Here is a 265,261-nt window from a genome sequence, read left to right as displayed (position 1 = left end):
ATGAAATTCACGTACCTTTCAGCTATGATTATTTATCCATATAGTTGCTACAACTCAAAATTTAAATACAAAAATTAAAACACAATACTGCCGCAGCTCCGCCTTAAAAATAAACTATTATAAATTGAATCTTACAATAAATTCTATTAGTTCAATTAATTATTATTAATTAGTTTTCACAAGTTGAAAATACAGAAATATTTAAAAATGATTCTTTCGGATCATCAAAAAGTTATGAAGTAAGTGATAATATACATAATATGCTAATAGAAAAGTTGAAATGGCCTCGAAATGTAATTTTTAAACATTTAAAACTGAAAAAATCACTGTGATGAAACTGTGTAATGTTAAGATCTACAGTTCATAATATATAATAATTTAGATACCAAATCTAAAGTCCAAATCCAATTATTACTTTGTTCTAGTGCTTGATTTAGTATAAGTAATGTATTCCTCAGACGAATTTATAAAAAGGGAGTGTAATTATTGGAAATACTTTTTTCAACTAAATCAATACATTTCTGAATAATATATTCTGGTCTCACTTGGAAGTAAAATAAAGATACCTAGTAGGTACCTACGCTAAAATATCTAAACAATAGAGTTACCTCCCCTCCCCTCTACTAAGTCAAGTACTGTGTGGATTAGGTCTATGTACGATGATGCAATGGCAGTAAAATGTTACTCTCAATTTTCCCTTTATAAATTATTTTGGACAACCGCACAATTATAATTTACTTATTTAAGTAAATTTACACATTTAAGCACTATTGTCATTTTAGATAATTGAACTAAACTACTTTAACAATTTTTTTCGTTTGTTGCTTCTCACTTTCGCGTTGTGATCGTTCTAGTTATATAGTTCATAAACCTCTCACATTTTCTGCTCAGTAAAAATTAATTACTTACTTTAAAATTTGCGTCCAGTTAATCAAGTCACAACATTTTTACACCAACAAGATTTTTTTGTAAATCTGTAATGATTATATTGTACTCATTGAATCATTTACATGTAATATCATAATACATAATACACAACACACAATACATGAAATTATATGCACTAAAAACACCTCTATATATGATAAGATTATATGCACTAAATTCAATATATGCACTAATCAAAAATGTCAATTATATAAGATCAATTATATGCACAAATAATAATATCGCACACAATTATTTATATATTATTTCAAATACAGTATTTTATAAAAGTATTAAAGGATGTATTAAAATAAACAGGACACATAACATATGCTGACTCATACCATACAATTGTACGCTTGGATGATTATCCTAGGAAACATTTCATACCTCACCCCCTGCTAATGACGCATTTACTCCCTATATAAGACAATACGACGGGCTTGTCGCCGCTCAGTCGTTTAGCTACAATCGTCTGCAACTTATCAATTATTTAATTGTTAAGGCAGGGTGTGCGTAGTTAACCGATTCTTTTCGTAATTGTTTATGGTTTTGACTCAGTGTATGTTCCAAGTCCTATGCACAACAAAACATTGTGTTTATTTATTTGTTTCATTTAATAATTCGTCTATTAATTTAGCTATCTTAACATAGTCCGAGAGACTGACCTGGTTCATTTAATTCTCTTGAGAAGCGTAAAGCAGCTCTAGGGATCCAATTCCTTTGAATTAAATTATTCACTTGGAATTTGGATGTTCTCGTCAGCAATTGGAAAATTTAAGTAGTTAAGTAGTTAATTAATTAGTGTTTAGCTAAGGGAAGACAACTAGAGTAGCGGCTGTTTAGTGAGGTTAAATATGGACCCTTAAGGTCTGTTGCTTCTAAATATCGCAGCCTAGTAGTCTGATCTTCTAAACGAATTTGTGTAGTCCTCTGACTAGTTATCACGTAGCATGCTAGAGGATCACCAAGTTAAAAACGCTTAAAAATATATCTGAAAAGGGTAACTTTATTTGGACGAACAGGAATACACTCCGAGCCGGATCATTAATACATTACACCTAGTAGTACGCGTGTTATTAAGTAAAACTTTCGGTATCTATTAGAAACTAACGAGTTCGGTAAGTGCGTGTCGTACGGGACTTCTATTTTCAGTCACTACAGACAACAAAGGAACAACGGAGGACAGCGAGACAACGCATTTCCACTCTATAACTGAGCCATAAGGTACGTGAAAGCTTATTAACACTAGCATACTATTGTAGTAATAGGATATGGAAGAGTAGGACACATTTAAAAGCACACATACATATATTAAAAATAATTTCATAAAGACATCACAGATTACCCCTCCTATCCCTATTTATTAGCTATCATTTTTATTACTACAAATCAAATTACCAATATCTATCCCGTGATCCTACTGGATAACCTCCTTTGTACTCTCTTATACGCAAAATCTGTCGATGCCGGGATATTTTTGTCGTTAAGTTAGTCATTAAGTTATGCCCGGATCGACATCTATGCGTAAATCCACAATTGCTTGAAACGCCCCTACCACACACTTCTGGGGTTTGTACAGTAAATACAATTTGAGCATCGTCGTAGATGGAGATACCACATTAAAAAAAAACAAGCCAAATACTCTACCTCATAGGTGATTTGGAAACGAGTATACAATCACTAATACGAAGTAACCGGTAAGCAAAACATGTAATAATTTATTTTAAATATTAATAATAACTTAATTATACACAACTGTAAGGGTACGGAATTAACTACAGACGAAATAATTGTACTAAGTTTATCTGCTCAGTTTCTACATTTTACTTAAAATTCTTACTATTTAAATTCAAAATAAAATAATTGAAAAAACATTTTTTTATATGTCTGGTTTGTTAGTTCTAGACATTTTTTTAGTGCTTGATTTGATGTAAGTAATGTATTCCTCCTTATTGCCGTCTTCCAATAAGGTACACCCACGAAATTCGAAAAAAACTCAAATTCTTTGGCGTGTCCATAAGCCTAAGCAGGCGATAACGATAATATCACGTCTTTATTATTATTTAATTCTATTTTAGGCTTAAAAGTTAAAAGAAAACTTACAGCAAAATATTTTTCTTTTTTTTATATCATTTTCAGGAATACTTTTTAAAAAAATGGAACAAAAGGCATAAAGGAAAGCTAATACAATTGATGGGTTAGTAGAATTTCCCATTAGTAATTCAAAATGTAAAGTATAAACTATAATGTACTATATAGGTATACAAGATCTACAAGATCATTTTAAACGTGATGGGCTTTGTTGGATGCAGGTCAGTGGTATAGGTAGTTATTAATGATAATATTGTACTGTATATTTCACTAAATGTAAGTATTTATAAGTTAGCAATACAAAAATAATAACTAATTTCTAATAAAAACAATTTTTTCTTATTGTTTTAAATGAGCAATGATTTACAATATTAGCCTAATAAACAATATAATTTGTAGACATTGTTACCTTCTACTCATAACACATAAGTGTCAACTGTCATGTTTTATAATAACTGGTCGGTATAATATTATAATATTGAACGGTAAATAATAAATAATAATATTTTACATCGAATGGTAATCATAATTTGAAAATAAAATATATAAAACTACCAAAACAAACGTAAAAGTATTAGAATTATTATTCTTGTATATATATAATGTAAAATGTATTAATATTATCCATTGAAAATTTAATTTAGGACACAATATTCACATCATAATCATAAGTATACTGCCATAAACACAAAAATACAATACAAATGGTAAGTATATTACATATTATATAGTACTATTTCATATTATATTGATCTACTTATGTCTAACTATATTTGAAAATTACAATTATAATAATAATACTTAACAAAATACATTTTAGTCCGCCATTTTAATAGCGTTTATCGTTTGGCACAGCAATTCATAAAACCCCCTGCCGTATCTACTAAAAAAAATCCCCTTAAAAAATTAATAATAAAATTATAACGTTACATAGATAGATATTTGTAACAAATTATAATTAATAGTATCTTATTTATAGAATAGTTTTACTCATGTGGAGGTATTATTGTATATGTTAACTATTATATATTTATGTAAATTATAATTAGTATGTAATAATCTCGCTTGTACACAAATAGGTATATCAACTCAATGATAAATCACACTCATAAAACATAAATTTATTTCTTAATAACTACAATAATATAATAGCTTGCAGTAATATACATACATAAAAATATTTTATACCTATATAATGTAGTATATATTGTATCTTAAAATGAGTGAACAATATATGAATTAGCCATATAAGCAGGTGTATATATGTATGTATGCAGTATGAATGTACACATTATATTACATTAATAAATGAATATATCTCTACAGTAAAAAAAAAACAATGGCAACAATAATAATATAGAATTGCGCAAAAAAAACATGCGAAAAATATAAAGTTGCATTAAAATTATATTGTAATATTATCGCAAATAAATGTACTAAAATTATAATTGATGGCTAAACATATTTTATTAAAAAAAGGCAATTTTTTTTTGGGGGGGGGGGGGGAAATGATGCCTAGAGAAACGATTGAGATCCAGACACAGTCATTTCGAGCACATTTTACACATTATATTGTGCAGTTCGTTTTTTTTCCAGATTAGTTTCTATATTTTAGTTAACGGTGTTTTTTTTTTTTGTTTACTTTAAGTATATAGGCATAGCGTGTTGTTTTTATACTCTAATTTTTAAGAATAATAGTTAATAAACATAATGGAAAAAAATATTCTCTTAAACAATTAATCAGTACATCATGCCCGGATGGATGCCGGAACGGTGAAAAAAGACATTTGGATTATTAGACATGGTGGGTTCCATCGTTGTGTATATGCTGTTGTCCATGCCGGAAAAATTGCACATGTCTAAAGAAAACAAACAAAAAATATTTATATACATATTATAACATTATTTCTGGTATTAAGATGTAGATTTTTCGCTTACCCGGTGGACATCTCGAATACATGGCTTGTTGGTGAGCTGCCCCTCCTCCTCCTCCATGGTGCGGGTAATAACAGTATGGATAATAATGATGTGGATAAGTCGGCGGTGCAACGAGCGCTACTCGATCTGAAAAAGTGGGAAATAGGTATAACATGTATTTTTGCACTCTACGAAGAAGCTTAATAAAACACAAATAGGAATAAGAAAATCCTGTTACAAAATATAGAAGACATTTTTTTTTCATAGGTCTTAAAAGTAATTTTGGTTTTTCGGGTTTTTTTTGAAACTGTACTTGTTTTTGTAGCTTTCGGGCGAGTTTAAGTCGGACGAAACGAATAATGAACAATAATTCGGAGGAAGTGTGCACGAGGCCATAACGTGTGTTACTTAAGTGTCTTGTCGTCGGCCATCAAAAGTAGTTAAGCGATATATGACACATGAAAATGAGGGTGTGCGCTCCAATAAACCAGCGAGATTCGTTTGTGCTAGCAATTTCAGAGCAAAACGCCTTGTTATTATTTTTAATGCAATCATGCTGTAGGCCGACGATTTTTTTTGCCACCGACAAAATATTCTAATTCAGTCATAGATCACGGTGCGTGTAAAATATAAAAATCATAACACTTAACGCGTACCTACCGAAACCATACAGACATTCGTCTCGACTGTGTTTTTCATTTAATAAGCGGTATTGGTAAAACCGGTAAAACGGATTATTATCACTTTTTTTTTTAATATTCAAATAATTATTGACCTAAACAAAGAAGTGCCTATCGAAAAACGTGCGATGTTCGACGCCATTACAATAGCTGATAGTTTTTTTTATATATAAAACGGGATAGGTTAGAAGAAAAAAAAAAAAGATTTATACCTACCCATTAAAAAAATTACAAAAAAACGTGTTAGTGTTGTGACCACTATTTAGGTATAAAGTTGAAAAAGTATATAAAAAGCTGAATAACGTGAAAACTAAAAGTTTACTTTCTAAAGTCGAAACACATTCCTTGTAATTTTTTTATTTTATTTAAAAATACCTAAGTTCATAAACAACATAAAAAAATGTTCTCAACATTTAAAAAATACAAGTTTTTATTTTTGCTTTGCGGGATATGACTTAGTTTTAGGTGTAAAACTAGCCATACAACTACTTAAGACTGTCCTACTTTTTTGTAGTAGTATAGCTTTAAAAATTTGAAAACATATGCAAAACAATATTATACTACACCGTGTGTTGCCGTTTCTTTGTTTTCAATTAATTACAGTATAAAGAAAACCGACAATTTACATGGTATAATATTGTTTTTTTAACGTCATCCAAATGTTTAAGATTAACAATTGTTATCAAACTGGTTACCTCCAAAAGTGTTTATGGTGGATGTGTGTTTGAGCGGTGTCACAAACGACGGTTTGAAATGGAAAAACGACGGGGACGCCGGTCGGCTCAGCGTGCTCAACTTGTCCTCGTCGTACAGTCCGTCCCGGCCCATGGCGGCCAACTGTCGGCCCTTCGGCATGAACATGACGAGCAAAACGAGCGCGGCCGTGGCGCCCAGGCCCAAGGCTAAACAACCGTCTTGGTCGCCGGGCTGCGTGGCCCACAGGCCGGCCACCGCCCAGCCCACGCACAGCGGTGCGGTGCACCCGACGGCCAGCCCGATGTACATGGCTTCGCGGTAATTGTCGCGTATGTGCCTCGACTTGACTGCCAACACGGTGACGGCCAAAAGCAGTCCGGCCGCGTACACCATCGAGCCCAACATGTGCTGGTATTTGGTGTCGCAGCTGTTGTCCAGACTAGTGGCCCACTAAAATATTAATTGAAAAACGGTTAATATAATTATTAAATTACTTAAGGGCCATATATTTTTAATGGGACTTAATTTTTAAATAGTATCCTAAAATCTTTTGGTAAGAAAATTCTAACGACTTCTAACAAGGAAATTACTATATTTTATGATTTAATAGAAACGAATAAAAACAACTTTCATCCGTGGCCTGAAACTCAAATAAACTACCTATTCGGACAATTTGTATACATTTTTACTACTAAATAGTTGTACTTGCCGCACGTGTAGGCAACTGGATTTAAATTATATGAGCTATACGAGTACATCCGAGCATTATAAAACAGTGTGCGAATATGGTACGCTAAGTATTTATACACGTGACCCAGTTAATGACGGGATGCGGATGCTTCGGAGCATCACCCGTGTAAAAAAGAGTTAGACGGAGTGTGAGCAACGTGGCGTCGCGAAAAGCGCTTTCTTCGATTACAACAATTTACCAGGCCGTAGACGGACTCAAATGGGAACAGAAAATCTGAAGAAAATAAGTTAAAGCATACGGCTTACTGTTGATATCAATAATTGCTGTGTCGAAAGAGATCCATAAATCCTATAAAGATTCCACTAAGTCAGCTAAAAATAATATTAGCTATTGCTTGAGTAAAGGTTGAAAAATGTGTTCAGCTTACTTGAGACGGTAACAATTGTGGCGGTGAATAGATGAGCCATTGGACGCCGATAGCCAGTTGTATAGCCACCGTGAAGAAGAGCAATAGCGCCTGATACGGTGCCGGTAGATAGACGCCGCCGTTGAGGCTTATTAGAAAAACGCACTTGACCAGTAACGTGCCAAACACCATGGAATATCCCAGTCCTGTGCACAGCCTGACGGTGGCACACGTCAACACTGTCGGTTGTGTGCACATGAGCCCGCTGACAGCCGCACACATGAACAGTCCGCCGAGCAACGCCTGTCCCAAAAATAAATGTCTTCGGCTCGGCTCCGTCTTCCTGGTCTTGCACAGCACGAATATCTATTAAAAAATCATTTCACGTTTTTAATACTGTTATATGTTAACATTCCTAAAAAAACAAACGGGCCGTCATAGCGCGTTCTTTCCGTCCAAGTAACATAATACGAACTAGTGTTATGACATTATACAGTATTCATACCTCAAAGGTTAATATCAACGTCATGGTGAGTACGGACAGTACGAGCACCGGTAACACCCAAGCGTCTCGCCGCAACAACGTGAGCGTGGACGCCGCATACTGGTGGACGCCCGAGGTAGGCGATCCCGTGGTGATTATCGCAACACCGGGCGACGGCGTAAAAGGGCTGGACGGCAACAGGAACATGTCCGTGTTCATGCCCACCCGACCGCCACCTCCTGTCATCTGTACCACGCTGGCTGCCGCCTCCATATCATCGTTGCCTGCTCATCACATCTGTAAACAGACACGGAAAACAAAACCGATTATGCAACCGATCAGAGTGGGTAACAAGCCCGACTAAGGTAAAAATTATTATCATTAAAGAGAAGGGCAATTATGATCATTTTTCCTTTACAATGTATCTTATCACATTTCCACGGTTTGAAAAACATTCTAATGTATATTGCCAGTTTTCGATAAATTCATACTCGAGTATCTGTGGAATTACATAATATAATGTTACTTGCAATATCGTATTGTACTATGTACTTGAGCGACATATATTTATTAACAATTCGAAAACACCTCGAAGCTATATCAAGAAACAGATAAGAATTTTCAAGGGCTTCTCCCCAAAACTCCTGCCGAACTGTGCGGCGTGACTATGAACGTTATTATTACCAATGCAATAGGTATACCAACGACCAAAGTTTGCGCAATTTTATCGACATTGTTATTATTTTTATTCGGTATTTTTATAATTTTACAACTAGACCGGTGGTGGGTAATTATGATTTATCTAGCCTTCGGCCGGTACATTTTGTTACAATATTTAAGTGGTTTTTATTCGACACGCGGAAAACGGGAAATTTCCCAGGGGGCGACGGGGGGGGGGGCATGCCGGGGTTCACCGGACCAAACGCAATCGTTTTACAATAGACATACAACAGAGTATACGTGCGGACACAAATACCATGAAATATTAATATGTAGATCCGCTACTACTACTGTGCACATGTTATTATATTATGTATAGCCGGTGCGCACTTGTTTCTGTGTGTATGATAAAGTCGTTAATAACATTTTTACGCCGATATCGGATACGCACACGCGACCGGCTCGTTTTTGTAATGATTTATTATAATAATGATCATCAACCGTCGATGGTGTGTACTAGAATATATTTCATAACGGGTTTTAGCCGAAAAATTATGATTCAGAATTCGTTACACGTTTTACACGTGCGAGTAATACTGCTTTACTTATGTTGTTGCTTTTATAACATTATAAATAAATAACTAAATAATTGCGTCGGCCTCTTAGCGCTATCATGCCCTTTTAGCCCGTTTTTACCGGATTTCGTATGAGCAACGATATCGTTTTATTACCAAGTAATATGACTCGCAGCTAGTCAGAGACATACCTACCTTTAATTGAGATATTGGTCTTGCGAAAAATCAACATAAACCTAAAAGTGATGAAGATGAATTATGTTCTAAAAAGAAATCTTTTAACGAAAACCTAACCGCTTTTCCAGCCTCAATATGCATTTATTTTTAACAAGAAATTATAATTATAATTATAATTAGACAGGATAGTTTGTAGAAAAGCGTCCAATACATGTTTTGTTGAACATTTTTTAAAACTCTACATTTTATTAAGGAAAAGCTTTAAAACTTCTTAATACTGTTGAACTCTAATTGTACTCTTAAAAAACTTTTATAAAAAAAATGTTTAAGTGAATCCCATTACACCATTCCTATAACCATGACCCTAAAACGAGATATTTTAGATTAAGGACATACAAAAAAATATATACTATTATTAGAAACATTTGAGGCCAAAGTTAATATATAATTAGAACTGTTGGAAATCGTTTAATCGAAAACAACAACAACGGTAATAACAAATCGGATATTAAACTGTTATGAAAAAAAAAGGATAACAGGAAATGCGCTTTTTTTTTTTTATCTCAACTGATGCAAACTGCGTGGGGTGAGAGTCATACACGCGCGACCGTCGTCCCAGATTATTATCCAGTTTGGTTGATTCTTTCTAATTTTTTTTTTCCACTCTTCTTTTCACTTTTCGATGATGGTCAAGGTTGTCGAGAAATACTACACTATATTCTCGCCGCGCCTTTTTAGTTTGTTTTTTTTAAACAGTTTAAGAAAACCGCATAGGTAACGACGAACGTTGATTTATGAACACAGAATCGTTCCTATAACAAATAACCATAGTCCGGTTGTTATAATACATGTTGGTTTAGATTATTACATTAGGAGTTATCATTATTTCCCAATAGCTTCGCAGTTGAAAACACATTTTGAACGATACAGCAAAAGACGGAATAGAATATTTCATCCGTATGATAAACGATTTGTGGGTTTTCATAATATTTCGGTAACATAAGACGGCTGAAGAACATAATATACATTATACGAGATGAAGAAGATAACAGCTATATATGTTTACTATTAAGATTTCGGATCGAGGAACAACGCTATTTGTAACATTAGTATAAATTAATAAATTATGTGAGTTAGTTTTTTTGTTTATTTATTGGTTTTTGTAACAATTTGTTGGATATAATATTTTACATGCAAACACATAATATTCCCATGTTAAGCTGAACACAACGTCCCATAATATGATTTACTCTACAACTTCTGTCCGGTGAATTATGATATTACACAGGCACACCAAGTACAAAAAAAAAAAAAATATACCTATAACTATATAATGTGCTGGGCAAAGGCGTGTAACGCGATTTCGATCGACCATTGTTTTCGGTCGTCCGTGGAAATTATGTGGCTAATTACATGCTTAGTTATCGAACAGGGTATTGCCAAAGATTGCACCTTGTTGTGCAGACGGAATGGCCAGTTTTGTAAATCATACGGTATTTGCCTCTTGGTCACAGACGCGTGTGTCACGTACTTACATGTGTTAAATTTCCATTGATGTTGTTGGTTTATTTGATCGAAGGGAAATTGCTCAAAATATAATATTATTGTACATATACACCTACACAACATGTGAAAATATCCCCGGCCGAATTGCGCACGATCAAACACCATGTAATAATCAAAAAGTACTTTCGGTCATCGGTTATCACTTATCCGCAGGTGAGAGTCGGTGCGTTTTAGATTTGCTGCAAATATAATAATATAATGTAATTGAGTACAGTAAAGTATTTTCCCCGCAGGCGTTAGCTCGTTGGCGCCAAATTCATTTTTAGCCAGTAACCTTGGCCAACACTCCAGCGCGTTGGTAATTGAACAAAAATGTATTGACTATAAAAATAAGTAGATTTGCAATTGATATTCTGCTGTGTATGAACTTGACATTGAAACATTTCATTTTTCGTTAACAACAAACAGTAGGTAGGCATTACTTAACAATTATTATTGAGTGTTCCTAAAGCACATAATTTTGTTATTTTTCACTCGACTAGATTATAGTAGTTGGGATTTCACCATCTAGCAAACGCTCTGACTTTGGCGCCAGTTGTATGTGTTTTGAGTATTATTTATATTATCAACCGATTTAGTAATAATAAAGTACACGTATGTCGAATTCTTGGTTGTATTGACTTGTTTACTTAATAAAACTGAACGATGTCCCAAGTCGTTTTTCTTGCAGCATTATAATAACGCATAGCTGTGGTGTGTACTTACGGTTGATAATAATATTATATTGTGTCACCTCAGCAGCGGCGCCGACCTTGTACCAGTTATAAAGGCGAAATTATAATATTTTATCCGTATACGTATTATTATATTGATTTTTAAATTACATATATTTTTACTATTGTAACAAAAATAATAATACCTTCATATTATTATTGTTATTATTTATCAGGTTGCTCAATATAATTGTCCAACATTATATGTTCTCTTATAATCTGTCACCGTAATTACTGTGGCCATAATCAAGTTACTCCTTGTACATGGTATTGCACAATATCCGCGAACACAGGAGACCGATAATATCCGCCCAAGTTGATGTAACGCACTCCTCGCAGTCCTCACGGCGGTTGTTGTTTGGGGAAATGGTAAACAGCCGACCTTAAACCGCCGGGAAGGTTAACGCACCTATTTGGTTTTTTTTTTATCGTACACTTTAGCGACAGTAATTATGATTGCGATATAATTATTATTACAGCCTGTAAAGTTATAATTTTAACATCACGGTCTAGTGTTTTCGGTCTGTTAACCATCGAGGCGGGGAAAACATTATAATTGAATACACACCACACATGCGTTTTATCAGAGTAGTCAAGGTACTCTAGTTGATGTTGTTGACACTCGTCACTTGTCATCTGTTTTTGTTGTTGTCATGATCATCATCAATTGGGGTCAAAATAAATATTATAGGCTACCAGTATTGTCAAAGAGCGACGAAATAAATCCCAACAAACCGGAGGAAAGTGTTAGAAAAATGAAACCTGTATATTTTGATCATTTTGATCACGTACTGGTGATGCTCAAGAGCGGTGTGTTATGTTAACGGGTAAGTATTATCGAACACAGTTTTTGGAGACAATTAGAAAATCTGTTCATCCCGTTATTCTCAATGTTGCATTGTAGTATCCATGCGGGTTCAGCGCATACACGTGGTTAGGTTATTCATAAGGTTCCATAGTGTTTTTATATGAGTCTAAAATCCGTTACAGTCTTTTAAAAATATCGTGCACGAAGGACGCTTTACTTTCTAAAAGCCCATAGAAGAATAGCCATCCTTGGCCGTGATAAATGCCTTAAAGTCACACATATTGGGCCTACTACTAATTTACCATATAGCCAAGGTAGAGGTAGTAACAAAAGGGGTTTATTTAGTAAACGTCATATTTTTTTAAATAAATATTTTGATTTTATACTACCCAGAGGTCCTATTTATTATATTATTATTATTTTTGAAACTCGAGTATTCTATCGCATGTATACAAAATGACTTGTTCCAACAAACGCAGCCATGAAGATCAAAGATACTGATACTGGAGAAGTATGCTCAAGTTTAGTAAATAATGTAAACAGAAAACAAATGAATGATTTAACCAGTTTATACCCATTTATGCCGTTAAACGACCGTTATAAGTACCTTGGGAAAACTGAATTTTGCTGCCTCTCCCCCGCAACTTCATTTACTAGGTATGTACCCAATGTAAAGAAATCCTGAAATGGCCATCTCCCAGAGGTAATGTACATATACTAGAATAACAGTCTAGTGAGCGGCCCACGCACTTCCTCGCATATATACCCACAAAATACCTTACCCGACAACAAAAATCTCCCTCTCCTCCCCCTTACCCCTCGTAAGTATAGTCGACTACAAAAAAAAAAAAAATAGGGTGCATGTAGGTAATGTTAATACTTACAACCAACATGCGTCATAATGTGAATACAGTATAAAAAAATAAATAAATAACCTAACCGCGGGTGAAGTAATAAAACGTGGATTGAACGTAAAGTTAACGGCCAACTATATTATATAGATGGACAAAATGACCCTTCCGGGTTAACAAACTTGGTATTGTTTAGGTCACAGTTGGTTTTCTGCAGCCCCGAGACTTTATTGTTGTTGTTTTTATTGTTAATTCGTGTCCGACGGTTAATTACAAAACAAAAACAAAAAAAAAGGTGTAAAAATAATTTTTAAAAGTGAATATTCACAGTAATAAATTTACCCGATACGGCCGGTACACCTGAAGATGAGGTCATCTTCGTTTCTATAAGTAATACAATAAGTAACCTATAACGCACAGGTTACCTATAAATAACCTACAATGTGTAATAGTATGCCTATAGTCTATAAGCTTTTGTGCTTTGAGGTGGACAATAGGCTGCTGTGTGAACCGAAACACAACCGCCGCACACCGACGGTAACCCGCTGAGAATCCGACGCCACCGGACACGGGTTTAATTAATATAAGAAGAACATATAGGTACCACCGCCGACACGCTTGCCGTTTGTCCACATACACACAATATAATATCCTACTGCAGAGTCTGAGAAGAACAACTCTCTCTCTACATAGATAATATATAATGTACGTACCTATACGTGTATATTTTTTATTTAAAACCGATTATGAACGAGTACGCGCATTAACGGTTATACATTTCAAATTACAATATCGATACGCTTGCATCTATTGCCTACAGGTGTTTTAAATGCATGCTCAACGTCATCCTTACACGATCCGTTACAGATATATATATATATATATATATATATATACGGTTCGGTAAAACAGGATCAATAAAAATGGTTATGAAAAAAAAAATCATAGTTAAATAGACGAAAAAAACCCATAAAATCGATTGATCGTTTTAAATACTTCCATACTTAGCCGGAGGAATTAACCAGATAATATAACTATTGGATGTAGTAGTAGTGTCAGGTATTAAAAAACTTGATTTTTGTGAAATAGTTTGTTTAATACATTGTTCAAAAACTATTATAATGTACGGCCTACTAGTATATATGTAGGTATAATAGTTTTATCATTATTTTTCCTCGTGTATGTCACACCATCGTGAGATATTTATGTATTGTAATAAATGTCTTTTGACCCGTTAGAAAAGTACAGTTTATGAATTTATTTAACTTTTGAAATATGTATGGTTCTATTTTGTATATGCCTATAAGGATATGATTAACATTAAAATTGTGTCAAGTATATGCAGTAGCAGTGAACTTGTAACGGTATACAAAAAAAAAATATCGTTTTTGTTTACAACACAAACAAAATACTAAAATAATATGTAACTGACTGTATGTAAACCAAATACTGGACGAAATTAATTATATAATAATTTAGTTAAATTTTTTAATTGCTGTATAAGTACATAGTATAAAACGTATTCAAGTTCTACAAGTCTTGTGAATTTAAATTAAAAACACTACCTAATTAGTTATGTTTAAAGTATTTTTTTCAGAGGTGAAAACATGTTTTATTTAATATACTCGTTTATTTGCATTATATTATAGTCTACTAATAATTATTAATATTCAAATGGTAAAATATATTTTAAACGGTTGTTTGCCGAGCAAATAATTATAATACAAACAATAATAATATAAAACAAATACTTCTAACACTATTAATGGTTATAGTTTTTAAGATGTTCAAGGTTTGACGGTTTTTTCCCTTTTGCTATTCAATTTCTAAACACAGACATATGAGTTTATTTCTTGTACGGGTTCCTTCTCTCGTGGGCTGGAATATAGCCTATTTTATTCCTACCACAAGCATTAAAGTCTCCTATAGCTCGTTTCTTGTTATTTATTATCTACCTTAACGTACGGTCAGGTAACTTAGGTTAATACGGTTATTAGTATTTACATACGTACCATAAATAAGTGTTGAGCTTCAAAAATGTATTTTATCCTTTTGTGGTTATACCTAATGTGGTTAGTCTATGCGCAATGTCGTTGAAATTTTCAAATTAACATGTTAATGGTTCTTTAAGATTTTTTTTTATGCTTTTCATTTATATACAATCGGACCGTTTAGATAGATACAATAACTATAATATGGTAATATTGTTTAAGTCTAAGCCGCTGTCAGTATGTGATAACACGTTTATTATTGTAAAAGGGGTTGGCAGCTTTTTAGAAAAAAAAAATATATTTTATTTACAAAGGACAGTCTTAGCCTTTTCACCCTCAACTCTTATATTTTATGCGCTTCCGCGTCACGGCAAGAACAACTGTAAATAAATTCTTTATTAGTATTATCATCATCGCTTTCCAGACATTTGCATATGAACGGACAAGGTTGTTACAGTGCACTTTAAACTGCAGTTTGCACTCGGTCTACAAGCCATTGGTAGGGTCACGAGCTCGAGGGTAAAAGTGTGGTCGCAAGTCGCAACACTTAGAGGTTTCAATACACAAGCACACACATGTCACGTGGATTTATACATTTGTTTGTCTTTTTTTTTTTGTTGCAATAATTGTACTTAGCCGTGTGAGATAAGTGAAAGTTTCCATCGCCACGTGTGTTATTATTGTTGTACAACTTAAACGGTAATAAAAAAAAGGTCAATCGTCGGGTCAACAACAACACTATCGATCGCCGCACGATATCAAAGTATCATGTTATGGTGCGTGCAATATACATAATAATATCATGCGATTTTTTTTTTTATAATTGTTTGTGTGCTCGGTTAATTAATAATAATGGTTATTAATTATTATTATTATCGTTATTAACGTTAGCAATATAATAATAAATGCTATCACCGAGTGGACGGCTGGCCGTCGATCGTGGCCAGAGGCGACCGACAATAACGACTTTGTTCAAATCGACTATCATCGTAATAATATAAATGAACTACTGTTATACCCGCCCAGCTCGTGTTTTACTTTCAGTGGATTTACAACCGTCTAATAGCATTTTATTGCTATTATTATCTGACTGTGCGCAGTCCAAGACGTGCCAACTGCTCAGTGCTATGTGATATAGCACTTTAACACAATTCACTGGCTCGTGCGACATAATATACATAATGCACCCAAAGAATTCATTATTGCACAATTATTCCAACAACATAGTCGTAAACAATAATAATTGAATTACAGTTTAGACAAATGCGTTTTAAATGTTACGGCTTAATAGTAGCTATGCACAGTTATCTAACGCTAAACAATAGAGTGTTACAGAAATCAAGGATCTTTTTGTACGCTCCACACAACCTTATATCACTCTCTTCAATCTCTTCCACAAAATGTCCAATTTGTTATGTAAAGGTGCGACACTGGGCTCTGGGAAATGGCGAGATAATACTATTACACTAAAGTTACTAAAGTTTGGTTTTGTTCCAGTAACGCTCCATCCGTGTTCGATAGAAGCAAATTTTGCTACACTGTGCACATACCCACTTTGGAAGAAAGTTAGCTCGGCTAGTGAATTACGGCGGTACCGCTTTTAATGTCTTTATAAAATATAAAAGGTGAAGTAAACTAGGTAGGTAGGTAATCATAAAGAGCTTTTTTTGCAATGCGAAACGTTATTACGTATCCCAGAAGTAACTCGTGCGTTGATGCATAACAACAACCGCTTAATTAACATTTGTTCGATAGACTTATTAGGACTCCAGACAGTCAACGTGCAATGTAAGTACTTACAAATGACACATTCCGTACACAACAAATCGTCGTGTTACACCACGGTTAGTAATACAAAACTAATAAAGAAAATCCAAAAATTCACTGTCGGTTTGATTAAGTATAGTTCGATGATTACCACGGAAAACGCGGAAACTAGCCTAAATCGGAAACTAATACATCACATAATAAAGTGAATCGTTATTGTATAAAAAAAAAAACCAATTTGTTGTCTGTACACGCCTTGTTGTCCCATTAGGATTACGTTGATATATTGGTGGCTAAAAGAATGTTTCTTATATTTGCCTTTGCGTTTGTAAGATAATATTTTACACAAATTACAAAATCCTTTCAAGCAATCATGTAACACATTAATGGAATTTTCTTAGTGATAAATTCAATTTTTTTTTAGAACACAACAAAAATAACATTGCACCACTGATGATATTATAAAAATGTACCTATACTGTAATAAGCAAAATACATAGATTCCAATGACAACGTTTGCCGATCATTTTTAAAAAATTGAAACGACAGTAATTAACAGTTATCGAGAATAGATTAATTTAGTTACGGTATGTCGGTATCAGCTCATTTGTAGTTATGTAAGTCTTAGTATTTAGGAAATAACTCATAAACTATATTATAATTACAGCAATAACAAAATGTTATAATAAGAGTATAGTTGATACATTTTTAACATACAAAAAAAAAACAATATTTGACAACATCATCGTTAGTATTATGTAAAATGTAAATAATATGTTTACAGAAACACAAAATAGAACTCGCCTACCTGCATACATTATTATTCCTGTCATCTAGAGTGCATTGTTCTTTTGTTTGCAATTACAGACACCTAAATAGCTGTACATTGATTTATCACTAAGTGAATTTATGTAATAATGGATGTAAAATATATTATTTTCTAGCCATATTATTTACATATATCAAGGATAATTAACAGTTTGTAATAATTATAGGGCAAAGCTCTGAAGCAATTGTTTACAGTACAAATTTAAACGGTTAAAAAGTTTTAGTGTTTTCTTAGTAAATTATTACAACTATCGCTCGGTTAACTCTGAAACATTGTTTTGTGTCTAAATACTACACAATATAAAAAGGTACTAGAGACAAAAAGGATCTTTTTTTATCCTTTTTTGGTCAGTGTAATTTCCTACTTCAGTTAAGATAAAAAGTATTAATTAATACACTGGTGTCTTATCACCTTGATTTCCTTGTGCTGATCATTTTATACAACAATTAATGCGAATAGCCGAAGACGTTTTCCTTGGCTGTTACGACAGTTTACAAACCCTCATAACTGTTTGTTAGTTATATTATATGTGATATGAGTTTAAATTTCCAAAATTATGAAATGGACTTTCAACAACAATTCAAAATGAACGCGTTAACCAAACCACGTTGGGTAATTAAAAACACGGGTTTACTATTATTTTTCGTCAGTTTCGTAACTGGCGGCTGTAATTAGATGTTCAGCCGAACATAGGAAAAATAAAATAAAAATTATTCCACATCGTCAGATACACCCGTCGCGTCAGTCAGAAGGTTATTCGCCGGGTCAGCTCGTCTTACTGTCCAAAATTTTCCCACATCATGTCTACCACACACACACACACTACATTTACACCGCTAACTCGTTAACAAGAAAAATACTATTGATAACAGTGTGTTTGGTTTTTTTTTTTAAATCCTACGCACGCCGCCACATGCACGTTAAATGCGGACCCATCCATCAGCTTGTGTGTGCCAGTAAGTAGGCACTGCGCTTCTGACAACCTCCATTAATTTGTATCAGTCAACATAGGTGGATTTTTGCCATGAGATGGATTTCTCAAAGTTTTCTATATTATATACGGCATTTCCTTCTAAGCTAAGTTAGTTCTCCAGTGGACTCACGGGATACCGGTGGAATTGCACTATTGTGTGCAGCACCTACACACCCTAACCGTTATGATCCTATAAAATAGAGTAATAAGCAATCAAAGGTCACGGAAACGCTCGTAGGAGTGAAACGACAGAGTCGTTTGAATGTGTATTTTATGAGCATAATAATATAGAGAACACCGGACAGTTCTAGCATTTAGATTTGTTAAACGATAATGCTCTCAAGTTTATACTAACAAGACGTTAACTATGTACGGTGTGTGTGTATATATTTTTAAGTGCGCCTGCAGAAATGCACTTTGTTGTAGAAAAGCTAAAATACTTAATTTTTTTTATCCATATAATATTGTACCCGTTGTACTTCCAATTCCCAAGAATATTATTATAGAGCTGCTAAAAAATAATGTAATATTATGTTGAATAATTAGACACTATGTATAATTATTAAGCTGTACCCGCCGGTAACTGTGTAGTTGTTCTCACGGGTTCTAAACGGAAACTTCCGTTTTTACCGGACATTTATCATAATAGCGAGTGGAACAATGAAAACGTAACAGCATGAATATCGTAATTCACACGTACGAATAATAAATAATAAATAATCAATGATGATAATCTTTGAAATGACCTTAAGAAATATACATCATGAGACTGATCATTTTTTTTCATTTACAATGCAAATCAATTGTTCTAAAATGATATAAAAATAAAGCGCCTCGCTAGATTTTTAATTTAAGTAATAATATACAATAAATTATATTTCCGGATGAATTTATAAAAACCACAACAACATAACAACTAACAAGTTCAGTTCCATTATTATAGACTCAAGTTTGATTTTTATTTAGTTACATAATAATAAAAACTGTCAAAATTGATCACAACACTGCCAGCCGAGATACGAAAAATTGTCTTATGTAGTTGTTTTTTTGTTTGTAACAAATTAACGGATTAAATAATGTTGCTAACAACAGTCGAACAATAATCTGTGAGAGAAAAAAACGAAAGTCTTACATGAAAAAATCTCAATGAGAAATCCCAAACTTTCGTTGCTGTTGTGAGAAAATGTAACGTAATCCGTGAGAAGTATAACTATAGGCTCATCAAAACACTAGCTTAGTCCATATAGCGTTTGACTTTTGTTAATTAGCGACAATAAAAAACGTTTAAATGTTAAATAATTTGCTTTCACGTATTCCGTAGGGACGTTTTTTTTTAACTAGGAAAAGTCCTTGATGAAAACCCTATGCGGAAGCATAAGAGATCACTTTGACATGTCGTATTGTGCGCATTGTGCGCATATTGTGCGATGCAAATAATAGCCATGTGTGTGTTTTGTTGCAGTCCATACAGAGGGAAAACGGGCACTTCATCCTTGGCATAAGAATTGCCCTTGTCGTCGGTATAGGTACAGTCTGTATAGGCACAGTGACGGCGACTGTCGTGTGGGCCACATTTGACATTAGTTTGACTCGTTTGCAATACTGACACTCCATTATTGCCGTGTCAATATTATTTTGCCATATCTGTTGAATATAGTCATGGCAGACACGTGCGCCCCAGACGACACCCGGAAATCTGTTGTCAAAACAATTTTTTACACCTAACCGAAACATGTATACAAATATACATCAGAACGCGATGATATAATAAAATAGTATCCACATCAGTAACGTAACTTGCTGTGCATTATAGAATGTCCATCCGAAAAGTTTTACACTAAACCCCAGAACAGTATTCGGTGATTCGATTTTAAAAGAACATTTCATGCACAGCCAATGTTACATTTACACTGTATTTTATTCTTAACCAATAAGTACAGATGGTATACTTGTGCTGACTTGGATGTAAACAAATGAATTATGTAAACTTGTACGGTTCAATTTATTATTATTTATTTAAAACAGATTATTTAAATGAAATGAATTTCAAATTAGAAAATCAATTGGAAAATGTAGAAATATTCAACATGACTGGTATTAATATTAGTAAAATAATAATAATAATATTACAAGCCAGTTTGGAAAAAATGTTTCGAAACATTACAGTGCACGACAGCTACTATAAGCAGTACCTGGCTATTTCTTTATGTATAAAGCCAGAGCGATTTAACTGTGAAATTTACTTTTTATACAGGCACAACATGACAAAAGGCAGTATATCCAAATGTTTTGAAATAATTATTATTGGAATGGCACCCGTGTAATGTACCCCATGTACTTCATAGTTTGTACTGTTAATTGTTCCTGTTGTGTATATTAATAATTTTAAATTTTCCAAAAAGTAATGTAAAAGAACTACGAGTATACCTGCATTGTCTGAATTTAACAATACATTTTAATCAAATAAATGTTTTAAACGGTAACCAATATAATATTTAAATTAAATAGCATACATGGTTGGCATTATATATAATAAATTACATGGTAAGTAGAGATTTTATACTAATATCCGTTTATTTGAGTGCTCAACTTTTAGATGAAATCACCCATATTTGTTCTGTGTATTATATAATATAATGACTTTTAAACATGCAAACCATACATGTAATTATTTATAATAAGTTAGTCGTTTGTAGTTTACCTACACAGGTGTAACGTTTCAAGTGCTACCGAAAGAACGTTTTATTCGAACTTGAATATGGTAATTTTGTTGTATTATGTAAGGTCAAACGTGAAAAACATATAATGCTATTATTATCATTGTGTTTCAAGTTTTTCTTCTTCGTAACAGTTGAGGAATTCAACTATGTTGTTTAAAAATTAAAATAATTATAAATCATCTAGGCTTTTTTTTTAATATAGAAAAATAAAAAATATAGCTCGTGCTTAATGTGTATTTGCTCATGTTATACATTTATATGTTAAGCTAAAGATGAGGTTTAATAAAAATGTTTTTAAACCCAAATTTGATTTACTTGAATCAATTGTGTTCTGAAACAAAGTGCGGCCGAATTATCAATTTTTTTGAATGACCATTTCTTCCCAAAACAAATACAATCTATAACTACACAAAAATCCCACCTATTACATGTAGGTATATAAAAAGTTCTCACGGTAGTCGACACATAATAGCTGGTGTGAGAATCGTTATTGTTATCAATTCTTAAAGTTATGTAAGTAAAATATACACATACTAAATGTGTGAGATAAAATAGAATAAAAAGGGAAACGGTTGGTGCAAATTTCCCAAACTTGATAGAAAACTATTCTACTTTCACTGGTGCTAATTAGACGTTGTAAGAAAATCAAAACGAATTTTTCAGAGCAAATAGGTATCTTATACATACAATGTGCTGCAGGTCTCCGGTGGCTCAAGGCACATGTCACTTTCACACAATAGGAACCAGTGTATTATATGAAGTGTATTTTTTCATTATTCTTCCGACTTTTTTAACTGCTATAATATTAGTTAATATAATTGTTGTTGTTGTTGTTATTGTTGTTTACGGTACCTGGCAATAACGGTAACAAGTTAATTACAAATTTTCTGGTAAAACTCGGCCAAGATGTGAATAGTGAATATTTATGGCTTTTCGACTGAAGGCAATTTAAATGTATACTCGGCTTCGTTAAAACAACATAATTAACAAAATCGTTTTAGAAGGCATTTCCATTAAAATCACATAAATCGTGTTAATATATTATTTGTGTAGCCTAAATTGATAGTGCAGATAAATTAATCATAACTCAACCAGTTATGTTGGCATAAAGTAATGAGTTTTTTCCCCACATGTAAACAAGTTACCTTATACTAAATGGTCTAATACCTATTACCTATTTCAGTATTAATATACATAATATAAACTATTCTATTTAAAATAATGGTATACATTACATTTAGTGCACTCCAAAAAAGAAATTTGACCATAATCCGATAAGATGGAATTTAAAATCAAAAACCCCAAATAAAGAATAAAAATACTATATACCAATTTGTTCAGTGTATATTTTGTTTGAAAGTAAGTGCCTTATTATTCGTAATCAATTTATTTGATAAACGAGTTTTTCGACTCCAAACTGGAAGAACTGCGATGAAAATCAAAGTATTTTCATTTTTCCCATTAGACACGGTTAGAACAGCAATTCCGTGCAATATTATATTATGCGAAAACGCAGTTATTATTGTACTTAATCTATATTATACGATCTGATAGAAAGTCGAGGTCTCACAATGATAACCTCGAAATTGACACATATATGGAAACTCACTTGGTGGTTTCCGGTTAATTCATAAAAAAAATATCCAGCGATACAACTGCCAGCACACAGAAACCATAAGAAAATATGTTTTTAAAAATGTAGTTATCATTGAAAGTTTGGTTTAGATCCTTCAGTTTTCTTCCATGCCAAATATTCAAATTGAATATATGTATATAAACAAATTAATAGATTTTTCTATTTGTAGATGGGATAACAGTTTGTTTTGATTTCTGCAAATCAGTGTTAATAACAGTTGTTATGTTGCAAATGCTCATTACTCTCTGATAAAAATAACAGTGGTATTAAACGGAATTATTATTAAAGTTATTTTTTTAAAAACAATTTGTAATAAGTGATTATTATTTTGATGCGTTAAGTAAACGCCATTTTATCTGGTTTTGCAATCCAGTTAGGAAATTATATTTTACTAAATATTTATGCAGTTAATTAGCAACATCATATATTCGAAATTTATTCGAAATTCACCTATCAAGTGGAAAAAATTCTAATAAATACAGTATTTTAAGTTTGCAGTTAATAAAAAACTACAGAAAAAAAAACGTTAATTTTTTTGAATGCAATAAATATATTGTTGGTTAATTAATATTATACGTTGCTAATTGTATAATTCGTTGATTTTACCGTTATAAATGTAAATTATATGATATTTTTAGATAGTACTAATTATTTGAAAAATGTAATCATATTGAATTTATTGCGCTTTAAAAAAAATTATACAACTATTTTCACCATAATCATGTACATTTAATTGTACTTAAATTATTTTTCATCTTGAAACTTTACAAGGAGTATTTATTTGATACCTATACATATTGTTTTAATTGTCCAATACAATACAATATAATGCACTAGTCAATAAATTTTTTGTTTTGTTTTAAACGTGGTCTTTAACAAATTAAAATGTACTTACTAAGTAATACACGATCGGAATTCGTCAGTATAATTTTGTTTTAAAGTTTGATCACGCATTCAAACAGGCCTTGTCAATCTGAAAAACAAGTCAATAAAACAAAATTATGATGAGGAATACAAAAAACTGGGTTTTTTTTTTTTAATAACTAGGTATTTTTTCAGTTTTTGCAGTTCAACAGCTTAAAAAACTGCACAAGCAATTGATATAATAATACAAGTTGATAAAACACTTTTTTTTAAATTATGAGTTGTTGCAGATTTCAACAGTAACACGAATTTTATCGACATTTTTATAAATTTTGTAATGATTGGTAAGCACGTGCTGTATACATTGGTAGAACAACATAAGTAAATAGAACGTGGTGCCATTATCATGAGTGGACATTACCACATCAGCAGCGGCGACGAGGCCCAGTAATGGTTCTTACGGCACCTCCACACATTATACTGAAATTTCCAGTGTTGTAAAACTAGACAAAACATGAAACGTCTCAGGTACACATTTTTTTGCCTATATATATATATATATATATATATATAACATGGTTTGTCTACACCAAAGTGTATACTGTCCGTGTAGTATTACTTGCGAGTAATAGTAATTGCGTGTTCATCAAAATGCTCGTGTCATTAACTTGTGATCTATCCTAATATTAGTATCTTTGGACTCTAAAACAAAACCAATTTTTCTCACTTTCTCTGCAGGTAGACGTGATGTACAAAATCGACCACGAGGAACCTCATTGACTGGCAGTGATGAGGAGTAGACATAACGTACTATGCAGGTTATCAAAATGATTATTATTACTATTATCTTTGTCTGTGAGTTTTGACCCCGGCCGTGGCCGCACCAACAAGTAGCTGAGGTTCGTACGCACATCTTATATACATTATACACACTCATATACACATACATACAAGTCACGATGGTCGGTAATAATGACAGTGCTGAATTTCCAACGTTATACAAGCTACTATTCGACTATAACTACTAATTTCGTTTCCAAACACTGCTAAAAATAAAATTCCGGCAATTTACAAAATATATTATCGATACAAATGTTTGCATATCGTTAATCATTATTTTTTTTTATCCACATAAAAGTTTAAACAGCCAAATAAATTAAAATCTGCATGTAACTTTATCATACTCGTTACTAAGCTATAAATAATAAACAAAAGATACACAATATACTTAAGCCACACTATTTTTTCTCAATATAGCTTCTGCGATAATACTAGGAAATCTAAAAATGCAAACAATACATTGCATTTGCATTTTTAGATAATTCGATTATGCTAAAATTCATCATTATTGGCAGTTATAATACTTAACGGTTTTAAAAACATAATTTATTGCAACACGGTATAGATAATGTTGGGTTTACCTCAATCGTCCACGTATCTTTATTTTAAATTTGCTGAGGTCTTAATCAAGAGTTCTCCACAATCTAAAACAAAAAAAATATATCATAAATAACACCCCAAAAACAAAAATGTGTTTAAAAGGTAGTCGAAGTCGTAAAGACTTCTTATTATAATCGCACAGTGGTCGTAAAAAAAAAAATAATAATAACAGACTGGTTAGTGGTTAGGTTTAAGACCGAACATGAAATTCATTAGGAAATATAAAGAAAGCCGCGTTTAACGACTGTTACAAAGTGATGTTTGCGAATAAACTATCGATGTGGAAAAAATATTAAACGCAACAATAACAATAATAATAATAATACACTATATTATCGTAACAGTAGGAATCGTTTGAACGGACGATTACGATGAGTTATGACTGATTTTTATTTTTATAGTTCCCGTTTTGGACGATGGTACGAACAGCACGTGAGGAATGCTCCTTCGGGTACAGAGCATTGTCTCCTTAAACACATTTTGCAAATCACGGCCCAAGTATAAATACTTGGGCCATGTAATAATTCGTATAAAATTTAAATCTTAAACTGAATGTTTCATTTCAACCGCCGACGTGACGACGATTACAACAAATCTGACTAGTCTAGAAACAACAAAGGATATGATACACTATTTACACAGCAACGCATATAGCTATTTTGTTTAGTCTAGTCGGTTTTCTTTTTACTCGAGTACAAGTACAATCGAAAACAGGATACGATTTACATATTTATACGATATAATTAGAAGATATGCTAATATACATAAATTAACTATCAGTTGTCACACTCGGTTTAATGACGTCATAAACTTATTATTATGCCTTATGGTCTATGTGTTTTTTTTTTTTTTTTGTTGACAATGTCATAACTCAGACAACCCATATAAATCATACCCGCATACAAATCAAACGACACAGAGTATTCGCCTTCGACGCCAATAAACTAGAAAACAATAAGATAATAATAATACCTCTGATTCGGTCGGGCATGGACTGCGATTAAAATTGAATAATTACCAGCAACGCTCACGCCCGATTCTATGTGCGTTTTTTTGCACTTAACGCCCATGCCGCTGCTAGTCACGATACTTGTCGTGTATTGGTAATACATAATAACAGAGTAGTGTAGTTATAGTTTTAATACATACTCTAATACACTATGGACAACGCTATCGGTTATTGCATGCCAAATCACCTGACGTGTGTGCCAGTGGATTTTCTAAATGCCTCGTACTTGTATTATATCCTATGCGGATAGTTGCATAAAATCAAAAAAGTGAAGTAAAACATTTTCGTTGGGCTTATATTTTGTACATTTATTGTAAAAACGCCTCAAGTTCACGACCACGTTACTTAATCACTATAACTATGATATAGAAATGGAATTTTCACTGAACATATGTAATTTAATTGTTCTTTTTCATAATATCCTTAAACAATTTTTTTTTCAACATTTTAAGTAGCTAAAAATGTATAAACAAATTCAAAGTTTTATAAATTTCATTAAATTCTCATGCTGACTAATGGTCATAATTTCGATTTTTTTGGACAATTTTAATTTTTTTTTTTTGTATAAGTAACATTTGGTAAAGTTTGGTATTTTACTAAAAAGTGCAATATTTAAGAGCCTAAAACTTTTTAAAGATTGAAGTAAGAGTTCTGAAATTTGTACAGCACTTAAGAGTTAATCTTCTAATCTTAAAACTTATCAATATCCAGTTTTGTAAATTTTAATAATTTACTTACTAGCCAATTTTAACGCAAAACATGATTATAACTGTAAATATATATAGAAATAAAATGTAAAGAAATAGAAATACGCCTTTAAAAAAAATTTTTTTTTTCTAAGGTGTAACGGCCTTTAAGACCAGCCCTCCAAGTATATACTCCTCCATCTATTCCTATCCTCCGCTGCTTCCCTCCATTGCAGACCAGCTTCTATCCTTCCTGCCTCAAAAAAATGTTATATTAATTTATTTATATTACATGTCTTGTTTTTGTTTCTAGTTAATATATAGTATTTTTTATATAATATAAGAGCGTACAAATACTAAGAGTGCATTGTCATGATTAAAAAAATATTGTAATGGTCTTTATAATGACAATACTTGAAGGTTTCACGCTTAAAAAACTGTCATTGCATACTAATAATTAAATGCTGATTTATAATTTCAGTGCTTTAAGAAGAGAATATAGAAAAAATATTAAATGAACACTTTAAACAAAAAAAAATAATTATAATTTTCTTTGTTCATGGGTAGTGTTTTTATTTTTTATACATTGTCATTAGTGTGTTATAACTTATATCTTATAATATACACTGTGATTAATTGTATAACAGTTTTAAATTTTAATTTTTAGTTCCAACATATAAATATATCTATATAAATTATATTTAATTCGAAATGATTAATAATACAGAGTATTTACATAAAGCGACAACCTGTTGAAAATGTCTCTAATCAGAATTCGCAATCGGTCTTATTTCAATAATTCCATGTACCTACCTATGCATCATGTTCTCAATCAATACCCTTTGCCTTATCTGATGTACTTTTATAATGGCATTTAAATCTAACAACTGGTTAAACTACCGCCGTTCGACAATAAGAAAGTCAACACGTCGAACAGTCATGACAATTAATCAAATTAAGAGATTGCTGAACGGTCAGGGTCGGTCATAAACTAGTTCAAACAAATGTGCCGTAACCGCATACTTTAAAACGCATTCGGTCGTATGTAAGTACCTGTAATCATTTTTTTAGATCAGATGTGTCAGAAAGATTCGAATCTACACACGTCTTACATATAAACAGCGTACATTGTTAACATGGCTTAAACTGAAACAATACATTTGTTGACAACATATATATATATATTTTTTTTTTTTTTGGGGGGGGGGGCAATTATATTTTATTTAAAACTTCGGTTTAGAATCTATGTCAAAACACTATCCTTTTTTTTTGTTTATCTATAAAGTTTGCAGATTATATAGAGCATGTTTCGTTTCATTGTTTTTATTTACTTATTTAATTTTTACATTTAAAAAAAATCTATTTATATGACACAGATTAAGCGGTTCATTTCGTATAGGTATGTCAATTATTATTTTTTTAATGGACCAATTACACCATGAAAAGGGTGATGCCAGTTTGTTACAATATATTTTTAATTGCCTCGCGTTATTCGGAAACGAAGGAAAGGAATGAAAACGATTCTCTACACCGCGGACGTGTGAACTAAATTTGTGCATTATTTAATGTTTTTTTTTCCCCTTAAAACAACAGACGGCGTTCGCGGTCGGACGATCGCGAGACTAATAATGAAAATAGAAAATAGATGACTCAATTGATACAGAACGATTAAGAAGACGGCAAACACATCCGTACACATAACTCATTTCTTTCTTGAATCGGTGTTATCTCACGTAATGCTGTAGGGCAACTAGACGAGTACGGGTCCGGTCTTCCTTGACCTTCCACCGCAGACACGTGCTTTGGTGTCTGGACACTATAGTGTTCGGCAAATCCAAATACAGTTAATATTTTTTCAAACATAATGAGAAATGCCTTAATTAGTCAGACGGCCAAAGAGAACTTCTATGATTATACATTGGCTACTGGTTGTCCCACGTAGTAGCGCAACACAATGTATAATATAATATAGCTATTAAGATGCTTAAGATAACAGTGTCGACGACCCGCTGTCGCGTGAAAACGTATTCGTGCCAACATAAGACCGTACCTTTCCTCCCGAGTGCTTTAATGGACTTAATTATTCGTAGAGATACATTTCAGTGGCATACCTATATTTTAATCTCTTAGGTCGTTCCAAAGAAGGACTAGATTTGAAGAACTACAATCCGTTAGCTTACAATCGACAAGAGTGGAACAATTTTTTTAATTAATTCATTTTCAGTCGACACTAAATACCTCCTATGGTATTATACAATGTAAGTTTTCGGGTTTCCCCCTCTAATCGCATACCTGCTATAAGCTTTGCAGTGTTCGTTAAGGACTTGACCTAACCCAACCTCTAACACGGGCTATACATGTATTCTTTAACTTCCATGTCACAATATTAGCTATTTTAGATTTAGTTAAAAAAAAAACTGTCGAAATAATATATTATGGTGATCCTGAAAGGACAGTACGTTTGATGATAGTAGATGATCAGTTACACAGCGCGCCCTACTGTTGTGTTATGTGTACAGGACTATAACTTTACGGTGCGGCTTCTTGGACGCACTAGGTCTGGAGATCAAATGCAATGGAATAGGTAATACGGCATTCGAAAATCAGGTTTGAAACAATGTTAAAGAGTTGGCATAGCGGTCGCGGCGATTTGTCGTGCGGCAGGAGAAAAATACGAAAGGCAAACCGAGACAAGTAAATAAATATAAACGAGCCGAACCGATCCTCCGCACAATACACAAAGGTCAACGTATTTTATATATGTAAAACAACGTACGGACAAGTCTACATGGGTTTAAAAAAGATTGCCGTCGTTGGTCGGTGGAAAAAAACACACACACACACACAAGACAATAGCGCAGGTACAGCTGCAAAATCCCAACGTGCCGAGCACACGGGACACAACGTGTTCTAGTCGAGGCCAAGACGAGTGTCTTAAGTCATTAACGTGTATCGTAGAGCACTCGTTGGAATTCTAATGCCACACGATCGATCGATCGATCGATCGGCGACTTCGGATCGATCGATCGTGATGAATTCATTCATGAATCCCACCAACGTGGGGCACCGGCCGCAACTGTACCTACTCTCGGTTTCGCTAAAATCGTTTCAGACCAAGTAAACCCGCGTTCCTTAAACCCGGTAGGTATCCGTCCGCTGTTGGACTGCGCGATGGGCGAAAGAAATAATACTACAATGGCGCCTATACAAGACAACGCGGGAGATGGTTTAATGAACTAGAACTGACGTTTATCAGACCGTGGAAACCCAGTTTAGCCCAGGTGCGTCCGATTAGATTAGACACAACGCCAAGTCGGCATTATAATCCTGACATAAAAATGTCGTACAGGTACTAATTCTCACCTATATTATAATATGTTGGTAATATGCATTCCGTAATAAAAAAAAATTGTATTCATCTATGTAATGCTCTGCTGGATGGGAATTAAATATATATATATATATACATATGTAAATTAAATACCGGATCATAACACGTTTATTGTTTGTATTGAACAGTAATAAAAGAACGAGTATAAATACCAGATTTAATTAGTTCACATGAATTAACATTGTTGTGTAGAAAAGCAACTCGCGTTATGATCTTCTAACTGATTTTTTTGGTTGAACCGGTCTAGACGTTAAAGTTTTAATTTAACATTTTAGCAAAACGCAAAAAATAGGTTTCTTATTATTTCATTATCTACATAGTCTAGAGAAGTCCTTGAATTATCAAATAATATCCATCTTCGATACAATCTCGCTATCAACTAGTTCATCCAATGTCTAATAAATATGTCAAAATAGATAAAAAGTTTTGGTATGGCCGGGATAGGTGTCAGGACCCGTTTTTTTATTACAGTATAATATTCCGTATGTTGATAAAATACATAGTATGTTAATAGATTATAGTTTTATTCAGTTTCCCATCATCGTGCATTAGACAACACTAATTATTAAATTTAAATGCAAAATGAGATGGCCGTAGACAAATTCCTAAAGTAGCCATCGATTAGGCCGCATAACAATTAAGTCATTTAAAATATTAAATAGTATTTAACTAAACTCACAAATGATAATAAAGATAATAATTACTCCGGGAACGGTTAAAAACGCTGTTGGTAATTCAAATATCATAAATGTATTGGAAAGCGAAAACTTTTGCAAACTCGAATCGAATGTTTGATTCACAGTTCACATATTTCTCTCATTGTAATCGAATAGTACTCCCGTTGTATGATTACTATATTATAGTCATTGATTAGCGCTACTGGAGCAGAATATGCCGTTCGACACTAGTACCTATCAAATTAATATAAATCAACAGCGGGTGGCGGCAAAACAGTGTGCATTTTCCATCCAACAGCTCATCGACCGCGATACCGGTGAACCGGTTGGTGAATAATTAAAATAATATTGGATTATCGGATGTTTGTATTTTAACGACACCTCACAACAAACGTCATAGAACACATAATATATCAACCGCTCACTATACCGGAGAGATCAACGTTTTCGCATAATGTATTGCTGCTTGTGGCATCTGAGCAATTTAACTATCAATGCATAACTGAAATCATACATGCTTTACAAATTGGGGACAGGGTGTTTTAACCCCCAGGACACCACATAAATACACTACTGGGTGTGTTTTTGGTTGTAAACCTACGTAAAACACGTTTTCAATATTCTAATTAATAATGTGCTACGTCTGTTACTACGGTGTGCAAATTTAATTTCAAATTTTCTTTACACCATAATCATATTCGATGGTATTACACATGTTTACTAAGGAGTAAGGTCCAAGGTATTATCGATTAAGTATAAATTCAATCTCGAAGAGAACTGTAGAATAAAAATAAATTAAACTCGTCTCGATATTATAATCAATACAATACACTTGTGTTATTATAATACCGAATACGACCGGGGTTAATTCTGACTGACGTGTAGGTATCATCCCCCGTGCACATAACAATTGGATTGAAATAGGTAACAATGATCGACCGTGTCATAATTGTTGTAAGTATGATTTTTCTTGATTTATTACTCGCGTTATTTTATTTATTACGTGTATAAACGTATATTATATTAATCCTTCGGATGCCTACCCATCCGGAAAGGGTTAGATATCATAAAAAAAAGTGTTTAATGCGTGTGTAATACGTGCCTTTGTTGTTCATACATTATTATGTAGAGTCGGCAGAGTAAGGGACAGTCGGTCGGTAAATAATATTTATGATTCCCAGTGTCAAGGCTACAGACGGGGCGGGATAATAACATTGTCGAGGCGCGTGCGACACCTACGACTATACATCCATTTGTATATTTTAATATACAACTCGGGAGAAAGTGCATAGTGCATTGTTGCAAGTGTAATAATAATGCGATTATTATTATCATTAAATTTAAATGAATAATGTATGTGTACCGCAAATGTGTACGCACGTATAGTTCTATTGTCCGGCCGGTTAATTTTTTTTTTTTCGATATTCCTTTTTTCTTATATTCTTTTCTTTATTACTTTATTTATTTTTTTTTTTTTCTGTAAGCGAATATAAATTATTATTGTATCGCCGCGCATATCGCACGGACCGCCGTGTTGCGAAACATTCCGTAACACCGACTATATTATTATTATTGTAGACAAGGGAGGTGAATTCCGCAGACGAGACTTTATTTTTTTTTGTATTGCGAATTAGCTTTAGAAAAGTGTATAAACGCGACAAAACAATGAGTTAATACATTATAAACACACGTACAAAAGATATAGGTAGTTATAAATAATACCTATGTATACATATGTATAATATGTTTTATTATTAGCGTACCGTCGCGAGAAATGTCTATATAATATTATTATGCTCGACACCACAACAGGCACATATTCTCAACGCAATCAGAATCTGATACCGTGTGACCGTTGCCCGTATTAAGGTAATATGCAAAACAAACAAAAAAAAACTTTTAAACTTAACACGTTTAACTGAGTGTGCAATATGCATATCTATACCCAAGTATACCTACCTACCATTTACTCTTGTGCATACTATTTCACGGCTCGAATGGGCACCACCTAATACACATGATATACATAATGTATGTACGTTTTATATTACCTAGCAGAAAAATGCACTCGCAGTGATTATTGACATTATCGACGGTATGCAATTAGCAACACGTAATGAGTACAAAACGTGATTCACCCATTTATTTGCAGCCGTCCTACTAATATCACTTGTAGAAATGTAGATTTCATTATTTATTTTTTCACTAAAGGTACAAACCTATCGATGACAAGAGTAAATTTTCTGACAACTGGTCAACATAAACCGCGCAAACAGTTAATTAAAAACTAATTTGTTTTTATAATATTATAGCACCGCGTGACGCTGTTGTTGGTCATGTGGAAGGTAAATGTTTCACAAGTCTAAACACAAAAGAAGTTTTAATTTCTGACGAGACGAGGTTTTGCCAATAAATCATAAATAATACCCATCCAACGACCAACGGAAAGATACTTCATGAAAATATCTTTAGCGCTAAAACATTTAATAGCATTGTAAAACACATTGGTTTTATGGACAATAAAAATATACATCGGTGTATGTATATATGCTTTCATAGTGGTAAAAAATATAATGTATTATATATGTTTTACTTACCCATATCCTAATAATTATTAATTTAAAATTAGTTTTAAAGCACGTTGTAGTTGTCTGTTTTATTGTTTCGTTTCTTTCGACAGTTAAGATAATTATATAGTATTTAGTGTTTTAAAAATGTATATTAACGTTAAATAATATTATAATAACTTATACCACGGAAGAGTCTATTTTTATCGTTAAAATTAAATTAAAATAATTTTAAAAGGTTTTTTTAATTATTAAAATTGTAGGAAAATTACTGTGATACTGATATAATAAAAATGAATCCACCCTTAATTTTACACCAGGTTAACTAGAATCATAGGTATCTAATTAAAAACACTTTTTTTGACCGTACGTTTTATACTTGGACATAGCGAGAAATGTAATACCTACTATAAAATATAATAATGGAAATAATACAAGCTGTGTGCTTGGAACTTAAAGCACACCAAAAGTATGGATAATGTGTACAATACACACGTTCCACATTGTACTATAGGTATATTTTTAACTTATATACGCCTACATGCGGGAGACAACTCACTTGTCTAACGTGTAAAATAAACGATTTGAAAGTGTTCTTCCTGACAAAGCTTGTTGTTAGCATAATAGAAGAATGTCTACAAATAACTCAAACGTCACTTCGTTCGTGGTGCATTTAAGCATTTTCTACCAATTCACTACCGATGCCGCCGGCTCAAGAAATCGGTGTACCTACTTATTTGACCGGATACGTGTGCGCGTACACCATTCCATACGTTACACAGTGTCAGTATATTGTGTATAATATATTTATCATGATTACCACGGGAAATGAACATGTTGCAAGGTCACCAAGGACCAGATGTTGTGTAACTATATTTTCGGCTATTACCCCATTCCCAATTTAACAACAAATAAGCCACAACCAACACCCGTGCTACATAAATCCGTCTCCTCGCCTTCCCCTCTTTTCCTTTATTCATGTTTATTTATACATTCACAATATTATTTTGGTAGGCGGATGCATAATCAATTTGACTCGGAATAGCAGGCGGCCGTTTTCTTATCAGCCGCCTCCGCAGTGGACATACGCGGTGGACGTATCTTCTTTGTGGTAATAAATAATAATAATCATAACCAACCTGTTCTGTTTAAAATTTACAAATTTAAATGAGAAAGCGAGAGAGAAAAGTTGGGCCAACTAAGTATTTTATTTCAATTGTGTCTTATGTACAACGTTGCTTTAGTAAAGCTTTATTTAAGATAAAACTTAAGTTCTCTTAAAATTATTAAAATGTACTGTTGACTGGTTTGAATATTGTAAAATAACATAAACTTAAGTGTCTCCAAAAAGAAAAAAAAACTACAAAATTGGAATTATTTTTTAGAGAAAATGAGTGTCTTGTCTTGTAAATGAATCACCCTGTATAGGTTATTGTGCTGAGGTTCATAAGTGGCAAGTCCCTAACGTTTTCATCTTGCAGAGCTCTAAAGATATGGCAACGCCCTGACTAAAATGAAACGAAAGGAAAAGTGATAACTATTTGTGTAGGTACATAATTTATTGCTTTTGTTGAAAACTGTGTGTTGGATTTCGCGAACAATCGGAAAAGTTTATTGACCTTCGATTCTTTTACACTGGTTCAAACGCACAATGTCTTCTTAGAGATGATCCAGATAAAATGTCCGTGGCGACTTGTCGTTATTATTTTTTTTTTTTCTATATCGATTTTCTACAATGCAGCGCACCTCGGCCAGGGCTTTTTTTTCAACTTCGCAGAATTCGTGAGTTGTATCCCAAGCGACATAATTAAAAAAGCGGCGGCCGCGGTTAAGATCGTGAGCATGGCGCAATATCGTTATTTTAGAAGATAGTCCCATGTGTGTAATATGTACACTGTGTAGTTTACAATGTGTACTTTGTGTGCCCAGAGTAAGTACCTACCTATAGTGTCAATGACTGATAAATACTACACAACACAACACACATGATGTTTTACAAATGTTGTGCGGTTGGTGTAAAAATTTATCTGGCGTAGTCGAAATGATAAAGAACCAAAGACCAAGAACAAATTCTCCACAGCCAAGGCACACACACACACACAGATAGAAAAACCGACGGGAGATTTGTTATGTATTATGTGTGTATGTTTTTTGTTTTGCATGAATAACATGCATTGTGTAACATAGAGGGAGTACTCCACATAACTCTATTCATTGAATCCAATTTCATTGTTTCGTACGAGTAAATTTATATACCTATATATCTAGGTATATGTGCGTGTACCTATATTATATACATCACAATATATACGGTATACTCAGATATATAATATATATTTTATTGTCGCCATTAAACGCAATACATAATTATATTTCATGCCCCGGGCCGTTTTTCATCGAACAAAATCATCCAACGTCATTCGACAATCATATTTGAAAAAAATCAAAATTGTGTTCGTTTTTGTCTATTCAAATAGGACCGAATAATAATAATTAATGTGTGCTTATCTTTTACGCGTGAAACGAACCGTTGAAACTTACTAAAAATGCGGTTATTCTCATTAGGCGTTCGATTATTGCAAGGGAATTGCAATGGCATAGTAGTTAAATCGTACGTGGTGTTATTACAGAGCACGTGTCCAGCGTGGAGCTGGACGCGAAAAGGAAATCATTAAGAAACCACTACGGGTCTTAAGGAAATGATTAATTTATTGACCGGAGTCGGTACTCGTTAAACGATCCGGATCATTAAATTCTCAACAAAAATCCACAAGGGTCAAGCAACAACAGCTAAACCGGCGATTGCTGCATGGCCTACAACAGTCCAACAAGGTGTGTATTAAAAATCGTTAACGGGATGAATCATGCGGTGCACCGAGACAATTACATAGGTACCGACAGAATAATAAATATTGCACAATCGTATAAAGTGACTTATACTATAACGTACAGACGCCATCGGATTTCATCTTATTGGGTGTACAAGTCTATTGGGAATGTGTGCAGTGCGTGTGAATTCCTCAACAACGATTTGCTTATACACAGAACGCGCATAATATATCCATTAACACGCGTGTATTAACGTTACAGAATTGGAATTTTAATTAACCAACCGCCGCCTGGTAGTCCAATGTCTTTATCGTGCAAGTCTGTTGTAGCTATTATACCATTCCCTATACTCATAAAGTAGATAATACCTAATAATATACAGTTATTACCTAGATAGTATTTTTATAAATATAAAGCATTATTCAGCGCCGTGTTTACGACCAAACACAAAAACCAGGTCGGACAAATGCGCATCCAAAACTCGGGCACTAAGTTATTGGTCCCAATAAACCCTAATCCGGTTTTGTGTGTTCCCCAATAGGATGTGTCCACCGCACGTTCCAAATGTGACCTATACCTCGGTAAGAAAAACATTTAAAAAAAACCAATAAAAGAAGACTATTGTATATAATTTTTCGAGTCGTCTGATTGTTATTGTATTTTGTTATTTTTTGCGCACATATCCGGAAAAATACATTTATGACACGCCGCCGCATTCATTGTAATAACCGCCGACCCGTACGTTATGGACGGACATCCATTGTTAACATTCGGAATAAGGACAAGGATAATCGAAGAACAATAAGCAAAGAACATTATGTGTCGTCGAAACATAAAAATCAATACGCCCATGTGTTGTGCACCCCCATGAACAATGTCCAGGCCGCGGTATTTCTCGTCGATCGTCTCCTACCCATAAACCTACACCGGCAATTGGCATTGCGTTATCTATTTGCAAAATCTCTCGGTATAGGTCGGACCTGCTCGGCCTGTACCATCCTCGTGAAACGTTCCTTGATTTATGGGACGACCTCAGCGACCGTTGCGGGTATTGTCATGAGCGGATTACACATACTTCTCGCATTACACACACACACACACACGTTATATGGTCGGTGGTGGCTGTTAACTTGGAGCAAAAAAAAAAAAAGTATTGCCTTGTACTTACATCATTTTAATTAGAATATATATTGTTTTAAAAATCAATCCACGACTCCTTAAGTATCGGCTTTAAAACGATTATTGATCGCTCCACGAGTCGAGAGTACCGTCTTGCGTTTTTTCTCTCGCTTGTCGGTCCTCAGTAAGAAAACTGCACACACATAATAATATACTTACTGGTTAATTGTGTAACGCTCCGGGGACTATATCATGGTGAATCAATTCGGTGCACAATTCAGTTATAAACACACACGGCAAGGCTCTCTCGATACGCACTCGATGCAGGTAATCCGGAGAGCACAAACACGGGAGGGACTTAAAAACAGCTCCGCGTAACGACAATACACAAGAACAAGGTTGACGACCGCGCAGCATGAAGAGTATAGTAATAATAATAACACCATACATGATATTATAAAGGAATAGTATTATTATCTCATAAATAATAATCGTACCTATATAGTATCAAATCGTGTAAAACTTTAACTTGAACTTTATAAATGTATACAATGTACGATAAAAATTATTATGGTTAACGGTAATAAGGCAACCCAAATGGTCGTTTTCATGGAAAATTTGAAAAATCAAACTTGACTCGATTTAATTTGAATATCAGTTTTTCCAACAATTACAACCCTACTTGAACATGTTTAAAATGTATTACAAATATGTTACAAGTATGCTATATGTTTAAAATCTATTACAAAGAACTATGAAACCAGCTCAAAGCTCACCAACATTGTAACATATCAAAATAGTACTTTTCTGCTTTAATTTGTAACTTTTGACACATTTAAGGATTTACAAATGTCTGTTTTTAGTTAGGTATTTTAATAATATTTGTTTCTTACAAGTTACATAATATGTTTTAGTTGTAATTGAATAAAAAATGTAAAACTGATTAATAATCACTATGATGCTGGAAGTCTAAACAGAATTAATTGTAAACCCTGTTAATTTGTATTTTATTTTTGGTATAATATACTAAAAACATGTGTTTCTGCATGCATAATTAATTTGATTGTATTCGGCGATTGGTATAAAAGAGAAAATTTAAATATGTATCTAAAGTAAAAATCAAATGCATCAAGTTATTTTTAACTTGTAAGTGTTGAAATAAGAAATACAAATTTAAACGTCGATAAACACTTATTCCAGTTACATTTTGGTTTTTTTCTTAAGATAAATAATTTAATATATATTTTAACTTATTTAAGAAATGTACAACATAGCTAGTTAAGTGTATTATTTAATTCCAAACGTTTGTATGTAAGGAAATCGCCAAATAAATGATAGATTTTTAAATAAAATACAAAAAAAAAAATTAATTATTGTTACTCCATGCAGATAATTAATTATATGATATACTTTTACTATATTATCTATATTTATTATAACAGGTACGTGGATGCTAATATTAAATAACAAATGAAAACGTTTTATTATTATTTTAGGAAATTTGTTGGTTTTATTTTTTAAGAATTAACAACTATTCGGGAAAATTAGATTTTAATAATCTATCGATTTTCTATGTCTAGCAACACATTCGGATCAGATGGCATGAATTTTCTTAGTCATTGAGTATTTATAATATAGTTTAAGCCCAAAGGAAAATAGAGAGTCACTGCCGGACGGACTATAACGCCACCCAATATATGCGATGCGCGCGGTCACGCTCTAATTTTGCCGGTAAAACAATGTTTTCCAAGGTGGAAAAAAAGGAGTAGTTAATCCCGGAGAGTATAGAAATTAATTAACATAGAAATTTGTCTACGGCGATGACTGTCCGTTTACGCGCCTATCGTTTTTCGTCCGATTGTAGGTCGATTAACACACGCGGATTTTACACACTTGTAATTAACAAAAAAAAAAAAAAACAATACTGTAACGCGCCGGAATGACATAGTTTGAGTCGATTACACGGTCCATCCATCGGTAATTTATTATATATAATATATATATATATTATAATCTAGATACGAGGAGCAAGGGCTAAACTTACCGTGGTTTGTCCGGTCCAAAACGGAATATAGGTAATAATATATAATCGTCCACATCCGACGTTTTCTTCACACAGCACGAAACAACGGCGACGCGCACAGAAATTACAAGACAAGAGCTGTTAGTAGAATTTTTGTGTAAAAAACAAAATCAAACCGAAAAAAAAAAACAAATTCCAAAATTCAACTCGAACCACTCTCGGCGTGAGCACGTGCAAATGGTGTGCGCGAGAAGAGGTGGCGGCACGCGGCGCGCATGTGACTGAACAGGCGCGCGAGCAGATACTGACCCGGCTGGTCGGCCGCCGTATCCGTTTTGTATCTGGCCGTGACGGTTTGGCTCCCCCGACAAATTATTATTATTCACTCCTCTGGATACATGTAGTATAGTGACGTTACGCGTTATTTAGATTAGATTTGTTTCCAAGAATACAGCCGGTATCGTACAATAACCATACCTATGGAGGTATACATGTACAATACACAAGACGAACCTATTTGGCGCGACCGCTGCTGTGTATTGATCGTTATTAATTTGATAATATCCCAAATTAAAAAACCTAGATAGACCTGGTACCACAGAATTATTTTTCTAGAAAAACTGCAACACCCCAGAGAGATCCGCAGGGTCCGACCCTTGAGAATATGCATCTCAAACATAATATGTCAGAAAATAATTAATACCACAGGGCCACAGGTTAACGGTTCATTAAAGTCTCTCTGTATCTAAAGACATTCAAATATAACCTTCAAGCGATTTTTACTTGCATTTTATAAATCGAATAACCAATAAACGATTTTATTCGAGATGAATACTTTTAATTATTTTTTTTTAGAATAAAACAGAATTAAATAGTACAGTTTTTCCAATAAACTAATTTATTATTTTTGAATTGCAATATTAAATCTGGCATGGAACAACTTTTTGTCTTATGTTTTTTGAAAAAAAAACACTATTTTTTTTAATGTGTCTTAGTAGGCGATTTTTTATAACATTTAAACTTCCTAGAGTTACAAAATTGTTATTGACTTTGTTGTTTGGCTTATAATTAAAAAATTTAATTGCTTTACAATTTAAATATTGATTCAAATTCGATAATTCTTAATTCAATTATGCCAAGCTTAGCTCATTATTTTGTTATAAATATAAAATATGTATGAAAATACAATTTTTATAATGTTCAACTTCTCGTTCATTACAGCATACATGAAATGATTTTAACCGTTAATAATTGTATTATTAGGATTTCATCAGCTACCAACAAGATAGTCAATTCACGTTTGAAATATACAAAAACTGCTCAGTCTAAGCAATACAGATCCTAATCAAACCTTTTCATCGTTTTCATTCTTGATCAGGTAGAGTAAAGAAACTGGTCCGCATGGATGCTTGTTATCCAAAGGTTATGGTTGACATCTTTACGATTACCCGTGAGACGTAAAAATATTTTTAGTGATGTACATTTTACCTACCTATTATATTTAAGAAATATGAATGTGCTTCTTTAGGATCAAAATTTACAACTCCAAGAACCTAAACTGTACGGTACAGGGTACTTGGTTCTGGTAGTCAGATCTAATCTATTGTTCAACGTTTTACCTAAGCGTCATATCGTAAACTACTACAGGTACTTCCACATAGTTTATTTAGGTATATTTCATATGTATGTTCAACTAAATACCATCATAGTATGCATTTGAAAATAAAGGAATATTTTACAACGATTAAAGAATTGCAAGAAGTATGGCTACAAAATCGTTTAACAAAATGCCAAAAACAAAGACATGTCATTTAAATTTCGCCAAAAATTGCCGCAATATACTCCATTAAAACCAATGTTTTGTTTTTTATCGGACGACTAGTAAGTATAAAACTTATTTTTAAAAAAAAACTATTTAAGAGAAAAAGTGAAGTAGATTATCGAAAACTAGACCATTGAAACCGAGACGTACAGTATTATTCAGTACAGAAAAATTAAGCAAAGTTGGAATAAAGCAATGATTAAATGTCAGTGTGAATTCATCAAAATCAAACGCTTCGATGATAATTTGCTATTATTAAGAACTTATAAACCAGCACAGTCTAGGCCATACAGTCCATATAGGTAATCGGTATTTAAAAAAAAATCCAATTTTCGAGTACAACATAATAAGAGACTTGTTGAATAAAATGTATTTTTTAACTTAAATTTTCTTTTATGTAAATTCTTTTTCGTTTTTATTTATTGTATTCATGCACTTGTTACCAAATGATTCTTAGGACACTCTATTGCCCTACGATACAAATAGTTGCTAAAGTGATCGCTATAAAAAATAAAACATTATGGAAACAAAAGATTTATAAATTTTAAAAAAGAGATCTCTGATCATTCTGTGCCTCTCAGTAAACCAATGAAATTACCTCAAGAAAACATGGAAAATGTGGACTTGCGAAACTTGGAATCCAAGATAAGACCTAAACTATATTTTTTTTTTTGCTTGTACGTTTATGTGATTAAAACATTACATTTCTTAATTTCGGTGCATTAATAAAAAAAATATTACTTAAAATTATATTTCTCATATTATGTTTGAATTCAATAGCCCGACTGTGCACTGCAATAATAGGTAGGTTCAAGGAACTTTGTGGTGTAAAACATTTAAGAGTTTAGTCAATACGATTTGCACATGTGTACGTATGATGATCTATGCAGATCGCCGTTTAATTAAATGTGTATATTGAAATACGGTAGAAAGTATATTTTTCAAAGGCATAAAAATAACAAAATATAAAAACTTAAGTACTAACTGCTAAGTAACAATGGTCTTACGCGTTGGATACCTTTTGTAAGTACTATTATCATTTCTGACCTAGTAACTAAATATTTTTTCTGACTTTTACAAGACATTTTTTTACATAATTTTACACTAACGTAACTGAACTATATGTCAATTTTTTTGACAAGCATTTCAATTTGTATTGAAATTAAATTATTTATGAGTTTCGCAAGCTAAGGCCGTCTGGGAAACAAAATACAACTATGTACGTGACTATCGTTAGATTTAGGTACAATATTGATAAACAATAATTTTAAAATATTGATATTTTATAAATGTTCTGCTGAGGCTTAGAAAATATTATAAGACATTTTTACCAAAAACTATACAAACTACGGAAATCTAACTAATAATATTTGCAGTCATAACAGATAATTTAAAAACTACACCTCAGTTGTAAATATTTTTGTATTATCTACTCGTACTACAATAGAATCCAGTAAAACACATAAAATTTCATAACATTTGTGAAAACATTGTTGTGTTATAATTTCCTATTTCACATAATATTATTATTTTTACTATTATATGGTTGTAGGTAACAATATATAGTGTCGGAAAATAAATTAACTTGTATTTTGTTATGAGACTTTCACCTCTATGCTATAAATTTTATTTTCACCGCTGAGCTGAGAAAAAATTAATAATAATAAGCCATCGCGTTGGACTTGTTTACACTCTACTGTCTGTAATGTGTGATTCTTTGTGAGAACTACTTTTTGGACTAGTACCTATTAATTACTTCATTTCAACTATAGTTGTCAGAATGCTATATGAATTATTTGCTATAAAAAAACACCAATTGTTATCATAATATCCGACGAACCAAGTTATAACATGTTTATTATTAATGAAGAATTGCTAAGAGCCGCTTTTACTTAGATACGTGAAAGTTACGCATATGAGTAAAACAATTTCTTTTGGAAAAATGATAAAATAATGTATTATCAATTCTATATTCAAGTTAGAAATTGTATCACTGTTTAATAACATGAATTTTTGTTTTTAATACAAAACAGCGTACTCTGGTTGTTGGCAGCATTCATATAAACTACAATATTATTTATTTTATGATTTTGTACTCGAATTAGTAATAACAAATAATAATAACCTAAATGTTATTACTACTATTTTCCCCCTAAACCACCTTTAATATGCCTAATTTGTTTTTTGTGCACTACCTATAGGCTATTATGGTCTATAGAGTATAGACCTATTATGAAAGTCGCTATCTGCGTTATCTGTACAAATTTCCCCGTTGGCTATCAATATGGACTTCACATTTTGTGGAGTAAATGATTCTGAACCATTTAAAACATTTACAGTTAGTCTATTGTACTTATAATTGTAATACACGTGTGGAAGTAACTACCGACGACTTGAGCAGAAGTAACGGTTAAGGATTTTTTTTTTTCGGGATTTGTCTATTATACACTTTCATGATTTTTATGAACAACAAATGACAGAGAACCCTATGCATAGTTCACAGATTCTCGATACAAGTCGGTTTAATCTAATAACGGTTCTTTTACACAGGGTATAATAACTTGAAGATTACAGAAAAGAAAACATCCAAGAAGGAAGAATCACTACCATAGTTAATAACTATAAGAACACCGAATACCTATGTATTCAGCAGATTTACTTACATTTTAAGTAGGTTAACTGGTATTACAAGATTTGTGTGTTCTATATTCAATAACAACAACATTTTTATGGTTAAGGGTTTAAATATGAATTTCTAACCTAACCATATCAAAAACATTGTAAAACATGCTTTTTCTTATAAATCTCTTTTGCATCCAAACGACTGACTAAATAGAATATTGTTGTCTAGGCATTATGCTGAAGTTCTGGTTCTGTAAGTAGGAATACAACTACTAGGTATACATATAGAAGGCTTTGATGTGCCAAGTAACTTTTTCACTTTGTTGACTTTATAATGTGCTCGCTTATACTTGGTCAAGTTCTTGCGAAATCACATTAAAGTGTTTCACTGTGATTTAAAAATATGCACATATCACTATAATACTTATAAATAATGGCAGCATTGCCTTAATTTAGTCGTTTGGGCCTAAGTTAGAAAAATGTATAGGAGTTAAGGACACAATTATTATGATTACACCTAATATTCATGTAGAACATATTAAATTGAATTACATAGTTTTCATCAAAAATCAATCAATCAAGCTCTTTGTGTATACAAATAATAATTGTAATAGTAAATTGAGAATTACATGTGTGATTATACCTTTAAAAAAACACATTTTATCATTACATTAGATTTTTCAACCAGACATGGAAGAATCCATTATACAAACAATATTATAGTATACTGTACACTTGAAAAAAAACAATAAGGATAATTTAAATTTCATTTGGTTAGTTGCTATACATTGCATGATGTACAACTCGAGATGCGGATCAATGATCTATACGTGAGGTACTTCAGTATGTTTAATACTTCTGACTCACTCAAAGTGCATCCGTGGCACTAAGGTAAACGTTGTACAGAATAAATATAGAATACGTGAGTGGGTGAATCAAACAATGCATTGTGCATTTCCATAAACGTTACGGCAGGCAATGCCGCGATGGGTTGTTCTTTCCCCTTTAGTTTGACGTCTATGCATTTGGCTTGAATAACCCGTCAAATATTATAATCTGGTCGGCATTATACGTAAATGGAATAAAATAACCATTTAAAATGCAATTCACCCTTAACAATTATTATACTTAAGGTTAAAGGTAGGTATCATATCGGATGTAATAAAATATACTGTACGGCGAGATTTAAACTGAAATCTCTTGATAATAATATTATGACAAAAGTATATATCGTTAAATACACATAAACAATTATCATCCTTAGTCTTAGTTACAACAGTCTTGTGATTACAGGGGCCAGTCTGTAAAAGTGAACTTTCCAGATGGCCTGTTGCAACTTGAGTAAAAATCAAATATTATCTACCTACTTACAAAATATACCGGTAGTAAGGAGAATGCCGATTCTGGCCAGAATGGATTATGCTGCTACATTTGCAGTTTATTTTTTTTTTTTGCAACAAATGACGTCATATCAGTGCTCACCTGATGACGTCACATTGAATGTCCCCCAGCCCTTACCCCACGCCATGTTACCTGTTGATTTATTCAATTGGCATAGGTCAGTAACATACCAATTAAATCTCACAGTCAATTTTGTTTTATATTTTGAACTTTTAAAAAAATATATATTTTTGTTATGTTTTTACAATGTTATAAAATGTCCGAACCTACCAGTTTAAATTATCCGTTTTCCTAACTAACCCATCTCCAATAATCGACCTATCCATTCAAGTTTTAAACGTTTTCATGGCGCTAAACTTATCAAGTTCATTTTGAAACCGCTCAGTTTAAACTCACATTCGTGTTGGATTATTGTTTCTTTTCTTCCTCCAGTTCAACTGAGTGGAAGTGAATCAACAGAATAGAACCTCATCACCCTCGGATAGTATATGGCAGCAGCCAAGACACGTAGGTACATATACCGGCCTCGAGCATTATTCATGGGCGGCGGTGTTCCAGGAATCGTTTTAGCACATATCCCGCTATAGTCACAAGACGGCTATCATTTACACACACAGACGGGGCTTGTGTGCATCGTCTTCTACTCATCCATCCTTCTTCGATCGGTCCTTTTGTCTTCTGCCATCAACTCTTGCAATTCCATCTCTCTGAATGTGCCCGGTGTGTGTGTATACATATCCTTCCGATACACATACAACGGCAACCGTAGTAATATACATTATCACAAGAATAATACCACCGCATCTAGCGGTGGCTAAAAAAAAGTTATCGACCGAATCGGTTGCAATAGTTATTTTTTATTATTGTAGTATGTATGTGTTTGCATGGAACGGCCTCCGGGCGACGAAGCCAAGCACAAAAGGACCCGAAAAAAACGCACGCGGTTGGTCTGACTCTGTGGCTGCAATTCGATTAGCCCGTCCCCGGATCGGAGAATTTTTCATCAATTGATCATACCCACAATAACCAAATACTTATTATAATATACATATGAACCTAGGCGTATATACTACACACACACATAGGTACGTAGAAAGACAGTCGCAGTACATAATGTAAAAATTAAATAACAATCTTTAGAAATTTTCGACGGACCGAAAATCGCCCAACGACAGGTCGTTAACCCTTCTTGGATATTTACAGTCGCTGTACGGTGTGTAAATTGTACATGGTGCAATAAGATGAGCAAGTACGACGTTGTAGCCATACCGTCGAACAACAATAGTGCGAATATTATATGAACAATTTCCAGTTATTATCGCTTGTCGGGAAAAAAAAATATATGATTCAATTTGATTAGAATAAGAACAAAAGCTACCTGGAACCCACCATTTTTAGCTAATCAAAACGAATTATTATTTTGGAGTAGGTTCACTATCCGAATTTCTACACCGGACGGGTTGTGTTAGAACAGCCAAGTTCACAATATCATAGCCATGAAATCCAATCATAAAATCATCACCCTCGTGAGAGCTTAGAAAGAAAATTACTTAGGAAGGACCACAACAGTGGAATTTTCAGCCATAAGAAACCTGTACGCCTATAGGCTATACATTTTTATGTAGAAAAAACACAGTCACGCAGATCGGTGTTTATAGACTTTTGACAAGTTTCAGAATAAAACCAATTATATTATCAACGTTGAAGAATATAATATTGCTTATGGTCGTGCGTTACCTGATTTTGTAAGTAACAAATATATATATATATATATATATTACAAAACCAAGCACAGTTTAAATCAGCATAGTCCAAAATAATTACAGTAGAAATCAGTACAGAATTTCCACTGTGCTTTGACCTAACTTTGCTAACTTCTTAGCAAAGTTGGATGAAAGTAATTATTAAATCTGAATGTGATTTCATCACGATCAATCGCTTTGGTACGAATCTGTAAATAGTGTAAATCTAGCATAGTCTAAACCGTTCAACAGTTCAAACTAGCACAGTAAGAAATTACTTAAATAAAGTCCGGTATCCACAGATTGGCATCGAATCGTTTTCTTGAAAAACAGACACACTTCATTGTAGAAATAGGTATGCCCTATATAAAATGGGTTCTGGTTTGGTTACTAATAAACTAATTTAACTTAAAGCTTTGTGATGTATAATTTGTAAATGAAGAAATCAGTTTTGTTGTTTGAAAGTTATCGTGAAATCAGACACAAACCATTTTTTTATTTAGATTCAAGTGGTGTAATTAATTAACACACGGCACAAATACCTAAATAAACTTTTTAAAAATTTTTTTTCAAAATTGATTTCAAATAAAATTGTTTAGTTATGTGTTGATAAAATAATAGTAAATTTAATATAACATAAATCATATTAATTAGTTATATTATGTTTTATATGTATTTAAAAAATACTCAAACACTTTTTGTTTAACCCCCCCCCCCTTTCCTCCATGATCCTAATTTAATATAATTCATATATTTTTACTAATTTATAATTATTGTAAATCTTAAACGAAAATACAATTTAAAAAAATTATGAAAGGGCTCAGGGGTCATAATAGCTTCTCCATAATGCCAATGCCTCTGAGAAGAAATTGAATGTATTTTTTTTAAGAGCTTAGCAGCAAAGCCTTTGTTACATTATATAATACATATTTTATAAACTATAAAAATAACCAAGAACTATTGACAAAAAGTTAATATCCAATTGAAAATTAAAGCAGGTAAGAACAAACATTTACTATTTTTGTCAATTAAGATTTATTTGACACTTGAAAATAATTATAAAAATGTAATACCTTACTACTTATTTATTTTCGTGGATAATGTAATTTTTAAATGTTATATCTCTTCTAAATTGTTCTTTTGCTTTTACATATCTTTACTTTGACTACTTAAAATCCTGGAGAGTGGAGTACCTACTATAAGGTAGTTAAGAAACGTTCATTGAAAATATGTACCTAATTAATATAAAAATTGTTTCAATTTTAATAAAACAGATGTGCACAAATTTTGTGTACGTTTATATTCATCCCCTTGAGGTATTTGCGCGTTTGGAACAACTAACAAGTAGATCTTAAAACCCAATTTTTTTAGACGGTTTTTTTTTTAGACAACTATTGGATTTTGAATGGTAACGTACCTATATATTTCAATATCTTTTTAAATTGAGAATAATGTACTAAACATTTTTAATGGTTGATAACCAGTTTTGGACAACTATTTTTAAGTTATAAGAGTTTAAAAGTCAGGGAGGTTAGTAAAAACAAAAAAAATTGTGAAAAATTGAAATCACATTGTATAAAAACAATATGAAAAAAGACATTTTAATTTCTTATTAAACCCTATGAGATATTGAGTGGGCCAAGAGAAAAAAATTATTCTGAAGATGACTATTATTCTGTTATCTCTTATCATTGTTATCAACTATTTACGTTATCACTTATCTTGGTAGCCGGTTGTACTCGTAAGTATAGTAAATATAGGTAATAGGTTGTGGCAAAGTGGGCAAAATAACTGGAACTGTCAACATAACACAAAATATTTGTAATGAAATCTCATTTGATTTCGGTTAATTTATATTAATCATGAACTTACGTTAATTTTAAAAGTAACAGTATAAAATTCTGTAGTATAATGTCGATTAATTCGATTTTTTCAACCAAACATTTGGTTCGATTTTTAAAAAAAAACGCAGAAATCATAGTAGAAAAGCGTTTTTCTCAATGTTCTCAGCAATTTGATGTGATAGTCGTAGGCGGAGGCCATGCTGGAACAGAAGCGTGTTCAGCCGCCGCCAGAATGGGTGCTAGTACGTTGTTAGTAACCCACACAAAATCGTCAGTCGGTAAGTTATGGTGAAATTTGTGTCTAAAGGTAACTAATCATTTTGAACGATAAAAATTAATGCATTTAACATATTTTAGGTGAAATGTCGTGTAATCCATCATTCGGTGGAATAGGTAAAGGACACTTGATGAGAGAAATAGATTCTCTTGATGGATTGTGTGCCAAGATCTGCGATTTATCGGGCATACATTACAAAGTAGTATTTTTATAATAATTTTTTTAAAACAGTTCTATATAAATCACAGTTATATTGCAGGTTCTCAACCGTAAGAAAGGACCAGCCGTTTGGGGTCTAAGAGCTCAAATTGATAGGAAACTTTACAAACGCAACCTGCAACATGAGCTCTTCGAGAACACTCCTAATTTAAAGATCCTTGAAGGTTCTGTTGAGGATATTGTACTTGATGAACAAAATAATTGTAGTGGAATATTGCTAGGTAATAGAAATTTATTTGGTAGATAATGCAATTACAAGTATGTAAATAATCATAATTTTTTTGTAATTATTTATTAGAAAATGGTACATTGCTAAAAACTAGATGTGTCGTTTTAACTACCGGAACATTTTTAAATGGTGAAATGTATAGTGGAACGACTGTAAAGCCAGGTGGTCGGATCAATTCTAGACCTTCGACTGGACTAGCTAACACATTAAAAAAATTAGGATTTAAAACTGGTAGAATGAAAACTGGTACCCCTCCTCGTATCGAAAGACAGTCTATAAACTTCACCAATTTGAATTTTGAACCCGGTGACAGTACACCAATACCGTTTTCATTTATGAACGATTCGGTTTGGATTGATGTAAGATACCGTTGGATAAAATTCAGGGGAGGACTAGACAGGCTGGGAACATGTAAAGTTTAATTTAACACTTTATTAAAATATATCTATTTAATTTTTATCATCATATTTGGTACAAAAAAACATTAATATACTGGCTCTAGAAGCTAATAAAATAAAAGCAGCCCAACGGGTATAATATTATTTTACACCTGCTGCACGCCTGCCTCATCCGCCCCTGGATAAATTGTATTTTAATGATTAATTTTTTATTAATTTTTCAGCCTAAAAATCAAATAAAAACATTTATAACATATACTAACAGTAAAGTTCATCAAATTGTGATTGATAATTTAAGTACAAACAGACACATCAAAGAAGAAGTAAAAGGTCCACGTTATTGTCCATCACTAGAATCAAAATCACTTAAGTAAATATAATTAATCTTTTCGACACATGTATTATTTATAGTAATAAACTTATTCACACTAGATTTCGAGATAGAAGTCATCAAATATGGCTGGAAATAGAAGGATTCGATAGCAACATTGTTTACCCAAATGGCTTGTCGTGTACTTTACCCGAAGAGTTACAAGTTAAAATGATTAGAAGCATAGAGGGATTGGAAAATGCAAATATTGTTCAATTTGGTATGATTTTAAAAATCAGTCAATTTACGGGGTACAAATATTTATGAGTGATCCAGATTGTTTGTGGTGCTAATTAAATATTTAGGCTACGGTGTAGAATATGATTATGTCGACCCTCGTGAACTGTACCCTACGTTAGAAACAAAGAAACTGTCCGGTTTGTTTTTTGCTGGACAAATTAACGGCACAACTGGTTACGAAGAAGCAGCCGCTCAAGGTATTTTGGCTGGAATTAATGCCGCTGCCAAAGTAAGAATTATTTATTTCTATATTCTTGTTTGACAAGGGGCTGTATTTCTAATGAAAAACTAAATTTTATCTTAATTTTTTTACAGGCCATAAAAAAGCCCCCTTTTACGCTAAGTAGAACTGAGGCATACATTGGTGTACTCGTAGACGACTTGACAACCTTGGGCACCGATGAACCGTACCGTATGTTTACCGGACGGGCAGAATTCCGTTTGTACTTGAGGCCAGATAACGCGGATATTAGACTTACTCAAAAAGGTTTTTACTAGTATGTCTTTTGCAAATACCACCAGAAATTAATTAATTATTTTTTCCTCACATTTCACGTAGGCTATAATGTAGGTTGTGTAAGCGAAAAACGTTTCAAACAAACTATGAAAATACTTTCTGATATTGAAGAAGCTATCGAATTGTTAAAGTCCATTTCAATGACTATGTATAAATGGAAAACGTTATTGGGATTGAAGACTTCTAGAAATCCTGAAACAAAAACGTACGTGCAAGTACATGTATATATTTTTTTTAATAACCGATTTTCGTTTAACTATTGTTTTAATTTTCAACAGTGCACTCGAAATTTTGGGTTTGGTTACTGAAGGTATTACATTAGAGCAATTAGAAAAAATACTTCCACATGAATTAAATGGAAAATTCAATTGTTCGAAATTGAAAACACGTTTGAAAATTGAAGCCATATACCATTTGTCTGTGCGTAATCAACAGAATGAAATAGAACGTATGGAACTTGATCAAGCTTTACTTTTGCCATCAGATATTGATTATTCAGAGTAACTACTTGATTTATTTCACATAATATTAAATAATTACATAAAAACATTGTATTTTTAGAAAATCACTTAGTTTATCAAAAGAAGAAATAGAAAAGCTTACATATATTCAACCACAAACTGTAAGTTCTACAATCAAATCATTTTTTTTTGTTAATTGATGAAAATTAAAAATTAATATTATTTTTGTTTTGTAGCTAGGAGCCGCTAGTCGAATACCCGGCATAAAATCTAGCACAGTTTTGAGACTGCTTCATTTTATAAAAGGTCAAGAGAATTATAAATACGTTAATTAAATATAGAATTGTGATAGCTAATTGCTTGTTTGTGTATACATCAACATTAAATATAAGTTGAGAAAAGAACTTGATAACATTGTTTTTTGAAAATCAATCGTTTTACTATTTTTTTTTCTTTGATCAGTTTCCAAAAAAAAAAAAAGTAAAACCTATAATTCTTCTAACGTTAATTTTATTATCGTTGTAGATAATATATAAGTGGTTGTGGTAGTCTGACAAAAAAAATAATTACAAATAAAGAATGCCAATGTAATTGAAGCCGCCATCAGGCAAAAGGTTTTCAGTTACTTAAATTAAGCCTGACTTAGGTAAAGTTTTCTAGTCAGTCGCACAGCTATATTATGTGACATGTAAATGTTTACCCCAAGAAATATTCGAATAAGCATTTAAAAAGCAACAAAGGGTTTAAAATTGTATTTTCTATCATTAGGGTGGATACGATCCGGTCGACGTAACCAACCCGACATTCGTCAACTTGTTTACTAATTTTGGACGTTCTAAATTATATAATGAAAAAATAACTCTGATTTAGATATGGTAGTGATGGGTGAATCATGTCAATGAAAGGTTTGCCAATGCATATTCCACTGAAAGTTCACACTACATTTATAGGTTAGGTATTATTACTAATACCTAAGTTTTGGCAGGTATGAAACCTTTTTACATGACCTGCGTCCAACTATAATTTACAATAGTAATTAGTTGGTCCCTATGCCACCTAAGATGATATTATACGGGTAGATAATATATCTCGGCATTCTTTGAGTTACGGTCATCGATAATTAAAAAATAATCATTTAATTGTACCTAGTCACAAATAATAAATGTATTGTGAAGAACAATAGTTTTGCCAGCACAACAATACTCATTCTGACTAATGTTGTATAGTTTTTAGGTACACAACTCGCGTGTCCTCCGGCACTTTCCGATCAAAATGAAATCATATATAACGGTCTTTGTGAAAAACATTCCGCAATCAAACGTTTTCAAAAGTGACTGACCTAAGGTGAATAGTCAAATCATTTTCAAGCAACGCTATTTCTTGTCACTGGGTCATTTAAATTCCTTAAATAGTTTCGAGTCCATTGGCATCCACTATAGGAAATTTTCTTTTAATTCAATTAGGTCTTCATAATTGGCACCTATGTTAATATAAACATACCGTATAGAAATCTAAAAACTTTATTAGTTCCCTATGGATGTGTTTACACATTTTTTCCCCTCAACTTATTTATTATTAGTTGGCCAATATAATACTGCGTTTCTACATTACAGCTAACTTCCTTCATGTGTTTTTATCTATTATCTGCTTGAAATGTGGTTTATTTCTTCATTAGTCCAGTCTCATTTGTTTTGCACTTCTCAGTCCACGTTTGTTTGTTGTACAAGTTTTTCATGATTATAGTACTTGGAAATTATTTATCATAACTACACTAGCACATTTTACATAGAATTGTGTCGAGGGCTCGACAAAGTTGGCAACATATTTAAATTAAATTACCAATACAAAGTAAAACAAAAAATGTTCTTATTTAAATCAAATTAACAATATTTAATACGAATAATTTTGTTTTTTGAAAATTATCCAATAAAAACATATTATTTATAAATTTCGAGTTGAGCTTAAGCCATATGCCCATATCTTTTATAGCATACGAATATGAATGAATAATAAGATGTTATTAATTTTTGTTTTTATTCAGATAAAAATAGTAGTAAAAGTTTTTTTACTTAATTAATCACAAATAAATGGTCGGTCTTGGCTACTTTAATTGTAACATGCTACCTGCCTACCTAAATTGTACTTAACAAATAACTGCGTGTCTAAGATAATGTAATAATTATGCAATCCTCAATGAAGGCCCCAAATCGTCCTATGATATTTAAATTCTCAAATTAAACTGCGTTCTTGTATAATATTTTAATACCAAATTATGTACTATGGAAAATATACCTACTTTAAAAAGCAATGGTTTTATAAGGCCACATAATATTAAATAATATGTATACAATACACAAAAAATAAGAAGATATATTTATATATAGTAACCAAGTACATAGTACTAAATATTTTTGAAAAATACAGACATAATTGTATAGTTATGTATAATAATAAATGAAAAACCATTTTTTTTTTAGAGTAATATAAATAGATGTAATAAATTAATTACATGTGTGTAAAAAATTAAGCTTAGGTTCTTTGTGTAGTTGTGTTGGTAAGAATTTGAGTAGGTACAATATTTAAGGTAGGTCATCAAATACTAGTTTTGATTTATATTTTATATAAACAGAAGTGCATACAATAAGAGTACGCCATGTTGTTATAATATATTTATAATAATTAGAACGTGCATCTAATAAATCGCCCATCTTGGCGATCTGAGAGATATTTTTGGTATAGTTTCATCAACATCTGAACAACGTAGCCGTCTTGTTTTTCTTTAAGATCTGTTAAAACTTTAAAAATAAAAATTGAATTATTTTAATCAATGAGTAGCTTAGTTCCTACTTCCTTTAATACATTTTTTAATTTTATCCATGCATTACTAATTACTGTGTATAAAACATATGAATAAAATCATTAAGCTCAATAATAATATGGTACATTGAATTTAGGCTCAGTAAAAAGTGGCCTTGTAGTAAGAATATTAATTTTATTAATGTGCGTTTATGTTTTTCATTTGAAACGTTATAATTTATACTTTGTAGGATATAACGACGTAAAACAGTTGAGATTTTAAAAGTTGTTCGGATTTGGTCAAGGTTATTGGTAATTACAATATTAGTGTCATTAAAATCGAAAATAAGTCATAAAACAACACCTACGATTTATATTTTAGCTTTGACCCAGAGTGGAGCTGTTAAAATATAAGTTCATCTTGAACTAGCTGATCAATTACTTCATATAAGAAGTTTGTACATCAGATATTATACCTGAAATGGGTTTTTCTACAAACGAACAAGCAAAATATTCAAATTAAAAAATGATTGCATTCATTTTTTGTTTGGGAAAAAAATATAATAACACTACTAAGAACACATTAATTGTCTATGGTTTATCTATTCAAAAGTGATTTTATTATAATAGCCTTTTCCTAGAAGTTTATTTGCGATCAGAGAAAATTAGTTTCTTGCGGCTCACCTCTGTTTTATAATGTTTGTCTAATCTAATCTCTTACATTGATAATAGTAATTTTAATAAATTGACAATAAACTAAATTTGCAATTCCAAAAAAACTATCGTAACTCTTTTAGGTCAAATTTACTAGGCATTATTCATATAAGCTCTGTTATATTGCTTTGGTCTTAGTATTTAAGTAGTATGCCACAAAACTATATTACGATACTCATATACAGTGAAAAGTGATTTATTAAACTATCTGTGCTCAAGATTTGTGATATTATGTACTACAAGAGTGGATACTGTTAGTTAATAACCTGAAATAGTCCAAACAAAAATCAAATTTAATACCACTATTTTTTTTTTACTCTAACAAAATAATTTATTTTTAAATTTAATGTTTTCTTACTAAATAATATAGTACACAACTAATTTTAACAATTCTTCTTATTCTACGTTTTGGCGTTGATTCGGAATGAAACCGAGAAGGTGTTCTAATAATCACTTAGTTGTTCTAAAATAAATGTCGAGAGCAGGAAGACGCCAATAAGCATTTTGGAATTGGCATTGTTCCAAACAAAATAAAAAAAAACTTCCAAGAAACTGTAAGCCAAATAATAGATGGAATTATTAGTTTTTTTTTACTAAATATATTTTAAACCCGTAATAGTTTGTATCTAGTAAATTATATATAAAACACCAAATATGGCAGTGTATATGATATACTGAACTAATAATTAAGGTTATGTTAACCTTTTGTTAAAACTAGTGGCTTAAATATAATCTATTTATCTAATATAATATCTATGTGTAATGTGTATGTAACTATTTATATATAATATAAATTATAAAATCAAAAACTACTAATATATGTAAATAACTGTGCAGTAGGGTACCCAGCAGAAGGGTATGACGTTTTACAAAAAACAATAAATCACTTGTTCAAAACTAAGTGGTTTTTTGATTTTGAAAAACTCCTTTACTGGTTGCATGAAATAAAATAAAATAAAAAAAAACAAAATTAAATTAAAATAATAATATTAATAATTGTAATTGGCTACATGAAGTACATTATTAGATTAGCATTTTAAAATATTGACAACAATATTTTTACAGAATAGTATATATGTATAATGCCTAAATTATAAATATACTTATCTGTGAGAACGAAAAATGAACACATATATACATAATATATGTATATATATTACACAATACTAGTTACCTAGAAACGAATATTTATAATACTATATTTTAAAACGCTAAGCAAGGCACTACTATTTTCGTAGCTTTCCATTTGTATGAATGTAACTGACTTGATTAGTTTTATGATCAACAGTATTCAGATCTTCATCAGGCCCTAAATCGTGAAAAAGAATTTGTTAAATTTAATTAACAACAATACACACTAGTAGGTTTATAAAAGTAAATAGTAACTAAAATACCTTTTAAATAGTGACAGAAATTCTTAGTCTTATCCCAATCTTCAACGAGCGACAAATTGAACATTGAATAGGATGCGCTTCCTGTCACCTCAGCCTCGATATCTAGGAACTTTGGTAACCGGTCGAGAAGTTCTTTGTCCTCAAGAGCAGAATACGTCTCAAGCAGTACTAACCCTTCACATCTGAAATATTGTAAGCAAGTTAAAATATAACATGGTATTGGTTTAATAAAATTTTAAAAATTTACCTAGGATGGCAGGGTTTGCAATAAATATCCAGCTGGAAATACTGATTGTTGTGTATAAAGCATCGTCGTTTTTTATAAATCGGATAGTGTGTTTCGTCTTTCTGCGACAATAAATTTACATAATCTCGGTGACTTAGCTGAGTCTTCACTTCGATGACCTGACCTCGAACTCGTGGCCTACGAATGGTATGAGTATAATTCCAATGCCCTTCAAAAAAATAAATACATCCGGTTATAAAAAACTGAAACAAATTATTTTGCTCATTTCAACGTGTCGCCCAACCTTTTTGTCCTCGTTTTCGCAGACGAGCTTGCATATTTTTAGTATATGTTTGTAAATAATTATGGACAACGTCGAAATCTTGAAACGGAGGAAACAACTGATCACTGGGAAGATATTTCACCAGCCATTTTCGTTTCTTCGAGTTTGTCGCCAAACGATCACCGGTATCGAGACCCAATTTTTGACATACGGCCTGAAAAATATAATAACATTGAAAAGGGGACAAAAGAGACTCACAAATTCATTTACCGCTATCATTCTGCAAATTTTATTTTCAAAGTCAGATGAATTATCAATTACATCAAAATACGGATGACCTATCCACGACGCCGATGCTTTAGTATCCAAACTTCTCGCCAACGATACGTCTTCTCTTCTGCTTGAATGATCCTTAAGAACAAAATATTCAAAATGCAATTATTGCAATTTTGAAAAAAAATATCTTCAATAAAATAATTACTTCTGTCGTATAAAAGTCTTCAGCGCCACAAGCAGCAGAAACCATATGTATTATTTGATTATAGCGATTGTCTCTCAAATCGACCATGTTAAAATTATTATCTTTCATTATTTGATCCCATTTACTGCTAGACACATCTGCAAAAAAATTGCAATTGGGTTCAAATTCAAATTTTTGCGTTGTTGAATCCAAGTGTTAAAACAGTAATGTGAATTTCTCTTTGCCATGTTAATACTCGAGTATAAACATTTTAACTTTGGCCTTATTATTATTATTTTTTTTTTTTGTTAATCTAATAGTTATTCAAGTGTACTAATTACATGCGGCAGCATCCATGGCGCCTCTGTCGCAAATAATCAGACAATCTTGTTCGCATGTTTCTCCAAGTTCAAAAAATGTATTTTCCATTTGTAGCATACATCTGAGCAAGTTTTCTTGGAATTTATGAGCTACAACAGAATATAATAGTATCATTACTATATTTAAGTGCATGACATGATATTAGGTGTAGTCTTAATAAATAATGGGACATAAGCATGATTTCCTCAGGCAAGACTTGTAGGGCTTTTTAAATCAATATATTAGCTTCACAACCGTTTTTGTTCATGTTATTTACAATACTGTAAAATCACTAAATATTTACTTTTTTAGTATTTTCCAGAGCTCTACCGACTTTTTTAAAACTCCAATGGTACATGCTTAATTAGTATTTTAAAGTAACTAAAATAAAAAATTACAATTATTTTAAGAGAACGAGTGTCTCAATGAATCACTCTGTATTGTAGCTGTAGTTAGTCGTGGTAAATTGGTAGGTGATCTGATGTTTTATCGTTATAATTGCATCTCAAGATTAACACATTTGCAATGGGCAAGAAGAAACGGAGCAAAAATAAATGTTGTCTTGCTCGGTGTGAAAAACATGCTTACAATTTAAATAACTGGCTCGTGGCCAAATATTAAAATGATTTTATTTAAGGTCACTCTTAAGGTAGCTAATAAAATTTATATCTTGTACCTTCGTCGTCATTCAGTTCCGAAAATTTGACTCCACCACTGAAAAGATACATAATAAAATGTACTCGGTTTAAAATTATTTATAAACTGCGCACGTTGTAAGTTATCTTTGGAAAGCGCTTTTTTATTGTAGACACTAAATGCTTTGTGTTGGTCATTAAATATACAAACATAAGGAGTATAAATAACTTGAAGTAACAAAAATCGAAACAATAGACTTTTTTAAGAGACAGGTCTAAATTGTTTGTTTAACTCAAGTTTATTGTGAGACTTAAAGAGTTTTTTTATAGAAAAGGTAGGGAAATGGGTAGAGAACAATTTTCTCTACTAAAATATAACCTTGATTGCGGACATTGCTCGAGTATAGCACCTACTTAAAATGTTAAAATTAATATATTTTGAAAAAATTATTTTAAGAGTAATCACTGTTAATTTTTTTAACATAATAAATTAGGTAACAATTGGCAACTTTTTATTTTAATATTAATAAAAATGGTATTACCTTAAAAGAACATTGGCCGTCTCTGGAACCCTATACACCTGAAATTGAACGTAAAGTATAAAACTCCTTTGTTCACAAAATATATTTACTTTACACGTCTTACCTTCCATCCTAAATTTTCAAAAAAGGTGCTCAGTCTCGACTGCCCCGTTGTTTTACCACCACAAGGACCTAAAACACAAAAAAAAAAACACTACTTTTATTAAATCATTTTAACACCAAGTTTAAAGTTTTATACTTTAACTTTACTCAAGTTTGAAAGCAATGCTAATTCTCATAAGTTATACCTAATTAGATGAGTGCTATTAAAAAAGAGGTATAAAAAAAAATAAAGAAATCATACGTGTAATAATTGTCAATGGTCTCATTTAAATACTTTAGGTAATTTTTTTTTTTAGTTCCCATGAAAAGCCAAAACGTTTTTTGTAATATTCCGGTTGCAAATTTAAAAAGGCGTCTTAAAACTGAATTAATGAAATTCATGTTTATTCAAAGAAAAAACATATTATGTAAAAACATTTCAAGGTTCAAACGGTTCATTAACAAGCAGTTTACACAATAAATAATCGTGGATAAAAATAATTAAGATTGTAAGGCAAAGAATTTTTATTTTTTTTTATTTTGCAGCAAATTTTTTTATCATGTAAATTGAATGGACATAATTTATAAATATTTTCTGAAAAATATACTATTGAAAAAACGTTTTATCTCATATGTTCTAAACAACATTGTCTATTATGCATGCCGGTGATAATCCATAGGTGATTTAATTCATACACGTTGAATGAAAGAAAGCAAGCAAATTTTACAGATAAAAATTTTGAGATAAATGCCATAATTGCACGACGCGGCATTATCATATTATTATTTAAACGGCCAACAATATTAAAAAAAATAGGGTTTTATCGACAAATCGAAAAAAACTGTCTAACTAAACACTATTATTATATTAATAATTATTATTACATGACCGAACTAACGGGTTTCCGCGTTTTTCAAGTGCTTCGAATGCCGGCTGTGTTTACACTTTATTCATTTTAGCTGTCATATTTTAATGAGTACATATGTGTCTAAATCTGAATTAGGTTCAATGCACCAAGACAAAGTCATACAACCATATTTCTGGCCAACTATAAAACATGCGATATTTATTTGATATCAAAGCAGAATGGAGGTCAGTAGGTACTTGCATACGAGGACATGGAGATTAGCCATGCTAACATTATATATGCGATTTGATTTGATGACAAATCGTTATTTGTTCAACTTCAACTGAATTGTAATTGAGCAAATTAAAAGTCTCTCGTTTAATTATACAGGAGCTTCGCGTTATAAACAACCGACGAGGCAGACGTAAAATGTAATATTATAAAATAATAAGTTGTGTGGTGTGTCTTTTGATCAATTTGTTTTTGTCCAAACGAAAATCATAACAAGCCAGAGTAAATAATGGAAATGACGTTTATTAACATAACCATAATAATTAAACGATAATTTGAATGTTAACGAAGTACCGATGACACACACACAAGGAGATTTTTTCAAACATTATTGTCACTAGAATAATACTTGAAATGCTAACCTTGAAACGTTGACGTAGGTGTAGTAAAATTTATTAATGCGTATTACCCGTAATAGTAGTGTATTGTACTATGGGAGTGAAACTTAAGCTTTGTTGGTATAAATATAATTTAAAACTACAACGGTCCATTTTCACAACCATCAAAAGTCGAAACATTATAAACCCCGTTAAATAGCGTTACGAGCTCTAAAGAATTTTAATTAAATTTAAACAAAGCCAACAAGAAAAAAATATCAAAGTATAAAGCACATTATATAATAATATGTTTAAGGTCTAGAACTGCATTTAATCGATGTGAACTTTTTAAGGTCATCATAAACTCGGTTATTCGATTTTATTTAACATGTCAGTCAATGCATTAAAGCGTAAATCCTTAAAATAATTTTAAACGATAAGAAATTCCTATTAAAAGTAAATATTTTTACTGTAAGCAATGTGCTTCGAGCTTTTTCTAAGTGTGGTCGATACAACAAAGATTCCCAAACATAATGTAGCCACTATATTCCTACTACAGGACATGACAACGTATGTTGAGGCTTCAAAAATATTGTTTACAGATATTGCCGTTAAATTTAGCAAATTTCTAAAGAAAACAGGAAAATTTTATTTTATATTGACATATAACGTGTACAATGTTGTTGTTGATGCTATAAATTATTATAGTATATTTTTCACTAAATTAAAAAAATGTACAATTACTTGGTAAACTACAAGAAACGGTGGCACATCACGCATAACTCACAAGGTACAAAAATATTGCTATTGATACACGCTCAAGTAGCACTGGTCTAAATAGCACACGCGGTTTTGTTTACCATGACCAAAGTTCAATGAAACAACTGCTTGTTTCTTTTTGAATATTACACGCTATTTCATTAACTATAGTACATAATATATTATTATTACAAAACTGTGCAGCAGCGCATACTGCTCTCACGCGTGGATCACGATTCTAACATAATCACTAGCCAAATATTTATTATTATAAAATAGGCCGACCGTGGAAAATTATATATGATGCGCAAAAATATGAAATTCATCGCTTTAGCTGGTTTTTTTACCGTTGAATTGCACGGTAAAAGTTCTGATTAAAATAATAATACAAATCATCTACAACACTTTGCAAGGATATTATAACAAATTGAAATCTACGGATAATAACAATAATAATAATAGGTATAAACAGTGTAGTAAAATCGTTCATCGACAGTATATAGGCTCGGTTTAATTGTATTCTTGATAATTACTAATCTGATAAGCTTTAAATAATAAATAATAATAAGCTGTTAGGTTATTTCCCAATGCTCATTGCAAGCTATTCATCATTCATCTACAGTAAGCATGGCACACACACGCGTTAAGCAGAGGACACGAGAAAAGTAACCTATATACTTAAATCAAAAATTAATTAGCTTCTTATTGGCCTCAGATAACCTTTGGAGACATCAAATCATATCCACCATCACATCTCGACTTCGCCAATATAACAAGACGTGGTCTCGAAAAAATATAGGTAAACTAACTTGGTTACTTATTTGAAAACATTTAAAAAAAACACATTAGCTTTGAAAGTAAAAAAACAACATTGCAAAGAAAACACGCTATGGCGTTAAATTTATTGTCTAACGTGACCCAGAAAGATTATTATTTTGGCTGACCTAAGGGACACACAGTTTTAATACGCCCACATGAACCGTTTTTTAACTTTACATAGCAACGTTTAAAAAAAAATAGAGTAGTAAAAAGTTGTCAATTTCAAATATATATTTGCTAAAATTTGGTCATCTATTATGATATGGCATTACAGCATCAGCAATATGCAATAATAATAATAATTCATATTGGGAAATTGGAATCATATCAATAGAAATTGTAAGGCCTTGTAGTATAATATAAACATTCAACGTCCATCGACCTTAAAAGTTTAAAGCTACCAACACGCAATAGGAAATTATCGAAAATATGCTGTTAAAAAGTTGAATAACCCAAAAAATGTTTGTGATTTTTTTTCATAACATACTGTATAGCATTAGTGAATAGATAAATGATCTGATAATGAGCAGTGAATCGGTGTTGTTTAGACTCCAAAAGTTTGTACACGCCATAGATGATTAACACACCGTAATAACACAGAGAATAGGTTAAATGGTATAATTGGTTGGTGTTCAGCGGTCATTTATTTTATTCCCTTTGATCTAAAAATAAAATAGTAAATTATGTGAAATAATCATTCCCGTCCGAGTTAATAACAAAATCGTTTTTCCCCAGCTCAAGTTGTTAACAAAAGCCAACCAAACACAGTACTGTATTTGTTAATGGCTCTAATCCTTTTAATACCATCAATTAAATGTAATTTAAATTTTGGTAATATATTATGTAGGTATTTTAAAAAAATGTGCCTGTTAATCACCATAATATTTATAAAAATATTTTTACTTTATAATGTAGGTACACAGATAACAGTAATGATACACAACACAGTAATCGCCTGTACAAACGAACATCGAACGTTTTTAATTAATATTAAATAATTTGCTAATTAAAAATACATAAAACTAAAAAACAAACAGACATTACTTTCCGGCTATCCAAGTACATTAGGCTGGGATGATATTAATTATTGTTGGAGCCACTAAATTTTCATTCCCATACATTGGTAATGAATGTTTAGTATCCTTATTTATTAATTTAAAAACATTGTCAATATTATATTATATAATTAAACTGATAAATTGTACTACTTAGACAGTATTCTCTAATAAGCAATAATTGCTATAGCATATATAGTTTGTACATCGTCCGGTAATGTAATGCTACTATTATTATTCACATGACTGTAATGATAACTTCAAATAGACTAAATTACATTCAGGCAACTTCAACAATTATACATAATCGTCAATCAAATAATTTACAAACCATATTAACTAGTTAAAAAAAAAGCAAATGTGTAATGTGTTTAAAAATGAACAAAAAAATTACATCTTAACACTCCGTTTCCTTGAAACCGTAAAAAAGTAACCTTAATCATAAAATTAAAGACAATAACCCTTTGGTATGTAAACACAAAAATAGTTGTAGTCTGTCACTTTTTACTAGTTAGTTGGTAATAATAATTGATAAGTGAAAAAAATAAAATAGTTTCAAATATCTTAATATCATGAGACATACCCAACAGTAAAGTATTAACTATGTTTTGGTATTGTTTGATCGTGGGAAAAAAATTACATTTTGATCATTTCTAATAGTCCATTTTCGCTACCTAGGAAATTTTCATTTCGGACTACTGTGGACCGCTTACCTATTGCATATTATATTTTTTTAGGTTTCATATAATATGATATCCAATAAAGTATACTACTATGTATGTTACTACTGTTTAATAGAGTTATAACGCCATACAAAATAATATATTGGCTGACAATCCGCTCAATTGACACGCAAGCTTTATCTATATGGCTTCATAAATTATAATCCCACAAAGGCGTGTGGCGTCAATCATAATATAAGAGTAGTTCATTACATACTATAAAATTTAAAGAATAACTTATGTAAGGTACTTTTAAGCAATAAACGTCTTATTCCTTCGATTTACAACTCATTCATTTTTATTGAACATTGTCCACAATACAGTATGAACCGGAAATGATCAATTTTACAACAAAAAAAAACGAGCAGAGTATCTACCCGAAATCAAATTATTTAGAATACACACAAGTGTAATGTAATTGTTTACTGTGAGGACAAACTTTAAACGAATTCCCAAAAATATCAGAATCTACTATATGACTATAGAAGAAACATTAAAGAAACTCGACTGTGTTTTAATCAATATAAATGTATTTTTTATACAATCAAAATATATCAAATTAACTGTAAAAAAGAAGTAATTTACTGTAAATCTTTAAACGTTTACTGTTAGCATAAACCTTGATGTAAATTGTAAAGTCAAGTGAAAGTAAAACAAACGATATTTTCCACGAGTTTTCCAACTTAATTCTTATAAATTCGTGACTGTTTATCAGATCTATTAATATTAATATTTGTTTTGTTTTCACATTCACAGCTAAACGCAACATATTTTTTTTTATGAAATAACAACATTGTTTGAGCAGGTACATTAAGAACAAAGGAGTTGATCAAATATAGTAAACTGCGAATTGCCATAATGTTAAAAGTACATTACGTTTATTTGACGATAACCACAAAGTTAAAGTCCAAAAGTAAAATCACATCGAAATTTGTAAAGAAATTGTTTATTTATTTAGAAATACTTACAAATTACAATATACTTTGATAAATAATAAAATTTACAAACTATATATGAAAAACTGGAATTATTTGCCCTGTGAAGTGTAGACGATTAATATCCCAAATTCTAACATTTTTTGTTCGGGGTTGGCGTCAACTGACTAGACCAAAGAACATCTAAACTATTAGATATTGTTGCAAAAGAATATGCTGGAATGTTAGGACTTATCCACTAAGATGTATTTTGAACCTTCTAACATACCCTAATCACATGGTCAACCAGGTAGCACGTGAGAACTAGAAAACAGCGAAGATTTACAATTGTTGATTTATTTGTAAAATTATAAAACCATAAACAAAATTATACTCCACTAATTTTTGCACAAATATTTTAAATCAGACTTATTTTTCATTTTAAATCTTTTCGATTTTTTTGCAGAACTTAAAATTAAAATGTTTTTAAAAATTGTATGTTGGGAGTTTGTTGAGATGTTTACCACTTGTGAAACGGGCGGTTTTGTTTAGTAGGCCTGTTTTGTTCATTGTAATGGAATATATTTTGGCGGCAACAACACGATCAAGAAGATATGGTTATTAAACAAAATAAAATGTTTTTGTGTACAAATAATAAAAACTGTGATGAATGACGCTTATTTACTTTGTTACTTGATAGAATTATTGTCTTAACCCAAATAAATGGCAAACGTGAAATGTGTAGGTATATTTGATCAAAATATGAAAAACACGACAGATAAAATCAGGATTATATATTTTAGGTATATTTTGCAAGACAATAACAAAGAATAGGCGCAATTTGAAAGGTGCTTAGCACTCCTAGTATTGAAATTAAACCCCACTTATTTTAGCGAATTTGCGCACCTGTATACAAATATACGAATGTATATTTTAAATGAAAAAAACTACATAACTCGGCTAAAAAAAAATCTTACCCAGACATTCCATAACGCGCTTGATAAAATATTTAAAAGCATCGCACCTTTCTAAAAAACAGGTAACAAAAATTTAGGACTATGAAAAATTTAACAACATGTTACAGGTAAAACGTAGTATTATAGCGTTGCAAAAAACACAGCGTCGGTATTTCAAATATCCTGAATAAGTAAAAACGTTTTTTGTCAGGTAAACACAAAATTTAGATATAATTCTATACTGCGCTGTATTTGACATACATATTTATTTTTAGAAATATAATTACTACGCCAAAATGCCAACAATTTTTCACAATAACTAGGTATAAACATATTATTTTTTTATCTATATGTACCTAATTGACCGAATAATAACCAGTTGTTCGATAGCTACAATAATCGTTCGAATGTTCATTCTATTAATAATTATTAATTTTCGCCCATTGTGTATACAAAAATATAGATGGGAATGCTTCAAAAAATCGGTTTCTTTAACGCTAATCTCTTTTGTTTTGTTAGCTATTTTACAAGTCGACAATACTTAATGTGCAATTAAAAAAGTCTCTAAACAATGGCACAACCACGTTTAATTTTAGAAACGTTCAAAGAAGTATCACAGATTAAGTATCTTACAACTATTCAATTGGCGTTTTTTATTATTGTAAAAACCAGCCGTAAAGGCCAATGGGTTATCCATGTATACCTACCTGAACTAGTTGCTCGCCACTAGTTACTCCACGGGTGGTCAATTTTAAAATTTTGAAACAGTAGTATTATTATTTATTAGTATAATGAATACGATATTTGTTAGATGAAAAACAAATGTGCATATTGTTGCATGAAAATTATGCAACAAATTGCTGTGTCTCGAAAAACCAGTAAACTTTTTTTCTTTTTCTTTTTGAGGTGGGGACGTATTGTGTATTTTTTGTAAATACAATTAGACGTATATTATAAAATGTGGGTTTTTTTTTTTATTGTAAGTGATCACAAGCTATCTCACATCTGAGAAGTGAGAACACAAGTAGGTATAAAAATATTAATCAAACTAACGAGTTCACGATTAACAAAATGATACCTAAAATAAACGTGATAATAGCAACAAAATACAACACTTAAAATTACAAATGTAATAAAAATATTATTGTATTAGTCATACCTACGTTTTCTCGATAGCGTGTAAACAAAAATATAATACACCTTCTAAGGTCATCGTACTAACTTTGGTTTAACACTAAATTTATTAAAAAACTAATCCTATTATTGATTAACTATTGGTTATTTTTTTATTAATAATTAACTAAAATAAATTCTTACCGCCAGTTAACACGATCTTGTACATTTTCTTAATTTTCCCGTCCATTATTGTTGTTAGTACTGTGTGTGCTGTAAGTGTTGGTTAACTGTAATGACAGGATAATTCCTGTAACTGGAACGTGACCATGTGACTATCACTTGTTGTAGTTGCCACTTAAAGATATTGTTTGAAAATGTGAAAAGGTTCGCATGATCATGGACATTCTTGCAATAGAATTATATTTCATACTGCTATGCATCAACTGAATTATTATAGATGAAAAATATAAGTGAATGTAACACGACAAAAATATACAACTAAAAGTTTCGGCGCGGAATATTATGTAAATAGACCAGAAGAGGACAGACCGAATGGACGTCCACACGGTCGGCCGAAATCACTCGTTTGATGTAGGATTAGCGGTTTGGTAGTGTGCTCTGTTATCATTGTGCTCTGTTATCAGTTATATTATATTATTATTATCACAATAGTTATCAATATAATGCGTTATCAGTAAAACCCATAAATAAAACAAGATTATGTAATATATTGACTGAATAGTATACATTTTGTTTTTTTATTAACTTTAGTCAATCATTTTTTTTTATTCTTCAATAAAATTAACATGCTAGCACTAATTGGCTTGCTATTACTTATTGACCAATAATTACAGCAGCTGTAATGGTAATGGCACGGCGCAGTTGTTTATCCTGAACCGTCTTTTGTCCTAAATGTTATTACATCTAAATTTAAATTATAATAGGTATTTTCCACAAGAAACTGTTCTTTGCGGCATTCTACTAATATTTTTTCACATATTTGGAAATGGAAAATAATTTTTTCCAAGTTTTTGATGCCATAATATAATATTGACATCCCTTTACGGAAAGTAGCAAGTGCGAAGAACAAACCAAACATGATTGGCTCACATGTGTTACAAGTACACAAAGTAATAACCACGTTCACCACGAACCATTAATAAATTTAGCATTGAGCATATAATAATAATATATTTATATTATTTAATTAAGTTGTCATAAAATCGGTATATTGACATCAATAACTAAAAAAAGCGCCATCAGCTCTTTTATGACGGTCTTAGAAGCTGCTGTTAACTGATAAGGCCAAGTCTATAAACATTGATTTGTTATCAGGTGTGCAATTTAATATGAAATTGTATTCAACGTTTTTTAATATCAACTTCAAACATGATAAGTGATAACCGTTTTGATTTTCAGTTGTTAACCGCCGTCTGGTTACGTTTTGACACGATTAATTGTTTTTTGTTTTTTAAAACTTTAAAGTAGAAATTAGAATCTAGTTTACCCATTTGATTTGTGTAAATTAAGGAAATAGTGTTTTTTAGCTGCGCTATAATGGCTGTGTAAATAATTCACTGCATATTATATCACTGATTAATCTCCGGTGTATCTACCGCTAGTCTTTTAGATTATAAATTATAACTTAAATTATAGCTATGGAAAAAACAGAGTTTGATGTGGATGATGCTGATGGATTTGACGAAGATTTAATTTCCGAAGACTCGATTGAAGAAGACTCAAAAGTCGATTTACTAACTAAAAGCGTTTCGAGTGAACTGTGTTGTGGATGCAATTGTATTCGTATGTTTGACCAAGAATTCAAAAAACGTCTTTTAATAGAAATGTCTCGGTTGAGCGACTCGGAAAAACGGATTTACTTATTTGCATTAATATCCCTAAAAGAACAGAAGAAGTTTAACTCTGTCAAACCAAAGCCAACTAAGGTTTTCCAATACTCGATTAAAGAGTATGGTGTTACACGCGTCATTTGTAAAAATTCATTTATTACTCTTCATGGAACGACAATAGCATTAGTACGAAATTTATGTCATAAAATGAGATCAAACTGCCTATTTCCAACTGATAAGAGAGGAAAACATGAAAAAAGACCTACGATACCTGATAAAATGAAAGAACAAATTAGATTACACTTTTTTTCTATTTTAGACTCGCCTGTAGTGAGTAAAATTAGTATAAACATAATAATTAGTATTACATTTTACATCAATGAATGATTTGTTCTTTATGTAGATATTTTCCTGTGCAAAAAAATTGGGCAAACCAAATGTCAGCAAAATGTGGATGCACTTCATAAAGAATCACGGTAATTGACTTATAATGTACCTAATTAAATAAATATAAATTCATAGTAGACAGTAAGAAAAAAATATTCATGAATAACTGACAAATATAATAATTTACCATTAATACATATTAATGGTCGAAAGGATAAAATGTGTACTGCGTAAGCAAAATTCTTTTGCCTTTAATAAGTTTTTATATTGTAAGTGTTGGCGACACTATTCTACATTGATAGATGTAGCCTAATTATCAATACAATTGTTTTTGGTCTATTTTACAATTGAGGACTTGTAATCTATGATTAATGCCAAACAGTTCATTTTAAATTGCTATTTAAAAAAAAAAACAAAGCTCTTGATAGCTTATGCTATTTATCCAAATATTTTCAACCTTTGGAATTGATCGAGGTAGATTGCGATTTTTTCATGTTATCAATGTTGGATTTTAGTATAGTATTCTGGGCTTTACTTAATTTTTTGGTACTCAGCACGTTACTTATTTTAGGTCCTAAATTTATTATATATTTATGGTTAGTCATAAAAATCCAAACAAATTAATATGAGCGTATCTGCCACAATTTGATTGTTAGACGTTATTGTGTTGCCCACTAAAATACAGGTAAATTAGTAACTAATCTTAAGTGATAAACATTTACAAAAACACATTATACCGGTAGGATAATTTTTGTTTCTTATAATATTCTACCATTTTTTCAGTAAAATATATAATTTTTTGTTTTGTTCATGCTAATTGATTTAATGTATCCCATTCATTATGAAGTCATCATATGTTGGTTACAGAAACACAATCGCCATTACTCAAAAATTATGCTTTATTTCAGGACACATAGCCAGATCTACTTATACCAAATATATTGCATCTCTATTAACTCCTGAAGTTCGTATGAAATACATGTGTGCCAATGAAGCTAAGTTAATCCTACAAGAGTTACAGAAATATAATTACAACTAAAATAATTTATAGTTACTATTATCATTACGTATTGTTTAATTGTTTTATTTGAAAAAAAAAACACCTTTTTGTAACATGATGAATTTGAACGAGATTGACATTATCTAACAATTTATAATTTTATATTTAATTAAAACTGAAACTATTTTGATACATTTGATTTTTTTACGTGTAGGTTAATTAATTTATAATATATTTTAGCACTCTAATTTTTTAAACCTTACTACTTACAGAATAGTATTAAATTCATTCTAATAAAAATCAATATGTTGTATAAACACAACACATTTTGTGTAACAACTGTTTTAGGAGGTTTGGAAGCAATAGTGTTCAAGAGAATTAAGAACTAAGAGAACTAACAAGTTCCGTTGGCATTCACGATTGGTGAAAATTTCCGCCTGAACACTTTAACACGTAATTTTATGAATTTCAAAGTTCTGTCATGTTTTTAGCATATTTGAAATGGTGTAACTACGTTTTGAAATGCTTCAAAATTAATTATGATTTATGAACAAAAGAATTAGGAATTTTAGAAAAAATAGTTATTTTTGTTTCAAGGATGGACTATCTAGAAAAAGTAGGTTTAGAAAAGACTGAATTGTTATCATGTTGCAAAAATTGAACTAAGATGTCTCAAGCAAATCTATTGTAACTTAATTTTTTTGGAATTAAATAAATTAAATAACTTATTTTTTAAATTAAAAAGAAAAAAACCTCGGGGAAAGCAGCAATGGCCCATTGAAGTTAAATTAGAATATCAATAACAATTAAAAGTACCTCTTCAAGATTGAATATTAGTTTTAACTTGCGTTAAATGATAGGATGCAGGATATTATATATAAAAAAAATAATACAATTACTTTTTAAATAAGGTGTTTTCTTTTTACCCGTAATTTTATATATATGTCATAATAATAATAATAAAAAAAAAAAATAGTCTATAAATTATAATTAATATTCCAAATGGTTACTTAGAGGTTTAATAAATGGAAGATTTTCAAAATTACACAACTAAATTAGTAAGTTGGTGTTAAAACACTTAAAAACCCTTTTCTACAACAGTTTATGAGTGAATTTTCAGATAAAATGAACTCAACAAAAATATTGCATGGCCAAGAAAAAGGGCCAATAAGGTAATTTATCGTTTTTATAAATAATTCATTATAAGTATGCAAACAATTTATCGTACAAGTTATGCGTGTCAGTGTAAACGTATTATAGCTATCAACTACAGATAAAATATATTATATTTTTAACCAAGTGATTATATTTTTGGTAACTTTGGTCTCACAACTAGTGGATTATTCTTTTCAATAGAATCACGGCCATTTTTTTGATAATCATAAGTGCAGTTATGGGATTCTGAATACCTAAAAACAGCAAAATTGCCCACGTTAGTATGTTCAAAAATTTTATTGGAATATTTTTTTAAAATTCATAAAGTTGACAAATTATGAAATATTCAAGAGCCAAACCCTTAGTGAACATAATTTTTCAATAATTTTTAACATACCTATGCTCGGGACAAAAATTCAGTCCACATCGGCATGTATATTGTGCGCTTATGGTTAGCTTTTTGTTGCACTGGGCACAGCGTTTTTTCTTCTTTTCTACAGTTTGGTTGTCAGGAAAAGTTTGATTCAATTCCCCGATTACTGTTATAGGAGCCTTTTTCTCTTCTTTATTATTTTCAGGTTCCGAAGACTCGTCGTTATCGTCTAACTGAATTGGCATGTCCGACCTATTTAATATCCTATGTATAGCACCCAAGCCAGTATTGTTAGAAAGAGACATAGCAGCCATTTGTTCAGTCGGTGATGCCTGTCTAGATACATTGATGTGAATGTTGTGTGATAATACCAGCGATGAACTACTAGGACGCCTAGACCAATCTCCACTGGACACCTCGATGTCTGTACCCGATTCAGAAATACTGAAACAAATATATTTATATATTAGTGTTAGAATACTATTATGTGCAAAAATGACTATGATTAACTAGTAACATATTTTTTATATTATATTACTAGTGAATAAATATTAGGGGTGAAGCAAATATATGATTGTGAAAGATTTCTAGTCGTTGCTCTCACCAGACAGGCTTAAAATAGTTGAACAATATTTAAATTATAGGTTTATTACATAAACATAAATAGATAGACCACACTTTGGTTTTTATTTTTTTTCTAGCAGTGTAGTTTTGGACCAATTGCTACATAAAACCACACTTTCTTTTGGTTTATTCGTTATCTAAATGAGTATAATATAAGTCTATGAGGTCCAGCAATGTATGTTTAGTCTAGACTATATTTAAACTGGTGAGCAAAATTATCGTTAAATACTTATTTTAAGTAAGAAGTTTGAATTTAAAGCATTCTTGTAAGAATTATATATTTAATAATTTACTATGTAATACTTACATATCTATTATTTATTTGTACTAACTCGGTTATAACCACAATTTAAGATAACAGCTATAAATAGCTTCAAATTTACTGATAACTTTGACAATATATTCAGTTTAAAATACAGAAACACCTCTTTTCAAGATGAAATCGCACGAGACGGAAAAAAAAACTTTATCAAGCAGTTTTTTTTAAATCTTATTCAGTAAAAATTGTATACAATAATTATGCAAAGCGGATTGGCTGGACCATACACAAATTCAACCTACACAGTTGTCTGGCTTATTCAAGGTCTGCCTAAGCTATGTTTCACTGTAATATATTTAAAAGTTGAGACACTGGATTGTGTAAGGCTCGCTTCACACTTAATGCGTACGGTAGACACATTTTTTTACAACTGCATACAAATTTGGGACTAACAATCAGTTTGTGTATCATATACAGATGTAAAATGTTGTATTTGAATAATGTATTTTTATCCCCAGGAATAAAAACGCGCAGATGTAAAACGGAACTAACATTTGCCATTTGAGTTTGGAAATATCATGCATAACACTAAGACTCGTTGAAACATATATTTTCTAATTGTGGTTATACCAATTACGCAAATAATTTCTTTAGGAGTATTAATATGAATGTTTTTAGCTTTGAGGGGAATCTAAAATTTGAGTGGACATTTTCGTGTCACCAAAATATGTTATGGAAATGTAATAACCTAGTTAATATTTGATTTATTTACTAGTTTACTCAATTTCATTCAGTAGTGTTGTATTGCATTTTTGTTTTTCACAATGAAAATAAATGTTTACAGTAATATCATTAAGTATTGTATTGTATCATAATATTCATGTTAAAACATTTAAATTTTACTTGTAATACTAAAACCATATACATGTTTTTTTTTGCGGAGCAGAGAAAAAATCTTAATATTCTTAATAATTTATTTCTACACACAATAAACAGGGCTTATGGGAAATTATTTTATTTTATGAATTATAGAACTTTAAATACCTGTCAATGCTTGAAGTGCTACCAGTGTGTCTAGGATCGTTCATAAAATGGCAAAGTTGTCTAGTTGAAGTCGATTTAGTATTTTTTTCAGAGCATGCACTAGCAATTGTCGGTAAAACTGGTATTCGGGAGAATTCGGCACTACGTACATATTTCTCTAGACCCGTTGATGGTTGAACAATCTTAGGTAATCTCCAAGTATGACGTTTACTATTATCTTTTTCAGTCTTCATTTGTGATCTTTCACAAGATGTAGTAGATTTTCGGTGATCAGATTTTGTTCTCTTCAACTAGAAAAAAACAATTTTATATATAATTAAAAATAAATTTCATTGTTTGTGAAAATATAACACGATTATATTATTTATACCTGGTTACTAACAAAACTAAATTTTTAATTTTCTAATTTAATCAGATCAGATTTTAAAAAATATAATTACATATTATAAATGGTTATTTTAAACTATTCAAATGTTACGGTAACCTAAGTTTTATAATAATTTTTTAATTTTTTATTTTAAGCACTTAAAATAAAATAACATTTTAAAAATATTTTTTTATACTTTTAAAATTAAGTGATAATAACAAATTGGTACTTTTAAGCATTTAATATAACATTTATACTTTTGTATTTATATTTAAATATTTAAGTCATAAAATAAGTAAAATGTATTATTAGGATAAATAATATGGATATCATTCTTCTTCACCTTATTCCATACAAATTGTGTAATTCAACAAAATATTTTTACTCCACAATTGTTTAGTTAAACTATATCCATAAACTTATTCATTTCACCTATCCACTTCAATCTATCTAACCTAAGTTAGGTAGCCAATTATTGTTTTATTTTTCTTCCTTATTCAAAAATACTCAAATCATCTAAAACTATTCTCTCCCACTTTTCCTGCTATTAGGGCAACTGTCAAATAACTCTTATGTACTTAAATAAATAGTAAATGTTCTAAATTGACATATTTTTTTGTTAGATTCTTGGCGTAGTGTTTGGTGAACAGAATTACTTGCTAAATTGTGTATACACCATACATAAAACATAAATGATTTAAAAAAAAATCTGTTCTCTAGTTATTAAATCATTAAATTGTATTTACTTTCGATTTTGATGATATAGAAAGTGATTCTAATTTATTTTTCAACTGCATCATTTTACGATATGTCACATTATTGTCAACAGATTGTTTAGATTTTTTCTTCTCTGGTTGTTCTACAGTAGATATTTTTCTAAAAAAAATTATGTTTTCCTAAGTTTTAAACATTATTATTATATTTAAATTAATAGTAACAAACCTGGGGGATTCTTTTAAATTCGTAATAGAACCATCACTATTTTCAATTACTCTTAGCAAGTTGATGACTTCACCTTCACGGAATATCAAAACTGCAAGCTTACTTCCTGGAGGCGCGTCATCCAATATTTCTTTTCTAAAAATAAAAAAAGTAAGAGTTTTAGAACAATGACCACTGTGGCTACAATGATTTCCTAATTAACATATTTGAATACAAATATAAGCCCAAGGGTATCAATAGAATAATTTTTAAGTGATGAGAAAAACACAATTAAAAATCAGTCTTTATAATAAAATTAGTAGGTAATAGGAAACTCGAGCACAGTACAACCATTTAAAAGCTTAATAGAATAATGTACAAATAACCTGTTTGAAATCCAAGATATTGCTATTAAACAAAGAGGTGTCTAGCACTGCTAGACCCAATAAACCCACTCTACGCACTTGGTTATTGATGAATACTGACGACAATGTCGTTTGATGGCTGTCTGCAGTGGAATGAGATCTAGGCGAAAAGTAGCGTGGGGATGCGCGAGATGGATCGGATTTTGTCATACTTCAATGCCATTTTTTTATCAGACCAAGTATAAGCATGTAATTATTGGAATTAAAAATAATAAACAACTTAATACATAACCTGGTTCACACTAAAGACAACATGGCAACTTGTGTAACATAATATTATATTGCTGTCTATTAGTTTCCGATTTTCAATGAAAAGCGATACAAGTAGCAACTAATTAGAGTTCCCTTCGAACACAACAGGCTTAATAATCAAGATATAAGTATCAGACAGTTCCTTAATCTCTCGTATTAAATAACACTTGAATATGAATAATGTGTTAAATATTTAAATCTACAGTATGTTCATATTCCATCTCTTGAGTATTGCAAACAAATTTGTTTAAAAAATAATAATCAATATAATATAATAATATATAGTTTGGATAAAAAGATTATTTATTTAAACATATCACCATCAACCAAAGGTTGCTTCAAATTTAATCAAAATTCAGAAACATATTTAAATTGTAAACAGAGGTGTGGCACCGTGTAAAAAAATACATTGTTTACGTAATATTATTTATTTAAGTTATGTTACTTCATATTACCTACTTTTAAAGATGAAGTTTGTTAGATATTATTGTGTTTACATTATGTGCAACAATATTCAAATAAATTATGCTCGCATTTACCTGTTAAGATCAACCAATTGTCTAATGGTTTCATTATCAAGGGGTAACATTCTTCGACTAGTCCCGATTGGACCACCTTGTAGGGATAGCACCAGTCGCAATGTTGCTCCATTATAAATATTATTATGAGCTATAGTTGTATTGTCAGATAAGATTTTCTCCCCCAAGAGTAAATGTTGCTGACTGACTGGGATTCCTATTATAAATGAATAATTAAGTAATCAACGCAAGATGGTTCTAGAAAAATTATGAAACTTACCTTCAACTCGTTGTATTCGAGCCTTCAGCGAACTAATATAATCGGCTGGAGACACGCTAATTTCAAAAGCTGTACCCGTCAACGTCTCAATGGTAAGAGATATGGGCGATTCTTCAAAAGCATCGTCATCAGATTTTGATCTCCATTTTTGCTTACGTGACATACCTGAGTAAATTCTCTAGGTATTTAGTACTATTGAAATTGGTCTTCAAGCATATTATCAATAAGAAACCATTAATGCACCTGCAATATTACACATAATGAATAATAATGCTGCGATGATGGTATAGTATTATTGTTAATGTTGCCATTTATGGTGTAACAAAGTCCACACACACATAATATAAATATGTATATAGGTATATACACGTTAATACGCCCAGACTATTGATATCTAATGACCTTTATGTCCCAAGTCGACAAATAAATGCCAACCGTTGGGTTGTTTAGGCAAACACGAACGGGCGATGTTAGTTTTGGCATTTTCATTACGTATAAATGCAATACAATTATATAACATAAACAGCTTACTTGTACACTCAATAAGAGACGGATTAGGAACTAATGAATAACGGCGAACGGCGTTATTTCGTCGTGTGTCGACCTGTGTAGCCCAAGAACAATAACTTAGTATGGCGAACGACTTAGATACGGAAATAAAATTTCGCTGTAGGTGATCGAACTAATGATAATTCATTATTTTTCTAAATAAAAATAGACATAACAAAAACGATAAAGCCAACAAGGACGTGTGTCATTACCCATTAAGTGTTGGACGAGAAGAGGAGGATAAGAAGAGGGGCCGGAGCGGAAGTGTTGGAGATAATAAATTATGGCGAAAATGTATGTAACGCGTAACGACAACAACCGATGACACACGAAGCCCGAATGGGAATTGGGAAGACGTGACTCGTCAGAGGTAATGTCATACAAAAAGTACAACTGATATTATCATCGTGGTTTTTTTTTTTGTACTTATTCCAAATGATGATTTACACCTTTTTTTTTAATTTGCCGAAAAAAACATTTTCCATGACGAATATTGTTTTTAATAAAAATCATTAAACAATAACTACGCATCGTTTAGTTATGAAAAAAACACTCAACGTGGGAGCAATGAACACCTTGTTTAAACAAACAGGTACGTCAACAACTTTTGTTATCAATTTTCACAATATGGCTACCGGCTTACACGCCCTTTGGATTATACGGCCTAAGCAAACCAGCAGCCATTTTGTGGTTACCATAAGTTGATGACGTAGGGCACAAGCACGATGTAGAGAAGATAAGGTGACACCACTCAACTTCTTATCAGTAAAAATCTGGGGTCGAATGCTTCAGGCATTTTGGTAGTTCAGCTTCGCTGTACAGGCGGCGCCACCATTCGCCCGGAGGCCGATATTTTCTATGCAGCTTATGGACGATAAACGTTTTATTTTTAATTTTTATGTTAATTATTCTTTATTTGGAGTATTTATTATTTTTATTGTCTTATTTAATAATAAGTAATTATTTTGTTAACTTTTTAATTGCAAAAACTGTGTTTTTTAACGGCATTAAAGTAAATATTAGCACTGGAATATAGCTTTCATAATTAATTAAATTAAATTCATTCTGATCTAGTCTTTGTCCAGAAAAGTTATTTATTTTATTATTTTAGCTACTCTACTAATATTATGTAGTATTCCAATACTAATTAGTCATTAGTATACATGGTCATAATTTCTAGTTCAGAGTAATAGAATAAAACTAGAGTAGAGCAAATATTGCCAATAAATCCAAAAGATCTACATTAGTCAATGAATGTTATTTGTAAAAATGAATAAGAACAATTTAATAAGAACATTTTATAATTATATATGCCGCGGTTTATTATGTAGACACAAAATATAAACAATTATTTGTGATGCAAATATCATCTCTAGGAACACAATGTAGAGAATATGTCTCTACTTCGTCCCTAGGCATTGCACGTATGGTTGGGCTTGAATTACACGGTAGTCGGGCTTTCGAAGACATATAATATAATAATTGGGGTTTATTAAAGTAATTAATATCCACCTTACACAAGCGATGCTTATTTTTCGGGGGTAAATTAAAATAATCGGAAAAAATGTATTTATTGTTATGTACAGTGATGTACTAACAGGGGGGTTCGGGTTCAAACCCCCAAAGCCAAAAAAAAAATTGTGTTTTAAGTAATATATTTTAGGCATTTGTTATATAATTGTTACAATGTTACTCTCTGAAGTAATTTAGAACTTGAAGTAAATAAATAATAATTTAACAATTATATTTTAATTATTAAGTGTTAAGGGGAATTGCGGCTACCTAAGTAAGAATTAAAATATCTTCGGAACTATAAGTCCAGAAATTTCGTTACTTCTTGGAATCGTACTATCGAGTTATTTTTCGAAAATAATATTCCAACTTAATTGATAATAATTAACCATATCCAGTTATGTAATATTATTTTTTTACACCCCCCCCTCCCCCCCAGAGCAAGATTTAATGTACGCCACTGGTTATGTAAAAGCGTGCTAAAGTGTGTTCACTCAAATGGATAAGGCTCCGTTTATTAAGTCAGAGGCATTATTATAAATTTTTTTAAATAACTCTCCGATCCCTGTTTTAATATACCCTACTTTATAAGTCCCTTTAGTTACCATAGAATAAGCTTTATCTTGTAAAAATGTCTAGTTTCACGTATGGTTTTAAAGGAAACTACATTTTTTTAAAGACATTTTCGTTATTCTTTATAACAAATTATTCTTAGACCTTCAACAACTATAAACTCAATTTGAAAAAACTTCTCTGGTGCTTAAAATTCGATATAGGAGGGGGTGGGAGGGGTTGAGGACAATTTTTTCTTGTACATAATACGTGTTATTAATTATTATATTATATATCGTATAGAATAATTTCATATATATTGTTATAAAAGGATGGTCATCGTTCGACTATAAACGTCTTTTGTGGAATATACGAATATTGTGGTTTTTTAAATAATATATAATCTATAGTCCTGTAATAAAATAAAATTACATGTAATATATTTATATTTAGCAATAAAAATGACAGTAACGTATAATAATATGTAAAAAAACCCTATTAGCTTCAAGTAAAAGTCGGCCTCCGGGCGAATGGTGGCGCTATCTACGTGACAAAATTGTACTACCAAAATGCCGTAATTTGGTTGGAGTGGCATCACCTTATCTTTTCTACATCGTGGACACAAGGCAAGGGAGCACGACACGGCTCCAAGGCAGTTAGCCGAAAAATGATAATCGATTTTATCACGCACTAGCACCAACGTCACAAAAAAAAATATTCGAATATTTAAAATCCTTATCAATAGACTTAAATTGTATTGATGATAATGAATTTGTATTGCTGATAGACGATAGTGAATGATAAACAACTGTATTTTGTTATACACGTGCTATTTGGATAGATACTTCTTTTAAAATTTGTATTTACTATTTTGTCTTGTGAAGTAAATAATAATAAACCACACGTGAGTAAAAACAAGTCGTTATAACTATACAATATTTTAATAAGCTTTTATAAATGTTTATTTTGATATCTATAGTATGATATTATATGAAACTATCAATTTTTTAAGTTCTGTATGCCAATATCTTTTCTTTTTAAATATTGCTGAATTTGTGTATATGCTTGTACATCTACCTAATTATTATACTGCAGTTAAAATTCATGTATTAATTCATTGCATTAATGATATACTGTATATTCTTGCAGTTAATTCTTAATCTTAATTACAATTTTAGCATGAACTTATTTGAGTTCGGCAAAACCTAATTACTGAACACACCTATTTAACAAGTATTTATATGCTTTGACATCTGTATAATTAATTATGTACATTTTTGCCATAACTTATTTATTTCCATGACGAAAACCAATAAATTTGATCATTTTTACAAAGAGTTGGTTTAGTTTTTTCCTCCACAAAAAGTTTTATTTTTCTAAGCAAATAGTGAAAAATATTAATGTTTTTTTATTTGGTAGAACTGCAAACATTAGTATGTGATTTAAATGTTGAAATATACTAGTTTTTATGGCATAACAAAACATACTATCTTTTGGAAAAAAATGAAATGTATCCCTTTATGTTACGGAAGTAGATATATTTCCTTATATTTATTTAACATTTTGCCGCATACAGTGGGAAACTGTTTTTAAAAGATCTAGAATTTCTTACTTACTCTTATCAATTTTTTGTTTGTAATTTATTGTTTTTAACTAATTGTATTTTATATCACATACTATATTATAGTTTCTATAATGAGCATTATGAAATGGGATATAGTTAAAACTATTGGCGAAGACGAAGAAGTCGAAGATGTTTCATCAGACTCTGATATTGAAATTGAAGTAATTTTTTTTATAGATAATTTTTTTGGAATTAAACTAAAAATGTATGTTTATAGTATCAACCAAAAAAACACAAGACAAAAGGGGATTCATACTTTGATGACGAATTCAAATTCTTATCTACACCTTCAGATTACAATCATGACACATGGGATGATTTACAGAAATATATAAAACGAAAGGGAACAACTAATAGAGTTGACGAAAAAATTGAAAAATCTCGTAGATACGTCAAGTCATTTGTAAGTATAAACATTTGAAATAACCCAGGTTTTTTTTTAAAAATCCCAACCAAGCTCCGTTTTTTAGGGATATAGAAACAAACCTATAATTTTAGGTAAATAAAATGTACTAATATAACTTAATAAGTCTAACTAAAACCTGTATAATTTAACTAGTACTGTATGTAAACATAGGTCGTTATTATTTAAAAAAATAATTAAGTGTAAATATTTAGTATAACTGTAAGTTAGTTGACTAATTGTTGTCAAAAAAAGTTATAAAAAAAAAAAAAAAAAAAAAGGTAAATAAAAAACTGTTGTCTGTACTTTGTAACAAACAAATTTCACTGGGTTATTTATTGCAAACTCTAATTATGAAGCTTACAGCTTAAGGTATAAATGGCAAGTGCTTATGAAAACCGTAAAACTTTATCCTATGTAGCATTTATCTTCTTTAATGTAACAAACATTGTAAAATGTTTATAGTTACCTGATGTCTCTGCTGAAGAACATGAAGAGTACAATGAAGAATCCGACTCAAATTCATTATCAGAAGACGAACTAAAAAAAGGTAGTCTTAAAATTTATTTTGAAAAATGTATTTGAATTTAACATTTACTCAATAGATGGTTCTATACAATACACGGGATTTAAAAAAAAATTATAATTGGTTAAAAAAACCTTAAAATAGAACCTATTTATTTGGGTAACTGGAACTTTTATTTTCTGTTAACAACAACCATTTTATATCTAATGTATATTTATTTATTTTTTAGATGGTCTTAGAGATAGACAAAAGCTAGTCGGTAAAAGAAATAAAAAAAAGAAAATTGAAACTAATGACGACAATAAGAACGAAATAACTGTTGATGATGATGGCGAATTTTTTGAGGACGCTCCTCCATACGAAGAAAATGCTTCATTTTACCAAATGAATATATCCAGGCCGTTAATGAAAGCTATAAGTGTTATAAACTATGTCCATCCAACCCCTATACAAGCGGCTGCAATACCCGTAGCTTTGTTGGGAAGAGATATTTGCGGTTGTGCCGCCACTGGTACTGGTAAAACAGCAGCTTACATGTTGCCTATTTTAGAAAGACTTCTTTATAGACCAAAAGGATTTACTCCTATTACTAGGTAATAAATATCACAGAAGTTTCTCGAACAATAATTTATATTTTTTGTACAAAAAATAGAGTACTTGTATTGGTGCCAACTCGAGAACTTGGTGTTCAGGTTTATCAAGTCGCTAAACAACTTGCTCAGTTTACTACAGTTGAAGTTGGTCTTTCTGTTGGCGGCTTGGAACTCAAAGTTCAAGTAAGACAGATGTGACTTATACAAATTGTTTAATTTTTTTTATATTGATTTTATTGTATGAATTATTAGGAATCCATATTAAGAAAAAACCCAGATATTGTTATAGCCACTCCAGGGCGTTTACTCGATCATTTACAAAATACGCCATCATTTTCATTATCCGACTTGGAAGTATTAGTGTTGGACGAAGCTGATAGAATGTTGGATGAAAATTTTGCAGATCAAATGAAAGAAATCATCAATATGTGTGCTAAAACCAGACAAACAATGTTATTTTCAGCTACTATGACAGACGCAGTTAACGATCTTGCTTCTGTATCATTAAATAAACCAGTTAAAATATTTGTTGATAGTAATACAGATGTCGCGTTTAATTTAAGACAAGAATTTGTCAGGTAATATCATCATGTTAAACTTGATAAACAATTAAGTATAATGTCTTAATAAATTCAATATATTTAGATTACGTCAGGGGAAGGAACAGGATCGAGATGCGACACTAGCTGCTTTAGTTTGCCGAACGTTCAGAGATCATACTATGATATTTGTTCGAACCAAAGCAGATGCACACAGGGTAAAAATTTTGCTGGGCCTCTTTGGACTTAAGGTAATTAAATATGTACATACATATATACAAGGTGATCAACTTATTGTGTTCCACTCAATATCTCGCTGGGTTTAATAAGAAATTAAATTCTTTCTTTACCTAGTGTTTTTATGCAATGTGATCTCAATTTTTCACCATTTTTTTTGTTTTTACCCCCTCCCAACTTAGTTTTTTTGATAGCAACTTTTGAAACTTAAATGGTAATGCATACATTTCATTAACTTTTTAAATTGAGAATAATGTACTAAAAATGTTGACTTGTCGGTAATCAGTTTTGGATAGCTATTTTTGAAGTTATTGAAGTTTCATGTTCAGGGCAGGAGGAAAAGTTGTGCGTAGTATTATTTTTATCTGCGCCCATTACCCAACCGCACTTCCCTTCCAATCCTAACTTTTAAACTCTTATAACTTTAAAAATAGTTATCCAAAACTGGTTATCAAAATTACATTTGGCATGTTCCTGTAACTACACATTTGAGACAACTGTCACAAAAAGTAACACATTTCAAAGTTTCCCTTTAACATTTTTTTCTCTGGTAAGCTGTAAAACATGTAGTCTTGCATGTGAAAACTGTAAAATCTGCTATCTTGCTGCAGTTATTGTAATGTCATATTTTTTCTTCATAACATAAGCTAATGTGAAGGGTATTGATGTATACACAGCAAAATGTACAATTAGATAATAATATATTAAAATTAAGGTGGGTGAACTTCATGGAAATTTATCTCAACCTCAAAGATTAGAAGCCTTACGAAAGTTCAAAGACGAAGAACTCGATTTATTGATTGCTACCGATGTAGCCGCTCGTGGATTAGACATTCGAGGTGTAAAAGCCGTAAGTTAAATAATTATTTATTCTGTTTTTTTTTTATATATTTAATTTTTTCCACTACAAATTTAGGTTATTAATTATACTATGCCACCAACTGTAGAACATTATATTCATCGTGTTGGTAGAACGGCCAGAGCTGGTCGATCAGGTGTATCGGTTTCTATAGCGAGTGAAATAGACAGGAAAGTTTTGAAAGAAGTCATTAAAAAAGCCAAAAATCCAGTAAAACATCGTGTGATCCCCATTGGTTGGTATTATTGAATTTATATTATATAATAATATACTTTACTTAAAAAATTTACTGTTAAAATATTTTACTTATTTGTTTTTTTATATTATTTTAGAAATTCTAGATAAGTACAAAGAACGGGTAGATTCACTTCGTAATGAAGTTAAATGTATCATGCACGAGGAATATGAAGAACGACAAATGAGTCGAACAGAAGAGTTTGCTGATAAAACTGAAAAAATGGCAAAAACAAGTATTAGTAGTCTAGTTAAAAAAAAAGACGAGACTAAAAGAGAATGGTTTCAAACACAAAAAGAGCGACAAGAAGCTAAAAGTAATACAACCAGTGATAGCTTATTAATTTCAGTTACACAAATTACAGATTTTTAATACACATATAAAGTTAAATAGAGGAAAATACTTAAATTATTCTTTGTTTAAGTATGTGATGATGAATTTGGCTATTGAGATGAAATGTTCACTCTAAAAAAAGTTACAAAAAAAATGAAATGGTGTATTTTCATTAGTGTTTAAAAAAAACTTGATGACGATTAAACCTTTTTTTGGAATTTTCTATTTTGCGGTATCAGTCACACCATTTAGAGCACGGATAATTTTGTCATTTATATTATGTATGAATTTCTTTCCTTAACTGTAAATGAAGCCTGAGAAAAATTAATTTGTGTAAAACTCAACTCAACATATTTTTTTTATTCAAACCATTTTTATCAAATATTATAAACAAAGTTAAATAAAAAATATATAAAACTATTGTAGTTCTACACCATGATTTTTGTGACATATAGTTTAAAAAGTTGATTATTTTATTGTTTTTTTTTTTTAGAATAATATACTACTTACTCTAAATCATTGACTTGATTTTTATCAATATTTAAAGAATTTTAAGTTTATGGTAGGTAGTTGCTTTTGTTGGGTGTGTCTTTTTAACCAAATTAAGTTGTTTAAAAATTTAAATACTATAAAAAAAAAGATAAATTTTTTTTGTGATAACTTGGAATTAGTGATAACAAACTTAACTGAAATATTTATCGAAAACGACCATTTGTTTTGACTGTTAATTTTGTTATGGGGGCATTGTTGTTCGTGTGCTAAAGTCAACATTTTAAAAATCTCGTTAGCCACCGATAAACAACATTATTGCTATCAGATGTGATACGCGTATGCATTTTAGATCTTTAGTCTTTTAGAATTACGCATTCCAATATTTCTTGTACATTAAATAAAAACGCAAAATGTTCTTCTAAGAATTATTGTCAGAAAATAAAAAAAAAATACTTGGGAAAAATAACGTAAATGTATTTGATTGAAATGTAAGGTGTTATATGTTAGTATGTTATACAAAATTATTAAACAATAAGTATTATATTAACTAATTTTAACGCTTAAAATTTAATCAATTTGTTATTATTCAATATGTTTAAGAGAGATCCAGGGAAGCTTTTTCTGCTAAAATTGAAAAAAACATTAAAAAAAAAAAGAAAAACAATGTAGAAGGTAACAATGATGAAGAAGACATTGAAAATGAAAAAAAATTACAAAGAGTTGCTAATTTCCAAGCTAGAAGTGCTAAAAACAAAATGAAACCTAAAAAAATGAATGCTATCACAGATTTTGGTCAAGGTTTGTGTCGAGATTTATTTTTCAAAACTGTTGATACCTAAATAATTGTTTTTCTCATATTACAGGCAAGTTTAATTCAAATCCACAATCTGGTAAAAAGCAGAAAGGATCTGTTTTTGATTCTCAATTTACTGATGTAAGCAAATCTGGCGCAAAGAAGTATAGATATGAGTAAGTTTAACAATAATAGCTATACCTTAATATTTTAGTATTATCATTAATTATGTATATTATCGAAGTACTATACACGTATTATACAAATTCTGTAGCGCTAAAAAAGAGAATAAGTCGAAATTTCGATTTTCGGTCTAAGTGTGTGAAACATATTATGTATATTAAATTAAAAGAATATTCTCTCAACCATATTTTATGATTTGAGATTATGACATGAGCAATTTTTGTCTCTAACAAAGCATACTCATCTGATCAAAAAGAAATATAAACCTAACCTAACAACATAAATTTATGACAAGTATTATGTCATTTTCTTAATGACTTTTTTAATATATTAAATATTAACGTTTTTAAACTTGTATTATCTGTTTTAATAGAGCCAACCAAGCAAAAAGAATGATGGCATCTAAAAAAAAAACGCTAGTAAACAAAGGAAAAACACCAATTAAAAAAGGGAAGCCAACAAATTTTAAAAAAGGAAAATCAAAGTGGTGACAGTTTAATTGATTCTATTTATTTTAACTCATTTGAATATCAAAATTACAAAAGAACTATATATTTTGTTTTTATTTTTGTTACATTTTTATGTTGTTCGTTTACCGAGTGCTTGCTGGTCGTGACAATCGCCGGCAAGCGACAACTGACATTATCCACGGCCTGTCCACCGGCAGTGCACAGTGGTCTGAAATTTACAATAAGATATATTTTAGGCATTGATATATAATTAATTATTGTTTATTTTTTTTTTTTTTTTGTAAAAACACCAAACGGAAATTATGTAGGTAAACACAAATACAAAACAAATATATGTAACAACTAGTAATAAAATGAAAAGTGAATGTACAACAAACTATATTAAATCTAAACAAGTATCTTAAACTAAACATGAATCATTAAGGCAAAAAATATGAGGGAGCATTGTTGTAACTTTGACATACCTTATACCTTATACATATGGTACAAATACACACCTCTATTTAAATAAAATGTACAAAGAAAGCAATTTATATTTTATTAAAAAATATTATTTAACATTTGTTTACTGTAAATTTGAGGTCAAATTTGAACTAGGTGACCTCAAAAACTTATGAATCGATATGTAACATAGATAATTGTACAAAACTACGAAAACCCCCTTTATGTCCCCTAAATTAGGTATAATTGAGGTCAAATTTGAACTCTGCAACCTTGAAAACATATAAATCGACTGCTTTCTTACTATTTTAAACTAAAATCCAGCTTATATCACATTTTATCGTCTTTATTCGATTTAATTAATTAATACATCTTCGTGCCCCCAAGTTTCTGCAGCTGAAACCTGATAACATAATTTAATATATTTTAGTATAGTTTTCATAAGTTCCTCTGATTTATATGCTTTTTTTTTTGTAGTAAACTTATAATTACGGTTTTGGTATAATTAATATTGCTCTATAAAAATATATTTGAAAAAAATGTAAGTGAATATTTGTTAACAAGTTAACTTGAAATAATGTTTAAAAAAAAGGTTGGGTAGTTTAATGAATATCCAAGTTAGCCTATTTTATAACAGGTAAATAGAAAACCTGAAGTACTGAAATTTAAATAATAATTAGTGATAAAATATTTAAAAATACATCAAGTATTAAGAAATATATTTTTAAGTAGACATTTTGTTGTTATTGTATGGTAAAAATTTCAGTTTCCTAAGTCTAACTTGAAAAATTGATTTTCGATCGCGCTTTTTGTATTTCACACCGCCGTTTTATGTCATCAAGTTCTTTGAGCACGTTTAAGAGGCGGGTTCCCAGTACTTGGATGTCCATCTGGCCGGCCCTGGATTGCACTTGGGTGTGTGTGTACATGGTGTCCCCGGCATTTGTGACAGACAATGGCGTGTCGCTGGCCAACGCCATTTTCACACCTTTGGCCATCAAGCCATCCATCTTAGACACCCCGCGAAGGTCCAACCCTTGTAACCAACTGGTCACCGTAAACTTGCGTCCGAGACTCCTTAGCCGTCTGTCGTCGGACGACGCGGCTGCCGCCGTCGACCGCACTTCAGGCAACAACGGCTCCCTGTCCGACACCATTTTCAAGAGGCTGTTTAATACATACTTGGCTTTGGCCACCACCGCGTCGTCTAGCGACACCTTGTCGCCGTCTCTGACACCCGGTGAATCATTGAACGCTTTGATTGCGGCGTACAAGTTCTGGATGGCCGCTTTTACATTGATTGTCTCTGATCCGCAGTCCGGTGCATCGGACGGTACCGTCGTCGCATCGCTGCACGCCACCGTCACCATGACGGTTATCAACCAAATAGCGGACCTGGCATCGATTGCTGCTGTCGTTTTACACTCTGTACTTAACAACATCATGAGGTTTAGTTCATCGAAAAATTCAGCTCGTTACTAGAGAAAACAGTTTTATTTGTATTAAATTGTTTAACATCGAAATTAATCTATAAATCCGTAATTCGTTGCCAATAAACGTTGGTATAAACGGTAATACAAAGTATAAACAAAAAATTGAGTTAGCCGTGTTATATGTAAATTATGTTATGTGGTGATGTGTAAACATCATACTACAGTTTAACGACAAATTATATAAAAATGTTCTTATAAACTTGGTTTTACTATTAATTCGTAAAAGAAAAAAATAAGATTCGAACTTATCATTCATGTGCAAGGACCCGAAAACTAAATATTCTGGCTGTTGTTCTCTATATCTCACCAAACCAACATATTATTTAATTAATAATTGAGTTTTCTTAATTTTGTACTCTCGCCGTTTACGGAAGAGGATTTTGATATTTGATTGCAATCCCTTTAAGCCTTTGGAAATAATCAGTGGAGATTACGCGAGTTTATGCGTTTAGTCTTGTTTCCTCTCGATGCGCGCTTTATTGGTACAATACAAACTAACAATGAAACGAACCACATTTTCTTGTCAGTGTTGTTTTCCAACCAAAATCAAAATCGACTTCTTGAACTATCTATTCCTCTCGACACAACCCTACTAGAAACTCCTAGCCCTCGACGTCCGAACTAGTGATATTTGCGGTATCACCCGTAATTTGAACCTGAGTTACAATAAGCCTTAGGACGAATACGCATAAACACTGTAATATTTTCGATCTCATTTATACAATTAATATACGCGGCTCACCGAGGTAGATAGGTAGTGCGAAAAATGGAGTTGTGTATTTGTTGTTCAAGCAACTAATCAAAATATTCATATCCCAGGCTTTCCCAATGATGTAAACCCAATATTTTTAAGACTAACAGCATCACTGTATGACTTTATCAACTGCTCCTACAGGCTACAAATGTAAAATTTAAATTGTATAAAGAAAACACTACTGTTATTCACTTACAATAAACCACAAGGTATCCATACTATAAAGAAAAATTATACACTTAAAAAACTGAAATAAGATGACAGGAAAAGATTGTTGCATGCACTAAAAATAAGTAAAATAATTTTTAGTGCATAAATTTACAAAATATTTTAGTCGTTAATGTTTGCTGACTTTTGCATCATCTAAATTTAAAAATGACTAACATAATACATTTAAATAATATTATTATAGGTTTATTGAATTGTATAACATTATATTTGAATAATCATTAATTATTATTTTTTAATTATTCACTCACTTTTTAAATTTGTTTTATTCAGATATATATCGAAACTGTGCCATTTGCGCTATATCATAAGGCAACCCAAAGTACAGAAAGTTTACCACTGGTAAACTGTCATCTTTTTTTTCTCTAACATATATAATAAATTTTGTTTTATTTTATAAAAACTGAAAGCAAAAATAATGTTTAGTATAAAAATGTATAAGTATATTAAGAGCTATTTAACAATATCAAAAATCTTGATAAATAAGTCAGTGTATATTTTAAACACAACAAAATAAATCTAATACTAAAATACTACATTTTTAATTACAATGGATAAATAACGGGTTTGTTGTACATTACAGTTGTTTTATTTATTTTCTTGTTAATTAGCGCCAAGAACTGAATGAGCTTCCTCTGTAAAAAAAAAAGTAAAACAAATTATAAACATACATTTAACATTTCACACCAAAAAAAAATCTAAGGACTAAAATATAAAACCAAAAATTTGCAATTATTTAAATAAAAAAATAGACATATTAGAACAGGAGTTGGCAATTCGTTTCTTAGGAGGTCCGGATAATTTTTAAAAAAAAATTTCCGAGGTCCAGAAAACACTTAAGCTGTATTTATTTTTGTATAATAACACAGTATTAACAGTAAAATATTTTGGACGGTCCATTAATTTGCCCTCCGCAATCTGGATTCAGACCGCGGGCAGCCTATTGCCCGCCCCTTGTAGAATGATAAAATAATCACCATGTATTGACATCACATTTTTTTGTTCAAAAGTGATAAATAGTACAAATGGAACTTAAAAAAGAAACTAAATTTTGATCCCATAGGCCAAATATATTCTAAATATTTCGTATAAATGCCTGTAATGAAACAGTTCTTTGTATCATTTTTGTAAAGTGAACATGAACTAGGTATTTCCTGTTTAGAAGGAATTTTTCAATTACTGGATTTATAACATGACAAATAATTTGGTTATGGTTAGTGTCTTTTAATTTAGTTTACTATTAGAATTTAGAAAACCATAGCAATTAGTTCATACATTTATAATTAACTATTGTTGATGGCAATACAGTTAATGCAGCAAACTTTATGTATTTGAAGTTTATATTAACTTAAATGTTTCAATAAACATTTTTGTTTAACTATTATTAATTTAAACTTTCAATTTTACCCAAAATGTGCTCCTTGTGGTTTGAATGGACTTGTTTGTTGTTGTTGTGATTGACCAAAAGTAGTAGATGATGGAGATGCGAAACCAGAACTTTGGTTTTGAGGTAAATTTCCGAATGCTGATGTATTATTTTGTGCTGCCAATGATGCAAATGCAGTTGATGGCTGTTGGGCGGCAGAAGCAAAACCGAATGTTCCAGCTAATAAAATAAAATCCAACAATAATTTGTAATTCATAAAATATGAAATTTTATTATAAATTTAAGACATATATCTTTATAATATTACACCATTAAGTTATAACATTTGCAATTTTAAAAGTACATGTTTATTTACTTAATCTATTATTCTCAAAAAAAAAAAAAAAAATTGTCAATGTAAATATGCTTCAATTTTAAAAAAATTGATGTCATAGCAAACCAGTTCATATTTTAAGTGAAAGTTTCTAAAACTTGAATTAGACTCAACTAAACATAACATTAATAAAAAGATTTAAAAAATAAAAAATTACAGTTATTAGTAATATTACATACATTCTGGTAAACTGGTAGTTTGGCCAAATGTATACTGTGATGGGGCAGTTGAACCAAATGTTGCTGCTCCACCAAATACAGGCGCTTGACCAAACGCAGACGGACTTGAAAAATTAGAACCTGTATATAAATATAAAAAGAAATTACAAACAATAATATTTTTGGTATTAACAGTATAATATGAACCTGGTTGTTGTTGACCAAAAGTAGATACAGATGAAAACCCTGTATTTTGGTTTTGTGGTAAATTGCCAAATGCTGGTGTGTTATTTTGTGCAGCCAATGATGCAAATGCAGTTGATGGTTGTTGAGTAGCAGCACCAAACCCGAATGTTCCGGCTGCAAAAAAAATTTAAAAAATTCAAAACCACTAATCAATTGCAGACTTACAACTTAGTATTACAGAGTTCAGCTATCATTAAATTTAGATATACAGTTTTTGTAGTCTTTAAGCAGTGACTATTAGAATTTATCATAGTTTGTGTATGCTATACGTCACTTTCTATCACAGTACTTGCCACATTTAATTATTAACATATTTTATCTAATCTAACCTATCACCAATGATGGATTCGTAATAAAATATTTTTAAAAAAAGGACTAATTTATAATGGGGAAATACAGGGAACACAGAATTGCGTGTGAAAAAAAAAACAATACTTTGGTATATGGTCGATTCAAGAACTTTAATATGTTCTTAACTTTAAAAGTATTTAAAGCAAAAGTGAACTGATTGGAATTTGAAATAATATTACATACATTCTGGTAGATTAGTAGACTGGCCAAATGTATTAAACTGAGATGAAGCATTCGAGCCAAATGTCGCTGCTCCCCCAAATACAGGAGCTTGGCCAAATCCTGATGGATTTGAAAACGTAGAGCCTGTAGAAAATAGTACAGATTAGTCAGTTATTTTTTGTTATTATCTAACCGTACAATTTTATACTTACTTCCAAATACTGGAGGCGCTCCAAAACCTAAACTGCTACTGTTTAATGCTGATTCAGGTGAACTAAAACCCAAGGTAGGTTGACCAAATGAAGACGATTGATTAGCTGCTGCAGCAACAGAACCAAATAGTCCACTGGAAGCCGCTGCTGTTGTTGTTGAAGGAGAACCAAAAATAGAGGATGTTTTCCTTATTTCCATACCGCTAGTATTTTTAGGGGTACCAAAAATTGTTGACGTGGTTGATAAATTTGTTGCAGTTTCAAAATTTGTGTTTGTTGAAGTACTAAATACTGCAAGAGTACTAGTACTCTGAGATGTGTTAAAATTCGAAGGCGCACTGGTTGTATTTACAGAAGAACCAAAAATTGTTGACGTGGTAAGTGAACTTGTAGTACAACTGTTAACAGTACTTGTTGTATTGCCGAATATAGAAGATGAACTAGTATTTACAGATGTATTAAAAATTGAAGGTGTATTGGACATGATTTTAGAGTCACCTCCAAAAATTGTAGATGCTGTTGTTAAACTTGTGGTTGGTCCGAACAATGTACTTGTTGTACTGCCAACAACATCGGATGTATTAAAAACTGATGTATTTTTGGAAGAACCAAAAATTGTCGATGTAGTAGTACTAGTAGTAGTTTCTGTATCTGTAATTTCAACAATCGGTACACTACTTACAGAAGTTAAATCAATAGCAGGAGGGCATTCGTTTTCTGGTGTCGATGGTTCAGATATAATTACGACACTATTTTGTTCAGTATTTGAAAATATTAGAGGTTGAGTTGAAGTATAAGTATCGTCAGTACTCGTTGCTTTACCAAATATTATTGGAGTGCCTGTAGTTTTTGCTGTATTAAAAATAGAAGAGCTACTTGGCGTTGTACTAGCGGGCGAACCAAAAATGTTTGATGTAGAAAGTGAATTTGTAGTGGATCCAACATCTACTGCACTCGTTGTACTACCAAAGATTGTGGGAGTACTAGTACTTTTAATTGTGTTGAAAATCAAAGGCGCGCTAGATGTACTTGCAGCGGGACTAAAAATTGTCGAAGTAGTAACCGAATTTATAGAGATTACATTATTCGTACTTGTTGTATTACCAAATATAACAGGAGAAACAGAAGTTTTAGTTGTGTTGAAAATTGAAGGCGTGCTGGTTGAATTTGTAGACAAACCGAAAATAGTTGACGCAGTGAATGATTTTGCATTTGTTCCGTTAGACGCACCTGTCATACCACCAAAGATTACAGGAGTATTAGCAGTTTTAGATGTGTTAAAAATTGAAGATGTACCCGTTGTATTAATTTTAGAAAAGCCAAAAATAGTTGATGTGCTTGTAGTAGTTCCAGATGCTATACTAGTCGAATTATCAAAGACGGCAGAAGAAGTATTAGTAGTTTTAGATGAATTGAAAATCGAAGTTCCACTGGTCATGTTTTTAGAGGCACAAAAAGTTGCTGGCGCTGTAGTTCCTAGTTCGTTACTTATATTTCCAAACATAGCAAAAGTATTAGCACTAGCAGAAGTATTAAAACTGAAAGGTGCAGTGGATGTATTCATAGAACCGCCAAAAACTGTCGATGCAGTTGACATACATGGAGTGGTCTTAATGTCTGTACTTGTTTTTTTATCAAACATAGGTAAAGTATTAGAACTTTTAGATGTATTTACAATCGAAGGTGTACTAGTTGCGTTATTAGAGATACTAAACATTGTTGAGGTAGTAGATATGTTTGTAGTTTTTAAGCTCATGGTAGTTGTAATAGCATTGACTTTGACAATTGGAACATTGCTTATAGATGAAAATGAATCGACCATATTAGCACATTTATTTTCTGAATTGAGCGGTTGAGATGATATTGTAGCAACGCTAGTTTGTTGTGTATTTGAAAATGTTAAAGGTTTTGTATTTATTGTCAAATCGGGCTTGTTCTTTATCAGCCACTTATTTTCAATCATATTATAGCATGTTAAAAAAGCATATTTAGATTTATTTTTTGTTCTTCTCGTTTTGAAATCTTTTAACCATTCTTGAAGTTTATTGACTTTTGCGTTGGAAAGTGCACGCTGATTGGCTGACAATACAGAGTATTTTTTAGCGACATTATATGAATTAATAGCAGACAAACCATCTTTGTCTAATGTAATTTTTAATAATTGTTCGGATAGTTTAGACAAACCAGTATCCCTAAAAATACAACATAATGAATTTAATTTACAAATAATAAAGTATGTATGCTTCATTTCAAATTACATACCTAGAATCGTTTAATCTTGACGTATTCTGTACAACATCAGGTGCAAGCGATAACTTTTTATACGTTTTATGTTTTACTTCTTCAACATCATCACACAAACAATTAATTTTTTCTTTCAATTTGTTTACTATATTAGTGTTTACTACTAGCGATTTATATATAGTCTCCAAACGAGGTATTTTTAACTCCCTATAAAAGCAATATAAAAATAATATTGTCAGCAATTCGCGCTGGTGTAGTCCTTGGGTATACGCTCTGTGTACCCATATCTAATTTGCCCCTTATCTCTATGTATGCATGAATTCATAACGAAAATTATTTCCCACAAATAAAATACACATAGAGTATACCCTAACGACAACACCACTTTTTAATGTGTTAAAACAGTGTAAATAACTAACCCACTCTCATTATACTAACTTGGTATTTGAACTGTAGAAGTCATATCTGGATTGTAATTGATCATCAACGTGTGTCAATTGTGTTTCGATATAGTACAGTGTTCGCTCAATATTATCAAAAACTATTTTGCTAAATGGTTCATCGTTATCATTTCTCAGCAAACATTTATACCTAAACAAACAAGCAGCAATAATATTTAATAAATTCAAGAGCAATATTTTTACTCAACTACTTTCTTACTTTAACTAAACTACTTACTTTGGATTCTTTAAAAAAAACAAACGAGATTTTGAATCTTCAACCCAAGCGGTTGCATCTAAAACTGCTTTTTGTAAAGCTTTAGTTTCTGCCCACTGAGAACGATTAGTTTCATTAAGTTCTTTAAAAAATAAATCTAACGATGTCCATTTTTTTACTAGAGTTTCTTTGTCTTTATCATCGCCAATCTATTAATTAACTCAACAGTTAGAAATTTATTGAATTACATTACAAATCTTAGTCTTACTTTAAGTTTTTGACAGTTTGATGACAATTTTAATGCATTTTCTAATTGACACTGAAATAACCCGACATCTTCCATAACTTCTTTTAACAAAATTTCATTGGTACTAGCATTAATACTAATACAATCTGGAGATTCATTGTTGTCAGTTGGAATAGATTGATTTTTAATAGTTTGTGAAGGCGCAATTGTAGCAGAAGAGGTAACAGCCACGTGAGAGTTTATAGCTGATGTTTTAACAGAACTAACTGTAAATAAATAAAACAAATGAAAACAAGTTATTGAAAATGTCTTTTTTAGACCAATAAATAAATAAAAACACAAACTTATATCAATTTGATCGAGTTGAGAAGACGTAGATGTTTCTAAATAGGTAGCAAGAATTGATTCGTTGTGATCACCCACTTTATTTGCTGACTCACTGTAAACAACATCATTAAATTAAATAGAGCAGAATTCGCTTTCTCCACAAACAATAATATTTCTCTACATCAATGGTTAATACATTCACCCATTTCTTCAGACTAACTCAAACTATAAATACTTCTACTATAATCTCTCCGACTTGTTTTATTATTTCATTATCCTCTATTCCTTCAACACGCTAGTGCATCTATTTGCTGCTATTGACCCAACCCCCGAATTTCCACATATATGATCATTCTTTATGTTGTCGAACATAGTTTACACAACCATCCCAACAATGTCATTTCAGCCACTTCCATTTTTCTTTAATCCTCATACCCATGTTAAAATCGAATTGGAGAGAAGTTTTAAAGGAAATATTTTTTTTCAATATCTTAAATAAAATGGACTCCTGGGAAAAAACAAGGAAACAATGAAAAAATGTAAAATAATGTAATGTACTCTCTAAGGTATGAATGTTTCTGTATGTAGCTCATACAGAAAAATAATAATATGAATTTGTACTTTGTTTTTTAAATAAAAAAGAAAAAACATACTTATCATTTTGTAATTCTTTTTTCACAGTTACTTCAACTTTGTTAATTTCTTGATCATTATTCTGGATTACTTTCTATGATATAAATACTTATGTAATTAGAAAAGAATAACATAATAACTCTGTTAAATATTTTCCTAAAATAAACAAAACTCAGAAACATCTTAACTTACAATTATACTTATCACAATTTTATAATTACAAATCAAATGGTAAAAATTCAAAAATATCAAAAAGTGAAAGTTTTAAGATAAGTGTAATATTAGTACCTTACAAAATATTTGCTGTAATATTTTTTTTAATTTTTACAAAGAAAATATGTAGGTAAAATATCAAAAACTTTCGTTAGCATAAATTAGTGTTTTATAACTTACTGCATTAGAAGTAGTCAAAAATAATTGTGACACTACATTATCTGGTATTTCCATGGCGGCCTTACATATATTTTGGTAATTCGGTAATTGATTTTCAATATGATACATAAATAGCACACCGTCGCTTGATAGTACACACAATACTGGCATTGGATTGAGAAACGTTTCTTCGTTGGATTTTGATACTAAACGTATACATAATAATGTTCATCCATAAAACAAATTAGGAATTATTATAATTTTATTTAACAAATGTTTTTTTGAATGAGTGTTATACTTTGTTTTATTCGTGTTTGTGAAGAAAGATCTAAGGAAATTCCTAACGGATACATTTGTTTATCAAGTCTATAAGGCAACTCTGGTCGCATTTCCAACGTCCAACATTGCCAGTGCCCATCATTATTCGTTCCCATAACGCCAATCTCAGTACAATTTGAAGATGCCACAAAAAGTAAATTCCTATAAAGATAGAACTATTTATTAATGCATCGTATTTCAGATAATTATTAAAAAAAAAAAAAACCAACATTATTCAAATCAGACAATTTAATACTATCTCAACTAAGAGTACAGGGATAAAATCAAGAAAGTCACTTTTTCTTTAATCTAAAAAAAACATGTTTAAATAACTAAACATTTTTTTTTTAAATACTTTAAAAGTAATATTCAATTTTTGTTTTTTATCACGTTTAAAAATTAAGAACAGATTCTTCAACGCTTAGATGTTAAATAACCAAAAAATGTACAAATAATTAAAATGTAATGTTTTATTACCAATTCTGTTGAAAAATTGTATAGTATTGATTAATTCTATACTGCTCTGAATTCATGATAACAAATTGTTCAAAGTTGATGAATTCTACAGGGGCATTTTTCGGAGTGTTAACAATATAAAGACCTGAAATATTTTAACAATTAATATCATTATTAATTCAATTTAAATGTATTAAAAATTATTATACTTGGCTGATCATCTGAATTGTCTTTTAAATCATAAACTACAGCAAACTGAAAATTTGATATCCATTTTACTTTAATTGGTTTCACACTAGCAGCAATATCAGAAGGTGGTGAATATTGTTTTACAGCTTTAAGCTCAGGTTTATATTGTGTTAATGAACCATTTAAACTGCCAATTATAATTTGTTTTCCTTTAGGGCTCCAACTCAAACACCTAGCGATTTGTTTATTTTAAACATAATTGGTACATGTTTGAATTATACTTACTTATTAATTACTTACAGAGTATTCGACTGTGGAGGTAAGTTTACAATACTGTAACTTTGGTCAGTTTTTAACTCGATTACGTGTAACGATCCATCAGATAAACAGCATGCCAACGAGTTCTGTACACCAGGATTCCACAACATATCGACAACGTGTGAATACTGAGTAGACTCAATATCAATACATACCAATGGGGTTACCTGACTCTAATAAAAAAATATTTATTTATTACACATAAAGAAATTTATTTTAAACTATTCGTGCAATCTATTTTACTTGTGATATCAAAGTTTCAATATGATAGATTTGAATCAAAGGTTTGAAATTAATAGTTCCAGCAACCGCCAAGTAATCTTCATCACAACTGAGATCCAAAAAATTTGGAACGTGATTTAACTCAATTTCTCGCCTTAAAAAGTTTGAAAGTGTATTTTTTTCAATTCCAAAATCTCCAACTAGTTGCCGCACATCATTCATAAAAATTACTAAAAAAATGAATGTTTTAACAATTAATAATATTTTATTCAAAAAATATATTTATTATTTTAATATACCAAAAAAAATAACTAAAATAGCAATTACATAAAACTCATATAAAACAGATAAAAAAAAATGAGCCATATTTCAATTCAAAATATTCGAATATACATTTAGTTTTATTTCAAAACTTTATGTCAAAAACCCTCAATATTAAAAAAATGTATAATATACTACAAAAATAAATAAACAAAAATAATGCTTATCGTACAGCATAGATGGTTTGGATATGCGACAAATGTAATTCCGTAGCGATTCGAACTAACAACCAAACTGGTAGATCCATTAAACTGCTGTCCTTCATTGAAAACACGGAGATTGCAAAATGATGTACATTTAAAATCCTGTAATAACCATAATAAATATTTTAACTGAATTTTATAAGTTAAATGTTTTTTTTCAAACGGTTAGGGATAATAAGATTAATGATAATCCCATTTATGATTACTAAACAAAGAATTAAATCGTTTTTGATATTGCATTTAAAAAAAAAAATGTTAGTATGATTTTATTATGTATTGCCTATAAAAAATAAAAATAAAATATTTTTTATTTATGAAACTAAAATAGAGATGTATTATGCTTTTAACATAATGTTCCAAATGTGTCCTGTAACAAAATTCCTTGCTTTTTCTTATGTTAGAATTACATCTGTATTTCAAATTCATCAACAACTTTAGAACCCAAAAAAAGAAAGACAGTGAGTATTTATTTCTTTTAAAAGTTATCTGGTCAAGGAAAGACACTTCAAGCGACTAATAATCAAAGTGGTGAACATTCGTAACATAACTACTCAGTGAACAGTGGCGGTTCTAGCATACCAGCAGGGAGAGGCAGTTGCTCGTAATCATTTTTTTGGTACACAGCTATTGATAAATGTAACCTTTTAATAAGTCTTATAAATTAACTCTTAGCTGTACGAATTTTACATCCTAGAACCGCCACTGTTCCAATGCTGTCATATGCTACAAATATTTCACACAGATTAATCAAATTGACATTGTCTCAAAGCAATTTTTAGATTGTATACTGACAATATGCTATACGCAAATTGTTACAGTTGATATAAATGTTTTTAAAAAAAAAAAATAGTATGCTAACACTCGTATTTTAAAATATTTATATTTAAATAGTCGTTATCTAAAGCTTGTATTCTTTTAATTACAACAAGGCATTTTGAAATAAGAGTAAAAATCAAAATGTATAGTTAATGCAATTATCCGGGTACCATTTAAGTCTATCATTTTTTAGTTTCAATATATTTTGTTTATTAATTATTATAATTGCATACCGTAATGTCGACACACGATCCCATTGTTGACTTAAGTACATTATTATTCATTATTATTATAAATCATAAACTATAATAGGTCTTAAAACGTGAAATCGTAAATCTTATCAACGATAACACTTAAAAAACCATTCATTAATTCAATATTCTAATTCCTCTGAATTAAGACAACCACAACTATCAGTATTCATTATTCAGTTCACTTGTCAATTGTCAGTTACCCTGCGGTCTTGCCGGATTCCGGATAAACCGATTTCGGCTATTATCACCTAACCTAAGCTTCATGGAAGACCTGATAAAATAATGCCTATCCATCTGACTTTTTCCCCGCCATTTTTTTAGGATTTTCAGTAGCATTAACAAAGTATACCAATGTTTTGAGGCTTAAGCTGATTACAAATTGAAATCTGAATACTATACAAGTATTACAACTGCAATTTTGTTTTCTGCACTCTGTAGGTTTTTAGAAACTGTAAATTTCATTGATTTGCCTCACAAAATCGAAGGCCGTTTTTCACTTTACCAAATACCTACTCAGTGTTTAATTTTGTTGTTAAATTATTTTAACTCAAATTCCACAACATATTAATCAAACATGGTGGCGTTCCTAGAGCTGTGTCGCAAATATTTCAATACCGACAATCTTTATGACGTGTTGAACACGAACAAAAAAGCTACAGACAAGGAAGGTTTGTGTTTATTATATCTGCTATACTTATTGTTTATATATTGCATTGTTTTTTTTTTTTGAACAGTACGTAAAGCATACTACGTGCTATCCATGAAATTTCATCCAGACAAGGTAGCCGAGAATGAAAAAACAGAAGCTACTGAAAAATTTAAAATTATAAGTCAAATTCATGCGTTACTTGCTGATACTGAAAAAAGAAAGCTATATGATGATACAGGTATATAATTGTGTTAATTTACAATTCTTGTTAAAACAGATCTACGTGGAGAGAAAATTAATAACAGTGACGGTACTGTCTCGGTACAACACTTTGTAATAAGACATTGAAATGATTTTATCTACAGCCTGAATAGATAGATTGATAGAAGCCAGATGGTACGATCTTATCTCTAATAAATATTTTTGGCGGACTATTAAATTGAAATTGCATACATTAAGAAATCAGATCGAGATTAATATACATTTGTTAACAAAAAAAAAAAAAATCCAGGACAGTGAAAATGCTAATTACATTAAGCATCACAAAATCTCAATATTTGTACTCTACCCATCTATAATCTATCGGACATAGACGTTTTTGCGCACTACCATTTTTATAATATAAATTATTATATATTATGGGATAGAGTATAAACTAATTAGTGTCCCAAAGATTATTTTAGCTATATTATAGCGAGATCCACAGTTAAGCTATTTACACTTTTAATTTGTTACTACAACAACTTAAGTTTTAACTCCTTACTAGTCTTGTTTTAAGACCTTTAACAATCTAGAAAAAACTTGTGCAACTTATGCTTATATATAATAAAATAATATTTAAAACCCTTAACCATAAAAAATTATATACTCTCCGTAATCGAATCTGAAGTTATTTAGTAAATGTTTGAATTAATTTATACTTATATGGTTGTTGAGTAACAATTTTAATATTATTAAGATTATTTTTTTGTTTTGTAGGATGTATTGGTGATGATATCGACCCCAATACTACTGAAGATGATTTCCCATGGGATACATATTGGCGTTCAATATTTAGGAAAATTACAGACGATGATATCAGAGAGTTTGAAAAGAGCTTTAAAGGTTAATTAATAGAATAGATTTAAAAATATTTATAAATTTACCGATTTACTGTAATACAGGATCTGATGATGAAAAGCGAGACCTTAAGAAAGGATACCTGGCTGGAAAAGGAGATATGAGTTTTATTATAAACATGGTACCATTTAGCTCGGTACACGAAGAAGATCGCCTTAGAGAAATATTAGACAAAATAATTGAAGAAGAAAATTTGCCAAAATATGAAGCGTACACTAATGAGCCACCTGCGAAAAAGAAACGGCGTTTAGCAAAGGTAATGAATTTTTTGAGAAAAGAATCCCACATTTTAATTATGCGTGTATTATAACTCGATTATAGGTTACTTCAAATTTTTATCTGTTGCCATTGTATTTCAACAATAGTTTTCTTATTTTGTATTATTATATGACAAAAAACAGTTTACGTTTTGTTAATATTTGATTTTAGGCAAAAAGACAGGAAGTAGAATTTGAAGAAATGCAAAAGGAATTGAAAAAAGAGCAAGAAAATAAGACTGGTGAAACTGATTTGATATTAGCAATTCAAAAACGAAGAGCAGAGCGTGAGGGTCAAATGGATGATTTCATATCTAGAATGGAAGCTAAATATTGCAAATCTGAACCTAAAAAAGCAAAAAAGAGCACTAAAAAGAAATAAAAAATAATGTGTATTTATTTAAAAAAATTAAACTGTCTAAACATGTATTAATATTGTTATAATTTATTTTTAATTTAACAATACTCAATTTATATACCTAATATATGTAAATGTGGACATATTTCTTAAATAAGAAAGAACAAATTTTACTTTGTATGATATATATATATAGTGTAAATAAAAACATAAAGATAAATAGTTTACCTAATAAATAATAAAATATTATAAATTCAGTATTTTGAATTTTTAACCATTGCTCTTATTTCTTAATTGATTACAAATTAAGTGGTCCAATTATGGCCATCACTAATCACTGCCTCCTCTTTGGTAGGGATTTCCCATTCAAATTTGCTATTCATAACAGATCATTAATCTATTGCTGGAAAGCAGGATAGCATTTGTTTTTCAGCTATGACCATGTTATAATGTCCAGAACCTTTTCTTGAAAAGTTTGCTATTTTAAAATGGAAATACCACAAAATTTTCTGGGCTCTCTAGAAAACCATATTTTAAAAAATATCTAGAAGGGGTGTGAAACAATAGCGAAAATGAGTTAGTTAACTAATTACAAAAATTAAAACATTCAGTAAAACTATGAAAAAATGGCACTATATAAATATATATATATAATAGGCGGCTTGAGCACCTTCCCTCCCCTTACTCCTTAGATGTTTTCCTATTTGCTCCACTGTTACATATAGCAGATTTACTTATAAATCAAGTATAAGTACGCTACGTAGTTATTTCGTCTATTTCAAAGGGTTGATGACTGATACAAAAAACCCGAGAGGTTTACCAGTCAAGCATGCTCTCACCAAATACAATGCACCGTGGATTAACTACCTTTACAGATACCATAGTAGGTGGTAACGATTAGCAAACGGCCGCGCTGTCTCTATACCTATGACCAAAAGATATGAAAGAATACTATCCTTTGAACGGGTTCTTTCATTTTCCAAGGGTGTGATGTCCTATCCCTATTGTAGTGTTTAACGCATCGTTGGAGCTTTTACAAAGTTTCACACTAACGAACCAGTTCAGCCGACACATACTGATACCTATATAAATACGATTCATATTGTGTGCGGATAAGCCTTTTTATGATGGGCGTTGTAACGTGAGATATTATACACAGTATACAGACACGTTCATACACAATACACGATACGCCACCATAAATAACCTATACCCTTATAAGGACACTGGATAAGTTGCTGGTCAACATGAATTGTTTAAAGATTTCCGCAAGTATTTGAAAGGCGAAACCAAATAATAATTATACCTATTCAGTCAACCATAGAGTTTTCTTTGAATCTTGCTCCCTTTTCGCATTATCACTGCTATTACTATAGTTACTTCTATTCTTCAGGTGTACACACTATTTGGTATTCAGGTAGGTAAGGAGGTACAGCTTTATTTATTTTTAAAATATTCATTAGTATATTTTGAATGTATACATAAAAATAGGGATTTTAACATTAAATATTTAACTTTTGATAATTGCCGTGTGTATTTTAATGAAATTTTGAATTTAATATATTAATGAATGAATAATTAAGTGACAACTGAACTGAACCAAATACCATCGGTTGTATAATTTATAATACTCAAATATTCTTATAAATATAAGTATTTATAAAAGTATTAAACATGTTTTGTATATTAAATTATACAATCAAATGTATCCTTACATACCTATATTATATGTTTTATTTTTGTTATTAAATTTCGGCTTTATACTACTAAATTCTAATTAAATAGACAAATAATTTTTTAGTGTTAGGTAGTCGAAATATTGAAACTTGTCTTAATTAAATTTTTCATCGTATTGAAATATTTCATAATATTAATTTCATGAAATTTTAAAACTATACATTTAGGTACATAGGTCTCTAGCTGAGATCACTACTAGCGCCAAGACATCAAAATTCAAATTTCTTCACGTCCCGATTGTGATTTGAAAACTGTTGGTACTAGGGCGTATATGCAATGGAATATGGATAAATACCTAACAAATAACTAATATATATATATATAATATATATATATTGTAGATAGATAAATTTATCTATTAAACGATTAATAAATAATATATTAAGATACAATGTCTTTGAAAAAAAAAATGTAAGATGCAGTAAATTTTAAAAAATAATTAAATATATTTTGGTTAGTATTTCCGTTATTGTTATGTGTAATGTATTTCAAATATACTGAATACATGATACATCTCGATTAGATATTCGCATCTCGTCTCAGCAACAGTCTCAGCAGTCAACCGTATCCTGTATAATTTATTTAAAGACTTAAAATGTATTTAATAAATGTGTAAATATATTAGGTTACTACAATTTTTATCAATGTTGTAAATTTTGTAAATTTTGTAAAGAGTGAAGATTATTTCTCTAGTTTAGAATTCCTAGAAATTCATAGATGATTGCACTTATTTTAAATAATATATTTTGAGTTTAGCAACGGGGAAAGAACGGTCGACAGTACTACAACCTCTTAAGTCTGAACTTTAAGTGTTATCCTAATTATCCTTGTACTCTTAAGGAAGCTTACTCTTATACTCGTTTATACCTATTCTTACTTGTAGGCACTCAACGTATGCAACGTATAATGAACAAGTCAATTAATTTTTCCATTTTGGTGCCTTTAACGGCTTTGTTACTATACTTATTTAAACCAACTGTAAATAAAACTATTAATCGTACACGGTTGGCGCATCGTAATCTGACTCCTTAGACAAACAGTCTCTCATAAAAGAGGCACGTGCTGATGCTCTGTTCTTTTCTGTTACTTGAAATTGCGTCCTAAATACCCATATAATACAAAAACCTGGTCGCATAGTATATGCCTGCGGCTTCTTTTGACCTGTAGATACAAACGCCGAACCCGGAATTTTACACATGCCCTTGTTGATTATAATTTATAAGACATGGTACCGCCGCTAAGATCTTTTTGGAAGCACCGCGCCGTTTTTAGAACCAGCTGAAAAACACCGCATCGTAGTTAGATACCTATATATTCTGAACACAGCTCTTGTGATTCATATTTACTTATTTTTGACTATACTATGATGTTTTTTCAAAAAAAAAAAATACACATATTACGCATAACATATGCGTACCTATAACTGCGCTCACATAAGAGAAACACGCGGAGGATTAAACCCCTTAGTGCAAATCAAATTTACTCTCTTTGCAGTTTCTTCTATTTGTTTAAGTAGGTGGTAAATTAAAATTAACTCTCATTTTTGTCATCTATGTAATCTGTCTATACTTTATATATACACGGACCACGGTCACGGGTAAACAATACAAATAACTTTTCATTATAGTTTTAATTGGCGACCGTGGCTTCAGGTGTTTCCTCCGCAAAGGAAATCTTAAATTATTTGTAAAGGACACTCGTTATAGTCGGCGCTTTGAGTTGTATTATACATTATTCATCACTGCACACACACACACACATACATATACGACACGCACAGTATTATTGTATTATTAAATATATTTTATTAAAAATAAAATGATATTTTATAAACTGTTTGTCTGAAGTGCAATGAGGTGGAAAATATTGCCAGAGTTTATAACTGGTCGGAGTGAGCACCTGCAGTCCCAAAAGATTCTATACTCACTACCAGTACATTTATGATGATCTTTAACTGGGACAAATGACTCGAAATAACGTTTTGTTACCATCGTCGTGGCTCGCTAAATATAAGCCTATACATACAGAATAAAAAAGTATTAAGTCAAACGTTAAATGACGGGTCTGATACGTCAAAAGAATAATTAAAACAACATACACGACACACAATATGATATATTATTATAAAATGTCTTTATTACCAGCTGTTTCCCAATAGCTGTAGATGTTCGTAGTATAAAAATGAATAAACACATACACTATTTGTGGAATACTGGAATCGTGTACTTTAAACTGCGATTATTATTTTTGGAGCTGGTTACTTTAGTGAATACCTACCGGCTACAATCACCGCAAACGCTAAAGCGTGACAATGCATAAACGTCACGTATTACTGTGGACCATACCGGGAGCTCCCAATAGATGTTTTGGTAAAAAAAAATGCAAAACGACAGAAAAAGACACGTTTTCTTGTACCTATACGATACCGCACGATTGAAGATTCTATATTATTCAACAATTCACATAAGAAGACCACCATCTTTTATTACACGCACGTTCCTCCAATTTGGTACCTACCAAAACCGTTCTCCACAAAGCTTGTCGGCATACTCAGCCGCCCGGGGCAACAGCCCCCTGTTGCCCCCCTAAATACGGTCCTGGGGTGAAGATATTGGTGAAGAGATTAAAATACAAATATTATAAAATATTTGTACTCTGTATTTCGATGTATTTAGAACCTATTAGAAGAATGAAGAATCACTCTGATACATACATATCTGTAACAACTGTGAATAAGTGTGTAAATCGAATTTGGGTCAAAATTGACTAAGTACGCTAAGATGTATATAGTCCGAGGCGTCAGCACACCTTGAATAAATGTCTAATTCGGTGGACCAACAAGAAAACCTTGAAAAAGATGTGAGTTATTAGCTAAGTTGGGATTAATGGTACCTAGCTAGTCAAAGTTTAAAATCGCTTCCCTGTAAAATCACTGAAATCGACTTGGTACTTACACACTTATTCACAGTTGTTGCCAGTTATATCTGTAACTGGCAACAAGTTATTTTGTTAGATATTATATTGTAGTATTGTACACAACTTTTAAACATACATTACATGCACAATATATCCATATAATTAATAATTGTGTTAAAACGTGAATTACAATTAATACCACAAATAAATTAATATTATTTTTTTTTTAAAAATGAAACGTTTTGTAGGTAATATGTTTTGATTATTAGTAAAATTAATTTATACCTAATCACCGTTCTATATCGTCATTAAAAAATATTAACATTATTGAAATTATAAATTTATATTGGTGTTATAGATCCCATATCTACTGTACGTAAACATTTAAAAATAAAAATAGGTTAACTTAAAAACTATTAACACACAAAGGCAGCATTTATTGTAAAGTGGCAATAAAGATTATTATTTATTAATAAATACATACAAATGTGTATCGCGCTAGAATATAAAAATTTTGCTACCAGAACGAAAAAAATATTATCTTATCGAAAATCCTTAAATATTAATTATTATGGAGTACTTTTAGTACCTTATTTTGAGTTCCTTACTCATAAACTCGTGTTATTAAAATATTTTGAGTTTAACATACAATATTATGTGTTTTTCCAAACGAGTAGATTGTGTACTTTCTGCACAGGCAGCTACCGCCTAGCCTACCACATAAACATCGTAAACTATTACTATACTTGTTAGTTGTTTTATTTATTAGTAAATTATTATTATTTATTTGAACTGAATGTCTTTAATATAGTACCACACCGTACTTACCTACTCCTTGTAGGTAGGTACGGACAGAATACACAGGTACCTCACCAAGGCAATTTTTATTTTTATGGCACACTTTTTATTAAGCGTGTCTTTTCGTTGATAATAATAAAAATAAAAAAATATCGTAAAGTGACCATTAATATGATGAGCGTTGCCAAAAATATATCTACAAGGGTTCTTGGGAGTTATTGTCCGATCATTGTCGTTTAAGTGCATTTTTAGCCGGGACGGCCAACAGCTGTCGAAACCGCCCACCCGCAGCCCGGTGCCAATGGGGTTTTATTAACTTGACAAATACACTGAATGGACACACAATTTCGGGCCTATTTGGCATCTATTAGCCACGGACCCGGAGTCACAAAGTCAACGAACATCTGCCTTTTACCCTCTTATTATCGCTACAAATATAACGAGAATCGTGTTAGATTTCGCCTTTTACTGAATGCGAATAACCGATACGCGTCAAATGCAAATTCTACTTTACACGTCTCAGAAGAAGACCCTTAGGAAACGGAAAACCCATATTTATTATGCGTTATCATTCATACATATTTTATTAGTGTATTTCATAGCAGATAATGCATTTTAAAAGCCTGAAAAATTGGGCAGCTACTGTGCGGAACTAACGCTTCTTCGAAAAACATTGTAGGTGGATACTTACTTACTTATATTGAAGTACAAGTCCCTAACAAGTAACACCTTACACCAAATTGTATTATACCTCTGCCGAGTTGTACAAAAGTATTGGTACTAATAATAGTAATTTAAGGGCCACTATTTGGTCATCTAGGTGGTGAGAGCTTCAAGTGATATTTTCCCAAAAAAAGTTTTTGATCATACAATATTTGTCGATGCCATCTTTTTGAATCTGTATTTGTTTTATAATGTGTTATTTTTCATGTAATTTTTAAAAGAGATATTAAAGAAAACTAATGAACAGATGTTCATTAAAAGAAAAGAGGATGTTGAAAATTTCACTTTATTTTTTTACTCCTGTTAAAATTTGTAAAAGTCACTTTTACTATTTTGGTTCTTACCACTTTATTATTTATTAGCAATTAGCAAACTACTAAATATAATTCACTAAACCTTTAATAATTATTACAATGTACAACACAAATTTGGAACAAGAAACAAAGTTGGCCTTAGAATTTCTCTTACACGTTTATCTTCGCCTCTTACATCTTCACCTTACACTCCCAACTACATGGGGTCGGCCACTAAAAATTAAAAAAAAATTTTGTGTTGTGATAGTTTAAGCATGTTTTAAACGATTTCATGATTTTATAAAGGTTATTAAAATTAGTTTTTTATTCTATTTTCTTTGCTGAAAAAATACATTTGGTAGTAGGTACCTACAAATCAATAAGCGATGAACATTGTACATACAAAGTTACAAAAATTTAATTTTTCCAATTTCATAGTTTCATAGAAATAATAAAAAATGTGAAAAAATCATTAAACATAGTTTTGTAGTGGAATTTTAATTATAGCATTATAACAGTAATTGATACTTGATATATTTTGTTCTCTAAGTCACATGGATTTTCATCTTGACTTCAGAGAACTTAATTTTAAGATAAATAGCTTTTTTGTTTATTTTTGTAAAATTTTAAGTTTTAATGGCTCGAGTTTTGGTTTGAAATCCAATCCTTCCCTTTTACAAGCGTTAACAACCGCCTCTAAAAAATGTCTTGCGTGCGCCACTAAATTTGAACCTTTAAACCATTATACATACATAAATACGTAGAAAAACGTGTGAACTATTGTCCATAAACATTTGTTATTTAGGAAAATGAAAACAGCTGTTGGGTATTAATGTTTATTTACTATGATTTCAATGGGTAGCGAAAACCACATTCAGTATATGCTTTACGAATATCCTCCGGGTGTCTGCAAGTTTAAAAAAATTGTATAAAATGAACAGTGCGAATTCAATACTTGTCATTTCAATTGCAACCCGGAATACTGCCGTACAATCAGTGTTTAAGTGACGTTATCTAGATTTGAAATCTCGACGGCGTTCTAAACGAAACACCTTTGTGCTGCCGTTTATGTACTGTCGGAATAGGCAAAATAAATAATAATGTTTCTTTTATTATGTTTTGGAATCCATTACCCGTCGGGTCGGGGGTCAGAGTAAGCAAACCCCCGAAAGTAACTGTTGATGCGCCTTTCAATAATAACATAATATTTTATTATTATCAGTGTGCGTGTCGTTCAATCACTCTCTTTGTGTATAATTTTACACATTTGTGTACATTGCACTGTTACTCCAGCGACGCTAATACGCCAAGTTCACGAATCCTGCATAAGAACATAGAGCTTCAAAATTGCGGTAATTTAGTGTAGCATGTAGGTATAGTATAGGTGTCATAATCGCATTATACAGCCAATATACAGTTTTATATAGGTACACTACCAAATATTACCTTATTTACGCAAGGACATTATGGGTTTTTGTCCAGGGCCCATGCGGATCAGGGGCCCACCTACTAGATTTAATCCTTTTAATTTAATTTACAATTAACAATTTTATTAATATTACAATAATAATAGGCTGATTTTTTTCTTTTGTCCGGGGCCTCAAAAATTCTAAATCAGGCTCTGTTACAAAGGAAAATCAAAGATGGACATTGTACATATTATTTATTAATTATTACAGTTATCACTTTGAACTTACCCTAGCGTACAAGGTTATAGCACTTATAAGTGAGAGTGACTTGTTTGGTTGAACAACTAACAATATTATGTAAAAAAAAAGAATCAGGGATTCAGTATTTTGAAAGTAGCATAAAATCATATCTTACAGGAAAATAAGGTCTTGATGCAAATCCGCAAATAACATATAAATACAAGGCCAAAGTGGACCCATGTCTTCTGTGTGACAGCTCAGTGCAGTGGCGTAATTACGGGGGGGGGGGGGATTTGGCTGTTGTATCCCTCCCATACATGTTACAATGGTTGTATTAAGCAGAGCTTATGATACATACAAAAAAAAAATTGAAGGAGGGAGGGGTTGATGAGTAAGATGTATGCAATTTTTATTTTAAAAATTGCACCTCTCAATCACAATCCTCCCCCCACAAACATGACCAAAGTACGTCACTGGCTCAGTGGACCGTAGCCTAGAAATAGCTCACCTGTAAGATTTTGGAAATACACCAAAATAAAAGTAAAGAAAAGTTGTAGTATACTGAGAAAAACTTTTTGTACAAATAGGAGACGAAAAGTTTCAAATAAAAATCTCAAAAAATCGAATTGTAAGTATGTTTTTTTACTCATTTCGTTACATATTTTAAGAGTTCTTGTCCCTTCGGCAGTGAAAAATGTTCGGTGCTGCCCCAGCAATCGATTCAGGTTTCCCACTTATGTACTTCAAAATTAAAACTCTTATATTGTTACACTTACTTAATTCTTATGTATAGGAGCTACTGAAGACTGAGCTACATAGTTAATGTTCCTAGTTTCGATTCAAGATGTTTTCCTCGAATCTGGATTCTAGACTAACTACGGATACCAGATGACAATTATCATATACATTCGACTGTCGACTCGACATGCCGATACGCGATCACTTGTTAACTTGTAAGGTCAATCGAAAGGCGTACGCGGTACGTGTAAATACATAATACGGCTAGAGTATATAGCCGGCGCACTACACAGGAGAACAAAAACTGACCAAGATCGATGGGATAAGTTCCGGAAGAAAAAAAGAAGCGACAATAGCAATATACATGTAGTCATAACGATAATGTGCGTCGAGTACCTGAGTAAAAGCAGGTGAATAAGGCAAGGTAAGGCAAAAAAGAGCCTATAATATTATATACATATATGTTGCGGTGGACCGCCCAGTAATGAATGGATCGGCATTTCCGGCCGTTTCATTCACCGTTTTCTCTATGCGCGCGCTTCTCTATAAAACCATCCAGATTTTCATTTAAAAACAGGTTCCGATTTCATGTGTATGCGTGCGCTATTATCATTATTTATTATATTACATACATTGTAAAATCTAAAGAAAGAAAAATCGACCGTTAACGTGCGCGTGAGGGATGCTCTTGAATTTCAAAAAACCTTCCGTAGGGATACGCCCAGAACACGACAAAACCATGTCAAGATATTTTTAACGGAATTCCGAAAGACAATAACCGTAAAATCGTTAACAGTAATGTGGGAAATTTGAATACCACAACACGATGATATTGAGAAAAATAATGATACGCATAGAATTTATTATTCTATATAAATTTAAAAAATAATTATTTTACCTACTTACCAATTAGGTACTTTCTCGGTGTCACTCATAATCTATCTCTAAAACCATTTATAAAAAATTATTACCAGGTAGCATAATATTTAGATGGTAAGAAACAAAAGGGTACACGTGATTTTCATACAGTTTTACAGGAGATCAAAATGAAAATTATATTTTCAATGACGTGTTGTTATGACCGATGTTCATAGGCATGGATGTTTCCGCCGAAAATAATTATAATTTAAATTATTCGATGAATTGACAAATAAGAATTAAGATTTCACATCAGTGAATCGCGGATTTGAATGAATATCAAGGAATTAATTTTCAGGCAAAATAAACAAACACAATTGATGATCTGGCTGTTTTATCTATTTTTGTTTTTTATGATTCTACTAATGGCCATTATTTGTTAAAAAAAAAAGTGTTTGGTTTCAGTAAGTATATAATAATTAAGTTTATCATAATACATTATGTATTAAAATACAAATTTCAATTTTTAAACTATTGGACAAAAATCTCGCATATGTGTTTACTAATTTTGTCTTAACTTTTAAAGTTAATTCCTATATAAATAATTTAAATCTTTGATCTACTGATGTCAGATGTGACATCTTCTTATTAGACAATCCATTGACGAATTAGAGTAAGATACGGTCTGGCGCAAAAGGGAGACCCTATCTTGTTTGCCGAAACAGGGAACATTTTTGGAACAAAATAATCTCACCCGTGATCACTAGTTATTTTTAATGCCTTATTTAAAAATAAATGTAAAATTGTGAAACAAATACAGATTAAAAACATAGCCATTAACAAAATATTTTGTGATTAAAAACTTCAATTTGAACAAATTATCAGTTCTTTTGATTTACTTTGATTATCACTTTAATTAACATTTCCTAGCTACTTTTTTTATTTTATTTTTTAAAAAGCTAGCTTTAACTTTCAAGCAAATACTATAAATCGTTTATATTATTTGCCAGCTTTTTACTGTCCTAAATACAAACTACTTTTTTGTTAGAAATGATCATGAAAAAATTGTATTATTAAGGGAAACTCCGCCAGTTAATAATTATTTTTATATAGTCCCCATTTGGTCCGAAAATGTCATCTGGATGAACAAATAGAACTGTGGAAGTTCCATAACCCTATGTTAAGGGACGTTCAAATAAATTGCCTAGGTAGTTTCTAAATTAAAATTGTAACCTCAAACCAAAACTTAATCATTTTTAAATAAATGTATTAACTTAATACATTTTAATTCATAAATTAAAAATTTGCATCTATTAAATTATGGTAAAAATCGCCAACAGGCAACCAATGTTTAACAATTTTGTTGAATAGTTTTCTGTACTGGCCACGCTACGTTGGCATTGCAAGCTCACAAACATTCTACAAAAAGTATCTGTTTCGGTTATACATGTTGTGTATTTTTTTTTTATTCTGTACCCACTGATAACTTTTAAAATACTCTACTGATTTTTCTGAGCAGCAAATCGATCGTTTAGACACAAATAAAGCCTGCTAGGCGCCAATTGGCGCTCCAAGGCTAAAAAAATCTGGTCTAAATGTGTTAAAATTAAATGTAATTTCTCCACTACACGGAAAACACAAAATCATGGATATTTCATAAGTTTTCCTCTCCCCTCCCCATCTCTGACCTATCCCACGATGTCACAAAATTACCAACTCAAAATGGTCTGGTATAATTGGGAAGAAGATGCTAATTCTAGATGGACCACCAGCCCAAAATAAATGGCCTAATAGGAAATAATTTTTATGTTATACAGAAAAATCGCTTTGAAATCAATATAAATACATTTTAATATTTAATTTAATTTAAAACATCATACAAAATTTGTCATAAATATAATTAATATTAAAAAAAAAAAAGGAAAGTAAATTATATTTCAGCTTCGATGTGATGCTGAGAACTGAGAAAGTCTTGATTCTACAATAAGTGCTTCTTTTAAATAAATTGCGAATTTTAAATAAAATATAAAATTATTCAGTTTCTATTTTTTGTGGCTAAAAATCGTATTCGTAAAACGTGGACTTGTCAATTAATATTTTAAGTATAGTAAATTAATAATTAGTAATACATATTGTCAGATACGGTCTGAACAGTTAATGCCGTTCATATTATTATAAATATAAAACATAATAATAATAGTACACCTACAATCGCTGGTACACATCATAATACACAAAGTAAGGAGTATTTTTTGTAGACAGCTTCCTAGGTGTTACCCAAAGGCAAGGCGTCTTTTACCATTGACATCTCCGTACCCCCACCACCTGTATGAACTAGTAACTATAACGGCCAGCCACCACCACCGCCACTATAACAACCCCGAGGGTTTACTGTATACACTATGCATATACTGTCTATAACGCGTTCCCTTCAACCACCACCAACCCAACGATGTACGGCGGCCGTCTTAAAAGAGAAAAAAGATACCTGAGTGATATACCATAAGGAATAGCGTTTTCAAGGGTCGAGTCAGTATTCGTCCAGGGTCTAAGTCGACTACAAGTGTGATTCCTTCGTCCCAGATCCTGCAATCGCCTTCCTTTGGATTCAAACAGTTGTCATCATAATATATCAAGTAAGATTACGAATTCATCTATAAACTTTATTTGTGGATTTTCGTTTGACCTAATACTACTAACGAACACTAAGCAAAAAATTATCACCTTCATCTACAATTAGATCATCATCTACATACAAATTTAAATGCATGAAATTAAATAAATAATTATCACTCACTCATAAAATTGATTTGGTTAAAATTTAAATGTTTTATGTTCAACTGTTAATGAGCTTTTGAGACAGTTGAGTTTTAATTAAATATCTACTTTTTTTTTAATTTCACTATTAAGATATTCGTCTGTTAAAACACTCCAATTTTGGCTATTACTAGTAAGTAGCGCAATTTGGGGCAATGTAGGGGGCTATGCCCTCTGAAACATCTGGAGACCCTTTGAGATTATAATTATAGCGAATAAGTTTTCGATTGCCGATTGGTACTATACCTACTAGGGTTTTAAGGCTTGATCCTTCCCAATACATTTTTTTCCAGGTTGTTAAATGTTAGGTTTAAGAAATTAGTCTATAAACATAATTAGAAGACTAGAGTAATTAAATTTAAAGTTAACTTAAAAATTAACAAAAAAAAAACATAAAAGTATAGAAAAATATATGCTTATTTATATTACTAATATGATATATACACTTAATTCAATAAGTAAATTATTGACTTATATATTACAGGTAACAAAAATGTGCCATACCACTATTTCCGATATTGAAGACAATATTGACGACACTTCCTCCTCAACCTCTTTTTCGGTCAGTAAAAGAACTGGTAAACTTATCGAACCCCGAAAGGTAAGGGAATATTATATTAGATACATATATTTTATACAGGCAATAAAATTAATTTTGTTTTTTTCAGATAAGAAAACCGTTGATGGAGAAAAAACGGAGGGCGAGAATTAATCAAAGTTTAGATGAGCTCAAGCGAATTGTAGTAGACGCCGAGAAACTCGTGAGTTTACAAAATCGTTTGTTAATTATATCATAAATCATAATAAATATCAACAAATTAGTTCCAACACAATTATTAAAAAAAAGTTTTTAAGCTTTACTAACTTAAGGTAACTCAATAACAGTCTCGAAAAAAATGTAAAACAGAAATTTTGTCAGTTTTTGAATTTGAAAAAAACGAATTTTTTGCACACTTAACATCCAAGTCCAACAGCCAAAATCGAATTTCGCCATTGTTATCAGCGTAAAAAATGACGTTTCCACACAAATTTTTTGATAAATTAATTTTTATTTGGAACAAATTAAATATTTTGTAATAAAAATAAAATAAACAATTTTCTTATTTTTGCGTTAACAATTGTTGTAAATTTTTGGGGGTGTTTTTAAGGTATATTAAACTTTATTTGTTCTACATCACATTTATTAAAACATATTTTTATCATCCCACAATATAAAAAAATCACTATTGTATTTTATTTTTAGAATGGGCAAGAAATTTCAAGGGTAAATAAGTTGGAGAAAGCTGATATCTTGGAAATGACAGTTAGGTACCTAAAACGTCGTCCGATGTCAACGCCATCAGGTTCAGACTTTTACCTTGCCGGTTTTAAACAGTGTATCGACGAGGTCCAAGAGGTAATAACAGAACATTGGACAATTGGAAAGTCACAATCGGGAAATCGGATGGTTGAACACCTTCAAAAGTGCATGCAACGACTAAGTTCACCTGAGAAACATCCAACACCAAACGACTCGAATAACCTCTCCACAATACAGTCTCATTTCAATAGCAATAAAATTAAAATGGTAGAACAATCAAGGCATACAGAATTTGAAGAGACTTCCAATACAATGTGGAGGCCTTGGTAATTTAAATATGTTAATTAATATTATTATTCTGGTGTTACTTCCAAAACTATATTCTCTTTTTGTTGTTATGTTAAAAATATTGTAAAAATGTATATAAATAATGTATACCACTGAATTGCTTGGTTTATTTATTTTATTATAATATTAAACTCTTATTAATTATTATATAATAATCACAATTTAAAAAAAAGTTATGTGCCGATCAATTTATTATATTAGATATAATATTATATTTAAAGTAATTTTACAATGCAAAGTTGCCTTTTTGAAAATTATAACAGTTAATTTTAATCAATAACTTATTTCTACATGGATTTTAGAGTGAACATAAATTGTATCATTTTGTTTTTGAATATTCTTATCTAATCTATACTGTGTTTCAAAAGAGAAGACACCAGCGCAGAAACTAAAACGCGTTACTCCTGGCTGTGCAATACAGGTACTGCGGAGTTGGGAGCATTGCGTTTTAGTTTCTGTTCTTTTGGAACGCAGTATAGTAATATAACACACAATTACATATGGAATGGAGTATTGGTCTCCTCATTTAGATATTTTGTATTAAAATAATTTGAGACTTAGCTAAGTATAATAGTGAATAGCATAATTTAACACACACACACACACAAATTTTACCTAAATACACATAAAACCAATGCCCTATACTAGAAGAAGAATATTTAGTCACAGTTTTACAATAAACAACTAACAAGATATTTTCTTAACACTTAAAATTAATCACAGTTTACAGGTCTTACTATACATATACTACAAATTTTAATAACATTTGGTAGTGTTTTGAGCTGTAGAGAAGTTGTAAATGTATACTCTGTATTTACTCGCCTCACACATTTCTATGGATACACAAAAATCATACTCTTTTCACAGGTATACTTTTGTTATGAGTATGTGGATAGATAGAAAAGTGTAAAGTGGGTACAACAGCATACACCACTGATTTTAAGTATCTATATTCTGATTAGAGAAACTGTCTAAACTCTAAAGTAATAAATATAATATTAATATACACTTCTATTTTTTGTAGGCCATAAATTAAAAAAGGGGGATTAGTCTCTTTAAACAATTTATACTCAATACTATAACAAACGAACTACATAAAATGTAAAATTTGAAACAACAATATTATTTAGTTTATAATTAATATAATATAGTTTTTATGCAAGTTGACTTAAAATGAATAAATTGAACAATTTAATACACTAATATCAATATTAACATGTAAATAATAAATTTTCAATTTATGAGTAAGATAAAAATAATATATACTTATCTAATGATAATTTAATTTCGATGTAATAAAGAACAATATTATCTTATTATAAAAAAAAAAAAAGTTATACACCATAAAAAATTAAGGAAACAACGTTTTAAAAATATAACAATAACAATAAAGATTAAAGTAGGGAAAAACTGCATTAATTTCAATATAAATACATAAATAATCAGTATTATGCTTGCAAATATCAGTTAACCCAGTATATCATTCAATTGAAAATATTAATCCCTACAATAAATTATCTGTTAAATCAAGTTGGTTTGGTTCATAATATATGCTAGTAACATATGATATTATAATTTTTAAGTTTGTAACATCAAAACTTTAAATAGTATGTTTCAATAATGAAAGTCATAACAATTGTTTTACACATCATTTTTTATTCAGAGCACAAATTACTAATGAAATAATTGTACTGGAAGACAAAAAAAATAAACCATACTTCTAATAATCTTAAAATTTAATTTTATCAAAACTCCAAAATTAAGAAAACACACTAATATGATTATTGTTTTATACTATGACTAAAAAAAAAATTGTAATTTGGTAATATTCAATAGAAAAATCGGTTGACAAATAAAAGTTTAGTAGGTAGTAATAATATTACATATATATATATATGTATGTATTTATGTCTATAATAATAATACTTTAAGTAATTAGAATAATTCAAGTACTTTAAGTTTAATTTGATAATACTGAATTGAGTTACAAAAATTTATTTTATTTTTGTGTTATTTGCATCAAGAAATAATTCAACATTTAATAGCAATGAACAATAAAATTAATATAAGCGTGTACTACAAAATTTATCATAAAAAAAGGTAACATAGCACTGTAATATAGTTAATTGCAATATTTAATTTAATAACAATTAATTTTATAGTATAATAGGAATTATTTTTTTTTTTTTTACTCTTAGTATGTTACGCTAATGATCATAATTAATAATTTAATTGTTCTATACATTAAAGTACAAATAAAAAACAACAATAATGATAAGTAATAATTAATATTTTTGGATATAACAAATAAATTAAGTGTAGATGTAATAATATTAATTAGATAATTAATAATCTATATTTTAACCTGGACTCGTATTACGATTCAAAATTGAACCCAATTAGGATTAGAGCTGTTGCCGCTCGATTGAGTTGTGCTATTGGCCGAAGCAAATTCACCCCAATTGTTAGTATTTATAGGTCGATGTGACGGAGATGAAGTTTGTGAAGGTGGAGCTGGGATAGTTTTTGAACCTGATGAACTGGGTGGAGGAGGTAAAAGACCAATACCACCTGTAGACGTTGGACGAGGTTTGGCAGCCTGTTTGCTGTTTACTTCACTTCCATCTTTTTTCTAAAAACAAAATAATAATGAATTAATATAATACATTCAGATAATACATTATAATACTGTTTAGGTAAACAAGTTTTGATAAATAGCTAAAGTATACATTTGAGGACCCTACTTTGATGTAGAATTTCTACTTTAGTTAACTCAAAATTTACAGAGTAATAGTTTATATAGTAACACCCCTGACAAAACTCATATTTTTTCATACAATTTGTTTGTATAATAAAACATATAGTGGTAGTTTTTATAAAAAAAAAGCAAATGTGTTATTATTTGCCAAAAAAAAAAAAAAAAACAAATGCTTTTGTTTTCTGAGGAAGTTTAAATGTGTTAAAAGATTATATTTTGTGTGTGATAGGTAAATATATTATAATAATATGTTTTATACAAATGTTTAAATTTAAAAACAATTAGATATCATTTGGGTGTAATAAAATAGCAATATTTTATGGTAATCTTATTAAAAAATTACATTTTTAAAAAATGTCTATGAATACTATAAGCACAAAATTTGCATCCGATGCTGCTTATTGTTATGCACGCGGAAATATGAAAATTGCAAGTAGCTATAACTTTGGAACTAGAGGAGTCCACAAACTGTTGACTTCGGATTCGTAATCAGTGTAAAAACACAATATCATAAAAAAAATCTCAAAAAACTGAGTGCCTAGTAATATATATTTATGCCAATAGTATTTTTAATACAGACTTGGGTAACATATAAAGTATTTTTACTTACAGTTATTTTCATATTAATTTTTATCGTTTCCCCTTCTTTGAATTTTAAATCTAGTTCTTGTTTTGGTTCATTTTTTTCTTTAGCAATTTCTTCGCACACTTTAATTCTTTTAAAATGATCTTGTAAAGCGACATTTAAATCAAAACTATCCGAACGATCACCAAAACCTAAGCCAATAAATGCAGCACGTCCTAATAAAAATAAAAAGATAGTTATTATATATTTTTTTGTAAGTGTATCAACAATTCTATTCAGACCATTTTCATCTTGAATTCGTATTACAAAGTACCGTGATGAATCTGACACAGATTCTATAGCAAGACCTGGATATGCGTCAATGGGACATTTGGCAAAAAGTTCACCGTTATTGCGATCCTCCAATTTTAAGGTACATGCATCTCCAACACTTACGATTCTCATGCGCCCAGTCCAGGTTGGCTCGGAAAGATTCCAGTCTGCTGCTCTACATTCGGGTAAAAAAAATGTATTTCTATGAAAAAAACTAGTTTTTTTCAAAGGAAGAACGAACAACGAGAAGAAAATATAAGGGCACTTGTAATTACATATATTGTACAATTAAACGTAGTGACAAAAGATCTTGTTTTAATTGGGTAATTGTAGTTGTGTAATGGAAATGTATTTACCTGTATCCTCTGTTTGTAGTCCTCGGAGGTATTTTAAAAACGAATACTTCGTTCTTTACCAATAATATACTTTCGTATGTCTCCATAGCTAATTTTAGTAATTTTGCAACTGCACAAAAGACAGAAAACCTGAGAAAATATAGGAGAGCAGAATAACGAGACAATAGAAAATCGTAGTAAATGGATATTACCACTCGTCACTCGTGTTAAAAACTGCAGATGTCAGAACATAGATTGGATGTTATCATTTTTTTTATTTGGTGAACACTGTATAATAATATGTTCCTTGTGGTTACACTGATCAATGTTCTTTTATTCCATTAATTTTCATTAAAACAATATTCGATAACGGACATCGATAACGGTTTGTACCTACTTTGTTATTACTTATTAGAAATATTATTAATTTTTGTAACTCGTTTTAAGTTTAAAGATAACTTATATCTATTGAGTAATGATATTTAACGTATGCCACAGACAAAAATTTTAATTATTATCGCAGAAATTAATAAGCGAATCTTATGGTGGTTTTAACCAAGCGATATTTCTTAGTTCAGCCGTATATGATATTTTGAAGACAATTTTACCAGTAAGTAAACTTATTTTACATAATTGGACATAAGTTCATATTTTAATATGAATTATTATAATTACATATAATTTTTACTGTTCACTTAAGAAAAAAATGTATTGCTTTTTTTTAGTGTTTTATATACTGATATATTTGATTAGTTACATAAGTTTTGAATAGCACATCACATTGTTAATTTAATATAGACTAACCAATAATAATATAGCTGTAGACAGATGTAAATCAACGTGTACTTTTTTGAAAATGATACAACATAAGGTCTTTTTAACATGAAACAACGTGTTTTCATAAGAAGATATAAATTTTACTATTTGCTAGTTTGCTAAAATAATATGTGACTTAGGTTCTTTTTAATAAATACCTATTCCTTTATTGAGTAGAGCTTAATAGGATGCATTTGATTATTTACTATTTTAAGAAACATAATGTTATCTTTCCTTTATATTAGACTTGTTTATAATATTGATTATTAAGTTGATAATATAAATCAAAAGTATAATTTCATATCTATTTAGGATCTATGCCCAAAGAAGTCTGTGAAAAAATGAGTAATAAGATACGTAAAAAATATGGTTGGTTAGGTAACAGCAACAAAATGTTTGAAAATAAGTTAATTACTTAAGTAAAAATAAAAATTCTATAAAATAATTATGAAGTTAGAAATACTGTGACAAGACAATTTATCGGTATTATTGTAGTGTAAATAAAATCAAGATGTATAGCTATCATTAATTATACAATGATAGATGAAAAGATTATTAAAGGTATCGAAATCGTTGTTCTACCGGGACGTTATGAAAAGTTGCTAGAAGAAATGTGGAAGATAGTTTTAAATAAAAATTAAATGCAAGCTTTAAACTATTATTTAAATTTAGTAATGTTTTAATATTATTGTTTACTATTTGAGAAATACTAACCATTAAACACAAATGAAGGGCACAGGGGAAAAACTGTAGTAGTCACATTACGAAAAAAAATTAAAAATATTTTTTTTCAATTTGTCATTAGTTTTTTTTATTTATGTCAATAAATTGTTTAAATAAATACATTTTTTATTAGAATAGCATTTAATGTGATTTTTTTTGTTCTTATGTAAAAGGTAGAGGAATTCACGAACTTTGTTTTTGCTATACTCTAAAATTTTTATAATGTGACTACTACCGTTTTTCCCCTGTGCCCTTCAAATTTATAAGTACTTAAATATATATTATTATAAGTTCTTTTTTTTTTTAGATATGAGTCGCACTGATATTAGAAAAAAGAAGTATAGCGGTGGTCAAAGTAACTATTCAATTATGGATACTGAAAACTTTGAACCCCCCCAACAAGCATCTACACCGGCAAAGAGTCTTAGAAGAAGCTCAAGAAAAGCATTACAGCCACTGAATGATAGCATTTTAAATATAAGCGCTATAAAGAAACAAGACTCTGAGGAATCAAAACCATATAAAATGTTGGCAGTGATAAATGAAAGTTATGAGTATAACCGTATGCCAGAACTATTTTGCAGTGATCCAGAAGATGAAACAGTTGACACAGAAAATGTCTCAGTAGCTACCACAAACGATTCTGATGATAAATGGACCACTTTGTCTGATGCATCGGAAAATAATTGCACTAACATTACTGATATAATGGCCGAAATTGATGCTGACGTAATGGTAAGATTTGAAAAAGCGCCAAGGCGATCTTATCCAGGAAGAAAAAGAAATAACAAAAGTTTATATGAAAATTATGAAGAAAATGAGGAAGAAGAAAATATACAGGCTAAAGCAGTAAAAAAAGATAAAAAACCTAAAAATAAGAAAAAAGATCCTCAAGAAGAGGAATTTATTCGTTCAATAAATGAACATTTTAATGAGGTAGAGAATTTTGGGTTGGCTGTAGAATAAAACAGTGACTTTTATATTTCTCATTTATTATTTTTTTTTTTTAAGTATCCTATTTTTTTCTTTGTGTATCCTTTGGATTTTTGAACAAATTGTATTTTACTTTTATATAATATATACTAATATGTTTCCATGTACTCACATTATGTATTGTATCTTCTATTTTAATATATCTATAATTTACAATTTTATAATTATTAACATATTATTCTGATAAGATATCAAAAATAATGTGTAAATGTATACAAATAAATGTTTTTATACAATGTTACCATTTTGAGTTATTGGATATGATAGATGACATTGTTCAAAAGAGTTATGGAACTTTTTCAAGATTTTTGGGTTAGTCTGTTACCATGAAATAAATAAATAAAAAAATCTTTTATAAAAATTACATTTTATTTTTCACTAAATATTTTCTAAATTAATATGCTAAAAGAATTTACAGTCAAAATAAAAATGTATTGGATCAAAACTTTAATTATTTACATTCTTCATTATGGGTTTTTACTAAAATTTAAATATATGTGTTTTGTTCAAATCTTAAGGTAATTGATTTTTATGAAATAAATAATTAGATTATCGCTGAATTGTACAGAATTTGAATAGCGAAAACCCGCAATTTCCTATACATGGAAGAAAAAATAATATGTTAAGCTTCACCATTTTGATTACGATTAACATTAAACTGATAAGAAATCATTACAAGTAAATTTTGAAGGTATTGTTACTATATACTAATCTATGGAGTATGGTTACTACTTTTTGTAATATTAAAACAACAGACTCTAGTTGGTCGATTTAATTGTTAAAACGAATTTTGTGAGTTTTATATTTAAAAGTTTTATTTAGAAAAAATGACACCTAATCCTCCTGAGGTATGTTGAAAACTTAATTTTATTTTACTGTTTTTCGTAATTGTACAATACTCCAAAGAACCTGAATTATTTAATTAATGAATTAATAGTCTACCTTTGATAAAACTTAAATAGACTTAATAATCTTTTTTATGATGACATATGTTAAGCTAATGGAGGTGGACCAGAGCAGTTGTCCTCGAGGTGATGGCTTTAAGTCGTATTACACTACAAAAATTGAAGAGCTTTTGCTGATCGTAGCAGAAAAAAGTATGAACCTCAGACGTTTACAAGCTCAAAGAAATGAACTCAATGCTAAAGGTATAATTCATTTTTTCTGTTATAAATGTGTTTATGTAAGAATTTTTGATATAAATTTACTTTTTGTGAGTACCATTTTTTTATTTGGTTGATTCACTAGTTCAAAAATTATAACTACTTAAACTTCGGCAGTCTCCAAGGTGCAGTAACATCTTCAACATATTCACTTCCTTTTTTTTCTTTTTTAAAACGCTAATATGAATTTTACACTTAATTTCAGAAAAAACTTTTCAATCTATAACCCTTCGTATAATCACAAATGCCCCTCTCTATGTCTTAAATCACACCCTTCATACCGACTTAAGAGTAGACACAGTAGATGAAACCGCTAAAAAACTATACAAACAATTCCGCTCACGACTAACAAACCATCCAAATCCCTTTAAATTCCAACGCTATTCCTGGTTATCCTCGTAGGTTAAAGAGAAGATGGTGTTGTGACTAAAATTAAATGCTTATCATAATTAACCAAAGCCCTATGTAAAGTGTCGCCATTAGGTGGCTACTTTTCTCACGCGTTTCATGTTAAAAAAACATACTTCCGCGTACATGATTATTGTGATAACTAAATTACAGATTGTTTGTTTTTAAAAATAAAGTTAAAAAAAAAAAAACTTCAGAAATAATTAAAACACGTTTGCTAAATACATTATTATTAATTATGATACTATTTTAGTGGTAACTAAACATTGAACTAATGAAGTCTGCAGATTTCTGACTTAAGATTTGAAAACAATATAAAAAAAAAAAACATATTTTGAAGAAAAAAGTTTTAAAATAAAAATTTAAACTAAAATTTTTGTTTATTTCTTTATGAATCGCTGTAATTTTAATTTCTATATTTATGTTTTTTGTTGTTGTATATAGTGAGGCTATTGAGGGAAGAATTACAACTGCTACAAGAACAAGGTTCTTATGTTGGTGAAGTAGTTAAGCCAATGGATAAGAAAAAAGTACTTGTAAAAGTTCATCCAGAAGGGAAATTTGTTGTAGACATTGACAAAAACATAGATATTAATGACGTGACACCCAACTGCCGTGTTGCATTGCGCAATGAAAGTTATACTTTACATAAAATTCTACCAAACAAGGTATGTTGTATATACCAGTGTTTGGAACATTAATTTATCTATTTAATGGTAAAAAAATTTTAACTTTCTTTCTAAACACTGGTAATTATTTTATTTTTTAACTACTTTGTGAATCTAACACCTGTATGCTATTGATAGGTTGATCCTTTGGTTTCTCTTATGATGGTTGAAAAAGTACCAGATTCCACTTATGAAATGGTCGGGGGCTTAGACACTCAGATCAAAGAAATCAAAGAAGTTATTGAGTTGCCTGTAAAACACCCAGAGCTATTTGATGCTTTAGGTATAGCTCAACCAAAGGGTGTACTTTTATATGGACCACCTGGGACAGGTATTTTAATTGATATATTTCAGTTACCAATTAGGTATTATACTGTTGGATAAAACTATTTTTTTTGTTACAAAAGGTAAAACTTTATTAGCCAGAGCTGTTGCTCACCATACCGAATGTACTTTTATTAGAGTATCCGGCTCAGAACTTGTACAAAAGTTTATAGGAGAAGGTTCTAGAATGGTACGAGAGCTATTCGTCATGGCAAGGTATAACTGTCCTTTCTTTTAAAATTTATATTTTTTATTACTATAATAGTTTTCTTTAAATTAATTCCAGAGAACATGCACCTAGCATAATATTTATGGATGAAATTGATTCTATTGGTTCATCGAGGATTGAATCCGGTAGCGGAGGAGATTCTGAAGTACAAAGAACTATGTTAGAACTTCTCAACCAACTTGATGGTTTTGAAGCAACAAAAAATATTAAAGTAAGATTAAAATTTAAATACCAAATGCTTACTAATAAAACTTTAATAAATTTTAATTTTATTTTCAGGTGATTATGGCAACTAATCGTATTGACATTTTGGATACAGCTCTACTGCGACCTGGACGTATTGACCGCAAGATTGAGTTCCCACCTCCAAACGAGGAAGCTCGATGGGATATTTTGCGTATTCATTCTAGAAAGATGAATTTAACTAGAGGAATAAACTTGAAAAAAATTGCTGAACTAATGCCTGGGGCTTCTGGAGCAGAAGTTAAGGTATTTATTATTTATAATTAAAATGTAAAATACTTGAGACATTTAATTGCTACTAATTACATTGGGGTTTTAAATTATTATATTAATTTTAGGGTGTGTGTACCGAAGCGGGAATGTATGCACTACGTGAAAGACGTGTGCACGTTACTCAGGATGATTTTGAAATGGCTGTAGCTAAAGTTATGCAGAAAGACTCTGAAAAGAACATGTCTATTAAGAAACTTTGGAAATAAATTGCAAATATCTATTATATATATATTTTTTCTTTTAAGAATAATTTCAATTTAATTATTTGCGTATAAATAAAAATCATACTAATACTATGCTTACGTTTTTTTTAAATTTTTTTATTTCTTACTCTTAAAAAATAGATACATAGGAATACAAAAAGTATTTATATTTTTTAATTATTACATTTATAATTTATATAAATAATTCAAGTAATTATTTGGAAGCAAATATAAATACATTATGCGGTGCAATATTGTTCTCTTTAAAACTTATGAAAATAAATTGAACTTGTAAAATTTAAATAAATTGAATCAGGTCTGTTGATTCTTATCGTCCATTGCAATGGACATGACCTTATAATCAATATTCACAGTAACACTTTTTCCAAGTCTGGTCTTTCCTGTACAGTATACAGGGGCTTGTATGCTTTTGATCATAGTCAATTTCTAGGATTATGTTTGAATGAATCAACAATCAATAGGTATTTGAAAATAATTTCTTTATACATTAAATAATAATTTCTTTATGTATTATTAATTACGTAATTATTATTTAATGACAATATATCAATAACTATGGCAATAAATCATTATAGACAGATTATAAATCATAATCGAGAATACCTTTAATACTTCAAACAAATGTTTTAACACATTATAATTTGATCGATATTTGTATTTCTACCATTACAGATTCACATCAAAGCTTTTATTAATTTCAGTTGTAATGATTCATATAGACCTGTCACCTCCCACACCCCAATATGCTCCATTCTCACTATACCCTGATCCCACTGTACTTGCTTTTTTTTTGCATTTAATATAGCTTGTAGGTTAACTTTTTTTACGGTTTCCACTACATCCTACTGTCGACAACCCTAATATTGTTAGGTCAAAATATTGAAACGCTACTACTGGTACATGGAAAGAAAATTTTTTTTTTCGTTTTCTGTAAAATTTAGCTATAGACTTAACACGTTTTCAAAGTGGGCAATTCAAATATAATTTTTTTGAAAATGGCTTGATTAAAAAAAAAAATTTGCAAGTTTATTTTTGGCCAGAATGAGTTTATTTTTTGTACATGATAAAGAATAGAAAGGATTTTTTTTACAACATAGTAAATATAACATCAAAGTTAAAATACAGTAGTCGTTCTTTTTTTGACATTAGCTGGGTCCTTGCAAATAGGTTCTCAATATTTTTTGTGAAAAATATAATAATTAAAAATACTACTTTTTTTATTTAAGGGAGCATAATCAGAAGCTAAATGTGTATTCAAGAACAAATTCCAGAGGAACATTAACCATGATAATAAATAAATCCATCCACTTTTATTCTATAAACTTGTACTTCCATAATAACTCAAAACAGTTATGTACAACTTAAAACCAAATGGATGGGGCAAACGATACCAAAGTTATAAAATAATATCCAAACATATGTTTAAACTTTAAATAGTAATATAAATAGTAATTTTATTTACAAAAAAAAAAATCAGCTTCTGTTTAACTTATAAAGGAAAAATTATACATATTAATTTTTATATAGCGGTTTCAGGGTATATAATTTTTATATAAAAAAAAATGTATACACTAATAAAAAAATGTGTTTAAGCTAAAAATAATTTCCAAATAAAGCTAAAATAATAATAATAATGTGTAGAAATCAACATAACAAAAATTATTTTCTGTATTATAAAATTTAGACACAATACAGTTACAAAATATATTTGTTGTAAGGAAAGTTATAATAGTAAATATAATTATAAACTTTTCTGAATAAGTTTTTATTAATTAATTATTTTTTTTATATAAATTAATAATTATCAAACAGTTCATTGAAACAGCTTTGATCATTATTTTATGATAAAACATGCTAAGGATTTTAATAAATGGACTACTGGTTATACTAGAAGAACTCGTTTGATAATATTAATTCAGCTGGAGTAAAAAAAAAAGTTCTTGTATTTTCTATACTTAAGACTTGTTTTCTTGAATTACAAACAGTTTTTTTTGAATTATTATTTATAATATTTATGTAGTCCATAGTCGGTTAACGATTGGCATTCTTCAATTGGTTTGACAGCCAATCAAGACCTTCATACAAACCATCACCACTAGTTGCACACGTTGCTTGAATATACCAGTTACGATTACGCAATGTGTGTAAACTTAATTTATCGGTAATTTCAGAAGCATTCATGGCATTTGGCAAGTCCTGTAATTTATAATTATTGTATAAGCATAAATTTAATCTAACACAATTCTGTTGTTTAAATCGATAGTGGTACATACACATTTTTATAAACGATATTACGTAGGAAAAAAATGCTTTAAACAAAGGAGTGGCTAATCTATATATACTATACATGATAATCAATTTGTCAACATGTTTTGTGCTTTGATGTAAGGAGTCAAATTAAGTACTAGTGATATCAGGTATGATCCCCGCATCATCTGCAAAACATAAGTTGTCTAGCTCCGCCATGCACAAGCTCTATTTATTTGGGATGACACAAGTAGTAAAATTTCAATTGGTTGATTGCAAAATTTAAAATATTGAAAAAAAAAACAATTCATTAACAAAATAAAGAAAAGAAAAATCTGGAAAATTACTATCACTTCCCAAAGTATGTTAAATCTATAAACATGTATGCATGTTAAATACATAGAAATATTAGCTCCCATCTTGTTAAACTTTATACAAGTGACGTGCCTGAGACTAGCTGCATAAATTGTATATATTATATATGCAGACAACTTAGTACTTTCTTGTCAATCCAAAGTTCTAGATAAATGTGAATACACTGATCTTCAACAGTCAAGAGTATTACATCAAGGAACGGAGACCAATTCTTAATTCAACAAAAACTGAAACTCTAGTTATTCACCTCAACAATAGGATGGCAGAACATCAGTTAAACGTCAATTCTAATGGACAAACTCATCTACGACATCAAAAAAAACTTAAATACTTCAGCGCATTAAATAAGACGCTAACGTACAAGGAACATGTACATAAAAACGACACACAGCTGTATTCCGCATACAGTCTCATTACTAACAACAGAAACTATTAAGTCAACCATAACGCAATGACTTCCAGTACAGTCTTAATACCTCCTCTACACCTTATAAGACAAAAGGCTCTTCTACACACATGGACCATAAGTGCACAAAAAAAATCTTGCTATTCCATTTGATTAGAAAATAAAATTATGTGGTAAGAGATAGAGCTACTGTAAAAAAAGGCGTAATTTTGTACTTCCAACATCTGCCATCTAAATTTTACATCAAACCATCAATATAACAATGAATTATTTTTGAAACCAGTAGTTGCTAAATAAAATAAAATACTATTTTTCCCCTTATGAATTATTATGTCCATACCAAATACTACTCACTTGTTTGTTAGCAAATATCAATAGTACAGCATCTCTAAGTTCGTCTTCGCCAAGCATTCGCATTAGTTCTTCTTTAGCTTCGAATATACGCTCTTTATCATTACTGTCTACTACGAATATCAAACCCTGTGGTAAACAAAACATTTAAATTTAGTTTAAAATGTTCTTTGTCAAACATTTTTGTATTATAACAGTACAGGATACTTAAAATAATACTATTCAATGTTAAAATTGCATAATTAAAATTTTACAAGTACATGAGTGAAAAATTTCAGACTTCTATGTATGAGTATTAATTATGTAGCAATTTATTATTTAAATTGTGGTATAATATATCTATTGCTTGTAGGTACCCCTATATGGTGTACTAAGAATAGAGACGAGGACCAAGATGGCCCAATAACCTGGAGACCAGGGGGGTTTGATTCACACAGTGTAGCTACCAAATTTTTCTCGTTTTCCACACTACAAATCTTAACCAATATACAACACTATATTTAGAAAATACATATCCATTATCTTGATAGAGATATGTTTCTCGCTAGTTTTGGTGCAATATTCCCTTTATTAAAAAACCTAACAGACAATAAATGAAGTCAAAACAAATTTAGTAATAATTGAACTTTTTCATTTTTACTTAGAAATTAATATAAGTTAAAGTAACATTGTTGAACAATTTTGTATTGAAAATCGTCCATGTCAATTTTTAAGTTACATTTCATTTTGTATATGCTAAAAAATGGCCATGCTAAAAAATAACATAGTTTTGGTCAAATTATTGGCTTTATTGGTAAGATGACAAAATATTTTATCTCTATTTTATAATCTTAACTGGCGGTCAGGTAAAATTGTACATCCAATATAGCTATGTTGTACTACAATTTAACAATTTAAATAATTATAATTCTTAATTAATTTAAATTATAATGTGAGTTTTATCTAAGAAGCCTAAATGAATTTTATGACACCATGTACATTATTAGGGTATAATTAAATTTTCAATTGGTCGCACAGTTTTCAGTTATACTTAAATAAAGTGAATAAACTTTTACATATAATATGCATTTTGAAAGCAAATAAACCGTATCTCCCGCAACACAAATTTATAAGTTTTGCTTCTTATCATAACTAACAAATAAAACTTGAAGATCAATGGACTTAGAATAAATAATGAGAAGAAAAAAACATTTTATAGTTCTTGGTTTTATTTTCTTGATTCTAGAGATCACAAAATTCATTTTGTAAATGTGTGGAGTTGGAAGAGAGAGAAATTATGTTTTTTCATTTAGCACGATAGTGTAGATTATAAGTAATTACATACAATGGTGTAGTCGTAGGGTATACTGTATACTCAGCTATCAATTTTTATACAAGCAGATTGTGCACATAAATAACAAAAAATGTGTACATTATGCTGATAATACTGATATTAATGCAATACCGACACAGCATCCTACTACAGCACTAGTTTAAAAAAAATGTGCATCTATAATTTAGAAAAAATAACCTTAACCCTTAACTAGTGATGTGTTCATACCGTATACATGAATTGCTAACTGCAGAAAGAGGACAATAATAACACTCACTTTTTCTAATTGTTCATGAGAGACAAAAAAAAAATATATATATATATATAAATATATATATATACATATATATATTACTTTATAAAAACACATCACTAGTTAAGGGTAAAACATATTTTTTAAAACTGGGAAAACATTTTTACTCATTTGGTATTATTATCTTTATTGTTTACCGAAAGAGTATGGTTGCACAAAAACCCATTACTATTGTATTCACACAGACAGGAATAATGCCTTTTTGTTTTTGCGCAACCATTTCTCTCGGCAAGCGGAATATAGATCATTTTGTTCTTTGAAGTCAGCCAAATCCACTGGAGGTCACTATTGTTATACCTCCAGCAGCTGTGGCTTAAGGACAGACATAAATTATAAGTTTGTTAACAACATGCCTGTGTGTTCTGGAAATAATGCCTCCAAAGAGGTCGGATTTTGTCTTGTCCACCGACATCCCATACTGTAAAACTGATATTTTTGTACTCGACCGTTTCCACATTAAAACCTAAAAAAATGTAAATTTTCAATTTTATAGTAAAAATAATCATTATTTTACTTATAATATACCAAAATAATCTTACCAATAGTTGGTATAGTTGTAACAATTTCACCTAATTTCAGTTTGTATAAAATAGTAGTTTTACCAGCTGCATCCAACCCTACCATAAGTATTCTCATTTCCTTTTTACCGAATAAATTTTTGAACAAATTTGCGAAAACATTTCCCATTCTGAAAAAAAAAAACGAGACATAACATTACAGTCATACCATACAAAAGAAGTACATGTATATATTTACTAAAATTTTTGACAAAAAAATTATTCTTTGTAAGCCACCGATGATATAATCCTAATCACTATATTATGGAACGAACTGGGCAAATCTATCCAGTTTTCACTTGTACATTTATAATTTCAATATATTATACAACTTAATAAGAACCATTTATTACTTTAATTACTTTGTTTGATTTATTTAAGTTGATCAACAATTTAACATAATTAACAACATTTTTTGTTGATAATTATGGTATAAATCTACTTTACCGGACACCCTTTTTTTTTGATTCTATAGTATTTTTCAAGCTGATTACTGAATATGTGAAAATTTTGCGGCGCTCGCACTTAGTTTGGAAGTTACAGAAGTTTGAAGTTCGCAGATATCGACTTATGCGCGCGCCGCACGTCTACCTGCGGCCGCCGGGTACATCATTCGACGATGGCCGCTCTCGACATATTAGGCGCGCGACACTGGGCTAGGTTTTGTGTCGTTAGGTCGCTGACCGCTTCCAGGGTAGTTTTTTTTATTCCCTTTAGGTGAGCTATTTTTCCCTATGGGGGTTTGAGGGCGTGAGCCCTCATCCTAACGAAGACTCCCGAAGGACTCGAGTTGCTTTATTTAATTATGATTTTTTTAAATTAAAACTAAATTGACCTAATTGACTAATTTGATAGTACTTATACTAAATACAAAAAAAAAGATAACGACGGGCGGGAGGCAAGTAGACGGGGGGGTAATTAGTATAACTAACGCCTGCTATGTCGATGCGGCGATCGTCGAATGATGTACCCAGCGGCCGTGGGTAGACATGCGGCTCTGGGCGCGCGTGTAAGTCGATATCGGCGAACTTTAAGCTTCGGTAACTTCCAAATGAAGTGCGAGCGGCGCAAATTTTTTACATATTCGTAATCAGCGTGAAAATACTATCAAATAAAAGGGTGTCCGGTAAATTAGATTTGTTCCATAATTATTATCCATTGAAAAAAGTTTTGCAATATATTATAGGGAGATGAATAGAAGACAGAAAACAAAGAAAAAAGGCAAGGTTATAAATAGCTATCATAAATATTTAAACACCATGTTTTGTATGTCTATAGAAATATTTAATTTATAATTCAATGAATGGCTTATTTAGATTATGATATAAAAAAACTAGAATAGTCAAAAAATGCATTAAATAAATACTGAATCGCAATTATGAACAAGAGAAAATTATTTTGAAACTTTATTACAATTGTATAAAGTTGTATATCTGAATACATTGATAATTGAAAAACTTGTAAGGTTGTTTATCATAGGTTATGGCAAAAACTGTTATTCTATCCTATACAATTTTTGGGTAATAGTTCATAAAGGCGTCCTGAATTTCTTAAACAAAAATGTTAAAATTATATACTTACTCGACGAACGATTACTATATAGTAGGTAAAATAAAATATTAAAAATGTGTGTCGATAGTTAAACTACAAAAAAGGCAGAAGAAGTAGCAGCTTATGGACAATTCTAGAGACTCTCGTTTTGCTGACAGTGCAAGGAGACTTTGTTTTCAACACTGGTTTGATCGAACATATGAATTGGGACTTGATTAACGACAGAACACGTAGTATTTAAGGGGGTCAGAGAACATTTTTGGGGGACCACTGACGGTTTTTCTAAAAACGCGCCAGAGCCAGGGCCCTTTGGCAGGGCAATAGGCCTGTGACTAAACATAATGACCGAGGCCAATACGTCAATCTTCCCAAACGCCGACAACAGACGACGGATAGCGGTGACAAGTCGCTCTTGGCAACGTGTGCCCTAAGGAGCAGCTTCAGGTCAACGGGTGTCGGCCGATGGGTCGCCATCAGATTAAATCGGTACTTACTTGATGTGTGAAACGGTCGGAGGATGATTCGAAGTACCGGTGAACTAACGGCGGATCAGACGTGACAACGTTAAAAAAACCCTATTATCGAATAAGATGGCGGCGTACGGGTTCTTGTTGACTCGGTTTTTTTTTTAATTTTATTTATTTACTTTTTTCCACTACACTTGCTGGCTCTACATGCGTGCCACGTATGGAGCACAATTGTTCCTGGTCTAGGCACGTCATTGGTCAGCCGGCGTCACGTGAACGCTATTTGTTTCTGCCATGAAATCCACCGGATGACGGTTAAACGGGTTTTCGGCTTTACGTCTACGGTCCAGTTATCAGTTTGTCGAAAATATTTTCCACACTGTAGACCAGATACTGTGTTGTAGATAACGGTTTTTGCTCGGCTTACGATGTAGAGAAGATATTTAGATATCTAAATCATGGTTCGGCCCAACGTCATGTTCAAGCTTCAACGCTTAAACCATTAAACTACTGGGCCCATCGGCTTAACGCCCTAACCGAAAATTATGTAATTTATTTATTAATTTTGTTTCACACCTGTGGATTGGTAACACTTCGACAAATAGCCATCTCGTCGATTCGTCACCTGCTACCCTTCGGGCGTCGTCGACTGGCATGACGATGCCAATATACCGCCCATGATACGCAGTTTGATAAAGAATACGTTATATTAATAAATTATAATTGTTTACAAACCTTTTATCACTTATCAAAAATGAATTTTAAGTTGTAGTATAGTCAACTGAATATGAATTTTGATGTTTCTATCACTCAAAATGACAACAGCTTTTATAGAAAGCTAGTTATTAAAGAGATAAAAGTTCAGTCACTTAACTTTTTCGGTTAATTTGAATCTTTAATACAAAATAAGGTTAACTTTACGAGCTGTCTTTCAAAAACCTCAAATAAGTTAATTGTCATTATAGATCATTGTAAAAATACAAATACATTTATGAAAAAAAATGTTTATTGTTTATTAGGTACTTTTTTTTTAAAAACGAATTTAACTAGAAACAAGGTAAAAAAAATAACGTCCTATCGTCACACAAAATTCTATTTTTTTACCACCTTATCCATCCACATAATTCACATTTCATTATCTTGCAAAACGGCTCCTTTATTTATTTCGTAATACTTATGCGATTTTGTTGTCACTTGTTAACATTTAACATTGTATATATTTTTTATTTCTCAATATTCACTGTCATGTCTTTGCGAAAATACCTAAATACTTCTGAATTGTATTGTAAAATCATGTGTACAATATGCCATTGTTCCTTGTGAGTTGTGGGTTATTTTATTTTTAACATTATAACAATTTCATCTACAATTATTCTATTTTACATAATAAGGATGAATGGTGTACCAATGCATAAAGTACAGACAAACAAGAATTTATTTATGTACATATAGATGATGACTATTTATGTTTTACTATTACAGGTTAGGCGACCTCATACCTACCAATACTTAATTAAACCAATCAATATTTTATCGCCACAGAGCGAGTCCTTGTTGAATTAACTAAGTTGAATTTATAACTTTTAAGTAAAAACTTACGATTAAGATAATATATTTCTTAAGTTTTATACGAACTGTACTTTTATTACATGCAAAAAGTACAATTGATGACGATTAATATGAATTACAAATTTGTTGTAAGTAGTTTATGAACGATGCTTTTAACTACAAATACATTAATTGATCGCAATTAATTTTGAATTTTTTTCTTTTATTATACATTTGTTTATTTTATCATATAAAAAAAATATATATTATTAATTATACGAGTATGTTTTAGTTTATTAATGCTGGCGGCGAAATGTCCGAGTCCGTCCATTAGGTCAGAAAGTCGTAGCGAAGCGGTGCGGCGTGACTCAACAGTCAACGTGTTCTTCTATAAGAAAGTTTACTGAGCTTACTGAGCCAATTATGATATAAGTAATTATTTAGTATATCCGGAAATATACTCTCAATTAGTTCATTTTTTGTCTGAACAATGCAGAAGTTGTCTGGCATTTTGTGATTGTGTATGGATGCAGTTCTATTTCACCGTTTCCAATATCCAGCAATTGCTTAGAAAATATTTTTGTCGATGGATTATTTGCAATTGTACTCGCATGTTTATGGTCAATCGAATTGTTTCGACATTTCGCCATAAAAACAATTGTTTCAAACATTGCATTAATCTCATCGGCAAAAGCAGAGCGAGGAATGACTGGCAATGTCTGTCGGAAATCACCAGACAGTAGTAGGACAGCATCACTAAAAAGTTTATCGTTGCCGTTCAAATCTTACATCGTTTTATGTAATGCTTCAAAACTCAAGTGAGGTCTATGATATTAATTTGGGATGAGTACACTCCACCCAGATTATGATTGAACTCCTTTGCAATACTGCAGCCATTCTGCTTTTTTTTTTTTACACATAACATATAAGATGCCATCGAAATAATAACGAGTCGTCGTCGTCGTGCAAACGTTTTGACCAAAACATATAATTAAGACTATACTATTATCATAAATCGCAAAGAGATTATAGATAACAAATAATCACTATTCAGAAGCCAGCAGGCTAAAGCATGTTCCATGTTTTATAATTTTTGTTGTTAGGCTTTAAGTAGAATGTAACTTTTTATTTTGATGAATATTTTAGGACTTACTGGGTTCTATTCATGTCGTCGAACAAATATTAAGCACCAAAATCAACTAGGTGCATTGTCAAATTCAATTGCTATTTGTACAGTTATTTGCTTTTTATAAGTTTGTACAGTATAAAAGATACAAATTTAATTTTCCAAGACTAATATATAACCTATGTACATGCGTGTGCACATATTCTAACGATGTTTACTCTAATAATGACCGTTTGATTTCTGAGAATATTAACTGTCGAGTAAAATGAAATGCTATGGAAGTGACATACATTTTATGTTTTTAATATAAAAAAGTATATTGCCTGGAATATGGTAATCCAAATTGAGTTAGATAGTATTTTTAAATGATGAGAGAACAGTTCAGTGTTGTACTGTTTTACGTTTTGCACAATATACTATCCATTGCGCCGCACTGATGTCGGTAAGAGACATCTATGACGATGTTAGACCCTTGTTGATTTTGTGTAAAATCACCGGCATGACAAATCTCAAAAACGTGTTTTCTGGCAGACTGGAATTTCGATGGGACGTCAATTGCTTGTGGCCATTTGTACGCAACCATACATTTCTATCGGAGTATAATTTAATAATTAACTATTGTACTTATTCGCGTTATAATTTGTATGATTTTTGGTTTTACAATAAACTACTAGTACAATCCAACGGTTTTTTTATATTTAACAGCTTCTTTACGGGATACAGAGTTATATCGTGTGCTGGAGTGTACTCGAGTCCAATGCGCCTGTCATATGGTATTGGACGATCGACAGTATTTTACGGGAACTGTGCCGGTTGCTGACAACGCTGTACTCGGACAGATGGTTGCCCAATATTATTGTCAACATTTACAGGTTCGACATGGAACATGGACGTCCGCTAAAGCATCAGAAAACTCCCAGATACTTTGTGGTCGCGTACGTGCTATTAACATTGAGTACATATATTTGTGGTATCGCCGATGTGGCCACCAACGGCTTATCGATAGAGAATCTCAGCGAATCAATGATTAAGTACCTAACAAATGCTCTATATGTTTTTTTAAAGACAAGAACAAATTTTTAAACAGCATGATACGATTTTTATATTTAAGCTCCTCCACCAAATAACAGACGACGGATTAATTTTTATACTTTTTACCTAAATGTTTTTTTAATCATATTTTCTAATAGTTTGTATTGAGAATATTAAAATATAAACATAATTAATTATAGGATATAGAACAAATCGTTGTAAATATTATGTACAAAACCAAAAGAGAACACAGAAAAATATAAAATAGTAGAGATTTAAATAGTGCAGCCAGCGCTCAAAAGGAAAGAAATGGTGGAAGTTTTAATTGTCCAACGACCAATTGCCCAACACGTTATGAAATACTATGAACACTTTTTTTCGTTGTTCGGCGCCACTGGTTACTGTTAAAAACCCAGCTATATTGTTACAGTGCGCATTTTAATAAGCTGTGTAGCCCGAGATTTAAGGTTTGGCAAGCTTTTAGTTGTTACATTATACTCGGCTCCATTACCGAATGCGGTGTAAACAGACCATTAAAAAATCGTATAAAAAAATTTGAGACATTTAATTTTCGAAGTGTTAATCTCAGATTGACTTATTTTATTTGTTGAATAATATTTTTATAAGTTTATCAACAACAATGGACGATTATTATGTCAGATCACGAGTTGACACACATTATGCGGCGTATTAATTTTTCGGCTTTATAAAATAATTTCGGATTAGTTAATGAAACAATGACTGATATTTTACACGGCGTTTCGTTTTCAATTAACTGTTTTTAACTATGTTCACATTAAATCGGATTTTAACAAATTTATTTTATTGACACGTGGTGTGCAGATGCAACCAATATTTTCTTTTTACGGCGATTTTATTTTTATATGCATAATTTTGCGCAAGCTGATTTTCGTAACTAAATGAAATTATTTTGAAATATTTTCGTTTATTTTTTTTTTTTTTAATAAAACTATTTTATTTTTCTTATGAGAACACTTACAATTTTAAAGGGTACTTACGTAAAATGACGTCCGAGTTGCTTGCATTATCAAACCCAAAATGTTTAACCATATAATTGATTCTATTCTTAACTAAGTGTTAATTTTCCAAGGCAATGTGTATTTAGGGGCTATGTAAAATTATTTATGTATTAATTATACTGTATTTCATTAAGTATATACATTTATGTCTTATTAAGTCGACTTTTATATTAAGTTTTAGGCGCAGCGGTACGGTGGTCAACTTTTAAAACTGTCTTTTTAAAGACAACCTGTGTGTTAATAATGCCTTTGTTTTACATATTTTTATTATATACATATATATTGACCGATTTTTATAGTTAAGATAAATCGTTTCCCAGACATACGACAAGGGCGCACGATTAGCCGACGTCAAAATATTTTATGTAACTTTTTTTTATCGTATTTATAATGTTTGTATACATTTTGAAAAAAAAACCGCGTAACGACCTGAGAACGGACATAATTACTTTCTTTAATTTAAATTGTTTACGGAAAACTACCCTACAATTAAATCAAAATACACCTGAAGGTGCGTGCATTCTTTAACTTAAGTGTATATTGTAAATGGTCTGGTTTTTTATGCAGCTTTTTCCCCAGAGCCATTAAGTTAACTTAAATTCTATTAATTTGTGATTACACATCATTTTATTTTATAAATATTATTCACCGGATGCACGCCCACATTGTTTGTGATCCAATAGATTTTAACTTAATAATGACGGAATTTTTAAATGTGGATTATTGTTAAATTTTAAGAACACTATTTTTGGGGAGGACTTTGCGAAGACCTGGTGTTCCGTTTTTGCCCCGAGCTTATGCCAAGAAAGCGACGATAGGGCGGGCCATTTTCCGATGCAGAGGGAATGCGACAATGATGTGGCCCTAGACTGAGAGGGATGTCCTTCCAGCTCTTCGAAGTCACCAGAAGTCCACCAAAAATACATGTGTTATTTCCCCACTTAGTTTTAAGGGTTAACCTTTATTTTCAGGAATTTTTGTACCACCATTTCGTTTCTTTTACTTTACAACCTTTTTTTGACAACCATTAACTTTATACGACTAGGTCCGAGGTCGGACCTCTACGGGGGAGGGGCAGCTGTAACGATTATATTTCACTTGACCGTTACTTCGTGTCCCAAACCTACTGACACAGCACCCCTGACTATAGGTAGGGGAACGGTCGCACACACAGGACAATGCACGTCGCGTATCATCTAATTAACCAGTTGACTTTACCATCACGGACCGCCAATATCCTCGACCTTGCGCTCTATATTTTTGCCGTTTTACTACAAGCCGCCCATCCGACTATCTTTTGTGTGCGTCCGTTTCAACTCCGCTTTGACCAACCATTTCATCGTCCAACCCAGGTCAGAGTGTATATATATATATATATATTGTATAATTTTGTATTTTATTTAGTAACCCTAATTTATAATAAAACATCTTGTAGCCTGCAGCTGAGAGTTAGATTATTTAACAGTGTGACCGCCCGTTCTAGCTCCTAGGGCGATATATTAAGTTAATAAGGGAGACTTTAAGGCCAATTAAACGTAGACAGCGGCCTAGCCAACCATTATCCCGTGGGGATCCGTCTATTTTAGCCTTATAGCCAGCTAGACAAGTAGGTCCGTTACAATAGCTAAATGATGTATGAAAATATATGTTTTTACAATTATAAGTTAATACTCGTTATTAAATTTGTATTTTTTCTTTAGTACTGGTAAGTTATTCAATATATTATACATATCGTTGCTCGTAAATACCACAAATTAACTCATATCCAACCTAGAATAATATCTTGACTGGAAATATAATATGGTTTTGTCCATCGTGCAAAATAGCGATTACTATTTACAGCTATTCTATTAACTAAATTTAATATGATTGGTGTTGAACCAGGGCTTTTAACAGGCAATTGCCTCGAATGACTTAACAACAAAACAACAATGTCCGTATAACAACAATAGTATAATTTATTACAGATCAGGAACGTGCTTACAAAATATAAGGGGGGGGGGAGGTCACGATGCGTTAGCAAAACATCTTAAGTTTGACCCAACGTGGCAACAGAGCTTTGACGACCGGATCACAGTTCCATGCACAACCGGCGGCTAGCAACAGAGACAAGTAATATTAATAAACAATAATAAATAGTTAAATACAATTAATCGGTTCGATCTGAACGACCGATACGGAACCGATATGTGTGATATGTTAAGGATTATTTGGCGGGCAAATGGTATCGTGGGGACAGCTAGGAACAGCGAAAAGAGGTTGCCCTATCAAAAAATGCTATTTGCACAATTTAAGCTATACCAACACCAATTTGAATAGGAAAATTATTCAATTATTTGATGTTGCTTTACGGGTAACGGTTTCGAATAGGCCTCGAAAAGTCATCAGTGGCCTAATCGGTCCAATACAATATTTATACAAATTTAAGGAAACAAGTTATCACAATAATAGTTAAAAAACAAAAAATTGAGAATCCAAAACCGTTACCCGTAAAGCAACATCAAATAATTGAATAATTTTCCTATTCAAATTGGTGTTGGTATAGCTTTAATTGTGCAAAAAGCCTTTTTTTATTAGGGCAACCTCTTCTCGCTGTTTCTAGCTGTCCCCACGCTCATTAACATATCACACCTTATCGGTTCCGTATCGGTCGTTCATTCAGATCGAACCGATTAATTGTATTTAACTATTTAATATTGTTTAAAATGTATGTAATAAATTGTTCTTCTTTATCATGTTATTAATATTACTTGTCTCTGTTGCTCGCCGCCTGTTGTGGGCTGTGCATGGAACCGTGATCGTTGTCGTCCCTTTGTTATCTATTCAACGACACCAGCACAAAGCTCTACCAAAAGCTCTCACTCGCCGGCTAACTGCTCTCCTGACTCGTTTCCACCGTGGCGCCGGAGCTTCCACACAAATTGCATTTTCTTGGCTTTCCTCGGCTGTACCTTCGGGAATGGCCATGCCATCGCTTCCCGGGACACGTTTCCTCAGCGGCGCCGGAGCTTCCACACAAATTGCATTTTCTTGGCTTTCCTCGGCTGGAGCTTCGGGAACGGCCATGCCATCGCTTCCCGGGACACGTTTCCACAGCGGCGCCGGAGCTTCCACACAAATTGCATTTTCTTGGCTTTCCTCGGCTGGCCCTTCGGGAACGGCCATGACATCGCTTCCCGGGACACGTTTCCACAGCGGCGCCGGAGCTTCTACACAAATTGCATTTTCTTGGCTGTCCTCGGCTGGACTTTCGGGAACGGCCATGACATCGCTTCCCGGGACACGTTTCCACAGCGGCGCCGGAGCTTCCACACAAATTGCATTTTCTTGGCTTTCCTCGGCTGGAGCTTCGGGAACGGCCATGCCATCGCTTCCCGGGACACGTTTCCTCAGCGGCGCCGGAGCTTCCACACAAATTGCATTTTCTTGGCTTTCCTCGGCTGTACCTTCGGGAACGGCCATGCCATCGCTTCCCGGGACACGTTTCCACAGCGGCGCCGGAGCTTCCACACAAATTGCATTTTCTTGGCTGTCCTCGGCTGGACTTTCGGGAACGGCCATGACATCGCTTCCCGGGACACGTTTCCACAGCGGCGCCGGAGCTTCCACACAAATTGCATTTTCTTGGCTTTCCTCGGCTGGACCTTCGGGAACGGCCATGACATCGCTTCCCGGGACACGTTTCCACAGCGGCGCCGGAGCTTCCACACAAATTGCATTTTCTTGGCTTTCCTCGGCTGGACCTTCGGGAACGGCCATGACATCGCTTCCCGGGACACGTTTCCACAGCGGCGCCGGAGCTTCCACACAAATTGCATTTTCTTGGCTTTCCTCGGCTGGACCTTCGGGAACGGCCATGCCATCGCTTCCCGGGACACGTTTCCACAGCGGCGCCGGAGCTTCCACACAAATTGCATTTTCTTGGCTTTCCTCGGCTGGACCTTCGGGAACGGCCATGACATCGCTTCCCGGGACACGTTTCCACAGCGGCGCCGGAGCTTCCACACAAATTGCATTTTCTTGGCTTTCCTCGGCTGGACTTTCGGGAACGGCCATGACATCGCTTCCCGGGACACGTTTCCACAGCGGCGCCGGAGCTTCCACACAAATTGCATTTTCTTGGCTTTCCTCGGCTGTACCTTCGGGAACGGCCATGCCATCGCTTCCCGGGACACGTTTCCACAGCGGCGCCGGAGCTTCCACACAAATTGCATTTTCTTGGCTTTCCTCGGCTGGAGCTTCAGGAACGGCCATGCCATCGCTTCCCGGGACACGTTTCCACAGCGGCGCCGGAGCTTCCACACAAATTGCATTTTCTTGGCTTTCCTCGGCTGGACCTTCGGGAACGGCCATGCCATCGCTTCCCGGGACACGTTTCCACAGCGGCGCCGGAGCTTCCACACAAATTGCATTTTCTTGGCTTTCCTCGGCTGGACTTTCGGGAACGGCCATGACATCGCTTCCCGGGACACGTTTCCACAGCGGCGCCGGAGCTTCCACACAAATTGCATTTTCTTGGCTTTCCTCGGCTGTACCTTCGGGAACGGCCATGACATCGCTTCCTGGGACCCCCAAAGCAATTAACTCCATCAAGTCTTCCCAGGACTTGTGGCGTCCCCGGATCGAGTTGTCGTCGCCAAATGGCAGCTCATTGAAAAGTAGCCGTGCCATCTCGAATTTCTCCGCTTGGTCTATCCAGTTTGAATGAACCGGCGGTTCAAAGTCGCCGTCTGCAAACTGGGTGGATGCCTCGCAAATTTCAAAAAGCCAAGTTTCAATTATCATGTCGTGGACTTCGATCGGTTTGTCTTCCTTCACTTGTGCAACGACGACTAATTGCTGTTCGGTCATTTTATCAGATAATATATTATAAAAAAGAAACTAAGGATAAGAAACGATAGGATAACAAAGTAAAGACAATATGTCACTGTATAGAGAACTGCGAAACACACAAATAATTTGTTATGAACACTTCGGGCTGTCTATTTGAAATGCAAAGACATCTCGTTGTCAACCTAAGTCGAGAAATCACTAAAACAACCAAACTATTTCCACACGGCCAGATATTTCCAACAAACTACATTAATAGTGAATTATCAAATTTTAAATGAATGAGTAAAATTATTCCAATTCCGGCCATTTAAAGTGCCGCCCTGGGCACAATTTCTGATCAATACACAGACATAATTGAAACACATTGTATCAAAAATGGTATTAAAACAAAGTCAAAAATAACAAATCTGTGATCAGTGTTTACACTGTTTGGATATGACTGATTTATGCTATACTGCACTTTACTGGACCTTCCGGTTTTTGACATTTTCATGTCTTTGCTCTGGCACATAACCTACATGGTGTTTTATTTTACGGTACAAATTGTTCTGGAATTTTAAAGTATATTTTATTTAACTTAAAATACTTTTTTTTTTTTTATTCAATTAAAAATTAATTATGAGTATTACTCCGCAATGCTTTTCCGGTCGAATGACCGAAGATATTATTGGGTATTTGAAAGATTACGAACGAATTTCGGCTGCAAATACCTGGACTGACGGGCAAAAAGTAGTTATGTTTCCGCTGTACCTTAGAGAGGAAGCGAAGATTTTGTTTGAGAAGATAGAGGATGAAACTAATAACTTAACTTGGTCTATTTTAAAAAAGGTGTTCACGGAATACTATGATTCCGAGGAACAACGAGCGCTTTTAAGAGAAAATTTAAATAGGAGAAAGAAACGGCCGGAGGAAACACTACAGGGTTACATTTTGAAAGTACTGGGAGAGTGTAAACGAGTGGATGAGAAAATGAGTCAGAAAGAGATAAGTAAGATAATAATGAAGGGGTTACCTCAGGAATATATGCAATGGACAACTCTACGGTTGATAAGGTAATTTCAAATATTAGGTCATATGAGGCGGACATGGCAGCAATTAATAATAATGGAAGCGAACTAGAATTATCGAGGAGAGAGATTGAGGTACTTAAAGTTAGCAAAGATAACGATATTAGTGATGAAGTAACACGTTTAAGAGAAGAGCTTGAGGAACTTAAAGCTAACATGAATAATAGACCGTTTAAAAGTAATGGTAATTTTAGAAGAAATGTTAATAATTATAGAAATAATGGCAGTAAATTTAATGGTAACGGTGTAGGTAAACATTTTAACAAACGCGATAATAATGATTATAAGAATAGAAGTTATCATAATGACGACACCGCATCCGATAACAGATATGGACGAAATAGACCTAGGAGTAATTCTGATTATGGTAGTAGTGAGGAAGACGATTTTGATAACCATAGTGAAAACAATTACAACGCTCGTTTTAGGAATAATGATAGACAAGAGAGTAAAAATTATAATACTCCACCCCGAGTAGAAAACATAGATAGTTGTGTCATTAATAATAAAAACTATAAAGGGGATAATCCAGTAATCATAGGTGTTTTAGATAATGTAGCACATCATTTTACTGTTGACTCAGGCGCGAGTACTAGCGTTATTAAAGAAAATATGCTTCCCAAAAATCATGTAATTAGTTCTTACGGGAAGACAAAATTATATACAGCCAATGGTTCAAAATTATACTTAGTTGGCAGGTCAACTATTAAAGTATATTTTAATAATATTCCTGTAGAAATACAATGCGCGGTCGTACGAAATTTGAATTGTAATAGTCTTCTTGGAGTTGATTTTCTAATTAAATATAAGGGCGTAGTTAACTTTGCTAAGTCAAAAATACAACTTAATGTAAATAATGAGATAATACACATTGATTTAAAAAAAAAAACATAATAATGGAATTAATATAAATAGGGTTGAAGATAATAACAACAATAGTTATTATAGGGCTAATAAGAATGTGAATAATAAAAATAGTAGGATTAGCCAGAATACTAGGATTAAAAATGGTAAAAGGAATTTTAAGATTTGTGTGCATAGTAATCATAGCGCTAATAAGAATATTAATTTGGGTAACTTTAATTATTATAAATATTATAGACACCCCCGTGGGTTAAATAATAATCATTCTAGGACTGTATTTAATGGGAAAAATAGGACAACCCAAAATTATTATAATGGAACTAGAAATAGGAAGTTTGAATATAATTGTAATAGGTCTACTTTTAGTGCTGTTAACGATCAATCTAGAAAGAGTATTAGCAATAGACAGAGACCCAATTATACTAGCAGACCATTTATCACTAACCAGAAACATAACATAGGGAACTTAGATTATAACCTAGGAACCCAAAATTATGTCTAAACTTTAATTCCTCTGTTTTCCTCTGTCTCTTGATGGAAATTCCAAGAGGCAGTATAAGGAAAAGGAAAAATAAATTTCTATTTTTCTTTTGTAAAAGTATAATTTTTTGGGGGGAATCATACATATAATTATATTATGCGCGAATATATAAATTATTAACTTCTGTTAGGCAGCGTCTTTAAAAATATAATTATAAATTATAATTCTCATTTCTCACGGTGTAAAAGATTACTAGGAATACACCTAGAAAAAAAACACATATTCCTTGACGGCAGACAACTGCCGTTGCAGATTTTATAACTTCAACCTAACCGTTATCCCGTAATTATAAACGTTCGGTTGTAAGGCAATGCCTTTTTTTGTTATTGCGTTGTCAGAAATGAATCATGGACATGTCCGAGTCTTATTTTCTGACAATTCTTGGACACCAATTCCCGACTCGCACTTCATACTATTATTTGAATTTGACACGATTATAAAATATTATAATACGATTCCTTGACTGTTAGAACAGAAATTATAAAACAACGTATTTAAAACTGATGATCATGATTTTAACGGAGAACAAAAATGTAACATGTACAATCACAGACGGTACCCGAGACGATGATATTTATGACACGCAAAACGAAGTCCTATATACACATACACACGCACACACCCGTATGTGCCGATGATCGCAATGTTTTGCTGACGCTGTAATTTTTGGGACAATTTTTATTATAATATTATTATGTTAGAAGGTTTTAATATTATTTTTCATAATAGTAAATAAATGAGTGATTTTTTTCCCCTCAAGACAAAGCAAACCTATATATTATTATCAAATTAAAAAAGAGTAAATATTATCGGTCTGTGTCATGCAATTATGCAAAAGTGTAAACATAATTATCTTTATATTTTGCCCCTTACATATAAATAAGCAATTAGGATCGGCACGCATATGTTCATTTACTAGTAGTTAGATGACCTTCTCGCACAAATCATGTTGTCGGAGAAACACACTATTACTCTAATTAAACCTGACAAAATAAAACAGCTGCATTCATAGACCTATTAACATATTGGCGGCAAATAAGAAAGCGCGGATAAAAGTAATCGTGGATTAGTAGAAAAGGGTAGAAAATACTATTTGAATTACTTAAGTACCTACTTAGGAGTTAGGATAATTTTCCTAGAACAGCCAATTCATTCAACGTATGTGTTTAATAGTTACTTTTTGTATATATATAACGAATACATCAAATCAATCTATGTATATATTTACGACTTGAATGAGTATCTTAAATACTTTTGTCATAAATATAGACGTGGGCCCGTGGTATGAAAGGGTTAAGAAAGGGTCAACAAAATATTTTGTAAAAAACACAAGAGTATTATATTTTAAAATGCTTAGAACATTAATAAACCGCATATTAACTAGTTTAAATATCATTACCTGTTGTTAATTGCTATAATTATTTAATTAACACGTTTAATATAACTTCACGCGACCGTGTATTTTCTACCTTACATGTTTTTTTATAGGTTTTGTCTAATTCGTTTATAATTAGTTTTTTATTATCAAAATATTTGTTTTAAGTTATTTGAATAATTATCACACGACACACCTCGTTTTATGAGTAAATTTTTTTCTACGCGTATGTGGGAAATTCACATAAATTAAATTATAAAAACCTGACGATATAAGCCAATTCCAATTATACCAATATCCTAACTATTTAAATTTTAAGACAATTTTTAGTTGTATATTAACAAGAAAATACTTTAATGACAATTCTTCTGTTGAACCTCGATGACTAGTAAGCTACATACAATATTGTATACTCTTTTATTTCTTTTAAGAAAGTAGACAAAGCTAAAAGCACGAATCACGATTAAAGATCTTAAAACTAAATATTAAATTATCTCTAATAAAGATCTTTAATCATGGCAAACAGTAACAAACGTATTATAAAACATTAAGTTAACTACCACAATTCCTTATACTTCCCGTTATTATCTCAGTTTGTTTATAAAAAATTGATTTGCATGAATGAATATTCCCGATATTTGTGGTCGTGCTGTTGGGAACTTAGGAAGATGAGCGTGGCCGAAAGAAAAATAGTAGACACTCCGCACTTGACAGCACAACACACAACAATAATAATATATTTTAATAACAAATTAATTTCATTAAATTTAATTATATATTGTACATAATAATTACCCAAATATTTTGTACATAATATTTGTCGATATCAAATATTAAAATCACAAAGGAAGTCATAAGAACAAAAACGGTACAAGTGATATTTTTTTGTATGTAGATATTGGTCTCGTTGGCGTTGCTATGGCTAGCCTTGGTCGCCGGCCAACAGGACACCAGTATTCTATCTGAATCACGGTATCTGTCCATCAACGGCCAATTTGGCACTGCTTACAAGCAGGCAAATGGTGTCGAGTTCAAAGAAGAATCGGATGCTGAAGGAAACAGACGCGGCTCATACAGCTATGTGGACCCTAACGGCCAGAGGCGTACCGTAGACTACACAGCCGGCAAAGACGGGTTTAAGGCCATGGGCGATCATTTGCCTGTAGCCCCGACGCCCATTCCTGTCGCTTCCGCAGTTCCGTTGGCGCCAAAAGCCCTATGGTAAAGTTGATTAAATTAAGTTGTCAACACTATTTAAACAAGTATCCGTTATAGATTAAAGAACTACATTTTATTTGTACAACTAATTTGAAATGCATAACTAACATATCAAAAACTACCTTCGTATTTTTCACCTTAATATTTTTACCATGGCCATGAAAGTACGGAGTTCCTATTCTAAAATTGAATTTTAAAATAAAATAATAGGCCTTCATTTAGAAAACTGTAAGTCTATATTCTACAGATAATAAATTATAATTTACAAAACAATATTTTTTTCTTTTAACTTTTAATGATATGTTTTTCGTCTAAGTTGGGTTAGACCTATATTATTATAATTATGGTACTTGGCCACTTGCGAAAGCGAATATTCATAAAAATATTAATTTAGACGTGTTATAATATAGAGAGATATAGATAGTTTATTATGTATATAGATGTTATACAAGTTGTCTCACACTGTTTTGACAAATTTTCAGAACGGTTTGAGAATGAACACCTGTATAATATTACTTAAGTATTACTAACACAATTCGTCCAAAATACTGAACTTGACACCTTTAGGTATAAAATACAATATTATTATTATTATTTATTATTACTTAATACCAAGTATAGTAGTGTAATAAAAACCCTAATCGATTTTGTATATTAAAAACTACCTTTTAATAATAATAGTTCTAATGAAAATTAAAAATTTTAAAACCTGGCTTTTACTGATTTTATTCAGTTTTACAAGGTCAACTTATTAAAGTATTTTAAAATGTACACATTTAATTTCTTTTTCTCGACACTAATTTTTGTTTGTTAAATGTCTTGTTTGATATACTTTTAATAGGGCTCAGCCGGTTGCCCCGAACCAAAAAAAATTGGAGCCTGCGAGCAAGTATGACGACGGTCAATGGAATTCACTATTCAGAGCCTGCTGCCAAGTATGACGGCGGTCAATGGAGTGACATATGGAATTCAGTACCTGCCGCCAAGCACGATGACGGTCTGTGGAACCAACGGAACTCGATCCCAACCACCACGGTACCAAAGTACGATCCGTGGAACCAATGGAATTTAATCCATGACGGATAAGTGGAGCCAAATGCGTTCCGCGGCATCTACCCCGTCACCGTACAACCAAATAGCGTCCGGCAAATTCACCCTCAACAGATCTCCAGACGGGTATAGCTGTTCGTTCAGTCAAAACTGATGCGCATGCCTACCATATAACGAAATAAAAAAATGTACCATACTATTGTTCTCTAGTCAATGTTTTTATTAATATATACTAGTCTTAATAAAAAAAATATTCATAAACATATTGTTGTTATTTATTTTGCTTTCGACGAAAAATATCGATCGAAACAACTAGTGATAATTACTATCTATGATATTTATATTACATATTGCGGTTCGCGGATTAGAGTGTTCATTTGGACGACGGGTAGTCTGCTTGCAGCGGGGATGGTCCGGCCACGTACTTAACAGTGATGGATCTACCTGCCGGGTCCGTGTACGAGTACTGACCTTTGAGGGTGCCGTCTTCAGCCACGACTTGTTGGAAGTTCTGGTGCGACACGACCGGTATCGGCTGGTAGGCTTGTTGCCATGCCGATTGACCGCCGCTTCGGATGGTTGGCACGATTACGGCCGGTTGGACTTGCTGTTGGGAACCGTAGTCATCGGTGTTGGGTTCATCGCGTTCGGCCCAAAGTTCGGGATGGTACTGTCCGTCATTTTCGAGAATTTCGTTTGGCGCACAGTTCGACAACGTCACGGCTGCCAGAGCGAACACAACGGCTACAGCCTGTAACAATGCCTCCAACGTGAAATGTCTATTTTGTTAGTATAGTACTACAGTATTATTATTAATCGGTTGTTAAAAAAACTCTATTTATATTAGGTATTACCTACACCGTCACCCGTCACCCGTCAATTTTACAAAAGAATGGAAATACAAGTTAATAAGCAAAATGTCGGTGATATAAGGTGTAAAGAATCGCATAAGGTACTCACAGTAAAATGCTTCATGGTTAGATGAGTTTAGTCGAAGACGGTCGGACGATCGGTTGGTCAGTCGGAAGGTAGAACTGTGAATTGTGCTTTGTGGAACAGTGACGGACTCTTTTATATGAACATACGTGAAACGAGTATAAAACGATGGGATGGTTCAATGTCAACCAGTCTGCGTGTAGCTTAAAATATCATTTTACTGTTTACATACCTAAGCAGAATGAATCCTTTATTGAACCCAAAACATAAACACTTAAAATAGTATAATATTATAAGTAATTATTGAATAATCGACCTGCCTAATAGAAATAACATTCTTTTCGTAGTTACTCTTCAACTGTGTATCCTTTATGGAGTTGAATAACATGTAGAAACAAATTAGGTAAATTAGGTATTTATTTAAACAAATAAAAATTATTTTACATTGTGTAGTTTGTACTATGATATTATAATAATGTAAATTGAAAATAATAATAATATGATATAGTACAATTTACAAACATTATCCTATCATTATTCATAATCGACTTAGCTTCTTCTGTTTATTAAATATTTAATATTCGTTGAAATAATAAATTGCACGTGCTATTCAATTTTCCGATTTCATGTTCTTTATTATCCTTTAATGATAAATAATGTTCGAACATTTCAGCTATTTTAATACATCAATTGTTTAAATTTAAGACAAACAAACATATAATAAATATAGCCTAAACAAAAATCAGTACCTATAATACATTTCTCAAACATACACTATATATTTGTATAAATATTGAGATATATCATAATATGAATAACCTTATAAATAATAACTTAAAAATTGACGAAATTTGATTAGCTTTTAATTAAATTTTACGAATCTATCAACAGCGCTATCCATTCCTAGATTTTCAAGAATAATAAGATAGCATGTATTTTTATTTAATTTTATTATATATTTATTGTACATTTTAAATATGACTAATTTTTTATAGGTACTAAGAAAGAAATTATAATATTGAGAATATTATACTTAGGGTTTGTTGTTGTTTTAACAGTAAGGTCGTTACACCTCCGAAGATATACATAAGTGGTACGTAAACTAAAGCCTAAGTTAGGCTACATTAGTTAGGCTGCCTAACTAATATAGAGTTATATTTAACGTTATCATACTTTTAATTGAGAAAAAATTAGATATAATAAATATATTTCAGTATTGTTATAACAATAAATTAGATGTTTTCATGTTTTATTTCATTAAATTATCTGTGGAAAAGGACTTTTGGTATTTTTTCAGTTACATGCCTAAAAAAAACCCTCATGTGTGGCCTTAATAAGCCACATTCTTGCTCACGCCTATGTCAACCGACGTTGTTAATCCCTAGCATAGACAAGTATACAGATCCCTAGAGGGTTAATACCAAAGAGTAATAATACACAGACTAATGACTTCAAACTATATAATCTGTGGTTAATATATCAATATGGGTACCATATCAAATACCATTCATGTTATATAGTATTTGACTAAATTGACTATATCTATGCAACAATTCGATAAATAGTGATAACAAATATGCGATATTATAGAAATTAAATTATTACTATTTATTACTGACCAGTGACTATTATAGGAAATAAAATACCGGTACAATAGAAAATATAATAAAACTTCATAATATCTAAAAAAATATACCTAATAAGTAATCACGACTCGTGTGTCTATGCCAATTATTGCTAGTACACACAACACGTAGACTTACGGCTTACGAAGGCGTATACTTTTTATATGATCTCGAAACTTACTTGTTTCCATACATTAATAGTATCTTTATATATTGTTGCAATTTTTCATTAGCCTTATGTTCAGGTTAAATTATTTGAGAATGAGATCTCGTTATATGGTGTTCTGCTTTGTGGCAATATTTTCGCTCAGCATTCTGTTTATCATGTTTCAAGATAGCTTGAGCCGACCGGCAATTGAAACTCTAGTCACGGAAACTCATAAACAGATAAACAATTTCAAAAACTTCAAAGTAAGTATTTGAATTACACAAATAAATCTTTAGGTTTGTAATCAATTTTTTTTTGTACAGGACAATTTAAAGATAGCGGAACAAAAAGAATTAGTTGTTAACGATGAGTATTTAGTATCGCTAGGATTTATTTCCAGTCCTGCTCTGTATCCGGCAAAGTTCTGGAAAAATACTACTCTACCTGTTGTTGTTACTTACGTTTTAGATGGTGAACATGGACAAACTATTGGACTTATACGATGTATAAACAAATATTTGTCCAATCATATTATACTAATGTACAATTTAGGAATACCGGATTACCAACTTCGCCTTGTAAGATTATAACTATACATTTGTTATTTCATTAGTGAAATGAACCATACAGCATACGTGCAAAAATTAATGAGATACTAACAGTTAACTATAGAATATTTATTTCCTATAAATATCTCATTTTTAGACTTGTAATGTATTATACCGTCACTGGTGATTTGCTGTTTAATACAATGTGTTATTAAGATTAGTTTACATAAATGTATTTTTTTTATGTTTGCAGATGCATCAGTTTTGCAATAATAGTTCTCGTTGTATAATTATGGAATTTAGTTTGTCGAAATTCCCATCACATGTTAGTCATCCTCAAATTAAAGCTTATCGACCACTCGTGTTGCAAGTAAGATGTTTCACAAGACATTTTTATACACTTTATTTACAATTATTCCCTTCATACAAACTTGCAGTTATCTTTAATATATTTTATACAATGTTTTTGGTTATTACCAGTCCTTTTTTACAGGAATTATGTTTCCTTTCATGTTACTATGAATACCTTTTTTACTTCAAAAGTAAAAAGAACTAATTCCAACCCTTTTTTTACACTTTTAAAAAAATCATTCATTCTTTTTACCATTTTTGTATAGAATAAACTCATTTTCTCTCAGATTCTTCAGTTAAACATTTTAGGTAGGTAAATTCTGGTTTCACTAGCATCTCAAGTGCAAAAAAAAAAAAAAAATTATATATTTGAGTAGAAAAGTTATAAATTATAATACATTAATTTGTGAAACATTCAACAGAGTATTAGAGCTGTTGATACAATTAGGGTTGATAGTTAACACTTAACCTATTAACATTTTGTTGCTTTTATTGTATTATAATTTACAGTATAATGAAAATATTTTTCAGATACTTGTTAAATTTAACTTAGCAATCTAGAAATATGTAATTTCACCTTTTATTTGGTTTTTTCTAATAAAAAAAGTGACAACTGATTTTCAAAAAAAAGTCATATATGTTATATAGTCTATAGTCTCACTCTAGACCTACTTAAATCGAATTTCCAGAATTTTTAATTCATAATTCATGATAAAATTATATTGGAATTAGTTCCAAACCATTTCTCAAAAAATGTACTCTTTTCATTAACAACATATAATGTAATTATATATATATGTTTATAGGATGCATTGAATCAAGCTGGGGCAGTCTTATTTCTTGATCCAGATGTTCGAATTATATCTTCTGATATTACTAAACTTTTCAGCACTTACAACAATAAATCTATAGCCGGCTGGGAGACAAGAATAGCTACAACTACTGTAACACATCCTAAAATGTTTGATTATTTTCGTACTCCAGCAGAAAACTTTTACTTTTTACCTACAGTCCAAGTTGATAAATTAATAATGTACAACACTGAAGACGTACATCAGGATATTATGTTACCATGGGTTCAGTGCGCTCTCATTAGTGAATGTATTACTCCAATTGGTAAGCAACATCAGTATTATTAAGTTAGGCTTATAATAAAACTACTAATTAACTTTTATTTTCCATAGGAGTGCAAACTAAAGGTTGCAGGTATAATAAAAAACCACAATACAGATATTCAGGTTGCCATGGATTTGACGTTTCTGCATTGAATATTGTGCTGGGCATACATTATCAGTTTGATAGTGCACCATATGTTATCTCAGAAAAACCCGACAACTTCTTTACAAAAATCTCGGCACGTGAAGCAGAACGAGTTTTACATAATTTAATCCTAAATATGACCGATTCACCTGCAATTACTTAACACAGTAGCATTATTTTTATTTTTTTATTTGGAAAGACTAAAAACTATTCGAGTAGTAACTTTTTTTATCTATTATTTCCTATAATTTATGATAATTATTGTATTTTACAATTATTTTTTCTCACTATAAATATTAAATTGTGCTATATAGTTTTTTTGTTAAACTAGTTATTAATATAACATGTGTTATATATAAGGCTGTGAAATAATTTTGAGTTATATTTAAACAAAACCATTGATTTTAAATAATTCAAATAAAATATTATTTTGTCATTATTTTTTTATATTTTTCAAAAAAGTATTAGTAATTATTGTTATAGTTATTGGCCATATTTCCAAAAATTAACATGTGAACCGATTCTAGATGATTTTTTTTTTAATCAAATGGAGTACAGACTTGCTTAAATAGCATGAAGGGCAAGTTTTCACAAAAATTTTAACTCTTCTTAAATTCATGCTATTAGTTTTATAAGAATTATTTGCTATTGTTTAATGCTAACGGCTAACAACTTAATACTTTATCATATATTTTGATTTCAAAAAAAATGACTTAGCCAGTTAACATTATTTAGTCTAAAAATTTTTCTTAGAAAAATTCAAAGTAACTTTCTATCATATTTAGTTTAATGCACTTTTCATTAACCTTCGGCAGTCGCGTCGCTTCCTATCTTGCTGAAGAAAAATTTGGTTTATACATTTCCCTATTGTGTTAATAATCTATCATTTAGTTTCTAGACTCTAGAGAATAGCAAGTTACACTACTAGGCTGATCTCACGCATTTACATTGCACTAATGGTGTCAATGCAAGAAGGTTATAAAGCTACACAATATACTTCGAATATAGGAGACATTTTATTTGACACAAACATTATTCTTTTATTATTGATATCTAATTATATAAATAACATAAAAAATAAATGATAAAACAAAATCTTCTGTATATTGTAGATATAATTAAATATTTAGTGGATCATTAATCAAACACATATTTTACATATTAAATGACAGTTATAACACAACAGTTGAATCAATTTTTAATTAAATTAAATACTATATGTTAAGCAACATATTATTTTAATGACTGATACAATTAAATCTATTAATTTAGTTAATATAATGCATGAAACAAAAAATAATGTATAAATTGTTAATACATTAAACAAAATGCAAAAGAATAATTACTGAACAACTTGGGTTAGATTATGAAATGTATTTATTATGCACTAAGAGTCCGTTTACCTTTTACAAATAAATAAAGGCAAACAAATTAAAATCTAAAAAATATTTACACACATTTTGTTTACGATACCAATACACAATAGGTAGGATTATTAAGAATATACCTAATGATTTGTGAAAAACTAAAAATTGCAACACCATATTAATGTCATTATTATTATATTTAAACCAAGCATCTTCAATTGGACTTGTTTCATCAGCCTTGACAAATTCTTCTTAATTAAAATGTAATCCCTAGTCTTCAAAGAAAATTTCTTAAACTCTTTCCGCACCTTTGCAGAACAAATGAAAATACAAATACATAGTAATTATTAGTAAGGAAAAACACAAAAAGCATTTTATATAAAAAATTGCATTAAATTAAAAATACTAGAAAAGTATTTTGAGTCTAATAATTACATAGTTTATTAGTTATAAAACGAATTTAATATTCATAAAAAAAGAAGAAAAGAATATGGGACATAAACAAAGACTGCTTTAATTCTTCATAATAAGTTAGCATTATTCCACGCTGGTAATCCATCAGCTCATTAGCTTTTAATACCGACCTGTGTTAATGATTAAAAAAAAGTTAATTAGATTAAGTGGCCATAATAATTAATTATGCTTTAAAAAATTATATACCACATTTTAATACAAGTACAATATTTGCTGAGAATGATTAAGATAGCCTATCATGTTTGATTATTTTTTTTACTATCAATATATTATTTGAAGATAGTTTAGTATTATTTTGGTTTGATTTAATTACATTTAAATTAGATAGCAGTAATAATATAATTGATAAAATAAAAATATATTGTAAATTGTAATGTTTATAAATAAATGTATTATAATGCAGATTACATAATATAAAATTAATAATTATGTGCTAACTAAATTTAAACATGTTGTTTATTCGTTTTATAGCACTAAAAATCAATGATTTTTAACATTATAGGTGGTAAAAAAAATATTTAATTGTACACTGCAACCAGAATAAGATTATTACTGCAATGATGGCTATTAAGTTTTAACTTGGTGGTTGAACACTGTTGTACAATAGCCAGTTTGACTGAGGCGGTGTAGTCATATGGTATACACTAATGACGGGAATCCGAAAATCTGGATTTTCCACAAAAAAACGCTATTTAAGCCACTTAATAATCTTATAAGTATTCAATATTTTTACAGTAAAAAAAAGCTGCGTATCTAAGTAAGAGCGTTTTGATGAAAATGTAATAATAATAAACAACACCAAAAAGATAAACACATTTCGGATTTATTGAAATACAAAAACAATTTAGTCAATGTCAAGGTTTTTTTTATTTTTAAATTTTCATCAAAACATTCTAACTAAGTACACAGCTTATTATCGTAATAATATTTAATATTTCTAAAATTTTTAAAGTGTTTTTTTTTTTAAATCAGGATTTTCAGATTCCCATCATTAGTATACACTATTTGTATGCCCTGCCACTTTTTTAAAGTATGTACTTATAACAAAAATTGTGTATTCTAGCTTATGGCAGATGAAGTGTCACTGAAACCAGCCAACTGCACACTCATCTTATTTTGGTTGCATTATAGTTGCCTAGTTTTTACACTTTAGTATTTATTCAAGTATTCAATTTATTTCCAATAATTAATCGGTTCAATTTAAAAGATAAATAAAATAAACGTGGTATCATTAAAAAGATGTAATAATAAAAATGACCATTTGTAGACTCACACATAAAAACATTGTTGGTAATTATAAAAAGAGAAATACCTATGATTTGAATATCAAACACTTATCAAGAAAAGTAGCCTTATCCCAATTTGTTAAATTCCATTTTCAATCAAATTATTATTAAGTCATTACGTAGCAATTCCAATGTTAATGTTATTTAGCAGTTTAGTTAGATAGTGTAATTATGATAAGATAGGATATGAAACAAATGATATTTTGAACTGAAAAAGTCAATAGATAAGAATAAAAAAGAAGATGTTATAATCATACCAATATATTATATATAATGTACAAAGAAACGTATTCATTTTAATTAATTAAAAACTGAAATAGCCATTTGGAACAAGGAAAAAGTCTAATCAATTTTGGTTGTCATTTAAAAAGCAAAATGTTTACTTTATTTATTTTATTAAGGATAAAATTTTTCGAATTTAAGATAATATTGTACCAGCCTCCTATACAGAACAACAATTTTTCCTAATTTTAAAATGTGCATAACTTTTAAGACTGCCCCCAAATTATTTTTATAACTGAAAATTTGTTTTAAGAGGAAATTTACATCTTTCTATAAATTTACCTCTGTAATTATTGGCGAAAACTGATATTTTTCTTGACTAGACTTCAAGATCTTCATCAGGTCTATCAATATCTACTCATTGGGTCATATTCATTATAGGTCTTCGTGTGTTCTACTTTTGCAATTTGAAGAGTCTTCTTTTATATTATATTTTTGTTACGTTTTGTTTTGTTTTTTTTTAAAAATATACATAAAAGTTCTAACATAATGTAATTTGAGAAGTCTTCAAGTCAATTTTATTATTATTATCTTGACAAATTGTAATATTTTCTTTTCTTCAAATATGTTCTTCAGGAAATGAATAAAAAATTGAATATGTAGGAAATCTTGATTAAATACTTTGAGAGCTGAAAAACTGCATTAAGTAATAAATTAAATGGATAGTAATTTGTTTCTATACCCGAAAAAAATATTTAGGGAAACTAAACGAAACAACCGAATTAAAACTGACAAGAAAACAAAAAATAACCTTAATTAAAAACAAAACAAAACAAGAGAAAGGCACCTAACTTAAAAAACGGGTAAAATTCATATGAAACTTACGTGGAGAAAATGAACGTGAACGGGATCGGTCATAGCGTGATCTGCCTTTGTAATATGGTGATGGAGATCTGCGATCTCTGTAGTGTCCACGACCACCTCCTCCGCCACCTCCTCTGTATCCACCATCATAATAATCACTGTTAATGTTGTATTAATATAACATTAGCAACTTCATTAAAATGAAGTCAAAGTGAAATTGAGGCGATACTCACTCATAATCCCTATCTCTATCATACCTATCGTAACGATCTCCACGGTCATATCTGTCCCGGTCATATCTGTTTTCATATCTATCATAACCTCGTCTTCTAGATGACCTTTCTTCTCTCATACTAAATATAAAATAATAGCATTGTAAGATTTATGGTGATAATCATTAGTTAAATGTAAGTAATTACGTAGGTCTGCCCATGTAAATTCCAGGTGTTGGAGTATGTGGGCGTTGTGTAATAGAGAAATCTACACGAATCCTGCGACCATCTATTTCCATTCCAGAACATTCTTCTTTAGCTACCTTAGCATCTTCATGTTTCTTGAAATAAGCAAAACCAAAGCCTCGAGATCTTCCACTCTGATATTCAAAGTAATATATAAGTAAGAGATTTCATATTTAAATTTAGTTCATCTAACTTACTTTAGCATCAATAATAATCAAAATTTTATCAATAGATCCATATTTGGAAAATATATCATAAAGTTGATGTTCAGTTGTATAAACACTTAATCCAAATATGCCCAAGCATTTGTTAGGTTTAGGATTTTCCTATAAACGAATATAAGTCAAGAGTAGTAAACATTTAAGTTAAAACAAAACAATAGTGTTTAAACTAAAAAAGTACTTACATGTCTGCTACGTCTGGAGCCTGATCCTCTAGAATGACTGCGATAACTGCGCTTACGTTCACCAGAATAGGAACGAGACCTTGAGCGTGATTTAGAGTAAGAATGTTTAGAACGGCTTTTGTATTTACTTCCGTTGCGGCTGGGAGGAGGCGTAACTGATCTGGAGCGAGTTTTTGAACGAGTAGGAGATCGACTGCGTGATTTACGTTCACTTAGTGATCTACTACGGCTACGACTCAGTGTAGGAGAACGCGATTTAGAATGGCCATTTCGATCCTAAAATATAAAGATTAGCATTTAAATTAACATAACCTCAATTTTCAACTAGACTGTCACATTATAATAACTAGGCGAAAAATCAAAACAAAACGAAGTAGTATGCTATTTTAAGGCCGACAAATTTACTAAGCAATTTATAATGTCTTAAGCTATCATAATTAATGAGTAACATGAAAAAAACATCAGTGCTCACCTCGACGTCGCTCATTTTGTTGATGCGGAATTCACGTGTCTATACAAAGTTAGAGTCACGCTCACCGGTTTTCTGAAAATGTGTGACGTGGTATTTACCACAGAAAGATTATTAAAATAAAAATACACTAGAACACAATGAATATTCAATATTAAGTAAACACAAAAACACGACACGAGAATGGTTATTTGGATGTTCCGCGAAATAACAACGAAAAACGCCGCTGGCCGCTGCGTATACCAGCCGAAGGATAAAATGAAGACGCCAAACGTTAATAAACAATGCCTTGGCCCGTACCGCTCCTATCCATAGTTGTGCGTCATTACACAGTGTATACAACTGAATTTTCTATTTAATATGTAATAACAATAAAACACTCTTCTACATTTTAAATACTCCTTTAATTTAAATTAGAATGCAGTTTAATAAATTACCAATTGTTTTCTTGCGATTTTTATATATTTTTAATAAGTTATTTCAAAATTATAGTTTTCTTTGAAATTATGTTGGCTACGCTTAGTAATTTGGAAATCGCTGGTCATGCTCGTCTTGCCTTGTCAGTTTTTTAATATTTTTGTTCTTGTAAGCTGCTGCCAAAAAAGCATCATTTTGTTTTCATAAATAGCAAATTACAAGTATTTATTTAATAGTTTTCTGCTAAAATGGCAGGTGCCACAATGCTCGCACAGTTGAATAAACCGTCCGATTACGGAATGAAGAAAGTCGAGACCGAACACGACAGGATCATGGAACGAGAAGCTCTCATCCTGTCTCAAGGAGAGTTGTTAAAAAAAGAAGGTAAGGCCAAGGAATTGGCTGCATTAATCAAAGAAACTCGGCCTTTTTTGTCCGAAATCAGTAAAGCTAAAGCAGCCAAACTGGTGCGCTCTTTGGTCGATCTATTCCTTGACTTAGAGACAGAAACTGGCATTGAACTCCAATTGTGTAAGGAATGTATAGAATGGGCCAAAGAAGAACGCCGAACTTTCTTAAGGCAATCTTTGGAAGCTCGTCTGATGGCCCTATATTTTGATTCGGGCATGTTCAAAGAAGCTTTGCAACACGGTGCTGTACTCTTGAAAGAGTTAAAAAAATTAGATGATAAAAACTTGTTGGTTGATGTGTTGTTACTAGAAAGTAAAGCTTATCATGCACTGAATAACTTATCTAAAGCTAGAGCTTCATTAACTTCAGCTAGAACAACAGCTAATTCGATTTACTGTCCTCCAAAAATGCAAGCATCACTTGATTTGCAATCTGGAATTTTACATGCTGCTGATGAACAGGATTTCAAAACAGCATACTCTTATTTTTATGAAGCTTTTGAAGGATTTGATAGTGTTGACAGCACATCTAAAGCCTTAAAGGCTTTGAAGTATATGCTCTTATCAAAAATTATGTTAAATAATGCCGAGGATGTGCAACAGATTGTCAGTGGAAAATTAGCTTTAAAGTATACCGGACTTGATGTAGAAGCAATGAAAAGTATAGCTAAAGCTAGTCATAAAAGGTCCTTGGCAGATTTTCAAATTGGATTAAATGAATACAAAAAAGAATTGGAAGAAGATCCTATTGTAAGAGCTCATTTGGACACATTATATGGAAATATGTTGGAACAGAATTTATGCCGAATAATTGAACCTTACTCCAGGTAAGAACACATTTGTGATGACTGATGAATAATTTACCTGTGTATCATAATGGTAGTAAATTTTTATTTAAAAAAAAAATATATATATATATATTATTGGGTCTATTCCTATTATCTTGACTAACTATTTAATCAAATAGGATTATTCATGTTAACTTGATTACCAATTAGCAGGGTGGTACTACCGAGATTCTATGGACTTCATAACATGTTTTTTTAATGTAGTCTTCAGGCAGTCTGTTATCAGTGTCCATTCCTCCCTACCATCAACATTATTAGTACTAACGCTATCTTAAAAAATTCTTTCTTAATTACTTAACCTTGATTAGTCACTCTTTCAAAGGAGTCCTGTCTGGGACCCCTGCAATGGGATCTATAAGCCCACACACCACCAAAAACCAATTTCAAATGCATGATAATTTATATGGGTAACTTTTAACTTTCCAGTAGGCACACTGTTATACATAATACTGAAACTTTGTAATTTCAATCTTTTTTACTTAAATTGTTATATTTACATATTATGTTTTATATGTAGGTATATATATTGTTTTTATTTTATTACAGCCTATTATTAAATTAAGGTGTAAGGTACAGTAAATGCATTAATATTTGATACAAATTAATCAGATGTACGATTATCACTACCTTTAGTTTTGTTGTAAATTATACAAGTACTCATGTTATCACAAATGGCTTGCCCATTGCAAGATTAACAGTGGTTACAATGAAATATATATTTTTATGTATAATTGTTATTTAATCAGATTTTACTTATTCTACTCGAAGAGTGAAGAATAATGTTAAATCTATTGGTAGAAAAAAAAAAAAGTACATTTTATTGTAATTGTAACATTATATTGTTTTAGGGTTCAAGTTGAATTTATTGCCAAGTCTATCAAATTGCCAATGCAAAGTGTTGAGCGTAAATTGTCACAAATGATTTTGGACAAGAAGTTTCATGGGATATTGGACCAAGGAGAAGGAATTCTCATAGTGTTTGAAGAAGCTGAAATTGATGAAACCTATGAACTTGTTTTAGATAATATAAACAGTATGGGAAAAGTAGTAGACACATTATATCAAACTGCAAAAAAATTAACATAAACCTTCACTAAATTTAAAAATTTTAAAAAAATTCAATAATTATTTTTAAATTTATATGTATTCTATTTAAGTACCTACTGTGTTTTTCAATTAACAATGAAATAAATAATAACAAAAACAGTAGTATTTTTTTATTTGTAATACATTTTTGGAGATAGGATAAATAGCAATGATTATGTTTGGTAATCAAAAATATGTATACATGGGTGTTATATTATAATTTTTAATTTGAGTCTTTTTAAGTTATTCTTTGTAAATAGTATAATTGTACATTGATATAATAATTACTAATCGTTAACAACAACTTTGTTTTAATTTCCTTATTTGTCATAATATTTTAGTTTTATTATGCCTTGGTATCCAAATTCATGTTTTGTATGTTCATTCAAAACTATTATAACGATGTACTAAACTAAACTTTACTTGGGAAGAGATAAAAAGTATCTTCACACAAAAATGTATGTAGATTGTCTCAAATTTAACGCAAATAGCTCCGGGAGAAGGCGGCTATAAAAGATAGTTGTATATTTGGAAGAAATTGTATCTGGTACTTTTTTAATAGAAGAGACGGATATGAAAAAAATTGATCACCAATAGCTATTGTACAATTAAATTTAATAGTACAGATTAGAGAAATTAAAGTAAAAGCAAAAAGGAAAAAAATGCTAAAATTTATAATGATAATTAAAAAAAAATAACTTATTATCATTGTGACATATTTGCAGTGGTGTATTTTTAGATTTTAAGCCTAACTCACTTTTTTAAGCATGCATGTACTCGTAACAAAAATTGTGCTTTCACAGAGAGTACACTCACATGCATATATACAGACCGGTTAGGTTAGGCACTCGTGTGCCTCAGGCCCATAGCCAAATAACGGCAGCACTTTCACATTCAGCGCTGCTACATGGTACTCATTATCCGCCCTAACCTCGCACAAGCTCAGCTTTTCTGGGATGGACGTTGAAAACTAAAATACATTAGTAGAGGGCAGAGCCTTAACCTCATAAATTAATAACGACTTTTTTTTTTATAAATGCGCATAATTTATAATAATACATGTAGGTATTGTTTTCCTTAAAATGCCGATTAATGGTTATGGAAAGAAACTAGGTTTTATTTCTTTGTCAACCATTGAACCATCGTCAACTATACTCTATTGTGAATTATCTACACACAGCTGCTGCCAGTGGTTCAAAATAAATAAAAGCGCATGTTTTACGTCATACAAACAAAATACGTAAATTAGCAGCCAAATCAAGTTCTAACTTCAACAACTCGTAAGTAAATTTTCAATTAAATATTTTGATTTTCAGATTAGTATTATAACCTAAAAAAAAATGTATTTTGCAAGTACTATTTTTTTTTTATCACTTATTTTTAAAATTATTACCGTTACAGTAGTATATTATTTTTGTCTGTGAAAAGTAGAATGATAGAACATGATAATAATAAAACCATTTACTGCAATAAAATCTCAATAAAGTATATAGTTTATGTTAAGGTGGATATATTATTAAAAGTGATTAAAATTTAAATAAAAACAGAAGTTAAAATGTTAGGTAATGTTTAATTTCATAACTACTGTAAAAATAAGAAATTAAAAAAATCTTTTTCAAGATAATTAGGTAAATTACTCCTCCTTAATTAAACTACAGTTCATGGTTTTTCATGTATCCTACGAACTATGTGTAATATACAAGGATAACACATTTTTGCTGTGATGACATTTTAATACAAGTTGCAATTTACATCATTTTTCATTATGGTGTAAAATATCCATGTAAGTAGCGCTGATCCCATTTTTTGATAAGATACAACTATAATATGACATACTCTTTTATTATAAATCAAAATCCCATTCTCCTAGACAATTTTTTAATCATAAAGGAAAATTATTATTTTTTTTAAATTGGCACCTTAAACTAACTTTTTCACGTCCTCTAGATGTAACCCATACCTATCAGTAGGTAATAGTAAGATTTCATTAACCTCAAATTTGATTCGAAGCTAACAACTAACAAGTAATAATATATATAAGTTACTGCAGTTCAAAAGGTTTTATAATAAATCCTCATTATAAAATGAATACTCATTATTATATAGGAGTAAGTAATAACTGACATTATATGATATTCATACAAATTGTAAAATGCTCTTATTCTGAAGATTCTATATTATAAGTTTCATTATCATTTTCTTTCTCCAATTTTTTTCTTGCTTTGCTCCTTTCTTTTTTCATTTTCTTTTTATGTGCCAATTGTTCTTTTATTAATTTTTCTTTGTGTTCCATGATAGCTTTTAGTTTGGTAACTTGATCAGCTAAGAGGTTTAATAATTACATTTATTACATTTTATGCAAATATATTATTATTGCTAATTATTATACTTAGTATACACAAAAACTTACTTATAGCTTCAATTTTTAAAGGTGTTGGATTAGGTCTGAACATACAAGGCGCAATTTTAAAATGTTCGTGGATTGGACATATTATGTTGTTATCTATAGGAACCCAAGTCAGAGAATCTGGAACTTCAGATTGTTGTAACACAAAGTACATGTTAAGTAAATTGAAACCTCCATATCTAAAAAAAAAAAATTAAATTAAGTAATTCAAAAATTATATGAAATGTTGTTATTTTTTTTATTTATCGACTAACGGAGATGATTGATATATTTCTATTTGAAAAGGTTTTTTGGGATTGTGCAATAAAACATAATCTCCCTCATCCAATTGTTTAAGTTTTTCAAACATTAATAAAAGTCTCAGTAAGTAAGATTGTTTTTTTTCATCAATTTTTGTACAAATTTTATCAGCTTGTCTCTCTTTTATCATCATCAAATCCATATTGTACTGCACCGAAACTGTAACAGTTATTCATACATTAAAAAATGTAAAAGCAATTCTAATTTTAGCTAATTTTTAAAAGGAATAGAAAAGAAAAGTTGATTAGCTGTATTTATCCTCTATCTTTCTTTATAGTCTTGATAACAAGTCATAATTTTTATATTTTTTTAGTTTACTTAAATGCTGTGTCTAGAGACACGGACGTCCATGTTTACAATGCAATCGCCAGTTTTATTGACTTTTTAACACACGTAAAATCAAATTGGCCCACATATTTTATTAAAACATTTTAATGTACACATAAAAAATGTATATACCTATTTAAATATTTTAAATTGGCCCATCATATTTTATTTTTAAAATCTATTATTGTACGGCGGGTCACCAAGTGTTTTGGCACTCTATTGCTTCACTTGCTCGGCGCCGTTGCTTTGCTCTGCTTAACTAAACATTTTCTAGGCTTGCAGACTACAGTTTAGGTGGAGGTCACAGGTTCAATTTAAGTAAAATTGAAATTTTAGAATGAAAAGGAAAATTTAGAATGAAAATAAAGGAAAAAAAAATACGATATAGTTAATTGAACACAAGATTCCGTATATTGATCAAGCGCACTATCGACTGCACTCATACCCAAGACACTAAAAATAAGCATTCCCGCGCTTCTTAAGCTGTCATACGAACGTTCGTGTATGCATTATCAATACGGAAATCTGTTTACACATTATAAACACGGACGTCTGTAATTCTTGACACAGAGTTACTTTAAATGTCTTCATAGAAGAACAAAGAAGAACATAATCATTATTTTAAATTTTTATAAAAATGTATACATTATTTTTGACGTGTAGTTTATCATTAAGGGTATAACATTATCAAAACTAATTAATTTAATGATCCTTAATTTTTAATTCTATTTAACTTAACTCCCAATACTTAAAACATCCAATTATTAAGATAACTACAAACATAAAACAAAGATATTAAACACTCAGTCCCACGAGAGAACGGTACTGAGCAAAAACCAAAAACGCATCACTCCTGTCTCCACGGGTACATACGGAAGTATTGCGTTTTGGTTTCTGCGCATTACCATTTTTTCGTGAGACAGAGTATATATATTTTCATACTACCTAAAGTAAGTTTGCTCTTTGGTGTTCTAAAGTATGTATCCATCCAATATTCAGCGAGTTGTTCTTCAGTAACTTTTTCAAAGCCGAATTCTGGCTGGTACTCAACTTTGGGTGTCAACACTTTTTCTGTGCGTTCATTGTTGGGTAAAACTATCTAGTAAATAATAAAAGCATTTATTATCTATTAAAATAAACATTTCCGTCAGGACTTATTTATCTCTTACTTGTACATGTGGTTTGCTTCTAATAAGTAAACTATACAATTGTTTATTATCATTTTTACATGATTGTAATATCCATTTATCATAATTGTATTCGCATTTATCCATAACACTTTCACTACCTGGTATTCTAAAACATGATTGTAATAATTCGACATTTTAGTTTATGCAAATAATCTAGATGGCTACATAAGATATATACTTCAGGGGCGTATGAGGGTGGCTGAGGGGGCTTCAGCCCCCCCCCCCAGAAATTTTTTTAGTCTGCCAATGGGCCTATATGATGTGAATTGTATAAGTAAAATTTTTTATTGGGTGTTAGTACCTAAGCTCCCCCCCCAAAAAAAAAGATCTACATACGGCCCTGATATACTCTGTTCAAAAAAAGAAACTACATGTGTAGAAACTGAAGCGCACCATTTTTGGCTGTGCCAGCACAGCAAGGTGTGACACGTTTCAATCTCTGCCCATGTCGCTTCTTATTTTGAACAGAGACCTGACATCAATATCTGTGTACAGGTTTCCATGCATGTTCAAATACACTGCACAGGCAATCTCAGATTGAATGAAAACTAAATTCATATGTGTAGAAAATGACGTACCCGCGGATAGTGTACACAATTTAAGTTATCGAATATATGTATACATAGAAAAGTAGTTTTCTGTAGTCCACTGTTCACTGGAATAGTGCGATTTAAGGGCCTGTAAAGCTGCACAAGTATACCTGAAAGGTCTACGTATTGTGTAGAATGCTTTAGAGCGGTTACAAAAGGAACACCTTTTAGATGCCGAAAGCGGCATCTTTTTCCGCGGCGAAAGTAATCACTAGTCTGTAGCATTACCATCTGTGGCTATGGTCGTTTATAAAACTATCAACACTGCCCCAGTTTTTTTTCATCAGCAGCGATTCTGAGTGGCTTAAAGTAAAAAAGTCCTTAGGATGACTGCACTCACAACCGAACAAAAATATTACAGACAACAGCATTTTATTTAAACTTTTAAAATATAATGTTTTGCGGTGGTGGATTATTAAAAAACATTCATTCTATTTTATTTTTATTCTAAATACACAGCAATTATTTGCCTTTAACAATATTATTATGTTTATAAGCAAAACAGTATTAATCTGAAATAATATGTTCAATTGCTCTATGCAGTTGGCTGTCTTTAACATTTAAATTCTTATAACAAGTAGTTAAAAAAATTACTTACACTTTCCTAAAAGTTTTTTTAAGTTCTTTTCTGAGATAATAACACAATTTTTCTTGTTGAGAATAATGCCCAGTGGATAATGCTCCTCCGATATACAACTTTTTGTCACTATCTAAAATCAAAATTTGGGGATTATAAAATGTTTTTACCATTTAAAGTTTTAATTCATGTTAAATTTATTTGCCTTTTTGAATATTAACAGGTATAAGCCATAAACTGTTGGGTTTTTCAAGATTCATTATATGCTTTAGGCTACTTAAACAAATATTTATATCTGTACAATGCTCTTTTGACAGCCTGCAACATACTTCATCTTTGATTACTGAAAACAAAAACCTTGGTATTAAGTAGAGCCTGAAATTTTCCAGGAATATTATGGAATTGTATTTGTATACGTCAAAATACATTAAAAAACCCAATTTTCGGGAAATTAGAGATCTTTTTTTCTGAAAACACATTTTTTTGAAAATTTAGATACCTAGTATTAAGTATGTTTATAAGTTATAGGTTGACCATCAGGATTTTAAGTTGTAATGCTAACATTTACAATAATATACAGTTGACTTATTAAAATAAAAGTTATAAATTAAAAAACAATGTCTATTCAAAGCATCTAAAAAAAGACATTTAACTTTCATAACTTACACGGTAACTTTGGAGAAGGACAATATATACCATTAGTAAAGGATATTTTCGAACTTTCCTTAGTTATATCAACTATTGGTATAAAAGCCATATACTTTGTGTCCTGGAAAAATAGTTTTAATTATACATATATAGTAATTAATTATTTAATGTACATAATAATTATAATATGTACATTCATTTATTATTAATTAATAGAAACTTATAAAAGTATTGGTTGTTTAATTAGAGTAATCTCTATTTAAAAACAAAAAAATTTAAGAATGTTTTGAGCATATCAAATGTGTTAGTAACTTACTGCTGTTTTTATATGTTCACATAATGTCATTTCAACTTTGTCAAGCATTTCGTCATCTCTATTAAAATCAATTTTCATCTTAGATCTATATGTTCCATGGTAATGAGTTTTAATATAATTATTGATGAACTAAAATACAAAATATTTGTTAATTAAAAAAAATATTTTAACACTAGCATGTGAGACTACAATATCGAAGAATCAGTTTGGGTTTATGCCAAGAAAATCAACTATGGAACCAATATTAAAATATAAAAAGAAAACTGTGTATGGTATTTATAGATTTAGAAAAGGCATATGATAGAGTTTCCAGAGAGGTTTTAAGGTGGACGTTAAGGAAGAAAGGAGTATCAAGGGTGTATGTGAAAGTAATAGAGGTAATGTATGAGGGGCAAGTACAAGAGTGAAGAGTGTCTGTAGATAAACTGAAGATTTTAGTGTAAGAGTAGGTGTGCATCAAGGTTCAGCGTTGAGTCTTTACTTGTTCTCTTTAGTAATAGACGAGATTATGAAAGATATACAGGGGGAGATGCCATGGTGTATGATGTTTGCGGATGACATAGTGTTGGTGGGGGAAAGTCCGGAAGAATTGGGTGAGAGATTTGAAGAGTGGAGAGAAGCGCTTGAAGGGAAAGGACAAAGGATTAGTAGGATAGCTGGGGTGATTGAACGGGATGTAGAAGACCGAGCTCTATGGAGGTGTAGGACTAGGGTGGCCAACCCCATGTAGTTGGCAATGTAAGGTGAAGATAAAGAAGAAGAAGAAGATTATAACAACAACATATACTATCATAAAATAAAAAGGATAAAAATTTCTTACTTTACATGCAGAAGCAACATATTCATCAACATTTGGTTTAATATCTAAGCGCCGATATTTTAAACGTTCTTCCCATTTTTCTGATAGCCAACTTATAAAAAGTTCTTGTTCATGATCAATAATTTCTTTATACGACTAGACCAATTAAATTAATACAAGATAAAAACTAAATATAATTAATATATATATATATATATTAGTATATAGTAAAGAAATTAACATTTAAACACTAAACCATAAAAATTCAGCGCTAAAGACAGACTGTTAGACTGTAGTTACTCATTTATTAGTTGTTAGCACTGAAAATTACAACACTGTTACGAAACTATGTATACGCATAGAGTGTATTATTTTTATGGTTAAGGGTTTAAATATTAATTTCTTAACCTAATAAAAATAACTTACTTTAAAAGCTTTTGAAGCTAATTCAGTAGGTTTTTTTAAATACCTCACATATTTGTCCATTAATGATATACTTAACACAGAATAATGTGGTGGCATGTTACAACCAAATAAAAACTGATTAGTTAATTGATAGTTTTGTTTGGTCTGAAAAAAAAACAAAAATTTTTTTAACAGTAAAAGTGTCAGTAATTACTACATAGTGTAGCGCCTTCCGTGCGCGTCATTAATAATAAGGGTAACCCACAAAATGTAGACGTCTAAAACTGTTGAACTATTTACAAGCGGCACAAGATAATTGCTGATTTAAAATCAGCATAAAAATACTATCAATTAAAAAAAAAACAGAGGTATTATGTAAATTTACAGTTAAACTAGTTTACAATTTCTTACCTGTAACTTAGATTCATTTGATTTATTGATGTCATGAATGTATTGAAAACAATGTGCATTTTCAATCAAGTATTCTGGATCGTTCAATGGGCCTATAAGGCTACAACATTGAATACATTAATAGTATTTATTAGCTATATATTGTGCATTAAACTGATAAATTGTAAAATATAAAATCAAATACTTAGAGTCAAAAATTTGAACAGGGTTTTGATTTACTATACTTGAACATGGTTGAGTAGATTGGTTTTGCACAAAAGTCTCGGCGTTAATTATCGACCTTTAACAAATAGAAAACAAATAATTATAGATACTGACTACTGTTTTGTATGAACACATATATTTAAACAAATACATACATGATAGACTTTAACAAATTGATTTAAACTATTCTAAAAAATCACATTCCAGGAATTATAAGTACTATAATATACCTATATACCTACTATAGAATTAGAACTACAGATACATAAAACATTCAAGTATTTTAAATATAACAACTTATTATTAACCAGAGCTATTTAATTAAAATACTGTTATAGATAATAGATTATAGTATTACCACAGTCCATAAAATATTTCGAACATGTGTTATCACTTATCAGTTGATAACTATCTGTAACAGCGGCACGTATACCTTATCACCGATAAATAAAAAGTATTCTCTTTCTATGTTATAACCATGATTTAAGATGGTTATAACATACTAGATTAAATAGAACCCGGCTTAAGGTTACCACCATTTAAATTTATTAATCCATCTTGGTTACCACTGTTAACATGGTAAACATTTTTAGTGATAATAATTACCGCCTGAAAATCATGATGCAGTGGATTGCGTTTCAATATTGGCGGGAAAATCTTTATTTTGTTCAAGGTTATAATCACAGACTTCATATTATGAAGTTCATAATATAGTCTGTGGTTGTAATGTTATGTTATGTTATATTATAGTTAAAGTATTTTGATTTTTGACAATACTGAATATTATACGTACGTATTATTATTATGGGAAATTAGTAATTACTTTTAAAGTAAAAACGTGATTCATATTAATAGTTATAACTTTTTATTGCATTATAATCATTCATTTAAATATAACACTGTTACATTGTACATTGTATACATTGGTGTTACCGTTGTTACAGGAGAAAAATGAGTGAGACTCCTGGTAAGTTGGTTTGGATTATATTTTATTAATAACATTGTATGTATGACTTAAATTTATTTGTTTTTATTTTTTCACCTAAAAAGAAACATCCAGACCCAAACGACAAAAAGTCGGCCAGACGAGTCGTTTTGAAGCATTGGCCAAATTGAAAAAACTTAAATCAGACGGCGTTAAACATAAATATGAAGTGGAACCATTGCAAAATGTTTATGAAGAAGTATCTGAAAAAGAATACACTGATAGGGTTGTAAAACGGCAACAAGACAATTGGATTGTCGATGATTGTAAATATTTTTACATAATATAATTGTTTTTATTTGAAGGGTTGGAAATTACTTTGATTCTTATAATAGGTGATGTTGATGGCTATATTGAAGATGGCAGAGAGATTTTTGATGATGATTTGGATGAAGCGTCGCTTGTCAAAGAAGAGAAAAAAGGTAGAGGCAAAAAAAGAAGTAGATTAGATACATCAGGAAATGAGGACTCGACATCATCATATCGAGATATTCAAAAGATGTTTGCTAATATGCCTATAAAAAAGAAAAAAGAGGTATTTATCTTTTACCATTAAGATTTTTAAAACTTCAAATTTTTAGGTAGCTTAGTTTTAGATAAATTATAAAGTATGACAATGCTATTAATATAAAAATCAAAATCTGCTTATGTTTGTAGGTACCAGTCAATTTAGATGACGATGATATTCTTGGTGATTTAATTCAAGAATTAGATAGTTCACCTAAACCTGGGATGTCTAAAACTCCACGTTTACTTCATAATAAAGTTGCAGATAAAATAAAAAGGGATAGCCAGACTAGGTAAAAAAATTAACTATTTATTAAAATATTACATGTCTTTAAACTCCGTGGATTTTACTGAACAATCTATACTTTAGTCATCTGAAATGTAAACTGTGCTACTATAGACAACCTGTTAGACAAGTAGTCGATTCTGTTTTTTTAAATAAAAATTTATCTCTCTCTTTCTTTATAAAATTGAAAGGGGAGCATGGTGTGTAAATAAAATCTAAACAAAAAAACTAATTCGTGAAATGTATATCAATTGTTCAACAGAGGCTATTTAGAATCTTTCTCCAACGTAAATAAACCTAGAACGCCAAATTCAAATGTAAAATCAGGCAATATTGTTAATGAAAAACCAGAAAAGAGCTCTTCTGAAGAAAAACAAAATCACTCAAATATAGAAGCTAATAGTCATGTACTAGAATCTTCAACTTTTAAACAGGATAAGGTATACTATTATTATTATTATTAGTAAATACAAATATTTTTATTAAATAATATTACATTTTTTTATTATTATTAATTTTTATCAGTTGTATGTTCATACAACTGATAAACATACTGATGAACATATTTAAGCTTGTTTAGTTAGATATTTAGAAAAATACAGTTATTTAAAATTTCTTGTAGTATTTTTTTGTATGGTGCTTATGACCAAAAGTAGGCTTGCTTAAACTTAGTTAGGTTTGTCAGGTGGCAGAATATTTAGATTGTACCATTTAGGGTTTTCAGCATTTAAGTTGGGAAATGCTTTCTCTTCTCCTAGACTAGTCTGATAGTATAATAATATGTTTAGTAGAGTGATCCTTTTATTAGTTTTCTGTGAAATTCCACGTTGGATATCTATCATTCAGCTCCCCGTGTTGAAAAATGTATTTCCCTAGTTTTTCAAACTTCCATTTTACCACCTTAGTCTCCTCATTTGCAGGTCAAATTTTAAATTTTATAGAAAAATTTACAATTTTTCATTAAGTTCCAAATCAAGCTTACTACCAGTATAATTTGATGGTTAACCAGGTATATACTTGTTGGAAACTCAATATTAGGTTCAATAAATCATGATTTCAATAAATATTCGACAAAAACGCTAATTGCCTTGTTATACATTTTTCTAGAAGTACACTCAATTAGAAACTTTTGCAAATTGGTATACTTTTCTATTATGAATAAAAACTTGAAAGTGGAAACAGAGTGGAGACCCAGGGATGAAATCAAAAATTAGGGAAATATTTATTTAACGTTGGAAGCTGTAATGATGGCCATCCAATACCATGTCTTATTTATGGACCAAGCTAATGTAAAATCCTTTGTTCAAAAGCAGTGTTTATCCTGTTGCTATTTGCAAGTGTATAACCATGTTTATTTTAATTTACAGTTTTGTTCCAAGTCTATTTTGTTGTAGATAATTAGTTCATTTGAAAAATTACTGAATTCTAAATACATTCTTTTAAAAATATTTTTCTTTAGTATTCATAAGACACTTCTACTGACTATATTTTAAATGGCCACTGATCTGTTTTTGCATATCAGTCCAAATTAGTTGCCATTTCTATGTGTTATTATTTGGTTGTATTTATCAAAAAACTCTGAAACTATGAAACTTTAAAAAAATGAAATATTTGAATAACTTTTTCTAAAAATTTGTTTAAAAAATCCTAAAAACTATTGGGTTTTTTTTATTTTTCTAACTACTTGTTTTTTTAAATTTTATTATTGTACACTCCTTTAATAAGCAAAGCTCGTGTGGGATGCTGATTTAAGAAATAGATCTTTCTTATTGCATAGGAATCAGACTTTAATAAAATTATAAAGAATTCATTATGGTTTTGATAATACCTTTTTTAATTTTTTAGTCTACACCAAGTGTTGAAGTTGTTATAAAACAGGAACAAATAATTCCTGTAAAAGAGAAAATAGAAGTAGAAAATGATTTTAATGATGGTCTTGAAGATTTTGATTTCGGTGACGCAATTGAGGTAAACATTTTTACGTATTTAAAAAAACATAAGTACACGGGTAAATACGAAAAGTGAATTTTAATTTATGGATCCTATTAAGTTATTACCATTATATGTTTTACAGGTACCCCTATATGTTTGTTATACTTTATTAAATAATAATCTTAAATATAAACTTGTTGAATTATTATATTTCATAGGCTGAGAAAAGTTTTGTAAAATTGTCAGAAACAAATATAAAAAAAGAATCGCCTAGTATTGAAACTAAAATTACTATTGACTTTGAAAAAACCAATTGGCCCATCGAAGAGTAATTAATCATTACTTTAATATATTAATTCATTTTAATGAATGTCATAATGGTCATACATATCTATTCATTTTTTAGTGTTAAAGAAGAAGAACAAGTTGCTTTACCTCACAACATAACCTCTAAATTACCCTTAATAGCTGACAAAAATGGTTCTCAGGTTAGAAAATCGTTAAAAATTGTACATTTAAATTTTTCATAGTAAAATTTAAAAAAGTTTTTTTTTTACAGGTTTACAGATTTTTTTACTTGGATGCATTTGAAGATGTTTTTAAACAACCTGGAGTTGTGTTTCTCTTTGGTAAAGTAAAGCCAGTAGATGTTGATGTATATGTGAGCTGCTGCGTAGTGGTAAAAAACATTGAAAGAAGAATGTTTCTTCTTCCTAGAAGCAAAGTAATATTAAAAACAACATTTTATTGTAATGAGTATTTTTACTAACATTATTTCTTTATAAGGCTACAGATGGGGAAGAAGTAAAAATGGTAGATGTATACAACGAATTTAATAGTTTAACTGATAGATATCATATACAGAATTTTAAATCCCGTAAAATAACCAAAAAATATGCCTTTGAACTTGCCGATGTAGCAGATGAGAGTGAATATTTAGAAATTAGGTATTCTGTAAGTACAAACAATATTAAACTAGGAAGTCAGAACGGGTCCAAATATTTCGATTATGGGATCTGAAGATGTACCTATTTTTTGAACATGTTTGTACCTGTTTTGATTCTCTGAATTATTAAACACTATTTACTATGATATAAGTGATCACAAAATAAGATTTTTTACTTTAGGCTTCATATCCACCTTTACCAGAGGATTTAAGTGGTAATACTTTTAGTCGAGTGTTTGGTACTAACACATCATTCTTAGAACTTTTACTTCTCGATCAAAAAATTAAAGGTCCATGTTGGTTAGACTTGAACAATCCTCAATTATCTAGTAATCCAATGAGTTGGTGTAAACTTGAAGTAAGGCTTTAGCAATTAGATTTTTTTCATTATTATTTAAAACAAATACTTCATAATAGATTAATTGCTTGGACATGAAAAATATACACTTGGCACCTTCAGCGCCACCTCCTCCTATGGTTATAATGACGCTCAATCCAAGAATTGCCTATAACAAAAAGTCTAGGCAAAATGAGATTCTAATTATTAGTTGCATGATACATACAAGTTTTCCAATAGATCAAGCTCCACCTACTCCTCATCATAATCAGTTCTTTTGTGGTAATAATATAAATTAAAATATATTTTTGAAAAAAAATATTCTAATTATTTAAGTTAAAGGTGTTTTTTTTTTTTTTACTATATTACTTTAGTTGTTACTCGACCAAATAACATTCCATGGCCACCTCGTCATCAGGAAGAATTGAAAAAATGCGGAGATCCCTCCAAACTAGTGAAAATGGATTCTGAACGAGCATTACTTACATTTTTCCTAGCTAAAATGTCTAAAATCGATCCTGATATCATTATTGGACACGATATTTGTAGTTATGTGTTATCATCTCTCGTAAATCGCTTGGAAGCTAATAAAATACAAAACTGGTCGAAAATTGGACGTCTCCGTAGAACAATGTTCCCAAAAAAAGTAATCAATACAGTTTGACATATTTTACTATATAACACGATTAATGTATAATTTTTTTTTCAGGGAAAGTTCATGAGTGAAAAAAGTGTGCTTAGCGGTCGTTTAATTTGTGACACCCAAATTTCTGCTAAAGAACTAATTAAAGCTAGAAGTTATGATTTATACTCTCTGTCTGAACAAGTTAGTTGCTATTTTTTTTGTTGATTTCTTGCAATACAAGTATCTATGTGTAAAACATTATTTTAGTTGTATGTATGTGATTGTAACACTATGAATAAATTCTATTTTCACTTTAGATTCTGGATGTTAAAGAAAATGAGCAGCTCAATTTGTCTGATGATGAAGTTAGTTATATGTATTGGTATGTGTATTTAGTTGTATAGTTTTACACTTAATGAATATAACATCAATAAAAGTGAACTAAAATTATCATTTATAGTTCTGCTGAAGCCTTGGTGCAACTTATTAAGTTTACAATAATGGATACCTCTTGTGTATTGCGACTTATGGTTCAAATGAATGTACTACCATTAGCACTTCAAATAACTAAAATAGCTGGTAATTTAATGTCGAGGACTCTCATTGGAGGACGAGCGGAAAGAAATGAGTATTTATTGTTGCACGCTTTTAACGAAAAGGGTTTCATACTACCTGATAAACAGTATAAAAAAAAAATAACTGCCAAAGTAATTAACATAGCTATTATAATAGTCAGTATTCACTATCCTAATCAAAAATAAAAGTGATCGTAAAATGTGGTTAAATCACAGGAAGAAGAAGACGGACATATTGATGGAGATAATGCAAAAAGACCTAGTCGTAAAAAAGCCCAATATTTAGGCGGCCTTGTACTCGAACCAAAAGTAGGTTTCTACGATAAAATGATTTTGTTGATGGATTTCAATTCACTGTATCCAAGCATAATACAAGAGTACAATATCTGTTTTACAACAGTTAGTTTTCGTACTCTTCCAGAAGTCGGAGAGGTAATATACCTATTATAATAATTCAACATTATTGTTTTTTATAATATACTTTTTTTTTTCAAGAATGAGGATGAAATAGCAGAATTATTAAAATTAACACCAAACTCAACTACAACTCGTGGAATTTTACCGGCTGAGATAAAATCTCTGGTTGATTCTAGAAGAGAAGTAAAAAAATTAATGAATGATCCAAAAATAACACCAACTCTTAGAGAACAAGTACAAAATAATAATTTTTTTAGTTTTTTTAAAAACTTATGAACATATTAATTAATTCTAGTATAATTTGAGACAAACGGCGTTGAAACTTACCGCCAACAGTATGTACGGGTGCTTGGGATTTGCCCATTCTCGCTTTTATGCTAAACCATTGGCTGCATTGATAACAGCCAAAGGGCGAGAAATTTTGACTAGTACCAAAAGTTTAGTTGAAAAACTAGCTTTTGAGGTTATTTACGGAGATACTGATTCGTTGATGATAAATTCAAATTGTGTTGATTTTGATCAAGTCATGAAAATTGGTTATAAAGTATGAATGATTATGCTTTTTCCCCAACTATAAGACTTCTATTCTTATTATTTTTTTTTTTCAGATTAAAGCAGAAGTTAACAAAATTTATAAACAAGTCGAATTAGATATTGATGGAATTTTTAAATATATGCTTCTGTTGAAGAAGAAAAAATATGCTGCCGTTTCTATTTCTAAAATGCAATCGGGAGAATTTATTACAAAACAAGAAATTAAAGGCTTGGATATTGTCAGAAGAGATTGGTCTCAGTTATCTCAGGAGGCTGGACGGTAATTTTTATTTTTGTTTAACTTGAAATTGCTAAATTTTCATTTATTTTAATTCATGGATTCTTATTTATTACAGATTTGTCTTGAGACAAATTCTCTCAGATCAATCACCTGAAGAAAGAGTGTCAAATATTTGCGGACAACTAGAAAAACTCAAGGGTGATCTAGAGGAGGGCAATGTTCCGTTATCATTGTTGGCTATTAGTAAAACATTAACAAAAGCACCACATGACTACCCAGATGCCAAAGCATTGCCGCACGTAGTAGTTGCTCAACGTCTTAACAAACAAAGCATTCAATTTAGACAAGGGGATACAATATTTTATGTTGTTTGTGAGGTACAATTGAAAATATATTTTGTACTAATAATAGTTAATACAATACACAGTGGGCCAGAGATGCTATTATTTTGACCAAATAAATCTTATTAAAAAACTTACTTCAAAATAAATTTTTCTTGATAAAATAGTATAAAATTTAATATTTCAAACAGTTTAGTGGTGACGTTTTGTCTTCCAAATTCAATATTAATAGTAATTAATCTAAAATTCAACTAAAAAATAAAAGTAGTTTGAAAATATTCCAGTTATAGTTCTCCACAAACTTGGGCATTTTTTATTTAAGAAATGAATATAAAAAACAATTTTTTCAAAATAATGAATTTGTTATAAAAAATTATAGTTAATCATTTTGGGTATTGGAGAATTAAAAAAATAATATTATTTGGCAAAATTCATACAAAACAATAAAATTAAGGTCTGATAATAAATTTTCAAATTAGGAACTCAGATACTTATATTAGGAAATTAAACAGGTTACTTAAAATTAATGTCTATAGCTTAATAATTGTTGTGTTCCTATTTTTAAGTGATCATATAGATCTTAATTAAATATAATTAAATTTAGGTGAAAATTAATTTTCATCCATGAGATCCACTGTGCAATAGTACAAAAAATATATAAGGACTTAAAATTAAAATTTGTTTTTATAAAGGATGGTACAAATCGGGCCTCGACACAAAGGGTTTACCACATAGATGAGTTAAAGACTAATACAGCTTTAAAAATCGATGTGAAATATTACTTGTCCCAACAAATTCACCCAGTCATCATGAGGCTTTGTGCCCCATTAGAAGAAATTGATGCAAAAATGATAGCTGAGCATTTAGGTAGTACAAAAATCCTTACTATATTTATGTAGACTCTGTAGTCTAATAGCATTTTATTATTAGGCCTTGATCCGGCCCAGTATCAAAATCATAAGTCAAGAGTCGCTTATGGAGACGTACCTGAAGAAAATACTATAGATTTAGATGATGCTACACGTTTTAATGATTGTGACAAGTAAATATTATAAAAAAAAAAAAAAAATTGATGCTCTTGTTCTGTGTACACATTGATACAAATAATAAATATAACATGACATTTTTTCTAGATTTACATTTACATGCTTAGGGTGTAAATCTGATGTAGTAATAACTGCTCCGGCTTTTAAAAAAGTAAATGACAATTTTCTAGTATTAAAACTATTAAAAGTTTTTCTTGATTGTTGTGGGCTTTTATTATTATCATTTTTTATAGGTGGACGGTAAATTAGAATTTAGCTTAGAAAGCTGTTCTAACCCAGAGTGTTGTGTTCCACCGTATAAATATGTTGGTATGGTTGAGACTAGTTTGTGGATGGCAATGAGAAAACACATGATAAAGTATTACAAGGTACAGAGTATGCTTATGATATAAATATATTTTGCACATGTGTTCAACTAATAGAATGTATATAATTTAAAAATGTATTGTGTTTAGAGTGACTATGTTTGTGACGAAAGTGCATGTGATTACAAGAGCAAAAGAACCCCATATACAAACGATGAGGTTTGTTCACAATGTGAATCGGGAACTATAAAAAAAGAAGTAAGTTTAATAATAAAAAATCCAGCCAAAATTGGGGTTAGGGAATTTACAGTTCTTCAGGACTGATTAGAACTAAAAGGAATAGAATCACTTTAAAATAAAAATATTGATGTAAAGTTATTGAAAATGTAAAAGAAATACATATAAATCATTTTATAGACAATAAACATATTTATGAATGGTGGTTTTCATTGGTAAAAAAGTGATGTATGTATTTTTTTTATGGTAACTTATGAGTTATTATTTTACAAACTTTGTTAAGATAATCTAATCATTTTTACTGATTGATTAGGAATTTTATTTGGGGATTATAAACGTTACCAAGCCAAAACCTACATAATTTTTTATAACTACTACATTGTGATAATATGAATTTGATTTTAAACTTTAAAAAAAGTCAATACATTTTAAAGATTTATTTTTGAAACTACATAAATGTTTATTTCCAGGGATAGTATTAATTATACATTATTCCAAAAATAACCATTAGTTTTAAAAATTTCATATTTTCTTGGGTTTTTGCTGTACTATATTAAAAAATATCCCACACTAATTTGGAAGAAATTAACTATTTTTCAAAAATGTATGACATGTCTTAAAATAAAATTAAGTAGAAAAATATGTAAAGTCTTAGGGTGTTTTTCAGTTTTTGATAATATTTTTTTTTTTAAACATCCTTTTTGACAGCCTTTTTGTTTGAAGTAAAAAATATGGTACAATTTGGATAATCCCATATTATATAAATTGGGTTAAGGGCCATTTTTGGTGAATTGCCTCTGGGACCAAAACTTTAAATCCTATCTTATACATTTCTGTTGTAATTACTGAATAAGACAATTGTGAATTTAAATGTAAATTTTTGATAGTATTAAATGTAAAATGATGTTACAATTATAATGTATTATTACAAGTATATAAGAAAAGTTATTTGTTTGTACACTAATTGCTATCAATAAAATGTTATTTTTTAGTATTCTGCCGGCCAACTTCTGTTTCAACTAAGGTATTACCTGTTTATATTTGATATTGACAAAGTACTACAACGAAACAAGGATATCAAATTAACTATTGATAGTCCTTTGTATACAGTTTATAGTAGGTTAAAAGCACAAGTAGAAAAAGTACTTAAACATCATGATTTTTACTATGTTAATTTAAAAGATATATTCGGTAAACATTAAAAATAATAATAATAAACTTGTATTTTAATATATTTATGTTTTTTTTACTCAGCATAATATGTTTAATTATTTAAAAATAGATTTTACCCATTGTCTTCTTATCCTATTGTTATATACTATTTATTAAGTATTTATTTATTGATATTTGTACATTTTTTTTTTTTGTAAGTAGATATTTAGATACAATTAGTATATATCTATGTATGAGCTAGAGTTGTTTTGTATATTTTACGGTTTACAGTCAAGTAAAATGAATGGAAATAATTTTTTTTTTAACAACTAAACTTTTTATTTTAGTTGAATAAACTTGTTGATAAAATAAATATCAATATTTTCAATTACATGTTTCTTTTTTTTGAACTTATGTAGTACATAATTGATACAACAAAATTCACAATAATTATTATTTAGAGGACGTCACACACCCGTTATTTTCTTTAAAAAACCCTCCTTGCGGGGCTTAATTTTTCAAAGGCTTTAATCAAAACTAAGACACCAAATTTTCACATATAGACAACAACATTGTCTGTGCTCTACTATCATGGACCATTTTTAATATTTTAACCAGTTAATGAATAATTAATTAATTAAGAAAGAACTTTTTTAAGAATGATATAGCGTCAGTTGTATTAGGTATATCGAAAAATACGGGTGCCGGAGCACAGATAATTTTGTCATGTTAATTATGTACGAATTTATTTCCTTAACTATATTTATGAAGCCTGAGTAAAATTAATCTGCGCAAAGCAGTTTTGATGGGAAAAAAATTGTATTTTATCCTATAGAAATTACTGTGATAGTCTAACAAAAAAAATGGCAATCAACAAAGTATCCTCATCAGTGTATTAATAAGTATACATTATAGTACAAATTCTAAATTAAGAGTTTTCGAAAAATTGCCTATACTTTACTCCTTAGAAATGGCCGGTGTGGCGTCCTCTTAAAAATGAATATAAATACAAACTTTTCTGTTAATATTTTTTTACAACAAAGATAAATTCAATAAATGTTTTATTTTAATCTATGAACTCTTTAGTTCTCTAAATGTACTTAAACACTAAAAATGGTGGACTGAGCTGGTGTATTAATGACTAGTATGCCACTTGCTGTTTTATGTTATGTAGCCGGTTTATATTAAGTTTGCGAAACGCATTTAAAATATGTCTACTGGAGCTGAGATCTTTTAATTTTAATGAAAGAGTCGTTAAAAATGTTTGAAAACGAAGTCTAAAGAGGCGGATAAATAAAATAATAATGCTGTATTTTTTCCACATTAGTGTTTATTTTATATTTCAAAATAAACCATACATAAATAATATAATATTTTGTTTAAATTATTGCTTTGCCATTTATTAATTCAAGTCCAAACACACATATAAGAGCTGAACTACAAGATCAATATTATACTTTTACTTAATTAATAGATAATATTGCTTTAGCACGGATTGATTCTATAATTAAATATTACAACTTAAGTCGAGTACCATATATTATATTAATGTTTGCCTATAACTTAATAGTATAAATGCTATTACACGTAATGATATCAAAACTGTTTTTTGTCAAATAATAATTTAAATAAAAATAATGATTGTAATGGATCAACTTCAACTATTATTCATAAAGACTAGTATCACTTGCGTAAAATCAACCACAAAACAAATTGTATTAATACCTACTTTTTTTATGTACATAAAAAAAAAAAAAAAAACTGACAGTGACAAAAAAAAATGAATAAAATTATAAATTCTATGAACGACTGGAGTATAGAGGAAGAAAATGTGCCTTAAACTTAAAATTAATTTATTGATAACAATACAATGTTATAATATGGCCAAAATCGTCGAGAGTATAACTGCTCTCGCTCGACTAGATTGTTATTACAAATAATGTGTACAGTGCAACCCAAAACTGACAAATACTATATAGAAATAAAAAAACTGTGCTTTTTATTATTATTTAATTATCTATTATTACTAACAATTACACTATATATTATTAATTATTACAATAAAACAGTCCTAGAAGTTTATATATATAATTCAATAAATTATAATCAAACATTTTTTTTTTTTACTAGATAATAATAGATTGTATTTCGTTACCCGATTGTGAATAACAGTCTAGTGTTTTTAATTTTAACTTTTAATAAAATACAACATAGTTAATATAAGTGGTTAACACGTAATGAAGGCAAAAAACGTGCAATTTTCATGCGCAAAAAAAAATATATAAACAAATTTGCAAAATGTACAGAAAACAAATATGATGTATATATATTTTTATATACACATATTAAAATTATATCTAAGTATCTGTACAAAATGAAAATATTTTTCAGATTTACTTTCTCTTTGGATATCGCTTAGCGGGAGAACAGGGCTAACTGATAGCATTTATATAATAATAAAAATAATTACAATATAGTGTCGTAGCAAGACGCCATAAAAAAAAAAAAAAAAATTAACGCGTGTACGTTAAGTTGCGTCTATTCAGGCAAACCAATCAACCATGGTGAAAGTAGTAATAAAATAATCATTATTTTCGTAGTCGACTATTTGGAAATTAAAGGTTTGTCATCGAATCGACAGTGAACAAACATTTAAATTCGTGTCGACAACACAAAATAATAATAATAATACCAAATTCAAGTTTCCGTAATAAAATGAAAAGAAAAACATGAATTTGAAATGTATCTATGCATTAACCACACTACGGTTTTGTCAAATCGTGATTAATAATAAGAATAATAATAATAATAGTAAAAAGTATTGGTAACAGTCGCAATTATAAAAAAAAATATATATAAAAAAAAACAGTAGACGTGATACAAATGATTAACAACATAAAGTCATTTGAGTGAAAAACAAATATACTTATTCCTCGATACTCGTTTTCGTTTGCAGACTTACTTACAGTCAATCAGCGCAAATCGGGTCAGTATCGTATACGTTGTATTATACGACGTTTACGGTACTGATCCGATTCGAAAACCTGCGGCCAATCGCTAATAAAAAAATCCGAAACAAGTTAAAAATTGTATAAAATAATTGGAATTAATTGGAACAATATAAACACATGATTATTATTTTTTATTATGTACACGAAACGTAAAACGGTTTCAAATATTTTCAAAGTTGAGTATCAAGGAGATTGGAAAAAAGAGAGAAACGCTGCAAATAAAAAGTCTCTTCTAATGATAAACGATTACGCCTACGTGGTGGGAATGGTAGGTGTGGGCAGGCGGATGACTGTTTCAGTTGCTACTTTTGATGCCCAACATCTTCGCGGCGTCTTCGGGTGACTTAGCCTGCAGCACCTGATCGATGACTGTGCTGTCCCGTATGCCCAACAGCGTGCCGATCAATCCGGTGTCGGCGCGATTGCTGTCCTCGTACGACGACAGTGAAAGCGAAGACGCCGGCACAGGCGGGCTGGAACTACGAGATCTCTGGTCGTGATCGCTGCTGTAGCTGTCGTGCATGGCGGTGCCGCCGCCGTGTTTTTTGGCTATGTGTCGGACCATGCTGTGCTTAAGCGTGAACCGACGCTTACACGACTGACATGCGAACGGCTGTTCCTTGGTGTGGGTGCGCATGTGACGGCGCAAGTCCTCGGCCGAATAGAAACGGTGCAGACAAAAAGCGCACAGGACCTATGTAATAAAAAAAAGTAAATGCAATTAATAAAAGATAACGAAACAAATGACAACACGATTAAAATTATTATTTCCGATATTCGTACCTTTCTGTTTTCCACGTCGTCCTGTTTGGCGGCCGACGAGTCGTGGTCGTTGTCCATGGCTCCCTGGGACACCAGTATTTCGTAACACTCTGCGTGGTTGATCCTGATGTGGTCCAGGGCGTTCTGCCGCTCCAGGTAGCTGCTGTCGCACAGATGGCACTTGAAGCAAGGTTCGGAACCGGTCGCGCTACAGTTGCCCACGACGGCTGCGGCTACGGTTGGGGGTGCGGTGTAGTCCCGTTCTAATTCGGCGTCATCCATTCCCTCGCCATCGCCTCCACAGGCGGAAGTAGCGGCTGTCGGTCCGTCGAGTTCATCGTCGTCGCCGTTCTTTTCAAAGTGCACCCGGTTGATGTGGCTGATCAGGTTCTTGCGTTTGGAGAACGTAGTCTTAGGGCACGATGTGCACTTGTACACGTTTTTAGTGTCTGACGAGGACGCGACTTCGTCCGAATTAGCAGGGGCGGTCAGCTTGCTGGCCGGCGTACAATGCAGTCGCAGTATGTGCCGGTCGCGATTCGATTTGGTGGAGAACGACAGTGGACAATGTTTGCATTGGTACGGCTTTTCGCCGGTGTGTGTGCGAATGTGACGCTTCAGGGACGACGTCCACGGGAACGACAGGTAACAGAACGGACAGAGAACCCTATTGGGGGCGGCTGCATATGCGCTCACCTTCTTTCGTTTTTCCCGGCTCTCGTCCTTGTCGTTATTAAAGTTAATGTCCGTGTTGCCGTTACTGTTGTTGGCACTGTAAAAGTTAGAAAACAATAAGTACAAATTCTATTTATTACAAAAAAAAAATGTTTTTATTTTTTTTAATGCGCTTACTGGTCGTTTTCGGAATAACTAGCCCCTTCGCTATGCTCTTCTTCGCTACTGGTGGCCTCGTTGTGATCTTCATCGGATCTGTTGAATTGCGGGAACGTCTGGTGCGTAGCGTTGTCCAAGAGTCTGGACACGCTGGCCAAGTCGGCCAATTCCTCCTTGACCTCGACGGCAGGCTTGTCACCAACAACGCCGTCTTCCACTATCACCAACTTGTCTTCCTCCATTACGTCGTCTTCGTCGTCACCGTCGTTGTCGTTCAAGTCGGGGTCGTCTTCTTCGTCGTGCTCGGACGACCGTTGTTGTTCCGGTTTTTGACATTTAAGCGATATGGCCATCTTAATGTGATCCGAAATCGGGGGGAGGTCCTGTTCGTGTCTGATGACGGCGAATTGCGGCTCGCTCTTGGACAATGACCGAGGCTTCTTGTGCCAGTCTGTCGGATGCTGGTTCTTAACGTGCCTGTCCCGGTTCGACTTGAGCGTGAACGCCCGCTTACACGTGTCACATACGTGAGGCCTGTCTGTTCTAAAACGTCGCTGTTTGGGTACGAGAATGCCGTTTTTCATAACCAGTCTAAGTCCGTTGGCGTCTTTGGACTTATGCGGTTCGGCCGCGGCGGGCGGTGACGTCTGGGCCACCACCGACGGTTCCGGCGTCTCGGGCGGATTGGCTGGAACGTCGGCTTCCAAGGCGGCGGGCGGTTCGTTCATTTGACGCATAGCCCGAATCATGTCCACGGTGAGCGGTATGGGTAACATTCGTTCCGCGTTCGGGTACATGCCGTTAAAAAACATCCTGTGCTCGTTCAGGAAGTACGCGTGTAACGGGGTGGGCATCGACAAGTCTATATTGTATCCCGGGCCGGGCTGCGACACGAACTGTTCTGTGAACGACGCGGGCTTCACATCCTCGTCGTCTGTGGTCTCAGACTTCACGTGGCTGTTGACCGACAAGTCTTGGGGCTCGCAATCAAAGTCGGGTTTGAAACGTTTAACGCTCAAGTCCAGAGGCTCATCAAATTCTTCCTCGTCGTCCGAGCTCTTCTGGCCCTCGTATTGGGAGTAGTCCATTTTGTTTTGGTCAGGCTCCCTCTTGACTTCAACAACGCCGCCGTCGCCACCACTACCATTGGTTTGTTCCGCGGGCTTCTCTTCATTTTTGAACAATATGGACGTCTTGACTTCAGCGTTGGACGCTTTATGTATGGTCCTGAGGTGTCTCTCGCAGTTGGCTTTGGTGGTGAACGCGTAAGAACACTTTTTGCACACATACGGCGTCTCACCGGTGTGGCCTTTCATGTGGTGGTTGAGTGACGCTTTTTCGGTGCTGGCGAACTCACATATGTTGCAAGCGTACAGTCCGTTGGTGGACTTGTTGTGGCTGGACGAGTTGTGGCCCTTCAGGGCCCGCAGGTTGCCGAAAACTGTTGAGCACAGCCTGCACGTGTACGTGCGTTTGCTTTTCACGTGGCTACTGTGGGTGCGTTTTGCGGGCGACTGGGACAGGAAACCGGCGGCCGTCACGGACAACGGGATCTCATCCTTGGGCGAGTTTCCGAAGTACGAGTCCTTGTCCGATGGGTAACCGTCACTGAAGTCCGTGCTGCACGTCGAGTCGCCGTTGTACGCCGACTTAACGGGAGTGACGTACTGCAACGGACGGTCGGGACTGTTGATTTTCATCGGCGACTTGACATTGTTGTTGTAATTGTTATTATTGTTGTTATTGTTGTTGTTGTTGAACTCTCGGTGGTAATACGATTTGGCCGACAAGTTCTGCGGCTCCGAGTCCATGTGCGCGGTCTGCAAGTGCAGCCGCATGCTGTACGTGGTGGAAAACACGGCGCTGCACACGGGACACCGGCTCTCTCTCTTCATGTCCAATACGGTGTTGCAGAATAACCGTTGGCGCAAATTGTCTACTCGCAGCATTTCCGAAGACATATCCTGAGAAATCTGAAAACAAAAACGACAAAGAAATCCGGATGAGAAAATCGATTCGTGTGGTCGGAATAGACAATGGAGGCACCGCCTTAGGGGTATCGATAGGAGAGATGGGCGGAAAGGGAGGGAGGGAGGGGGGGAGGGGTTAAAGGAGAAGGAGGCCTACATGGAAAACCTGTCACTATTGTTAGTATTATTACTACAACGTTTCGCGGTGGTTATCATGGCAACGGGAGTGGTAACAAAAGTTCAACCGCCCTCATAACAATTTTGGTACACAACAAACGCGTACATAACGTTGTAGATATATGCGTGTAAACGAAAAGAAAGGTCGACCGGTCCCGTCGGAGTTCATTCGTACGCGCGTGCGAACGTGAGGGGCGGCGGCGACAAGGTGCGATCGTAACCAGCAGGTGTTTGCAAGTGGGCAAAAAAAAATTCTTAATAAATAAGTAGAGCGCATTATATGCATATTATACTCTATAGTGTGTAATCCGCCGACAGGAATACGGGATGTGTACACGGCCGTCGATCGATAATCATGACAACACTAGTTTTTTTAAATATTTTTAAGCTCGAATCCAACACACATTCATAAAAGGGCGTTATTTTAAGTATATACAACAATGAATTGACTAATCGACACGATAAATTAAAATATCGTTGTTATATAATAGTGTACACAAAAACAACGTCTGTAGGGGGATACCGCTATTATAAACGCTTTAAAAGGCCGCGGCCACCTAACAGCGATTGTTGTCAGTGTTGACATTAGCCTTTGACACCGTCGGGAAGGGATCCGGTACGGTTCGATTTATAGAGGGTCGTTCGCCGCATCATCTAGAACCCTGCCCTCGCAATCGAACAACAATACAATAATATAATCCTCTTTTAATAACAATAATGCACCGGCGGCGCCCCGAACAAGTCCTACACACATCACTGTATTGAGCGCGCACGCCGCACCGAACAGGTCTTTTGGTGTAGAATTTCATACCTCTTCCTGCTGTTTCCCGAGGGACGTCGTTGACTGCAATAACGATCATAATTATAATCATAATCGAAGGAGTTATTTAATTAATTTTATTTTTATTTTGATCACATCCGATCGGATGCATCTATTTGCCATAACGCCGGTGTAACCCGACCCGACCGGCTGTTATTTCATTTTTAATCTACACCGAGAACGAACAACAGTACAATATCATATAATAATTTATAATATACTGAAAACTGTATAAACGATAACGTCGTTCGGTAAGCAATTAATTAGATTAAAACGCGGGTGGACGACCCAACGCGTTTTCTTGTGTCCAAACAATCCCTTCATGGTTTTCACGGCCAGCGGAGGTGAGTTTTTCGGTACAATACAAAATGTAATAACAAGCAAAGCGGAACGAGCAGTAAAAATACATCACGTTGACCTGTAGGTACAAAGATCCGGAGTTGGTTAAAATACGAATCGGAACACGTTTTAGTTGTTTTAACTTTTAACCGCCGGTTAAAAAAAATACATCTTTTTCAGAGTACACCATTCGTTGACTTGAACTGGTGTCGGCGGCGGCGGAAACCTATAATGATGTTATTGGGTGTCGAAATCCATTTATACGGACTGCACAATCCAATTACTTAAGTACCGCCGTGGAGGAAAAATCGAATCGAGGTTGTTTAAAATTATTGTTTTTTTCCCCTATACGTTCATTATAATATTATATAAATATAAATACACAGTGACCGGCAGGTAAACCGAATCGGCCAAAGAGGGTGTACGGGCCCCGCTCGCAAAGGGGTGACTCCCTCATAAATACACAACAAACAAAACAGAGGGGTTGAAGTCGCCAACAAGGGCAGGAGTGTACACAACAATAGCAGCCTCTCTGTCGAGTTGGCACATCATTCACACATACTATTAATCGCGTCCTACACCGATTAGCTAATAAGTCAATAATAACAATATTGCGGTACATACTGCACGCTATTATTATTATTATTTTGTCTACTACACGCAGGCCGAACTTAAGAATTATAATGAATATGTGTCGTTTCGTATATAAGCAAGCAGGTATAATTCTGTTGAGCGGATTTGTAGATGTATTTTTTTTCTAGGTCTTCCGGATTTTGCGTTAAATTATAATATTTTCCTTTTTTTTTTTTTTTTTGCTAAAGATGACCGAGTAATTATTACTATTCTGTGGAAAAAAAGAAATAATCTCATACAACCGAGTGGTTACAACAAGACCGGTGAACCGTACAAGGCGAGCACGCATGTATTATTATTATGCAGATATCTCTATATAATATTATTATTATTATTATTGTTTACCGACAACGATGGGCATGATAATTGTACATAAATATAATATGCGCTGTTGAGTTTTTCCCAAGGTATATGTGTGCGTTGATAAAAGATGGCGACGGATGCTGATCATTGATGGGAAACAGTGTGTAATAAAAGGTATGGGCCAGCGGCCGGTCGTGGAGGACATTCGACGATGGTAGGTATATTATGTATAATATTAAGTGTAATGATGATTATTATTAACGTGGGCGGTGGCGGCGGTGCAGGAGTAAGGGAAGACCAGTTTTTTTCCAAGACCGTCGCGTGGCTATACTTCTTCTTCTTATTCACCTTGGGCCGACTCGCACGGTCGACCTCTCGCGATGAAAAACGTTTCCAACACACATACATGTTATAAAGAGGAAGAGCTATTTTACTTGGTTCGTCTGTTGGCTAAAATACTATTTGAAAATGTATTTTTGAAAAAAAACCACCGTCCGTACAGAAACGGCACAACATTGCGCGACGCACCTATATGAGAAAACGCTATGTTTTTGTTTTTTAATTGAACCGTATGTAATCCGAGTGTAAGAGAATGGCAATAAACAAAAAAAAGAACCCAAAATAAGCGCGTTAAGAAGAACGACGACGGTATAAAAAAAAAAAAATTAGAACAATCGGTTGTGACTTGTGTTGCGGCACACACACAAAAACGTAATGACCCAAAAAGGTGTCGTCGACGGTCGATGCTGATTCGACGAAAATCGCGGTTTTCAATGAGTAAACGCCAACTGGACGTCAGTGCCATTATTCGTACCGTATTGATGTCACGCGGTGTAGTATGTAAAAAAAACGAAAAGGGGAAAGGGTAAAAATAGCGTTTCCTGTCGCCCCCGAATCGGTAAATACGCATATTACCTTTACCGGATAGTAAGTATTTTTTTTTTTTTTTACCAACATTTCACCGTATGCGAACTTCACGGAATTGTCTTTTTAACCGTACAACGTTTAACTGCAGTCGACCACATCCCAATGTCCACGGTCATGTGTGTATATACATATATATATATATATATATATATATATATATATATGAACAAAACTTAAACGGTTATTTTATTACACAACCTACAATAAATTTGTATTAGACTTACTTACACAACATTTTTTACAGGAGAACGAAACGAAAATTACACTTTTAATGTAATTCTTATTGGCGACGTTCATTAGTTATGTTCAATATACCGTAATAAAAATGATAAGACGAGCTCATATAGAAAAAGTAAAGAACGGTCCTAAAGTTCATTTTTAAAAAAAACGCATTAGTATATACTTTTGATTCTCATAGTCTCATCAATTGAGTTATTAATGGACAAAAATGATTACAATTTTAAACACATGAAAACAAACAGAAGTTTGTGCTAGCACGCCCTGAAAACAATAGGAACTTGCTGGCGAATATTGGAAAAAGGGTGTCGTTTTCTCGATTGACCTCGCCCGCCGTCCAGTTGTAAGTGATGTGTACTGACCGCCAAAATTCGATAATATTTACTACAAGTTTCCGGATTCGTGACAATATTTATGGAAAACCAAAACTATATTCTATTACAATATTGAATACGGCAGGCGTTCAGCCATCATAATATTTGTATATATTTTATAGTGTTTCTATTAAGCGCCTACAACCGTACGGATAACCACTATGACCTTCGGCCAGGCCGAATTTTCTTCTTATTACATTGTGGACTCGGACACGAGAAACTAAGTCTTATGTTACACTCACTCAACCGAACGATTCGTTTTCTACATGTTGAACTTTATAGTTTTTTAATTAAATTAAGTATAATTTCGTACTAGTTTAGGACCTAATAATTGTCTCTCAAGTCAGCTTAGTTTATGAAAACAGAAACGGTCGTTCAAACGCGAGCGTGTAAAATAATAATAATAATAACAATAAAGACCGTCTTGTGGCTGTAAATTTCTCCGGTGCGGTGTTAAAAAAAAACAACATAATATATATATATAATAATGATGTTTATATTGGCGAAACGCATATTTGAATGAAAATCGCTTGAACGACAAAACGCAACGGTATTGTCTAATAAAAAAAAAAAAAAGAATAATAATAAATTTAAAAATACAACAAACGAAAAATCTATTTAGCGACACATTTTTTACAGTAATATTTTATTATTATTATTATAATTATCATTAAATATATCATGTGTACTGTGTTTTAATGTACCTATAGTTGCATTATTGTTATAGGAAAAACAATGAAGGAAGATTAACGCGTTAATAATAATTATATACGGTTTAAGCAGCGGCGGCGGCGGCAGTGCAGCTGTTTTCAGAGCAATGATCTGCGGGGCACGTGCTGCTGCTGTTGCCCCTGTACAGCTGCACAATCACCTGGATAATAACAACCACCCACTACAAACGGGCCCAAGATGATAATGGTACACGGTATGTATATAATAATAAAATAATATATACAACAAACACCTTTTTGTCGCCTTTTATACACACTCACAAACATGCAGACAAATACACGCACGCGGTTCTCTCTTCTTCGACGTGGCTTGTGTCAATAATAATTAATATATATTTTTAATTTATTTAATTTCAATTTTTTGTGTTTTGTTTAGTCTTTTTTTATACGCTTTTTTCCTAGTATTCCGAAACTCGGTGAAACGATTACAAAACAGAACGCGACCGATGCAGATGGAGTGTCATTTAAATACAATTTTTTTTTAAATGACGTAGTTCTCTAAATACCAGACACTCGAAGAGTCGCCGTAGATTTGACTTGTGTTGTAACCGATGTATATCTAGAGAGTGTATATGTGCTAGAGAGTGAACGCATGTCGAGTCAGCGGTTATAATCTCTCAAGTCTTGTCGAACCAATAAACCTATGGTATTAGCATTGTGTCATTGTATTCGATATTATAATATAAGTCAAATAATATGGTATCAGTTTTTCCGTCACATTGAACCCTTACCGAGTTCTGGCAATAAAGAGGACGTGATACTCCCTATTTACTAAAGAGTTAGGTGTAGGCAATTTGTTGCAAAATCTTAATTTAAAGCTTAAAAAAGCAATGTGTAATTATTAGTTTAGTAATTAGAATTTTTTTCTTGGTAGTTAACTTATTTTTCGGACCACCACAGCATCTTTGTCGGCGATTTTAAATGTTTTTTTCATTTTAACATAGTTACGCAGAAAGTCTATGGTTGAGGAAAACCACCTAATATGAAATCGAAAGATAGCAATGAACATTTTGGAGACAATGTCATATCCGATTTTGAAAATAACAACGTGATAAAAAGTTATAACATTGTTTTAAAATAATAGTAAAAAATATGATTTTAAATATTCAATATTAAGCTGAATATTAGGTTTATCAAAATAAATGTCATTCAAAATCTTGTCATCTTCCGTTTTTGTTAAAGGTATTTTTACTGTAAAACTATTATGGAGCGAGTAAAACGCATTCTAAGTATGTTTTATCGTTGGGAAATTGGCTGTATGACGTCCTCTTAAACCTTTTTGCAAAAACACTATTGACTGTACTTAATAATGGATTTTTTTTTTTTAAATATTAACGAAAAAATCAGTAAACAACCATCTAGTCGATCGGTGCGCAGCGGCGGCGGTTTAACACGTGACAAAATATAATACATACCTTATAGTCACGCATATTATATCGGGTAATCTCATAGTATTATTATTATACTTCGGATGGGAATCAGACCTCGGTCTCGAGTACCTATAATGTGTGTCCTAACCCAGAAATAATTAGTGTAAACAAGAGCCGATAGGATCAGGGAAATACTCGCGGCGACGCTGCAGACGGGTTAATATGCGAGAAATGGAATTATATTATACACTACTATAATATTATTATAGCGTTGTAATCGTCTCGGACACCACAACATTAGGGTTGGGTAGGCGGCCGCCACCGGATTTGCTGTCGTCGTCGATAAACACCGGGATGAGGTCACGGGTCGTCTCGGTCACCACCGTTTGGCTCCAATAAAAAAAAAAAAAATCACCCAAATAAACCTGTTCCCGCAGAAGCGCGTGCTGTACCGGAATCTCGGCAGTCGCCGTCCGGTCGCGCCTCTCCCTCGTTGACGGTCAATCGCGCAGCCATCGCCACCGTGTAATTGACCCTCGCCGCCACAGGGTCATATCCGACTGCCCACGGGGGTGCCCAATGCCCATTACATTATCGCAAATGCGTCTTCGGAGTCGATATCTTTGGAGCCGACGGAAATCTCAATTATGCGGCGAAAGACGCGACACCCGGGCACCCCCACGTCCCCAGAGAGCCGTTAACATTTTTTTTTTTTTTTTTTGTAACGAACATTTTTACAACCCGTTTATCGTACACAAGAACAACAATCCCATAACGAAACGCAGCCGGTTAAGACAAAAGAGATAAAGAAGAGTCATCGCGATCGTCGTATATTATAATAATAATAATAATAATAATACATGCGATGTATACATATTTTATACACACACACACACTGGGTCTATTGTCTACGTGTTCATCATAATGAAAAGTATCCGGTTTTCGGCTTCTGGACCCGCGCTTAAAACGCGATGGGGCATAGAACGACGGGGAGGAGGGGTAGTGAAGGGGCAAGTTATCTGCATCCGGACGAAATAAGGGGGAACGACGAGAACACATCGGACCGGACCACATCCTGTGTGTGTGTTCTTCTTCTTATTCTTTTTCTTCTTCTCATGCACACGTACGCGCAGCGATGCGTCGAGCAACTGGTCCACACGCATTCATTATGTATAATAATATACAGGTATATTATACACGGTCGGGGTTACCCTTCTCGTCCGACTCTGGACGGACGTCGTCACCTGAGTAATCACACGGTGCGCATTTATACGGTTTTCTCCTTTCCGTTTCCTCCCGCCGCCACAGCCGGACGCATCCGCACAAGTGTGGCGGCAACCGACCATATAGGGTTTATCATACAGGATGTCCAACAACAACAATACCCACGAAATGCACAAAATATTTTCAAGTCACCTTCGGAATTTGTTCGATATAAACGAGACAAGTACATTTACCGTGTGCAGATTTAATAATGAGCCGAATTTGCCGGGTTAGAAGATCCACGGGGATGGCAAGTTAATTTTGCTACTTAGTCCACCCCCCCCCCTCTCAAATTGTTACCACGTTAAGATCAAAACGACAATTTTGTTTTAAATTGTACTGTTTTAAATGTCTTTAGAATCATTTTAATTTTGTTAAGCTAGTTGTTTTTGAAATGATCTGCTTGTCGCGGTTAAGATGTAGTTAGTACACCGTTGGGACGGTTATTGATGAGACCTTGCGAAGGCGACCTCATCGTCCGACGGTAGTAAACAAGATGTTATTTCTGCCAAATACCCAGTGCAATGAATGTTTTTGCGGGATTCCCCGACTAAAAGGGTAATCGGGCCGCACCTACTGCACGACGACCTGGCGTCCGTCTTCCGAGGTCGAGAACAGACCAACCCTTACACTTTTAAATCTTATCAAATGACCTCTTAAGGCGGCAAGATGTGTGATGATATCAGGTAATAATCGTCGTCAACGGCGTTACCGGTCGGAATACCGGCGGCGACGGTACACGGTCGCGACCTTTCCCTAATTGCCGTTTAACGACACACAGGCAGAACGAGGAAGGAAAACGGTCACGGCCAAAACCGGAAACGAAATGATAATAATAATATATGAGAAATTATTCTATAATCGTTTGGGGGATGAGAAGGAGACTGTATAACGGTTTTGTGTCGGCAAAGGGGTGAGACTTGAGGCCGCTTCGCTTCCGCGTGTGCAATGATATTGTGTATACTTATAAAAAAAAAGACAACTAAAAAGGTTGACCAGTTTTTTTCGTACGCGCCTCGATGACCTTTGACAAACAACAATGAAAAGACGGTGTGCGTGTGAAAAGATATGGAAATTAGGGATTATAACATCGAAATTGTCTTTGTGTCGGGCGCGCGCAAAGGGTAGCCTAGTTATGAGACTTATGGGCCGCGGATTTGCATAGATCCCAACAGTCGACAGAGAAAAAAATGAATACAATTTGGCAACTAAAATACATCAGTTTATTTGTTGTGCAAAACTCTGAAAGTAGGCGATACTGTGGACACATTATTGAAATCTTTGTTGGGCGCCTTTTTATGTATTTGTTGTTAACGGTTGTTTAAACTTTGGACAAACCGAATACGAACGAGCGAACAACAATACACGGTTTACCAATCGAATACGAATGACAAAAAAGAAACATAAAAATTACACAAACAAATCTTGTCAGCTGACTAAGGCGAATTTATTAACGACGAAGAGGCGCGATTCTCGTCATTGCGTACAATATTGTAGTCACCTTATGGCAAGTTTTTTTTTTCTTTAAATGGGCCGATATAGGTAGGAAAAAAATAGTTTGTTTAATTTTTATTGTAACGCGGTAAACGTTCAACAATTTGAAGAACCGATAGTATTGTTCTCTTCCCGTCATAATAACGTACACTGTGTGTGCGCGACAAGAGTGGAGATTCGAGAAATATTCGAAAGGTATTTAGATAACGCGGATAATATTTTCTGCGATCACTTGGGTGCGTACGTAGGTATACTAGTGTCTGTGTGTTTGTGTTCTCGTTATCTGTCTAATGCTCTAGGCAAACCGCGCTGCGTTTGTTCAGGAGATAAAAAATAAAAATGCGACAAATAATAGCTGCACCCTTTTTTTCCCATTTAGTAATCGATATTATCTACACTCTACGACGGATGTCTCGCTCGCTTCTCTGGAATCTTAGCGGCTAAAAAAATAAGCGACCGCATATTATTAAATGGAAAATAGTGACTTGTACAACCCGAACGCGTGTAATGGCTTCAAAGGGTATTTTGATACAATTTGAATAGAGTAGTAAAACTACCAAACAAATTTTTGATATAAATTTCGGTCTTTTATGACGATCGAGTAACTCGTAGTTTTTGTGTTTCTCTAATTCAATTATACCTAAGAAGACACAAAGCTTATTAATAGGGATGGCAGCAGCTTTGTGTATGTACATTAATGGACATAAGCGTGCTCTTAAGATTCCTAGATCAGAAGATGTACACGGTTAAACAAAAAATAAATATTTTACCAGTTATTTTCATGAAAAATATCAATTTTCATACTGTTTGGCTAACAGCGAGACTAACACTCAGAAAATCTATACACAATTATGTATTAAAGGCATAGTAAAGTAAAAAGTTCCAAAAAAATACTATTGTCCATTACCGAGCCAAAGCTTTCCCGGTTGGGTCTCCGACCGGTGGACCGTTGGCAATGCAAACGCTCTGTATGCGGATTACATCACTCTCGTTTGACAGACAGGTTATTTCGTGAGTATATAATATTTATAATATGGGTATTATTACAATTTATTATTATAAGAGGTCGACATATTATTGAGTATTTCAAGTTTTTAACGAATCCTCAACAGCTACTCTGTGCTATGTTAATAATCGAATAATCGATCACGAACAGTGTTGGCACAGCAGATGACACACGCGAAAACAGCGAGAAAAATAAATGTGAATATTTGTTTTTCGAATGAAATGTTATTTGGGAACAAAAAATGAAATAACATTATCTTCGGCTGACGAAACACATGCGCCGCCGCGCCCAGCAAAGATGTTGACGGCGGCACGGTACTTTCCGAATCCATATAGATAAAAGCCGTACGACTATTATTATTATTATGCACCTATATATGGTATACTTTTATACACAGTGTGTCCCACAAGTCCCGCCACATACAACTGCTTAAAACTTTATTTAACCGTACAATTGTTCGCTAAATTTCTGGACTTTGTGGTCGACTTGAAAAGATGGCGTTTTTGAAATTACACCATATTTTTTACTAACTAATGATACCACTAATGACAAAAAAATTAACTTAAATTTTCCATTCGACATAGGTACTAATACGTCGGGACATGCTGTACTCTGTAGGATTATTATTAATAATATTATATATTTTCCCCGAAGTCGGATCTGTGCCGGCGGCGGCCGACGATAACGTTCTAAAAGTTTCCGTGGTAGACACATTAGTCGTTATACTATCGTATTCAGTCTTTATCGGATTTGTCGTGCTCGTTTAATTGGATTTCGCACCGTTCACGTTATTATTATGATTATAACTGTGCTCAGGGAAGACTTCCTAAGTACAGGTGTCTCCTCGTCAATAAGATAAATCTGTTTAGAAACTAGTAGTTTTTTCATCGAAACACCCAACGGTATTCTTTTTCTCTTCCGGCACCGAGCACACGCTGTCCAGTTTGACCGGACCCTGGCAAAGGGGCGAGCCGACCCCGGAAATAGGACCCGCTACATAGCTCTTTTTCCCTTTCTCTCTCTCTCTTACTATTAATTTATAATGAACAACGCCAGTTCTCCGCAGACGATGTCGTGTAATAAAATATTGTGAAGATATAATAATAATATAATATATAATTATATTATATAGGTATACATAGACATTCTATTATTACAACGATTATTATAGATTATATACATGAACACTGATTATTATGGTTAGGTGGAAGCGCAATATAATATTTATACCGTTTCGTGATAACGGGTGTCGGCAACAATAATAATAATAATATCTCGACGGACATGAATACGATATTTTAGCGTTTAGAAAAAATAACCGATAATAAATGTTTATATATATAAATATAAATATATGGAAAAACGATCTGTCGCTAATAGACGGCCAGAGGGACAAGAGAAATAGGTATTCCAAATTACGAAGTAAAAAAAAAATGATAATAATAAAACAAAAATAAACATATGAGTTAATCGCAGGTATGCACACTGTTTATCGTCGTTCGGTTTTGTTATCGAGATGATGTATAAAAATAGTCGGATAATTCAGATTATTATAATCGAATCTCCCAGAAATCTCCCAAGACACGGTTATTATTATTGGACGGATCTTTTTTTCTTAAGGCAATTGCCATGAGCTTGGTTAAGAGCTTTTGGGACGTATAATATGTTTAAGAGGGTGAGAATTTTGTGCAATGAGTGTACTAGATACCTGTCTCACTCTGTAAACGAGGGAAGATAGGATGAAAAAAAAAGTTGATTCGAATTAACCGAGTGAGACGAGCGAATTTGTTCGGGGAGGGAAAATGTTATGTTACTAGTAATATTGTAATGAGTTTTTGTAATATTTACCTGGTTCACGCGGTACGGGGGCGTCCGTGGTCTGTGCTCTTCATGGGCGGACGAAGCGACGCAATGGTCCGGGGCGCCAGCAGCAGCGATAGTGCGCGGACGGACGGAATTCGACGGCGGCGTTGGCGTCCGCGGGCTCGTCAGGCGTGTGTACTAGAGGTAGGTATAACTGAGTATATATATAATATATAAATTTACGATTATGTTCAGTGGCTGTAGTTTGTACGTCTATATATATATATGTATGTACGTATATACTATAATAGAAAACGTCGTGAGCGTGAGCGGTTAGCGTGGACGCAAGCGCGGTGGTCACGGTCCGTTCGGAGCAAACTCCACTGGTCGTCGGACACAGCAGCACTACACATCGGTGCGGGCCGGGACAGGTTGCATGGGGCCCCGGGTACAGACGCCGACCAATCCGGACGCGCCCACAGCTCGCCGAGTCCTCCCCTCCGCGCCAATCTCCGCCGATCTGTCGATTGATTTGCGTCGGTTACGTGACCGCGTAGCGCGCGCGTACGGCAACCCCTCCCCACGCGGCCCCGCGCCGGTCTCACCCGCTCTCCCCGTCATCACCGTTGTCGCTGCCGCCGCAGCCGTCTTGTATCACTCTTCGCGTACAGCTATCGCCGCGCACCATCGCCGTCACCGCCGTCACCGTCACCGCCGCCGTCACCACCGCGCCCCGCCACCTGTCAACGGTGCGGATGTCGCGCGCGCCGCCGTCGCGTACCTGACGCGGCGCTTAAGAGGAGGAGTAGAGGAAGAGGGGTACGCCGAGATATTATTGATTTTGAAAAAAAAAACAAGAAAATTTTTTAAAAAAAACACCATACGCTATAAGTCAAAAACGCACAGTCAAGATGTCGTATGTGTGTGTGTGTGTATCGCCAATTTTGTGGGTTCAAAACAACAACAATAATTCAAGTATTAGATACTATCGTGCAACGATATTGCGTTGAAATGATTTTTTTGCCAATTCGAACTCGGGTTAAAGGTTTTAATTTCCCGTAAGATCCATACATACAGATTGGTATAGTGTATACATTATCATGATTGATTTAAAAATCAACAATGTGAATATTATATACATGTTATACATTTTTTTTTTTTGCGATGGAACTTTCGAGGTCACGCAGTCATCATAGTAGTACACAATAATTGTTATTGAGATGTGTTTTTTGTTATTCCTATGGTGGATCCAAAACAGATTAATACAGTCGTGGGACTCGAGAAAATGTTCGCACGCCTTGACCGTCTCGGAATACTGTTTGCCGTTTTATAAAAAAAATATTATTTAATTAATTAACCTTTAGAAGTTCACCTCGACCGAGCGTACATTGATATATCATTTTTTTTTTACATTCGAACACAAAAAAATATTTTCACAGAGTCAATTATACAATAAAATACTATGATATCTGTAGCTTCGTGAAAAAAGAACAATCGGACAATTTTTTTTTTTTTGAGCTCTGAAGTCAACTTTTCTCACGAGGATGTTTCTGCGTGTTGGCGTCAACGATACCGCTTCTTACATAATATACATCATATAGTGTATATGTTAATTATTATTATTCTCAAATATGAGTTATTAAATTATTATGAGTTCTGACACTAGTTTTCGGGCAAGCTGCGTGTTCCGCAGTATTACCCATCAATAAAATATTAATTAACATCAAAGATATTATTACAGTGTCTTGAATCACATTTAAATGTAATCGACGGCAATAATCTTATTAGTTGTATATTACATTTATAACTGTAGTACTTATTCAAATGGTTCGCGCGTCAACCGGAATATGATATTTGATTTATTCTAATGTCGTATTTTATTAATTATTACTTACCTCCCAGAGTACTGTTTCCGATAATTGTTGAACGCAGTCAAATGGGATTCGTGCGTATATTATGAAAACTGAAATGTAAATATAATCTCAAAAACTAAATGAAATATATTGGGAAATAAATAAATAAATAAATAGGTAAACAAAAACAGTCGTTGAATGGTCAGTTATTTAGTATCTTAAAAACATGTATATTTTCTATCAGCCGATATTATAATAATTAAATATATTTATTATAAAACCACATAATATCATAATGTAATATAGCTTTAGCTACAGCACCTAAACCGAAATGATTTTGAATTAATCAGCGGAGAAAAAATTAGCTTACTTGAAGTGCAAGTGCAAATATTATATTTTATAGTATATATTTGAAATATACTTAACACTTGTTGATGACTTCAAACTAGTTTCGATTGTTCTAAACTATGGGTTCACTATATTTATAGTGGACATTAAATTTATAATCCATTAATTCAAAACGTTAAACTACTTGATTAACATCGTAATTATTACTTAGCAATCATCATTTTTAATTGCTTTTGGCCTATTTTTTTGGATTCTTTAATTTTAAACTTTAATATATGGTAATAGCGTTATCATGATTCAATGACTTATTATTATTAAGGTTGTATAAATCTTATTGTTAATTTTTTTCATAATTTTCGGATAAAAATCGCGTTAATAATTGGTACATTACTCGTGTTGGGTATTTAAAGTATGTATGTTATGTTCTAATCTTATAGAATTCCGGTGAATTTTGTTTTAAACGGCGAAGAATCAAAATAATAAAACTAGAGCTAGTGAACAAAAGTAATCACATATTTCTAAGTGTTGTGTGTCTAAAATTTCTCATTTTCGTACACTATAGTACTTACGACTTGTATTTACCTAATAATAAAAGTATAGGGTATTTCATTTTAAGTTTCTAGAAAAAAATTCAACTTGTATAAATCTAATATTATGTTAGGTATTAACCGTTTCTCGAAACTCTACATTTGTTTTCTAAACTTGTAAATTTTTGCGACCGGTCGACATCAATCATGTGTACACAATAAAACCGTATTGCCACAGGAGAAATAGATAGCCGGAAAATAGAAATGTTTTTTTTTGTCAACGCATTCAGTTGACCCGCAGCCATCTGCAGTTCAAAACGAAAGCGCAACGTCCTCGATAATCATCGCAGCCACTAAACTATTATGCTTGTAAGAGCTTGTACTACACGAGGACATACTCATACGACAAATAATAATAATAATACATCAATACGCAGTCGCATAACGTGTAACTGTATAAACGTACAAAGCTTGTAAACAATAATATTTATTTAAGATTCGGTTTCATACGATCTTGTCAGTTGTCACAATTTAATTATCATTGTGTGTAACACAGCAAATTATCTTATTCCCAAACAGTCATCTGTTGTTATTCTTTAACGACGGAATCTATTTCCTGGAAGGCGCTCAAGTCTCGGTCCTACTAATACATACGAACGTTTCGCCTAACAGAAAAAAAGGAAGCCTCGTTACGCGTTTATGAAAAAAACAAACAAGTACCTACATTATACATAGATTTATCCGTTCAACAACGAAAACAACAACAGCAATAATAAGCGAACCGTATAGTCGTTAATACCTGCATTTAAAATTGCACCCTAATTTAAAGAGTATAATAATGTAACCCGTCTCAGTCACAGGTAATATTAATTAGTCAATTTCACCAGCTCATTTGTATACGAATAATGGAATATTCAATGTATCCTATATATTATGTGTTGTCTACGCTGCAGTAGCCATAATATTCCATAGCGTTTAAATAAATTACCTTTGTACACCCAATCATAGGCAATCGAATAGAGCGTCGAGCAACGATTTTTACCTAAGCACATAATGTATATGTTTTGACATTATAGGTAATAACTAATAACACACCGAAAAGAGTAATATTATATTGCGAGAAATAACAATGATTCAAATTTTAGACTCACAAGACGCACACTTATATGTAATTAGATGTAAAATAATTTTACACCAAGGTCTAACAATAACTAAATATATACCCTACACTTGGAATTTTATATACAATGAAATGTATACCCGTTCTGTGTTTATACAGAAATATATATATTATATATATACCTATATAGTTTTGAGTTGTTCTCCCGCAATACTTAATAGTTAGGACTAAGTAACAACGAGTGACCATTAGAGAAAATGGGGTTAGATGGTAGCTGTAGGTTGTTATTGTTGGCTTTAAAACATTATTTGACGGGGGGGGGGGGGTTAATCTCCATTTGTTTTAATGTTTACGCTTTTCAGGTATATTTCACACAATAAACTATACAACTTTCGAACATACTAAATGAAAAAACTATCGAGTGTGGACCAATTTGACGTATAGAAACTAATGGCAGTAGGTAAATGAAATTACAGGCCTTAAAAATGTTGTATACAAGTAAACCGTTTCGAATTTAAATTTCAGCGTAAACCTTTGCGAGTTGTATAGGAGATTAACGATGATTTTCGTAACCCGTAGGATTAGTTGGAAAATGGTACAACGGAACATAAAATAGAAGAAAAATACGTTCTCATGATCTGTCACACAGACATCCGGCAAATGGTAAAAAAAAAAAAGTTTTAGTAGGGAATTGGGCATACACTAGACTCTAGAGTGTACCTATTTACGTATGTTGCAAGTAGAAGCATCGCCAGGAGAATGCTAATGTGCGCACATTCTTTTCCCAAACGCGAATTTCGGATAATTAGGTTTAAATTCGATTTTAATGTCCTTGATTCCGAAGATGAACATGAAGCCCACGGGAGAATCACGTCGTTACTTGTGTACTTGTGCAGGTCGAACTGCATATTTTAGAACGACATTTTGGCCGTTATTTTATTAGGATTTTTTTACACGATATATCGTTTAAGGCGAAGAAAACCGTGTAACGTACGTTTGGACGTATAAAAAAAGTAAAAAATAAATAATAATAATAGGCGCTTATACAATAAATACATACTCCTGTGCTGTCATAGGTGGAGGGAAGAGTATGTGTGCGCATAATATAATACACATATATTATATGTATATATAGGCCATATAGCCGTTGCAGGACAATACGGCTACCGTGAGCATGAGTTGACCTACCTTTTGATATGATATTGAAATAAATGGTCCGATTCCCATAGGGTATTTTCGATTTACATATTATGTGCATGCGGTATAGGTGGTGGTGCGTATACACAGATAATACACCGCGGTGGCTAAGAAAGTGCAATGCATGTGTGTAAATCGCTCCAGTTGGCATACAGGGGTCTCGTGACAGGTAACTTGACCCTTTCGATCATGTGCACGGCTTATACCCGTGTCCTTTTCACCCCCGGTTCTCCCTTACAATCCCCCCTCCACCCCTCGCATCGGTTATTGTATGTGTACTGGCCCGCGGATCCCTCCTGGCAAACTTCCGGGGTGAGACCGGCCGCGACCTCTACGCTGCCCGTCCGTTTATACTTCCAAGCAAGTGACCGCGCGCGCACACACACACTCACATTATACAGGATATATAATAATACAATATACATCTTCTTCCCTGTATACAATACGATATTATATTATAATGCCAGTGGATGTAACAAATTTAAATAGGGTCAAAAGGGCTATCCGGTCGTTGTAATGTGCGTGCGCCCCACTCGGCCAGGCCGCTTGTGTGCGCATATCTAGCTATATATCCGACGGTAAGGCGCTCACAGTGAAAAGAAATTGGGTATTATCAAAATCCGTACTGCCTATGTGTTTTCCCGCTTATTTTGGCTCACCAATGGCGTAACGGACGAACCACTCTGATGTGTCTTCGGTTAAGTCTTCTTTCGGCTATAACGGTTTTTTTTTTCTAATTCCGTTCTAATGGTCCGGTTACAATAATTATTATTACCTTTGTGCGCCTCGGACGGGGACGACATCGCGTTTTAATCGTCCAGCAGGGTTTCAAAGTTGTACAAAAGAACAGTAAAGGAAAACTGAACCTAATACTTGTAATATTAAATATAATATAATAATGAAAATACTGTCGATAATACCGCAGGTCCGATGAGCACTCCAAACACGACCTTAACCTAAAAAAACGACCGTTTGTGAAAAGCGGACTCCAAGTGTCTGCAACGAAAGATAGGGCCGTAACACCAGTATTAGCGCGTATAATATAGTTTAAGCAGAATTTAAGTTTAAAATTCTATTTGTCTACACAGTACACTACCATCTAACGGTTTCCCTCTACGGCATTGTAATTTGTACGGGCTGTGGACAGATAAGTCTGTGTATAATTCAGTGTGACACGATTTTGGCAACGTCTGCCAAACAAATATTTATATAGTAGGTATGTGAATTGTTTGGATCGTCAGAATGTTTAATTATGAGAATATATTATGTAAGCTTAAACGTAGATTTTTTTGAAGCTTGATCTCTTTGCCATTGTCATAACATCATGGATAACACAGATGTATCTCAAAAATAAAATTCAAATACATTTCACTAGCAGGATTAGCTTCCTATCAACATCACGAAATTGATAAATAATACAGTTGTCGGGTAGAGATGATGAGATATTCTAGTTTGCGATATAATTATCTATTATAGGCCGCAACTTGTAAAGTAACATTTAACAGTACCTATTAAAGCAATTGGGTCATGCGAAGTAATTAAAAGGGATATTTTAATAACAAATACCGGTGATATTTGTTAAATCGTTTTTGATGTTATAACAAATTGATTATCCATACTCCAGTGACTGTGTAATATTCCAAATCAATCATTAAACAAATTATTACAGCACAGCAACGTCGTGAGATCAAAAAAGAGGAGTGTGAGCAGCACCCAACGCTGTTTCGGGAACTCGACGTCTATATTATTATTATAATATATGCTGACATAATAATGTAATATATTTTTTTGCTTTTTTTTTTTATCTAAACGATTATTGGTCATAAAATATCATTGCACTCGCGTCAACGGGCAACAGCTTGGGTGGTTGTTGCGGGCGAACAGTTTTAGCGCCGTCGTTAGTCGACGTGTACCCAAATAATATTGCATTAATTATTATTATTATTATTATCATCATCATCACTGCTGTATAGGACATAAGTAGTAACTTGTAGTGTGTAGTAGAATCTCGGCATGGGGTCTTCGGCGGCTATTGGTTTTTTTGACGGCGGTAATTGCAGTCTATAATAACAATACACACTTTGGGAATTATTGTCGAGCGACCGGTCGTTTCGCAGATGAACGTATACAGATTACGCGCTCATTAGGAACCTATTAAAATAATGTTAACGATTAACCGGTGGCCGCGGACCCTTTTAACGATACTGTTTACCGTTAAACGTGCGCATACCGTCCACAACAGACGTTTTCGCGCACCCAAAATATCATAAGTAATCATAATTACATACAACGCGGCCCATATAGGAGGTATTGTATTAGGTTGTTGGATCCGTTGTATGTTCGGTAGCAATAGGTTTTTTTTTTTTTGAAATTTGGTAATTTTTTTGTTGAAATGAAAAATAACGAATTTCCGAAGCAGGTGTCTACGGGATCCTTTAACGGTTTCTATTTGAATATTACATATAAGACACAAGGCGGCATTCCCTTAGGTATGGGATGTTAATTGATGTCCGCTCCGTACACTCCAGTCACACCGTCTTCCTGGCACCTGTTCGTCGTCACCGTTTTTATATGTACACGACCGCTATAATATACATCTCATATATAATATTATTATATTGATGAATTTAACCGTCAACCTCCTCCTTACAGTGTACATATAATACACAACAACCTTGTACATCGCGTATTATATATATATATATATAATACGCGCACCGCTACGGATGTAATTGACCGTTAAGGAAAAAACAATAATTATAGAAAAAAATCGCTTTACTGGTCGATTCACGAATTATCAATTAATTAGCGACAAACATAATTATTATTGCCAATTTCATTAAACGGGGCAAACACGATTTGTCTGTGAATAATAACTGTAATACTGTCGTATTGAAAATCAATGTTATTCGAACGCATAGCAATTGTATATAAAAAAGCTAATGAACGTACTTTTTGAATTTCTCTTATATTATTAGCAAAAAAAAAGAAAAAGTATAGATCGGCGGGACGCTGTGAGATTTTACCCATTGTTCAATAATAATTATAAAAAAACAATTAGAGTAAATATTCTACGAACTATGCGTAAATCACTTCATTTTTTGATAAAATCTAAACATTCGATTAACCTAAGAAATAAATCAAGTTATTTTGTAAAAAACGAAGCAGTATTCTAAAAAAATCTACATCGGAATCCTATTTAGTGTAGGCGGGATAGGAAATAATTATGAAAAACGAGATAACAAGCGGGAAAATCATTAAGGTGAGCCCCTTTAATAGCATATTAAAAATCTCACCCCTCCTTTGCTACATTTTTGAGGGTTCTTAATACCCGCCAAACCGTTTTTTCAAAATGCTTAAAAAATGTTATATTTAAGAGAAAACTTTTCCTACAAGTCGTTCCCTGTATAATTATCTATAAGTTTGCTTTTTATATATTTTTATGTAAGTGCAAAGGATAGAGGTGTTACCAATGGGTGGCTTCCTCCTCACGATATACAAGCCTTGTAATATAGATAAAAAAACAAAAAAAAAAACTTATTGTACATATATATTGTATAGATTGTTTTGTATTATTAATAAAAAAAAAAAAAAAAAAAAAAAGTGCAAAGGTTAGGTCAGGATAGCAGCTAGAAATTGACTATTTCTTTAAATATTTACGCTGTTTGTTTACATTCTCGTGGCGGAAATATATTTTTAAACTCTATTTAATGACTTAGTAGAAATGTTGTATTTGTATAATTTTTTTATATACGCTTGATATGTATATAAAAAACTAAAAAATACTATACTAACAATTTAAGTATTATGTAGGCTAGGCGCGGTGTGCTTTTGATACGTTCCTGTGGTGGGAACAGATATTGAAATCATACTATAATAGCACATTTTACTAAAAAAACGAAAACCTCAAGTAATTTGTAATAATGATATTGCTTTATCCGTGTTAATATTTTCTGTTAATTTATCATTTATTAACTGTACAGTAGTTTTCCTATACTTAAATGACTAAAACAACACTATATATATATTAATTATTATGGTAAGCATACGCAGAGTTCTTACAGTAGTAACTTTTTTACTGTCGAGTAGAAAAAAAACACTTGCTTTTACATCATAATTCATAACATTATCAATGCGCCCGGTAGCTATGGTATAGTATAATACATTATTATATTGTATAGACAATGTGAAAATATTGTCGTTTACAGATACCAGGCTGATGGTCGAATACCTGCCTATCCTACACGACATCTGTGCGCTGTCGAGTTTCACCGTTGATGTCCCAACTACGTGACACCGATGGTAATATTATCATCATGACTTTATTTGTTTGTATGAATAATATAATAATAATAGTAATAACAATAATACATATACTGTAACGATCATTTGCACAAATCGGTTTTTCGTCGCATACCTCTCCCTTGAGTTACACGTGTATATTACCCACACACACAAACACAGGGTTCTTACCAAACTGGTTGTGTTCTACTATTATTACTTATAAGGAATTAACCGTCTTAATGTTTTTACACAAAACTCGATGACTATTGACTATTATTATACCCTCGCGTGGTCGCTCTGAACGTTTTTTTTGTATATAAAACGGCTCTATCTTGTTTGGCCTCCGAGCTATTTAATTCCTACACACAATACTAGTCGTTAGACCGCAAAGGTTTAACTCGCGGAGTAGAGGTTTGTCAATCGCGTTCCTGTGTTAATATTATGTACAACAAAGAAAATGACGATACACGTTAATATTGTGGAATTTCTCATATTCATTGAACGGCGATGACCCAATTCATGTCGCCGAAAAGCGATCAGCGATTTACTCTGAATCGTCAGCTTGCGTTAGCATTTATACACCGAATGTATACTTGCATAGAAATGTATATATTATATATGTACATACAATAATAATATATCGTCACGCGTTTAAACGTTACACAATTTCTTCTTAATTACCGCCAACTGGGTGTTTTTTTTTCATACACTCGTCGACATCATTGCTATTAAATATTATTGAATATATATATATATATATATATATATATGTACAAATATATGGACTAGCCGCGACGTCGGTGTTTCTTAAAAATAATTGCTCTCGAACCGTCTAGTGTCTACACCATATCCGGAAATCAGCACGACGATTCTGCTGACTCCGTTCACAGACACAATGTATATTTGTATAGTATAATATTTAAATATTATAATAATATTAATATGATGTCTACAATATATACGTAGGTAAAATGAGACGGGTGTTCGGAACCGTCGGTGTGTCTGCAGCGAGAAAAACCTGATGCCGTCGGCGGCGGTGTAACAATAATTAAATGATATTGTAAATCCCTTCCGGTCGATATACCTACCCGATCCGGTCCACTTATTATGCAACTGGATCGCCGACCTTTAACCTGTTTTCGCAGGCCGCGGTCCCTTCCGCGTTTTCTCACAGTGTTGTACCTACTCTTGTACGAATATACACCGTACAACACAAATTGCATACCGGAACTGTTTCACATGCGCCGTCGTACAGGTTCCGGAAACCAGAAATCAAACGGTTTAATTCAATATCAAATCATTATGCGACACTCTAGTAAAACGGTTTTCGATCGTCCCTTTTGTGCGGCCTATTAAATTTTACCGAAATCTAGCTGCTCGTCCTCCCGTCTATTTCTCTCTCTCTCTCTCTCTCTCTATCTATCGCACCTTTCCGGTCATGTCGTGTCCGTCACAAAGTAGACCACGGCCGGTCACCGTGCATGATAATAATACACATACCTAGTAACGTGTATTGTAATCCTTATCGTCGGGACCCATGAGAATTTTCGTTTTTAAGCGGTATACCATAATATTATCGGCGGGCTTTATTGTTCGTGCGCCGTCTCAACTGACATACGAACAAGGGTCTGTTATCGGCCAGAGGAGGCTTTTAACGAAAACGGATACACCGTGGCCGGATACATGCGTTGCACGACGTTCGGTGTAGTTCGTTTTTATTATTTTTTTACTTGCCAATAAAACGCGCAATGAAGATAATGATGGTCACAACGCGTCGTGTGCTCGCTCAAGAGAAAACGACCAGCTTGCACAAAAATGATACTATGTTATCGTTCTCCGTCGTCGTGTTGGTACCATAGATAATATTAATTATTGCGATTAACAACAAGTCCAGTACACAGAGTTTTTCTTATGGTATTATAACCGCTAAACACCCACTGTTTAATTTTGACAAGTTCAAATATAACCACTTCACGTCGATGCTCAAGCAGTAGATGTTTTAAATAAGTCAGAATGAGCGGTATTCAGCTTAATTTATATAGTATTATTTGAATAATTTGGAATATAACATAAGTCTCGAATACGATTTTGAGTTGTTATCTTAAATTATTATGAACTTAGAAACGTACAACATAATACTTTGCTTTTATTTATCATTTATAACACAGTTATGAAATCAAGAGCAAGGTGAAAGTTTGTGGATGTCAAAAGGATTTACATAAATGCACTTACAACTGTGTCCAATCTGTGATCTACTGATAAGTGATAACTGAGGCTATAAAGAATATGAAAACTAAATGAGAAATATACTACATTCGATGCACAGCTGAGTAGGTATTGTTTTTAAAATAATGTGTTTTGAGTCTGGACACACGATATCTCCTAAGGCGCTAAACTGATTTCTTCATATAGTAAATCTATAAAGCTGAAATCGTATCTAAACGGTACTTTACTTAGCTAAAAATTGAAAAAAAAAATACTCCTTCCCTTTAAAAATTAAGATAAACAAAAAAAAATGTATATATATATATACACAGTTCTTGTTTTCGGTTACTCTTATATGTCACCTTCCCACCACGTCTCTAAGAGTGCTAGAGTTTTCTTTCTCCTATGGGCTTTCTAGGGTTCAAATAATATATGTGCCAACTTTTATCATAATAAGTGCAGCCATTTGAAAGCGCAAAAAGAACATACATACACTCGTTTTTATAAATTTAAATAGATAAAATATGTAAAATAATCATCACTGTTTCTCGTTCACTTTGTTTATTTATTATTTAGTATTTATATGCATTATTGTTCACGGCCAGCGGTAGTAAATGGCGTGAGACTAACAGGCGAAACTAATTGCTCTTGTATTACGGTAAATTAAATAAATTCGATACGAAAAGTAATCGTATTAGCTCTGCTTGGTCGGTATTAAGACAATACTGTGTATTTTTTCAGTTTGTTCATCTAGTAATCTACACCGCGGTTTATGAGAAACCCTTTGCTTGTTGGCTCATTTTTAGTGTTTCTCGTCGCTGAAAGAAGCTTAAATAATGTCCTGTAACCTGTTTATCTGCGCTCGTCGACAACCGCCACCACCCTCATAATTGAGTAAAGCTAATTTTGGATTGACCATTTTGAATACATAGCCAAGTATATACAGGGTGATTTTTTTATCATGAACCACTCAATATCTCATGGGGTTTGATAAGACATTAAAATATTATGTTTCAGATTGTGGTTATACAATGTGTTCTCAATTTTTCACAATTTTTTTTGTTTTTACCCCCCTACCAACTTAGTTTTTTTGATAGCAACTTTTGAAACTTAAATGGTAACGTATATATTTTATTACCTTTTTAAATAGAGAATAATGTATTACAAATTTTGACTGGTCGATAACCAGTTTCGGATTACTATTTTTAAAGTTAGGATGGGAGGGGAAGTGCGGTTGGAAATGCACGCAAATAAAAATAATACTACACTCCACCTTTCCTCCTGCCCTAAACTTGAAGCTTCAATAACTTCAAAAATAGTTATCCGAAACTGGTTATTGACCAGTCAACATTTTTAGTACATAATTATGAATTTAAAAATAAAATAAAATATTTACGTTACCATTAAAGTTTTAAAAGTTGCTATCAAAAAAACTAAGTTGGGAGGGGGGTAAAAACAAAAAAAAATTGTGAAAAATTGAGATCACATTGTATAACAACAATCTGAAACATAATATTTTAATTTCTTATTAAACCCCATGAGATATTGAGTGGTTCATGATAAAAGAATCACCCTGTACTTCACCGTGCGCGTTATTCGTTTAAAAACACAATGAACCAGTAAAAGATATTTGAATACCTTTTTAAATTAATAAACGTTGTGCAATGAGTCACGGGTATAAGGTTTCCCCAATGGCAAAAAATACCTTTAAACGATTTTTCTTCGACTCTTCTTTTTTAACTTAATAAACAATAAACGTAAAAAAATGTTGAAATCAATTAAAAAAAAAAAATGCTTTTAAATTTGCCTAGAAATTCCCACAGCACTTTGTTTGAAGTTGTTTACTCGTTATTTCGTACAAAATAATATGGCACAATAGTCGTAACACAAATATTCTATTGTATAAATTGTTGATAATCATACAGCTGTATGAATAGTTTTATCTATCTATCTTTATATATATTACATGTATACTGTGGTGGTAAAACACTAATTGTACGTCTTAGAAAATCAAAGAAATTAACTGTGGGTAAGGTGAGGTAAGCGTAAATTAATTTTTTTTGTATGATAAGGCACACTTAATTATAACTAATTTCTGAATAAACAAAATATTGAAATTATATTGTATTAAATTATATATAATTGTATTTAACAAAAATGATGATGAAGAATATGAGTGAGGGTATAACTACATAAGTACTTTTAAAATATATTTTTATTTAACGAAAATTAATTAACGTAAAAGCATTTAGAAAAAAACTAGGAGTTTTTTAAATAACGTTTAATGTAGTCAATTATCGTTAGGAAAATGATCAAAACGAAATAAAAAACTTAAAGCCCCTTCGCTAGATGGGATATCCTAATTAAACGGTCTGCGAACATAATTGAAACATACAAATTCATTTTCATTAGCTGTTAAGTTTTAGGAAAACCGTTTCGCTTTGATTGAACGGCATTAATTTATGTTTTCCCGGCGACGTTAATTGAATTGTGAGTTATTAATATTATTTACAAACATATTGGATAGAATTTATTTATTAATTATTATTAATGTTTCTTTTACACGGAATATTGTTTAATGTAAGTACCGTAAGTACCTCGCATAGATCGTGTATAGTCAACAACAAAGGTTGCAGTGATTTCACTAGTATGGTTTGCATGTTTTATATTGTGGCTTAATGGTCGAATCCATGTTTCAGTAAAGACAATAATTATTTCCCAATAAATAGTGCCGTGTTGCGTTTTGTACGACAAAAATATAAGTACCACAAACGCGAATGACATTCATCTGATAATTTTGTCTTATACCAATGACGTTATAGCGCGCAGCTTTGTTAGTTTTTACTTTGCTCGGATAGCCACCGCACCGTAGTAATTATTAACTACTTCCAAATAAGAATTTCAAAAAAAAAAAATAGATTCTCTTATTCTTAAGTGTTGAAAATATATACTCTCAGTAAAAATATTTTCCCGTAACTATATCTTATTTCTTATTAGACACATTTCTTCTTTTTTTGCTCACTATAGATACCCTCTTATTTCTCTGTATTCCCTTTCCACATATCCGATATTTTGATAGTATTTTCAATGGCTATTTTTAATTTGGATACTATAAATTCATCGGTTTTGAGTATTTAGATAACTTTAAAATGGCTAAAATAACGGTTTCTTACATAAAAATCCAGATTTTGTGGCCCCATCCTTTTTAATTATAATGTTGTGTACTTTGCGTGTGTTTGTGTGCATGTGTATTATGCGTAATAGAGTTTTTATGAGATTATTATTTTTTGATAAACCGCACCACAATACATCATGCCCAATGATTAGTGACATAATAAAAATGAGATAATATACAGACGTGCGAGGGATGGTAGGGTGTTCGCGTGGGTACAGCACGCGAACGGTATTTCTCCCCCTGCAGCAGGTACAATATGTAATATACATGAGGTCTGCCCCCGCGCGTGCACGAGGGGCTGTATTCCGTCATCACGGCTTTATATGTCAGGTTGACTCACGAGGGAAACTAGAGGTGGACACGCAGCCACCAGGTTTCCGGCGCAGGGTTTTTTGTTGTTGTTGTTTTTTTTTTTAACGTTCCTCTCTGCGTAGTGGTTTTTTCTCTCCACGTTATATCCCCATAAAACACACATCTATTATACTGCTGTGGCTAAATACGGTGTTTCCAACTTGCCCCCTTTGACGGCAAAGTCACCATGGCGACTGGCGTATCAACACGGAACTCGCCGGTCTCTCTCTCTCTCCCCTAGGCCGCAGTCCTCGTCTTCCCTCTGCAACCTCCCCTCGGCCACATAGATAAGTTGTCGTCTTTCGGTTATCGACCGATTCGCCTCCGCCCGCCGGGGATGCCGCGCGGTCTCACCTGCACCGCACAACGTCCCGGGCCGGCTGACCCGCACCTATACGTTTTTTTTTTACAGATGAAACCCCTCCCAAGCCGTAGGTATACTGGCTTCTCGGCATTCTGATCGATACGACACGCAAAGTTATACGGGTATACCTATTGCAGAACGAAAACCTCGCCGGTTTACCATTCACAACCTGAAATATTTACAAATAATTTTTTTTGTTTGATCACGGCCGTCGAGACCATCCCACCGAATATATCTTCATCAGATCTTCTCGATTTTCCGTTACTTCATTCGCATGCCAATTCTGAAAAATCCCTTTGTACATAATCATTTTGACGAAGTCGTTCCATACCAAGAGTTCGTTTGCCTCTTGAGTCTTCTTGTAACACTTTTTTAACCGTGGAATCGTTGCACCGTCCGTGCATGACCTATCTACTCTAAACTTATTTTAATTACTGATAACAGGTAATAATTTATTTATTACTTATAAATTTATCGTTTTTACGATAAATGTACTATTGAATTGAAAAAAATATCACAAGACTTCTTCTTCGGGTTTATAGGTTCCAAGCACCTGTCTCATTAAACAATGGTTCTTAATAATATAACGATATTTTATCCATAGATAGTAAAACAAAAAATAGAGTAATTGATATTTATCTTCTTTTTTGGTTATTTTCTAGGTTTGTGAATTTGGTTTCGAATATTTCCCATCGATATTATGTATCCTTGGTCACCCTCTCTAGGGCTTAGCTGTTGTGAAGACTAGCCTTTGCCATTGACAAACTTTAAATCACCAAATAAATATACCTAATGTAATACTGCTAAAGTATATAATTATACTTGTTTCGAACATGGTGTTTTATTTTATTGAAATATTGTTGTTTTCTTTTCTTAGAGACCTGGGTGGTGTATTTGTTAGTATGGTGTACCTATAGAACAATAATTATGGTGGTTCATCATTATTAACAAGGATGTAAATACGTGATAATTTATGCAAATTAATGTTAAGCTAAACTGGAAACGACCATTGCCATAGGCCGCCAGCTATTATAATATATGTATGTACGGCATAAATTATTATCTGGAGTAATATGAATTTTAACACTATTTAAAAATCCAGACACGTATAATGCACATGACCTTCACAAAAACCATCCTAATATAATATTATCGTTTTGTTTTTATGTCAAAAAAAATGCTTTACAAACACAAGAAATAAGTACACGTATTGGCTACTCTGTACTATATCGTAGTGTTTACATTAACATATTATTGTCGTACGGCGTCTGAAGTGTATAATAAATTAAAAAATACATATTATTGGAATTTGGATTCAACAAATTCAGAAGAAATAATTTTAATAATACCCATCAACAGTTTACACATGTGTAAAAATTAAATCTTGCCGCGTTAACAGACGGTTTAATAAAGTATATTAATATTTCTGCTCAAACTTTTTAATCTGATTATATACCTACTAATATACTTTTTTTTTTTTTAGCAAATACCTGTTTTCAATAAACGTGAACTATACGGTTTTAATTATTCGCCAATAGTTAAAGTGCATTTTTCAATATAAAGTCTAAAGTTGTAGAAAACTGTTTCAGATCTGATTAAATTTCCATGAATTCGGCGATTATCTCGGGCACATTTTAATCGGTTTTCCGCCGTATAGTATATATACGTCTTATACGTGTTACACGGCCCTATAAATAAAAACGTTATAAAATAACGTTAGTTAAGTGTGTAAGATGAGGTAGACAAAGTACAAGAAAAGAGGTGGACATTTTCGGAAGACGTTAGGCGTACTACGCGTGTGTAACTTTAGCTCTTACGATCTATAGCGAATATTTTGTATTCGTTTAATATTCTTTGATATTAGTTATACTATTTATACATGATCATGGTATGTGACCTTTTTAAAATGGCAATGACGTAAAACCTTAAATGGAGGTTTTATAACGAAATTATTGTTAACACATTTTATTGTAACAGTATTCAAATTGTGCACTTTGTCAAATTTCAGGTTAGATTTTATATGCGAATATAACAGTTATATAGTTAAAATAATAATGTACGCACATCAAACGGCGCCGACCAAATTAACAAATCTAACTATATAGGATCGATAACAGCTCATCTATAATAAACTATGTTTCTTGCTATTCTCTCATTACAGTTTATCAGTGTCGATCGGGTGCTTTTTTTATTTAATTCAAACACGAATTAATTAGATATTTATATTTGATTGGGTCGGTAAATTTCTGATAACATTGTAAAATCAAGGTAAACCCCTCGTTTCCACGGCGACGGATTGATGTTTGTTATTGTTGTTGTCGTTCTAGAACATCACAACAGTCCGTAAACGCGTATTGACTATTGGACATTTAAATTATTGTACTATAGTTTGGAGCCACCGAAGAAGTAAATAGATTGGTTATTTATTTGACGAATGTTTGCTTGTCCACCGAATGGTAAATTGAACACGACAACAATTTGTATTTTGTACAGTCGCAACCGCCGATAATCATAAATTATTAAATTCTTCTCTATTTAAGAATTGTTCTATTCGAACAAATGACCACATGTAATTTTATAATTGAAACAGTCGAAAAACTGTTTTATAATAGTTTATAAGTAATAACAGAAAATCGTTTGCGTAAACAGGAATTCAAAAATAAAAGTTCAAGTCGAACGAGAATGGATATATTTTTTTCACATGACAGGTTTTAATACTTGTTTCATGTATTCGTTGCTATATTTTCATCAAGTATCAACATATTAAACAAGGAGCGTAGTGCCTTATTGTTTGTCTGATACTCAAAATACCTAAAATCGAATTTAACTTTTACTATAATAATATAGTAGATACTTAAGTAATAGAGTATGCTTAACGTATTTTCTTAATACATTTTTTTTTTTAAATAATGACTAGCGTACTGTTATTCTAGAATATTAATAAAATAGTGTAATGGGAAACTAAGAAAGTGTTAAAAATGTCTCAAAGAAATTGTTAAAAAGTAAAAGATAATTAGCACAAAAATTTGTCATTAAAAATAACAAACACTCTTCAACTAGAACTTTTAAAAAAAAAAAAATTCTATAGTAAAAATCGTATCAGAAAAATATTTAATAGATTCGACTTTTGTTAAAACGATTGTATCCACTGTACATAATATGTATCATTTTTCGCGCTTCATTGTGATTTACTTTATTTAGCACACCTTTGTATTATTGTTTTTGCAAGAAAAAACAACTCATAAAATTTCGATGGCACTGCAAAGACAGACGTTTTGAATTTTGGTTTAACAAACATAATATTTATATTTTATTGTTTTTAGTCGACAAAAGAAACCAAAAGATGCGCTGTACAGTTGTCTTATTCCGTAACCGCGTCGCACGTTTTCCGGCGAGAGAGCGGGTTCAAAACGTCGGCATGACGTGATCCACACCAAATTATTATTACTATTTTTTTTTACACGTCTGCTTTTAAGAGCGGATGGTCCGGAGGTCAGAGATAATAACAAAAAACAAACCACAAATTGGTCCAACGTCTCTCAGCCTCTCCTATAATATGTTGCACCCGTGATCCAACAACAGGGGGAATGGTACACAAATTTTACGTATAAGTACACATTATACCTATGTATATATTGATGATATATAAACGTCGAACACGCGCCATCTGTCAATTGCCAGCTGCTATCTCGTCGCGGCCGTTATCTGCTGTGTATTATAGGCCATACATATAGCAGGTGTCTGGTGCAGTGTGTGTGTTGCGATCGTCGTGTAGTGTAGGTATATTATATACCTCTATAATAATAATAATAATAATAAGCATACGAGTACAACTATTTTGTATTGTACCCTTGTATGCCACAATCGTCATCTCACATCTGGGAGGCTTTTACCGTCGTACCCGCGGCAGCAGCCCCTTCGACTAGCTTATAATTATTACTGTCTATGTGCAAAAAAACCGCTGTCGCTAATCGTCCTCCGTTCAATAATAACTATTACACTGTAGGTACACATACCAGGTATATACCAACACGCGGATGCATTTCGATAGACAGACAATGCCAAAGCCAAGTATAAAACGTTAAAAGTAGACATTATAACATAGTACCTATTCGGAGGGCGACGGGCATGTAGTATCGAGGACGGATAATATGTTTCTCAGAGTGCGTGCAAGAGAGATCGACAGACAGAATTAGAGAGAGACAAGGTATACCGGCATAAGTACGTTAAAAATTTGACGCTTATTAGAAGGCATTCTGATATCGATGCCCCTAGTAACGCTCACACACAGAGGAAATGACGGCGGAAAGGAAACGATCCGACGAGACGACGCGCACCTGTCTTAACGGACACTTAAGCCTTGTTATACATATTACACGTATTAACAGTTTAGTGTGTGTTCCGAAGAAAACTAAAACACACAAACAACCTACACGTTTATAATAATGGGAGTCAATAATTATTTATTCTTCGCCGAGTGTGACCTACGTGTTCAACTTGAATACATACAGTTTGTGCAACTAGGGGAGGGGGTGTAGCGGAGGGAATGGGAAAGTCCAGACCTTATTAAAATTTAAAAAGGCTTCTACAGTATTCGGGTAAAAAATAAACACGTTACATGGGGGTTATGCCTGGTTGATAGCTGACATTTTTGAAGAGCCTAAAGAAGCTAGAAGAATTTGAACTACCCTTGTCCCCCCTTCTAGTTGCGTATATTATGTGATTTATGAATGTAGGTACATCGTTTGTAGAATATTGGACATTACGGCAAACATCTAACGCTAATTTAACAATTTAAAAATCAGTTTCCAATAATTTGGGTTAACGTGTGACTTAAGGTTCGCGAATTCTGGATACAACCGAGTAATAACAAAAACATTTAACTGACAATTTGATTATATACATATGGGGTACTATATAAAATAACACATATTGTATAATTTTTTAACAGGACCGGTTCTTATGACTATGGCCCGGTTTTTCAATTGCATTTAACTGACAGTTAGTATGACTTAACAGCTGTTGGTTAACGTTATCTTCCAGTTAAACTGTTTATAGAGTCCCAGTTAAGCTAACCGACAGTTTTAACTCTCAGTTAAATTAACTGCTGCTATTTATATCAGTTAATAGATTAATCAACGGTTATAATCTTTCGTGCAATTATTTTTTATAATAAAATAGCTTGAAAAGTTATCAGTTTTTTAAATTTAAAACTAATTTTGATAATGAAATGTTGTTCTATGACGATGATGAAGAATATTTGGAATATTTAAATTATCAACGTAGACTGTATGTTATCCGTGAAAGGGTTGATCATTTTAATAAATGGGACAATTATAGTTTTAAAGTACGCTGTACAGAGTAAAAAAAAAATAACTATGAAAAATTAAAAAAATATTTTTTTTTAAGTAATAAAATTAATTTAATTATTCTAAATTTAAATTTATCTAAACATACTTACTATTATAATAAACATATTTAATTTATAACTAAGGTAAAGTGAATATTAATTTTTAAAAGTGAAAAAATATATAAATATTAAATATATTTATATTTGTAAAAAAAAATTAATTCAGTTAAAAATGATTTTAAATCTTATTTTGTAGCGAACTTATACATAAAGGTGTTATTAATAATTAGTTAACAGTAATTTTTTTTTAACACTAGCTAAAAGTAATTATTTTTCCATCAAGCTAAAGTTGTCGTCAAACTTTATTTTTAACTTTTATTTTTATATACATTGCTTGTAATTTTATGTATTGATTAGGTCGTTAGTTTTTTATTTTTTATTTTATTGTTCGTTAATAAACCCGTGTGTGATTGAAGTCAATAGCCCATATTACACCGAACAGGTACGACATAAGATACAAGTGCCTACATTTATGTATATATATATATATCTAACACTTAATTATACTATCCAAAAATGTAAATTCTATCCAAAGAACAATAGCGTGGTGCGATTTATCTTGGCGGATGGACGCATCGTCGTCGGCCAGGAAGTCGATTCGGAATTAATTAATCAGACCAACGACACTCGGGAGGCTTTTTTTGCTTTTATTATTATACTTGTTAAGCAGTTTAAAATCAAACGTCTCTCCTCGTGCTGTATCAGCACTTATACACACACATACAAACATTTACACGCACTGCATTATCATTCATGAATATTGACCCCTTAGGCTTTCTATATGCGCGTCCGTCGAGTTCACGGTTTTATATATATACTTTTATTCTTATACGTATATACTTACATACTTACATATATAATATTTTCTTTTTTGATAACCGACTTCATTATTTCTTATTGTTTTATTTTTTTAATAGCGAGCTCGTATTGACAATATTTTATCATTTGTGTCGTTCATTTGCACACACACAAAAACGAATATTATAATAGTCATTGTTGTTTATAATAATTGAAAAGAAGAAAAATAATTGATGATACTCTATACGTTTCTCAGAACAGGACTCGTCGTTTGCGTTTCATCCGACTAGCGTTCTCCGAATCATTTGAGTCTGATAGACACAATTTCTGCGGACCAACGTATGGCAAATCTCTGAACCGGAGATTTGAATAAAACTATAATATACAATAATAGTACTAATAATAATATAGTTACTGATCATTATTGTTTTTTACATTTTCTTATGACAATGAAAACGTTACGGTTCGATTTTTTTAATGGTTTATGTTTTGTTGTATCCGTAAACTTTACTTAATATAGTAGTTACGTTTTCTGATTTCGCTAAAACTTTGTCGGCTGACGCGCTTTGGTATACTAGTCTACTAGAATGCTTCTTTAAAAAATTAAAAAAAGTCCTATTATTAAGATATGTGATCTGTGTATTACAAAGACACAAATCGGACTAAACCAACGTGCGCTGCGGTTCAATAGATTGGCAGATGTGATGCCAGATATGATGACGGTTTAGAATATTAAAATGTAAGTAAATAAAAACCAAATAAATAGATGATGAAACTGTGGATGAGTATAGCGGAAATGACTAATGAGATAGTGTTGAAATAGATGAAAAAAATTAACCAGCAGGATAAGATAAGAAATGAGAGTCAGCAGGTACTTACCTTGTTGGCTTTAATTCGTCAATATTAGCTTACGTCTACACTAACTTTAAACAGTGTTTATTAAAATATTTACATTAAAATGTTAATTTATAATAGAATTTTTTATTTCACATATTTTATAAAATTTTATATCTAGGTATGTTAATTTTACTATAGCTTGTAACATTTTATATTATTTAATTAAAATACTTTTTAATATTACCATTTAGGTGACCTTAAATGTCGATGGTTAAGCGCATACATGTGTCAAGTACACATTAATTAATTAACTATTAATCAATTAATTGGGATGAAGTTTAAGGAAAATATATCATTTGGCAATGAATTAATATGGTGTTATAACATTACTAGACGTTCCTAATATTTTGTCCACATAAAATACTCCATCTAAAATAGATGGACTTAACACGTTTTACGCAAAAGTTGCACTTAACACACATGTGCGCTTAACCATCGATATCAGTTAGGTACTCATATTACTTTTCAAAAGAGCAAAGGAACATTTTTTTTCTGACATGTTTGCTTAATTTTAAATTCCAAAAATTTAAATTGCGGATTTTAAAATTATAAGTTTGGGTTACAATGGTGATTTCTGTTAATAAATAATTTACTCTACCTACTGTTAACTTTTAGTTTTATAATACTGGGTGGTTCTTTTAACACCCTACACTAGTTTACTCTTAAAATAATTGCAATTTTGTAGTCTTACATTTTGAAAACATTTTGGTTTTTGTTGTATTACAATATTAGACGACATTAAAATGATTATCTTTTTTCGTATTTTCTAGAGCTTTAGCATATTTTAAAACATAATTAGTAACATATATACTTAATTCAATTTTGAAAATAAGAATAATTGGCTGAAAATATTGACTGGTCAATAACCAGTTTTAGATAATTACTTTTAAAATGATTAAGAGTTTAAAATTAAGGTTTAGCGAGGGAGTCTTGATTGTTCTAAATGTTTAACATTAATAACTTTAAAACTAATTACTTAAAACTGTTTATTGGCCATTCAACATTTTCAGTCAACTATTTTAGCCTAAAAATTAATAAAATATGTACTTTTACTATTTAACGTATATACGATAAAACTCTTAAGATACAATAAAATTATAAAAATTTGAATATTCTCTAATATCGTATTTATAGTACAAATAAAACAAATTAAAAAAAGAAAAAACAACAAAATTTAAATAATTTTAAGAGAAAACTGAACTAGGGCGCTAAAAAAATACCCAGTATGCATGATAAATGCATGCATAATAAATACCATATTATATATACTGCATATGGTATATGGTTTTTACATTTTCCTTTCTTGTATTTGTTTTTAAAATAAATTTATATTTATAATTAATTTTTAAGTCACGTGAGTATATTTAACTTATTACTATACAATTGTAGTCATAATGATATTATTGTAAGAAATGTATAAACAAATCTAAAATAAGACATTTAAAATTCGAATTCCGGATTCCATATTTACAAGAAATTTCGAATTTTCCCATCACTAGTGTGAATGGGTAAATATAATAAAATCAAATTGATTGAATCTATTTTGATACCTAATCTCTGTGATCTGTTCACAAAAATCTTCTAATATTTTCATTTTTCTCGAGAATGTTATCTAGTTTCTAGACAAATACCACAGAAAAAAGAAAGTTTTATGAACTATAATAATATGATTGTTGGTCTATCCATGTAAATTTTTTTCCATGAAAGGGTACATGTTAAAATGTCTGACTAATAATGACCAGAAAATAACATTGGCCTTTCTCGACCTAGGCCACAGTAGTCGTATGGAAAAATCTCAACGTTTGTTCGTTAAGCGTTTGTTTTTTTTATAGAAATCCACATCTTCTGACCAGGAATTTTGAAATTTTACAACAGTTCATAAGAGGAATTGTGATCAACGAAATTGTTACTCATGTTTTGTATGCATACACATTCAATATGCAGAGCTACACTTCTGACTTTCGCTTTGGGGTTGGAATTCTACATGATATCAGGCAGATCGGGCTAGGGAACACGTTTTCTCTATTCGGGGGAATCGTCCCAAGTCGATACTGGACTGATTTTGTCAAATGTTACATCAGTATACTCAGTACATTTATCTTCGTTGCTGGAGCGTCGTAGGCTGTATCGCTCGCTTGGCACGGGAAAATTGAGTGGTACAGGGGCACGTACAGCGTATACGCTATTGATGGTATAATTTTGAGTTTGGCGTGTACCACAACCGCGAAGAGTACAGTATTATATTATACTGTATCGATCGTCGACCGGCCGGGCCGCCTTTATCCGAGCAGCCATTTTGGCGAAAGCTGTGCCCCCATTCGTCCGTTCATCCGAAAGCTCGGGGTCGACAGTGTACAAAGGATGCGGCGGCGGCGGCGGCGGCATAGGGGAAGGGCAGAGGGAGGGCATCCAAGATCAATACAGCGGGATACAACCGCCACCGCGTTCTGTGTTGTGATGTCGTTACTGTAGCGACCCCACCGCTTCGCAGGGTTCACATCAGCTTTACCCACGTGTCCCCTTCCTCTGGCCGAACACGGGTTTTCGCAACAAAAGACCCACCCTTAGGATTCTCGACTTTTTTTTCCTACAACCGTATATGCGTGTAACTATATATATATATTACTACATCTTCGGTTGAATTTATTATACGCCCTCGTCGACAACGTCGGATCTCCCGGGAATATATTTGACATTTAAAAGCTGAAATAAAAAAAGTATACACACACAACGACCATGAGTTTTTTTAGTTTTATTACCACCGTACAAAGGCGGAGAAAAAAAGCGCACGTGCAGTACTTTGTGTGTAATTGCGTTAAAGAAAAAATATATTACATCCATTTTGACACACGTGTATACCGGACAATATTGAATAGAATTAAACGCATAATATAGTCTTAGGACGTGTCTATGAAGTACGTAATAACGTATTTATATTAATATACATATATACATTATACAGCGGGTATCCATTACCGTACACAACGCGTTTTGGGTTCGTGATGAACGTGTTTAAGCGCGGGGGCGGTTTCTGAGTGCAGTAAAAAAAAAAAAAATAATAAATTATACACTACCTGTACAATGTTTATTTTATAGGTACCGCAAAACGTTTACTGAAACATGATATTGTATATTTGTTCTCTTGACGAGTGTTCGATCCGTCGGAACGCTACTTTTTCGATCAGAATCCGGACAGTTCATTGTATACTTAGGTTTGAATGTGTTCACCACCCAAATATGCTTAATATGGCCATACCCCTTATCCTAAATTAACCGTCCCACAATATTTATATATGTCATACAATCAAAGTACTGCTTTGTACAGCTGAAAGAGCCAATTATGCGAGGAATTTACATTTTTATTACATAAAGAGTTAATAATCATAATATTATAATTATAACTTGGTATAATCTAATTTGATATAAGCAAACATTTTTTTTTTGGTCTAGAAAAAATTTGTACACGTGCAAGAAGTATTTTAGTATTGTTCACGGCCACGACGGATGTTTAACTATGAAATAAATGTTTTTTTCATTTTATTATAATTTATAAGACAAGCCGAAAACAATACGAATATAATATTATTATAATTTAATTTAATTACAAAAATATATTTTGTAAGTGATAGCGTAACCTGTGTTAAAATAATCATTTTTTTATAAATTAATTCAAATTAGACAGGAAGGGTAAAAAATTAGGCTTTGCCATAGAACAAAAGACTGTGGCTTGGAATTAACGTGATAATTAATTAAAGAAATATTTTAACTAACTTTTTCTTTAAAATAAACATTATTAATTATTCTAAAACCTAAAACAAATATATAATGCGTGAAAATGATATAAAGTTATTTTTATCATAATAACCTTGGTTAAATTTTAAGTTAAAATTAAATTATTGAGAAAAAACTTTAAGGAACTTATGGTTTTATATAGATATTAATAAAGAAATTAATACTTATACCCTTGACCATAAAAATAATACGCTCTATGCGTATATGTATTTCGGAAACAATGTTGTCATCTTCAGTTCTAACGGCAGACTCAGTTTGTATTGTAAAATGATTTTCAGTTAAAAATCCTATAAAGAGTGGCATTATTTTGATTTTACTTATAATTACTAAAAAATTCTAGAAATCTATATTGATTTATTTTGTACTACATTTATTTCGTACAAGCCGTTTTAAGTAGCATATAAAATAAGTATTTTATAATTTATTTTTTACTATAGATATTTTATGCGGTTATCAATCTATTTTGCTTTAGATATTATCAGCTAATTTTGTTTAAAAAAATGTTAATATATAATTAGATTGGAGTTAAATATTTTATACAAGATAAGCAGGTATGTTTAATGGAAACCCACAAAGCAAGCAGACTGGGAGTATTTGTTTAAATTATTTTTTGTTATGATCTGACGATCTTAAATCTAAACAATACTACCTAAAACTTGAAAATTAATAATTTAATTTTTAATATGAATTTTTTGTTGTCTTTATAGGGGTGAACGTACACTATCACTATAGTTAGTGATACATCAACATTTTTTTCATTCCCTATAATGTAATATTGTAAAAAATAGAATAATTTTCCTTAACTATTTAATTGTTATTTATAATTGCCTAAGTAATGATCTATGATTTGCTATCTATTCTTAGTCATTCTGTATATTTTCATGATCTAATATCTATGCAATTTATATCAAAGAAATTTCATTCGACGTCAGTTTAGTTATCAATGACCCAGATAAGCGAATTCATGACGTCTTAAAAATAATGAATATATATTGTGGGTATTAAATGTATCCGTACTTGTGGTTATTTTTTTAAAAATTAATTAATATTATTCATAAATAACGAGTAATAATGATGGTTTCGCATAGGAATGTAAATGAAATAAAACCAGTTTTTTCTTATTCTATGCAAATATTAATTCAAACCTGAACATTAGGAAAAAAACTGAAAAAAAAAACAAGGACACAAAAAGATTTTCAAGGTCCATTTTAAATCCCAGTATAATAATCTACATAAGTAGACACTGGCGATACTTCCCTATTCTGTAACGTATAACGTAAAAAAGCAATAATAATAGTATAGATTTCACCGGCATCATGCGTTTAATGAATGGTTGTGTATAAGTAAGCGTGTACAGAACTCAGAAGCTACATATATTTAAGTAGGAAAGGCTCCTAAATTACACAGTACCGCGTTTCTATGACATGTTAAAGAGACTAAGACAAAATATAGGCCTATCATTATTATTATTTCTGATTTTTGAACAATATAACAAATTACATGTTCTCTGAAGCAAAAATAATTTCTTCTTCTTCTCTGGTATCACAACTTTTCAAGAGTTTTTGCCACCACCGACACCTCCTCCACTCTTCTCGATTTTGTACTTTTTCTTCCCTATTTGGTATTCCTAATTTCTCTAAGTTCTGCTTTATTTAATCTATCCATCGCATCTTTGAACGTCCTCTTGGTATCTTCCCAATAGGTTCCCACTTGACTGCCGCTTTTAGGTACTCTGAGTCTTACCTTCATCACGTGCCCAAACTATTTGATTCTTTGTGCTTTAACAAAATTGGTTATCCTCGGAACTCCTGTCAATTTTCGGATATCTTTGTTCCTTCTTCTACGCCAGCATCCCAGTTTGTTGTCCTCAGATGATTCGCAGTATTTTGTTTTCGCAAAAAACAATTAGGCGATATAAAAGAATAAAAACATAACTAATAATAAATATAGTGTCATTTTTAATATATTAAACATAATAAACAAATGGAGTAATCAGTCGAAATTCATACTAAAGGCAACGAATTTCCATAAAACGCTTTCTATGGTTATTGCATTTGAAAACAAGTATAAAATAATATTGATATTAGCAACATGCTCAGTGTTTACTTTATGTGTTTTAAATAACCAAGACGATTGCGAATAGCAATTTAATAAGTTGTAAAATAAGTTTCCATTTAATATAGTTGTATTTTATTTGTTTCACTGCAATTTCTAGCTCATTATTTTTAATTTTTAATTTATGAAGCATTTACTTTGATTACGTTGGAGGAGTCCTGGTGGTAGGTATGTTGGCATTTCCGAAATTGAGTTAGTGGTATTTTCTGAATCGTGATTAATTTTTTAAACAATTCCAGACATGGTACACCTTTGTTGCTAAAAAAATTACATTTTAAAATTTGTGACTTTGTAGTCGGCCGACAAGAGGGTCCAATTCTCAAGATCAATTTATATATATTTAGGCTATATATACAATTTGATTTGATCTACATACTAATTCTAGAGACTTCAAGGTACAAATATTACTACTTAGTAAGAAACCGATACTTTCGATCTTAATCGATGTTTAGCCTTTGTTTTAAATCAACTTTGCCGAATAGAAGTCCCATTTGGTTTTCTGCATCACACATAAGCGCATGTTCATTTATATTTTGATAAAGTTCTGTTAAAGTAATTTTTGTATTACAAATGAGTTTTTAGCGAGAGGGGAGATGAATAAGTTGTGGGAAACTGTCATTGAGAGTTATAACATAGGCACCTATGGGATTACGCAACCCAAACACTAATAAAAAAATACAATAATTTTTTTCAAGGTAAAATCAATTTTAATTGTATCCTCGAGTCCGTCAAGTAGAAATATTTTAATTAAATAATACAACTTAATTAGATGCACAATGTCAGTGGTTTGTGTTCGAGTGTGTATAAATCAATTCGTATAATACATACTTCAGCTCTGTAAGAACTTTTCCATCAAGGTATTCAAAGTTCGAGAGCAATTCGTTTTTTACCGTTTGCAAATATAAAATAAAAATAAAGTTTCTTCACACTCTTACAGTCCAAATAATATAAAGATTATCTGTTTTAGTTCATTTAAAAGTACTTTTTTTGTAATAATAGTTAAACTGTTAAAATGTAATTTTTGGAATAGAGTCAAACCATAATTTTATATTAAAAAATAAAAACTACCCTAATATGTTAGGGATAATACGCATATCATATGTACCAATATTACATAAGTTTTATATAACATACCTGATTATAAAACATATTTTATGTGTTGTACATAGAAAAATACATAGTTGGTCCAACTATGTAGGTATTTTTTTCAAGTAAATTTATAAATATAATATATGTAGAAATAAAATATAGTTAATAAAATGAATTACTATTAATGAAATACAATAATTATTCTTATTGTATGTTAATCTACATTCTAGTCTTATAAATATAATTATAAACTGTAATTGAAAAATCATCGTTAACGTTACTGCTTTTAAACCAGATTAGCATTTTTGAATATTATTGCGATTCAGCTGGACAGTGGACAACGGTTGTATACATCAGACTGGATAATGGTCAGGTCAGGTTCAGACTGTTTTGGACCGGATGTGTAGACCTCTACCGTATCCGCATGTAAGTGTGTAAACGTTTGTGAGTGCGCGCACGGTATATGGTCGGTGTGGTTGACTTTATGCGCACTTGTCTCCAGTGGTCATTGGCACATGAGCTTGTATATATTATTATTTGAATTCGCTTTACATTTCCATCTTCCGCTATCGTTTTACGTGTTCATATCGACTGTATTGGTTATTGAACGATTTAAGTGTTTAAATACTCCTAGAAGTGTGTAAATGTTATGCATATGGTCAGTGTTGTTTTGGTAAAAAAAAAAACTAGAGGATTTACGCTTACTTATAAATTTATGGCAATGCATATTGTGATTTATTAGGAGCAAAACTTATTAGATTCTACCATTATTTTATCTGCTCGCTAATATTTAAGTACAAACATAAGCATTTTTACAAAAATAAATGTGTAGGTATACTCTATAGTTTTATACCTATTTACTTATGTAAGTATTTAAAATATCTCTGCAAGATTAAATTTACCATTTTACAAGTATACAATTTATCACTAAATAGTAAGTATCGACTTAAACGAATTACTAGCTTACACCAACAGAAAAAGTTACATAGGTCCATGTGTCATCTGTGTTTTACTACCAAGTTATAATAGATAATCAAACAATAATTTCGAAAAACATTAAGTTTTTTTTTTATAAATTTCTTTGCCTTATAAGTATAGTTTTTGTTATACATAAGTCATAACATTTAAAATTATATGTATACTTTGTATAGTGATTAGTACTAAAAATCACGTAAGTATATGAAACGGAAAAATAACCGGCAGAAGTTATTACCAAAGTAAATTCTACATCAAGAACAACTTCTAAACAGGAATATTAAAATTTGACTCTATATTTTACATAAAACGTACCCAATATATTATTTTATATTATAATTAATTATAAAAAATGATACTTTATAATGAAAACAAGTGCATAGGGTTTACGATAGTGTACAAAGTATAATTATTTAATTTGTTTAAATAGCTGAAAATCAATCATAAATAAACAATCTTAGCGGTTGGGCGTCGGTCCTCTGTTTGGCCGGGGAATCTGTTGATAGACGTGTCGATAGGACTCTCTAACTACGGTTCGAATCTGACGATGATTGACCGGCAGGATACTTTTTGAAATTTTTTAAAAACAATTTTTTTTGTTAACAGGGGTAAACAATAGAAAGCCAGCACAGTGGGGTAGGAGCATAGTGGTGACGAAGCATATTGGATCCGGGGAGGTCACAAGTCTTTAGGAATTGCGAATCGGTCGATAATAGGAGTGTTAAGTATCGATAGTAGTATAAGGGTGGATACGATTAGGGTTGATCGTCTAATTATCCTAATAATTCGTTACCTATACCGTTGTAACTCATATATCTTAATCAATTACATAATGCTCATGTTTTTTAGATACCTGTGACTGATTCACTGTTGCAACGCATTATAACAGCTTCATTTTCAAAATGATATAATGGGTTTAAGAACAAAACTACTTCTCCACTAAATTCCTAACACTTATTTGTTCAAAAACTAAACTCATCTAAATATCTTCAAAAATTTGACTTAATTTTTGTTTTAATTTATGAAGTATGGGAGCGTATACGTGCATACTTGTGTTACAGGTTACTATTATAAAGTACATGCTAAATCACTTAGTTCGTAAATGAGTATACGCCATATACTTTTAAAAACACCACTGCATATAGTTTTGGAGCCGTTAATTTTCTTTAGATTTATAGCAGGCGGGGAAAAATAAAGGATTTAAAAAGTTTCTCCTTTTTTTTCAGTTGGCAAGTACCTACTATAGCCAGGCAAATTATTTTTTAATTAACGCTTTGATATATATATATATATATATGCTTAAATAAGTATAGAAATAACAAAGATAATATTGTCTTAATTTTGTTTATGGCATTGTCGTTTCTTGGGCGTCTTTTCGCTGTTTGTTTTTCATTTACTGACCATGCACCACTTATGTACAGTTATACTTATGTATTTTATGGCCGTGTGTATGTGTATGCATGCGATTCCCGAAGTTTCTCGTGCGAAAAATACGACTAAAACTGATGATTTTGGCTAAACGTGAGCGGTCTTCCAGTCATTCAGTTCCCCGAGTCCGCGGTCGATATATTCAATGAAGCGTTTGACAGTGTGGCACGCATGGGTGGAAATATACAGGTTGAATTAAACACAATACACTGATAACGGATTGTTTAAAAATTCAATACGGTTTAGAAATATGTTCATTTTTCGTTTTCTAAAAATCAATGAAACATTTTTATTATTTTTATTATACGCCCAAAAATTGGCCTCAGAACAGTTATTTTACAAATTAAAAAACAAGTGAGATACACTTTTGATTTTAACAATCAAAACAATAAAAATATATTTTAATTTTAATTTAATTTTCAAAATTATATTGAAACTTAACGCTGAAATAATCCTAAGCGTTATTTGTTTTTTTTAAAATAAATTTCATTGATATGCGTGACTACATTTTGGCTCCAGCGTCTCATTACACTCAGCGTTTAATTCGATAAAAACATCATTAGAATTGACTCTATAAAGTTGTATATCATTATTATAAAAAATAATTATTATTTTTAATATTTTAAACCAACAAATTATTTATACATTTAATACACAAAATATACCACCTTAAAAAATATTGTATGTATTTTATAAAAACATTATTTAAACGATGATATTATTATATGTAAAAATAATTAATTTGGATTTATAATTGTAATACATTTTTAATTAGCTAATAATATAAAAATCAATGAAATCTGTATAAATAGACAATCATAAATTTAATAAGATATGTTCTAAGATATGTGATTACAAATAATCGATCAAAAGAACAAACAGTTATTTATATCAATAGAATTTTATTTTAGAGCTTTGTTAAATGTTATCATTGTTTTTTTGTTCATTGTACCAGTTTTATAAGGTGATTAGAAGAGGCCGATTTTTAAATTAGTTTTATATAGACAATATATTTACGAGTAAAAGTTATTTTGGTGTTCAAAAATGCTTTTGCTGTGTCACAATTGTCAAATGTCAGACTTTAGAAGATCCAAATTTAATTCTGTAAAATAGTAAGATTTGTTGGCTTCTTTACTGGGTCATGCTAGAAACACATTTTTATTTAAAAAAATTAGATTTTTATACTTCAATTAAATAAATTAAATTTTAAAATAAAACGCAAATTTTCTTTATACATAAAAATAATTTGCTTCTAACATATTACCTATGTAAAGTAGCTAAAGAACTTGTAGCTTTTTGTGATCTATCCAGTTAATATTAGATCATAATCTTATAATCTGTTTTTTTTAAATTAAATAATGATTATTCATTCTCTATATTGTAATAGAATATAACAAAACTCGAAATTTCAGAAATAGGTGTATTAATTTTAAATAAATAACAAAACAGACGCAGTTAATTCAAATTTATTGAAATGTATTCAAAAATATTATCATAGATGAAATATCAGCAACACTATTTTACGCGCTTTGAAGGATTTCACTGTGTAGAAAATAAAACTATTACACAAATTAAAAAAAAGTGTGTCAAATTCATAGACGGACGTTGTCCTTTATAATTAACCTATAATACTAGATATGAAAATAGTTTTAAGGAATGCAGCGTTTTAATCGGTGACTTTTGTAATGGCAATTTATTCAGCCCTAACTCCTAATAATACCTCTAGTCCTGCGCGTTAGATATGTGAAAAATAAATTCACATTGTATATTATGTACAATGTATGTAGATATCATAATAATAATAATTTTAACAAGCATCTTCTCAGTTCTCACTTCTCATCGACACACGTTTACACATCTTTGTACAATTATAATATTATGCGACCGCGGATAAAAAAAAACTAACCTAGAAGAAACCGCTTCCTTGCAAATACGTGTCATTACAACCGGCGTGCAGCCGCAAAACCTGAAAGAAAGCTGTGACAAAAAACTACAAATAAAAAAAAACACCTATACACCGAAGACCGTCTCTCAAGACGTCCCAGCGGTAAAATAAAGAAGTGACAACGGACAATTATTGTTATCGTTGGAGGTTGAACGTTTAACGGTCCGATTCTGTGCACGGTACGTTTGTTATGATTTACATATAGAATATTATAAACTATTATTATGTACACCAACACTGAATTGGTATAATTTATACATATGATTGTCATCATGTTAATATTACCAGAGGAGTTTTACTCAAACAACGACACGGCGGCCGTGGCGGTCACGTCCTGCGGTTATCGCGGCGAGTTCCGGTCAGTTGGTCGTCACCGTCGTCTCAATAGTAGTACAAGTAGTTGTAGCAGCAGCAGCAACACAAATATTTGTCCTGGAAATAATATTATGCTATGTACCTACGAGGCTAACGATCAGAGTATACAGTCCCACCGGAAACGGCCGCTGGGCGTAATAAGAATAATCTAAAAAAAAAAAACACTAAAAATGACCGATCAAAGACCTATGTAAACTCAAAGCGAAGAATGTATAATATATTACATCACAATGACTTCTCTTGTTCCATATGATTGTTTCTTCATTGGCGCCGCTACTTCACCAGTTCCCAAACAAACCCAAGTTTACACAACGAGACTATTTCATCTTTACTGGTGTCAAAATGCGCTATGAATTTTAGTTCAAAACGAAATGTCCGCAATTTTCAATGCTAAAAGTTAAAAATGTCAAATCACTTTAAAATACCTTATCATCAAATACCAATGTCCAAATATTAATGATGTCCGAGAACGATACATGTCTAAATGTATATTAAATAAATAATTTAGACAATAAATAGTGATTATTAATGTTGCGGTTACGTGGTTATCATTAACTAGCATTAAGTATACTCTGACAGTCTTAAACTATACATCTGGCAAAAGATCAATAACAGGATAGATATAAAAGAGAATCGATTGAAATGATTTGGGAACGCAAAAAGAAAGTAGAAAAATTAAACAAAGTAGGCTGAAGGAAAATTGGGGTCCAATATAGTTAAGATATTGTAAAAAATGTTAATTATTTTTCTATATACTTAAAACTGTAAAACCTAGTTAATTAAATCAATTAATCATAATATTATTATAGTTATGTGAATCAATATAATGCTTAAATACGGTTTCCAAGCGTATAATGTATGTACGTGTAAAATGTATATAGAAAATTGATAATTCTTTTTTGATTGGCACATTTCCGGTACGAAGAGCTTGACGAAATGTTGTCATTGTTTTTTTTATTCCATTCACTTTTTTAGTTTTATTAAAACGTGTGCATTTTTTAAAGGAAATTTGTGATGAATATAATATTATATTGTCCGAGCGATAAAAACTATTGTAATTTGCATTGTCTTGTCAATACAATGCTCGTGTATATGAACCATATATAAATACGTGTTAACGAATAGTATGTTGTGTGTTATAATATTGTCTTTAATATCAATAGAATAATAACAATAAATTAACTCGACGCAACGATAAATAGTTGCACATAATATGTCAATATGGGTATTTATAACAGATATTATTCGCGTGAACTGGAGCGAGTTGAAAAAATATTTTTCACGTTGGCTTGGAACGATCAGAGTTGTTTTGTTTTAAGAAGCGAGAGAGATCAATAGCCAGAAAATATGCTAAAATATCTAGGGGAATCTATATCTAAATATTATTAATTTAAAATGTAGATATTAGTTACAATGTACAACATGATTTTGAAACCAGAACACATTTTTCCCCGTTAAATTTGATTGAAAGGAAAACTTTATTTTAAATACTTTTTTCTGAGGATTACATTGTTTCTACAACTTAAGATATGATATAAAAATAATTAGACATGCTAGACAAATTCGGAGGCTAAGTTGGATTAAGCTAAGAAAAAAAAATGTACCTAAATCCCTAAACTAAGCATTTAGAAAATATTAATATTTTTAAATTGCTGGTTAAAATATATTTCTGGATTTGTTATATACGTATATTAAGTGATTTAAATAGGTATTCTTATGCGAATGCATGAATTATTAACACCGATGGGTACAGATGACTTGCTCGATCGTTCCATATGTTTTAGATAAATACCTATCGATAAAGATTTCCAGTTTCATAACTTTAGTCCATATATGTCTTAATTGCTCAGCCCTTAAGGCTTTTCTTTTCTGAATTCAGAGGGCCTACTGCGTGCTCGGGGCGAGCATCATACGTCACAACTGTGTTGTCCGCCTCGACCCTGACACCAAAATATTGTCAACACCATTTTTTATCGCCTGAGATGTATAATCAGTATTTATTTTGGGCTATATATAGGTACGTCATAGTATATTCATTTTTAAAATATAGTTACAAGTTAAAAAAAAAACACTTTAACAATTTCACTGATAGTACTTTCACTCACTAACAGGTGTTATCGAAACCAATTTGTTAACAATTTTCAAGAAGAGGGGGGTCGTTTCGTACAGTCTTCGGACCCTCCGATGAGCCAACTGAGGTGTTCATTGCTTTCCGAATCGCCACATACTATAATGATGTATGTGTTGTATTATTGTAACACTCTATCGATTGATTCATCGTGTACGCATTTCTCTAATCGATTACAAATATAGACTTACTCCGCCCTCGGGCCAAACCGGCCGCCGATTGTTTTCCCCTAGAGTGTCGTGTTATTCGTCTCCGTTAATGATCTCTTAATGGAAACGGTATAGTATATAGTCGGGATTTTTAGATGGACGTGTGTCGCTCATCACGTATACCCACCGAAAGAACTCGTTCTGCTCGCTAATATGCCACCATGTATAAGTATATAGCGACACATAACTATATTATAGTCTGGATATTAACATGCACGTGCCTATTAACGTTTCAATCTCCGAATGTACCGTTCCACAGGAATGCAACATGCTATACATATTTTTGTGCATATAATTAGTTCAATCACTACCTAGTACCTACCAGTACGAGGCGCGTTGTAAACTGTATAATATTAAATGGGTTTGGACAATACCGTCTCGAGGAACCAGGGTTAGAATATTTAGAGAAAAAAAAAACATCATTATAAAACCAATACCTTCTCAGCTATCGCGTCGAAGCTAAAATAACATCGAATTTTTTAGTTTTACACTAATATACGTAATGGCTTTCCAATAATATATTATAATAGATTGTTTCGATGCCTGGGTCATTGCCATAATAATTTACGAGGCGTCGACTTTACTATAACTCGAATTTATTAAGACAAAAATAAAACAAAGTATGAGTTAGAGAAATAATAGTTTACTTTTTGTCCGTAAAAATAAAAATTTAATTTTTGGGTGTCAACTCAACCGACAATGGATGAATTACAAAGTTTGGTTTTTTTGCCCGTTTGAATTATATTATAATATGATGACGTGTCTGCTTTATGCTGTCGACAAAGCAATGTCCATGATTCATTTTGATTTTAATACTTACTTAGCTTAGAAAAATATGGATCAATGAACTAACAAAGTAATTTTTTTTACAGGTGTCTATGATTTGGTTCGTACAATTCATTACCCTCAAAGCATTTAATAAATACTAATAAATATTAAATATTTATTGTTGCAGTTAGGTAAAAGCTATAATGAATATTAAGTTTGTTTTTAAAATATATGGGTATAATATTTTATTTTAAAATATTTAGGAAATGTTATGTAAGTGACTTTATTTTTTTTCCAATATCTTCGAGACTTCAGTTTTTACTCAAAATAATCTTTAGTGTCTTCGAGCACTGTGCATGTCATGTTTGGCCTTCTGCCCATTTTTTTAAGTTCATCACTAAACACCATTATTACATTTCTTATTTTTTTATCCTCTTTTTTCTGACCAAGCTTAAGTAATTTCTTTGACTATTTGATACTACATATAAATTATTTTAACTATTAAGTATTAACAATTAAAACTCAGTAATACTCTCGAATTACAAACCACTACTGGGAATGGTGTTCGTAAACGCTCCCTACAAGTCGACAACCGTAATGGGGCAATTAACAATTATTAGTGGTTCTTATTAAATAGGATTACAGACGAAGCACGCACATTTGTGCCATTCTAGATGGCCTCAACGAAAACTGTGGTGTGAGTTTCGCGATTTGCCGTTCTTAGCAGATTATTCGAGTCTAACAAATAATCATAATACTAAAATAAAAATAAAAAATGTTTAAAATTGCTCAACAGGACGCGATATAGCGACATTCGACACCGACCAAGGATGGACAATGACCCGACGGCGAGCCGCTCATTAATACAAAATTGTGTTTTGCACCATCATCATCTTCGCCTGCGTTATACCGCTTATGTACAATATAATATTGTAGTGTACATCATCTCATCGACACGTGCCATTGATAATATTATTATACGGTTCGATAAATTGTATTATTGCAATACAAACGCTTGAAATAGTTATTTGAAACATTTTTTATTGTATCGAGACATTTTATTCAGCGAAAATCGGCCGTGCCAAGTAATAGTGTTGGTGTATGTATGACTTGGGGACATCTTTGGTTTCGGCCGCGTTGTTCGCAAACGATCGGTCGATAATATAATGCATTTTTAATTTACACTGGAATTAAGCATACGTGTATTATGTGTAACGAAAAGCGTTCGATCGGATTGATTGACATGGTATCGGATCTCCGTGCCGCCGCCAAATCTATCACAACAAATATGAATAAATTAATACATCTATATAAATAAATGTTGGTTTACACTCACAAAAACCAAAATAATCATTTTCACGCGCAGTGTTGTATTATTATAATATATTATGCGCGGTTTGAGTCACGAACTGGGTACGAGATTTTTATAAAACGTAAAACTATATTATGTCTATATCGATCCGTTGCCATTGAAAAGCGTATGCGACAAAATCACGGATTCGATATCAAAATAATAATAATACAATATGCGCGTCACACTCACGGCTATCACCATCACGGTCAATTGGGTATTCAGACGGCGGACACACGATCTATGTGCGTTAACGGCACTTTCTTTTCTCTCGAGAGACTCCTGCCGGACGTCACACACACACAAACATCTTTATCCGATGATGCAGCCAATATCTATTATATACATCCAACCGCGTATATGACACACTACAGAATTGTCTGCGGTTGTGTCTGTGTACGAGAGAAAAAAAACAACACATTTTGGCATTTTTACAAAAACAACAGAGAGAGAGAGAGAGAGAGAGAGACGACAGTAGTGTTTCTAAATCGCTACTGTACATCAAGAATCACCTAGAGCTCTATATTATAACTAAAATTACTTTTTACACATAATTCGTTTGTCGGGCATAATGATGAGCGACCAGGAGAAACTCATGTTATGCCTATAGTATAATAGGTAGGTGCTATTATTTATCAGAGAGAATTACATACTGGTGGTCTGTAGACATATTATAAAATGTACCAATAATTCCTATAAACATTTACAGGAAAGCAAAATAAAAAGTAATGTACTTAATGTTTTATTAAAGGTGATGTTGAGGAAATTGTAAAAAACATACTGATCGACATAGCTATATAGATAGATAAGCTTATCTATCTATCTAAATTTTTATCAATGAAAGCTTTCATTGATAAAAAATACTGAAGGGTCAAAGACTTGTTATGAAAATAATTGTCATGAGTACCATTTTAGTTGGCATCTCTTCATAAAATTTTAATAACAGACAACAACTCATTGATAAAAAATAAAATCGCAATCCCCTTATGGCCTCTTTTAAAGATATTTAAAATTATAATTTATTACTGTCGTCATTGCTGGTTTATCCGTGCTTTATTATTTCAATTTAATTTATTCATCTACGACATTGGACATATGGTAGGTATATACTAAATTTGTATGTACGTATGTATTGTTAACAAGATGAAAACAAGTAGGTAATAACTGTAATTGGCTAGACCTAAATCGATTATTGTCTATTGATACAGAAATGACGTGTATAGGTATAACCGCAACATTTTAAATGTTCTATGTATTCAAGTACGCTGGTTTTATAATAGTTCCTTGGGAAGTTCTAGTATCTTAAAATTCATAACTAATATAGTCATTAATGTTATGTTATGGCATTTTAATATTAGTACCTACATAATTATATATTTTGAACATACTGAAACCGAGTATAGTTTTTAGCTTCATTGCAAAACTTAGCAAATATCGCTGTTTCACAATAAGCGTTTTTGGGGTTTCAATGTCTGCCTGTATATTTTTTACCCAGTAACTAAATCTAATGTGCTTTGATTAGCAATCTATCAATAAAAAAGGAATATTATAGTGAAAATGTTCAAAAAAAACGTTGATTCGCTAAATAGGGTATGCACTATACTAGTCAGTACTTTAAGTGTCTAAAGAGTCCTTAAAGGTTTTTAAAGGGAGTACTTACTAACCTACTAGGGGAATTTAGTTAAGTTATTATTTTTTGAGTATTCTGTATAACAACATATTAGAAGTAATTAAAACATATATAATAGCTAAATATTCGACATTTAAGTTCAAATTAAATTTTTCTTCTTTAAGTTTTCAAACAGTCATGGTACTGAAGGTTTAAATTATCAAAAAATGTAACTACTAAATATATTTTTTTTATAGGTTATATATATATATATATATGATTTATTTGGTTATAGTAAACGGTTGGAAATATTCTAGTTGGATCTACTACAATAATATGGTTGCGCCAACTACATTATTTTAGTTAAAAATACAAAACTAGTTTAGTTGTTTTTGAGTGGTTGGATAAACTAAACATTTGGTTGGGTTAAATAACTATATTTAGACACAGTTGGCGGCCGCCGCTCCATACATTTGTACACAATAATATGTTTACAATATCATTTACGAGGGTCGTGCAAAAAGTAAGTTTCCCTAAGCCGTAGAAAAAAAACTACAAGGAATATCGAATTTTTACTTTTTTTTTTTAGATTTCTCGATACAAAAACTATTTTTCCGTATAGTCGCCAAAAACTTGGCAGAAGCTTGATCAGCCCATTCTACTAAGCAGGCGTCCGATCTAGGGTCTTCGGTCGGGCCTACTCACCCGGACATTTACGCCTTACGAAAACAAAAAATTAATTAAATAAATATAACATTAAATTTATTGGTTATAATTAAAAATTAATGTATTAAATATTGTAATTATAAATAATATTAATATTGTAATACTTTATTAAAATATTTTAACATGGATTTAAATCTCAACTGTCCATTCTTGCTAAAAGAAGCCTTAGTCCATCGGCTTTCTTACTTTTTATTGCTTACATTATAAAATCTAGAACCAAAGCAATTGTGTTTTTGATGAACACATTCAAGGTGAACACTAAAAAAAATATTATTTAAATTTATCAAATTCACAAAAAGGTTGATGGGTTGTTTTTATTATCTCAAAATTTAACCAGATCAACCAAATTAAAACAAATCATTTAGAAGTTAGTACAGTAAGAAGACAATACAATAATAATTCAATGTATATTGGGACGACCATTGACTTATTCATCGCTGATATTGCAACAGAGCGTATCTCAAAATTTGGCCAAATGAGATTATTACCAATATTGATAAATCACGTGCCGCCGAAATTATTTTGTTAATGGTGTTTTTTTTATCAGACTTATAGTTGCACTGTAAATCATAAAAATGATAACACAGCTTATATCAAAACCTTAAATAACTTATTTTGCTTCTCCTGAAAACACTTGGAATTGAGATATGCGCTGTTGCGTATTATATGTTATAATACTTGAAAGTTTCATATTATATAGAATTACTTTTAAAAAAACATTAACGTTCAAACTCTTTAACGCGAATTTTTGGATTGACGGCTCTATACTATCAGCTGCTTAGGGTCAATAGGATCTGCCGCATTTTCCACATACACGTTGACACTTGACTGCCCTCATTACCTCATATTATTTTCAAGTACGTTCAACCAACTCGTTTTTGTTCTTCTTCGTCTTTCTTTTTTTATACAATTTATATATTCATTTTAATTACCACCTAATAAATCCAGCGATTGTAGCGAAATTTTGTACCGGTTTTCATATATGAAGTGGTTTAGAAGTATACATCTACATACAATCTATAAGAACAAAATAAAACCTATCTCTATAAAGCAATAGGTATACGATTTTTTATTTTTTTAACAGTATCCGCAAATAATGCCACGAAGAGTGCGTATATTACATCCTGCCTTGTGTAAACACAACGGTGAGCACTTAATTAATTAAGCAGTCTTCTTAATTGCATCGCACGAAGTCATCGGTTTTTATAGGATATAATATAAATGTATATTCATATATAAATTATAATAATATATGCGAATTAATAAGACATGGAACAGTGGACACACTCGAGGTCCACAAATTATAATTTACATTATATTATAATATACTATTATTTTGTTGAGAATCAAAATTCGTTCAATTTTATAACTCCATAAATGTGTAGATATGTTTATGATATGTCTTTTAAAAAAGATCACCCACATGACATTTTTTTCGTAACGTTTTTATATGATAAGCGTTTAAATAAACGAATATTAAACACAGAGGCCTCTTGTAATATTAGATATTGCATAGGTACATACTTTGTATACTATACATGCGCGTTTAACTCCCGCATTTACAGGCTTGGCCGACCAAGTATGTAATTGCATTTTATTCGGTCATTATAATATACATACGCATATAGATAGTCTGCATGGTAATTATATATTGTACACACTTAAATATTATAAGAATAATGTCAAAATCCAAATTCTGTTTTTTATTAGTTATTATTTTTTACTCGATTTCACTCATCGTTGGAGTAGTTAGAATGTGAAGGCGGCAGGACCTGCTCGTAATCTATTGCTTAATGTAACAGATACTTTCAAACAATTGATTAAAAAATATCCAAGCCAAGACGGTACAACCGTTCTCGCGATGAACTCTACTACACTATGGTAATTACGAGAGACGGGCTATTAAACTTAATTAATATACCTGAGGTATATATTTCCTCTTTTCCCTATTCGATTAGCATTGTCTCGTGCATTATAATAATTGTAATGGTAGTTATTAAAGTATGTATAATAAAAATCTCAACCTTGCGAAAAATATTTCGTTATTATTCGGAAAATAGCAATTTTTAATTATTATATAACATTTTTTAAATACATATTTATAATTTAATCCAAGACAATTTATAATATTAAATTCGCCTTCGCTGTATCCAAAACCTACACTATGTTGTCTTATTGGACGTCTTGTCAATAAAATGTTATCAAATGTTTGGGAAAGCTTGCGAAATGAGCTCCAATTGTATACCTATCTACTAAGGTTAAGAGGTTTAAGAACTTTCCCACTGTAAATTGTAATAGTGTAATATGTCCCACGCAGTTGCACTTGACTATTCAGTATTTTGATGAGTATGATAATATTAATTATAAATATTATAGGTAGCCCACCGAGACAAATTTCAGTTCTGGACGCCGACACGGGTCGGGCGCTAGTAGTATCGTTTTCAATGAAATTGATACTACTAGCGCTAATCCCGTGTCGACGTCCAGAACTTAAATTTGTCTCGGTGGGCTATCTATAATATTTATAATCAAAGGTATTACTGTTTAATACGTTTTTTTGTAAAAAGGAAAAAATTATTTGCTTATTTCATTAAATTACACAAGACGATTTCGTTAAGTTATAGTACCTAACGAACTATAAATCAAATATGATTTGCAGAAGTCTTTTTGGCTCTAAAATGAGAAAATAATATTTTTTTTTGGATTTTCAAATGATTTATTTTCCACGTTCTATTTTTCGACTACGCTCTAATGATTCATTTTACATGGTCACACATTGTCAAAACTATAAGTACCCACGTTTAATGCACCGTTAAATCGATTACTCTATAGGTAGATGTAAAATATTCTTGTAACGATAATTAAATCGATTTGTCTTAATGACTTTTCCAGGCAATCATTGTTTAACGTAAAGGTTCATATTTCTACGTCAAAATGTTTATATATGCATTCACTTTGATTTTTCGATTTTTCTGCATTAGTTGTCAAACGAGTGGTTTGCTTCCTGTGCGTATTTAAATATAATTTTGATAATAAACGGTTACACGGTAAACAATAATTGAATATCTAGGTAAAACTTGCCGGAATCGAATTTCTCAAACGGGTTTTGGAGATATTCTCGCGTGTCCTCTGCGTTTTCTACGGAATGTTGGCAATGCCTGCAAGCTAATTATGATTTCTACATGCGATAAATTAGATTCGCACGACAACGGTGCAGTGTGCGCGCGCACAATGGCCTGTTCTATCTCTGCGATCCGTTTCAAATATTCATGACTACCTATGGACAACAGGAATACATTATACATATATGTAGACAACGAGACCATTATCAGAGATGCCGACCACGTTTGCGGACGTAAAAGGACGAGAGAGATGAACGGGAGGAATGGTCACATACAAAGAGAGAACGAGCGAGAGAGTATAAATAGTTATTTTCTTTTAAAAATCACGAGTCGTCGTTCGGCCCGTATGTACATAAATACAGTATACTACATGTACACCCATGGCCGACCGTCCTGGTGCGCTCTGGAAGCTTGGCCAACAAACGTCTGATCCATAACTCTGTTGGATTGAAAAAACAAAATTATATTAAATCTTCTTCGCATCACTTTAGGTCGTCCGACACTCGGTCCGAATACTAATAATGCTTTCCCCGCGCGTACACGTCCGTACGGTGTTTCACGTTATTTATATACAAAGTACGTTGATGGTTTTTTTTTTTGGGGGGGGTTTGTTTTTTTAGACAGGTAACGGACTACGTACGCGGGTCATAAAAAAATACCAGAAGCCCGAGCGAGCCGAGTGAAAGATGATGCGGGCGGCGGCGCTAACTTTACATTGTAACAATATGTACAATGTACTGGTGGTTGGTACCGCTGGACTGCTAAGGAATATAACGATGATATAGGCCGAGACGGTTGTAGGATGCAGCACGGCGTCAGCGGTAGAAATCTGTGCGCGGGAGGCATAAACGCCATTTTGTTTCCGGTGGGCTGTAGGCGGACGATCGGTTCTCGCGGATGCTGTGATTGGATCGATCGGCTTAGGTCGGTTTGCCCAACAGGGACGCAGCATCATCGCCACACGCATCCGCCGGAATCGCTATGTTATAATAATGTATTGTATACAATACAGCCTACATTGTACACAAATATTACCTGCAGTTGGGGTTGTATTCAGAGTCTGATTTAGAACTGTTGAGGCCCCGGACAAAAGACAAAAATCAGCCTATTATTTTGTAATATTAATACAATTATTGTCTGTAAATTATATTAAAAGGATTACATCAAGTAGGTGGGCCCCTGATCCGCATAGACATTTGTGTCTGTTAATAATAATTTAAAAGTCTTTAATTATTGGGTATTATTTTTGATTACCTGTGAAATTAGATTAGTATCAAATTTAATAACTTTTGGAACATGAGGATAATGTTGAATTGTTATTTTCCATAACATTGCATAGGTATATTTTTGCTAAAAAATAAGCGCAAACTATACTATTGGAAAATTATTATGATTTATGATTTACATACATGTTAGATTGGACAATCTCAAAAATGATGTCACTTTACAAATTTAAAAATTATTAAGTTCATAATTGAAGGAGTCAATGGATAAAGGTGTTAACTGACATTTTTGAAATTGTTCAGGAACGTCACTTTTGTAACTAAGTATTACACGAAAGCTATGGAACTTTTGTATATTCAATAGAAGAAATAACTTATAAGAGGAAAAATATCGGTCTAGAGATCCTCTATACTATACCTAACACTATAATCCTTTTATTCATGCAATAAAATGCATTTTGGAAAAAATGTTGGTTAACACCTTTACCCACTGACCCCTTCAATTGCAATGTAAAAAGCTAACTAGGTAATACATTTTTATTAGGCTATTGTAATTTTTTTGTTGTAGATATCTAAATTGGAATTTAGAAACGCATTATACTTAATGTAATACTTACGTGTTTTATTTTGTATTATTAGGGAATTATTTAAAATATTATTTTAATTCCGATATTGTAGTATTTTTGTGTGTATGTTTTTTGTTGATACTTAATGTGTATATACACAGAAAAATATTCACAGTTGGTCCAACTAATATTATGATTAATATAGGGACACGTTATATTTCTAGTTGTAATAACTATAAATTAATAGTAGGCCGAACAAAATGTATAGTTGCTTTAATTTAAAATGTAATTTAACCATAATTTTAGTTTAGTAGACCAACAATGTATTTTTTCCTTGTACTATTATATACTTGTATTCTACATACTTTATTCATATTTATCACTTAATTATGATGTCATACGAATAAATAATTTATTTTATATGAGTATGTTGCAACAACAATATTGTAACGCACATAACAATGTATTATAATGGTATTTTTTTTACAATAAAATGGTTAGTTAAATGAGAAATGCATATTAAATATGAACAACGACTAAGATATAGATTATGCTTAATTACATATCTTATACTTACTAAGGTTTTAAAATTATTTTAGGTATCACAGCAGCTGTATACCTACAAAAACATAGAAAATGTTATAAAGGCTTAACTGTTTATTTATGTTGGGGTCGAGCACGAAGTTAGCGTTAGCATTTTTACAAAGGTTATCGTAAATACATATTGTTATTGTTCTATTGTTTTTGTTTTTAGTGAGATGTTTCCCAACTATCCTCAATTTTAGGTTTTTTAATCCTGTGACCAAAATTTACAAAGTAAATAAGTTGTTATATTAAAAAAAAAATGTTATGTGTTAAAATCAAACCAAATAAAGCGTATAATTTAAAAATATTATTTCCATGTTATAAGAAACTGTTTTTAATGTATATCATTCAAATTCAGGTTACCCGTTTGATTTATCTATTGAAATCGCTTGTGAAATAGACGGTTAATAATAACTATTGTTTTGTTTGACAAAAAAGTCATAGTTTACCTAAGTTGTATGAATATAAATATTAGATACATATTACAACTTACAACGGTTCAAATATCTATTATGCTTAGCTATCTAAGAGGTAAAAAATATCTGTATAATATCCTGTTTAATAACCACACTAAAAAAAATGATAACTAAAACAGAATTATTGAAATAATTTAATAACTGTTAGTACTTGTTGTATACATATTTATATATAAGTATAACGAGTATAATTTAATTATTAACACCCTAATTTGAATGTGTATATTTAGCTACATAAATATACACATTAAAACCATTAAATTATATTCTTAAGTTACAGGTCGACTTGATTTTAGTAGATACAAATTTGTAATAGAAAAATCATTGAACTATCAATAGTAAAATAGTTATCAGATTTTTTTTTTGTACTTATTGGTTTGTACCTATCTATCAACTTTAACTTAAACTCATTTATTACTAGTAAAACTATTTTTCTTGGCTTTGTAATAAATATTTCAGTAGTACAAATTATACACTAAAATTCAAGAATTGCGCCCTCTATAAATAACGTATAGGCAACTAAACATACATTTGTGCAGTTTAAAATGTAAGGTTATATTTTAGAATTGTATTATCATTATTACCAATGATCTACATACAATGTAGAGAATAATATTTATAAACTGAAAAAACATATTCAAATGTGAATTATTTATAGTAGGAGAAGAAAAAGAAACAAAGGTACCGTTTTGTCTCCTCCTCTTAAGAGTGCGTCGCACCGCCCATTTTTAAGGAGCAAAGTATAGGCAATTTTTTACAAAATCTTAATTTAAAAGTTAAACTGTGATATGTAATTATTAGTTCAATAACTAGAACTCTATTTTGGTAGTTAATTTATTTTTTGGACTATCACAGCATCCTTGAAAGCGATTTAAAAATGTTTTTTCATCTCAACTTGTTTAAGCAGACTGAAAATAACTCGCTTAATTTTGGATTTAGAGTAAAAGCATTATAAAATTAAAAGAGAACAATATTTCGGAGGGCAAGACGGTGCGTTTTTTCATTATTCTAAGTATAACGCTCAATACATAGTTTAGAAATAACAACTATTTTAACATTTTTAAATGACTGTAACTTCCCAAAAAATTAGTTTTTTTAAAAAAACGCATCGTCTTGCTCTCCGGAATATTGTTTTCTTTTAATTTTATAATGAATGCTTTTACTCTGAACCCAAAATTAAGCGAGTTATTTTCAGTCTGCTTAAACATGTTTTTATCACTGAAAATCACCGGTGCGACGCCCTCTTAATATTCTTTTATTTATGCTACTTATCTATAAAAAAGTGTAGTTAGTATATATTTTTGTTATATTATATGAGGCAACTAGTTTCAAAATCAGCCCTAAGACATTTTGACAAGGTGTTTGTTTTCTAAGTGACCACAATGTATTACATGTTATGTAAAACTGTTATTGAATATCAAATAAAGAATTTAACTAATTCAAACTGTGTTTGTTTGAAAATCTTGGTTGGTTCTATCTAAAGAAATTATTTGTTGTTTTGTGAAAATTTTCAAAAATTGTCTAGCTGGTTTTGAAACTAGGCGCCTCATATCGAGTAAGTACTTTCATATTTATTTTTCTCGTTATAAAAATAAGGTTTAGCTTGTTTTCTACCCTTATCGGTCATACAAATTTTCCTCTTATTAGTTATTAGTATCTACTTAAGTCTTAACTGTTGAACATACTGTCTCTTTTAATAAAGCAACGTCAAACAATTGAAAAAAACATTGGATATAACATGACTGAAAAGTTGGTATGTGATGTGTAAATTACCGAATTAAAATTATAAAATAATAATAACAATTATACAAATTAAAATAACTGCGCTGTATATATTTAATATTATCTGGTTAATTGAAAAATAAATATAGGAACATGTAAAAAATTCTATATTAAAAACATACAATCTGTACAACATTACAGTAGGTAAAATGAAAGATATCACAACAATTATTTAAATGTCTAGAACTCCTTTCTATCGACTTAATAATAATTAAAGAATACATTTAAATTACTTATATCTATATGAACTTACACATTTTTATTTTGATAAAAAACAAATTTGGTCTTTCAATAATTAAAAAAATATATACTAATAATTTGAATCATATAAGTACACATAGAGTAGATATAAAACTATTTTGTGTTTTTTTTTTTTATAACACGGTTCAAACAAATTTTTTTTATAAAAGTTCTTTTTGACAAAGATCGATTTCGTTGCTTTCTATTTGTTTCTGCCTTGCGTTATTTGTTTTTCTACTTTGAACTAATCGGTTAACAACCACTTGTATAGCAAACGCAATAAACGCCACGTAACTCATCAATTGGAAAGACTTGGAACTTCCCATTGTATCGAATGTGTAACCGGCTACGAAGCAACCCAATGATATTCCTAACAGGCAATAAGAAAACATGATAAATATTTAAAGTGGATTTTAAACTTGAACAAAACAAATGTCTATTTCTCCCAGAAAAAACGTGGTTAATTAACTTAGTTGCAATTTTTTATTTATTGAGTTTTCCTTCTTCATTCTTTCTAACACAAGTAAGCGAATTAAAACAAATAATTACAAAAATAAAACGGCTATACCGACAAATCCCCTAAACAGTATTTGTACTTAAAACTGACTGTAGTGATTTGTATAGTATTACCTAATCCTTGGAACGCCATACCGAATAACCCTTGCAAAGTCCCTTCGCTTCCTGCTGGCGCTACTTTGGCAGCGTACGAGATGCCAGACAAAAAGGCCATCGCAAATGATACACCGTTGATCAGTTCTACTGGCAAGATCCAGACCGGATCTTTAATGATTGAATACAAGAAAAATCGTATAGAAAACATGACGAAGGACACTGAAAAGGCTGTCATGTGACCAATTTTTTTCAGTATGATATCTGTACGGTTAGGAGATAAAATAAAATAAAAACATAGTGTAGTTTGAAATAAAGTTAAAAAAAAAATATATATATATAGTCAACTGTTATACCTGACATAACGTAAATAGGTAATTCGCCTATACAACATTGAACTGTAAACGAAAATCCTTCGATGGTTTTAATCCAAGGTTTACGTTCCGGATGGTAAAACTCAGTCAAATGTTCAATGTGTCTGTCGATAACAAATATACATATTTTGTTAAATAATATAAATATAAATGCACAATTTTAGTGGTTTAAAAATGAAAAAAATATTTAATTATTGCTTATTATATTCACATAAGTACATTTTTATGTAGTGGTAAATTATTAATATTTTTAGCTAAAAAAAATGTATTATTACTATATACACAATTATTTCATTATTATTGTTATGTTTATAACACCTTATAAGTATTGGTAGATGTTAATTAAACGACTTACATAAACAAATAGTACCAAACGAAGGCTGTAAACACGCCGGCTATGGTAGCCCACACAAGGAAAAACGCCACCTTGACGTCCTTTAAAACTTTGCCAACCGACTTGTCATTTTTAGTAGAGGCGTTTTGACTAGTCTAGAAATAAATTGCAACAAAACACTCTATTAGGTAATTTTTATTTTAGCACGTTATTATAATATTGTAGTTACTGATCTTAGAATTTTTTTTTTTAGTAATTATGTGATTAACTGATTAATTTAGCTATATTAAAACCGAGTTAAATGAACCAAATAACACCACAATAGCCCCCAGAGGCAACATGGTCCTTCTATATACAATAACTCATTCCTACCCAAGATTCTCTATGGTGTACAGTTCTGGTACCAAACCGTTAGCACCAGAAGAGGGATATAGATACTTGGACAAATTCAGAGAAAAGCTCTATTAGGCATGACTAATGTATACACAACAGCCGCAACCTTTTCACTTCAAATAGTCGCGGGTATCATGCCTCTCGATCTTATGGAAAGATTCAAAGCTGAAGTCGATATGACCGGAAGACTCGATCCTGAGGAAGGAAAAGAGTTCTTAGAGAACTATGAAATGACTTGTGCATCAAATAACAGGAGAGATAGGAGCGTGTTCAGCTGTAAAATGGACCTATCGCTTATTCCCCAGCGTCATCCGCAGGCCCTCCACCCAATTTTGTTTAAGTATTTATTTTTGATAGATACTAACTCCTCAGTGTAATAAAATATAGACAATTTCTAGTTACAAAAATGAAATGGGGTGAGATTTGGGTGAAATATAATATATATTTAGTGTATATAATAATAAGATAAAATGTGTGAAAATTGTCTTCGAGTACACCAAAGCGGGCTCCAAAGTCTTACTTCGCCTTAACTTACTTAGTTGTGCCACTGAAGGTACCGACTAAATCGTGATCGCATCAAAAAAAATAGCTTAAGCGGTTAAAATTATATTATTTAATGCAAACGGACACAAAAAAAAATTATTGTTTAATAAGTATACTCTGTCAGCTTTGCATAGAAGCTAAAATCAATAGACTTTGTATTGCAAGCCGACATTGAACCACTTACGTCTAGTCTGGAGGCGACGACAAAATGGATAATAGAGAGTACCATTGAAAAGATGTAGGCGGGCAGATAGTCTTTTACCGGTTGTCCTTTGCTGTACAAGTCCACGCACCATCCGACAAACGCGGAACTAATACCCCATCCCACGGCTCCGAATATCCGCTGGCCACCGTACTTTGCCGTGTCTTTGCCTGGACAAAACAAAACAAACCTAATTAACAAACGATCCATTCGGATGGCCGCGTTTTCTTCAAGTCGCGAATCCACAACAGCTATTATTATAAACACCGACCTAGGATTCCCATACAAATGGTGTCTTGGAGGACGTCTCCGATCATCCACAAGGTCATTCTCAGCGTGATGACCAACAGAAACAGCCAAAAGCCATATGTGGTCCACACGTCCACGCCGTCCGCCTTCTGTTGGTCAGTCAAGCTCGGGATGATGTGCAAAGCTGGCGTCAGAAAGACATTGGCCAGACTGGCACCTAAAAACACTGCCCTGCGACAGCGCCATCGGTCGGTTGTGAACCCGGCGAACGGTCTTACCAGTACGTTCAGGATGGGAACGAACGTTAGAATCAAGCCAACAACAAACACGGGCATGCCACGTTCTTTGGCTATTGTTGGCAAAAAAGTATTGATTGGCGCCGTTCCTGTCGAGGTAATAAATAACAAATGTCAAATACCGATTATAAACGAAATGAAAAAAAACATTTTCCAGCTAATTAATATTCTAATAATATTAAATAATAATTTATTTATTAAATTTATAAAAAAAAAAATAAAACAAATAGGTGAAAATAGGGAAGGCTTAGCCGGCAGTCCCCTCAAATTTGTTCATGTGACGATGAATTAAATGTTGAAAATGTTTTGAGCGCGAAAATAAAGTAATATAAACTAGTGCCTGTGATTTTAAACGTGTAATTTAAATACACGTGTACAGGAACCCCGTGTAATTAACATACACGTGTTACGTGTATATACACGTGTAATTATAAATACACGTGTATTTTTAAATACTCGTGTATTTAAAAAAATGTATTTTGTCAAAAATTTTAGTTTAAGTTAACGTACGAGTATTTACACAATTATACTTGTGTTTGAGTTCGTATGATTAAATAGACGTGATATTAAACGTTAAACTAAAATTAATAACAAAAAAAATTTTTTTTCAATACACGTGTATGTTAATTACACGGGTTTCACGTGTAATCGAATACACGTGTAATAGGGACCTCTAATATAAACAGAGAATTGTTTTATTAGTGTTTCCGTCGTTGTCATTTTAGTTTTTTTTTTATATTATTGAGAGAATTTTAAACTTAAAGTTTTGACAAATTTAAACTGTCCGATCTCTTTGTTTTCTATTTTTATCATTTGTTCTCTAATAAACGCTTCTTTCTCGCACATTTTCTTAATAAGTTACTTCTAAATTTTATATACGTTTCGGATTGAATTTCAAGTAGCACATCAACGAAGTTATAGATATTTGGATGGCTAGTATAGAATGAACCGTTTAATTTTTAATGAAAACTTTCACAGCTGTTTGTGGTACGGTTGTAGCTGGCAGTAAACTGTGCTCAAATGTTATGGGGGAACGACGCGTCTTGTGAAATGTAGTTAAACTAATTAAATTCTATACGATATTGAGTGGATCTCTTTAAAAAAAAATCATCCAAAGGTTGAACCATAGAGTAATATAGAGGGGCTGTTCCCTATAATGTCTGTACAACTAAATTGAAGTCAGAACTTAGACTCATTTTTCAGAACTATCATTTTGTATAGTTTAAAATATTGTAAAATGTCAATATATGATATGCTGGTGCACTGTATTTTATCAACAATTAATATCACGGTTTTTGTCAGTTACATACAACTACTTACAAAACATTTACAAAACGAAATATTATGTTCATACTTGATTTTCACCTTTGGTTTTTATTGCACAGAACTCGTAATTGACGTAATTCATGCATTTTGTTAATAATTAATTAATTATTTAATATTGTGAACAAGTGTAGTTTGTATTTAATAGTTAACTTATAGATTATATTGTTGAGATAAATACTTGATAAGTATCAGTACATAACTTTTTTCAATCGTTTAAAATGTATATTACAGTTTTTACCAAATCTATATCGATATTATTAAAAATAAAAATAATTTAGTGCATTATTCAGAATTTTTAGGGCATTTTTTAAGTTTTTTAGGACATTAAAATCATCAATAATGATTCAATAATAATTGAGTGTTTGACCCAGAAAAAGCCAATAGGGGCCAACTGCCCAATCACGGTCGTAATATACGGCCGTGATTACAATATATTTATCGTCCATGTGTAAAATGTTTATTGGCAAATAATATTTTATCTGTGCAGTGCCGCAACTACCGCCGGTGCAGGCGGTGCATCGCACCGCCAGACAAGCCTCCGGGTTATGTTTAAGGGGCCTCATATTAATGAAGACATAACAATTCAAGTCTAAACATTCATTTCTTAAAACAAGGTTTAAACAATTTTTAGTATTCGATTGTGTATTTTTAATGATGACACTTGAATATTGGCCATTGGATTTAAAATTGATAAATTGTATTTTGTTTACTGTAGTTATCGATATTATGATTATATGACCACTCGATAGCCAAACGTGTGTCGTATAAATAAAGGCTATAAATATTTATATACAAATTAAATGGAGACCAAACACAGATAACCACCTTATTTGAGAAAAAAAACTATTCCATTTATTTCCATGTATTATCTAATAACAGGAGTGATAAGTTTCCAAAACTATATATAGATTTATTGTATTATGATACTATCTACGCTATTGGACTAAAAAAAAAATTGAATCATTTGAGTTTATTTTATTACTAACAATCTGGGAAAATATATTAAGAAACTTCCATTTAGTATCTAAAAAATTACAGAGCCCAAATACAAATCTTCATGATGCATGTACATTTTTAAAGGAGGCTTCTTCTTCTATTATAAGTTTAAGGGATCATTATAAAGAGCTAGTTGCTTCTGCAAGTGAGCAATGTAATAAGTGGAATATACCAATCCAAAAAACTATTCGTCGCCGTGTATATTCAAAAAAGATTTTTGGTGATGTTGACGGTGATAGAAGACTCGATATTTCTGAAGACAATCTTCGTGTGATGGTTTTTTTACCAGTTATAGATACAGCAATTTTACAACTTCAAGAAAGATTCAAAGGATTATTTGAGGTTACTAAAAGATTTGAATTTCTGGTACCGCATAATATATTATCATTTAGTGAAGAAGATATCACAAAAGCATCTTATGACTTTCAAATATTTTACAAACATGATTTAAGTACTGATACAACAAGGCAAATTCTATCCCTTAAATCTATATTAAAGGATTTATTAAAAAATTTACATTGTATTAAACACCTTTTACAATGTATTTTAGAAAATGATATGGCCTCTATGTACAATGATATTTTTAGTGCATGTATCATATTTATAACATTGCCAGTTACTGTAGCCAATGCAGAAAGATCGTTTTCAAAATTAAAAATCATAAAAAACTACTTAAGAAATTCAATGTCTCAAGACCGCCTGACAAACATAAGTATTTTAAATATTGAACGAGGAAGAACAAAAGAATTGGACATAAACAAAATAATTCAAATATTTGCTACTAAAAAAGCAAGAAAACAAAATTTTCTTAAATAAACCAAAATTGAATTATAATTATTGTTACATACATTTTTTTTTTGACATGCTATAACTTATACACATATTTAAATCATAATATTATGTTTCAAGATTTTTTTTGTTTTTGTAATAAACTGATTTATACACGTATATAACAAGTATAAAGGTAATTAAAAAATAAAGTATTCAAGCGTTTAAGTTGAAGCTACCTGCCAATTATAGTTCAGCTCTTATTAAGATTCAGTAAGTATTAAATAGGGTTTAACTTTAGTTTTATAATTGGGGACCCTACAAAACTTTGGGTGAGCATTATAGTAAATAGGGGCCTCTAAAATTAGCCTGCACCGGGGCCTCTATAATGGTAGTTGCGGCACTGTATCTGTGCTTCGTAGGTTGGTACCTATGAACCAAACAGTACAATATTTTATTTTTATAAAACGATAGTTCCGAAAAAGGAGTCGAAGTTCCGGCTTCAATTTATGAAAACAACGGCCCCTCTATATTACTCTATGGGTTGAACGGGCCGCAACCCTTAAGTCCAATTGAAAACTGCCGGGCCGCAATTCACCGGTCGCCGACATTATGAACAACACCTCGGGCCGCAACTCACCTACAGCCACTCGCAAAATGTATTATTTCTACAGTAATGACTAACAACGAGTAACGTCTTTCAAAAGGTTCCCCAGTAGATACCTATTTAAAGATAATGTTGGTTTTTTTTTTAGGTTCCTTGTTTTGTATTATTATTATAGTATTTTAATATTATTAACTACAATATCAGTAATTAAGTTATCGATTTACTCTCGGGTAATATTACTCGGGTTTATTTCAGTCCAATAAAAAAAAAAAAAAAAAAAAAAAGAAAGGATAAAGAAATATTTAAATAAGACATACTTGTCTGATAACTAGCGGCTTGTGTTCAGAATTTAGATGAATTTCTTAGGACACAAAAAAAAGAAAAAACAACATTATGAAATAGGTAAATAGGTACCTAAATAGTTAAATTAATTTTTGTATCTATTTTCGGGGTGCATATACGCCACCAGTAATATTTCAAGTCTGAATACATTTTCTACCTACCTATGTATTTACCATTAAACGGATAAAAAAAAAAAAAATAAAATAACTTACCAGAATCAAAAATGAAAAAACACGCTTTCATTAATATCAGCTTTTTGTTAATTTTGAACGGCGCCATTGCGAGAAGCCTTGCGGATAGTTTTTATTTACTATAAAATACAATTTAAACGACAAATGTTAAATACAAATTATGCTTTACAAATAGTGTTAATTATTTTATTTACATTTAAATGAGTATAAATTCAAAGATTCTTCTAAATAAGACACAAAAGTAGAATGCAATTGTACAAGGTTTTCAGCTCACGTTGTGTATTTTACAAATGTGAATAAGTCAATTAAAGTAATCATATCTTTTAATTTCAATTTCAAACAATTTAAAACTGATACATTAGAACATGACATATTAGTATATAAGGTTTATAATTCATATTTATATATAAATTAAATAATTTATAGATAAAATACTAATTAAAATAACTAGTAATTTATTGATAAAAAAACTATGAGAATACCAAGGATACTGATAACAAATAAATCATCTAAACAAGTGCCTTTTTAAATTATGACAACTAATTATTCTTGGACTTCATTATTGTTTTAATCGTTGAAATTTAGATATTCAACACAAGTATAATATATTTTATTAATAATAATTATTTATAATTAATAGTTTTTAATAAAACCTAACCCACAAAAATAATGAACTTATAGCATATAAGTATTTTAAGAACTATGTCGAAATACGTATTATTTTTGTGGTATGGGTTTTATTAAAAATTATAATAATTTCCACAAAGTTACTCTAGATTTTATTTATTTATATTTTGTTGAGTATTGTGAATTTTCTTAATTTCTTAAATTATTACCTTTCATAGATTTTTAGTTTGCTTTGTCCGATTTAAAAACTGGTTAATAATAAGAAATTCTGGGATACACAAAGCATGAACTTATCAATTAAAATTAATCTGAACTTTATAAGTAATGTATATCAATCAGTAATTGTTTAGGCGGCCTAATATTCTAAATTAAAATACCTACATGCAGAACAGTATTAGCGCATAGACACTATGATAGTGTCAATCCGGGCCTGAGTTTAGTACATTATTATTAAATTGTATTACCTTCTCCGCTTTGTAACGGTGCTAAAGTGCGTATAATATTACAACATTGCGAAAAATAATTAAGTAACATTTACTAAACAGGTCTATTCGCATTGTTCGTGTACTTCCGAAACATTTTTTACGGTGAAAAACGATTATCAATAGATTTCGCTAAATGAAAACTTTTATTTTTCTTGCAAAGCGAATTTTTAAAATTATTTTTATAAAAAGAAAAAATCGGTTAAAAGAATTTGTTAAAACAAAAAAATCACACTTTAAAAGTTCTGAAAAAAGTACCTCGTACGTTCATTAGTTTGGCAAACAAAATTTGCCAAGTTCGCGAAATAAATGCATCACCAGGTATAATGTTTATGATCCGTGTAAAACATTGGCCAAGTGTTTTTTTTTGTAATTGGGCAATTTCACAATTGGCGCTTACCGTTTACACTAATTAAAGCGAACTAATGATAGCTGAATATTCGATAGCAGTTGTTTAAAAAATAAATAATTGTCTTTTACTCACACGGACGACGACGTTAACCAGCTCTGCGCACCTCAGAGCTAGAACAATTTTGTATCCGATTTCCGGTACCTAGTCGAATCGAGCGTGTAGTGTGCACGCTACACGCGCTCTAAGGCTTTCTATATTATTATTGTCGCACCAAATTCTATAGCAATTGTGATCGGAAACCGATCCGAGTATGGATGTGTATTGTGATATCGACACCGTATAAAAAAAATTATGGTTACACGCCGACCACGGGTATTGTTTGTTGAAGATCCGGGACACGAATCACAGATAAGAAAAACAAATTTAATTAGCGTTTTAGAAATTTGTTTATTGTTCAAAACACGCATCGCCCGACACCACACTGCTGTGATGAATTCGACAGCACTGTGTGTACAAATTGTCGCATTTTTATTTTAAGCACACCGAGAGAGGTTTTTTTTGGCTGCCCATACTCCGTTGTGCTACTGAGGCGTTATGCGTTAACGGTTAGCCGTTGGCCACGTGCACAGTGGCGGTTGATAACAATGTTATTAAAAATCTATACCGCCGTGTGAAATAAAGATATGGTATTACAAACTATATACGTATTTTTTTACCAGCAAGTGACACATTGTTGATATTAAGTACCTACCGTTGTGCGGTATTCGAATTCCGAACGCGTTTAATTCGATTTTATACAGACGACAAGATACCAGACCATTCTGATGAAGTATTTAGGAATTTGTTTTAGGTTTTTAAAGGGATCTAACTACTTACTACATGAGTTACACGGACTCGAGAGACACAGTCTTGCAGTTATGTGTTTTAGTTTTTTTTTATAACTAAAAGTCGTTAGGAATTTTGTTTAAGGGGGGGGGGATCAGTAAATAATTAAAAGTGAACATCCGAAAAGACTGGGCTGGGTATAATGTTTTCAAAAACTTAAGAAAATCAAATAAGTGATAAAATAAAAATTGTATTTGGTAGTTTTTTTTTTTATCAAATAATATTTATTGTACTATTTTGTTATTTCTAATATAAAAAAGATTCGACGAATGACAATTACATACTAAACAAATTACAAATTACTGTATGTATAATATTTATGTATAAATATGATAATTATTTATAGCGTTTGAACAGCCTATTTACTGGCATGATTGGTGTACACTACATTTATAGAGAATAAAAAGTGGTATAATGAACGGCGTTCTTGGTTGCCACAAAGTTCAGATAACGTCTAGTCTGTTACTACTTACAAGCTGTGCCTGTGTGGATCAAAATCCAGCTTTAAGTGCAAGTCTGATGGTAAATAAATACGACAATGGCATCTATTAGTAGGTTTGTCCAACAACGAAATTTGGACTGCCGCCCAGGTCCGTTAGAGCGAGACACAAGTACATGTTTCTACATAGCCAAAAACGGTGAATTATATTCTAAACATTGTTTATGTTCTTATAGGTGTGTCCCGTTTGAAGGGCGATATAAGATTATAGGAAAAATAGTTAGGAAATTAAAGGTTAGATAAATGGGAATGGAAATAAACAACGGTCAAAATTCTACAACTTTTAAATTTAAAATTAATTTTCATATATCTAGTTTTAAAGTACGCGCAGATTTTTAATAACAGTTGTTTATATAATAATTATATAGTTATAAAGTTTGTTGCAATGTTTGATAATACTGTAAATAACTGAAAATATATATGTATCTAATTATATTCTTTAATAAAAAAATCAAAAAATCTTGAGACTTTGAGCTAAAGCTAGAAATGTTGATGCATGACAATGTTTTTAGACTGTGTTACAAATAAACCGAGTAAATGAGTACATACATCGAGATAATTGTGTTATTTATTATTATACCTACCTATTATATTTTGTTGTTTTGCAAACCATGTCACAATTTTTTTCTGTTGACACGCATTCACCTAAAACTGAAACACATTATCGTGGTAAAAGAGGAATTATAAATTCTGCTTATTCTTATATATTAATATATTAGCGATAAAAAGCACCGAAAGATTTAAAAAATAAACACTTAAAACTTGACCATACAATTTCTGCAAATCTGTCTATGGATTTGAAGTTTACTTAACTGTATATTGTATTTATTTTATTGTTAAACATTTTTACCAATACATTGTTTTAAAACAGGGAATAAAAACAATGTTTATGGAGAATTCCGGAACCAGTTTCAATATTACTTCCTAATAGAATAATACCGACTAACTCGGTAAAATACGATTGAGAACGAATTTACGTGCAACGTTGCCATATTATTTATTTGTCTATCGAACAATTCAGCACATTGTATATAAATAAAATATTTAAATATTTAAATATTCATTCAAATATTAAGTTATAATAATTATACTAAAATTGAATAAGTATGATTCAGCGTGTTGTATTTTTTTGATCATTAACAATAATTAATGTATATAAATAAAATGTAAGATATAAAGTCACGACATCTTTGACAAAGATGTCGTGATATAGTCAAGCCGAAGCGTTTAGCTTTTTTAAGTCCGAAGAGTTTTTAAGAGTTTTGTCCGAACAACCAATAGACAAAAACTGTTAGGAAGACTCGATAGTAGTATTTTGAGTCTTTACAGCATTCAACATTTGAATAACCAATATATTAGATGGCAGTTCATCCAGTAGATTTTCAAATACCATGTCACACATAGGGCACCTCAATTCATCGACAGTGTCTACGCTAGCAATATTTGCAAAACATATGCGTGCAAGGTAACATTTTGCACGATAAATCCAAGAAATCCAAATAATATCGACATAAAAGTAAATCTTTCAATACACGTTCATCCATTTTACTATTTATTTACCAAAAAGTAAAATAAAATTAGAATTTTTGAAGTATGTTACAAAATGTAGGCATTACGCATAGAGAACTTTTTAAGTATTAATTATTAACAAATATCACAGTATATTACAGTATATCACAAATATTACTGACTAACTAGTCAATAATTAAGTTTTCAATACCAATTCAATATTATATTATTGGGTACATCTAAATCTCGTGACGAGGCTGGATAAGCATAAAATATTATTTACTTAATGATAATTTTTTGTTTTGCAAACCGGTATAGGACTATTGCAACAGAAATACTTAATAATAAAATTGTAAATATAAATTGCTACAAGGTAATGCAAGAAGCATCTGAATCCAAACCTGAGCATGACTGTTTTTTACTTATTACATTTATGTAGTTAGAATTTACATTCGAAACTTCATACTTAAAATGTATACTTGAAACTTCCTTAAAAACTACTAGATTACTATATTAATTAATAAAAAGTAAAATTGCCTTCCTAAATCTAATACAAACATATTATAATTCCCACTTTGGTTATTTGGAATTATTGCGATATACGCTTGTACAACTTGGTGGAAGTTAGTATTTAAGTAGAAATAAAACACAACAATAATATGATTGAACACAATACTATTAAACATAAAAAACACACAGTATAAATAATAAATATAAAGAATAGTATATACAACGTACGTTACAGTTATAACAGCAGCAGTAATGGAGTGTTAATCCAACACCTTAATACTATGGCTTATATATGATATAATTTAGGTCATAAATGAAATTGGTCCTTGTATCAAACAACTTTTAAAAATTACATAATGATTTTTATAATGTTCGCATATACTACCATATGTATAAGGTTATAAAATATTTATTACTTATAAGTTACAACATACTTATATTCCATGATCTAAATACACAATATTATTTATATTCAATAAGAATCTTTGACGACTTTCCACTTTGACAGTGTTTTAACAGGAAATAGTGAACTGAAGATAACGATTCAGGGTCAAGACTCAATATACCTATTATTATTCTAATAAAATAGATAAGTCACTTTGGGTAAGTTTTAATACCTAATTTGAACTTTTTACGAAATAGTGAGCAATCAGTAACTTTCCGAGTACCTTGATCTCGATCACGTACTTAGATCTATAAGCATACGGTTATAAACGGAACGTTTAGTAGTCAAGATTAATTAAAGATAATGAATATGATAAATGATTATTGTGATCGTTCATTGTAACTCGTAGACGATCCAACATCCAACTTCCAACGTTCTATTTTCTAATTTCTAACAGAATAAAAGAATTAGAATAAAAAATAATATTAATCAATGATCTAACAGAATCGGAGCCACCAAGTAGTTTTACAGTGTTGTAGTTCATGTTATCAATCTTTCTTCATGCATACATTTAAACGGCCAACAAAATCAAAATAATTATAAATTAAAGTAATTAAAAATTCTTAATATTATAAAAATGTAGTTTAGGGGAGATACGTACATTATCATTATACACGAGCGAGTCATTTCATATTTTCAACTAGTTTACCAACAATTATGATAATAAATAAATTAATGGGTGATAATTATAGCTGTTCTAGAAAACTGTGCAGTGGTTCCGAAAAGAGTGTCTGGTGGGGTATACCGTATGTATTCCATTGATTTAATGGACGAGGTGGTTGGTTGATCTCTACTTGCTGGAAGTCATACTGTAGGATTAGATTTTTGTATATTATGTGTGAATTTGTTTTGGGTGGCTGGGTGTAAAGTGTGAACGATGTATTCTCCCAGATGTTAGTGGATGGTTCGGCGCCACTGCAACTGTGCATAACAACTCGTGGACTACTTGGTAGTAACGAATCGGTGGTATACACCGATAAGTGTCAATGAACCGTCCATGAAAATCGTTATATAATTAAAGTTTAATCTGTATGGCGATTATCATTGGATTGTCATTTTATATAAACAAATATAAATATTAAATGTATTAATTAAAAAAATATTAAATATTAATTGTTATAAAAATAAATAATATGCCATACAGATATTAAAAAAATTAATTCGTGACCTGAGATTTGTTTTACTATGAAATTATCAGAAATTATATTATTCGTTGCTTGGAAATGTGTACTTCAAAGTTCAAACTTAAATAGGTATAAATGTTGGCAAAAAAATAATATTGAACAACGATAAAAGAAAGGGTTTTTAGATTTCTTATCAGATTACTAGTTCCGGTTCGATGATGGGTTTTTGACTATAAAAACGGTCGGTATAGGCGGTTAGGTTCAAGACGAATTAAAATCAATTATTTATTATACACCAAGTCTATTAAAACACGTTACTGCCATTATTGATTTAATCTTGGGACCTTCGAACTACCCGGTCCCAATTTGCTATTTACCCCGACTGCTACTGCTGGCTTTTCTAAACTTGGGTGTCAATATTAAAATTTTTTTAAAGTGAAAAATATAATCAAATATTGCTAGATGTTGACTTTATATCTCGGGGAGTTTCTTTTGGTCGATACGTGCCGTTATTTGTGTACTTTATAATGTATATACATATATTACCTATATATTATAGCACAGCGGAGGCGGAGTTGGAAGCCGGCAAGTCGTTTGTGTTCATCGTCTTCTACTAGCGTTTTTGACGGGTAATTAAACGACTTCTAAAAATAAAACCGTGTGTGCTTACAGTTTGTGTGTGTGTCTACAGTCCACGGTTTGTGTATAAAAACCGTTGTCGAACAGACGAACAGCTTCACAGTGTTTGACGTGGGTGCCCAACAGCATAATATAGCAGCCTGTAGTTTCAGCTGAAAACCAAACAAATCCGTTGCAAACCTATCCAAAGAAGAAAATATTATCCAACAGAAAACATGCCGGTAAGAAATTTACAATTTCTATCTATTTTCCTTAGTTATAAATGTACGTTATGTAACCTTATATAATCAACGTTTAGATTTGATAGGTACACTATAAAGACATTATTTTTTATAAATATATTATTGTTCACGTTTTCAATGATGATAATATTTTATTCGATATATCATATATTGAATTACAATAAGAAGAAGATCGTTTATTAACACTATGATTCTAATTAGGTATTTAGTGTTCTTAATAAGAATAAAGCTCATTTTACTTTTCTATATTTACAATACTTGAATAAATATTTTCGTTAAACAAAATATAATTATGGGTTATCATAATATTTTTTTGAAAACAATTATTAGATAAAGTTTTTTTTTTATATTAACTATGGTAGCCTAATTTTCTTAAATAAAACATGGCAAATAGGTAACCTCTAATGAAAAGTCTGACTAGTAAGTAGTAGTCCTAACCAAAATATTAAGAAAAGAAATCATACCTAGACAAAGAGAAATGTGATAAATAGTTGTACTTAAATTTCTCCAGTATACATTTTAAATGAATATAATGCTAAAGCAGTCAGTTCACCAATCATTATTAATAATTGTTAAGTGAGCTGGTAAAAAATTCTATTAAATAACGAAAAAAAAAAGAATTAGTATTTTATAAATTTGTAATTTTATGTTGATGGGTAAATGTATATATTTTGTACTTTTTTTCGATTAAAGTTCTTAAATAAAAACACAATATTGAATATAAATTGATGTTATTTATATTAAAGATATATATATATATATGTACTATTTTATATCATGAGTTTATTAAGCTGTATATTATAACGTTAAAAATAAGTGTTGATTATTTGCAAAAGCCAAAATCGATTAAGTAGCTTAACAGATCATGAGGCCCAAAGCCATCGTGAGAAGGTTTTAAGCAATACAATAAAACTTTATTATTAAAACATTAAGACACTTGTTATTCGACAATGGCTTTGAGTTGGTACAGAGTTTCTAATTTCTATATTAATTATGAATCCAACTAATAAATAAATAAAAAGGCTTACGATAGAAATCCTAAAAGCGAATTTAAGTTTAGCAAAAAAAAAATTAGATGTACATTAGTTCTTGTTCCAAAATAGATCAAATTTCGTATTATTTGTTGGTGATGAGAATCTGAAAATCAGGATTTTCACTAAAAAAGGATTTGTTGGGATCCGAAAAGAATTTATAGTAAAAATTAAGCGTATTTTTTTTTTAATCTTCATCAACACATTTTACTTAGGTACACTTAGCTTTATATTTTAACAATACATATATTTTGATATTCATGTAATTTTTAAGTGGGTTAAATAGCCTTTTTTTTTTTTTAATCCGGATTTTCGGATTTCCATTACTATTAATTATGTACATTAATTATTAATTTAAATGTATATTTTTTATAAAAAACTTGTTTTGAACTTCTATCCAATCGCGCAATAGCGCACGAAAGCGTTGTTGCTCGAGAGTGTTAATTATTAATGTTAGGATTAAGGAGACGAACAACTCACTCGAATTTATTTGGTTATGACCAAAATGATATTCAACAATAGTAAATTGTATACAATTTATATTATGTTTTATTACTAGATGGGCTAATTTCGATATTAAAAATGACATGTGGCCACTCTTTCGTTTAGTAAAGGCTTTCTATACTGCTTAAGGTATACCTAATTAAGAACGTTAAAGTAGCGAATACTGTTTTAATGTCGGTGATAAAGTTGTTGGCTTTTTACATTTTCCACGGATAAATGACTATTCTACAAAATATAACGACCGTTGGGTCGTATAAATTAACGGTTAACGGTGTCGACGAAAACATCTCAAGTAGTAACTCCGCGACTTGGCCGTGAAGTCTTTTATAATATGTGCTTAAAAATAGCTCCACAGTACTTTTCAGAGGGTTTTCGCGTTTGAACGACTGCTGACGATTGCCACGCTTATACAAGTGTGTCCAAAACGTTTACACGCCAGTTTTTGGGTGGAAAAAACCG

At 31.6% G+C, this 265,261-nt stretch overlaps 24 protein-coding genes and 1 pseudogene across 41 annotated transcripts in view; 12 read left to right on the top strand and 13 right to left on the bottom strand.

The window, feature by feature from the left end:
* Window positions 1-3,715: 3,715 nt before the first annotated feature.
* Window positions 3,716-40,083, bottom strand: LOC126846106 (uncharacterized). Of its 3 annotated transcripts, none has more exons than XM_050585253.1 (8): window positions 39,788-40,083; window positions 25,447-25,509; window positions 24,057-24,134; window positions 7,917-8,192; window positions 7,433-7,777; window positions 6,314-6,764; window positions 4,960-5,085; window positions 3,716-4,880 (listed from the first exon to the last, which is right to left on the bottom strand). In XM_050585253.1, the coding sequence occupies exons 4-8, from the start codon at window positions 8,166-8,168 to the stop codon at window positions 4,762-4,764; spliced, it is 1,293 nt and encodes a 430-aa protein (XP_050441210.1). In that variant the 5' UTR covers window positions 8,169-8,192; window positions 24,057-24,134; window positions 25,447-25,509; window positions 39,788-40,083; the 3' UTR covers window positions 3,716-4,761. The 3 variants fall into 3 exon arrangements, with proteins under 3 accessions (XP_050441210.1, XP_050441221.1, XP_050441231.1); XM_050585264.1 differs by lacking the exon at window positions 39,788-40,083 and adding an exon at window positions 25,794-26,045; XM_050585274.1 differs by lacking the exon at window positions 25,447-25,509.
* A 9,026-nt stretch (window positions 40,084-49,109) lies between these two features.
* Window positions 49,110-52,303, top strand: LOC126842106 (protein MTO1 homolog, mitochondrial). The gene is made up of 12 exons (XM_050578991.1): window positions 49,110-49,475; window positions 49,555-49,673; window positions 49,734-49,914; window positions 49,992-50,281; window positions 50,545-50,690; window positions 50,753-50,910; window positions 50,996-51,159; window positions 51,246-51,417; window positions 51,490-51,652; window positions 51,726-51,947; window positions 52,009-52,069; window positions 52,145-52,303. Exons 1-12 carry the CDS (start codon window positions 49,265-49,267, stop codon window positions 52,241-52,243), a joined length of 1,986 nt encoding a protein of 661 aa, XP_050434948.1. The 5' UTR covers window positions 49,110-49,264; the 3' UTR covers window positions 52,244-52,303.
* Window positions 52,304-54,425: 2,122 nt separating this feature from the next.
* LOC126847392 (TRPL translocation defect protein 14) lies at window positions 54,426-67,796 on the bottom strand. Of its 4 annotated transcripts, none has more exons than XM_050587578.1 (12): window positions 67,398-67,796; window positions 59,422-59,489; window positions 59,319-59,356; window positions 58,818-58,855; window positions 58,123-58,251; window positions 57,803-57,939; window positions 57,592-57,732; window positions 57,343-57,535; window positions 57,060-57,267; window positions 56,813-56,994; window positions 56,684-56,727; window positions 54,426-54,703 (listed from the first exon to the last, which is right to left on the bottom strand). In XM_050587578.1, the coding sequence occupies exons 1-12, from the start codon at window positions 67,441-67,443 to the stop codon at window positions 54,698-54,700; spliced, it is 1,230 nt and encodes a 409-aa protein (XP_050443535.1). In that variant the 5' UTR covers window positions 67,444-67,796; the 3' UTR covers window positions 54,426-54,697. The 4 variants fall into 4 exon arrangements, with proteins under 4 accessions (XP_050443535.1, XP_050443536.1, XP_050443534.1 ...); XM_050587579.1 differs by lacking the exon at window positions 54,426-54,703 and adding an exon at window positions 56,116-56,349; XM_050587577.1 differs by lacking the exon at window positions 54,426-54,703 and having other exon boundaries at window positions 56,389-56,727.
* An 807-nt stretch (window positions 67,797-68,603) lies between these two features.
* On the top strand, window positions 68,604-70,625 carry LOC126847393 (uncharacterized). Its single transcript, XM_050587582.1, has 3 exons — window positions 68,604-69,376; window positions 69,450-69,522; window positions 70,342-70,625. Exons 1-3 carry the CDS (start codon window positions 68,855-68,857, stop codon window positions 70,470-70,472), a joined length of 726 nt encoding a protein of 241 aa, XP_050443539.1. The 5' UTR covers window positions 68,604-68,854; the 3' UTR covers window positions 70,473-70,625.
* A 951-nt stretch (window positions 70,626-71,576) lies between these two features.
* LOC126847391 (AN1-type zinc finger protein 4-like) lies at window positions 71,577-77,598 on the bottom strand. The gene is made up of 8 exons (XM_050587576.1): window positions 77,183-77,598; window positions 76,652-76,894; window positions 76,393-76,588; window positions 75,198-75,332; window positions 75,002-75,131; window positions 73,889-74,178; window positions 71,986-72,405; window positions 71,577-71,842 (listed from the first exon to the last, which is right to left on the bottom strand). Exons 2-8 carry the CDS (start codon window positions 76,812-76,814, stop codon window positions 71,737-71,739), a joined length of 1,440 nt encoding a protein of 479 aa, XP_050443533.1. The 5' UTR covers window positions 76,815-76,894; window positions 77,183-77,598; the 3' UTR covers window positions 71,577-71,736.
* Window positions 77,599-77,637: 39 nt separating this feature from the next.
* On the top strand, window positions 77,638-86,646 carry LOC126847390 (probable ATP-dependent RNA helicase DDX27). Of its 2 annotated transcripts, none has more exons than XM_050587574.1 (14): window positions 77,638-77,792; window positions 80,952-81,049; window positions 81,106-81,291; window positions 81,757-81,841; window positions 82,047-82,410; window positions 82,470-82,593; window positions 82,663-82,988; window positions 83,056-83,200; window positions 83,902-84,036; window positions 84,103-84,280; window positions 84,378-84,596; window positions 85,706-85,903; window positions 85,969-86,074; window positions 86,455-86,646. In XM_050587574.1, exons 1-14 carry the CDS (start codon window positions 77,741-77,743, stop codon window positions 86,570-86,572), a joined length of 2,334 nt encoding a protein of 777 aa, XP_050443531.1. In that variant the 5' UTR covers window positions 77,638-77,740; the 3' UTR covers window positions 86,573-86,646. The 2 variants fall into 2 exon arrangements, with proteins under 2 accessions (XP_050443531.1, XP_050443532.1); XM_050587575.1 differs by lacking the exon at window positions 77,638-77,792 and adding an exon at window positions 80,032-80,168.
* A 157-nt stretch (window positions 86,647-86,803) lies between these two features.
* Window positions 86,804-89,491, bottom strand: LOC126847394 (uncharacterized). Its single transcript, XM_050587583.1, has 2 exons — window positions 87,774-89,491; window positions 86,804-87,395 (listed from the first exon to the last, which is right to left on the bottom strand). The coding sequence occupies exons 1-2, from the start codon at window positions 88,435-88,437 to the stop codon at window positions 87,352-87,354; spliced, it is 708 nt and encodes a 235-aa protein (XP_050443540.1). The 5' UTR covers window positions 88,438-89,491; the 3' UTR covers window positions 86,804-87,351.
* A 397-nt stretch (window positions 89,492-89,888) lies between these two features.
* Window positions 89,889-100,150, bottom strand: LOC126841149 (nuclear pore complex protein Nup214). The gene is made up of 20 exons (XM_050577472.1): window positions 99,913-100,150; window positions 98,833-98,965; window positions 98,361-98,569; window positions 98,100-98,290; window positions 97,820-98,031; window positions 97,632-97,755; window positions 97,135-97,316; window positions 96,858-97,042; window positions 96,485-96,558; window positions 95,849-95,943; window positions 95,526-95,770; window positions 95,279-95,466; window positions 95,039-95,191; window positions 94,619-94,807; window positions 92,357-94,548; window positions 92,166-92,288; window positions 91,593-91,745; window positions 91,407-91,526; window positions 90,875-91,073; window positions 89,889-90,102 (listed from the first exon to the last, which is right to left on the bottom strand). Exons 1-20 carry the CDS (start codon window positions 99,961-99,963, stop codon window positions 90,075-90,077), a joined length of 5,046 nt encoding a protein of 1,681 aa, XP_050433429.1. The 5' UTR covers window positions 99,964-100,150; the 3' UTR covers window positions 89,889-90,074.
* A 93-nt stretch (window positions 100,151-100,243) lies between these two features.
* LOC126841158 (dnaJ homolog subfamily C member 9-like) lies at window positions 100,244-102,492 on the top strand. Its single transcript, XM_050577484.1, has 5 exons — window positions 100,244-100,601; window positions 100,668-100,820; window positions 101,561-101,686; window positions 101,746-101,957; window positions 102,131-102,492. The coding sequence occupies exons 1-5, from the start codon at window positions 100,508-100,510 to the stop codon at window positions 102,338-102,340; spliced, it is 795 nt and encodes a 264-aa protein (XP_050433441.1). The 5' UTR covers window positions 100,244-100,507; the 3' UTR covers window positions 102,341-102,492.
* A 12,840-nt stretch (window positions 102,493-115,332) lies between these two features.
* On the top strand, window positions 115,333-116,475 carry LOC126841789 (transcription factor HES-2-like). The gene is made up of 3 exons (XM_050578448.1): window positions 115,333-115,446; window positions 115,514-115,606; window positions 116,089-116,475. The coding sequence occupies exons 1-3, from the start codon at window positions 115,339-115,341 to the stop codon at window positions 116,473-116,475; spliced, it is 588 nt and encodes a 195-aa protein (XP_050434405.1). The 5' UTR covers window positions 115,333-115,338.
* A 2,076-nt stretch (window positions 116,476-118,551) lies between these two features.
* Window positions 118,552-120,720, bottom strand: LOC126847407 (NECAP-like protein CG9132). The gene is made up of 4 exons (XM_050587613.1): window positions 120,506-120,720; window positions 120,119-120,324; window positions 119,862-120,052; window positions 118,552-119,125 (listed from the first exon to the last, which is right to left on the bottom strand). The coding sequence occupies exons 1-4, from the start codon at window positions 120,589-120,591 to the stop codon at window positions 118,877-118,879; spliced, it is 732 nt and encodes a 243-aa protein (XP_050443570.1). The 5' UTR covers window positions 120,592-120,720; the 3' UTR covers window positions 118,552-118,876.
* A 148-nt stretch (window positions 120,721-120,868) lies between these two features.
* Window positions 120,869-123,154, top strand: LOC126847408 (uncharacterized). Its single transcript, XM_050587614.1, has 2 exons — window positions 120,869-121,094; window positions 122,331-123,154. The coding sequence occupies exon 2, from the start codon at window positions 122,333-122,335 to the stop codon at window positions 122,987-122,989; it is 657 nt and encodes a 218-aa protein (XP_050443571.1). The 5' UTR covers window positions 120,869-121,094; window positions 122,331-122,332; the 3' UTR covers window positions 122,990-123,154.
* Window positions 123,155-123,706: 552 nt separating this feature from the next.
* Window positions 123,707-126,620, top strand: LOC126847406 (26S proteasome regulatory subunit 8). Its single transcript, XM_050587612.1, has 8 exons — window positions 123,707-123,864; window positions 124,014-124,164; window positions 125,032-125,255; window positions 125,394-125,586; window positions 125,663-125,795; window positions 125,866-126,019; window positions 126,088-126,297; window positions 126,390-126,620. The coding sequence occupies exons 1-8, from the start codon at window positions 123,844-123,846 to the stop codon at window positions 126,528-126,530; spliced, it is 1,227 nt and encodes a 408-aa protein (XP_050443569.1). The 5' UTR covers window positions 123,707-123,843; the 3' UTR covers window positions 126,531-126,620.
* Window positions 126,621-127,836: 1,216 nt separating this feature from the next.
* LOC126847409 (ADP-ribosylation factor 1) lies at window positions 127,837-134,321 on the bottom strand. 2 transcript variants are annotated; one of them, XM_050587615.1, is made up of 5 exons: window positions 134,155-134,321; window positions 132,092-132,240; window positions 131,906-132,015; window positions 129,931-130,056; window positions 127,837-128,744 (listed from the first exon to the last, which is right to left on the bottom strand). In XM_050587615.1, exons 2-5 carry the CDS (start codon window positions 132,237-132,239, stop codon window positions 128,580-128,582), a joined length of 549 nt encoding a protein of 182 aa, XP_050443572.1. In that variant the 5' UTR covers window position 132,240; window positions 134,155-134,321; the 3' UTR covers window positions 127,837-128,579. The 2 variants fall into 2 exon arrangements, with proteins under 2 accessions (XP_050443572.1, XP_050443573.1); XM_050587616.1 differs by lacking the exon at window positions 134,155-134,321 and adding an exon at window positions 133,691-133,818.
* A 7,375-nt stretch (window positions 134,322-141,696) lies between these two features.
* Window positions 141,697-143,724, bottom strand: LOC126841774 (fibrous sheath CABYR-binding protein-like). The gene is made up of 2 exons (XM_050578424.1): window positions 143,409-143,724; window positions 141,697-142,814 (listed from the first exon to the last, which is right to left on the bottom strand). The coding sequence occupies exons 1-2, from the start codon at window positions 143,722-143,724 to the stop codon at window positions 141,697-141,699; spliced, it is 1,434 nt and encodes a 477-aa protein (XP_050434381.1).
* Window positions 143,725-144,734: 1,010 nt separating this feature from the next.
* LOC126841766 (pupal cuticle protein 27-like) lies at window positions 144,735-150,130 on the top strand (annotated as a pseudogene).
* LOC126843483 (uncharacterized) lies at window positions 150,018-150,942 on the bottom strand. The gene is made up of 2 exons (XM_050581044.1): window positions 150,782-150,942; window positions 150,018-150,572 (listed from the first exon to the last, which is right to left on the bottom strand). Exons 1-2 carry the CDS (start codon window positions 150,794-150,796, stop codon window positions 150,195-150,197), a joined length of 393 nt encoding a protein of 130 aa, XP_050437001.1. The 5' UTR covers window positions 150,797-150,942; the 3' UTR covers window positions 150,018-150,194.
* Window positions 150,943-152,329: 1,387 nt separating this feature from the next.
* Window positions 152,330-155,074, top strand: LOC126842938 (uncharacterized). The gene is made up of 5 exons (XM_050580182.1): window positions 152,330-152,793; window positions 152,854-153,108; window positions 153,332-153,448; window positions 154,236-154,545; window positions 154,614-155,074. The coding sequence occupies exons 1-5, from the start codon at window positions 152,620-152,622 to the stop codon at window positions 154,850-154,852; spliced, it is 1,095 nt and encodes a 364-aa protein (XP_050436139.1). The 5' UTR covers window positions 152,330-152,619; the 3' UTR covers window positions 154,853-155,074.
* Window positions 155,075-155,931: 857 nt separating this feature from the next.
* LOC126847544 (transformer-2 protein homolog beta-like) lies at window positions 155,932-160,498 on the bottom strand. 8 transcript variants are annotated; one of them, XM_050587861.1, is made up of 7 exons: window positions 160,239-160,497; window positions 159,767-160,042; window positions 159,558-159,686; window positions 159,322-159,494; window positions 159,136-159,255; window positions 158,924-159,036; window positions 155,932-156,364 (listed from the first exon to the last, which is right to left on the bottom strand). In XM_050587861.1, exons 1-7 carry the CDS (start codon window positions 160,251-160,253, stop codon window positions 156,348-156,350), a joined length of 843 nt encoding a protein of 280 aa, XP_050443818.1. In that variant the 5' UTR covers window positions 160,254-160,497; the 3' UTR covers window positions 155,932-156,347. The 8 variants fall into 8 exon arrangements, with proteins under 8 accessions (XP_050443818.1, XP_050443815.1, XP_050443819.1 ...); XM_050587858.1 differs by having other exon boundaries at window positions 155,933-156,364; window positions 158,924-159,060; XM_050587862.1 differs by having other exon boundaries at window positions 155,936-156,364; window positions 159,160-159,255; window positions 160,239-160,496.
* Window positions 160,499-160,788: 290 nt separating this feature from the next.
* LOC126847543 (26S proteasome non-ATPase regulatory subunit 11) lies at window positions 160,789-163,119 on the top strand. The gene is made up of 2 exons (XM_050587852.1): window positions 160,789-161,889; window positions 162,759-163,119. The coding sequence occupies exons 1-2, from the start codon at window positions 160,901-160,903 to the stop codon at window positions 162,994-162,996; spliced, it is 1,227 nt and encodes a 408-aa protein (XP_050443809.1). The 5' UTR covers window positions 160,789-160,900; the 3' UTR covers window positions 162,997-163,119.
* Window positions 163,120-164,064: 945 nt separating this feature from the next.
* On the top strand, window positions 164,065-181,774 carry LOC126838338 (DNA polymerase alpha catalytic subunit). 2 transcript variants are annotated; one of them, XM_050572695.1, is made up of 28 exons: window positions 164,065-164,276; window positions 172,115-172,137; window positions 172,221-172,421; window positions 172,491-172,690; window positions 172,813-172,955; window positions 173,211-173,388; window positions 174,794-174,916; window positions 175,099-175,208; window positions 175,287-175,368; window positions 175,440-175,604; window positions 175,667-175,834; window positions 176,008-176,184; window positions 176,244-176,445; window positions 176,538-176,809; window positions 176,873-176,989; window positions 177,106-177,170; window positions 177,249-177,495; window positions 177,580-177,795; window positions 177,859-178,014; window positions 178,076-178,324; window positions 178,389-178,594; window positions 178,671-178,932; window positions 179,589-179,763; window positions 179,827-179,938; window positions 180,030-180,093; window positions 180,176-180,310; window positions 180,398-180,505; window positions 181,477-181,774. In XM_050572695.1, the coding sequence occupies exons 2-28, from the start codon at window positions 172,122-172,124 to the stop codon at window positions 181,684-181,686; spliced, it is 4,359 nt and encodes a 1,452-aa protein (XP_050428652.1). In that variant the 5' UTR covers window positions 164,065-164,276; window positions 172,115-172,121; the 3' UTR covers window positions 181,687-181,774. The 2 variants fall into 2 exon arrangements, with proteins under 2 accessions (XP_050428652.1, XP_050428643.1); XM_050572686.1 differs by lacking the exon at window positions 164,065-164,276 and adding an exon at window positions 171,677-171,959.
* Window positions 164,714-171,519, bottom strand: LOC126838350 (uncharacterized). Its single transcript, XM_050572708.1, has 14 exons — window positions 171,326-171,519; window positions 171,151-171,246; window positions 170,967-171,066; window positions 170,577-170,720; window positions 170,172-170,306; window positions 169,352-169,480; window positions 169,054-169,156; window positions 168,593-168,730; window positions 168,409-168,520; window positions 167,200-167,326; window positions 166,976-167,129; window positions 165,658-165,862; window positions 165,407-165,582; window positions 164,714-165,318 (listed from the first exon to the last, which is right to left on the bottom strand). Coding segments are annotated over exons 1-14 (1,785 nt in total). The 5' UTR covers window positions 171,328-171,519; the 3' UTR covers window positions 164,714-165,154.
* Window positions 181,775-183,391: 1,617 nt separating the features above from the next.
* On the bottom strand, window positions 183,392-200,095 carry LOC126846286 (ras-responsive element-binding protein 1-like). The gene is made up of 4 exons (XM_050585580.1): window positions 199,736-200,095; window positions 186,262-188,216; window positions 185,431-186,181; window positions 183,392-185,341 (listed from the first exon to the last, which is right to left on the bottom strand). Exons 2-4 carry the CDS (start codon window positions 188,202-188,204, stop codon window positions 184,943-184,945), a joined length of 3,093 nt encoding a protein of 1,030 aa, XP_050441537.1. The 5' UTR covers window positions 188,205-188,216; window positions 199,736-200,095; the 3' UTR covers window positions 183,392-184,942.
* Window positions 200,096-248,613: 48,518 nt separating this feature from the next.
* Window positions 248,614-257,992, bottom strand: LOC126846504 (major facilitator superfamily domain-containing protein 6-B-like). Of its 3 annotated transcripts, none has more exons than XM_050585990.1 (8): window positions 257,328-257,522; window positions 255,975-256,072; window positions 251,450-251,812; window positions 251,161-251,348; window positions 250,062-250,195; window positions 249,689-249,810; window positions 249,354-249,596; window positions 248,614-249,093 (listed from the first exon to the last, which is right to left on the bottom strand). In XM_050585990.1, exons 2-8 carry the CDS (start codon window positions 256,039-256,041, stop codon window positions 248,885-248,887), a joined length of 1,326 nt encoding a protein of 441 aa, XP_050441947.1. In that variant the 5' UTR covers window positions 256,042-256,072; window positions 257,328-257,522; the 3' UTR covers window positions 248,614-248,884. The 3 variants fall into 3 exon arrangements, with proteins under 3 accessions (XP_050441947.1, XP_050441939.1, XP_050441930.1); XM_050585982.1 differs by lacking the exon at window positions 257,328-257,522 and adding an exon at window positions 256,148-256,246; XM_050585973.1 differs by lacking the exon at window positions 257,328-257,522 and adding an exon at window positions 257,547-257,992 and having other exon boundaries at window positions 248,615-249,093.
* A 5,111-nt stretch (window positions 257,993-263,103) lies between these two features.
* The window catches only part of LOC126841620 (myophilin), a 6,863-nt gene continuing 4,705 nt past the window's right edge, over window positions 263,104-265,261 (top strand). The window contains exon 1 of the mRNA XM_050578204.1: window positions 263,104-263,246. Within this exon, the coding sequence (XP_050434161.1) occupies window positions 263,241-263,246 (6 nt within the window). The 5' untranslated portion in view covers window positions 263,104-263,240. The remainder of the gene's footprint in view (window positions 263,247-265,261) is intronic.

This window comes from Adelges cooleyi, unplaced genomic scaffold, assembly GCF_023614345.1.
Source record: "Adelges cooleyi isolate 19-005CV unplaced genomic scaffold, UGA_ACOO_1.1 ACOO_flye_CR_arks_rails_tigmint_CR_PRNA_108, whole genome shotgun sequence".
NCBI classification, from domain to species: Eukaryota; Metazoa; Arthropoda; class Insecta; order Hemiptera; family Adelgidae; genus Adelges; species Adelges cooleyi.
This window is presented reverse-complemented; position numbering and strand designations above follow the sequence as displayed.

Excerpts from the sequence above, each read along its gene's own strand:
- LOC126846106 (XM_050585253.1), bottom strand. The coding sequence starts at position 8,168 with ATGGAGGCGGCAGCCAGCGTGGTACAGATGACAGGAGGTGGCGGTCGG. Across the intron at positions 5,086-6,313 it reads CACCATAAACACTTTTGGAG|ATCGAGTAGCGCTCGTTGCA; the intron begins GTAACCAGTTTG and ends CCACTTTTTCAG. Across the intron at positions 4,881-4,959 it reads GTATTCGAGATGTCCACCGG|ACATGTGCAATTTTTCCGGC; the intron begins GTAAGCGAAAAA and ends TGTTTTCTTTAG.
- LOC126842106 (XM_050578991.1), top strand. The coding sequence starts at position 49,265 with ATGTCGATTAATTCGATTTTTTCAACCAAACATTTGGTTCGATTTTTA. Across the intron at positions 49,915-49,991 it reads TTGTAGTGGAATATTGCTAG|AAAATGGTACATTGCTAAAA; the intron begins GTAATAGAAATT and ends ATTATTTATTAG. Across the intron at positions 51,653-51,725 it reads AGAAATCCTGAAACAAAAAC|TGCACTCGAAATTTTGGGTT; the intron begins GTACGTGCAAGT and ends AATTTTCAACAG.
- LOC126847392 (XM_050587577.1), bottom strand. The coding sequence starts at position 67,443 with ATGGACGGGAAAATTAAGAAAATGTACAAGATCGTGTTAACTGGCG. Across the intron at positions 57,536-57,591 it reads AAATTTGCAGAATGATAGCG|GCCGTATGTCAAAAATTGGG; the intron begins GTAAATGAATTT and ends TATATTTTTCAG. Across the intron at positions 56,995-57,059 it reads TGCAAACCCTGCCATCCTAG|ATGTGAAGGGTTAGTACTGC; the intron begins GTAAATTTTTAA and ends ACAATATTTCAG.
- LOC126847393 (XM_050587582.1), top strand. The coding sequence starts at position 68,855 with ATGGAAAAAACAGAGTTTGATGTGGATGATGCTGATGGATTTGACGAA. Across the intron at positions 69,377-69,449 it reads CTATTTTAGACTCGCCTGTA|ATATTTTCCTGTGCAAAAAA; the intron begins GTGAGTAAAATT and ends TTCTTTATGTAG. Across the intron at positions 69,523-70,341 it reads GCACTTCATAAAGAATCACG|GACACATAGCCAGATCTACT; the intron begins GTAATTGACTTA and ends GCTTTATTTCAG.
- LOC126847391 (XM_050587576.1), bottom strand. The coding sequence starts at position 76,814 with ATGTCACGTAAGCAAAAATGGAGATCAAAATCTGATGACGATGCTTTT. Across the intron at positions 76,589-76,651 it reads TCGAATACAACGAGTTGAAG|GAATCCCAGTCAGTCAGCAA; the intron begins GTAAGTTTCATA and ends CATTTATAATAG. Across the intron at positions 74,179-75,001 it reads CTATATCATCAAAATCGAAA|TTGAAGAGAACAAAATCTGA; the intron begins GTAAATACAATT and ends GTTTTTTTCTAG.
- LOC126847390 (XM_050587574.1), top strand. The coding sequence starts at position 77,741 with ATGAAAAAAACACTCAACGTGGGAGCAATGAACACCTTGTTTAAACAA. Across the intron at positions 84,281-84,377 it reads ACATCGTGTGATCCCCATTG|AAATTCTAGATAAGTACAAA; the intron begins GTTGGTATTATT and ends ATATTATTTTAG. Across the intron at positions 84,597-85,705 it reads AGAGCGACAAGAAGCTAAAA|AGAGATCCAGGGAAGCTTTT; the intron begins GTAATACAACCA and ends AATATGTTTAAG.
- LOC126847394 (XM_050587583.1), bottom strand. The coding sequence starts at position 88,437 with ATGATGTTGTTAAGTACAGAGTGTAAAACGACAGCAGCAATCGATGCC. Across the intron at positions 87,396-87,773 it reads ATCGAAAATCAATTTTTCAA|GTTTCAGCTGCAGAAACTTG; the intron begins GTTAGACTTAGG and ends TTATGTTATCAG.
- LOC126841149 (XM_050577472.1), bottom strand. The coding sequence starts at position 99,963 with ATGAATAATAATGTACTTAAGTCAACAATGGGATCGTGTGTCGACATT. Across the intron at positions 98,570-98,832 it reads ATATCCAAACCATCTATGCT|TAATTTTTATGAATGATGTG; the intron begins GTACGATAAGCA and ends TCATTTTTTTAG. Across the intron at positions 97,043-97,134 it reads ACAAACACGAATAAAACAAA|TATCAAAATCCAACGAAGAA; the intron begins GTATAACACTCA and ends GTATACGTTTAG.
- LOC126841158 (XM_050577484.1), top strand. The coding sequence starts at position 100,508 with ATGGTGGCGTTCCTAGAGCTGTGTCGCAAATATTTCAATACCGACAAT. Across the intron at positions 100,602-100,667 it reads AAAAGCTACAGACAAGGAAG|TACGTAAAGCATACTACGTG; the intron begins GTTTGTGTTTAT and ends TTTTTTGAACAG. Across the intron at positions 101,958-102,130 it reads AGAAACGGCGTTTAGCAAAG|GCAAAAAGACAGGAAGTAGA; the intron begins GTAATGAATTTT and ends ATTTGATTTTAG.
- LOC126841789 (XM_050578448.1), top strand. The coding sequence starts at position 115,339 with ATGTGCCATACCACTATTTCCGATATTGAAGACAATATTGACGACACT. Across the intron at positions 115,447-115,513 it reads AACTTATCGAACCCCGAAAG|ATAAGAAAACCGTTGATGGA; the intron begins GTAAGGGAATAT and ends TGTTTTTTTCAG. Across the intron at positions 115,607-116,088 it reads TAGTAGACGCCGAGAAACTC|AATGGGCAAGAAATTTCAAG; the intron begins GTGAGTTTACAA and ends TTTTATTTTTAG.
- LOC126847407 (XM_050587613.1), bottom strand. The coding sequence starts at position 120,591 with ATGGAGACATACGAAAGTATATTATTGGTAAAGAACGAAGTATTCGTT. Across the intron at positions 120,325-120,505 it reads ACTACAAACAGAGGATACAG|AGCAGCAGACTGGAATCTTT; the intron begins GTAAATACATTT and ends ACCCGAATGTAG. Across the intron at positions 119,126-119,861 it reads AAATTAATATGAAAATAACT|AAAAAAGATGGAAGTGAAGT; the intron begins GTAAGTAAAAAT and ends TTTTGTTTTTAG.
- LOC126847408 (XM_050587614.1), top strand. The coding sequence starts at position 122,333 with ATGAGTCGCACTGATATTAGAAAAAAGAAGTATAGCGGTGGTCAAAGT.
- LOC126847406 (XM_050587612.1), top strand. The coding sequence starts at position 123,844 with ATGACACCTAATCCTCCTGAG. Across the intron at positions 125,256-125,393 it reads ATAAAATTCTACCAAACAAG|GTTGATCCTTTGGTTTCTCT; the intron begins GTATGTTGTATA and ends TGCTATTGATAG. Across the intron at positions 126,020-126,087 it reads AAGCAACAAAAAATATTAAA|GTGATTATGGCAACTAATCG; the intron begins GTAAGATTAAAA and ends TTTTATTTTCAG.
- LOC126847409 (XM_050587615.1), bottom strand. The coding sequence starts at position 132,239 with ATGGGAAATGTTTTCGCAAATTTGTTCAAAAATTTATTCGGTAAAAAG. Across the intron at positions 132,016-132,091 it reads TACAACTATACCAACTATTG|GTTTTAATGTGGAAACGGTC; the intron begins GTAAGATTATTT and ends ACATTTTTTTAG. Across the intron at positions 128,745-129,930 it reads TGATATTTGCTAACAAACAA|GACTTGCCAAATGCCATGAA; the intron begins GTGAGTAGTATT and ends TATAAATTACAG.
- LOC126841774 (XM_050578424.1), bottom strand. The coding sequence starts at position 143,724 with ATGACCGAACAGCAATTAGTCGTCGTTGCACAAGTGAAGGAAGACAAA. Across the intron at positions 142,815-143,408 it reads TGTCATGGCCGTTCCCGAAG|GTCCAGCCGAGGAAAGCCAA; the intron begins GTACAGCCGAGG and ends CCGTTCCCGAAG.
- LOC126842938 (XM_050580182.1), top strand. The coding sequence starts at position 152,620 with ATGTTCAGGTTAAATTATTTGAGAATGAGATCTCGTTATATGGTGTTC. Across the intron at positions 153,109-153,331 it reads CGGATTACCAACTTCGCCTT|ATGCATCAGTTTTGCAATAA; the intron begins GTAAGATTATAA and ends TTATGTTTGCAG. Across the intron at positions 153,449-154,235 it reads ATCGACCACTCGTGTTGCAA|GATGCATTGAATCAAGCTGG; the intron begins GTAAGATGTTTC and ends ATATGTTTATAG.
- LOC126847544 (XM_050587853.1), bottom strand. Across the intron at positions 159,495-159,557 it reads TGATTATTATTGATGCTAAA|AGTGGAAGATCTCGAGGCTT; the intron begins GTAAGTTAGATG and ends TTTGAATATCAG. Across the intron at positions 158,736-158,923 it reads TTCACGTTCATTTTCTCCAC|TTTTTCAGCTCTCAAAGTAT; the intron begins GTAAGTTTCATA and ends TACTTAATGCAG.
- LOC126847543 (XM_050587852.1), top strand. The coding sequence starts at position 160,901 with ATGGCAGGTGCCACAATGCTCGCACAGTTGAATAAACCGTCCGATTAC. Across the intron at positions 161,890-162,758 it reads ATAATTGAACCTTACTCCAG|GGTTCAAGTTGAATTTATTG; the intron begins GTAAGAACACAT and ends ATATTGTTTTAG.
- LOC126838350 (XM_050572708.1), bottom strand. Across the intron at positions 169,157-169,351 it reads GTGAACATATAAAAACAGCA|GACACAAAGTATATGGCTTT; the intron begins GTAAGTTACTAA and ends CTATTTTTCCAG. Across the intron at positions 165,583-165,657 it reads GAAATATATCAATCATCTCC|ATATGGAGGTTTCAATTTAC; the intron begins GTTAGTCGATAA and ends TTTTTTTTTTAG.
- LOC126838338 (XM_050572695.1), top strand. Across the intron at positions 176,810-176,872 it reads GAACAATGTTCCCAAAAAAA|GGAAAGTTCATGAGTGAAAA; the intron begins GTAATCAATACA and ends TTTTTTTTTCAG. Across the intron at positions 180,094-180,175 it reads CTGCTCCGGCTTTTAAAAAA|GTGGACGGTAAATTAGAATT; the intron begins GTAAATGACAAT and ends CATTTTTTATAG.
- LOC126846286 (XM_050585580.1), bottom strand. The coding sequence starts at position 188,204 with ATGTCTTCGGAAATGCTGCGAGTAGACAATTTGCGCCAACGGTTATTC. Across the intron at positions 186,182-186,261 it reads AGTTATTCCGAAAACGACCA|TGCCAACAACAGTAACGGCA; the intron begins GTAAGCGCATTA and ends TAACTTTTACAG. Across the intron at positions 185,342-185,430 it reads ACGACGTGGAAAACAGAAAG|GTCCTGTGCGCTTTTTGTCT; the intron begins GTACGAATATCG and ends TTTATTACATAG.
- LOC126846504 (XM_050585973.1), bottom strand. The coding sequence starts at position 256,041 with ATGGCGCCGTTCAAAATTAACAAAAAGCTGATATTAATGAAAGCGTGT. Across the intron at positions 251,813-255,974 it reads TTTTTTCATTTTTGATTCTG|GAACGGCGCCAATCAATACT; the intron begins GTAAGTTATTTT and ends TTACCTCGACAG. Across the intron at positions 249,811-250,061 it reads GTTTGGTACTATTTGTTTAT|ACACATTGAACATTTGACTG; the intron begins GTAAGTCGTTTA and ends TGTTATCGACAG.